The 288,358-nt window shown below is 37.6% G+C and overlaps 1 protein-coding gene across 5 annotated transcripts; it reads right to left on the reverse strand.

Annotated features, from left to right (window-relative positions):
• Positions 1 to 11,305: 11,305 nt before the first annotated feature.
• Positions 11,306 to 228,800, reverse strand: CAMK4 (calcium/calmodulin dependent protein kinase IV). Of its 5 annotated transcripts, none has more exons than XM_039222978.1 (11): positions 228,531 to 228,800; positions 123,598 to 123,676; positions 92,514 to 92,576; positions 90,314 to 90,396; positions 75,483 to 75,555; positions 40,294 to 40,384; positions 38,166 to 38,240; positions 22,920 to 22,995; positions 18,437 to 18,563; positions 13,639 to 13,791; positions 11,306 to 12,053 (listed from the first exon to the last, which is right to left on the reverse strand). In XM_039222978.1, exons 1-11 carry the CDS (start codon positions 228,689 to 228,691, stop codon positions 11,613 to 11,615), a joined length of 1,422 nt encoding a protein of 473 aa, XP_039078909.1. In that variant the 5' UTR covers positions 228,692 to 228,800; the 3' UTR covers positions 11,306 to 11,612. The 5 variants fall into 5 exon arrangements, with proteins under 5 accessions (XP_039078909.1, XP_039078912.1, XP_039078911.1 ...); XM_039222981.1 differs by lacking the exon at positions 228,531 to 228,800 and adding an exon at positions 166,110 to 166,155; XM_039222980.1 differs by lacking the exon at positions 228,531 to 228,800 and adding an exon at positions 154,204 to 154,273.
• Positions 228,801 to 288,358: the final 59,558 nt, after the last annotated feature.

Here is a 288,358-nt window from a genome sequence, read left to right on the forward strand (position 1 = left end):
CCTCCATGCCCATCATCCCCCTTCCCTTTTCCCCCCACCCCCATCATCCCTCAAGCATTCAGAATGTTCTCAGCATTCAAGAGTCTGTCATGGTTTGCCTCCCTCCCTCTCCCCCACTATTTTTCCCCTTCTCCTCCCCCATGGTCCTGTTAAGTTCCTCCTAATCCACCTATACGTGCAAACATATGGTATCTGTCCTTCTCTGCCTGACTTATTTTGCTCAGCATAACACCCTCAAGGTCCATCCACGTTGTGACACATGGCCAGATTTCATCTTTCTCATTGCCATGTTGTATTCCACTGTATAGATAAACCACTTCTTGATCCATTTGTCAGTTGATGGACACTTAGGCTCTTTCCATATTTTGGCTATTGTTGAGAGTGCTGCTGTGAACATTGGGGTCCATGTGCCCCTATGCATCAGCACTCCTGTATCCTTTGGGTAAATTCCTAGCAGTGCTATTGCTGGAACAATCAGCTTCTTAAGAGTGAAAGTGCAGTGTTTGCCTCTCATTCTCAGGCCCTGGAGGTTTGAAAGCATCATCATGAAGTGAACACTGAATATCACTTGGCCCAGCAACTCCACATTAGGATTATTTCCTTAGGATAGATTTCCCCAAACACAGAAAAGACTTTAAGTTGTATTACTGAGAAAGGAAAGAACTGAGATTGGATTGTTATGCAGCTCTCATAAATGTTTGTGAAGACTATGTAGACATGGTTGTGCTATAGTGATAGGCTGGTACAAAAAAGTTACAATATGATTACAAGTCCGTAAGAAAAAAGTAAAGAGTAAAAACAATGGTGTCTGTCTTTGAAATGTGTTAATATGGGAGTTTTCTACTTTTCTGTATTTTCAAATTTTTATAATGAAAAATCAGTTTTTCTATGAAGTACTGCATTTAACTCGATCCGGTGAATTCCCAGTGGCAAGAGCACTAAGCTAGGAGATGCGCAACCCAAATCTGTGCTCTTCCTCGCCGCTAACTTGACCTCAGATAAGTCATTACCTCCCTCGGTGTCACTTCTCTTTAATAAAATGAGCTTGTGGGGTTTAATGATTAGTAAGGTTCCCTTTTAATTTTAATAGCTTTGTGACTTTCATAACATCACTGTATAGTGTTTTAAAATGCTATGAATTGCACAGTGTAATTCTACTGTGCGAGAGGGAAAACGGGTCAACTCCCTATGTCAGATGTGAGGAAAATGTCCATTGTGTCACTCTTGAATTGTAACATTTCAAACCACAGAATGCAAACTTTTGGTGGGCTCTTAGATGATTTATTATCATACTGTACATGCAGATCGCTTTACAGATTTCGCAGCAGTAAGGTATGTGCTCCTTTTCACATGCTCTGACACATCCGGGTGAACTAACACAAAGTAACAGTGGCCCTCACTGAGGTCAGTTTCAACAGTCTACCAACATCCATTTTGCCCAATGTCATATATTCTTCTTTTATGTTCCTAGGAAACACCAAAAACCGAACATGTTTAGTCATTTAATCAGGTTATCCAACCTAAGTCCAAGAAGCAGCAGCTATCTGTGGCTGTCGTGTTGTCTGCCCCAGGTTTGAGGCAGCTGAGAGAGCCAAGGACTCTGTGTCCCATCTGTGGGAAGCAGGGACTCTGGTCAAGTCACTGCCACTGAACAATAGGGTAGCTCAATCAAAAGCAAACGGGCATGATCTGGATGAATTCTCTACAAACATTTTCTGTATTTACATTATGGCCTAAGTCGGCTTACATGTTTACCTAAAAAATATTGTAATATATCTCTGTATGAAGGAGTCAATAGCACCATTTTGACAGATTTAGAAATGAAATGTTCACAGCTCCTTTTTCAGTACTTTTCAATCAGACATTGGGAAGATAGCCTGTGATACTGGCTGTGTAAACTGAAATATTCATACTTTTTCTTTGTCCCCCAGATCCTACATGCACTTGTTTTTGGCTAATGGCTGGCAATCTACTGGAGATGTCGTTTTCCTGTATGTAATGGTATTCCATTAACCTACTCTTCCATGCTGCTCTGAGCTTATATCCCTTTAGTCCAGCAAATGTACAACAATCCAGGAATACAAATTTTTCCTCTAGGTCAAACTGAAAAAGACATAACAGCTCACGTCACAAGCCTGAAAAACCCTGGTAGGAAGTATTCCTTTCTCAATGCCTGCTAACTTGTGTTTTCTGTGTACTCACAGTTATCTGTCTTTGCATCTTTTCCATCACTCAGGTGACAGTTGACCATTGTCCCTTCTTTGTCCCATCCTTTGTCATTCCATTTGCCCTGAGGAGTAATGCAGCCATTCACTAATCACAGACATTAACTGAGACAGCAAAGTGGGCAAGACTACTAACAGTGTATATACTGTAATCTAACTCTAGCTGGTAAATATTTAAAAATGTTTTTGAAGATGGATGTAAAATGCTGCTTGCAGTGAGTGATATAAAAAGGGATTCACAGAAGGGTGCGTAAAGAGGCTAAAGGGAGGGAGAGGCCTTGACAAGACCGGCCTGCAGTTTGGGGAAAGCAGTTCTGAAAATTTAACATTTTGTTGTCTGGGACTTCGCTTTTTCATACAAGTTATCTCGAAGTCTAAACTTTAAGGTGTGATTCTATCCCTGTGGGGATCAGCCTTTCGGGTCGGATCATTTAAAGGTGAAGATAAGGATGGCAGAAGGAACCTTGACGTGGGCCTCTCTCCACTGGCAAAACTCTGGCAAGTAGTTAGGCAATTTGATAGTCATGGAGTTATTCCGATATTGGAGTTTTGCAAAGGTTAGTCAGAAATCACTATCATTGTCTATTCTGCTTTGTCAGTGGAGACTTAACCAGTGCAGTTTTTGCTTTTAGTGACAGAGGCTTTGTTTCAGCTAGTGGCTTGAAAAAACGTCTTCGATGTATTGGGTGACTTTTTTATTCTAATTAGGGATACACCAAATTAGCCAGTCTTCATGTAGGAGATCACAGAGGGCTAGATCCTCAGAGGAAATGCTGCACACTTAATCTACCCAGAATAAGAAAGGAGTGAGAAGGTCCAATTAAACTTTGCACAAGACCCAAGGCTCTTCTGCAGACTTAGTGACACTTCCCTGCAGAGTTTGGACTTTCACACCTGTACTGCCCCTTCACCACTTTTCCTGGTAATTTTCCACTCTGTAGATTTCTCAGCCAGACCTGGCCCCTTCCTCCTTCCTCCCTGCAAAGATTCTCCCCACCCTTCAAATCCAGCCTATGTTCCCCTGCTTTCCTTGATCATCATTCCAGATGGGAGTTTTCCTTTTCCATCCCTCGAGGACTTAATCCCTTGCTTAGATTTGGCACAGCCTGTGTACACACGTTTTTTCTCTCCAACTAAAAAGTTCACTCTTAGAGGATATAGCACTCGGTTTAACTCCTCTCTGACTCCTTTACTGTACATAACTGTTTCTCATGAAAGTTTACTGAGAAAATGGGTGCCTGAGATGGACTACTAAGAAGCTTCAAAAGTGGCAAATCATTTCCTTAAAGTGTGCTTCTGATATAGGCCTAATATCCCCTAAACCAGTACTACTGTCTAATTTATGGTTCTGAGGGGAAAATTAGCTATTGACGTTGGTCTAATTGATTTCTAAGGGAAGTGGGTGACCCAATTATTGAGAGAAATGTAGAAATGTGAATTTAAGTCTATTAACAACTGCCTTCAAGCTCTGACCAATCAATAAAAATGGGCAGGTGGGAGCGTGAAATCCTAATCTTTTTATCTCTTACCTCTCCTGTTCCAGTAGAGTCTCTGTCTTGCACATAAGCCATGAGGAAGTGGCAGGCAACTCATCTTTTTTTCCTGAGTCCTATAGTGTATCCCAGCAGTACATATTATTAATTACTGTAACACTTTAAAGAAAACAGTATCTTATTTAGTTAGAATCATGATATAATTTTAGATAGTCCTAATAATAGGCTGATAATAGGTCGTCTACCTAATATTTCATTTGTAACCTTTGGCTATGGATGTTCAAAGTCAACAAAGGTCAAGCGTACCTACATTTCTCAATATCTGGGTTACCTGCTTCCCTTAAGGCAGATATTGTGAAATGAATCATTTCTCTGTGACAGAAATAGACTAAGAGAAGGGCTCTTCTTGGATTTCTAAATATGTAAGAAAAGTAAAAGCAAGCATTTATTCAAGATCTTATCTTTTCAAAGAAATGAAATATCTCTCAGAATATCCTCAGAAAAACATGGGGATTGGTAAGTAGTTTCCTTACATAAAAGAAATGGTGGTTTGCCTGCCAGTGAGTCATTGATAAGCAAGTCATTGTCATAGAAAGCCACCTAATAAAGCATATTATTTCCTAAAATTGGTTGAATGAAAATCCAGTTGTTATAAATTACTTAAGAATATTCTGAAAGATTCAAAGCCAAAAGGCTCTCTTACTTCTTAGTTTACTAAAGTAACAGCTGAAGATTGACTTAAATGTGAGCAAATATCAGTGTAAGATGTCATTTACATGATTTTAAATATAAGGATCAAATTTCTTAAACATGCTCAAAATGCTAGAAATCTTTTTTAATTCCTCTCTGAACCAAGTCAATTCATATTCTAAATTTCTATTTTCAGGAATGATGCCATTTGGAATTTTTAGTTCTGTAAGGATACTTCAGTGTTAAGTTGTACATACAGCACAATTATTGTTGTGAGACCATCTGCAACAGAAACAAAGCCCTCCTAGCTTCCTCTGGAAATTAGAACCTGAAGTAGAGGAAATTATGGGAGTCTCTATTCTTAGATGTCAGCAAGAAAGCATGGGATGCCATGACAGACCAGGGTCATTAGGTTTTTTTTTTTCTGTAGAGAGCCAGACAGACATGTTAGGCTTTGCTGGGCTATCCAGTTCTGTCTCTGTTGAAACTTCTCAACAGAGAAGTAGCATGAAATCAACCAGACAATATATAAATAAATGAGCATGGTCATGTTCCAATAAAAACTTTATTTATAAAAACAGGCTTCTGGTGGATTTGGTCTGTGAACCATAGTTTGCCTGATTCCTGAAAATTATTCTTTGGAGATTTAAATTAATTTCCTCAGGTGATTACGTGGAAATTGCTTTTTAAAAAATGCACATATAAGTTTTATATGTATATCATAAAGACCATAGATAAAAGAATGATTGATATTCAAATAAGAAAGTATAAACATTAGCTTCTAACTCATTTACTACTAATAATACCTTTTGCCCGATACACTTAGTTCATTGGGCGTAAAGAATTAAACTTTTTAAAACCCCTGTCTGCTGTTCCCACTCAGTGAACTCACAAGAAATTTTAAAATTTCAAGGGAAACACAGCAACATCTATCAGATTTGGAATGCAATACTACTATTGTTATTTGGATCTAAGTACTTAATAAATGGACATGTTATATAATTCTTTTGGCTTTGGGAGGACCATGAAAATAATACTGAGACAAAGGGTGTACAAATAGAAATACCTTGGGAACTTGTAACATAAGAACCTGAACAATAGAAATGTAAACAAAATAATAACTCATGAATATCCTATTTGTACTCTACGCTAATGTAAGTCGCTGCATGATAGACGAAAAAATAGGTCAGGTTAACAGGGAGGAGTTATAAGATAACAGTTTTCAATTTATAGTCATACTTGTATCTTTTACAACCCAGATGAACTACTATACATGTATCAAGGAAAGGACAAAGAAAGGACCTAGTACATTTTTTACCCACAACTGATTATCAGAGTGAGAACACTTAGGGAAAACAATAGCTTTCAAAAATTCTAATGTGAAGCCTATTGTATTTGAATACCCCAAAATAGTATTTTAAATGGAAAATAGTAATATTTTAACTGACTGAAGATTAAATATGTCATTTTTACCAATGAGTCACAACAAAAATTACACAGATATAAATATCCCATATCTATGGGTTTCCCAGGTCAATCTTCAAAATGTGCTGAACACAACTATTAATAACAAGCATGATTTTGTAGTCTTATCATTGCTGCTTAGAGTTTCAAACGAAACTGTGGACCACCAAGGGCCCCACATTTCTCCAGTCTGGGATACTCCTTTAGGCTTTTAGAGGATCTCACAAGCCTAGAGGGCAGCCTGATAGCCAGAAGGATGGAGCAAAACATTGATTTGGGACAAGTGGTAGCACACCAAGACACAGGGAAGAGTAACTGACTGGTGGTATCCAATTTTTTCATACTGAATAATAGCAACATACCAATATTCAAATAGCATCACTTTCAGTCAGAGCATGGGAAGAGATTTCCTTCCATTTGGCTCATTCGAGCTCAACCAGGTCAGATGCCTAGTGTCTTCTGAGCAATGTCTGATTCCTGTGAAGGAGTCAGATGGTCCACACTCATTCAAGGCTTCCATCTTGCCCTATGTGGACCTCTGGGCCAGGTGACTGGGAAAAGGCTGAATCTTGAAGGAAGTTAAAATCATGCAATCAAATCCTCTAGAGTATATCACAAGCATTTATGAAAGTTGGAATTTTCAACAAGCCAACATAAATTAGTCGTTTGTTATTGCTCTCCAAGGCAAGTATATGAATGGTTGGGCTTTGTGAGCTGAGATATTATCTGGTCTTAGGTGATATCTGAAAGGAGTAATAATGACAAAAACTGGTCCTTAGTCGATGAGCATGTAGAAAGAGGAAATGCTGAACTTGGTAACCATGGTGGGTGGCTGATCTCTCCAGTGGTCTTTTTTCCCCTTATTTGTTAAGGAGCCAGAAACTCACCCTGAGTTGTGCCAGGGGAAGAAAAGGACTTTGAAAAAAATGTATAGAAAATTCTTGGGTACATTTCTATTTATCATGTAGTTATGAATATTGTAATATCAAGATTGCATGCACATAAATGTGTTTAGAAATCACAACGACACACATAAGAGTCTAGCCATTAAGCAGTATTTAAGTAGTAAATGCTCAAATGTTAGCAACGACCCTAATCGGGAACATATCTGTGATGAACGCTAAGGAAACTGGAATATGACCTAAGAGACAGTGATTGTAAGGATATTACAAATCCTATGATATAGGTAAATGTCTGGAAACCTTTGCACCATCTAAAGCAGACCTACATAACCTGTCTATACGCTGCAATGACAATAAATTACATAATGGCATTGTAGTTATGTAATTGACTCTGCTCAGTATACTTATTTCAATTTTACATGGAGTCAGCCTTCATCCAGAAAAACTGAGTGCTGATTCACTTTGTTGACTTTTCTTTTTTATCTTTCTTTCTTCTTCTTTTTTATTTTTGCATTTGCTTTGCAAGAACAATCCTAAAACAGAATAAATGGTTTACTAATTTTACTTTTTGCCTTTTCTGGCATTTACTTCTTTTTTTCCAATTTGAAATGGAACCAGATGCTTCTGTGTAATAAAAACGGAATTATGAAACAAAATGGCTCTCTTTAAATCTTCGGTCTGTAGACAACCCACCAACAGTTACCTTGCATGTAAAACTAGAAATAGGGGTTGCTAGATATTCTAAATTACAAAATATGTTTAAAATACTATGTAATTGAGGTCAGAGTAATAGGCAAACTATTCCTTTCTTTTAGAAGTTTGCCACTAAACATGGCTATAGAACCTTGAGGCTTATTCTAAAACAGCAGTATATAAGACAATTCTAAGTCTTTGAATTCACATATAATGGCAGTGTTAACTGAACCATTCTAAGGAAATCTAAAAAGTGCCAGCCAATGGTCTTTCTCATTTGGGGGGTTACTGGGATGATATCTGCACCCTCATCATACAATTTTCATCATGCAAATTTAGTATGTTTCAGGAGGCTTGTAGAACGAAATATTGCCTGAAACAAAATGATGCCCACCTCACTCCAGCCTTACAAAATCCCGTGTGTAGTGCCTCGTGAGTGCAGACACACGGTTTCATACACAAGAATGCCGTTGAAGCTATGGCAGTACTCAGGAGACTCGAACCCTTAGTCAAGATTCCAGGGCCCAAAGAGGGATTAGAGGGACTGTGGCAAACAGACAATTCTGCAATGCCCATGAAGGTATTGTTCTCTAAAAGTTGTGTTGGGAAACATTCCTTTGAAGCACATGATTAAGCAGATGTGGCCAATAGAGTTTTTACTTATTTCGGTCTATGACATTTCTGAAACATTTTGTTTTTGGCCTCCTACCAACTCATGAGTGTGGAAAACTGAGGCAGCTCAAATCTAAGCATAGAAATTCATGTGTCATATTCGCTTTAGAAGTGCTCTGGAACGGTTTTGTTTCAAAACATTAGAATCAGTCACATGTGGCTATTGAGCACTTGATGTCCTAAAGGTGTAACATATGCTCCTGATTTTGAAAACTTAGTATAAAAATAAAAAATTCAAAATATCTCAATAATTTTTCATATTGATTATATATTGGAATAATAGCACTTGTTCTAGGTGATAACTTCTAGAACCATATTATTCTAACTTCTACCTTATTTATGAGACAAATGAGCTCTTACAGCTTGAAAAAACCAGTGGGATTCTGACTAGACGTTTTAGACTTTTTAAATGTGAGAAATAATTCAAGACTGTCCTTCATGGTAAAATAGTCTGGTTTATACTATGTATATGAACTTATTTGAAAAACAAAAATCAATAATGTAATAACTGTCAGTTCTAAAATACAAAACATAATTTATTCTGTGCTGAAATAACCTTTGCTTTGTGACTATATTGTCTTAATTAAAGGTAACATTATGAAATAGTTTGTCAAATTAAGGCTCTCTCTATAATAGTCTACCATTATTTAGCTAAGTAATCTTTGTGGGTTTTTTAAACGTTTATTTTTGAGAGAGAGGCAGCAAGCAAGGGATGGGCAGAGAGAGGAGACACAGAATCTGAAACAGGTGCCAAGCTCTGAACTGTCAGCAGAGTCCAGTGCGGGATTTGAACTCATGAACATGAGATCATCACCTGAGCTGAAGTCAGACACTTTATGGACTAAGCCACCAAGGCGTCCCTAGATAAGTAATCTTTGAGATAGGTAACAGATCTCTTTAAATAAGCAAGATAAATGCTGTTCTTTCAGAAAGATTAACCTAATTATCCTAACTTAGGTTGTATTTTTGTGAAATCTTAGATTGAATAATTTGGCTGAAATGACCAATTTTTGTGAAAGTCTGGCTCGTTTTTGTATTGAAATGACAGTCACTATTTTGTAATTATCAGGACTTCACCTCTTACAATGAAAATTAAAAGCTCCCATTAGTCTTTAGAAAGTGCAATTTACAGGTTAAACAAAAAAGAGGACATCACCCTTAGGTGCTCAAGTACTCACTGAGGAAAAGGCATGTGTTCTCATTTAAAGGGGTAAATTCTTAAACACACATTGGCCTTTGGCACTGGCTACTGCTGGAGCTCCTGCTACATAGGCCACAGGCAGCGCAGTCAGCCTGAGTGATGCATGAGAGAACGACCGGCCTCCATCGGAACACTGGGGGGGTTGGGGGAGGTGAGGTGGGGGTGGGGTGGTGGGTGGGGCCCGGATCTTCCAAAAATGCCACTGTCCAATAAGATCCATTTCCCTCTCTTTCCTTTTCCAGTATATGGGACACCTACCCTATTTGCCTGTTATGTCTCATTAGGAAAAGAACACCAGGCAATTGATCTTCTTAAATGGAAATGTTAATGCTTAGTGAAGAAGGCATTCTTAAAGATGAAAAAGAGTGAGCCCTTTATAATTACTAACCTGGAAATTCTAAGAGAATATATAGGAAAGGAAAGAAATGGGAGAAAATAAGTACTCTCTACTAGCTAATAAAAATAAAACAAAAAGTAATCTTCTGAGCTCAGATGATGTGCTCTTTGAGTGCTTTTTCCTTTGTCCATGTTGGTGACCTGTCAGGCCCCTAAACCATGGATGATGAGAAGTCCTGCATTTTCTTCTTCTCATGAGAAGAGCAGTAAAGGAAGATTTGCTCTTGGAAAGCAGAATGTCTACCAGGATCCAAGAGCCCCCGGGAATCAGAAATTTCATTTCATTTTCCAATTTGACAGTTTTGAGAAAGAGCCAAAAGAATTTAAGATCTTTTTTTGATGGAGATGTTTATGTGACAGTCATTTCTACTGTCCATCATTTTGGTCTCTGAAAATAATCCCTTCTTAAAACTGAGGAAACCTAAAATGTGATGCATAATTTGATAAAAATGTTCACTTCATCTCAAACTAGAAAGAAATATGAAGTACTTGGAATTTAAGTGTGATTTCTATAAGGGGAAAAGTGTTCATATGAAAAATCAAAGCAACTTACTTTGAAAAAAATCATAGTGAAGTATTAGGTCTAATGTTACAGCTTCTCCTGAGTCTGATTTGCAACTAGGGCCTTTTCTTTCTTTCTTTCCTTTTTTAAGGTAAATAAAACATTGCACTGTCCTAAATTTCTTGGCATGGAAACTAAAAAACTACATTGTAAAATGTGGGCACTTCTATTCCAAGTATCGGAAAAAGACATACCAGATTTTCCAAAATATCTTTAGTTCATAAGCAATATATCTAGATAATCCTCAACTGAAGGGAAAAAGGACTTTCATAAACAAAAGTTTCCTTATTCTAGTAAAGTGAAGGATCTTATAATGGAATATTATTCTCACTCTATCCAGACATTTTGGCACCAGCCTAGGGGGTAGATTTTTCTAAATATTTGAAACTTGGTAAATACAGAGTTTATTCATAAAAATGTCACTGTCTTTAAAGTTGTACAAACTCATGAATAAATCCAATTTTATCTGGAAATGACAGAGGTCAACCTTTGTTAGTTTAAGTCCAAGTCTTAGCAACTTTTCTTTCCTCAATTTCTTTAGCCTACCTTAAGTGTTGTCCATGAGAAAGAAATTTTATTAGCATGAGAAGGAAGGAATATATCCCTCAGCAGGAGTTTGTAAAATACTTTCTCCAGAACTGTAAAATGGCAGGATTTTGTGATAGAACATTTTTGGTTATTAGTAATATAGTGTGTATAAATGAGGACAAAATAAGAAAGCATTCGCTACCCAAGCTTTAAGGGCATTTTGTTTCGTGGCCCTTAGGTATGCTTCAATTTCTTATCATTGTAAGTGGGATTTTTTTGTATGTACCATAAAACTATAGCCTACAACCATCCCCTTGTAAACAGTTTGAACACACTGAAAAGTATAATGTTGTGAATGCCATGGGAACATCTTATAGCACTACCTATTATTACTTGAACAACAGGCCAAAGGAATTACTGCCTTGTGAAGAAATCCAAAGGATGTATGACGGTTAGGTTTTCAAAGCAAAAACAAACAATGTATTACTTCAAATGTGTGCTACTGGTCCCTGAAAATGTGTGTTTTTAAATGTTGTGTTGTTTACTCGCAATTTCAAATTTAAGTCATCGGCATTAGGTATCCATTACATACCACAGAAGACACTATTTTTTTTCATAAAGCAGTCACATGCATGAAGTTAGGATTACCAACTGATATATATGTATTTTTTTGCACCTCAAAAAACAGAATCACTATAATGCAGATCATGCTTCCACACCTTCCTTGCTGAAGGACAAAACGTACAAAGTGCCTGAATTTGGCCTCCAGATTGGAAAGAAGCCGAATCAGTACTCTGGCAGGATTGCATCTTTCTGCTGGGCTCCAAATACCACAGCTGGGTTTTCCTGCCCTTGTTTGGGGGCTGCTGCTTCTTCCACCATCTTCAGCCTCTCCTCTGCGAGGCCCTCCTCTATTTCCAGGTCAGCCGCCTTTGTCCCATCTTCTAGTGCCTTGGGCTCTGCGTTGGTGGCCTTGGCAGCATTTAAATCAGCATCTTTAATTTCTTTCATGGCCTGTACCTTCATCAGCTCGGCCTCTGACCCCTCAACGGCCACTTGTGCCCCATCTCCTTGAACTTCCTCTCCTTCCGAAACAGATTTAACACCTTCACTGCCATCCTGAATCGATGACGGTGACTGGCCGGCCTTCTGGCTCTCCTGGATGCTGCCGTGGCTGCTGCTGGCACTTCCCAGCCGGGAAGAGGCCACCACGGCCTTCACTGCTGCCTGATTGGAAACAAAGAAGTGTCAGGTGTTACCTGCACTTAAAATCTGGAATCAGAGCTCGATCTCAGCTTTGCATTTAGGGAGTCTTTCATATGTTTTGTATGTTCCAAACATATTATTCCAAGATGGTTCAATGAAAACTTGTTTGGAGGATAAACAGCAAATGTCTTTAATCTCAAGCTAGTGTATTTAATCATCTGGACCAATGAAAGCTTGAGTAAATGTGTTTGCCCATGGATTACATGTTTTCAAATATTTTGGACTTTGTTTCCTGAAGTATTTGTTTCATGCAATGCTAGTATTATGTGACAAAAGGATTCCATTTTATTTGAGAAGTCCTGGGTTCAGTCAAAGTTATTTAATCCATAGTATTTAAAATCAATTTGACCACAGAGCCTCTAAGATTTATTTAGTCTTTATCAGCCTGTAAGTGATGGCTGAATAGAACATTATTTTTGAACTTCAGCTGTTCTCTGAAATGCTCTGGATATGTAGGTGGTCCTAAACACCATGTAACAGAAAAGCATCTAGTATATCTTTAGGTGTATTCTATAAAAAGATATTTTTTGGGTAGTTTTCTGTATCACATGATTTACAGCTGATGCTTAAACAACATGGATTTGAATTGCAAGGATCCACTTATACACAGATTTTTTTCAATAGATACACTGAAAAGTTTTTTGGAGATTTGAACAATTTGAAAAAACTTGCAGATGAAGTAGGTAGACATACGCAAAACATTAAGAAAAAGTTAGGTATTATTGTAAGAATATGGCACATAAAACACAGAACATAAGAAATATGTGTTAAATGACTGTTGTTTGTAAGACTACCAGTCAACAGTAGGCTATTAGTGATGAAGTTTTGGGGAGCAAAAGTTATAGGTAGATCAACTGTGTTGAGGGGCTGGTGCCCCTAACCCTAGGATTGTTCAAAGGTTAACTGTATTTTAATTTTTACCAAGTATGGTAATTTATCCACATTACATTATAGTTTTTAAAAGTTTCCCAATTTTCACATATTCAGAAAGAAAGCTTTCTGAATAAGTACCAGTTTCCTAAGCAATAATGTTCAAGTAGTTCAGTTGTAATTAAATGAGAAGCAGTGATAATGTATTTGGTGAGTAAATCTCAACATATAACACTTTTCCCTTTATTAATAATAAATTCTTAAAATTTTTTTAATGTTTGTTTATTTTTGAGAGAGAGAGATAGAGCACAAGTGGGGAGGGGTAGGCAAAGAGGGAGACACAGAATCCGAAGCAGGCTCCAGGCTCTGAGCTGTCAGCAATGACCCCGATGTGGGGCTTGAACTCATGGACCGCAAGATCATGACCTGTCAAAGCTGGACACCTAACCTATTGAGCCACCCAGGCACACCAATAATGAATTCTTAAGAGAGAATAACATGAGTGTCTGTGGCTTTATACCAGTATTGCTGGGACTTCAAAGCAGGATTTTCCCTGGTACTGTATGAGATGAATAATATTATTAGATGAAGAATAGTAGAATTCAATAGTAGAATTCAAGCTAAGAGAGAGATCCTTTTATTTTTTTTAAACAGAACACAACAAAACAAATCTTACCTTAAGCTTGCGCCGGGCATTGAATTCTTGGAGCTTCTTTTGAGCAGTATCCATGTGTACAAAATTAGCTGCTTTACCTGTGACCCATGGGTGCTGGAGAGCTTGGAAAGTAGTCAGTCGTTTCTTAGGATCCAAAACAATTAATTTTCTAACCTGAAATGATAAAGAACCAGAAATTTCTTAGGAAGATTTTTTATGGTGACTCACACTTGCCCCTCAGCTTGTGAACTTCTGGGTTCTTTTCTATTTTATTAGCAATACCAGAAATATACATTTAGAAAAAGTTTTTAAGCCTTCAGTAGTCACTGTAAGGATAGCTTCAGGTAGCAGTGGCTCAGTGGGGTCTGAGAAGACAGTGGTGTGTACCACCTGAGAGCCCAAGCTTGCAGACGACTTTCCAAGGGAGGTTAAAGAAATAGGTCCTTCTCTTGCCTGTGGACTAGAAGCTGTCTGAAGGAGAACCAGCATCTGAATAATTCTAGGCTGCACTTCATGCCACTTATTTTTTTTTAATGTTTTATTTATTTCTGAGAGACAGAGAGAGAGACCGCGTGAACAGGGGAGGGTCAGAAAGAGAGGGAGACACAGAATCTGAAACAGGCTCCAGGCTCTGAGCTAGCTGTCAGCACAGAGCCCGATGTGGGGCTCAAACCCATGAACCGTGAGATCATGACCTGACCCAAAGTCAGACACTTAACCGACTGAGCCACCCAGGTGTCCCAATGCCACTTAGAATTCAGAACTTGATGCATCTCAATGGAGGTGGTATCATCGTGCATCCATCATGCTTTCTGTGGGGATTAAATGACATCAGAGGGATAGTACCATAGTCCTTACGCTTATCCCATGACCCTATGATATAGTTCACTCTCTCTTATACCTTCAGGGTTTTGAAGGAATAAGCCACGGGCTGGAGTAAAAGCCTATTCAAAGTAAAGGTATCAGTGGCTTCGGGGCATGATTTGTTTAAAGGACTGGAGTCAACCCATGGCAGACCATTCTGGAGGTTGACCCCTGAAGGTGAGCAGATAATAAACTGCCAGGGAGATCAACAACCAAAATAATTTCTGGCCCTGGGCCCAGAAGGATGACTTGGAATGAGGAAGAGACTATTTGGAGTTAGGAGGCATGTTCAAGCCCAGTTACATCTCTTACCTACTTTTGTGAGCCTAGTAAGAAACCCACTTACTAAGTCCCTATGGACATTCTCCTAGGCCCTTTTCTTATATGATCTCATTTCTACCTTAATGCTTTTGTAAATACATTCTTATGTGTGTATAAAAATGTTTCAAAACTCGTGTAATTCTTTCAATGACCTTATCAACTTGGAACTATTAACTCCACTTCATAAATGAGGGAGGGGAGGGAGCTCAGAAAGTTGTAGTGCCTTATCTAAGGTCAGACAACTTCTAATTGGTGGAGGCTGTGTGCAAACTCAGGTCTGTCTCACCTCGGAGCTTATCTTGTGGCCACTACACCACAGCACCTCCACGGCAATCCGTCAACCCCTCTAACCTTCAGTCTGCTCATGTGGTAGAGGAGGGGCTTTGGGGGTCATAGACCTAAGGCCTTTCTAACTCTGATAAGGTAAGAAACTCTGAACACAGGCTAGCACAATCAGGCAGCAAGTCAAATGAAGAACACATATCTGGTTCTCCTTTTACTCCTTTTCTGTAAAAGTTAAAAACAAACGTGTGTTTGGGGTAAGAGACAAAATCTGTAGAGGGCAGAGATGTGAGGTTGTTTGGGCTAAAAACCTGAGAGGAGGTGGTGGGAGGTACAGGTGGTTAAGGAAAAGGAATGTGCAGCAGGAGGTAAAAATCTGATTGCAGTCACAGCTATCACCTAAGGGATATGTGTCCTAATAATTTTATGTAAATGGCACCTAGTCCTTAGCAACAATTCACAATGACATTATTTCCCTCCCATTTTTAATGGTCCTTTTCCTCTTCCTCATCATTACCGTCTTCATCCTCATGAAAATACAAAGAACTTACTGAAAGTTGGTATGTTCCCCCAAATTCCACAAGTCAGCATTAATCTTTACATCTGAAGATACCGATGCACTGAATTGTTAAATTTGTTTAAGGTCGGAGAGACCCAGTGACCTTGCCAAGATTCAAATCCAAAGCCTTGCCTTGATCCTACAACTCCCCTTACAACCTGACTCTACCACATGCTGGCACTTTTCCCCAGCTGATAAGTACACAGCTGTGGCTCTCGAGGATTCTTTTACTTCTGATGTTTCATAATGTATTAGTTCAAAGGTAAGACTTAGCTGAATGGGGGTGCCTGGGTGGCTCAGTTGGTTAAGCATCCAACTCTTGATGTTGGCTCAGGTCATGACCTCATGATCCAGGAGTCTGAGCCCTGCATTAGGCTCTGCACTGAAGCCTGCTTGGGATTCTCTCTCTCTGTCTCTCCCACACCCGTGCTTGTATGCTCTCTTTCTCTCAAAATAAATAAATTAAGGAAAATTTAGCTGAGGGGCACCTGGGTGGCTCAGTTGGTTGAGCATCCAGCTCTAAGTTTTGGCTCAGATTCATGATCTTGCAGTTTCATGGGTTCAAGCCCCACATCTGGCTCTGTGCCCACAGTGCAGAGCCTGCTTGGGATTCTCTGTCCTCCTTCCCCACTCATGCTGTCTCTTTCTCAAAATAAATAAACTTAAAAAAAAATTTAGCCGAATGAAGGTATATCACAGCTAACCCTCTTATCCACTTAATTTTTATTAGGAAAAGAAATGGAAAGATGGCTAAGTGAAGGAACTGTTACGGAGTTAGTTGATGGTAGTCAGTTAACATGCATTATATCCTCAAGTCTCAAAACAATCTAGAGAAAGGTACTGGTATCAGCCCAGAAAAGAAAACTAAAGCAGAGAGATTAGATAACAAGCCCAAGGTCACACTTCTAGGTTGTAAGAAAGCGGGCATTTTCAAGAGGGCACTTTAGGTGTGTCAGACTTGAAAAAATCTATGCTCTACTTCCTGATCCATTGTTTCATTCAGTACCATTTACTGAGTCTGTAGATATGCCCACTGTGGTACTAAGTGGTACTAAGATCTGGGCACACACACCTCAACCTCTTCCATGACTTGCAGTCCAGTTAAGGAAGACCATTCCACAAGTAAATACAGGTAACAACCGTCACTGACAAAGAGTGAGTTGGGCCAAAGGAACAACTGCAGCAGAAGGAACAAAGCAGATGTGGGAAGGAGGGACTGCTGAATAGGGGGCAAAGCTACCCCGAGGGTGTCAAATGGCCAACTGTGGCTTGACAAGAAGAGTTACCCATGCGAGAGGTGTGTGTGTGCATAGCATGTGCATGTGTATGTGCATGTGCGTATATGAGAGAGAGACAGTGTGGAGGAAGAGGGTGGAAGATAGGAGGAAGATAGGAGGAAGCAGAGGAAAGAGTAATGGCCCCATGCTGAGCTACCCTGACGAGGGAGCTGTTAGTCCGGTGCCCTGGTGTGAAGATAGACCAGAGGGCAGTGCTGTGAAATGGGTGGCACGGGCAGGGTGACAGGCTCCTGACCAGGCGGTGATGTGCAGATCTCATTACAGATTTTGGATTTTCTCCTAAGAGCTTCAAAGCAGAAGAGTGACAGGAGGTGATTTATTTACTAGGCCCTTCCTTAGAATCCTGCATGGCAAGCCCACCTGAAAAGGGTGTGGAGGAGGTGGGAAGGCCACAGGGGAGGTTGTGCTGGTGGGTCACGGGAGAGGACAGGCCCGGCAGGGGCAGTGGTGGTGGAGTAGGGAGAAGCAGATGGATTCAAGAGGTGTTTAAGAGTGCAGCGCCTGACGTGAGCCAGGATTTGGGATGATGCCTCCATACGTCGCACACATACTGCTTCTCTGCCTGGCTGTACTGGAAAGTCATGGTCTACAGGGGGTTTGTTCCATGAAAGAACATGGGTGCGAAGAAGAAAATGTTTGGAGGGAAAAGAGCATTGGCCAAAAACCTGGATGATTCATTCTGCTGGGGAGCTGTGTGACCTTGGACAGTCCTTTCACCTCTCTGGGCTTTAGCACCTTCATCTTTAAAATGAGGGAAACAAGAGATGCCTCCTAAGATCCCTTGGAGAGCTAGCCTTCCATGATTTAAAAGTCAGCTTTTAGTTATTTTTGTGTGGTTTTTCTCTAGCTGATTGGTGATTAATGTTTTCATCTCAGGCTAGTATCCCTTTCATTTTAGAACAGGTGGGCCATAACCTCCGATGATATGCGCTTTCTTTATACAAACAAACTTTAGTATTAGCTTAAGTGAGATCCCAAGTAAAACAAACAAAAAAACAAACAAAACGAACTTTTAGTAGTGTGTAACTGTGTTTGTGATGCCAGTGATACATGATGGGACTTGTGTTACTACTGGGATATTTAATAAGTTTGAACCTTTCAAGATGCAATGCTTTATTTGAAATATAATCAAATCTATGTAATCTAGGCAAGCCAGGTTAAAATGGAATTATTCTGTGTAAATTATATTTGAATTCACCCACCACAGCTGGCTTCATAAGCAAAGTTCTACACTGACTAGATGGTAAAAACCCACTAATTAATACTGTAGTGACTTTTAGTGTGTGATAATTCAGCTAGTGATGAGTCAGGCATATCTGTTTTTCATTATCTACAAGGAAAATGCATTCATGTGCATTTTATATGTTTTATAAAAAATAGAACTATAAAGAAATAAGACATTAAGGGGGGGGCAAATTAAAAAAATAACACTGTCCATTAACTAATTAAAAATGAATATGAAGATTGTTCTTCATTTTGTTTTGATCATACTTACCAAGTCCTTGGCATTTAGAGATACTTCATCCCACCAGGGGGAGATAAAGTAGTATTCACAATTCAGAATTCTCCTGAACATGAACTGATCACCTCTTTCATCATAGAATGGTTCAAATCCACAAAGTCTAAAGGACAAAAGATAGGGAGTAAAATGTCATTAAAAGCCTAAATACATTTCATCAAAATTTTGTGGAAATTCAGGACTGTTCTTTTCACAGCTTCCTGTTATGAACACCAGTCTACTGAGCACGAGTGTAGAACTGCCTTGTTATAATTCACTTCTGCTGTGTAAATACACAATCATGTTCTCTGGAAGTAAAAATAGGTACAAAACCAATTCAGAATTTCTACAAAGTTTATAATAACATTAATAAGTCTGACACAAAACAATAATAATCGCTAACAGTATTACAAGCACATCATAATAATGATTTTCTGAGAATTTCTTTTCAGCAGGAATTGAGAAGACAGATTGATTAGAGTTCCAATTTATTACAAAGTAGAAAAATTAGGATTTCGAGAATAAACAGATTAAGAGGTAGACAGAAAAGATTTTTCAGTCATTTTTACTCAGTCCTATTCGCTGAATTCTGCGATAGAAATTAGTAAAGTATTAGATTTCCATCCCACCCCAGTTTGGATGTCAGGGTGAACAAAGACAGGAGCTAAGACTGTTGTCAGGAACTGACCCTTAGAAACGTGACAGAGTGAACACACGGAGCCAACACAGATGAATGGGCTGGCGTTCCCTCAGCCCTGTGTGTGACCCTCACTTCTGTACATCTTAAGGACCTACATTCACCTTCATATTCCACGAGGGGGTCAGCATACAGATGAATGGGAAAAGTGGAGGAAAAGAAAAGAAAATCATCTCTGGCATCCTACAGAGAGAGAGGAAAAGTGAGTTGCTGACCTGGGACCACCAAAAACCTCCACTGTTTACAGGCGGGTACGGGTTCTGAAATCACTAGGGATTAAGAGGAAACTACAAAAACAAGTCCCTACCACGACATGAGTTGCACTGGACAAAAAATGGGGGGAAAAGAATAAACACGTTAAAAAACATTTTCCTAAATTCTTCCTTCAAGTTGGTCAGGGGACTGCAGAGCATGAAATCTTTGAGTGCTTTCTAATGCAGTGGGTTTCTAGGGAAAAGCATTTTGTCACGTCTTTTGCTCAGACTGTTCTGTTGGGAATCTTTGTCTCTTTTAAATATTCTGGAGCCAGCCAGGACAAGAAAGGCTTGGCAGTGCTGAGGCTTGGACCAGCGCGTCCTCCTCTCCCACCGCAGCCAGCCATCTGCGCCGAGAGTCCCGCTCCCGCAAAAGGAGAACGGGAGCCCACGTCCACACCTTGACAAGGGGGCAGCTCAGCCTTGCTGGGCCCTCAGGTGCCAGCCACAACACTAGAAAAATATAGTCTACTGTTGGTTAGTCATGGAGAAATTAGCCAATGTTCCCAGCTTAGTTTAGGAAGCTCTTCAGTTTCCCCTTCTGGAAATCTAGAACGAAGACTGACAGTTCAGAAGGTACAGTACTCAAATGCCTTTCTTACTTCTCAAACATGTCTGTAAATCTATGCACTGGTGACAGAAGTAAAAAGTTTATGTCATGTCAGCCTGAAATACCAAAAATGGAAGAACTGTGACACAGAGCAATATACACACACACATGCACCCGCACAGTGCAAAAAGCCTTCAGAAATGGAAATATTTGAAAATCCTGACAATGTAAGTTGTGGAGGACATTAGGGTTAGACACGCCAGACATGTGAATGTCTGATATAGGGGAGCTCCAGGCTGCTGGTCTGAACTGTAGTGTGGACAGCTGCAGGACACAGTTCAAATCTCTGACCTTAACAGATTCTGACCTGAGCATTGTAGTTCTGCTTTTATCCAAAGGCACAAAGGGTTTAAGTGTAAAAGGTACAGTGACCAGAATTTCTGTGAGAAACAACAAAATGGCCTTCATTTCCAGTCTACTGTCATCCTTAGAAAATGGCAAGGTCACAGCACAAAATAGCTCAGCAGAACTTTTAATTATAGTAAAGGAGGTACCCAGGTCCAACAGCATGGTCTTGGAGAACCTGTTGCAGTGAACATCGCCTGGTGGGAAGGTCACAGGGAAGGCTGTGGCAGTGGTCATGGGTATTACCGTGTACTTAGAACCAACATCTACTAATGAATGACCTTTAGTGAATCAGGGGAAAGGACTTTGACTGACTCTTATTTTCAGGGCTATGATGTTTCTCCAACAATCACATCTTTCATTCTTCATTTTCCCTGCTAGGTGACTATGTTGTGGGGTTTTACTCATTCTATATTTCAGGTTCTCAGGGTGAATGTGATGTAGTTTCCTACCTCTGTCTCTCTGAGTTCCTGTACAACCTTAATGCTTACACTGTTCCCCACACTCCAATCACATTTCAACATGAAATTGCAGTTGGGTGGGTACACGGATATTTTAGGGGGAAATCTGATTCATTATTTGTATAGTTCAGTTTTTTATTTAACATCACTAAGAGTGATATGTCACCTACCTAATTCAGGAGCCAACATTCTCTCCTGAGCATAAAAGTGACCTCAAATGTAAGCTGAAGGAATTCCATGATGTGGACTCAGAAATTCATTTTAGTGAATTAAGCACTTAGTATGAGCAAACAAACTACCTGTTTTGCATTTCCATAAGAAAAAGTGTTTCTCTACCTCTCCAAATGCTTTTCAAGCCTTTACTGTATTCTAGATACACAAAGAACTCAACACTGAAACTATCTTTTGACATTACATAGTAGCAGGCAGCTATTTAAATGGGTTGCTTATTAAACTGTCTTGGCTACTGACCATTGAATATACCCAGGTGAACTTAGAGTTTACTAATTTGTTTGGGGGTATCCTAGGTACCCTCTTCCTAGTCCTTATTACCCAGATACTACACTTTCTAAGATCACTATTAAATTAAAAACAAACAACCCAACACCTCTTTCTGCTATGGACTAAATTGTGTCTCCTTAAAAGTCATATGTTGAAGTCCTAAGTCCCCAGTGCGATGGTATTTGGAGATGAGGCCTTTGGGAGGTAATTAGGATTTGATGTGGTCGTGAGGGTGGGCTAACTGCGTGATGTGATTTGTGTCTGTAGAAGAAGAGACACCAAAGAGCTTATATTCTTTCTCTGCCATGTAAGGAAAAAGTTAGAGGATAGGTGTCTGCAAGTCAGGAAGAGAGCTCTCACCAGGACTGGACCTCCCAGCACCCTGATCTCAGACTTCCAGCCTCTGAAACTGTGAGAAATAAAATTCTGTTGTTTAAGCCACCCAGTCTGCAGTATTTTGTCATGGCAGCCTGAGATGATTAATATCCTTTCTTCCATATCTTCCAAAATCTTTATAGATTTGGAGGTTATAGGTCCTAACAAGTAACTGTGCAGTGTCCTCTAATGGCAACCAAATCTGCTTGTTTCAAGTTAAACTCTGGAACTCATTGATATCTTTCTTCTGCAGCCTCTCTTCAGAAGTCTTCCCAGATACTCTTCTGTTCTTCTTGCTTACCTCCCTCAAATTCCTTTGCAGTTCCATCATCTCTCTGGCAAATTTCCTGAAACTCCTTGTTTATTCGTAGACAGGAGCTCAGGAATGGAATCGGGGATACCAGAGAGAAAGAGATTAGCCCAAGTTTTTGCTACCAGAGAAAAGGTTTCCCTGAGTTTAGGGTATTAAACTCAAGGTCCTTGAGGACCTAACAGAGATAGAAAACAAAACTGATAGCCAAACTGCATTAAAGACATTGCTGACAAGAAATGTACCAGTCTGGAATTGTTTAAGAGATTAAAAACCACTTGTTTTTTAAAAAGGACTAATACTGTATTTTGACGAGATGCAGATAAGTAAAATAACAGCATGTTTTTAATAGATGGACTTGAGTTTCACATTCATTCCTATCATCAAATAATGAACTGTTCTCCAAATGTGCTATACAAAGCACTGCAAAATGAGACAGAGGAAAGTCCTGGACAGTGGGGTGCCTGGTGGCTCAGTCTGTTAAGCATCTGATTCTTGATTTCTGTTCACAGTTCATGAGATCAAGCCCAGTGTTAGGCTCTGCACTGATAGTGTGGAGCCTGCTTGGGATTTTCCCTCTCTCCCTCTCTCTCTGCCCCTCCCCTGCTCATGCTTTCTCTCTCTCTCTCTCTCTCTCTCTCTCTCTCTCGATCTGTGTCTCTGTCTGTCTGTCTCTCAAAATAAATAAATAAACCTTACCAGAAAAAGAGAGAGAGAAGTCCTGGACAGAAGTGCTGGTTCTAAGAAAATTATAGAATAAAAAGTAATGCTTATTTTCTGAAAATTCTACCACTGGCTACATTTAGTATGTCGTCGAAAATTACAAAAGTAAAAAAGTAATCTTGCATTTTATAAGGACTATAAGTACCTAGAAAATATTACAGCAAAGACAAATACTATGCATAGAGATTGCTTTTCTTCACTTACAAGATGTAGGTGATTATTCCGACAGACCACATGTCCACCTCAGGTCCATAGGCACAGCCTCTAAGGATTTCAGGTGCTGCGGAAAGAATGAATATTGTGTTAAATTGGAGTTTACATTTAACATTTACATCTCAATAACAAGCAACAGGTAAGAAATTAACAGAAGGTTCAGAACAGTTTTGTAACCACTTTTGTCTCCTCAAAGAGTGAGACTACAAATTCTCACATCTATTTTAATGGGAGAAATTAAAGTCTTTCTCTGTTTGGGGGTGCATAAAAATAAAGGTATTAACTTTAATATTCTACATCGGAACATCATTCAAATCAGACAGAACTGCGTCTCTGCTATAAAAAGATCCCTTAATTCAGAGGGAGCTTTGTACGCAGAAAAGAAATACAAGTTTGGCACAGTAAGGGGAAAAATGCACAGTTATGCTACCTTGAGATCTAGATGTGCTTGGAGCATGGGGCATCCATGCACACCTGTATTTGACGGTGTGGAGGGCAAGGACCAGAGGGGACAGTGGGAAGGACTGGGAAGTCTCTATGTTAGAAGGTTGGAATGGGTGTTAGAATGGGGCCCTGGCACATGTCCTAGTACTGAGAACTACACGTATGTCCACAGAGAGCAGCTGTCCCCAGTCAGTTTGGGATTATAAACTGAGAAAGAGATCTCTGTGCACAATGAGCCTGCTCCTATTAGCCCTGCCCAACATGGTGAAAATGGAAGGTCTTCTCAGCCATTAAATGGCCCTGTAGTATAGAATGATGGGATCTTTTCTGTTTTTATTATCTTGGAGCTCTGAAAATGGAGAGTTAACTGGGTCCAAATGTTTGCACCAAGAATTGGAGGTGTTATTTGTTTGCCTAATAAAGGAAGAAAAGGAGAAGCGGGAGTTTTACAATCAATGCAGAAATAAGGCTCAGACCTATGGCCCCAGAATGGCCTTTTCCTATTTTGAACAAGAGTGCTGTAGATGTCAGTGGGGTCTCCGAGGGAGGAGCTGATCCAATGCTGAGGGCTCCTTGAGGGAGGCTTTGGGGATGGGGGCACCACACTCCTCCTTCCAGCAGGGGGCAGGAGACCAAGGGAGCTGGATACCCTGTCTGAGGGCTGAAAATGCCATATTCAGAGTAGGTCATCAAAGTGAGCCCTGGAAGGCCGCTATCCTCCCGGAACTCTGGATTTGACTTAGAGGAAGGAACACAGTGGATTTTCCACTGATGGCTTCCCATACTATCCTCCCTCTCCCATCCTTCTGCAATCAGGATATTCTCCTCTTTGCACAAACTGTGTTACATAAACTACAAGGGATGAAGAGCCCATTCGGTGAAACGAGAGTGTGCAATGTAACACTCCAAGGAGCATTTCAGCAAGATGTACCCTTTAAGGAATGGTATCCGGGGCCAAGAAGTTTTTCTCATCTTTAGGCATATTATTCCTAGAAAATTTTCCTCTTAGAATTTAATTAACATAATTTTAAAAAATGCACACTCATTGCCAATATCATTCACTCCTTCAGGTAAGCTTTCGTTTTCCAGGGCAATCTGTACCCCACATATGGTTCATTTGCGCCTCAACACCGAGCTACCACTTGCAAATGCTTTGCTCATCAGAATTCAGAGGAAACTCTGGTTAGGCTGCCTCTTCCAAGAGAGGCACTGTGCTGTCTGTGTCACTGGGAGGTGTTCTGGTCAGAGAGTTGAATGCATGCAAATTTAGTACGATTAGCCCTTCCCCACTCAGGTCTTCGCATCAGTGAAGTGCTATCAAGTCGCATACTGACATTTAAACACACAGAAATCTGTTGGGGAGAGCCTTTTACATTTTCTGGGACTTGTTTTTACCTCTAAACCCAAGTAAATTGGATTAGCTAATTTCCAAGTACTCTGAGTTTGAAACCGCTAGCCACCGTGATATTAGTAGAGGGGTCGTTCCCGCCAGTTTAAGCAAGAAGAGAGGACATTCCTGAATCCCCATTCCTCCCACTGGATCGTCTACTGTGTAGGCTGCCCTGCGCACACCTACCCTATTGGGTCCAGAGCTATCAAGCCTCCCTTCTGTGCTGTCCAGAGGTGAGCACGCTGTCTCAGAGGTCAGCTGCTTTTTCTGGCCATTCTTTTTTTTTTTTTTTTTTTTAACAAATAGTTTATTGTCAAATTATTTTCCACATAACACTCAGTGCTCATCCCCAAAGTGCCCTCCTCCATGCCCATCCCCCCTCCCCCCTACATCCATCAGTCCTCAGTTTTTGTCAGCATTCAAGAGTCTCTCATGGTTTGCCTCTCTCCTTTTCCCCCACCATTTCCGCCCTTCTTCTCCCCCTTGTTCCTCCGTCAAGTTCCTCCTAAGCCTCCTATATGTGCAAACATATGGTATCTGTCCTTCTCTGCCTGACTTATTTCGCTCAGCATAACACCCTCAAGGTCCATCCATGTTGCTACACATGGCCAGATTTCATTCTTTCTCATTGCCATGTAGGATTCCATGGTATAGATAAACCACATCTTCTTGATCCATTCATCTGTTGATGGACACTTTGGCTCTTTCCATGTTTTAGCTATTGTGGAGAGTGCTGCTATGAACATTAGGGTCCATGTGCTCCTATGCCTCAGCATTTCTGTATCCCTTGGGTAAATTCCTAGCAGTGCTATTGCTGGGTCCTAGGGGAGTTCTATTGTTAGTTTCCTGAGGAACCTCCACACTGTTTTCCAGAGGGGCTGTACCAGTTTACATTCCCACCAACAGTGTAGGAGGGTGCCCGTTTCTCCACATCCTCGCCAGCATCTAGAGTTCTCTGATTTGCTCATTTTAGCCACTCTGACTGGCGTGAGGTGGTATCTCAGTGTGGTTTTGATTTGTATTTCCCTGATGAGGAGGGATGCTGAGCATCGTTTCATGTGTCTGTTGGCCATCTGGATGTCCTCTTTGGAGAAGTGTCTGTTCATGTCTTCTGTCTGGCCATTCTTTATAGCTCCCAGATAAGGGCCCAAATGAAGTGAATACCATGGAACAAAAGTCTTTCTAAATCCACTTTGTAGGGCATCTGGGTTTCCTACCTGACATGGTAATATCTGACCTTCCTTCACAGCACGGGGTGCAACTTAGTTCCTGGTGAGGTGGTAGCCTGCAATGTGGGTGAAACCCTGGTGTGAAAAGCTCAACTTTCCACGGAGAGGTTAACTGAGACAAAGGAATATAGAATGTTTTTGCCCTCCATAATAAATTTCTCTTAAAAAAGAATTTATAATAGTTACTAATCATAATACAACATTTAGGTGAAACAAACCCTAAGCACCTAGATCTTATTCACAGAAACCTTTAAATATTTTCAGTTGGTAATTACCATGACCTTGACTTCAGGACCAGCAGAACATACTAATGTAATTTGTCTGAGCCCTTTCCAGAATACATTTCAGGCTCCAGCATACCAACACTACAGATCTCCTAGGTATCAAATGTCCTTGTGGCTTCTACAGATTTGTGATTTTATTAAGGTGGGAAATACTTGACAACTTCCAACGTGGTTCAGAAAGAGACATCAGCTAGTCCACCTTTTAATGTTATAAGCAGTTCCAGGTGTCCTTCATATCATTGCCCAAACAAACAAACAAATAAATAAAAAAAAAATAGAGTAAAGGAGAAAATCATTTCAAGGTGTGATCCAGTTTTTAAAAATGTATAGAAAATAATTTAGAATCATCTTTTCTAAAAAAGGCAATAATCCTTTATTGATTTCTCTGGATGTCTTCTAAGTGGATCCAAGTTTTGTGCCACTTCGTAAACTTACCTTATCGTTTATGTTATTTCTCATTAACACTAAATGCTACAGAGCTCATACTCCAATCTCCAACACAGAATAATTTTGGTAAATAGTCTTAGAATTGCCAAGATACCAGACCTCACTTTTTAAAAAGTAATTTTAACTAAATATGAAAATTATATTAAAAATTCAAACTTTAAATATGATACTTATTTACCAACATACCACTTAAACCTCAGAGTGCTGATTTTTTTTAGCAATTTATTTTTATTTTTTAAAATGTTTTTATTTATTATTTCTGAGAGAGAGAGACAGCGTGAACAGGAGAGGGTCAGAGAGAGAGGGAGATACAGAATCTGAAACAGGCTCCAGGCTCTGAGCTGGCTGTCAGCACAGAGCCCAACGCAGGGCTTGAACCCATGAACTGTGAGATCGTGATCGGAGCTGAAGTCGGACGCTTAACCAACTGAGCCACCCAAGCACCCCAGAGCGCTGATTTTTTTAAGATCATGGTACTGTTAAAACACCTAGAGACCAAGGGTCCGTCTACAGAGTGGGATGAATTTCATTTTATTAAATAAACTCACTGTTACCCATTCTCGAAATGGTCCCACGTAAAAAGTATGAGGTATGCCCTAGGACACTCTGACCACTGAGGCTAAGTTTCCCCTCTTTTCCTAAAGCCCTAGGAGAAAAGTAGACAGATGATTTTGGTCATTGATTGTAACTTCATTTTGCCAATTCCCTCCTACCTATTGAGTTAAAACCACACATTGGCATTCATTATCAGAAGACTTTTTTTCAAACTACTGTTAGCTCTTCTGAGAAAGATAAACCCCAGGGAGAATAAGATGAGTGAAATCCACAGGTTCACTCATTCACTCACTAAACAAATCATAAACTACTTATTAAGTACATGCTGTATAATGGCCACTGCATTAGGTGGTGTTGGGGGAGTAATGAGAAGTTCAAGAGATCACGTCTCTGCCACCATGGAGCTTACAGTTTGGTGGGGGAGGGGGGGTAGACATTGATCAAGAAAGCCACATGAAGAAACACAAAGTGGCAACTGTAAGTGCTTGGACGGCAGATGTCCCTAATAGAGGACTGACCTGTTCAGAAAGATCAGAGAAGGTGAGTAGAGAAAGCAAAATTTAAAGTGAGATGTGAAAGACTGGAGAAGTTAACCAGGCAAAGGGAGAGAGGGCGGTAGTTGAGGAAAGTGAGTGAAGCGAGCTGGGCAGAGTAAGCACACATGCAGAGACTGTGGGAAGGGTGCCCAAGGAGCCAAGGCAAGCCAGTGTGACTGGAGCACAGCCCAGGCACAGTGAGGTCCTGTGAGGCAGAGGCCACTGCAGATTCCAGTAGGTGAGGGCTTTTGTTTGTTCTTAAATTCTCTCCTATGCTTTTGTTTTAGTGATTCAAAACATATAGGGAAAAAAAAATCCATTTTCATCTTAAAGCGTGAATTGGACTTTGCAGAATTCGCCCCCTCCTACAGCTGAGGGAGAGCCACTGTGGAGCTTTTCACTGTACAGTCTTGTCTTGAATTTGGTTTTCTTAAGAGCACAAGTCTTCGGCATCTAGAAGGCTCTCTACACTTTGCCTCTGAGGAGTGAGCATTGTGGAAGGAGGAGAAAGAGGGGTTTATCTGCCAGAAGGAGAAGAGCAGTGTTTGGAAATTCTCTCCCTTCGTTGCTCTTAATGTGGCGAGGAACCCAGAGGAGAATGCACTCTGGGCAGCTTGGGCAGACCCTGCTCTATACCTTCCTCAGCACCTGTACCACGTGTGGTCCTTTGTCAGGGTGTCACAGATATTTGGCGAGAACGGGGCACAACATTTTAAGCCTTGTCAAGTGCGATTTTTGCTTTGACAACAGAGAAGACAGGCCACGTCCTGGCGCTGTTTGCTTAGTGTTGTAACAAAGGGGTGAATCAGACGGGGATACAGTTGAGATGTTTCCAGAAGGAGTTGCCTCTGGCTAGGAGCAGCCTTATCAGTTTACTACAGTGAATCTCAGAATACTACCGACTCCATACTACCATGCTATGGTGTGAGAGGTGGAGAACGTCTGAGGAGGCATGGGGGGAGGGGGGACTCCATCACTTTGGGTGTCTATGGCTTGTAGTACAGAGCAAGAAAGAAATTTGAAGGATGTTTTAAAACTCAAGTGGTATACTTTATGTCCTAACTCATCTTTTCCATTTTCCTGGGCTCCTGATCTTTTACACTACAAACATCAGTCAATCCATCTTTCACTTAGTATTTTTTCATTAAAGTTGTTTAAAAAAGTCTTCCTTGACACACAAACTGCATGATATTTTGTATAAATCTTATAAATGGGTGAAGAAAGATAGCCTGTTCATTTTCCCCATCTTACTTTCTATTTTTTAAATAATACCCTGAAGAGAAAATAAAATATTTGAGAACACCTAAGTACTTTCAGAAGAGGAAAAAAATAAACACAACCTGTTTTTATTACCCTGGGAAAGTTTCATGTCTATGAAATTCACTTTTCTGTGATCCCACAGAGCCTTCCCATCTTAGAGCAATCACTATTTGTTCTGAATCTTAATCAGATTGAGTTTCCTCCTCGCTACAAAGTTGTGATGGATGCAGCCCAGGAATGGCAAGGAGGTATTAATTCTTGAAAAGCTGCTTTACAGGCAGGTGGAGTATCAATAAATACACTCAACTCATCCTAATATTAACATCATGTAAGAATCTCTTTTGGATATGTAGATACAGACATAAAGTGATGGACATGAACTTCCAATTCTGTTAAGTATGGCAAATACCATGTTTTTCTCTAAAGGAGCTATGAACCTTACTGATAATTATCACTAATAATTCTCTTGAAATATTTTCATTTTATGCCTATCCTTTCTGTGACAACATTCTAAAATGGAACACTTTGTGGGTGTTCAGGGCCCAAAGAATACATTTTAAGCAAGTCTCCTACCCACTTGCCATCAGTCACCCTTCCTGTGACCGCTTCTCCCCTGCATTCCGCCTTCATAGGGGTAATAATAGAGCTGAGTCCTCAGCACTGTGAATTCTCTGGCACAGCTGGTTCTGTTCCTTAGGTAGTTGCTCACAGTTATAAAGAGGGAAGGACAGAGAATGATTTATGGTATGGGGACCCAGAAGTTAAGGATGACCAGCATATTAAAAGGCTGTTTCTCGGGCACCCTCTTATACTGTTGGTGGGAATGTAAACTGGTGCAGCGCCTCTGGAAAACAGTGTGGAGGTTCCTCAGGAAACTAACAATAGAACTCCCCTAGGACCCAGCAATAGCACTGCTAGGAATTTACCCAAGGGATACAGAAGTGCTGAGGCATAGGAGCACATGTACCCCAATGTTCATAGCAGCACTCTCCACAATAGCTAAAACATGGAAAGAGCCAAAGTGTCCATCAACAGACGAATGGATCAAGAAGATGTGGTTTATCTATACCATGGAATCCTACATGGCAATGAGAAAGAATGAAATCTGGCCATGTGTAGCAACATGGATGGACCTTGAGGGTGTTATGCTGAGCGAAATAAGTCAGGCAGAGAAGGACAAATAACATATGTTTGCAAGTATAGGAGGATTAGGAGTAACTTAACGGAGGACTGTGGGGGAGAAGATGGGGGGAAATAGGGAGAGAGAGAGAGAGAGAGAGAGGCAAACCATGAGAGACTCTTGAATGCTGAGAACAAACTGAGGACTGATGGGTGTTGGGGGAGGGGGGTGATGGGCATGGAGGAGGGTACTTGTGGGGGTGAGCACTGGGTGTTATATGGAAACTAACTTGACAATAAACTATTTGTAAAAAAGTAAAAATAAAGGCTGTTTCTAAGCCAAAGAGAACATGAAAAGTAGGAGGAAGATGTTGGTGACAATCTCTTTAGACCCAATTTTATAAGCCGTCTCTGGCCAGAATATGTTTGGCTAATTTGGATTAAACTAAGTGCCTGCCATAATTCTCAACATAGTTTACACATATAAAATATACAGACAGATCATGAGGTAATATTGTCATATATACCATGTATTCCTCCTCTCTCCTTGTTCCCCTGAATCCTGAGTTATGGGTCAGTAGTCAGCCTCTGGGACCATTTCCCAAGCTATGGAGGCAGCCCCTCCCACTGCTGATAGCTTTAGATGCTAGAACACTGTTTTGCATATCGTGCCCCATATCTGTGCCTTAGAGCATCCATTCATAATTCTTAATTATGTGACATTTCCTCCACTGTATGAAGTTCTATGAATAATAAAAGTAGTTCCTTCTCTCTGACCTCTAATGATGATGTTGCCCCAGGATCAGTCTGAGTTGTTTTTAATTCTGCCTTGGTGATGCTGGAGAGTCTCATAACTTTCCACAGCATCTATATGCTGACAGGGCCCACATTTATATCATCCATCTGACATGACCCTGCTCCTGAACTTCAAACATATATACCCTTCTGCTCATGTGTTATCTCTACCTGGATATCTTTTTTTTAAATAGTTTATTGTCAAGTTGGTTTCCATATAACACCCAGTGCTCATCCCCACAAGTGCCCTCCTCCATGCCCATCACCCCCATTCCCCTCCCCCCACTCCATCTGCCCTAAGTTTGTTCTTGGCATTCAAGAGTCTCTCATGGTTTGCTTCCCTTCCTCTCCCCCACTATTTTCCCCTTCTTCTCCCCCATGATCCTCTGTTAAGTTACTCCTAATCTACCTATACATGGAAACATATGGTATCTGTCTTTCTCTGCCTGACTTATTTCGCTCAGCATAACACCCTCAAGGCCCATCCATGTTGCTACACATGGCCAGATTTCATTCTTTCTCATTGCCATGTAGTATTCCGTGGTATAGATAAACCACATCTTCTTGATCCATTCGTCCATTGATGGACACTTTGGCTCTTTCCATGTTTTAGCTCTTGTTGAGAGAGCTGCTATGAACATTGGGCTACATGTGCCCCTATGCATCAGCACTCCTGTATCCCTTGGGTAAATCCCTAGCAGTGCTATTGCTGGGTCCTAGGGGAGTTCTATTGTTAATTTTGTGAGGAATCTCCACACTGTTTTCCAGAGGCGCTGCACCAGTTTACATTCCCACCAACAGTGTAGGAGGGTGCCTGTTTCTCCACATCCTCGCCAGCATCTAGAGTTCTCTGATTTGCTCATTTTAGCCACTCTGACCAGCATGAGGTGGTATCTCAGTGTGGTTTTGATTTGTATTTCCTTGATGAGGAGGGATGCTGAGCATCGTTTCATGTGTCTGTTGGCCATCTGGATGTCCTCTTTGGAGAAGCGTCTGTTCTCCAAACAGAAGTGTCTGTGATGTGTCTGTGCCCATTTCTTCACTGGATTGTTTATTTTTTGGGTGTGGAGTTTGGTGAGTTCCTTATAGATTTTGGATACTAGCCCTTTATCTGATACGTCAGTTGCAACTATCTTTTCCCATTCCGTCAGTTGTCTACTAGTTTTATGAATTGTTTCCTATGCCATGCAGAAGCTTTTAATCTTGATGAGGTCCCAATAGTTCATTTTTGCTCTTGATTCCCTTGCCTTTGGGGATTGTCAAGTAAGAAATTGCTGCGGTGGAGGTCAAGGAGGCTGTTTCTGGCCTTTTCCTCTAGGGTTTTGATGGTTTCCTGTCTCACATTCAGGTCCTTTATCCATTTTGAGTTTATTTTTGTGTATTCCACCTGGATATCTAACAGGCATCTCAAAATCAACAGCTCCAACCCCACTGCTCCTGAAGTCTTCCCTATCTCAGTAAATGTGAACTCTATCCTTCTAGCTGGAGCTCGCTGATCCCCTCTCCTACCTATTATTTCTCCCCTTGTCACTGCACTCCCCCAAGTGTGTCCCTCCTCAACCCACAGGTACCCAGCTGTGTTCCTGACTCAAAGTTGGTGTACTCTGTCCCCCTACCTGGAATGTTCTTTCCATAGAATCTGCATGGCTTGTTCTCTCCTTACCATTTCCAAATCTTTGCTCTTCTGCTCCCTCGCCAGTGAAGCCTTCCCTGGTCAGCTTGTTTGTTGCAGCCCAGGCTCCCAACACTTTGTATCCTCTTTCCCAGCTCTATAGAAATGATTGCCTTTCTACATATTGACACATTCTGTTTATTATTTGTCTTCTTCCACAAAAAAGTTCCAGCCTTTAAAGAAGAGACTTTGTTTGTTTGTTATATCCCTAACACCTAGAATAGTGCCTGGTGCATAGTAGGAGCTCAATCACTATTTATTAAATGAAAAAAGAACTGAATAGCTACACAACTGAAGTTCCACAGAATATACTTTGTTTAGGTCAGTACCAGATCAATACAAATAGCACAAGAGGCCCATTTTTCTCTAGATTTAAAACTTCCAAGACAGCCTGCATTCCACCAGCAGAGTCCCTGTTCTCTGCAAGATCAAGAACAAGATGAGCTATGGCCTTTCTTCACCTCTCCTGTATATGTCCCCAGCCCCACTTTTTCCTTTTTCTGGCATTTGCTCATTTGGATCAAGTATTGCAAGCATGCCTGGGACAGTCATTCTGTGGCTGAGAACACAGACTGACTCAGGGAGAAAGAAGGGCCATGGTCGGCAGGAGGAGATGGACCCGGGCACCCATTACTCACCTGCTGAGCATTCTCCACTTGCTTCTTCTCACATTCCCTGCTCTTTCTCATCATCCACTAACCCCACAGGAACCCCGTGTACACACACCAGCCCATCAAGCATGTTATAGGCCATGCAACTGACATTTTACTATGTACTCTTCTGTTTATTCTTAAGTTCACTGTAGAAAGAAAGTCATCATAGTGGGTATTTAATTAATTCTCAGGTGAGATTGTCCCTTTGCCAGTTAGATTACCAATGTAATTTGACACTCTTATTATTTTACCTTAGCTATTTAGTCTGCTAGAAATGGACAAAATACATCTTTTATGAAGCCATTCTGAAAGCTTGTATTTTATTTTATTTTTATTCTTATTTTTTAAAATATTTTTTTATTTATTTCTAGGAGAGAGAGAGACAGCGTGAGCAGGGGAGGGTCAGAGAGAGAGGGAGATACAGACTCTGAAATAGGCTCCAGGCTCTGTGGCAGTCAGCACAGAGCCCGACGCGGGGCTCGAACCCACGAACCGCGAGATCATGACCTAAGCGAAAGTCGGACGCTTAACCGACTAAGCCACCCAGCCGCCCCTGAAAGCTTATATTTTAGATGATTAGATTTACTTTTTCATTTAAATTTTCCTATATTGGTCATTTTAGTGTATGTTCATGTAGACAGAAATCTCTTCTGTCCAACTCTAGGCTATCGAGAAATTATCTTTAATTTTGGTAGAGTGAAAATAGTAAGTCATTTCCTTAAAACATAACAATGCAAAAACAACACAGGATTATCACTCCAATGGAACTCTGGCAAATGCCAACAGAAAATAAATTCTGAACAGCTTCTAGACCCTGCAAATTGAATTTGGATAGACGGCTAGAAATATGAACTATAAATATACTTAGTTTAATTAGCTAAGCTTATGAATAAATTAGAAATTAGTATTATACAGAAATACTCTCTTACCTAACCCTTTCCCATACTGTTTTCTTTTCTACTGTAACAGCTTGTACTCCTTTTTTGTGATTGGCATTGATAGGTTGAACACCCACAGACTTCAAGCTTTAAATAGTTAAACCAGTCAAGATATTTGGTAGTAATATTGCATACATTGTGGCCCATTTATTGGGAGCCATGACCTAATGGATTTCTTTTTTTCTGAGACCTATTTCTTTTCACAGCAATAAGACATGGAGAATCTCTTCATGGCTATTTCAGAACACTAGTCATTGATTTCATTTATCTGAATCACAGACTTTAATTTTCTGGCCTGGAGTTTATTTTCCACTGGGCACATTTCCCAGGAAATAATGAGTATTTGCTTAAACATACAGCATCTGTGATTTTTCTTTTGCAATTCACTTATAGGAGAACCCTGTGTTATTAATAGCCTGGGGCAAAGGTTCTATGAATGAGACTGAATGAATGGCTTTTCACTTTCATATTTCCTGACAAACGACAGATGGTGTAATATAAATACCCACTCCCTCAAAAGATGTAACTGAAAACGCCTTCCATTAAAGGTAGACACTAGACCCAGTGCTAATGAGGAAACTGACCTGGGATGTAGTCACCCTTTCAACGAGCAAGGAAACAAGCTCACACCTCTCCTCTCTGTCAATTGAAGGGGCCTCAGATGCCTTTTCAAGTTAAATGTAAAGTCTGTGTGTAAAGTCATGCTTTCTACAGGATGATGGTGATTCCCACCAGTCTCATTTCCAACTCATTCTCTAACTGGGCAGTTTCATCCCCACCTAAGTATTCTCAGAAGGGACGTGCCAAACCGACGATGGTGCTTACATGTGGTGCAGGGAGAAAGGCTAGAACTGAGTGAACCTCAAAAGTGCTTCAGCCTTGCCTCTAAACAGTCTAATTGTTTCACTATTATATATTATTATTATTCATTATTATATTAACTAAAAAAAAAACAAAAAACAAAAAACCTTTAAACTCTGCATGTTTCCTGTGCTCCAGCCCATCCACTTCCTGAGCCCTGGTGTGACTGTGATTTAGGTTTTTCTCTAACTCAGTGTTTTCTGTGTTACTATTGACAGGTGTATCCTTAAAATCCTGCCCCTAACCTCTACTCCCACTTTGATTAAAATTTAGTGTATTTCTATGGGTCCAGAGTATGTATGAATAAATACATGTTTGTTTATATATGACCTTGATCTTGTAATTAATTGTTCCCTCCCCTCTGAATCCTTAAGCCTTTAGTCCAGATAAAACTAGAACGTATCGGGGCACCTGGGTGGCTCGGTCGGTTAAGCGTCCAACTTCAGTTCAGGTCATGATCTCACCGTTCATGGGTTCAAGCCCCGTGTCGGGCTCTGTGCTGACAGCTCAGAGCCTGGAGCCTGCTTCATATTCTGTGTCTCCCTCTCTCTCTGACCCTCCCCTTCTCACGCTGCCTCTCTCTCTCAAAAATAAGTAAATTAAAAAAAAAACAAAAAACTAGAACTTATCAAAACTGATTTATTGTGTATGGGTATTTTTTTCTTTAATAGCCCAAGTAATCCTTAAAAGACAAGACCATATGTTGTTCACTCTTGTAATCTCAGAGCCTCTTAGACATTCAATGTTCATTTTATCAATGAATGAATCATTCACTCATAGAATGGCTATTCTGTAATGCCACAGGAAAGAGCTGCTCTTATCACTATTATCAATGCCATTAAAAGGATGCTGTTATCTCTTAGTCACAGTAGGGACCCTGAGAGATGGCTATTGAAAGCTCTTCCTGATCTCCCCATTTCAGGGCTGCTAATACTCAGAGAAATGCTCCAGCCTACCAACCTGCTCGGAGTACTCAGTGTTTGTATTAGATAATAATTACTAAATTGCCCATCAACTTTCTTCTTTGGGAAATCCTTACTTTGTTTTATCATTTGTTTGTTAATTCTCTTTCAATGCTTCTATTTATTGGTCAGCCCTTAGTGCTCACAAGAGGGCAACCCCATTTGGCACATGGTACAAAATTCGGGGTTCTTTTTTTTTTCCCTTCATGGCCTTGGAGATCAGGAGGCATAAAAGAAATACAGGAGGATGACAAGGACACATGAATTAGAGAAAGGGGAAATATCTATGGCACCATTAGAAGGAAAGAGCCACGGACAGGTTGTCAGCTAACAGTTCTAAGGAAAATAAAGCAAGAGGATGTCTATAGGGAATATGGTATAGTTTAATAGTGTTTTGTTTTGTTTTTTCCCCTCAGTAATGGGAATCTTACTGAAGTCTGTGGTAGAGATAGTGAGCAGTCGAATGAAATACTTATTATGCTTAGTAACAGAACTCTGAATTCATTTGGGGCAGCAATATGTCCAGCCAAAATACAATCTGGTAGTATGGAGGCTGTAACCGAGTACTGGCCAATAAGATAGAAGTGGAAGTGATGTGGAACTTTAGCAAGTCTGTTTAACAGTGAAAAGGTACACCCTTCTTTTTTCCCTCTTCATGTCAGAGAATGCAGATGTAATCACTGATTTCAATCAGCCATTTTGGACTATGAGGAAGCATGCTGAGATCAACAGAGCCACACCTAGAGAACCCACCAGGATTGCCTTTCACTAGACTTTTAACATGAGAGAAATTAACTTCTATCTTTCATAAGCCACAGTTACTTGGGAGTGTTCTGAATTTACTCCTAATTGGTAAACTACTCTTGTCAAGGAGTTTAAGATCCAGAACAAGAATATTTGGCACAATGTAAAGGTTTAATAGAAAGGTATACTTAATTCTGTGTTATGAACAATTGAGCTACAAGGAAATAATATTTTAGATTCAGTAAAGAAATTAGGTAAACACAAAATAATAAAATGTTTATGTGAATATGGAAACATGGAGAAAGATGAGGAAGAATGCATAAGGTTATTAATACTGATTATACATACTTGCATTTTTACTTTTTGCAATGACTGAGTAATACTTCCAAGGTTTAAAAAACTGAAAACAAAAAAAAACCATTTTAAGCTGTAAATAATGACTGACAAATATTTCTATGAAGGAAAATTATATTGATTTATCTATATTGGATTATTTGAAGAGGGAATTGTATAAATCTGTTTTTAGGCCCTTGGATACCTGTATTCTTATCTGTGACCCACTAACAACTAGATGTGGAATCTTGGGGAAGTCATACTCTAGAACTCAAAATGAGAAAGTTAGTAAATGAACTTTAAAGCTTCTTCTAGCACTAAAACTCTGAATTTAATCATATATTTGTTTCAATGGATATCTAACTGTACCTACTATAGTCTGATTTGCATGAATTCAAAAGTTGTTAAAATAATAGTTATGTGGTTCTTAAGAGTGAGGAGTGTCACACAGTCCATCTCTAGAGGCTGGGGGGCTCCAGTGGGGCAACCCCACCTGAAGCCCTTACCTTGGTAAGGCTAGGCGAGTGCCATCAATGAGGACAAAGGACTACCCCATTCTCACTGTTGTCCTGTATGCACTCTGAATTAATGACGCACTCTCTCCTCACACACCTTCCCAAGTAAAAGCAAACAAGGAAAGTGACAGGATGGCTCTATTTCCAACCGCAAACAAGGTTGTCTCCCTGCCCTCTTTCTTAGTGATTGTTCTTCTGCTTCAAAGTGGGTTCAAGAGTAGCTACTGCCCAGGAGACAGGTGCAGAGCACCCCGTCCTTTTCCCTGGCACTCCCTCTTTCCCTGCTCTTCTAAGAAGGATGCTCTAAAACTGATATCATTGAACCCCTCATGTAGAAAAAAAGGTGGTCTAAATATCATTTATACATGCCTTCCTCATGGAGACTCTCATCACACTGTAAGCATTTTAAACAGAGATATTAGGAGTTAAAAAATCAGATCATGAAGTAAAAACAGATTTCATATAACAAGAAAAGTAAATATCAGTATTAAAGAGCATACCGCAGTACCCTGGGGTTCCACACACAGTCTTCATGAGCACTTGATGTTCCACAATTTTGGAGAGTCCAAAATCAGCTAACAACACAAGAGAAACATTTAATGAAAGAAGTCTTTTCTCAGCCTTTATAAGATGACAGAATACTTCTGTTACTTAATTGTTTTTGTATTTGATGATGGATAGATATGTAGTAGGGGACCAGTCACATGGGAGAGGGAACTAAAAAAATAAAATAAAAAAAAATAATGATAATAATAATTCAAGTCTTTCTTTAAAGTGGAGAAAAGTATGACTCCCAAACACATTTTATAGTTTTCTCTAAAATCCCTAGTATTTAGCAAATAAGCTCTTTTTTCTTGAAGTAATAGTTGTAATAGATATATTTGTCTAATATTAATTCTGAGATTTCTGAAACAGTAACTCTAAAGTACAATATAGTGATACAGAATTAGTAATCTCTTGGAAAAAATCAAAATAAAAAATTAGGTTTTCATGAATGTCAAAGAAGTTAACAGAAATATCAAAACATTTATTCTGCTTCAAAATAATGTCATTCCTTAGTGTATTTGATGGATAAGGATTTACTCTCAGTGAGAAATATAACCCTTATTATTATTATTATTATATTCCTCAGAATATTACATAGATAAAACACTACCAAAGTTGCTACCATTATGGTCTATTTGCTGGGCTCATCTCTCTCACTCAGGAAACATCAGGAAACCGTTCAAGGCCATTCTTCAAGAGAGGCAGGTGCAGAATTGATGCCATTTTAGACTTCAAAGATAAACCCACATTTCCACAGAGGTGCTGATCCTTATCAGGGAAAGCAGCAGGAAGTTCTTCAGAAAGAAAGCCTCTCCTGTCTAAATTAGTATCTATCCATCCATTTAAAGAAATTTAAGGATAAAATCTTTGAAAGTGATGTCAAAGGAAATGGAAGTCTCCCTGCTGTTCACTGCCTTTCAGGAGTGATTATAAGAACAAGCCAGCAGCCTGGCAGGACTTTGGTATTTTTTCTTTGGGTTCTTGCATTCATAAAGCACATTATGTTGTCTGAGCTCTTCCATGATATGTATAACTTAATTTTCAAAGATGTTAACACTTTTAATGCAGTGTACTGATCAGATTAACATTACACAGGCCAGCACCAAAAGAGCAATGTCCTTCACAGGATTTAAGGCAGATCTATTAAGGAGAATTCATGTAAGATAAATTTTATTATTATTATTTGCAAATGAACATTTGCTTTGGAAAGTAGCATTTAATATATATATACTTTTCTAAAATGCTGATTTAAGGAACTCTTTTGAGCAGATCGGAATTTCACAAAGTTCATCTTTGTAGTTCTTCAAAATGCTTATTGGGAGAAAAAACAAGGTTTCCAAGTCAAATAAGGTTTGGGAAAAGTCTCACAGTACACTAATTTAGATGTCAGTTTACACATTAGCATTTTTAAAGTTCTGGGAAGTCCTGCGCAAATAAAAAGTCGTGTTTAAGTTGGCGTTTCCTACCTTACTTAACCAACCTTAGCACTTCCACAAACCACTCCCACCTCCCTCAGAGGGAATTACAGTAGTTAACCCCTGTTCACTCAGCTCAGGAACCAGCGTTCTGTGGAGTGTACTTGGAGAAATACAGATCTCAGTTTCTCTCTGTTCACGTAAACAAGGGACTCAGATCCTAAATTCATGGATACGTACTAAGCATTTTGTGTCAAAGTTCTTGAATATCTAAAATTGAGCTCCAACTGACTTGTGGAATAAATAAATAAATAAATAAATAAATAAAATAAAAAGTAACAAAAAAGAAGTGTTATGTTATCTGAGATTTTCTTCTATATAAGCTTATCTACAAAATATACTGTCACCTCCTGCAGCCCCTGCTGTTTCTAAGAGTCGTGTTTCCTTTGTGTCCAGCATGGAGCACCAACTTCTAGGCACAGATTCCAGATTAACAGTTCAGGAAAGAACGCAGACTTCCAAATAATGCATTACTCCTTTACAGACACCAGATATTCAAGGAAATTACATGGAGGTAAAACTGGATGGAGCAATATTTAAAAATTCCATGGAATATATTTCTTCCACTCTGGGAAAGGAGTCATGATAAATTAGGAAATGTCCTCACCGATTTTGAGTGGTGCATCTGGGGCTGGCGTTGCATAGAGAAGATTCTCTGGTTTGAGATCACGATGGACAATCCCATTTTCATGTAGGTACTAAAGAGGGAAAATAATGAAGTAACATTACAGTAATTGTACTTAATGGTTCCAACATTTATGTTTAATCTTTTCAGAATTAGAATGAACTTTACTAAGTCATGTGATTCGACAATACACACATATGATGATTTTAAAAATAAATACCATAAAGGAAAACGAGTTTATACTATACATAATTCAAGAACAGTTCACAGTTACCTAAATGTGAAATGCATTTTAAAGTGTATAAAACCAATTGCTGGAAATAAAATATTTACTCATCAGAGAATATTAGCTGTAGTTCTCTTTATGCATATTACCATATCAGCTCAAATCTGCTAATTATTATTATAATAAAATCAAGATTCTGTGTATTGAAATTTGCTTTATTATCTGAAAAGCATAATTGTATGTGTCATCTCAGAAGCTCACAACCACAGCAAAGACTTACTAATAATTGTTTGAACAGACATTTAGATGTGAGTAATTATTATAGAGGACTATCCTTAATATGATAAATATTGCTTAAAGATGATGAATGCTCTCCTAGGCTCTTCTGAGGATTAGTAAATCCAGCTATCAATACAGAGTGGTATATTGCAGATGATCTTAAAGATCGCCTCTAGCAACTCCACTCATTTTATTATATTTTAAATAATTTCATAAATTACATGTAACACACTCCTGCTGTGAGTATGGAGCTCTTACCTGATCCTGCTTCCTCAAGTCTCAGATCCCTCTTCAAAAGTAATCACTCATCAGTTTGAAATGGTTTGAACTTTCTTCTGTGAATTCACAAACATGACTATATGTATGCAAGGAAATATCCCTGATCTTTCCGTTTTCTTATAGAAATATAATAAATACTAATTTTTATACTGCTTTTTCCACACAAAATGTCTTTGAAACTTTTCTACAAATCACTACAGCTTATTCTCTATACCACTTGCTTGTCTCCATTTTGTTGGAAGCATAATAATTTATTTTTCTAGTCCCTTTTTGATGGAAATTCAAGTTTTTAAAAATTACAAATAAGGCAGTAATAAACCTTCTGGCACTTGGATATTTGGCTAGCTTTGTTGGTGTTTCTCTAGGACAGATACCTGGAAGCAGGTATGGTGGGGTCAAAAAGTAGATTTTAAATGTTAATATATACTGCAAAATAATTTTCCTAAAAGACGCTACTCACATAAACAGTGTAAGTATTTATGTTTTCCTGACATCTTCAGCAAATCTGTATTTTTAACTTTTGCTGGGCTTTAGTGTAAATATTATATCTTAGGTGTGGTTTAATTTGTCTTTCTGTGTTTACTGGTATATAGTACGTGCTTATTGGTTTTCCTCTTCTATGAATTACCTGTTTATATCCTTTGCCCACTTTTCTGTCGGGTTGAGAGAAAAAGTTGCCAGCGTACTTCAGGATTTCTCCTTTCCTATCTCCTATGGGAAGGGAAGGAGCCTTCTCTCTTTGCAACCCAAGTAACAGAAGGTAGATAGCTTCAAGGTCATAATTTGTGGTGCTTGACATGTGTCAGTGATTTGGGGAAACAGGAACTCATATCCAGCTCACTCATGAAAAACAGAGACGGCTGGAACAGGTGAGTGAGGAGAGAGGGCCTCAATGAGATTCAGCTGCTCTCAAAGAATAGCTAAACACAGGTGTGCTTTTCTCATGACGGTTCAGTGTGGACTGTGCAGAAGGGAACCAGACAGGAGTCTCCCTGAAGAATGTTTCCTGCCGGGGTGATGCCATCTCATTTCAGCATCACAGTAAGCAGAACATGAGGAAGGTGACAGCAGGCAGTTGAGGAACTGCTGACTCCTCAGACCACCTGAGGTGAGAGAACTGCCCTGCAATGGGTCTCTGTAGAGCCATCAATGGCATCCCTTAGGGAAAGAGCCTGCCACACCCAGAGATCACAGATGCCAGATCATAACTGTAGCAGTCTGGTGAGACCTTTCTTCACCATCCATCTCCTCTCCCTCTCCTGTCACTCTCACAACAACTCTAGAAGGAGCACAATCAGTTGGTGGGTAAAAAGCAGGAGGAAGAGAAGAAGAAACTAACAAATATTCCTATCCCCTATATTTAGAAATTATAGATCTCTCAGGTCCATGTTGGGGGAGGAAGACATTTAAAAGTTGGATGAGTCTAAAATTTTGGTCTTTTCCTTATCCAAGACGACTGGAAAAGTTATGGGAATAGCTTGAAATTTTATTCATGAAGGAGAGGAACGGGTTCACAGAGTCGATCTGCCAGGACAATGGTGAGATAAAATAAAGCTGCTTCTGCTCATGTCTCACCAGGCTGAGCTCACTCCTTACAGTAGATAATGATCATGTATAGATAATAATACCATATGTGTGCTATGCACATCCTATATTCCAAGCACTATTGCAAACACCTTGTACCTGCAAATCCTATAATGCCTGTTCTGCAAATGAGAAAACTGAGGCACAGAGAGGCCAAGTGATGTGCTCAATGTCACAACGTGTGGAGTTGGGGTTCAGATGTAGGTGTCCATAAGTAGAGGCCATAGCCTTGCCTGTTATGTGACTCCCAAGTAGATGCTGGACCATGTGGCGTGGGGATGAGAGGAAACTCACAAGGATGGAGAGGAGGGGAGAATGATGGAAGGAGCAGGAAGGTAATGGGCAGGGGAGGAGAAATGATAAGGCCGAGGGCCATGTTCAGCCTTCAGTGACACCCAGGGAAAACCCACCAGATCCTTGAGAAGGAATATGCTTGTTATATAAGCTCAGTTTGAAGGCTTTCAATACAGTTGCTTTGGAAGATACCTAAGAATTGCAGTTTGGAATCAAAAGAAAATATTGATCTCCCCCGAGTCTAACCCAATTTAGAAGTTCCACTGCTTTGGGAAGAAACTGACATTGAAGATAGCAAAACAAAAACAAAAATAAATGAGATAAATTTACAAGTATTGATTTAGCAGAGTACTAATTATATAAAGACTCTCACCAACTATTATTCTGGCTTTCTAGAACAGAAATGGTAGTTTTGTGTTCTAAGTCCAAATTAAAACAAAACAAAACAAAATGACACAGTTTGGCACTTCATAAAGGAGAGCTAGACCAGATAACAGAAAAAAAAATTTAGAGAAAATAATACATTTGGGAGCTATGCACCAACAGAAGAACAAATTTAAAAACAAAATAAAGCAATGAAATACTGAAAGTCATGATCCTGGCTTTTAAAAATATAGGCAGGGATTACTTACTATAAATTACTTGGAGCAGAAAGATATTAAAAGTCGAGATACAATCATGTACACATGTGGTAGGAGGCATTTAAATGCATTTGACTAACAAAAATGGCAGGAATCATTGTTTTATTTTAGCTGAGATCCACTGATTGCCTTTAACCAATAGTTAATATTTTTACCTTTTATATTATCTCTAGTTAGGAAGCGAAGCAAAAAGCAAAGGGTGGAGCATGATCTTTTGCCTTCCCCGCAAAAGATACAATTGTTAGAAGCAGCAAACTTATTAGAGCACCAGTTCGTAAGCCTTTTGGTCTCAGGACTCCTTTAGAGTAAAAAGGATTACTGAGAACCTCAAAGAGCTTTTGCTTATGTGAGTTATATCTAACATTAGCTATTATGTTAGTAGTTAAAACTGAGAAATTAATTGGTAATTAAAAAATTACCAATTTATTTTTAAAAAACAATAAATTAATGACACATTAACATAAACATTTTCTAATAGAAATAACTATTATCTAAAAAAATAGTGAGCGCTGTGCTATTGTCTTAAAGTTTTACAGATTTCTTTAATTTCTAGTTTAATAGAAGACGGTTAGATTCTCTTATCCGCTTCTGCACTGTCTATTGTAAAATCATACATCATGCAGACTCTGGAAAATTCCACTCTACTTTCATAAGTGAAGAGAAATGTCTTCATATTATGACAACATACTTTTGACCTCACAAATGCTCTGAAAGGAGACGCAGGGACTATAGAGGACTCTTCACACAATACTTAGAAAATTTCTGTCTTAGAGCATCTGAGGACATAAAAAGAGCAGTTTAAGGGCTGAATAATAGGCATGCTGCCCTTTATTTTTAAACTGGGTTTTAAATGAGATATACACTTCTAATATCACCAAGTGCTAATCTTACCTTGCCACATCAAGATAAGTAGAGAAGTGAAAAGGAAATTAAGGGGAAAAATGCCCCTTAAAATTGTGTACTCATAGGAAATTATGCAAAGACATTTTATGATATCATATTAATGATACAGAATGGATTAAGAAATATCTAATTATGGAGAAAGAGACTTTATTAAGATACTGTTGATCTTAGCTACTGATCATTTAAATCATGCGGATTCAATATAAACAGACAAAAGGATTACAGAAATTGAGAAACTTGAGATAACTGGATATTCCAGAATAAGTGTTGAAAGTGATCATAATTAAAGTAAATCAAACACAAGCAAGGAAACTTTGAAAACTAAACACCACTTTGGAAGAAGACCTCTAAAACCTAACAATTTAATGGACCGGAAATAATAAATCTGACAACAACTGTAGCATTTAACTACTGACTCTTGACTAATTGTAACCCTTAATAAATTGGAGCAGATAACTAGGTATCTATGAATTTACTTAAAACTTTGGGGGAATAAAAAAGAAGAAGGAAAAGGAAGAGGCAGAGAAGCACAATTTACAGGCTCAATTTTTTTAAAAACGATATTATCATTTTAGAAAAAAGCATAAAATAACAAATATTTTGTCTGCAGAGTAATCAAGATAAGCAATAGGTAGGTTTTTAAGGATTATGTAATAATGCATTTAATTCACCGGTGCCAAGTGCATACCTTTGCCAAGTTCTCTTTCATTATTATACCCTCGGTTTCGAGGGAGGATTGATAAAAGAAATAAGCATAATAAGGTTTTTGTGGCATTGTTTTTGAAATAATTACTGAAGAACAACACCATGAGAGGCACTCTGGGGCCATATACCCCAAGCATGCCATTTAGTTTCTGTGTGGCCTGAACCAGTCTGTCTACCCTCAACCTCCTGGTTTCCCTCTCTGTAGCACCCACTTTGAAGGTTGCACTGAGAATCAGAGGTGAGGCATGGAGGCGCTGAGGAGAGCAGATATTCTGCTCTATAAATGGTAGCTGTTAGGACCCTACCACTGTTGTTCCATGTCTCCTGTACAATAAATTACATTCAAAATCCTTTGAGATTTGGAAAACCTGCTCTTTCCTGAAGTATCAAAGAACACTTTGATGGGAAAATGTTTGCTTTTTATTTCATCACATTCTCCTCTTCTGTTTTGGTGGCCCAACACTCACTGTACAAGAGGTTTCAATGACAATAACTAGCCTGTATTGGAATATTTACTTCTCCCTCTCTCTGCTTTTTGAAAATTTCCTTTTCCACTTTAATAGCTTTATTTTGTATGCCTTTTCCACTTAATTTGCCACAGCTCCTCTTCCCAAGAAGATGCAATGATAAGTTACAGAGTAATAGAATGTATTCTATATTAGTCTTCTTCACCTTTCAAATAGGTCTAAGGGAAATACAGACTGAAATTACTGTATCTGTTTTCATAGCTTCTAAGAACATTTGGAAGTTAGAAAAGGAACAAGGTATACAGCAATTAGGATTTAAGCATTCTTACTATATCTGTTCTCCAATGTAAGACAAAGAGTTAGGATGATAAACAGTATTTGTCACTGATAAAGAGGTGCATTTCACAGCCTGTTGTTTCCCTAATGTTCCATTCTCCTTCTGGAGGCTCTTCTTCAGGAGCTGTCCCTGGGTGCCCCTGGGCCGCTCAGGATCCTCCTCCACACGACCCCTCCCTACTCAGAGGCATTGCCCTGACACTCCTGCCTTTTCTCCCGCTTCTCTTGCTATTCTCTCTTTTTTTGCTTTCATCGAACACATACGTCTAGACTGGGTAGTGTCACCATCAAAAGGAAACAGGAAAAAGAAAACAACCATCAGCCGCCTGGTCTCTCAAATACACACATTCCCCTCCTACTCTAGCTGCACTCAGCTATACCCTACTCTCATCAGACTTCACTCCCCATTTCCATTTTCTTCCCTCTCAATTTCCTTCAACACACTATTGTTTTATTTCTGACCTCATCAAACCCAACACGGACTCTTTATGTGACCTGTTTGGCCTCTGAGCACACGGACTTGTCTCATTTGGACTATCATCCCCTGGGGCTCTTGACACACCCACAGCTGGTGCTCCTCACCTCTGCGCCCCCCTCAGTCTCCTCCCCAGGCCCTTTGTCTTGGACTTGCTCAGCACCCTTCTGCTTCTCCTTGGTCTCCAGAGTTAAGCTCATCTAAAGACACAAATAAAGGTACCAATTATCCAACGTGTCCCAAATCTCTATTGCCTTCCCATACTTCTCTGTGGCTCTGATTCCAGAGAACTTTCTACTTTCCATTCCATTTGAATGTCTCACACATGTTTCTAGTTCAACATGCCCAAAACAACTTTCGTATTTACCCTCAATTTACTCCTCCTGTACCCGTATTTCCAAACCAAGCAAATGACAGCATCCTTTTGACCAAGCCAGAAACCTGGGTTTATGCAACGTCTCCATCTCCTTTACCAACACGTCCAGTCCATGACCCATAACCCTAAGTACCTCTCCCTCCTTCGTGCCTCACATATTGTCCTCTTCTTCCCACTTATCTGCTCTTGCCTTCAGCCAGGCCACAAACATGGCTTCCCTCTTAATTACCCTGGTGACTGGCTTAATCACCAGCTTCCCAACTTCCAGGGTTGTTCCTACGCAGCCCATGCTCCATACTGCCATGACAATCATTTTTAAAAAGCGCAAATTCAGTCACATTATGCCCCTGCTTAAAACCTTCAGCATCTTCTATCACTTTGGTCATGCAGGGTAGCAACAATGTTGCATTTGATTTTTCATCTCTGGAGCAGGGGCCACAGAGATGAAACTCTCCAGGGGTCAGGAAGACACCTTAAAAGAATGAAGGAAGTTGACAAAGTGTAAAATAAAAGGAAGGCACTGGGAAGTCCTAGGGACTACCTCTGTCCTTGGAGAGCATGACTCCTTACAAGGTGAAGGCAACTCAGATTCAGCTAACTGTTGTCAGGCAGGAATGCAGGCCCCATGTTGCTACTTCTTCTGATTTTTAAAAAAATGTTTTATTATTTATTTTTGAGAGAGAGAGAGAGAGAGTGCAAGCAGGGAGGGGCAGACAGAGAGGGAGACACAGAATCCGAAGCAGGCTCCAGGCTCTGAGCTGTCAACACAGAGCCTGATTCAGGGCTCAAACTCAGGTACTATGAGATCATGACCTGGCCAAAGTTGGACGCTCAACCAAGTGAGCCACCCAGGTATCCCTAGCTCTTCTGATTTTTAAAGGAAAGATAGGAATTCAGATTTTCTTAGGTAAAATATTACAAATTTTAAATGTTAATACTGAAGTTGAAAAATTTAAAAGCCTGTGCAGGGTATAAACAAAACACCCTGCAGTCTGTGATTCCTGCTTTGGAATTTAAAACAGGCCTTGGCACTCAGTAGCTGCTCAATAAACATTTAGGAAGTATAAGTATATGAATAAATAAATGATTTTTGTTTTTGATTCTGCTTCTTAAATTAGATCTCTACTACTGTGTCTGTAGCCTTCTCTTTTGCTATAAACTCTCCCTGAGCTTGTCTGTCTATTCCTTTCCCTCTAGCTACTTTTTATAGCCTCCTCAGAAGTACACATGTGTGTAAAACAGTTGTGGGGTAGGGTTATAATTAATTTTGGGTTTTTTTCTTTTTTTTAAGTTTTTAAAAAAAAAGTTTTTAATGTTTATTTATTTTTGAGAGAGAGACAAAGTACAAGCAGGGGAGAAGCAGAGAGAGGGAGGGAGGGAGGGGGAGAGAGAGAGAGAGAGAGAAAGAGAGAGAGACATGGAATCCAAAGCAGGCTCTCCAGGCTCTGAGTGCAGAATCTGACGCAGGGCTGAATCTCACGAACTATGAGATCATGACCTGAGCTGAAGTTGTATGCTCACATGACTGAGCCACCCAGGTGCCCTTTTTAAGTTTTTTTGTTTGTGTGTTTTTTTAAGCTTATTTATTTTGAGAGAGAAAGAGAGCACAAGCAGGGAGGGAAAGAAAGCACGCACGTGCACGAGAGAGAGAGATAGAGAGACAGAGACAGAGACAAAGACAGAGAGACAGAGAGAGAATCCCAAGCAGGCTTCTCACTGTCAGTGTGCAGCATGGTGTGGGGCTTAAACTCACCAACCATGAGATTATGACCTCAGCTGAAATCAAGAGTCAGATGCTTAACCAACTGAGCCACCCAAGTGTCTCCATTTTGGTTTTTTCTTATATGAAATTTAACTATAAACATTATATATTACTTGAGTAATGAATTTTTAAAAACATACATTTAAAATAAGTAGCAGACATTTCATGCTGGCGTATCGTGAATGCCATGCATCTACTACGAATGATGTGCTCTGAATATGAATATGTACACTGAGATGGTAACTATGTCTGGTCTCATATGAACTGAACACATGATGTGATGCCATTACTATTGCTAGCAATTTAAGATAGCAAAGACTATTCCATGACAGTATCCTAAAAAGATGTTCTAGTTCAAACTGTTGTTTTCTTAGGCTCCAGGCCCATCTATCCACTTGCCCAGGTCTCATTTCAAGCTGGCTGTTTCACAGATACCTTAAGTTCAACATGTCCAAAACTGAACTCCTGACCGTCTTCCAGCCCCATTCTTTCTGTTCTTCCCACCTCAAAATGTGGTGTCTCAGTCAACTCAAGCGTTCAAGTCAGAAACTGTTTCTCTTTTCTCCTCCAGTGCCTCCATCAAATTCACAGCAGAGTGCTGTGAATTCTAATTCTAAAACGTCTCCAGAATCACTTTGCCTCTCTCCATGGCACTGCCATGGTCTTGGCTAGGCCAGCACAGTAGTCCCTTAACCCTCTTTGATTTCCAACAGGCCCTACCTTCAATCTATTCTCCACACGGCAACAAAGGTAATCAGACTATTTCTTCTCCTTGGGAAGCTCTTCATTGGTTTCCCATGGCTGTATCCTAGTTTTCAAGGCCTTGGTCACTTGGCTCCACCCTTTCCCTCCAGCCTCATATCCTGCTACTTAACCCTTTCTTGCTCTGTTCTTCCCATATCGACTTTCTTTCAATTTCTCCCAAGCCCCATTTCCTCCCCATCCCAATCTCAGCACCCTTTTCTGGCTGCCCCCTCTTTCTGGAATGCTTTTTTACACTTTTCTACCTGTCCAGCTTACTGCATCCTCAGGCCTCAACTATAATGTCAGTTCTTCAGAGAATGTCAATTCCTCAGGGAGGCTGTATCTGTCTTTCCGAACTAACATACGTGCCCACACTTATATGCCTTCATGGATGCCTCCTACTTTTCTTTACAACATGACTGCTTCTTTGCAAGCTTTATGATTAGGATGTCTCCCTCACCAGACTGAAAACTCATGAAGACAAGGAAATTTTGATCTGGTTCCTCAGATATCTAGTTTCTTGCACAGTGTAGGCAATAAGTATGTTCTCAAGAAATATTTCTGAATGCATTCAATTTTCCTATAGACATGTTATGTTGTTCTACTTTTGAGTCATTAACTTATAGATACTCAAAGAAAGGTTGTATTCTGCAAAGGATACTCATTTGCCATTACTAATCTTTGATAGAATTTAAAATTTTGTGCTTACATTTGGCATCACCTTTGATACATTTAACTGAAATAAGGCATATGAGATTTACAGCATCACTCTGAGAAAAGCCAAAACCCAATAAGAACATTCTAATTGTAAGATTAGGCAAAAGGGTTTCATCCTCATACTGACATCTTGAATACTTATATAGTTTTTGTTCTAAAGTAGCGTTGATAGTTATGGCTGAATTAATTTCTTCACATCCTTTGATCTGAATATCCAACACAACATATGCCTCCTCAGGGGAGCTTGGGCAAAGACAGTTGAAAATTCATCTGTTAATTTTCTCTTCAGTTTCCTTCATGTCTGAAACATTCATAAATTGGACTTGCCAGTGCGAGGAAACAGAAGTGAGTAGTGATTTGGGCAGCTGGAATGACATGTTAATGAACAGTGGGCAAGCCAAAGTTGTCTGTTTATAAATAAAGGTGTCCTGCTGGGCCTCGCAGTGGTGCCCTTGAAGAGCACTGAGCCTGTGCTGTCCCTGCAGTAAGTGTCCCCTGGGAGCATCTCTGCTTTAGATTTGGGGTGTGGCTTAGAAGTGTCTGGATAAAGTAAAGATGGGAATTCTGGAGTACCAATGTCATGGGGAAAAGGGGCAGGATGCTGACCGAGAGGATACTTAGGAATGCCACTGGGTAGGGAAACCTGAAGAGTCAGGTTAGAGCACTTGGTAGGCAAAGAGGTCATGAAAAGCCATCATACTCCAGTTCTTGTTTCTGATTTTGGTATGAGTCTCCTGGTGCGCAAAGTCAGAGTGAGGGAACAAGGATACTTTCAACAGGCTGGAAGTTCATTTTCCTGTCTATTTATATATGTGCATGTTATATAAGTCTACTAAGTACACATTTATAAGAATGGTCTAGATAGTACTGGTGGCATGTATAATTTTATCTAGACTATTTTCCTTAGATTCAATTCAAAATCTAAAATGAAACACTTATCATTACTTTCAAGAACAATTACTAAGTGAATGATTGTCATTTTAAATTATGTATTTGCAAAAAATTAATGGAAAAAGTGATGTGTCCCGATTTAAACAGATAAGTCTCATGCTAAGAGAATACAGAAAAGAAATCTGAAACAAGGTACATGTAATCAACGAATAAATCAATAAATAAAAGTTTTTTGTATATAAGACTGGAGCAAGTGTGTGCTGTGGGACAACTTTCCAAGGGGCTATTGAGAATGCTGAGAGAGGGTAAATGTGATAATTTCATCCTCTTACTTCCAATGCATATAGCCAGATTTCAGGAGAGATGAGATATAAGGAATGGCGGCCATGGAAAGGATTGGCCAATTAAATGGAGGCCGTATTCAGGAGAGAGTACACAACTTGGGGAAAAGTCCAAAAGTCATCTGGAGTTACAGAGAAAGAGGCAGCAAACACATTTCTGTGACGAGAGAGAAGAGGTCAGGTTGGGGCACAAAAGAAACACGGGAGATCCTGAACCTGCATGCTCTGGTCCAGCAGAGACAATAGAATCTACAGAGAAGCTTGAATGAGCAGGACTGAGGATAAAGGCAGAAAGCACTCTATGCTCAGGTAAAGCATTGAAATTCCTCACAAGGAATAGGAAGTTGGAAATATTATGTAATAGATGACTGTAATTCAGATTACTGTACACGCTCTACATACTAATAAGTCAAGAGTGGATATTTGGGTGTATATTAGAGGAAGAAAGTTTTTGGATGCTAGTAAAATGTATATCAAATATCACAGAGTGAAAATCTATGCATTTTTCTTGGAAAATATTTATATCCACAGATGTATACATGGCTGCTAAATCACATATGCATTAAAGTAGAATGTGGAATTAAAAAAAGAGAAAAGAACCTCCAACATATCTTACCATTTGGTCTTTCAAAAAGTGCAATCACCAAAAGCCCAAATTCTCTTTTAAACAGAAAAAGACAATACTGCTGCTCTGAATTCAGGGGGTGTCTAGACATGTAATTAAACTCTCTCTATGGTCCTAACAAAAACTGTGTCATTGTGTAATGAAAGCTACTGCATAGTAATTTAGTTTAATTACAGCTATGCTGTATTCAATGGGCTCTGTGTGGCTAATTGATAATGTCTCAGGAGTTGGTAGGAGGAAGTTTGAATCTCTATAAAAATCTAACAGGACAAAGAAGAAGTAGTCATTAAAAAAAGAAAACGGTATTCTGATCACAGCTCTCCTTTGGAAAGAAAAATTAAAACTGCATGAATTCGCTCTTCTCCACTCCTCAGAAAATTCAGAATCAATACATATAAATTTAAGTAAGAACTTCAGAGTGAATACTCTACCTTTGTGTTATATCTGCTCTGGAGACCTGCCACTACCATTGTCTTTACACTTGACCTCTAACCTCTGACGCTTTCAGAATTGTCAACAGAATATATGGGAAAAGCAGTAGGTGACTATTATCTCCTATGACTGGATCAACAGGCATGATTAGGACTGGCCACCTGTGAGATCCATGGTAAGCTTGATCTGTAGAGCATCCCAGGGCTGGAGGAATCCACCTTCAGCAAAGCAGCCAAGTGCTGGTGCCTCTTAGGCATTCTCATTTATTTTAGTCATCTTTTTAAAAATTTTTTAAATGTTTATTTTTGAGATGGGGGAGAGAGAGAAAGAGAGAGAGAATGAGAGAGAGAGAGAGAAAGAGAGAGAAGGGCAGAGAGAAAGGAAGACACAGAATCTGAAGCAGGCTCCAGGTTCTGAGCTGTCAGCACAGAGCCTGATGTGCGACTTGAACTCACAAGCTGTGAGATCATGACCTGAGCCGAAGTTGGATGTTTAACTGACTGAGCCACCCAGATGCCCCAATTTCAGTCATCTTTGATTCCTCCTTTTCTCTTACTGGCTTTGGCCAGTCATAATTCCACCTCCAAAATACATCCCACATCTACTCTTCATTTACCCTGTCACCACTGAGTATGCAATCCTTCATATTCTCTACTGGCAACATGAACATCTGTCTCTCCTAACCACCCCACCCACATCCCTACATGCAGATCATCCTTCTGAAACATACTGAAGTCATGTCAATCCTCTAGTTTAAAAACAAAAATAATCCACCCTTAAGGGCTCCAAATTGACTATAAATTAAAGTCTAATATTTTTAGTATAAAAAAGGCCCTTCAAAATTTGCCCCCAGTTTCTCACCATGCATTATCCTGGGACATTCTTACCATGCACTGACTACACACACAGCCTTACTTACTATTCCTAAATCATGCCATACATATTCTCACTTGGTTGCTAGATAATAATAAGCTTTCATGTGCCAAACTGTATTTTCTAAAGATTCTTGCAACAATATTACACAACCAAATACTCTTCCAGAATCTTGCCTCCCATCTAGAGGTGGAGTCTAATTCTCCTTGAATCTGGTCTGTGACTTGCTGGGAACCAACAGAATGCAGTGCAAGTGAAGGTGTGTATCTTCTGGGGTTAGATCATAAAAGCCAATGCAGTTTCTATGTTGTGCGCTAAATACTCATTTTTAAATCCCTAAGCTGCCACATAAAAAGTCTTATGATCCTATGGCTGCGATGCTTTAAGAATATTGGGCAATACAACAAAAAACCATAAAATACCTCAGAATAAACCTAACCAAGGATACAAGAGATCTGTATGATGAAAACTATAGAAAACTTATGAAGGAAATTGAAGAAGACACAAAGAAATGGAAAAACATTCCATGCTCGTGGATAGGAAGAATAAATATAGTTAAGATGTCATTACTACCTAAAGCACTCTACACATTCAATGCAATTCCAATCAAAATTGCACCAGCATACTTCTCAAAACTAGAACAAACTATCCAAAAATTTGTATGGAACCACAAAAGACCCCGAATAGCCAAAGTAATACTGAAAAATAAAACCAAAACGGGAGGTATCACCATCCCAGACTTCAGCCTCTACTACAAAGCTGTCATCCTCAAGACAGTATGGTATTGGCACAAAAACAGACACATAGACCAATGGAACAGAATTGAGAACTCAGAAGTGGACCCAAAAGTATACAGCCAACTGATCTTTGACAAAGCAGGAAAGAATATCCAATGGAAAAAAGACAGCCTTTTTAACAGATGGTGTTGGGAGAACTGGACAGCAACATGCAGAAGAATGAAACTAGATCATTTTCTCACACCATGCACAAAAATCAACTCAAAATGGATAAAGGACCTGAACGTGAGACAGGAAACTATCAACACCCTAGAGGAGAAAGCAGGAAACAACCTCCTTGACCTCCACCGCAGCAACTTCTTACTTGACACATCCCCAAAAGCAAGGGAATCAAGAGCAAAAATAAACTGTTGGGACCTCATCAAGATTAAAAGCTTCTGCACAGCCAAGGAAACAACCCAGAAAATTAATAGGCAACCAACGGAATGGGAAAAGATAGTTGCAAATGACATATCAGATAAAGGGTTAATATCCAGAATCTATAAGGAACTCACCAAACTACACGCCCGAAAAACAAACAACCCAGTGAAGAAATGGGCAGAAGACATGAACAGACACTTCTCCAAAGAGGACATCCAGATGGCCAACAGACACATGAAACGATGCTCAGCATCCCTCCTCATCAGGGAAATACAAATCAAAACCACACTGAGATACCACCTCACGCCAGTCAGAGTGGCTAAAATGAGCAAATCAGAGAACTCTAGATGCTGGCGAGGATGTGGAGAAACGGGCACCCTCCTACACTGTTGGTGGGAATGTAAACTGGTACAGCCCCTCTGGAAAACAGTGTGGAGGTTCCTCAGGAAACTAACAATAGAACTCCCTTATGACCCAGCAATAGCACTGCTAGGAATTTACCCAAGGGATACAGAAATGCTGAGGCATAGGAGCACATGTACCCCAATGTTCATAGCAGCACTCTCCACAATAGCTAAAACATGGAAAGAGCCTAAGTGTCCATCAACAGATGAATGGATCAAGAAGATGTGGTTTATCTATACCATGGAATACTACATGGCAATGAGAAACAATGAAATCTGGCCATGTGTAGCAACATGGATGGACCTTGAGGGTGTTATGCTGAGCGAAATAAGTCAGGCAGAGAAGGACAAATATCATATGTTTGCACGTATAGGAGGATTAGGAGGAACTTGACGGAGGAACAAGGGGGAGAAGAAGGGCGGAAATGGTGGGGGAAAGGGAGAGAGGCAAACCATGAGAGACTCTTGAATGCTGACAAAAACTGAGGACTGATGGATGTGGGGGAGAGGAGGGATGGGCATGGAGGACGGCACTTGTGGGGATGAGCACTGAGTATTATGTGGAAACTAATGTGACAATAAACTATTTGTAAAAAAAAAAAAAAAAAAAAGAATATTGGGCAATACAGAGAAGCCATGTATAGTTTTTCCAGTTGACAGTCCCTGCTGAGGTCCTGTGTGGCAGACATTTCAACTGCCATACATGTGAGTGAAGACACCTCTAAAAGATTCCTGATTCCAGACATCAAGTCACTAAATCTTTGAATCTCCCAATCCAAACTCCAGACATTATGGAGCAGAAATAACCATCATTCCCACCATGTCCTGTCTAAAGTCTTGATGCAGAGAATATGTGAGCACAATAAAGTGGTTGTTTTAAGCTGGAATGTTTGGGGATAATTTGTTAAAATGGCAATAGTACCTGGAACACTATTTCATAACCCAGATTATACACTGTTTCTGCTGTGTAATTTTCTCCCAAGCAAAGCAAATATCAGTTTCTCTGCCTCTCCCAGTAGCATTTTTCTTCATATCCCTGTAATACTCTGATTTAATAGTCTGATATAACTGTATACTTGTCTATCAAAGTAATAGATAAATTCTTTGAGAGCAGGGGTTATTTTATTCACCTTTGTACCCATACTCTAGGCAAAAGGTCTGGTATGTTTTTGATAAATGTCTGTGAAAAAATGAATGAAGGAAAGAGTGAATGAATGAATGATCAGAATTATGGACTGAATGAGGCTCTATGACAGGAATCAACAAACAGACACAAAATCCCAGGGAACAGGTAGAACTCATTCTAAGGTTTACCACATGCTGGCACTTATTTTTGTTAAGTAAATGAAATTGTGGAACTACCAGGCTGTGATAGGAAATCACTCCTAATCCTCCTGGATTAGAATGTCCTATGTCCATCCCAATTCATAACCTTGTATGGCTCTGTGTTCAAGAAACTTGGTGAACTCAACTTATCCTGCTCTTTGTTTAAGACAATATTAATAGCTGCCCTTGGACAGCAATCTCGAACATGAATAAAGCATAGACTGGTCAGCTCTGTTTTATAGTGCATAACCACATCTGCTCTGGTATTGTAGGTATGCTAGTGATGAAGTCTATTAGGTTGTGTAGGTCTAATGAAGGCCTTATTTTGCCTTCCCTTTTGAAAGTTATTTTCACCAAGTTTAAAATATCAGGCTGCTTTTTTTGGTAATACTTTGATGTCTCTTTTTTGCATTCTTTCTCTTTTTTAAAGTTTATTTTGAAAGAGAGATAGAGAGAGAGTGAGCACATGTGTGCATGCCCGTAAGTGAGGGAGGGGGCAGAGAAAGAGGGAGAGAAAGAATCCCAACCAGGCTCTGTGCTGTCAGCAAGGAGCCTGATGTGGGGTTTGACCCTACAAACTGTGAGATCATGACCTGAGACGAGCAAAACTGGTTAAGTGGACACCTAACCGACTGAGTCAGCCAGGTGCCACTTAGTTGCAGTATTTCTGATGAAAATTTAATGTCACTCTTGTCTTTGTTCTTCTGATACAAGGTGTCTCTTCTCTGGATGCTTTTTATGGTATTTTATTTTAGTTTTAACAATACTGAATATGCTGTGCCTTAGTATCACATTCCTCATGTTCCTTGCGCTTGAGATTTGTTACAATTCTTGGATGTGTGGCTTTATAAGTTTCATTAAATTTGGAGTAGTTTGCATATTATTTCTTCAAATATTCAATCCCCCATCATTCTTCAATGATTCCAGTTATGTGTATATATATACACATATATATATACACACACACACACACATATATATATATATTTAAACATATATTTGCAGTTGTTCCAAAGCTTACTGATGTCATTTTTTCTTTGTGTTACACCGTGAATAGTTTTTAATGTTGTCTTCAAATTCACTTTTATTTCTGAAATGTCTAATCTGCTGTCCATTTCATCCAGTATACTTTTTGTCACAGTTTTCATCTCCAGATGTTTTTTTTTAACATATATTTTACATCCTCAAGTCTTTCCTCTACCTTCTTGAATACATGGAACATAGCTAAAGCAATCCTTTCAATGTCTTTATATACTATTTATTTCACTTGTATCATTTCTAAGGATATATCTATTGATTCATTTTTTCCACCTGCTTTCATCCAGTCTCACTATGGATGTGTTTTCTGCATGCATTTCTCATAATTTTGACTGGGCAATTGACATTATGATTCTATCATGTTGGGTGTTGGACAAATACAGGTGTGTTTGTGATCTTTTTTAGTTCTGTTCTGGATGTGGTTAAGTTACACTACTTGTAAACAGTTTGATCCTTTTTTAAAAAAATTTTTAATTTTTTTTTTTTTTCTGAGAGAGAGAGAAAAAGAGAGAGACAGCATGAACAGAGAGGGTCAGACAAAGAGGGGGACACAGAATCTGAAGCAGGCTCCAGGGTCTGAGCTAGCTGTCAGCACAGAGCCCAATGCGGGGCTCAAACCCACGAACTGTGAGATCGTGACCTGAGCCGAAGTTGGACGCTTAACCGACTGAGCCCCCCAGGTGCCCCAGTTTGATCCTTTTGAGGCTTGCTTTTAAACTTTGTTAGATTTGTCAACTCTGTCTGTTGGAAACATAGACTCTTCCCAACCCTATGTGAGGTGCAAGCATTGTTCCCTCTACTCTGTAGTTCTTTCCCTGGGCTCTTCACATGCATTTGCTGATCAGTACTCAGCAGAGGACCCTGCTGGGAGTGGTATCTGCAGCTTTCCAGAGATTTCCTTCAGAGCAGATTTCTCCTCTAGGGCACTGTGCTCTGCGAACTCTGGTCTCCTGGACCTCTCAGGCTCTATTCTGTCTCCTCAGCCCAGAGAGATTTCAGGGTGGGGCTCTTGGTTTCTCCCTCCCTATATGGCAGCCTGAAAACTCTCTTCAGGCAATATGGGACTTATACTACTTGTGCCCCCTTTTTCACGGATCACTGTCCTGGGCTGCCAGATATCCAATGTCTGAAAACCATGTTGCATAGCTTTTGGTTTTTGTTTCAGAAAGAGTGTAAATTAGTCCCTTTTATTCCATCTTGGCCAGAAGTAGACAATACCAACATTACTCCAGAAATTTTAAATGTTTTCTAATAATATTCTACCTGATATCTAAAACTGGAATTATTCTCAGTATTTGAGACCATTTTAAACCTATTACTGCTACTCATAACTGCCACCAGTTAAGGCAGTTAAAGCCGTTAAGGAAAGAAAGAATGACAAAGGCAAGACACTCTGCACTTAGTTTAATGTTGATCTAAATTTCTACAGTACTCATTTATAAGTTTCTGAGGTTTCCTATAGTAATGAAAAAATAATTTCAGCTTGCTCCTTGGTTAGAAAGAATTTCTTCCCATTTTGTGAGCTCGTAAGTATGCTTGAGAAAAGTGCCAGATGTGAAGTGCAGCCAAAGTTGTAGAGATACAAAAGATAAATATCATATTATGTTTAATAGAGGCAATAGTGCTTTAGCTTGGAGTTAAACCTCTCAAAAATTCTCAAGTCTATAAAATAGTTGAATCAATGTTTTATCTTTAAAGGCCATATTTCCTTCCAAGGAACGATGATGTGCTTATTTATTATATACTATTTATGCAATGTGTACATAATTTATGATTTATAAATCTTTTAAGATTTATTGATAAAGAATGGTCATTTACCAAAATAGGAAAAAAGACTAAATACATGAAAGGTATAATTATTATATATCATTAAAGCAACCTGCTTAAAGAGTTGACATGAGGAATTATATGAAAGGTTACCAATTTTCAAGTACTAATATCAACAGTCCAATTAGGGGGCACCTGGGTGGCTCAGTCAGTTAAGTGTCTGACCGGCTCAGATCATGATCTCACAGTTCCTGGGTTCAAGCCCTGTGTCAGGCTCTGTGCTGACAGCTAGCTCAGAGCCTGGAGTCTGCTTCAGATTCTGTGTCTCCCTCTCTCTCTGACCCTCCCCTGCTCACATGCTCTTTCTCAAAAATAAATAAAAAACATTAAAAAAATAAAAAAACAGTCCAATTAGTAATTAAAATATTTCAATGATACTTCAGAAATTATAAAGTAAATCAACTTTGCCTGTATATGGTGATTGTTCAGAGATTCTCTATGCTTTATGCCAATTATAAAATCTCTTGATCTTTATAAAATGATCAAATGATCTCTTGTGTTGTGTGGTTTTTCATTTAAAGAAAAGAAAATACAATTTTATCAAAACTCTGAGGGTTTCAATATGTTGAAGTTACCTTTAAGCCTTAAGTGGCTCAACTCATATATACTTTAAAAAAATCTAGTGCCTTTATTAGAATATTAAGTCTTATTAAGCAAGGTTTAGGATTATAATAAATTTAGTTAAGTAAGTGTTTTACAGGCAAATTCTTTTAAAGACCTCTCTGAAGGATTACTCTAAGAATCCTAGAGCCAGTCCAGACTTTAAGAGATTATTTAGGAATCTCAAACTCAAATATTTCTAAAAGAGAAGTGAATAACACAAGAGTCAAGTGGTCAGAACTCCCATTTAAACTTAAAATATTTTTATTTAACAACTTTTCTATAGCACTTCCTATGTGACAGGCACTGTTCCAAGTAACTTACCACATATACCAATCCTATTATAGCTTAGGTGTATCATATTAATCCTATATATAATATTTTTATGTATAATTCCATTATCTTCATTTTACATATGAAGAACAGCCAAGTTAAATAATGTGCTGAAGTTCATACAATTAGTAACAGTTCTGGAATTTGAATTCAAATAGTCTGGCCTGGGGTCTGTGCTCTTACTCACTAGGCTGGGGAGCAGTGGATTATGGTAAATGGAGACAGTATATCTTACCCCCAAAGCTTTTCATGATATTTGAAAGCATTGGAGCTGCTATTTAAGCATCAGCCTAGTCATCAGTAGGCTCTGGAGCTATGTATGCCAGTTAAGACCAGCCTGAATAATCAGCCCATGAGTACTGCACTACATGTGTGCCCCCTCACCCCCCCCAAAACTGGCATTAAAGGGCAACTACTTGTAAAGAAATATAATAATTAAATGGAAGTTGAATGTGGCTACAAAGAACTGAAGTAGTTATCTACCCAGTTTCTTACTATTGACTCACACTGAATATGTTTCACTTTTGATGTTACCGTCATTCTGGATATTGATTAAGTAATAGAGCTGCCTGCACCTGGAAGAGTTACATCTGTGGAGCTATTCTTATTCCCACCTACACTTGTCCTAAAAAGAATGGAATATGCATTTGCACATATTCTTAATTTATTTGAAACAGATTTAATTTTTTAATTATAGCATGTAAAGTGATTCTCGTTATGTCAAACAAGTAGCTTTCAAGAACTGAATCCAAGAGGAAAAAAGCAGAAGCAAACATAAAGAGGTACACCTGCTGCAAAGCACCTGTGTCTTTTTAAAAAAAATTTGAGTTTTTTTCTACTATGTGATCTTTAAAATGGATGTACTGTGCTTGCCTCATTCACTGCTAGCCCGTCTCTTGCCATGCTTAGGTCTCTGTCTGCTCATTTGTGTCTCTAGCTTTGGGTCTAATGTAATTTGTAGCATGGTAAGGTAGAGGAAGGCAGACAGCAGAGGATCTAAGAGTATAAACTCTGAAGTCATCTTTGATTTTGTGTTCTAGTCCTGATTCTGCCATGAGCCAGCTATATGACCTTGGAAAAGTCACCTAATCTTTCTGAGTTTCAGTTTCTTTATCTGTGAAATTAATATAATTAGCCATATAGATATGAAGATTAAGTAAACTGATGTACATAAAGCTTTTAGCTAAAGCTTGGTCTATAGTAAGTACTTTCTTTTTAATGCTTATTGATTTTTGACAGAGGGGAGGGGCAGAGAGAAAGGGAGACACAGAATCCAAAGCAGGCTCCAGGCTCTGATCTGTCAGCACAGAGCCGGATGTGGGGCTTGAACTCACAGACTGTGAGATCATGACCTGAGCCGAAGCTGGACGCTAAAGCTTGGTTCACAGTAAGTACTTAATACCATATGGTAGTGATGGCTAGTGTTACTACTATTGGGGTAGTCACATGTGTTCCAATTACATATTCCTCTCAAGATTCTTCTTTCAGCTTTCTATCAAAATATAGCATAATTATTTAGCCTCTTTACCAAATGGTCTACTATATGCATAAACAGACGGTACAAACATTATGAATCAGTGTGTAATAAAGCTTTTTCTCAATGATAGTCAACTTAAAACAAGGTGGCATTTCTGGAATTCTGCAGGATCCAGAGCCATTAAACTCTGAGTGTGGCTAAGTCTCTGTAGCAGTAACTTCACAGGCAAAAGTCGGAAGATAATTTAAAAATTAGATACTGTGGTTTTGGATGAGTTCCAACATTCAAAGGATATTTCAAAGGATAAATCATACAGATAGTCAGAACTTATGACACCTTCAATATATTATTCATAAAAAATACAAGTGCTTCAGGGTTAAAGTGTGAGGAGTAGAAGCCAAGACTAGAATGCAAAGTGTACGTGTGAGAAATTATGCTTTTCAACATGGATTTTTCCCTGTATCTATCAGCCTGTCAAGTTCTATGAAATTAGATATCTGTTCCAAAGCACAGGGAAATATGCCATGTATATTTTTTCAGATTTTAAAATACGTAATATTCCATGAAAAATACTCTCCTGCAAAATTGGATTAGCATTATCATTTTTTAAAAAATAGTGTGATTTTTGAAATTAATATGACTTAACAGTTTATTGAATTATTAAATGTATTTGAAGTCCCACTGTCTTTTAGAAATCATGGCTAGTTCTAAAATATTCCCAGCACTCAAAATGTTGGGATCCTAAACAAGTTTTTGTAAACAATTGGATTCCAGTCAGTGAATATGTATTGTGCTTGTTATGTGCTATGAGTACACTGGGGTATAAGGGGTTGTGTGTGTGCTTGTAAGGAAAGGAGAAGGCAGAGGAAAAGGATGACAGATACAGATGAATAAATCATTATTCCTAGCATAGAGATAATCTGCCTCTTTCAGGAGACAGGCTTATGCACAACAAAGCAGGATACAGGGTAGATACTGCTATATACCACTGGTAGAAAATGCACGGAGTGCAGGCAAGAAAGCAGATTTGCTGAAATTCTGAGCCTCTATCTCTCAGGAAAAGAAAAATAAAAACAAATACATGTATTTATCTTCAGAATTTCTTGTAGGTGAATGAAGGAGAAGGAAGATCCTTAGATTAGGGTTCAGAAGTTCCATAAGAAATGGGCCAGGGAGTTACAGAAACCAAAATAGCTCAAATGTTCCATCTGCTTTGACTTAAAGAGATAAGTACAGGAAATCATCAAAAGCCCACAAGATTGCTTAAATTAGACTTTTTGTACACATTGAAACTTAAAAGACCCAGAATCCCAAAGGCCAATAAAGAAGACTTGTACAGATGCTGGGCAATGTGGTCGGTCAAGCCTAGACTAGACTGGGAGTTTTAACAACCTTGGTTCCACTGTTTGTACAACTGTACAAAAGCCAATTTCTCTGAGCTGTGGTTGGTGCGCAATTGTAAGATGGGGGAAATGCTAGTGCTGCTTTCCTCACAGGAAAAGGGCTGTGGAAACTGACACACAACTGCTCAAGTTATTGACCTTCAAGGATAAAGAAAGGATTCTTAGACCTCTAGGCAGAAGAAAGCAGATCATCTCTAAGAAAGGAAATATCAAAGTGGTGTCAGAGTTTTGCAAGGCAGCTTTCAGTGCAAGGAGACCACAGAAGAATGCATACAGATTGGTGAGGTAAGAGCCAAGTGTTCTGCAAATATGTCCTCTAAGTATAAAGTAGACATAAAAGTCGTGAAAGAACTCAGGGGATATAGTGCTGCTACATCCTTCTGAAAACAGAAAAAAAACAAACAAAAAGATCCAGAGAAAGACAAAAAAATCTCAACTACTTGAATGAATAAATTCAGCCACGTAAAAAAGTAAAGACAAAAAAATGTGAAAAAGGGCTAGTGATGAACATCAAGACCATTTAAATGTTGAACCGAAACAAACAAGTAAGATATATAAATATAAATGATACAACCCTTACCAATGTAAAACAGAAATATGACAAGAGAATTTGAAGGTGGGAGTCAATAAAAGGAAATGTATGTATGTTAATTTCCTTATTTCTTCTCAGTGGAAAGATGATATATACTGCTTAAGTTTAATGAAACATAAAATAGAAGTTGAAAGATGTTGTTCAAAGTTACAAAAGGAATCACCAGAAGAACTGAAAATATAAATGCACACATAAGCTCACTAAACTCACAAGATACGGGAGCAGCCCAAGTGTCCATCCATAGGTGGATGGATAAGGAAGACGTAATATATATATGAAATATTATTCATCTATGAAAAAGACTGAGATCTTGCCATATGTGACAACACGGATGGACCTAGAGAGTATTATACTAAGTGAAATAAGTCCAGACAGAAAAAGACAAGGACCATATGATTTCACTTATATGCAGAATCTAAAAAATGAAACAAACAGAAACAGAATCATAAATACAGAAAGTAAACTGGTGGCTGTGAGAGGAGAGGGGGGTTGAAGGGGCGAAGGGGATTAATAGGTTCAAATCTCCAGTTATAAAATACATAAGTCATGGGGATGAAAGTAGAGCAGAGAAAATATAGTCAATAATATTGCAATAATTGAATGGTGACAGATGGTAACTATATTTATCATACTGAGCATAGCAAGCTGTATAGAATTGTCTAATCAAACAAACTATTGGTTACCAATGGGGAGGTCAATTGGGAGGATGAATAAAATAGATGATAGGGTTTAAGGTGTGTAATTGTGATGAATACTGGATGTTGTATGGACATGTTGAACTACTATATTGTACACCTGAAACTAACATTACACTGTCCGTTAACTAATTTAAATTAAAATGTAAAAAAAACAGTTCAAATCAGTATAAAATATGAAAATACACAAGATAGCATAAGCAAAGCAAACCTAGGAAAAAAATATTTACTTTTTTCATATGCAATATGATATAGATTACATATAAAGATATGTACGATAAAGATTAAAATTTGAATATATAAAGAGCTCATACACACCAAGAAAAGAAAAAAACATAAAAATCACTGCAAAGAAAGCAAGGAATAGGAAAAGGTAAGGAATATGAGGATGCACTCAGAGGATTGAAAATGTCCTGTAAACCCAAGAAATATTCATGAGATTTTAGTATTATAATTAGAAAAAGTAAATCAAAACAATGAATTATTTTTACCACATATATTGCTCCCCCCCCCCCACCCCAAAAGACTGACATTATCCGAGATTGGTTAGATGCATATGTCGGTAAAGAGGCAGACTCATACTACTGGCAGGATTGTAGACTGCTCAAGCCTTGCAATTTAGCAGCAACCATAAAATGTATAAAATTAATTTTTTAATGTTTATTTATTTTTGAGAGAGGGTGAGAGAGAGGCAGAGCTCAAGTGGTGGTGGGGTCAGATAGAGAGGGAGACATAATCTGAAGCAGGCTCCAGGCTCTGAGCTGTCAGCAGAGAGCCCAACGTGGGGCTCAAACTCACAACTGTGAGATCATGACCTGAGCTGAAGTCAGACGCTCAACCAACCAAGCCACCCAGTAGTCCCAAATTAATATATTTTTTGTCTCATAGAAGCCACTTCTTAGAATGTATCATAAAGAAATATTTTTACTTGTGTGTAAATATGACTCTAAGCATATTTATGACAATACTATTTGCAATTTTTAAATTGGAAAAATGTTAAGTAACTATATAGAACCTGGATAAATATATTATAGAACCCATAGTATGAAATAAATTACCTTGTAGCAATGAAAAGAGTGAAAAAGATCCATATGCATTAAATGTGGTAGACAAAATTATGGCCCCTAAGAAGATCCCATGCTCTAATCCCCCAGGACTATGAACATGCTATGTAACATGGCAAAAGGAACTTGGCAGATGTAGTTAGGGTTACTAATCACTTTGGCCTTAAAATATAGAGATTATTATCCAGATGGGCCTCGTGTAACTTCATGAGCCTTTAAAAAGCAGAAGAGGAAAACAGAAGAGTAAGTCAAAGACATTCAAAGTGCAAGAAGAATGTGATCACCACTGCAGGCTTGAAGATGGAAAAGGTCTACCGTCATGGCAACCACAAGGAATTCTGCCAACAAACCGAATGAGCCTGGAAGCATATTCTTCTGCAGAACCTCCAGAAGGAAATGCAGCTAGGCTGACACCTTGATTTTGGAATGGAGAGAATCTGGTCACGTCATGCCCAACTTCTGTCCTACCAGGACTATGAGGTAATACATGGGTGCTGTGTTAGGCTTGAGTTTGTTATAATTTGTTATGCAGTGATACCAAACTAATACATAAATAGTAAGATTTCTAAGACATATTAGTAAGGAAAGCAAAATTAAAGAGAGCAACATGAAGAAAGAAATGTATGAGAGTATATTGTATATGTATATTTTGATGTGCCAAGATGCCACATAGTCTCAGCCACAGCCATCATTCCTTCTTTTTGATCACTGATCTGTGTTTGAGCTTGTTTTCTAAGATACAGCAAATAGTTTTGAAAACCTTTGAAAATACTTGTGGTTAAGGCTTTGAAGTAGCAGAATTGACTTCCTAACATAAAAAACTAGAGAAAACAATAGGAGAAAATAAAAGGAAGAGCATGAGAACACAGAATAAGTGCTACACATTAGAAAACAAACAAACCAAAACACTTGTCAGTGAATGAGTCTCTGAAAGGCTTGAAAACCAATGACATTCAAATTTATCCTTGTGTCTGGGTCAGCCTTCAGGCTCCTAATTTACTTGCCTACAGAAACCATGTTTGGAGTTGATTAGATTAAATGCATTATGTTAAAAACCTCATGTGTCATACACTGATTATTAAGAGTAGGTTGGTTTGGGTGTAACAGGCAGAATGCTAAGAATATAGGGGCTAAGTCCACTCTATGGACTCTGAAGTCCATAGAAGACTTAGCCCCTATATTAAGTGCCCTCTCCTGTGAGTGTGGGTAGAATCTATGAATATGATGAGGTAGCGTTTCCATGATTATATTAAATGACAAAAGGGAGATTATTCAGGTAGGCCTAATCAAATCTCATGCGCCCTTGAAAAGTAGAGAATTTTCTCTGGCTGGGAGCAGAAAAGAAAATCAAGGAGTTGAAGCTCTCTAGTTGGCTTTGAAGATGGAGGGAGGTATGTGCCAAGAAATGCAGGCAGCCTTTGAGAGCTCCTGGCTGATAAGCAGTAAGGAAACAGGGATGTCAGTCATACAACCATATGAGAGTGAACCTGAATTGAACAAGGAAGCAGATTCTTCCTAGAGCCTACAGATAAGAGCCCAGCTGACCAACACTTTGGTTTCCACTGTGTGGGGCTCTAAGCAGAGAACCCAGTAGAGGCCACTGGACTTCAGACCTACAGACCTATGAGATCATGAGTTGTTTTAAGCTGTTAAATTTGTGGCAATTAGTCAGGAATAGAAAAGTAACATACTGAGTATTCTGCATCTAGCAAGTGATGAACTAAAGAACATAAACTCCTGGCACATACATACCATCTGTCTCTTCATGACTCCACAGTGGTAGGGACTAAGTATATGCTCAATAAATATTTGTAGTTTGTTTAGATGGTGAGTGAATGTATCAGTGAATTAATGAATGAATAATGAAAAATAATTGGTCAGTCAAATCATCCAACAAATATTTACAGAATACCCAATATGTATCAGGAGACATTCTAGACATTGGACATAGTACACCAAGGTCCAAACTCTCAGGGAACTTATATTGTAGTTTCAAACAAGAATTCAAAGTTCCAGGGATAAGAATTTCTCATATTGGAGGAACAGAAGGTTACTGAAGTGCCATGAATGAAGGCATATGGAGAGAGGGTCATAAGGTCCATAAGGAGCTTTCCGGGCAGGACTATGAGAATCACACATAGAAGGGTGAGTGATGGGGAGACAGTGGAGGGTTACGTGGGGAAATGCTACGATACGATGTATGTTTTTCTCTTTTTTAAAAATTTGTTTTGAGAAAGAGTGAACACATGCAGGGGTGGAGCACACACACACACACACACACACACACACACACAGGGGGGGGGGGGGGAAGGGGCAAGAGAGAATCCCAAGCAGCTCTCAGCACAGAGACTGACGGGAGGCTCTATGAATTGTGAGATCATGACCTGAGCCAAAATCAAGAGTTGGACACTTAACAGACTGAGCCACCCTGGTGCCCCTGCTTTTCTCTTCTAAATCATGAAGGGTCCCAAAGATTCAAATAGTCTTTTAAGTAACACAAAGTAAATGTGAGGAAAACTGATGGCTACAGAGATGACAACGCAATAATCTTCCACATGTAGGTCAAATTTAGAGCTGATATTCCTGTTATACTTTCAATTCAGCATAAACTGCGCCATAAAGAAAACAAAGGACAGTTAAATGTGACCCACCCTTGTCTGCATCCCAAGTTATGTGTGTAAACTATTCATTTTCCTGGTGGAGACTGTCAGTATAATTATGCAACATATATATATACACACATATATTTATGTATATATATATGTAGATCTTTTATTTTAAAAATTTTTAAATGTTTATTTTTGAGAGAGAGAGACAGAGCATGAGCAGGGGAGGGGCAGAGAGAGAGAGAGAGAGAGACAGAATCTGAAGTAGGTTCCAAGCTCCACACTGTCAGCACAGAGCCCTACCAGGGGTTGAACTCACGAGCTATGTAGATCATGTCCTGAGTCCAAGTCAAAGCTCAACTGATTGAATCATCCCGACACCCCTATATATTTTTTTAAAAGACTTGGATGCCCAGTTAATAAAATCTGATTTTTGACTATTTTTAAGCATGTAATACATAGGTAACTAGTTTTTTATTTAATCCACCAACTGCTTATAACATAGTAGGCAGAGCCCCGACATTCCAAGAAAATTTTACAGATTGAAAATATACAGGGAAGTATTTCCTTGGGAAAAAAAGTAGCAAATCAGGCCCCTAAACTTTAAGCAAAATAATCTGGAGAAACTCCAAAGTTTGGAAATCATGGAAGATTAATATTAAGTATACAGCATGTAAAATATAGAAAAACTATCCCATCATGAGCTAAAAATAAAGAGGACATAGCACAGAGGGGCCTTAAATTACATTTACAAAAGGTAGAATGATAAAGTAGGATATTGGAATGAGGAAAGTATTCTTGTCCTAGTTCAAAAAAACATTTTGAAACCCCTAATGGTACTGAAAATTTTCTTTAAAGCAAGCAAAAAAGTTAACAAGAATTGTTAGGGTGTCTAGCACTGCCTACATTGCAAATGTTGTTTACATTTCTTTGAATCTTTGGATGGTGATGATTCTCTGGAATTTATAAGATAAAGAGAGGTGAGAAGAAAGGAAGAAGGGAGAGAGGTTGAAAGAGAGAGAGAACAAACAGGTTAGGAAGAAGGTTCCACTTTGATGCACCGGAAATTGTGTGAAACTGTTTTTCTTTTCTGTAGTCACAATATTTGGGTCTCTAACTGGCCTTCAGTGTATTGAAGCTAGTACTGTGGATGAATGTCTGTGTCAACAAGAATTCAAATGTTGAAGCCCTAGTCCTTAGTGTGATAGTATTTGGAGGTGAAGCCTTTGGAGATAATTAGATCTCAGGTCTTGAGGGTGGAGTCCCATGATGGGATTAGTGCCTGTACAAGAAAATGAAGAGACCAGAGCTCACTCTCTGACATGTGAAGATATGGAAAGAAGGTAGCAGTCTGTAAATCAGGAACAGAGCCTTCACCAAAAATCTGACCAGGCTGGCATCTGGTCTGGAGCTCTCAGCCTCCAGAACCGTGAGAAATAAGCGTTCATTGTTTAAGCCAGTCTATGGTATTCTGTGATAGCAGCCAGAATAGGTTAAGACAGCTAGCGATGCTAAACACTTATCAACAATTGTCTTGCCAGAATGAAACTAGTGTTCCCATTGTTCCCATTGAGAAATTCTACATCTCTGTCAAAGTGAGTAAACTGGGACTTTTGTGAGCATTCCTTATTCAGAAGTTAAACCCTTGAGACAAGATAGAAGACAGTGATTAAAATATGAAAACCAAGTTAACCTTCTGTTTCCATGACTGGTACAATGCATATAGGCTGTGAACTAGGCCTATGCCTATATGTTAATTTGACATCTTCATTGAATCACATATCATTTATTAGGCAGGTAAAAATATTCTGTAAAACATTTGCAGAATTTGTTCCTGAATTGTTTAATCATAAGAAAATAAAAATTCCATGCTCAAAGAATGAAATTAACAGAATATTATAACATTGCCTGAATGCTCTCCTTGTAGAAATAAAAAATATTCTATCTGACTATTTGAGAGAATTGTTCATGTTTTTACTACTTCTGATTTGGCCATTCCCAAAATAAAAAATTCATTTTTAGGGGTCAAAGACATTTTAAGTTGTAGATTCACATATAACACAAAATAGGACTTCATTCTCTCAAGACAGGGAATTCTTTAGCCTTTGGGCAGAGAACTATTACCAGAGAGCAAAAAAAATAAATAAATGTCATGGTCCATCCCTATCTTCCAATAAACAAACAATGGAAGAACAACATAGAAATAGTTAAGTAGAATCTAACCTTAGTCACTTTACCATCCTTGGAACGAAGCACACTTACAAAGAAAAGATCACTGTTCACCTTCAAACCACAATACTTTGATATTTCCCACACAGTCATTCTTTCTTAAAAGGGGATCACTGTCAAAGGAACCTTTCCAGCTGAGAGTCCTTCCCGTGTAGCTCATAGGTAGAGGCTGTCACACATAAATTATATCCATGTAAAGAAAAGACTGTCCCTCCTAGAGACCCCATTGTGGGTGGTAGAATTCTTTGCTCAGCTTTCTCTGAATTTTAGCTTTTCAGAGCATTCAGTATCAGAGGAACAGAATACACATATGTGCACTATAGTGACACAGGAATGGAAAATAGGCCAAATTACCAATTAGAGTAAGGTTGTTTAAAATAAAAAAGGTACTGGCATAATATGGTAATATCCTTCTTCTCATGGTCTATACACACCTGCTTGGAATAAGCATTTCTAAACATAAGTAAAACTTGTTACCTTACTTAAAACTGTATTCCCTTATAGCTTGAATTCCCATCTTTCTCCCGGTCTCTTTATTCACATTAATCTTCGTAGGTCATCTATAGAGACAGACACAATCCATGCCTTTGCTGAACTTATAAGGATACTGTATTTCTCTACTGTTACATTGTTTCCTTTTTGGGTTTTTTTTTTTTTTGGATACCAGAATCATTAACTAGACAATATTTCTCACCCTTACTTGAGACTATCCAGTTCTCCTGATCCAAAGTTAATGAATTTGTGAATCTCATGCCCTAATCAACAGAAACCTGCCAGAATAACTATGAATGAATATGTGAAGACTATAATCTGAGGTCATCAAATAAGAAATAGACCACATCTACTCAGTCACATGTCCATGACACTTCAACGGGGTTTTGCAATAGTGAAGACACTCAGCTCAATTCTGAGAAGAACAAGAACTCAGATGCTATTTTTTAAAAATCTTCTTTGCCTTGTTAATCCTTCCAGACAGGGATGTGTGCACAATCGACCCCTAAAAATCTGTTCTTTTTTAGGGGAGGTTACAGCTTTTAAAAAATTTTACCACAAGAAGGCTGTACTATTTCATCTTTTTCATGTCCACTTCCAGTTTTACTTCAATGTTCAGATACCATATTGGTTTCCATAACTTTAAAAGATTAGATGTTTTTGTTTGCAACTCTTTACCCCCATTATCACAATATTCAAAATAATTCTAACTCAAAATCTATGTGCTAGGGCAGCTGACATGTTTAAGTTCCTCAACTATTTCCTTCTATTTTGTTAAATTCAATATACACTCTATATGTACAAGTTTCTTCAGGTTCTCAAGTCATGGCTTTGAAATTAAGACATACCTAAGAGAACTGTGGCTAGAGAAAGATGGAAAGTGGCATCAGGAGTGGGGCAAAAGGAGACAGTGATTTTTTTGGAAACAGAAATAGAGGAGGATATCAGGGGGAACAAGAAAAGGACCGGAGATGGTGGCAATAGTAAGAGATGTCAGAGGTGTTGGACTATTCCCTGGTTATCTTTATAAGTAAATGGGAAAGGAGGGCTCTAAGCCTTGGCATTGTCCTTTATGATATATGAGGACATGATGACCCTTCCAAAATGTCCCAAATGACCTAGACCATCTAATTTGGGACTACCTGGAATTCATTTCAGGAAGACAGAATATTCAAGAAGGTTTAATGATCTTCCCTCAAAGACTAACTGGATGAATTCAAACTCAAAGAGGGAAACATCTTTCAAATTCACTTTAAAAGCTTTCAAAAATTCTATTTAAAGCTAAAAAGCAGAAGGAGCAAGATTACAGTCGGGCAAATACTGTGAAATATTTGGGGCAAGAATTGGGATGAAGTGGTGAGGAAGGGAAGAATTGCAAGATTTGTTACCTAAGGGGTATAATTACCCACACAACATATTTCCCAAGAACTTTTCAATCTTTAAGCTTTCTGCTTCTGTGCTTTCAAAAGCCAGCCTAGATATAGTCTTCTAAGTGTGTGATCCAGAGGAAATGTGAGATGTATCACTGATTACTTTGAGTTCCCAACTGTCCTATTTTTATAGCTATCTATAGCTATGTAGTTGACAATAAACTATTTCATAAATGTCAGCCACTTCCCGCAAGTTTTAAATTGCTTGCTTATTCTACTTGTGGAAACATTTAGGTAAATGACTTTGATTTCTTTTCTCTAAGTTAATCTTTACCTGTAGCAATGAGAAAATTTGATTTTTATAAAACTACTTTCAAAGAGTGACTTGAGTGTGGCAATCTACTTTTTTTTGCTCTTATTTGTTTATTATTATTTTTTATTATGTATGTTTTTATTTAAACTCCAGTTAGTTAACACACAGTGTAATATAGTTTCAGGTGTACAATATATTGGTTCAATACTTTCCATACATCATCTGGGGCTCACCACCATAAGCACACTCCTTAACCCCCATCACCTATTTAACCCATCTCCCCACAACCTCCCCCTCTGGTATCATCAGTTTGTTCTCCACAGTTAAGAGAGTCTATTTCTTGGTTTGCCTCCCTCTCTCTCTCTCTCTCTCTCTTTTTCCCCCTTGCTCAGTAACCTACTTCTCAAACTAGAGCTTTCTGAGTAGGTAGAAAAACAAGTTTTTTGTTTGTTTGTTTTAAATTGACAATTAGTAGTAGACTAATCAATCCATCTTGCAAGATCCTGAATAGAATTGAAGTCTAGTCCCTCTTTTCTATGTGAGGTACCCCTACCTCGGGCATCCCACTCTGTTGGGGGCCCTTTTATTCCTTAAATGGTGTTACTCCAATAGGTGGAAAAAGTCTGATGCTGAAAGCATTCATTTCTCATTTGCTGACTACGGACCAAGTTCTTTCAGTCAGCTACTTGAGTATCACTAAATTGAAGCATGCTCACTGTGATAAACCAAAAGAATCAAGAGCTGACCTAAATGGATAGAGGCAGCCAAAAAGAACATATTGAAGAAGGTGCATTTTGAATGATGGGAAAGAATTAAATGGTAATAAGGGAGCAGAAAAGAATTTCATTAATGGAAGCAAGGTATAAAGAAAGCTTTGTTTCATATGAAAGGAGTAGGAAAATGATAGTAAGCATGCTTCACTAAATGTTATCAGCATCTAGAAAAACAAAACACAGAATACAGACTATTTCTATTTTGATACATTTTCAGTTATTTAATTGGTAAATATTTATTGAGCATTGACTATTGTCAGTTGTTTTTGATTTTAGTACTTAGCTGGGGGAGTAGGGATGTATGTATAGATTTTCAACATCTAATACATCTTTACATGAATATACTAAGTTTGAAAATGTTTACCCTTTTCTCTCTCTTTTGAACATTGCTATCAGCTTATTGAGCCTTTTCCATTACTTTGTTAGATTAAATATTATGCCTATTTCACATGAGGAAACTGAGGCTCAGAAGTGTTTGGTGATTGGGCCCAAGCTCACATATCTAGAAACTGAACCATGCTGTTTGTCTCCCTAGGTACTCTTCACTGCTATACCAGCTGCCTGCCTGATTTAGGTAAAGTGACAGTGGGCCACTGCCACCACCTTTCCTTAACTAGATAATCTACTGTATGTAGTAATGAGAAATGAAGTTTTTAAATGGGTATTTAAGAAAGCCATAAGGACACCTGTGTGGCTCAGTCAGCTGAGTGTCCAACTTGGCTCAGGTCATGATTTTGTGGTTCATGAGTTCAAATACCATGTCAGGCACAGCTCAGAGCCTGGAGTCTGCTTCGGATTCTGTGTTTTTCTCTCTCTGCCCCTCCCCTGCTCTCTCTCTCAAAAATAAATAAAAATTTAAAAAGTAATTAAATTTAAAAAAAATTTTTAAGAATGAGGATGAAAAGAACTGCCATTATTGAACTCAGAAGTTACAAGATGAAGAAGTCCCTGTTTTCACAGGGACTGAAAAAGAATTCTAGACATATATTTAATGACAGGAACTGGAAGCAACTAGAAGTGTTTTTTGTTTTGTTTTGCTTAATAAAGCACACCAGGGGCATCATGGCATGGTGGGGAGCAGGATTAGGTTCCTGGGCAGTAGAAGGAAGACCCCACTGAAGTTGTGAAGGTGGCTGTGAGGAGAGAAGGTAATGGAAAAGTTAAAAATCATTCCCAAGATGGCAAGCTTAAGAAACCAGGGATGGTAACTATACTGCATGTGATGAAAAATCTGGAATGGAGGGGTTATTTTGGGTATGGTAAGAGGGTGAATTTGAAATTAAATATTAATGTAATCAGGAGCTGCACTGTGTATTTAGAGTAAAATTCCAGGACACCCTCTCCACCTTCAAACTTTTTATACCCTACCATAGCAAAAAGGCCAAAATACTTTTACAGGAAGGAATAATTTGCAAAGACTGGGCTATAAATCCAACTGAACTTGGTGTTGATAGCCCAATCATGGATTTTGTCAGACCACAGATCTGCTATCTCTAGCAGTCCTGTGGAGATTGTGAAGACTGTCTTTTCCTTTTCATCAATGATAGACAAGCTAGTTAGATGTCAGAGTCCTTCCTTCTTTTCCTCCTTCTTCTCTCCCTCCTTGGCTCCCTTCCCACTTTCCCTCCTTTCTGTTTTGGTTTGGGGTAAAATTCATAGGACATATGCTCTTGTCACAGTGGCTGATTTCTCAAGATACTGAATGATGATTTTAGTTAGATAACTGACTCCATACAATAGAATATATCTTAATTCTGGGTATATTTTATAGATTTGTCTCTTTAACCCTGATAAATATCTCCCCTTGGGCCTCATCCTGTTTGTTCAGAGAATAATTTGTTCTGACATTATATTTAATAAATGAATAATCACCAAGGTGTTCCAGCATATATCAGACACCATTAAATACATAGGAAAGTTTTCACCAGTGGAGTCTATTTTATCTAGTCAAATTTTTTCTTATTAATTCAATCCAAACAAGCTTCTCAAAATTAAATATTTCTGTAAATGTGTGTGTATGTTTCTATCATTAACTTTCAAAATTTTATTCTAGTTAAAAACATTAACTTATTTTTTCCTTTAAAAAATAAAACTGTCAGTACTGTTTACTTTAATTCACTTATTTCTTGTCTTGAAAGAAAATCAATAATCTCTATGGTCCAAGATCTATATTTGTCACATTCAACCTTCCTCTACTTCCCTGCCAAATAACAAAAACAATAAAGAAACAAACTCAAGAAACGGAAAGAAATTGAAGAACTACAGGCACCAGCAGGGAAGTCTGACTGGATCTGATAACAATAGAAATTATTTTAACAAAGTTATCGTATTATAGGCATACTGCATCTTTCAGAGAGTAATCAATAGAAAATATACATTTACTCAACATATATTCTACAAACTATTTCATACTACTTTGTTGTTAATGGTAAAGCTGGTCACAGACATACACTTGTTAACTGATGATTCTGTAAAAAGAAAAGTTTCCAAAAGTTACACTACTGCTGTCACTTCCTACTTACAGCAACAGCCTCCAGGATTTGTTTAACAGCATCTGCAGCATCTCGTTCACTATAATATCCTTTTTCCACAATCCTAAAAAAAAGCAAACAAACCATGAAATGCTCCTCAGACACAAGCATTCAGTGGAGTGGATGTGAAAACAAGTTAATTAAGTTGATGTTAAGGAAGATACATTTAAACAATTGCAAGAGGCCAGCATAACACCAGGGGGAATATTTCCATCAGCTGATACTCTAGAAATTTTGGGTTTATTCAAGAAAATGAAAAACATTTATCTTGCCTTAGGCTTGAACTGTCCATCCTATCTGAAGACAAAAAAAAAAAATTATTTTTAAACTTTGTATTGAGAATCCTGTGAAACATATACCAAGTAGGCGACATACCATGAACTATCCTGTGTAATTGCTACACGGCTTCAATAATTATTAATTCATGACCAGTGTTGTTTTATCTATCCATTTATTTTCCATTACCTTTTTTTATTTTGAAGCAAGTATCAGACGTCCATAATTTCATTCATAAATAAGTATTTTTCTCTAAAAATAAAGGATCTTTTAAAACTCATAACTACAGTGCCATTAGCATACCTATAAATTACAGTTCCTTAATATTTTCCAAATGGCAGCGTTTCAAATTTCCAGTTCTCTTGGACATGTTAAAAATTGTTTGTTTGAATCAGTATCCAAATAAGGTCCACACAGTTTGACTGGTACTTATGCCTCTTATTCTCTTTTTTACATGTCCCTCCTCATTCCTCACTCCTTCTCTCTCCCCTCTCTCTCTGTCTGGCCTTCTATTCCAAATACATGATTTGCTCTTTTTGCCTGGATGTGGACAAGGAATCTTTCTTTTCCTTCTTTCCATTTTTTTTAAGGAATCTTCTTTTAACTTAAGTCTTTTTCATTTTACTTTCAGGAATGTTTTCCTGAATTAGATTGATTTGTACTTGTTTTCTTCCATTGCTTTCATTGCTTTGGTTGTCTTCTTTGGGGTGTGCAATTATACACATTATGAGTTTTTTTTTAACTTTTTATTTATATTTGCTTTCTCTCCCATGTTCTTAATTTTAGTATTAAGTAATATTAATTTTACTATTCTACAGATTATGGTATACTTTAATCTGTTTTGTGGGCATATCCTCCTGACATGCTAATTTTCTGTGCTCTTATAATCATTCTGTATTACAATTAATGGAGACACCTGTCTGTTGCTGCTGACTTTTAAGCAAAGATGGTTTACTTAACCTTTTTTACAGAACGATGGGTCAGGATATCTTATAGTTTCATGGCTCTTGACTTTCTAATTATTTTCATGAAGCATTCAAAATTATGTCCTCATACTGTCTGAGATCTCTTCTCCTCTATCTGGAACTTTATCTCTACTCATCTTCTCTGGGTATCAGAGTCTCTTCCGAGCAGTTTCTCCTAATTTACCCAAGGGGCTTCAGAAGTAGTTTCAGGATTCATGGAACCTTGACTGCCTTAAGTCAAGTCCTTCAGACCTTATTGTGGGTGCAGCCCTTGTGCTTCTCAGAAATTTGAATGGCAGAAAGCCCTCACAATTTCAGCTGTTCTTGTATTGGCCCATTCTGCTTCTCAGTGATTTGGAGGCTTTGGAGATTGGAGTGGTCTATTCTTAGGTTTATCAATGTCCCCTTGCTTCCTCTAACATAGAGGCTAATGCCATGTGGCTCTTGCAATGGCCATTAGTTTGTCCTCATTCACTTGTTTCAAGATTTCAAGGGAAACCTTGTCACCTGGTTTTGTTATAGATATTGTCTGTGACTTTTAGATTTTTCTGTCCTAGTTTCTCTATTCTTAAAGGGATATTTCAGAAGACTGGACAACTACACTCTTTCTATTTCTATTTTCTCAAAATTTCAAGAGAAAACACATTTTTGATAGTGCTAAAGATTACCAACTTGCATAAGATGTTTTCCACCAACAAAAAGTCTGTGGTAAAGATATGCCTGAAAAAGTCAATTCAAAACATACAAGAGACAAAATTTCAACAATGTTTATAATTTTGCATTGAAAACTTTTAGGCTATTAATATCTTATATAGCACAGTTATTTTTTGGAAAGTATCTTCCTTCCTTCCTTTTATTTTTTTTTAAGGTTGTGGCAAGAGGTTGTTAAGTTCTCAAAGCCGGTATTAAAAGTTGGATTTAAAAATCTATAAAAAAAAAAAAAAAAAAAAAAGCCACCTGGGTGGCTCAGTCAGTTAAGCGGCTGACTTTGGCTCAGGTCATGATCTCACAGTTCGTAGGTTCGAGCCCCACATTGGGCTCTGTGCTGACAGCTCGGAGCCTGGAGCCTGCTTCAGATTCTATGTCTCTCTCTCTCTCTCTCTCTCTCTCTCTCTCTGCACCTCCCTGGCTCACACTCTGTCTCTCTTTCTTTCAAAAATAAATAAACATTAAAAAATTTTTGGGAAAAATAAAATAAAAACCTATAAAATGTTTCCAAAATAGGGGATGGATGATGAGAAAAAGCAGAAACAAAACCAGATATCAAGTAAAAAATGCATAAGAACATACCTCAGTGACCATAATTATCAAGAATCAGAAAAATTATATGGATGCAAAAATTTCAATTATTTTCTTGATTCAACACTGGCAGTAGACACAAATGCATTATCTTTTTAAAGGAGGAAAGATGGAATATCCTTCTTCACCTTTTTATTTATCAGACACCTGTTATGTGTCAAGGTCAAATAAAATGTCAAAGTAGATTACAATATTAAGGGAATCATTATTAATTGGTTCTTGAAAATCAATTTTCATACAATATTTCCTTTTAAGATCACACATTCTTCCAATTCATGATTAAGTTACATAGTCTACTTCCTAGAAATACTTGAGAACTTAATTGAAGTAATTATTTGCACTATACTTTCTGAATATTTTAAAATTAAGTGTGAGAGAAGAGGAAAAGAAGGACTAGCCTGTCAGAGTAAGTTGAGAATGTTGGCTACCTCTGCATTTTGCTCTAAATGTGGATTTTGTGGTACATCCATCAACCAACTCAAATGTAACAAGTGTCTCCTCTGTGTGTGACACCTGCACTCTAGCAGCTTGGCTTTCCTCAGTCCTCTTAAAGGAGGGGATTTGTTACAAAGACAGTGGAAAGGAATGGCCAATAGCTGACTTTCTTTCTGCCTTCCATTCTTCTCAGAAGAGGATAAACTCAGTTACTTTCTGGGCTGCAAAAAACAGCATGGATTTTCCCCATAGCCAGTCACCAAGGCTTTGTGCCAACTGCTCTCTGGCACTGCTCTAGGGGTGCTACTCATTGCTTAGTCCATGTAAGCAGTACTCTGCCAAGTTGCACAAACCTGTGCAGCCTCTCTGATGAGAAATCCTCCTTGTCTGATAAATACATAAGTTCTTATGACTATATCCCCACCTCTTAGAAAGGGAGTGTTTCACTCGCTAGAAATTTCTCCCTATATTTTGATTTACTATGATGCCCCAGCTTTGGCCTACATATGATGTTTATGAATTTTTACTTGGGTATCATTTAGAGTTAACTGCCTGTGCTCAGAATGTGACCATGTGTGTGCATGTCTAGGGACTGGCTGGATAAAGGAGTGAATTTTCTTGGGACCTGTTTTCAGGTGGGATAGAGGGAAGAATAATAGGTGTAAGAATAGTTAATGGAAATCTCCCAAATTTTCCACAACATATGTTAAATTAGTAAAGCATTTCATCTAGTTAATGGAAACAGTGAATTCTAACATATATGTTCATTCTTTCATTTATTCAAGAAATATTATGGAATGACTGTTATGTGCTGGGCATCCAGTAGTGAACCAGACATGGCCTCTGCACTTATGGGGTTACTCTTGGTATATGCGGACAGACAATCAATACAGTGTGCTAAATACTGTGGCAGAGGTATTAGAGAATGACCTGAGGGCTCACAGAGAGGGCCACTGATACATTCTGGAGGCCATGCACGGTGGGAAGAGGATTCTAGACATAGCTATATCTCTAGACTGCAAGGGTGTATAAAAGTTTTCTAGTTGCAGAAAGGGTAGGAGCTGAGAGTGGAATAGGTATGGAGGAGGAACAGGGACTAAAGAGGAAAAAGACTGCTTTTAAAAAAAAATTTTTTTTGAGAGAGACAGGGAGCATATATATGTTGGGGAAAAAGGCAGGGTGGGGTGAAAGAAAGAGAGAGACCATCTTAAGCAGCCTGCACACTCAGCATGGAGCTCAACACGAGGATTGATCCCACAAACCTAGGATCATGGTCTGGGTGGGAATCAAGAGTCAGACGTTCAACTGACTGAGTCACCCAGGCACCCAGGAAGGAGACTGTTCTAAGAAAAAAGACCAAAACTACAGTGAGAATTAGAGAGTGTAGATGGCATAATGATAGTCAATCAACATTTCTAACTGTCTAACATGAGTCAGGTATTTGCTGAAGTTATAAAATTTGGGTCCTGCCCCACAGGAAACCAGAGTACAGAAATTATTAGCAAAAGCATCGCCACAGATGTAAAAACATGTTATACTAAGGTTTGTACAGCCAAAGGATTTATAAATTCTGTTGTCAGAAATTTCTCTAGAGTAAGCATGTGGGATAGGAACACAGAATGCAGGCATTTTCCCCACCCCATCCCCTTGACCTCTATTCTCCATTGCTTCACCGCGTCTCTTCCAGGCTCCTTCTGTTAAAAGGCATTTTGTTCCCAGTGGATTTGTTTCCAGAGCTAGGTTTCTGGAACTCAGACATTCATCTTTAAGTTATTTTATAAGTTGAGCTTCCACCCAGGCCATTCATGGCTGACTAGAAAGATCAACAGCAGTGAACTACTCAAGTTGCAAATGCAGGTTTTTAACTTAACAGCTAAGATTGGAAGTGAAGACATTAGTGACCAAGCAAAGGAAAATAAGTCTTACAATCTTTTTCTCTCCATTTAGGCGTGACTATAGTAGATATGTTTGGCCAATGCCTTCTGCAGATTATCATGGGAAAATTCTTAGCCTTCTCACTAGATTGTTGCTTTGATCACCCAGAGAACCTAGCTCCCAGCCTTGCTCATACTGGGCAGTCACAGATATTTGTGGAATCAATACTAACTGCCAAGGGAATGAGTGCCAGAGAAATTTCAGACTGTGGTTATCTGAACAACTGCTTTGCCTGTGGTCCTTATCACGGGGAACAAAGCACTGGACTAGAAACTGGTGCTCATCAGAAGTATGCCGGCTATGGATCCAGAGGGAGAGCAGCCATTGAGACATTTCCCAAAGCGAAATGCAACAGGTATAAAGGTTCTTGTTGGCCTTAGGAATACATTCCAAGTTAGTTCCTAGATATTATTGTAATAACATGAATCTTTTCTGAAACTTATTTTGAATAAAATAAAAATGATTCAAATCAGCAAAATACAGCATTTGTTTCATGAGGCAATACATACCAATTTCGACATAAAATTTAGCTAGAATCTCAAAAAAAACCCCCAAGTTGCCAAGTACATCCAGTCAATAGTTTATAGCTTTATACAAAATATACTAGTGCCTTCAATTTTTAGAAGCAATGAAATATTCAATCATTGTAGGGGTTTTAGAGCTGTAAAAAATAGGATAATTTTGTTTTTTATATTTAAATATACTTATTGCTATATTACTCCTTGGATTTAGCAAACTAATTTCCTTTTCATGCTCTGTAAAATAATAAGAAGGCAGTTAAGATGTTATCAGCATCTTAAGATTGTTTGCAAAGGCCCAGGGCCATATAGTTTGTCGCCATTAAGCACAATTTCCTATTGTTCCATTGTGAACTGGGCTAGAAGACTCAGGGCTAAAAACAAAGACTCAGGATTTCGATCACAATGGGACCCAAAAAGCTACCGTGAGATCTCACTGCCCATGGGTCCCTCAGTCACTACCAGGGCTAACAGGCCTAGCAGACATCTGCAGATCTCGGAAGGAAGTGTAATAGGGATGTGTCTCTGTAGGCTCTCAGGCTGTGATTCTCTGACCTCATCAGGCTTCTTAGTCCTAGACCGTGCTTTATACTGCCACCATTTGCTGTGTTGGTGTGCATGCTCCTCTTCCCCACAGTTGGGACTGCTTTCCTTCTCATTATTTTAAAACAGCAGGATGAAAAAGCACAGGCAATGCCTATTTCTTTCCATGAATCTGCTTTAAAATATGACTTTTGTGCATCTGTTGCTGTCACCTTAATTGCTGCAAATTGAATTGAGCACATCTCCCGGCTGGCAGTTAGCACAGGCAATGCAGTTGAAGAGCTCTAATCTGATCATATCCTGAGGCCCTCAGACCTCCTGGCCTGCAGATTAGGAGCCCTACTGCTTTCCTCAACAATGACAGCTTTTTCTCAAATGGAGGTGCTATTAGATGACTATAGGTTTTCGTGAGAAAGATACTGGTCTGATGACAATGTGAACTGAAGGATCAAATGATACAGGGTAAAAGCCCCAGACAGAAGTTTCAGGAACCAAATATTACGAGCTGCCATTACGCTGTTACATATATTAAAGTGAATTCTGCTGTACCCCGTGTAAATCTAACACTCCTTTATAAGCTTCATTCACTGCCTTTTCTCATTTCATTGATAGCAACTTAGTCAATATTGATGCATTTTTCTAAGAACTCTCCTGAAGAGTGTTAAATACATATACTTAAAAAATAGTTTCAAAGATAACTAGTGGCAACTGTTGAACTTCAGAGCTAGGAAGAGAGTGAGGGAGTTGTGGATCAACACGGGTGCCGGGCACTGGTCAGGGAGAGCATGGTGCAGGAGGAAGGGGAGGTCAAATCAAACTGTAGACCTGGGTTTGGGCCCAAGGGAGCCCCCTTTCAGTTCCCTTGTATTGTAAGTGAAAAGCTTGACCCAAAGATGGAATATAAATTATCCAAGACCATAGTATTTGTTCAAGTCATTCATTTGACAAATACTGAGCAACTGCTTACTTTCTGTCTAGAACAACTTCTAAAACAGTCTAAAGTAGTCATTTCTAATCCTGCCAAACATACTCTGCTTTTGGATATCCCTTTACCCTTCCCTCTACCCTTTCCCTGCTAATTTCTGATTTCTCACTTAAAATTCAGCTCAAAGATTCTATTCCTCCCTGAAGTCATTTCTGCCTTAGAAGACCCCCTTATTTTGTGCCCAATATGCTGTGTTTATGTTCCAATTATAACATGTAATAGAGCCAAATCTGTGGCCAACCTCTAGCAAATACAAAGTATCTTACGAGATGTCTTTTGTGTGCTGAGTCTTATTTTTATTTCCTATTTAGTCCCTTGTCCTATTTTATTTTATTTTTTATCTTGTGATATTGTGGTTGTCTCCATAAGCCTTAACACATTTTTAGGAGATGATGGCAGTTTTGAAAAATAATATTAGGGTCCGTATCACATGTTTAATTTCCCAATTCTGGACTAGGAGCTCCCTGAGGGTAAGGCACTGTGCTCTGGTTAATGTGGTGGCGAGAAGCAAATTAAGGTGGGGGTTGAAGCCAGAACATAGGGTGAGGCCAGACTGAGTTGTTTTATCTGTCGTGTTTAAAAGAACTGACTTTTAGGAAGTACCCTTTGGGGCCGACCTGATCATATCAGTGCTTTAAACATGGATGGATGGAAGACAGTGAAATTTATGGATTGGGGAAGAGAATGTAAAGGCTCAAAAGGGCACAAGAAGTGGGAAAAGGGAGAGAGAATGTATCTGAAAGCTGCTCAGAGAAAAAGTTATGGGAAGGGGGCTGGGCAGAGTGAGAGGACGAGGGAGAAATTAATGCTGACTAGCTTAGATGTTAAGTTAGCTCAGAGAGGTGGGAGGGGGAAGCAAGATTGAGAGTAGAAGGAAGAAGTTCACTTGGGGACACACTGATCTGGAGGTGCCTATAGGATGTGCAGGTGAAAATGTCTAGCAGATTGTTGAAAATATGGTTTTCATCTCTGCTGAGACAGCAGTCAGCAGTGTGGCTGAAACCACAGGAGACTGTCCAATTTATCTACGGAGAATGTAGGCAAGAACTTTAGGAAAGGCGGACATTGAAGGGATGGAAAGAGGAAGAGGAACTCAGGAAAGAGATCAAGAAGGAGAAAACTGAAAAGGTAGAATAAATTCCAAGGAAAAAAAGAGATGCTGTCAAAACCTACATGAAAGATACGGAGAGGTTTAGCCAACAGTGTAAAATACCACAGACCACCTCTCCAAAAACACACAGCCTCCGTGTTCCTCAAAAATCCTTATTCTTAGCCTGGTCCGTTCTCACATTCCCACTCACAAACTTCACTTCCCTCAAGTGCCTTAGTCCACTGTCTCCCAGCCATTGTTAGGAGATAAATTTCTCTTCTACAATACTGTTAAAATAGAGCCTATCAAGTCTGAACTACTTAAACTCCCCTCCCCTCGCCCAACACATTTCTATTCCCAGCCCTAGGCAACCACAGCTTTGCTTTCTGTCTCTACTGATGTGGCCCTTCTGGAAATTCCATATAAATGGAGACACAGAATATGCAGCTCTTCTTGTTTGTTTGTTTTACTTAGCATAATGTTTTTGAGGCTCATTTATGTTGTAGCATGTAGTGAAGGAACATTCTTTTTCATTGGTGAACTGTGTCGGGAATTTTGTTTGTTCACTTGCCGGTTTATGTACACTTAAGTTATTTTCTCTCCTGTAACACAGCACACTACATGTGCAGGCATCCAACCAAGTCTACTGTGCTGCCCCCATGGAATTTGCAGGGTGAAGGGAAATGACAAAAACTTGCTGATGCCCATGATGCTTGTGCTATGAGTAGTAAAGGTTTTCGTCTCTGACCCAGGAGTCCATATCTTTTTCCAACACCCATGAAAAGTGTTATCAGGCTTATTTACTAGTTTGTAAGTAGAGCAGAATTATATCCCAGGCCCAAGAGTAAGTCCTCTAACTTTGTTCTTCTTTTGCAACACTGTTGTGACTACTCTAGGTTCTTTGAGTCTTCTGCCTCTTGACTCTTTCTGCTTCAGAAGAAACTTTTTCTACCTTAAGCAAATCCTTGTACTGCCTCCAGGTATTATTCCCTGTCTTTCCTGGGATGTTGTTCCAAATATAAGTTCCTCTCACATAGATTTTTACTACCCCTCCAGCCCATGGGTTCCTTCCTATCAGCAAATTAATGTGTTCCCAGGGTGCCAGCTTAAAATAATAAATAAACCTCCATTTATCCTGTGTCTCCTACTACTACTTCACCTTTATCTTTCCCTTTACAGCCCAGCTGCTAGAAAGACCATAAATCTAGTCCAAAGTATATGTTTTCTTCACATATAGCTAAATAAAACTGTATACAGAGATGATGAATTTAAAATATCCATGGTTGGGGGCACCTGGGTGGCTCAGTTGGTTATTAAGTGTCCGGTTTTGGCTCAGGTCATGATCTCGTGGTTTGCAAGTTTGACCCCCACATAAGGCTCTGTGTTGACAGTTAGCTCAGAGCCTAGAGCCTGCTTCAGATTCTGTGTCTTCCTCTCTCTTTGCCCTTCTCCTGCTCACACTCTGTCTCTCTCTTTCTTTCTCTCAAAAATAAAACTAAAACACTAAAAATTTTGTAATTAAAAAATAAATTTTTTTAAACATCCATGGTTGAAACACAATTAAAAACATATTAATATTTAAGTTAAGCCAACACTCAAGTAAGACAAAACATTACATTACTATTTTGAAGTTGTATTTTTAAGTATTAAGAGTGTTTGCCTTTACTTACCTAGTAGCAGCATGACATGATAGGATAATCATATGCTTTGGAATCTGACATACTTGATTCCAACCTCATTGAATTATTATTGTAGACCCAGTATAAACTGACTGACCTAAAAGTAGTTAATAGACCTCTCTAATCCTCAGTTATCTGGTCAATCAAATGTATACATCAAGGCCTATCTTTATGAGGATTAAATGAGATCAGGCTTAGTAAAATGCCCAGCCACTGTCAGGACACCCACAGGCACTCAAAAATGACCCTCATTATAGAAACTAATTATCCTTTCCAGACAGATTTTATAGATTTTTCCACTTCAAACAATTATAGCAATGACCAATTTTTGATACAACAGTCTTTATAAATTCAGACATAATCTGAGTTTGGTTAACCACAATATCAACCATGGCACAACTCTATGGAGCCTGGGCAAGGAAAACCCTAAATTCTATTTCTAGAATTTTTTCTAATGACTGTGTCCTTAAAAATTCCATTTTTGCCAACAGTAAGAGCCCTGAAATATTCAAGTGGAGATGATTGTTAGGGCTGATATACTAGGACTCTGTCAGGCGATTAACAGGCTCAATGCATAGCCCCCAAACAACAACTATTTCTCTTGCTTATTGACCACTTATAGTTTTTAAAAAGAATATTTTCAGTTTGGAGAACTGAAAATCAAGTTTGCAGTCAAACAGACACGAGTTTCAAGCCTGGCATTATAACTTAATTTCTTCAGTTTATTCTCTTGAAAAAATTAGAATAATACCTCAAAACACTTGAAGAATGATTGAGTAGGTTAAATACATATATAGCTTTGCATAAGACCAACCAATACATCATGGATTCTCCATAAATAAAGTAAACATGTGTTTACTCTCTTGGAAATGATACGAAAGGGACTAACTGGATTTAATAAGAAAGAGAGAGGGGTCATATGAGAAGATAGAGCTGGACCAGAACATAATCTGAATGTCTAATTTGGGGAAATCATTTACCTTTACTCATCCTCAGTTGACACATCTGTAAAGTGGGACAATGCTTCTTCATCCTCCTTACCCCAAAGGGTTGATATAAAAGAGGAGAATACATGAATGTCTGGAAAGGACTTTCAAAACCAAATATATTGATTTTTTGTTCTCAGCAACAGTGGGGAAGATAAGCCTCCAGGCAAGTACAATGAAAAGAAGCTAAATAATTTTTTTTTAATATATTTGAAGACATCAGAGAGTTACCAAGGGAAGTGAAGGATTTAGGAGCCAAAATCCAGGAGAGAAGAAAAACTCAGCAAAGCAAACCTAACATCTGATGCCTCAGCTTTCCCTTTAAAGGCATTTACTGCTTCAACATCAGTAGCTAACAGGCTGAGAAAATGAACAAAGCTTCTGGCCATATCACAAGATGGAAAGAACAGAAGTTGGCATTTAGGGTCTGTCAAGAAAGGGGGCCTGGAAGAACTCCTGGCTTAAAATGGAACCCTTAAAGATCAAAACCCTTTGAGTAAAAGTTGATAAGAACTAGATCTGCCTTCAGGAAGCCCCACTTTGAATTAAACCAATGCCTGATTGGATTAAAGTGATCTGCTCCTTACCTTAACTGCCTGCAAAAGAAAATCTGGTTTTTTGGAAGGTTACAACATTTAAAGCCTCATATTCCAAACATTTGGCATTTGAGCAAGCATAATCAGGCAAGCAAAAACCCAAGGAGAAAACAGAAAAACCAAGACAATTTCAAAATCTATAACAGGGGCGCCTGGGTGGCTCAGTCGGTTAAGCGTCCGACTTCGGCTCAGGTCATGATCTCACGGTTCATGGGTTCAAGCCCCGTGTGGGGCTCTGTGCTGACAGCTAGCTCAGAGCCTGGAGCCTGTTTCAGATTCTGTGTCTCCCTCTCTCTCTGACCCTCCCCCCACCCTCCGCTCACGCTGTCTCTCTCTCTCTCTCTCAGAAATAAATAAAAAACATTAAAAAAATTTTAAATAAAAAAATAAAAATCTATAACATATTCTGATACTGGAATGAGACAAAAATCAGGAAAAAAAATACCTCTTCAAAAATGTAATTAGAAGACTGTAAACATAGTGCTAACTTGGCTGCTTTAAAATACAATCATTTTCTGGAAAAAAAATTGGTAATTTACTCTTAAAGCAAATAATCTCACACTATGTCCATTTCAAATAATGCAATGAATTTCTAAGACTATGATAAGATTAAGAAAGATGAAACAGAAAACCTCTGGAGCTTTCTTTTTCCCATGATGTCATCATTTTGTAAAGGGCTTTTGGGGGGGATTTTCTTAGACACACAAAAAAAATCACTGACTTTATTCAAAAAAATTTAATCAATTGTCCTGTGCACTTTACTATTTATATTCTACATGCAACAGCAGATTCCACTTGGGTTTTTACTATGTTTAGTTTTTTAAAAGCACCACAGAAAAATGTTTTGCTAATAAAATACAAACATTTTGGCTATAATGGGCTAACACAATCATCTCTTCATCAATTGCCCCATTAGTTAATTCATTAGAAACTATTAATGTCATCGTTAGACCAGGAATGGATTTTGATCATCACAATTAAATGAATTTGGTTGTGACCTAAGTACAGGAAAAAGAGACCATATTATGATTTTTAATGCTCAAGGAAGCAAGCAATACATGGATAATAATGCAGGATGTATTTTCAATTTGATACAATTTTAAAGATTGTAGAATTAAGTAAGCTAATGGAGAAACCAAGTTCATCACAGATATGGCAACAGATAGGTAGACAACAACATTCAGGGGGGAAGAATTCTGGAATCTAAGACTGATAAAGAGTGTTTAAGTGATTGAGTGCTTTATTGGCTGTCTGCCATTCTTTAGATGTCTTCTGTTAAATATCAATATTTCATCCATTTACCTCTATAAATGAAACTTCTCAACAGTATTCAGTTTTTCATTTTTATCTAGAGCTGAATTAACTCCATCCCATCAAATCAACTAGACTACAAGATGAGAGAACAGAATCTTTTCATGAAAGGTTGGAGAAGGACAGAAAGACTTGATTCCAAAATAATTCGAACAAACAGAGGTAAATAGGTAAGTAGTAAGTGCTATTGGTAGATTAGGGCTTTAGTGTGACATTCCTGTCCTGCAGTTATTTACAATTAAAGAACATGGCATTTCTCTCTGATAGACTATAATTAGCAGATAATGTGTTAGTTCTCCTTAGAGAGACCTTCTGGCTCCAAAGGCAGCAGGATTGAACTATAAATTGACTCTATTAATGTGCCTAAAGAAGAAGTATGTCCATGAAAGAGTTAATTATAGAGGTGTTGAAAAAGAAGCCATTTCTGGCAAATTCTGGTAACATTGAAGTTAATTAGTCTAGAAGAGTCTTCACTAAACACAAGGGAACATGATGGTCTTTATTCTTATAGTGGATCAGAGTGTCTCAGTTTCCTTAGCAACACATAATCACTTCAAATTTGTTCTGAGTTTCAGAGAGGTTAAGCAAATCACTCTTAGTTAGCTATTTGTCCTTTAAGTCAGGATCTAGACATGAATCCAAATGACTATCAGCCAACTGCCACAAGAAGTTTATGTCTTTAGGCTACTGACTTTGGATACAGTTAAAATGTTGCAATATTTAAAAATGTTTATTTACTTTTGAGAGAGAGAGAGAGCACGTGTCAGGGAGGGGCAAAGAGAAGGGGACAGAGGATTCGAAGCAGGCTGTGTGCTGACAGCAGAGAGCCCTGACGTAGGGGCTCTAATTCACGAATCATGACATCATGACCTGAGCCGAAGTTGGATGCTCAACTGACTGATCCACCCAAGTGCCCCAGAATGTTATAATTTTTAAAGTCTGATAAATCACATAACTTGTTATAAGAAAATTTCAATGTATATATAAACAAAATTATATACCTATTAAAGATACACAGGTAGCTCCAATCAAACTGGACCATTTTACTCCTTCCTATCTGAAGACCCAAATCTGCACTGGGTAACATTAAAAACAGACAGAACCTTTGAAAGCCAAATGAATATCTTTGGAAGCTTCAAGAAGGCATCAAATTAAACTGGGTAGAGTCTGGGTGGGGAGAATGGGACAGAGTGCTCCTCTCCTGACACCTTCTAACCCTATCCCTCTCAGATCTCTTTCTCCTCAGAGTTCATTCATTATAGCGGTTGCTCATTCACTCAGCAAACACTGAGGATTTACTGTGTTCCAGACACAGTAGTTCCCTTAATCTTTCTCCTGTCTTCTCGTTGCAGCCCACGTCTCTCTTAAAGCATTCTTAACCAACAGAAACTTGGTATCAATACCCAGCTTCTAACTCTTCCTCATATAGAACTACTTAATCACTTGGTCTTCCCATTCTATTCTTTTTTGGTTACCTGGAAGAGCACAACATAGGGCTCCTAAGAGCCCATCTAGGCAAAGAGGAATTCTCCTGGAAAAATTGGGAAGGTGGGAAAGCTATGGAAACTTAAAAGTTATGCCTCTTGCACATATTGTTTCCCTAATTATGCTCCACCAGATTTTCAGGCACACTCCCTGGCATCCTCAAACCTCTGCCTCAAGTGATGAACAGATGACCAGACAACTAAAATTGGCTATAACTGAACATAACAACAGGTTTACTCTGCATCTGGGAACTCTATGCAGTCTAATAGAGGAAGTAGGCTTAAAATTAATCATTTGAAGTATATTGATTTTTATGAGCTTTTTGGGTCATAAGAGAGAATACTATTACATGTTTAACTTTCTATAGTTTTCATCAAATATTTTTTCATGAAATATTCTCATAAATGTTACTATTTAGTTTAAATTTAGTATGACTTTAGAAATTCTGTTTTTATTGGGAAAGTAAATGTTTACAAGAGTAAATGGATATTAAGTGTTTCATTTTTCACTTACTAAGCATCCCAAATTTTCACCTACCTACATCATATTAAATAATACTCTCCTTCAATTCTGTGCTCCTCTGAAGATATATTCTCATAGATTTTATCAAGTGGTATGATGTTTCATTATGAAAATTATCAGCAAAAATTTCCCTTTGATACTTTTTTGGTGCCTACAAGCAAAACGTTTCTGGAGTTAGATTTCTAGGACCATCTTACCTGTCAAACAGCTCTCCTCCTGTGACAAGTTCCAGGACCAGACTGATTTCTGTAGGGGTTTCAAATATCTCTTTAAGTTTTATCTGGAGAAAGATATTAAAAATAGATCAGAAATTCCTTATCTTCATCCTTCTAGGAAAGAGCTAACATTGTGACTAAAACAATACTCTCTATAATAGCAATATATTGGATCATTACCAATAAAGGTTCTGCATTCTGGTAACAGGCAGCCATCTGTCACTCTCTGGTTGTTTTTATCAGTTACTACTTACCAGTTTCTTTAAAAGTCCTTTTTTCTTTTTGACAATTCAAATACCTGCCTTAAAACCCTCCCGAAATTTTGCCAAAACATCAACATTTCTGAACTGGTCCAGAATTTAAAAATGAAAGCAAACAAACAAAGCTTCTTGAACCATTTGAAAGCATCATGGTCGCTAAAGACACAAATGCCTCTTTCTCCTGGAAAGGAACTTGGAATTAGGGGTCTGAGGCAGAACAGGACCAGGTTAAAGTCTGTCCCTATGGAAAGGTACCTCTCAACACTTAAAATGTTGCTGGTGGATGTAGGGATCCTCAGAAAAGTAGTGGTGGTAGTGATTTGACTGACAATAACAAGACTTTCATCACACTCAGATAACTCACCCAATTTTGGATATTTTCCTCTATATATCAGAGAATCTAGTGAGCAGGACTGATCTACATTTGAGGAAAATTCTACATTGACTTGTTGAAAGAAAAAGACAGATAATGTAAAAGTGGTGATTGTATGTGGCAAATTTTGTTAACTGCTTACCCAAAGCCCTTCTCCCTACTTTATTGCAGATTTTGTGTAGAGAAGCAAGGTGCCTAGCCTCAAATTATGGATCATGATTGATCTAAGCCACTTATAATTCTTCCCCAATTTTCCAGTTTCCATGAGAGAAGAGGGATAATCTTGTGGCCAGCTTTGGCCAATAAAATCTGAAGAGAATTCTGCTGCAGCTGGAAATTTTGGAAAAGCCTGTACTCTTCTCATCATACTCTGCTGGTAAAGCCTTTCCAATTCTTTCTTTCTTCTTTTTATTTTCTTTTTAGAGACTATTTATTTTGAGAGAGAGAAATAGAGAGAGCAGGGGAGAGGCAGAGAGAGACCCAAGCAGACTCCATGCTGTCAGTGCAGAGACCTACACAGGGCTCTATCTCATGAACTGTGAGATCATGACCTGAGCTAAAATCAAGAGTCGGATGCTTAACCAACTGAGCCACCCAGGCACGCCTCCATTTCTTTCTGTCTTGAGTATAGGCCTGTAGACCCGTAAAAACTGGAGCAGCTATTTAGGATGACGAAGGAACAGTGTGAGAGTAGAAGATGTGTGTGTCCTGAATACCATCACTGAGGAGCTGAACCAATGCTAGCAACTGTTTGCCTTCTGATTATAACATAAGAAAATACTTGTTTAGACTACCATATTCAAGTCTTCTGTTATTTATAGCTGACTGCATTGCTAACCCATATATTAAATTTTAAGTACTTTGCTTTGAGCCTAACTAAGCATTGCAGGTCATCCTCCTGGACACCATAACTTTTTCAAGAAATGAGTATAATATTTTTTCTTTAAGCAGTTGGCTCAGTTCAAGTTATGGCCTAGAAAATGATTTTGTTCTTTTCACTTCGTTGGCTCAAAAAAGCTTTCTGCCAGACCTTTCCCTTAGTGCCTTTGGATATAGCCTAGAGCAGAGCTTCTGAGGACATTTTATTTTCCCCATTCAAGTACATCATTTATTTGAATCTTCACATTGTTTCTGAAGTAGATCCGCTCTCAAAGGAGACTGAAATGACTTTGGAAAGCAATGCATTTTCTTCACAGGCTTTTTCAGCAATGGCATATTAATAAGACAGGCACACAAAAGGAAAAAGCCAATGTTTTTTAGAGTGAAACAAAACTCTTCAATTTTTACTTATCCTTTAATGCATGAAAACAAAGATGGCATATATTGCTGATCTGTCCATTTTGAGACTCTTTCGAGGGGTATTATTTTTAAGATTTATTCAGCTGCTGAATTAAAACATGTGATCAGATGAGGACAAGGGCTAGGCCACGGTGGCTGCCTACTGGTGGTGTAACAATTCCCTCTCATTAATAGCATGGACAGCAAAGAAGAAAAACCCTATTCTATAACTTTTAAGATTTTTTGAAACAGAAGATTAAAAACCACTTACAATGTTTGGATGTGAGAGGCGAAGAAGAACTCCTATCTCAGTTCTTACGATTTTTTTGTCCACCTAGAAGGCAAAATGAAAGAGAGAAACTGAAAGAAACTCCCACCTTAGAAATGTCTTAACTGTGGCAGAGAATCAGAAACAGCAAAAACCACCTGGGTGAATCAGGAAATGGCAGACGCTCATTCCTGGGCTTGTTTGTGTCTCTTTCCTTCCTCCCACCTCCACCTTTTTTTTTTTTTTCAGTTGTATGTCTTTCTTCTCTGCTTCAGACACAAAGTAGAACTAGTTACAAATGTGAATCACAACTTATCAGACCTCTTGCATGGCCCTATTTAAAGCATCAGTACTCTCACCACTAAGGCACAAGTTCATCTCAACCTATGTCTCCTCTTCCTCTTCTTTTATTTTATGAACCCTTGTCCCAACCCCACTGGAGTGGTCAATTACTTCATCTGCCTTTCACACACAGGTGGGCATATAACCCAGCCAAACCAATCAAAGTACTCTTCCCTGGCCACCACAATTGGGTCACAAATACCCATCAGACCCAAGTCATCCCAGTCAGGGTCCTCCCCAGAGTTTTTGCTCAAATAATCAAGAAAGAGGTATTCTCTTTTTCTGTGAAATTGTGAGAGCCAAAGAGAATAGTCTGCAACTACCAGGGACCATTTTTGATACTCTATTTGTATGAAATGAAAGATCTTTAAAAAAGAAAGGCATTTCTAGAACAGGCAGATGACATGACAGATCTCTTCCAAAGAGTTCTTGCCACATGCTCTATTTTAGTTTCTGCAGATGGCTTATGAAGAAAATTTGGATAGATATTATTTTTATTATTATTATTTATTATTTTTTTTCCAGCTCTGAGGTATAGTTGATATCCAAAAAAAACCCCAAAAAAAAACCCCCTCAAAAACCACATATAATTAATGTATACAATTTGGTGAGTTTGTACATATCTCTATACTTTTACTATCATCACTGCAAGGTAAAGAACATAACCTCTAAAAGTTTCCTGTGTCCTTTTGTGGTGTGTGTGTGTGTGTGTGTGTGTGTGCGCGCGCACGTGCGCGTGTGTGCACGCTTGTGGTAAGAACACTTAATATGAGATCTACCCTCTTAACAAATATTTAAATGCACAAGACCTTATTGTTAACTGTAGGCATTATGTTGTGCAACAGATCTCTTGAACGTATGTACTCATCGTGGATAACTACAGTTTTGTACTCATTGAACAACTCCCCATCTCCACCCCTCCACTGGTAACAATTCCATTATCTACTTCTATGAGTTGGCCTATTTTAGATGCCTCATATAAGAGGCAGGCAGTGGATATGGATTATTTTTATCATAATCTTCTCTTCAGGTTAAAACGGGTTTCCTCACTATTACAAAATAAATATAATTTTCATTATTGCATAATGCTTTAAAAAGTTTTAAGAACTTGAGTGTTTCTTATTTAAGACTGTTAGTGTTCAAGATTAATGTAACACTGTGTGTCAACTGTACTTCAATAATAAAATTTTTTTTAAAAAGAGTAAAAAATGACTGATGGTATTCAATTTATTCTTCTCACTACACATTTAGAGTTTATGTAACATAAAGTTTCCTTGTTTTCACAGATTTCTAATCAATATAAAGTAAGTCAGTGGGATCCTTTAATTTTTTTCAAATGATATATTTATATTGAATATATGCTTTCTAATAAAATATGTATTTTCAGCAAATTTATTTTTTACCATGTTATGTCCAATATGTTACATATTGGGATGATTTTTAAATTTTTTTAATTATGTTTTAAGACTTTGACAATTAATTCACCTGAACCTTAGAAATGCTCAGAACACACCAGATTGTTTGGGCTGGCAATCTTCTGATATAGTTATTTGTTTTGAATTCAGAATTAATTTCTCTTTAAAAATAATTTTAAATGATAATTATTTTTCCAGTGTACTCCAGATGGGTGGTTCTCAAAGGTGATGAGAGGACCCTTCAGGGTCCTTGAGATTGTTTTAGGGCGTATGTGAAACTCTCCCTTTTCCAGTTGCATATCTGAGTAAGGCTAGATTTTTATCTATACTTGAAACAAAACCACAAATTGAATGCAGAAGCAAATGAGAATCAGTCTTCTAATAAGCAAGATAGTAAAGAGATTTTCAAAATAATGCTACTCTTCTTGTAAGTATTTTTTTTAATTTTGGAAAATACAGTTATTTTCATAAAAATACTATTTATGATAAAATGTAATAGGTTTATTATTGTTATGTTTTTAATTAATACTTTAAAAATTCTGTTCTAATCTCTAATATAGTAAATATCTACAGCTATTTGGAATCTCAATAATTTGAAGAGTACAAAGGGTTCTTAATGCCCAAAAGCTTGAGAACTACTATTCCAGAAAATTTAACATCATACATTTGAAAATAGAAAGTTGACAGAAAACAATAAAAATTTAGTAATAATTTAAATGAAAGAAAAATGTGAACACAGTCTTTCTCTTCCCTTGAATGCTGGAGCCTAGATCAGATGAGGTGCAGGTCATGACTTTAGTGGACACTGAGAAGGGAGCAGCAGATAAGAATCATAGAAAAGGGAACTTAGAGAAAAGTGGAGCATTGAAAACCAATCCAGAGAGTAAACTGAGTGGCAAAACCTTGACTACAAGTCAAAGTGATGCCAACCAAAGAAAGCAATAGGAGGTAGAGCTGACAGGTAGAAGGTGACTAAAGAGAAATGGACAGATAAATGACTGAGAAGACAGAACAAGACAAGACTGAGGTTAGAAAGTCTTTCCCAGAAAGATCTGCTGACGGTCATTTGCTATCTTTTTGAAATGAAGTCTCAGAGTTCAGTACTGCTTTGGAGAGTGGTTTCTGCACAGGTGTCACATCTTGAAGATCACACAGGTGTGCATCTTGACTGCCATTATCTCTCACATCTTTCCAATATCTCTCTTGCTCCAGAAGTCAATATTTCCTTCCTGCTTCTGACATCCCCCTCCAAACTCCTGGAAAGATCAGGAGGGGGACTGAGCCCTGGCCCTGCCACTCTGAATGAGTGATGTTTTTCTAGAAAATAATGGTCAAGCACACCATAAACGTCAATGGGTAGCTATCTGAACAATCATTACTGCAACCTGAAATTAGCTTCCAAGTGTTATTATAATTAGCATCTTCAGAAGCATCAACAGATGGCTTTAACAAAGCAACATTACAGTATTGAATCCCACAAAGTTACCTTCAGTAATTACAAAATACCTTGAAGAAAGATAGTTTTTTGTCACTAACAATTCACAATTATAAAATATATAATGTATATTACTAAAATTCTAAGTTAGGAGATGCATTTTAGCCCAGGTTCCTCAGCAAACAAATATGAGGCAAGGATCAACACACTGGTGTTTTATTTGGAAGGTGCAGTTAGAGTGGGAGAAAATGGAAGTATGGCAAGGTAAGAGGGACACAGTGCAGTCAGTCAGCACACTGACTACTGTGTCACAATGAGCTATAAAGAAATAGCAGGTCATATGGGCTGTTGCAGCCAACTGGCACACAGGAGCTTTACCTAACCATCATGACTTGAAGAAGTTCATAAAAGAAGGGAGCCCAGGCAACTTCCCAGGAATCTCCTTATCCTGTTTCCCACTGGTGAAATCTCACCCTATGATGTTAACTTTTCCATACTTTTAGGTTGCATATCCAGTCTTCTTGGCAGTTGTGATGCTATACTCCTCCTCCTGAGGTGTCATGTCTCATTCAAATCCAGAAGTGGCTGGAAGGGCCAGAAGTTTCAGGTGTGTGTATGGCTGGCCTAACTGAATGAAGTGGCTAGTGAGCAACCCAGTTGTCTCTGGCCTGGAAGACTGGTAGACAGAAGGAATCTGAATAAGCCCATAGGAATTCCTCCAGTCACAATGCATTCTTGAGTTTTTATCTGTCACAAGGTAAACCAGATTGACAACATGAGATTATAGTCCTGCCTCTCTAATGTACTAAATTTTACTGTTAATCATTAAGAGCTCTGTCTTCCACTTACATTGTTTCATTGTTCTAGTTGCCAATTTGAATGGCTTGGGCACATGGGGTTTTTCTTAAAACCTATTTTAGCTCCTCTATTTAAATTGCCCTAACTATTAAAAAAAAATATTTCCTTTTATCCTCATAAAGTCACCTTTGAAACATCCAATTTTAATGGCTTTTAAAATACTTTCAATATAAAACATATTTTTTAAGATTAGCCATAAGAAAAATATTAATAAAACAATTTAATGAAAGTGGTTATACAGATGCGTACAGTTTTAAAACTTCATGGAACTCAAGATGCCTTAATATTGAAAGAAATCCCAATTTTGCTCTCTTCTCTGGGGGAGAAAAAGAAATGACGAAACGTATAATTCTAGAGTAATATCAAAGAAAAGGGTCCTACTGTCAGATTAGAGTTGATTAAACATAGACCCTTCATTGTCATATATAGCAAATACACTCCTGTGCTAGGGCTGAGAAAGTTGTGGAAAAGAAGGGAGAAAGAATTGAAAAATAAGTGAAGAAATAATGAGGGCTTAGAGAAAGAAAAGGAAACCAGTTTCTGCACTGTAGCAATGATGGATGGAGACAAGTTGGTAAAGGAATTGGGAAGGAGAGGATTTCTAACACCAGATCTATGGTGTCCTTGACCTGCTTGGCCATCTCAGATTTGGCCTAGATCTAGGCTCTGGAATTTTAAATACTCTTGGTGAGCTGAGATGGCCTCTATAAGTAGAGACCATTGCTCTACTTCTGGGACTCAGTCAAGTTCAGCGCATTTCCACATCAAATGTTCAGCCTCATCTCATGTTCTTTGCAGGGATTGAGACCCTAATTTTGTTTGTCTCTCTATTCTTTCTTTGGCTTTTTGGGCTCATTTGTGGTTTGCGCAGTGACCAAAGAAGAGGATGTGAAGTACAGAACTGTGCTCTTCAAATACTTTGTGGAAAAAGGCAAAATACAAATTATTAGTGGATAAATAAGCAGCCAAGTGTCTTTACATTTTCACAGCAATTCTCTTCTACATAGCTTCTGCTTAATTTAGCATCCTGTTTTCTGACATATCAACAAGTACATGTCAGCACTAACATGCTTGATGAAAAGACTTGACAGCTGGCACTTTGTTAAATTCAAGAATGACAGTTTTAGCCTACAAGGATTTAAATGCTAAGAATTGCTGTTTGAACATGCAAAAATCAAATGTGCGACACAGATAAAAATACTGAGGCTGGTATCTCCAACAACTATGGAATTTTAACCAAATCTGGTTATTCTCTCTATAATTTTGGCCTAATAGAAACCTGTACATATCATGATACATTATTTTTTTCATAGTCTTCTCAAGTGGTGTCTTGTTTTTGTCCCAATAGGAAATATATCACAGGCCTGGAAGGGTAGGTGTCCTTCTTGTTCTTCATTGCTATGTCTAAACCATTTCTCCTCCCTTGTCCCCCTAAAACCTCAACAGTTTTAAAATGTTTGCCATCAGCCAACACAACCTGCAACCTCTTTTTGTTTAGTCATCTTCCTATCTCTTTGTTATTCATCCTATACTGAAGATTTTAGTAGGTTTCAACAACTTTGTCAACCACTGATCCTGTCAACACTCTTAACAACTTCAAATTTCATGTGAATGATCCCATCAACATCCTTGCCTCTAGTTTCTTTGCTATTTCCTTAAATTCCAAAAATCTCTTCCTCTACTTCCACTTAGTAACCCATTCCCATGGTCATATTCCAGGCTTAATCATTACTATCAATTGTATCCCTTCAAAAATATGGATCTCAAATAGCTTACTCTCTGCTTTCTACCTCCTATCTTTTAGTTCTTACTTAAGATTCCATGGTCCATTAGGATAAGCACGGATGTGCGTATTCCCTCAACTCCTTTGTTCTTATCTTCCTCTATTGGGATTTGCCAAGTAAAACCCTTAAATTGGTCAAACTTTACTCTTCTTTCACTCCATGTCTGTGAGTGAACTGAAGGGTCCGGAATAAAATGTACAACCATCCTAACTGCTCCCATTTTTAATTTATGACCCCAAGTCTCAAGCGACCCTCAGCTCCTCATTCCACAACAGAATACTTTACACTTTGTCTCCTCTAATATCCAATACACTCTCCCTTCACTCTCCTCTCACGGCCTTGCTTCTAATCCACTAAGAAGGTATAAACAGTACAAAGAGAACACAATCTTCTCATCATCTAATTTATCAATCTATATACATCTGTATCCAATTAACTTCATCCATTAATTTCACACATACATATTTTTAATGTTTGTTTATTTTTGTGAGAGAGAGACAGAGTAAAAGTGGGGAAGGGCAGAGAGAGAGGGAGATACAGAATCTGAAGCAGGGAGTGAGCTGTCAGCACAGAGCCCAACATGGGGCTCAAACCCATGAACTGTGAGATCAGGATCTGAGACTAAGTTAGATGCTTAATTTACTGAGCCACCTAAGGTGCCCCTATTCCATAAATATTTTTGAGCACCCACTACATGCAGATGCTATTCTGGGCATGAGGATACAGCAGTGAAGAAAACAGATAAACTTCCTAGGAATTTTATGTCCTAAGAAGCTTATGTTCTACTGGAGACTAAATAAATAAATAAATGAACAAACAAACAAATAAATGGTCCAGAGTTGATAAATACTAAGGAAGAAAAAAAAAAGGCAAAGGACATAGGGTGGTGAAGGGTGCTGTTTGAGATGAACAGTCTGAAAAGGTCTCTCTGATAAAGTGACATGGGACATAACCACTTGTATTTGAGGGCGGAGTGTTCCACACAAAGAAACAGCCAAACACTAAGGCCCTCAGCTAAGAGTAACAACAAGGAGGCCAGTTTAGCCAAAGCAAAACGAGAGAGGAGGAAAGGAGCAGATGATGATGGAGGTTCCTCATGACCAGGAGCCACATAAATAGAGAGAGGCATGTTGACAAAGGTAAGAACTTTATATTTTAGTACAAGAGAGGTCAGACACAATTGGAAGGTTTTGAGAAAGGAAGGACATGATCTTAGTTAATATTCTAAAGGATATTCTGAATCTTGTAGGAACGTGAATGATGCAAAGAGTAAAAGAGGGAGACTCAATACCAAGTTAGGGCAGTTGTTTTAATGAGAGATTATGGAGATTTGGGCCCAGGTGGTAGTGATGATAGAAGTATGAAGCAGATGGATATTTTTAAGGAAGAGAAAAAAGTATCTACAGATGAACTAGCTATGAAATGTAAGAGAACAAAAAGCGTAAAAGTTTACCACAAGTTTTTCAGCTTGAGAAATGGGAAGCATAAAATTGCTATTACCTGGAGGGGGGCAGAGGGGCTAAGACTAGAGGAGCAGGTTCAGAAAGATGCTAATAACATTTTGGCCCTATCCCTTATACTGAGCCCACCTAAGAGCTGTCCCCTTTTATTCTGGCTCACTAATCATCTAATTGATCTCTGAAGAAGCCAAGATCATTTCCACTTCTAGGCCTTTCCACTTTGTCAGTACAAAGATAGTTTTCTGTCTCCTCCCAGATCTTTCAGTATGAGTTTGGACCCAGTGGAGAGAAGAATGGGAGGGGAATCTATGCTGTGGAGGTGACGGTTCAGAGATGGAGGCAATGACAAGCATTGGACATGATGGGGTGGAACAGGAAGGACACTAATTATAGAGGAAACAGTATTCTAGTTTACATTTAACACTGACTAGCATAAAACCAACCTTGTTCTGATCATTATGGGAAGACAAACTCTAATAAAGTATGTCAATCAAATCAGCTTGGTTTCGAAAACTGTGAAACTCACTTTTTGATAGTTCTGTTAAGAGTCACCTCCTACTCCTTCCAGATTCTTAAGTCACTGAGATGGCAAAATGGAGAAAAGTAGTGCTTTCCAGTGGAGGAGGAGCCCAAGGATGGGAAGAGAGTTTAGGCAAGTCAAGAATGGCTCTGTAAAGCTCAAACCTGAAAGAAAGACACTTGTATTTTAGAACCTGAAATTTCTGTAGTCAGGTAGATTCAGATCAGGGCAGCTCCTTCAAGCAAGGTACCTCTGTTCCCTCCCTCCTGCATTCTAAAAGCTAAGTCTTTCTGCTCACAGAAATCCTTTCACAAGAAACAGCCTTTTATTTTACAGTGAATGAAACAGGCTTAAAATATTCCTGGGAGAGATGACAAGCTGAACAAAGTTTATACAAAAGATTTGGCTCATTCTAGACTCTCACTAGAAACAGATTTGGCTTAACAGAGAGAGAAAAGAGCGGAGAGAACACGGTATATAAAGTGGAAAGGACTTTATATCTTTCACCAGGCTCTTTCCTCATTCTTTCATCTCTGTATTTCTCCCTGAGATTAAGAATATATGAAGGTAACCCTGATTTAATACAATACCTCTTATCCTTAAAAAGACCTCACCCCTCAGTTCCTTACCGGTCTTCCTGGTGTCAATGCATTTCTCTGCTCCCCTCCACAGAAAAACTCTCCAAAGTTGTCTCTGCTTTCTTTCTCCACTTCTTCCACCTACCCCCTGTATTTGACAGTGAAACCCAGTCTGACTTCATTCCAAGAACTCTTCCAAATTGCTCTTATAGAAAAAATCAGTGGCCTTCTTGGAGGAGAACTTGGAGCCAAACTACTCATCTTATCCTGTCCGCAGCACTTGATATATTTGATCACTCCATTCCTCAAATAAAATGTATTATTCCATGTCACCATTCTGCTCTGACTTTTCTTCTACTTTAAAGGCTGAACAAGCATCGAAATACTTCCTAACTAATCTCTCTGTTTGGATTCTTACTCTTTACAATTATTTCCTCTGCAGGCAAGCCAGAGTAATGTCTTTAAAATGTAAATCAGATCATGTCACTCTCCAAATTAAATGGTTTTGTTCACATGCGTTATGCTTAGAATAAATGCAAACTCTTTACCATGGACCATAAAACTCTGGACGACTCAGCCTCACCATTTTGATCTGATGTCATTTTTCGCTCTACACAGCCCATTCATCTACTTCATCCAAAGACTTTGCACTTGTTACTTCCCCTTCCACTAGACCTTCTGAGTCAGTAACTGAGGCCTTCCCTGGCCTCTCCATCAAAAGTGACATCACATACATACATACACCATGAATCATATCACTCTAATCTCTTTATAACATTTACAAACATCTATGTTATCATTTAATAACTAATTCATTATTTTATTATTTCACCAGAACACAAGCTCTGTGACAGCAAGGATTTTATTTATTTTTTACACATTCACATCTCCAGCATTATTTACCAATGCCTGATATACAATAATTTGTTGAATGAATGAATGAATGAATGAATGATGAAGCTGGTGTTTGAATACAAAAGATTGGTAGCTCAAAGGAAAGATTCCTGGTTTGACAGCTTTGGTTAGTTGAGATTAGAACTGGTTAGTCTGTTCTCCTGCCATTCGAATTTATATAACATTTTTTGTCATGTTATTGAAACCAATGGAGTGGAGAACAACTATCTTACTGGCAGAGAGAAGGACCCATATCTAAGGCCTGCATGGATAGTAGCTTGTGGTTTCCAAACTGTGAGCCACAAAGGATTACTATTATATTACAGCACACCTTGCCTTTTTTGTGTGATCAGTGCTTTGAATCAAACACAACCTGAAAAAAGATTACAAGAAGATGAAGTGATAAAAATAAGGAAATGCTAACAGTGAAAGCTGGAGATCTTTGGTAAGCAGAAGATGACAGGGATGTATCTGTGAATTCTTAGTTTTGTCTCTGTGCCTGCCACGGGAGAGTTCAAGAGGAAAGCTTTGCTAGGTCCCTATCCTCCCATATTCCCAAATGAGGGCGCGTCAACACCAGCACAGTCAGATCCCTGCAAAAAAGAAGTTGTTATCCTGTGATAAGAAAGGAATTCAATGGCAACCTGCCAAATTTTATTTTCAGGAACATGTTGCCAGGGCTGGAAGAAAATAAAGAGATAGTAGAAAATTTTAGGTAAGTATCACAGCCATATTTAAAAAATACATATTTATTTTTGAGAGAGAGAGTGAGAGAGAGAGTGCAAGTGAGCACAAGGGAGAGGCGGAGAGAGAGAGAATCCCAAACAGGTCCTGCATTGCCAGTGCAGAGACCAACATACTTGAAATCACTCAGTGATTGAAATCACTAAAGCTGTAATCATGACCTGAGCCAAAATCACGGCTTGAAATCACTAACGGTGAAATCATGATCTGAGCTAAGTCAAGAGGCAGAGGCTTAACCGACTGAGCCACCCAGGCACTTCTCATACCCATGTTTTGTTTTGTTTTTTTAATGTGAAAAAGAAAACATAAGGGTGAGGAACATATGCACCGTTGTAACACAACTATCATTAGTATTCTTGGTTCACTTTCTTTCAACTTTTTAAGCTCTGAATATTTCTTTACATTCTTCAAATCTGGAGATAGAGTTTTGTTTCTTAAAATTTTTATGAAAAATATCATAAAATGTTACGGCCACCTGGCATTCACAAGCAGAATGTAAAACAGTTTTCTAATGGCCCCGTGTCATCAATGGCTATATTTATGATTAGATACTTATGATTTCTTAAAATTTGCTACTCATATAAATCCTTCTGTAATGAACATCCATAGTTGTACTTTACTTCAAAATGTAACTTGAATTCTGGTTCTGCCATTTAGAGTCCTTGATAAAATAATTTATCATTTCTTCATAGATAACATGGAGATAATAATTGCTATGCCACAGTATCACTGTTGTAAGGAGTAAATAAAAATATATTTGAAATCTCCCAGCTCATGGTAGATGTTCAGTATGTTTATTGAAATGATCTTATAAAAGTAAATATCTCCTAGTCTTCTATTTTCATTTTTCTATATTTTTCCATAAATATTACTGCAACTGAAACAAACTAAATTTAGAAATGTTGGGATTTATGAAAGTGCCATCCTAGAAAGGAAATAATGTCTAATAAACTTGAAATATGGTATTGTTCCTCTTTTTCTTCTAAAAGTGAAAGATAATTTCATCAAAATCCTAAACTCTATCCAATATAATCTTCTTATTTGAGTGTAATCAAGGAGGGGAACTGGTATCTGTTTGCATTTACATTTAAATGCCTTCCTTAGCTGTTTTTGAAGATTGGGATAAGAGCTATACTTCTTTGGTTAAGCTCCACGGAGGTTTTAATACCAATTTCTTATGCTTATTAATCATTATTGACCACCAAGGTCACACGTGAGTTACTCCAGACCTGGATAACAGCAATGCCCTACAGATATCAAAGTTCCTATAGAAATTAACAAACTGCATCATTCCCTTTTAGTGCTGAGATAGGGAAAGTGAAGGAATGCATAAAAACCTGCTTTTTGCTCTTTTTCCTGTGTGTATTTTTGCTAGGACCTGCACCTCTACTTTGCAAATGCTTCAATACAAGTGGTGTATGTCCTCTGTGTAAGGAGCAAGGAGTTAATGATTTCACTAGAATAGAGAACACCTACAGAAGGCCCAGGTGGGAATGACCAGATGCAGCTATCAAATGTATATTCCAGACCACAAGCACTGGACATCTCGAGGCCCCATCCCCCTGGATCCAAGGAATAACACCTGGGCCCTCCTCTTTGTGGTGGTTCCTGGATTCCTGAGAGTAGACAGGTATGCCAGATCACGATCCTCAATAAAAAAAAATCCCCAGACCCAAAACAAAGATGAGACTCCTTTTTTCCCTTTCTGAGTCTTCCAGACACTAAACCTGCACTTTCCCTATACCCTCAATAAACTCTGCTTTCACCTCTTGCTGGCTCACATTTGATTTCTATCCTGCGCACAGCAAGGGATCCTCTTGGCTGGTCCTGGAGACCTCTCTGGGTCTTCAGCCCCAGCCTACCAGCATTAGTGACTTTAAATGATTTTTATGTGGTCAAGGCAGTACTTTTCAAAATACTTTTAAAAGTACCAAAAAGAGATGGAAACACAAAATTTAATTTTGATTTTATATTTCTTTCAGTTGGACAGTAGTGATTCAGGTACACAATTCCCAAACCATGTGAAGTGAAAGGCAGAATACTGTATACTCTAGAGGCCCTGAGATATCCATTTAATCCTAAAACAAAGTTATCATCTGCTGGCTATAAAACTAATTAGATATTCAAGAAGCTTATGACTTTGTAATCTCTCAAATAATGAAAACAAAAAGTACTCTTATAAACATTAGTATTTTAAATCTCATCAAATGGGGTTGAATTCCTTATGAGGGTATGCTTTGAATAGGGGAATACCTGGACATTATTAGAAGGTTTAGCTCATTAACTGTTCTTTCTAAGATAATTAAAGCTTTCAAACATGCTAGTTAATAATGTTCCAGGATGGAAGCATAAAGAGAGGAGGCCAGATGGTGGAGAAGTAGGGAGCTCCGTGTATTTCACTCGCCCTCATCTCTCAAACGGAGAAGGCCTGAAGCCATAGGAACCCTTATAGAATCCAGGAGTTTGGGAGGAAAAGGAGACAGAGCTTGTTGAGAAAACAATCTTATAGCATGAGTGTGAACTGGGGAAGATAAAAACGGGCTGGGACTGGAGACACAGAGGGAGGGGAGGGAGCCCCTTTGCTGGGATCCAAGGTGAGTTGAAGGGAAAAGAAAGAGCGGTTGAAACTGCTCAAGGAACTGTCCCTGTCCCTGGAGAAGAGAAAAATCTTGGCTTGGGACACAGAGGGATTCGGTTTCCAGCTGTGCAGCTAACCTTGAGCAGGATGCACTGGTACCAGGAGACGCTGGGAGAAACTGCTCCTCTGCTCCCCAGCTTGACCTGGAAGGGAAGCAGCTCACTTGAAGCTGCTCTGCCACTCTTCTGACTCAGCTCCATTCCCAGTGGGGAGGTGGCCTGCTTGGAACTGCTCGGAGGGACTTGGCCTTTGGGTTTATATTTTGGGAGGTATCAAAGGGGCATGCGGATTAAGATCTGGAAAGGAGGCGTGGCTTGGGACATAAAGCACAGCCCACCTTGGCTACTCCCGCGGCACAGGGAGATCAGACCCAAAAGAGTGAGTTGGAACGCTTGGTTCAAGAGGGGACTGGGGTGCCGCCATTTTTCTCCCCACAACCACCAAGGCGGGACCCCAGAGAGCAGCAGTCAGGTGGCAGTGGAGGCTAAGACCTGCCTACACCAAACCACACCCATCACTGCTAGAGACCTGCTTTTTTTTTTTTTTTTTTTAACCAGAGCCGGGGGCAAGACCAACATGGATGCACTACTGTGATTAATTCTAGATCAATTCTTTCTATTCAGATACATTTTCCCTTGTCTCATTCATATCCCTCCTCTCTGTTGGACTGGGCACTTTGGTCATTGGTTTACTTAAACAGTTACATTTAATCCATTCTCTAGATGTATATTCTACACCTCCACTGCTACCTTTCTATCTCTCTCTCTGGAGTAATCAGACTATATAGTTTCTCTGAATAACATTATCTTCGTTTCTTTCTCCTTGCCTCTTACCAGATTCTCCTCCTTCTCTCTCTGAATTAAGCCTCTTAGTCTCTCTGCCTGCCAGTTTCACTTCCTCCCCGCCCTGTCATTTCTCTTTTGGTATATGCTCTTCCATCAGTACTGCATACACCTGGCTCTTTATTTGTAGCTGGGAATTCTGGTTTTATGCTTTTAGACAGTCCTTTGTCTTTTGGGTTTTTTCTTCTTTTTTCCCCCTTTTTTTTCTTTTCTTTTTCCCTTTTGGTTTGCATGTTTGTTGGATTTATCTGCGTGTTTGTGTGCCTTCGTTCCCTGTGTATTTGTTTGTCTGTTTCCTTTTCCAGGGCTCCCTCAAGATACAAGCAAAAGTACACATGGTGGAGAGTCCCCAAAACCACTACGAGTAGGAAAATAAACTAACCAAAGTCTCAACAAGACAGACCAAGAGACACCATTCAAAGAACACTTCCTGACTGGATAGGCCTTGGACAGTCAAAGAGCCTTCACAGGTGAAGAGTGCATAAGCTTTTAAAACTAACAAGAGACAGAAAGCTAGCCAAAATGACGAAACAGAAGAACTCTTCACTAAAGAAATTCCAGGAAGAAATGACAGCTAAAGAACTTCTCAAAACAGATATAAGCAACATAACTGAGTAAGAATTTAGAACAACAGTCATAAAATTAATCACTGGGCTTGAAAAAGGCATGGCAGACATCAGAGAAACTACTGCTACAAAGACTATGGAGCTTAAAAATAGTTGTGATGAATTTAAAAATGCTATAAATGAGATGCATAATAAAATGCAGGCGTCCAATGCACGGACTGAAGAGGGAGAGAGGGAAATAAGTGAATTAGAAGACACAATTATAGAAAAAGAGGAAGCCAAGAAAAAGAGAGATAAACTGATCCAGGAACATGAAAGGAGAGTTCGAGAGCTGAGTGATACAATCAAAAGGAACAATATCTGTATCATAGGAATTCCAGAAGAAGTAGAAAGAGGGAAAGGCGCTGAAGGAGTCCTTGAACAAATAGCTGAGAAGTTCCCCAATCTGGGGAAGGAAACAGACATTGAAATCCAAGACACAGAGAACACCCCTCAGATGTAACTTGAATCGATTGTCTGCACGACATATCATAGTCAAACTGGCAATATATAAGGACAAAGAGAGAATTATGAAAGCAGCTAAGGAAAAAAGGGCCCTAACATACAAAGGGAAACCTATCAGAGTGGTGACAGACCTGTCTACTGAAACTTGGCAGGCCAGAAAGGAATGGCAGGAAATCTTCAATGTGATGAACAGAAAAATATGCAGCCAAGAATCTTCTATCCAGAAAGCCTGTCATTCAGAATAGAAGGAGAGATAAAAGTCTTCCCAAATAAACAAAAATTGAAAGAATTTGTCACCACTAAACCAGCACTACAAGAAATCCTGAGGGGGACTCCATGAGGGAAATGTTGCAAGGAACACAAGGTACCTGAGACACCCCCACAAGCATGAATCCTACAAAGAAAAATTGACTCTAAACCCATATTTTTAAATAATAACACTGAATGTAAATGGACTAAATGCTCCAATCAAAAGACACACGGTAGCAGAATGGATAAAAAAACAAAATCCATCTATTTTCTGTCTACAAGAAACTCATTTTAGACCTGAGAATACCTCTAGATTGAAAGTAAGAAGATGGAGAAATATATATCATGCTACTGGAAGTCAAAAGAAAGCTGGAGTAGCTATATTTATATCGGACAAACTGGACTTTAAAGTAAAGGCAGTAACAAGGGATGAAGAAGGGCATTATAAAATAATTACAGGGTCTATCCATCAGGAAGAGCTAACAATTATAAACATCTACACACCGAATATGGAAGCACCCAAATACATAAAACAATTAGCCACAAACAGAAACAATCTTATGGATAAGAATGTGCTAACAGCAGGGGACTTTAATACTCCGCTTACAGCAATGGATAGATTGACTAGACAGAGAATCACTAAAGAAATAATGGACTTGAAGGATACACTGAACCAGATGGATTTGACAGATATTATTTAGAACTCTGCATCCTGAGGCCATGGAATTCACTTTCTTCTCAAGTGTGCATGGCACATTCTCCAAGATAGATCACATACTGGGACATAAAGCAGCCCTCAATAAATATAAAAGAATTGATATCATACCATACACACTTTCAGATCACAATGCTATGAAACTTGAAATCGATCACAGGAAGAAGTCTGGAAAACCTCCAAAACCATTTAGGAGGTTAAAGAACACCCTACTAAAGAACGAATGCACAATCAGGCAATTAGAGAAGAAATTTAAAAATATATGGAAACAAATGAAAATGAAAATATAGCAATCCAAACTCTATTGGATGCAGCAAAGGCAGTTGTAAGAGGAAAGTACACTGCACTCCAGGCCTATTTCAAGAAACTACAAAAAGTGCAAGTACTAAATCTAACAGTGCACCTAAAGGAACTAGAAGGAGAGCAACAAGAGCATCCCAAACCAGTAGGTGAAGAGAAATATTAAAAATATTAAAAATAAACAATATAGATTCCAAAAAAAACCAGTAGAACAGATCCATGAAACTAAGAGTTGGTTTTTTGAAAAAATAAACAAAATTGACAAGCCTCTAGCCAGGCTTCAGCACCCAAATAGACAAAATCATGAATGAAAGTGGACTTATTACAACCAACCCCTCAGAAATACAAGCAATTATCAGGGAATACTATGAAAAATTATATGGCAACATTGGACAACTTAGAAGAAATGGATAAATTCCTAAACACACACTCACTACCAAAATTCACACAGGAAGAGATAGAAAATCTGAAAAGACTCATAGCTAGTGAAGAAATTGAATCAGTTATCAAAAATCTCTCAACAAATAAGAGCCCTGGGCCAGATGGCTTCCCTGGGGAATTCTACCAGACATTTAAATCAGAGTTAATACCCATTCTTCTCAAGCTATTCCAAAAAATAAATCGAAGGGAAACTTCCAGATTCATTCTAAGAAGCCAGCATCACTTTGATTCCCAAGCCAGACAGATACCCAGCAAAAAAAGAGAACGACAGGCCAATATGCTTGATGAATACAGATGCAAAAAACCTCAACAAGATACTTGCAAATTGAATTCAACAGCATATAAAAAGAATTATCCACCACGATCAAGTGGGATTCATTATTGGGTTACAGGGCTGGTCCAATATTCGAAAATCAATGTGATACATCACAGTAACAAAAGAAAGATAAAAACCATATGATCCTGTCAATAGATGCAGAAAAACATTTGACAAAATACAGCATCCCTTCTTAATAAAGACCCTCGAGAAAGTCAGGATAGAAGGAACTTACTTAAACATCATAAAAGCCATCTATGAGAAGCCCTCAGCTAATATCATCCTCCATGGGGAAAAACTGAGAGATTTCTCCCTGAGATCAGGGAGATCTCACAACAGGAATGTCCACTCTCACCACTGTTGTTTAACATAGTGCTGGAAGTCCTAGCATCAGCCATCAGACAACAAAAGGAAATCAAAGGTATCAGAATTGGCAGAGAAGAAGTCAAACTTCCACTCTTCGCAAACAACCTGATACTCTACATAGAAAACCCTACAAACTCCTCCAGAAGCCGACTAGAACTGATCCATGAATTCAGCAAAGTTGCAGGGTACAAAATCAATGTACAGAAATCAGTTGCATTTTTATACACCAATAATGAAGCAACAGAAAGAGAAATCAAGAAACTGATCCCATTCACAATTGCACAAAAAAAACATAAAAGAACTAGGAATAAACCTAACCAAAGATATAAGAGATCTGTATGATGAAAACTACACAAAACTTAGGAAGGAAACTGAAGAAGACACAAAGAAAAGGAAAAACATTCCATGCTCATGGATCAGAAGAATAAATATTGTTAAAATGTCATTACTACCCAAAGCAATCTACATATTCAACGCAATCCCAATCAAAATTGCACCAGCATTCTTCTCAAAACTAGAACAAACTATCCTAAAATTTGTATGGAACCACAAAAGACCCCGAATAGCCAACATAATATTGAAGAAGAAACCCAAAACAGGAGTCATCACAATTCAAGACTTCAGCCTCTACTACAAAGCTGACATCATCAAGACAGTATGGTACTGGCACAAAAACAGACACATACATAGACCAATGGAGCAGAATAGAGAACTCAGAATTGGACCCACAAATGTATGGCCAACTAATCTTTGACAAAGCAGGAAAGAGTATCCAACGGAAAAAAGACAGCCTCTTTAAATAAAGATGGTGCTGGGAGAACTGGACAGCAACATGCAGAAGAATGAAACTAGATCATTTTCTCACACCATACACAGAAATAAACTCAAAATGGATAAAGGACCTGAATGTGAGACTGGAAACCATCAAAACCCTAGAGGAAGGTTTTTTGGAAAGCAGGAAACAATGTCCTTGACCTCAACCGCAGCAATTTATTACTTGACACATCCCCAAAGGCAAGGGAATCAGGAGCAAAAATGAACTATTGGGACCTTATCAAGATAAAAAGCTCTGCAAGGCAAGGGAAACAATAATCAAAACTAATAAGCAACCGACAGAATGGAAAAAGAGAGTTGCAAATGATATATCAGATAAAGGGCTGGTATCCAAAATCTATAAGGAACTCACCAAACTCCACACCCGAAAAACAAACAATCCAGAGAAGAAATGGGCAGAAGACATGAACAGACACTTCTCCAAAGAGGACATCCAGATGGCCAACAGACACATGAAACGATGCTCAGCATCCCTCATCATCGGGGAAATGCAAATAACTACACTGAGATACCACCTCACGCCAGTCAGAGTGGCTAAAATGAACAAATCAGGAGACTACAGATGCTGGCGTTTGAATTGCCTGCTTTATAACACTTGTTCATGATGCTTTAATTTTCTTTACACCATCCTTTGCCTTAGAAATCAACAATTATTTTACTATTGACTGTGGGCCATCAAGAAAGTGGGCCCTTATAAAGGAGTGCTGATGCATAGGGGCATATGTACCCCAATTTCACAGCAGCACTCTCAACAACAGCCAAAACATGGAAAGAGCTTAAGTGTCCATCAATGGAGAAATGGATCAAGAAGATGTGGTTTATCTATATGATGGAACACTACATGACAATGAGAAAGAATGAAATCTGGTCATGTGTAGCAACCTGGATGGAACTTGAGGGTGTTATGCTGAGCAAAACAAGTCAGGCAGAGAAGGACGGCTACCATATGTTTGCACGTAGAGGAGGATTAGGAGGAACTTGACGGAGGACCATGGGGGAGAAGAAGGGGAAAAACAGTGGGGGAGAGGGAGAGAGGCAAACCATGATAGACTCTTGAATACTGAGAACAAATTGAGGGCTGATAGGGGTAGGGGAGAGGGGAAGGGGGGTGATGGGCACGGAGGAGGGCACTTGTGGGGATGAGCACTGGGTGTTATATGGAAACCAACTTGACAATAAACTATTTGTAAAAACAAAAAAAAAATTTAAGTTTATTTATTTCAAGAGACACAAAGACAGTGCAAGTGGGGGAGGGGCAGAGAGAGAAGGAGACAGAATTCCAAGTATGCTCTGCACTGTCAGTGTGGAGGGGGCTGAGGTGGGGCTTGAACCAAGGAAACCATGAGATCATGACCTGACAGGAAACCAAGAATCGGATGCTTAACTGACTGAGCCACTGGAACACCCCAGAGGGAGTAGAAATCTTAATGATTTAAGGTTTGAAAAACATTCCATTGTTGATGTTGCTCCAGGGCAGTATTGTTCCTCTGGATTTGTCTCCCTTGCAGAGGAGACATCTTAACAGGAGTTAACCCCAAAGCTTCACTTTCCCAAAGAGATCAAATGCTTCCAGAAATCAGAAGCTAAAGTGTATCAGCTCAGTTCTTCTCAACATCTTTTTTTTAGAGTGATGTGCACATCTTCCATGTACTCCCATTAGCTTGTCCTTAAGTCTTTTCTAGGTCAAGTGGCTCAGGGTTTAAAGGTCCCATGCATGAGTAATTGGGTAGACATGCACAACATTCCATGATAATGTCCTAGCACTGCTCCCTCTCTGATACCTTCTGGGACTGTCAGCTTCAGAGAAGGCAGTGGAAAGGGGCCCATGATCCATGCACTGGGCTGGTATCTGATTTTGTGCTGCCTGGCGTGTCTGCTCCTATCTCTGAATGTTTGACCATTATTCGACTCTATGATGTATCCCAGCTGTCTACAGCCACAGATGCCCTCACCTAGTCAGGTGTTCAGTGCAGTCAGCAGGTGATGAATGCTGTGGTGCATGGGTACTTCACCCTTGCTGTAGAGACTACGCTCCCATGGGGTACTTAAGCAAGCATGGAAAGAATAGGACAGGGGAGAAAGAGCTCTGAGACAGATAAACTTACACTAAATATTTACCCTAAAGAAACTTCTAAACGAAAAGAGACTCTTAAGTGAGAAAAAATAAGATATATTGGACTGGAAATTTTAAGTACCTTTACCCCAGGTATCCAGGGGCACCAGTCTCAGGAAGAATTTTAATTGTCATAGAAAATAGAGGGTACTTCAATTTTTTTTCGCAGATATAAATGTAGTAGGTAAATTCTGACATTCTTCCACATTTCCCTTTATAAAAATGTCACAATTTAAAGGATGAGGATGGTAATCTTGGATCTGCTCTATCCGTGAAAAAAAGCATTCACAGTTTATAGAAGTTTATTATGTATGCCCCACAGGGTTGTATGTATGCAACACAGGGTTGATCACAACACCCAGATGTGTCCTGATGTTATTATGTGTTGATCACAACACCCAAATGTGTCCTGATGTTATTATGGAAAAATAGTTCTATACTATTCTTATCCTTAAATCTCAGGAAAAAAAATCCTCCCAGTGACAGCTTGGTATGTTGTGGCTGGGGCGAGGCAAGGCACTGTAGATATAACAAACTATTTGATACCTTTTTCAGATTTCTGGGGTAGAGTTAAATATGAATTTATCTTTGCAGCAGAGAAGAAACTGGAGTTCCCTACACACAGCCACACCCCAGGTCACTGTATCCCATCTACCATTAAGACAAAGAGCAAAGAGATTCACACCAAGCAAAGTATGCAGTTTGCATACTACACACTCTATTCCCCATTGATTCTTCTTTCATTTGTTACTGGATATTGTGTGCTGAGACTCATCAAACTAAGCTTTTAACAGCATTTGGAAAATAAATATATTGTTTGTGTTCTCTGTACAGAGAGAGTATTATTTACCTTTGTTTCACAATATGACTTAGAAATGCACTCAGTTTCTCATGGAGTGCTTGGGTGGCTCAGTCGGTTAAGCGTCTGACTTTGGCTCAGGTCATGATCTCGAGGTTTGTGGGTTCAAGCCCTGAATCTGGCTCTGTGCTGACAGCTCAGAACCTAGAGCCTTCTTCATATTCTGTGTCTCCCTCTCTCTGCCCCTCCCCTGCTCGTGTTCTGTCACTCAACAATAAATGTTAAAAAAAAAAAAAGAAGAAGAAGAAAAAAAGAAATGCACTCAGTTTCTCTGTGTCTGTGTCAGGAAAAGCTTTTTCATCCTTTATCAGCTTAGTAATATCTAGTTTCAGTCTCAGATCTGGACCATGATCATTCCTACCTTTTTTGTCTTTTTTCTATCAAGACCTAGCTGGTATAAATAGAAAGGACTCAGATTTGGGACTCAAAAGCCCTGGGTTCAAATTCTATATGCTATTGTATACTTTGGACATATCTCTTTTCTAAAACTCCCAAAAGATACTCCCATGGGGTGCTTTGTGGTAACAAGTGAAAGGGCCACATATATTTAATAGTTAAATGTTCTTATTGGCATTGTGCTCCTTTAATGTTAAAACTGCTGAAGTGACATATGCTGATTTAAGAATGCTTACTTTAAAAAAGTAGTTGAAAGCTAATTCAATACTGAAAATTATTTGAATCCCTCTAATATCCTTTGTGCAAAGTCATTTATTTCCTCTTTTTTAACAGATTAATGGTTTTGGAGTCTATGACTTGATTTTTTTTTTTTTTTTTTTTTTTTTTTTTTTTTTTATTTGATTTTTTTTTTTTTTTTTTTTTTTGCCGTCTTTCTCCCCTCTCTTCTATTGTCTAGTTGGCTTTGACCATCAGTCAACGTGCTACCATAAATATATGTTGGGAGCCATTCTGAGCCCACTAGTCGAGAAAGCTCCTTGTGAGGTTAAGGCAAGTTTGCAAGGCTCTTGCCGTCAGATGATCACCGATATCCAACCCCACTCAATTATTTTTGCTTGACCAAGACCTCCAAGTACCTTGTTGATTGTTATTGGAAGTGACTTGCTCCCTTATTCTGGCCCTGGTATGATGACAGCACCTGGTGAAGGAACTTATTGTGGGAACTACTTATTTTATGATTATGGGAACAGACAGCATGTCTCTAGCAGGTCCTGTTTTCCTTGATACTTCCCTTGAGTTATGAACAGGCTAATGACCCTTACTCATAAAAGACTGACCTTTATGTGTACAATTCTGTTTCTACCATTGTGTTAGTCTAAGAGGGTCATACAGCTCAACATGTAAATCAACTAACCAAAAGTGTTTCTCATGCCCTAGCTATTCAAGAAATCAGAGACAAAAAACTAGACACAAAGGTAAATGCACTTGAAGAGGCTATTCTGTGTATTGGAAATGAGCTAAACTCTTTAAAGGTACAGTTGGCTCTCCAGTGCCATACGGAATATAACTGGACAATTAAGTCTTGCCCAGAGACAAAGAGCCTAACTTAAAAAGAAGGAACAGATAAGGGTAGAGCATAAGTTACTATATATACCTTTGCTAACTGGTGATGTATAGCAGTCCCTTCCCGAAGGCCTACATTCTACAAACACCTTCCCTTCTTACTGGTAGCTGTGATGAGGATGGATAAGAGTATCTACAACTTAACCTATGACTTAATCTTAGCATTATCGAAATGTGTATGTTATCCTGTTTTTCACTAAGAACACCCTGTTATTTTCTTACTCAGCCTCACTATAATTGGGATAGTTCTGCAAGAATACTTCTGTAAAACCTGTTTCTATACATTTTCCAAAACACCTTATCACAGAGAACTATCCCTTGTAAAATGCCATGTTAACGTTTGACGTATAAATAAAGGCACGAAAACTGACAGGGAAGAGATGCCTGCCTGGTGATCAGAAAGATTCTTGTGGCTCTCTCACTCTCTCTTGCCGACACCGTCCATTCTTTAGGGACCCCTGGACTAGTGGGAGCGGGCCTCCAGCAAATATAAAAATCAAAATTTATTGAAATGGTTTTCCCTGTTAACATTAATATTATAGCTTCTCCCCTTCTCTGCAAGTTACAAATCCCAAGTTTGTTCTGAGGCTGGTAGACTGTCTTCCAGCCGGCTCTCTGAGCTCTCAGGTTGTGGCCCATTGGGCACTAGTCCCTGCTCTGATCTTCAGATCTTGGCTTCTGTCAACTTCCCTGCTCCCAGCACTTCTCCTTTGGTTACATGGCCTTTCCCATTCAGCTCTCTGAGAAGTTTTTAGTCTCTTTCTTCTACCATGGAATGGCAACATAAGCTCTTCCTGTAAGATTTCCTCTGTTGTGGCTAGCTACACATCTCTTTTTCCTGCTTCATAGAGTCCACGTAAAGGAAGAAGATCACTTCAGATCCAGCCGCCCACTACCTACAAAAGTACTAGAGGCTTAAATGTGATAGCCTGAGTGAATGGCGTCATGAAAAAATGTGTTTTCTTTCAGGCAACAGCATGCGGGGACACGCCTATATTCTCAGTCTCTCTTTCTCTCTCATCTCCCACCACACTTTGCAGCTCCTTGTCTGAATTATGGTGTTTACTTTTCAAAAGGCAACAAAATACCCTGGTGAGAGATCAATATAATGAGAGAATGGATAAGAAGCTGAATTGTGACAGATTCCCACAGCGTTTCTATCAAAAAAGAAAACAAATCACACTACAACAACTAATTCTCTCCAAGAATGTTCAGATTTCCAAGTGGATCTCTAAATGGGAAAGCATACAAATCAGGCCAAGATTTTAACATTCTGCCCCACTACCTCTTTTCTCTTGTAGACATATACCTGCCACAAACTGAATAGAAATATCCCTGTTCCTATTCCAGGAAACCTGGCTTAATAGTTCCTATGAAAATCAATAGGTTTCAACTGACAGAATGCTTGAAGAAGTTTCACTTCACTTGACACAGGTTGTTATCTGCAAGCTACTTTCCTTAATGTGTTTGGAGACCTCAATTGGGCCCAAAAAGTCTATTTGAGCTGGTGATTTATTATCTTCCTCTCCATCACTGACCAAAGGTGACTGTGACTTCACTTTTAGAGGATATTCATGAGTGGTTAAAACTGGCTATGGCAGCATTTAAGAGATGCCTATCTTTTACTCAGATCGACTCAAACATCTCTCTTGTGTATATCATAGCACATGGAAAATGAATGGCCCATGGTCAGTTTTCTGCATTCCCAAAGGCTAGGTTGAAAGAGACAAAAGCAGGTAATCTTCAGTTTATCAAGTGATATAAATGGTATTAACTCTATTTTAGAATGGAGGAACACAGAAATCTCCTGCAATGAAGATGTCCTGAAGTGTCACTTACCAAAATAATGGAAGGAGGCCTGTGTGTATTCTACAGTTTAATATAGAGTAACCTTTCAAATTCTCCTGCAACATCTTATTTATACACTCCAATGGTTAACTCATAAGAATATAAGGAAAAATGAATAGACATTAAAAACTAACTCACAGAATGATTAGCAAATCAGTGTGTGGTTCTTCAACTAAATGAGAAGAGGGTAACAAGCCTCTTTCATCTTTTTACACTCATGGAAATTTTGTAAAAGATAAAGGCATTCTATAGTAAAATTATTCAAGAAAAACCTTTATAGAAATTTATAGATAACTTTACATTATCATAACTAAAATATGACAAAACTCAGACCTGTAATAGCTTCTTCATTATAGATCTAGCCACACTGCTCCAGTGGTAAGAGCCAGGATACAGCCATAACGTTGAAAGCATTCTAAATCTGGCAATTGTGAGCATCCAAGATGTGTCTAAGTAGGAGGTCTTAGTGTCATGTTAAATTTGATTGATGATGGTAGTAACATATATACCCCCTTTTAGCAGAAATTTTAAAAGCACTCCAAAAACAATATAATTAATCTTATTGATACAGAATTGCACAGTGTGTCTGGTACTGCTTACTGCTCATTACATTAAATGAAAGTAATGAGAACACTAGAATTGCATAGAATGAACTGGTAGTATCATAATACAAAATATCTGTGTGGACTCATTATAATTAATAATAAGACTAATGTTCCCATTTTTTACAAGCTTCCTGGGTGTTGAGAAATATTTTACACAAACTCTCATTTTAATCTTCACTAGAACACCATGAGCTAGATGTTCTTAAAGCCATTTTACAGATGAAGAAATGGAGATTGAGAGATTTATATCATTTGTTGTAAAGCCACATAAGCAGTAAGTGGCAGAAGGGATCTTGAACTCCATTTGTCTGGCTCCAGAGCCCATAATCACAATCCACAGCTGCAGAGCCATTCGTAAGGAAAATCAGAATACTTATGCATTCTGAACTGACATGCTGAGATTGGCTCTCAAACTCATAAATTCTGAATTTATAGGATGATATTAATTCTTAGACTCAGTACTGGGTATTTCAAGAAAGGGCATGGATTTTAACAGTAAGCTGAATGCAATCTCTTCTAAGAGCTCAGCCACACAGCTAGAAATATCACCTGAATCTAGAATTCAAATATTTGTCTCTAAAATTCCAGGGACACTATAAATGATTGGGGAGCATAATTTTCTTAAATCTCAATCAGCTCTTGTTGACTATAAGCCATACTGATAGGGCTGAAGTGTCATTATTTAGATATACCCTGAGGCGTGTACTCCTAAGGAAGAAAGGTAAAGCATGTGACTCCCTCCTGAAATAGTAACTATGTTATCACTATGCCATTCTTCAAAAGTTGTGATTCCATTTAACTCAGCAAAATTCAGTCCAAACTGAAGGTTCCATCTGCTTAATCTGTTCAAATTTTAACACTTTCTTGAATCTATTTTTCTCATTTTATGCAGTTTTAAGTTCAGCATATTCAAAAGTCATATCAGTAAAAAGGTTCTATCTTGTAAATCACTGGTTGTCCTAATAGCTGTATCTGTCAGAATCCTTTAATACCCCAAAGTTGTTCATCTGAGGAAGCAGCTTAGAAAATCTTTCTTCTCTACTTCAATTTCTTCTAAATATCTCCAAAAATGAAGATGATGAAGGGCTCATCCATGAAGGAAGAAAAACAGACTTGTTTCCTTCACCCTCGTGTTTTACAAATTTCACAGTAAAAGTTCCACTGATATCTGTTAAGTAAATTAGTTCTTATATGCAAGGTGATAAAGTACTTATGGGCATTAAATTATGACACTGATTGTGAACCTGTAACTGTTTCAAAATAAAACATTTACAAAACAGTCCACCTTTTTCTCAAGAGGAAAGTATGGATGCCACTCATAGAGATTTGATGACAACTTCAGTACAAGGACTACTAATGCTAAGTGAAAAACAATTTAACAAATATATGACCACAAAAGACTTTTGATTCATTTCTCTCCCTTCTTTCCTCTTACCGTCCTGAAAGCTTTCTCCTTATTAATCACAGGATGAGATGAATGGATATTGTTTCTGGAAATGTCCAGGTTTTTCAGTAGAGTATAAAGTTGATTCAACTATAATATTCTATTTTCTGGCACTTCAATACATCTAAAATAGAGAGAGTCACTGATGTTCATTACAACATTTAGAAACTGCAGGATTTAAAAATGCTTTTTGAATGGGCAGAAGAAATGCTAAGGTATGAAAAATAGGATCTCAATGTTGAAGTATGTTTTAACCCAAATTTTTGGTTATGGCAATTTTCGTATACACTAAAATGTTGAAATACCAGCATGGATGCTAGTATACTCTCCTAAATTCAATAATTGTTGATTTTTCCATATTTTCTTTCTCTCCCATATGTACACACACATACTCACACATACTCTTTTGTTGTTTAACTATGTGAAAGTAAGTTGCAGACATTGCCTTGGTTGATAGGTTTTTTTTAAAAAATTTTTAATGTTTTTATTTATTTTAGAGAGAGACAAAGACAGAGACAGAGCACAACTGGGGCAGAGGAAGAGAGAGAGGGAGACACAGAATCCGAAGCAGGCTCCAGGCCCTGAGGTGTCAAGGCCCACAGAGCCTGATGTGGGTCTGAACTCACAAGCCACTAGATCATGACCTGAGCTGAAGTCAGACGCTCAACTGACTGAGCCACCCAGGTGTTTTAGTGCATTATGCTCACACGGTCATGTTAATGTTTGCAGGGTCATAAATCATGTGCGATATTTTATTTTTATATTGTTTGTTGAGGGGAATATGGTTAGTGCTGTGGCGTAGGTGAGTCCCACTTTAATTATTATCACACGATGGGGCAACCAAACAGAACGACTTAATGCAGGACTATACTTTCTATTTTATGTATTTTATGTATTTTAATGTATATTACTTCTATGAAATGTAGTTATCTATATAAAAAGTGCATGGTATTATATCCATATATAAAATATATGGTGATTAAAAATATTTTTATTATAATTATATGTTAATTTCCCATAAGGATATTTTATTTGTTAAAATACCCAATGGCCTAAACACGACAATTCACTTTAGGTTTATTATCAGTATTAAGTCTGTCCTATACCTGACCACCAAAGAGATTGGATTTCTCCAGAAGGGCTGGTGTTTTAGTCTGTCTTCCTATGGGTAAATTAGAGTTATTGTCTATCACCCAGACATGTAAGTGCCTAATGGATTCTCAGCAATGAACTGGGAGTAAGTCTCTTATTGTCAATGTAAAATAAATCCTCCCCCAGATATTAAGCTATGAGAAAGGTACATAATATTGCCACAAAATAAAATCTGGGTAAACTGTCTTGAAAAAGTATTTAAACAGATCCTAGGAAAGAGGATAACCATCATCAAATAATTAACTGTAAAAAAAATGGGAAATCGTTTTTGGATTTAAAAATGTTCCTATGTGAATTTAGTCACCTATAACCTGGATGAGTTTTCTTAGGTTTAGTAACTTTCTAGAATGTGATATAAGTTTCACTCATCTTCAGATAAAATATTGAACGGTATATTTTAAAATTCACCTTAGAAGTATTCTCTTACAGATCATATAATGGGCAGAATTGTGCCTCCCCCAAAAAAGACATGTTGAAGTCCTAACCACCAGCACTTCTGAACATGACCTGATTTGGAAAGTGGGATGTTGTAGATATAAGTAGTAAATGGGATGAGGTCATAGTGAAGCAGGGCTAGCTTCTAATCCAGTAGGGATGGTGTCTTTGTAAGAGGAAAATTTGAACAAAGACAAAGGGAAGATGAGATGGAGACACATAGGGGGAAGATGGCCATGTACCAACGGAGGCAGAGATCAGAGTGACACATCGCAAGTCAGGTTTCTGTCACCAGAAGCAAGGAGAGAGGCATGGAACAAATTCTCCCTCGGTGCCCTCAGGAAGAGTCAACCCTGCCAAAACCTTGACTTCAGACTTCTGGCCTCAGAACTGTGAGGGAATAAATTTCCATTATTTTCAGCCTCCTAGTTTGTGGTGATTTATTATACCAGATCCAGGAAATTCTTACATATAGCTGATAACAGATGATGGATAAGTAGACACGAAGACAGTCTTTCAGACCTTTTAAGTTTAGGTCCAGTCATAAAATGAGGACCTGCCAAACTTATAAGTGAAGTGGTAGAGTGGTCCCAAAGTTATTAGTTGAACCATATAAAATTACCATTAAATTTTATTTTAATTTTATAGGGGGTAGGGGCAAAGGGTGGGAAGAAAGGGAGAGAGAGAGAGAGAGAGAGAGAGAGAGAGAATCTTAAACAGAAACCACACTCAGCATTGAACCTGACAAGGGGCTCAATCCTACAATCCTGGGATCATGACCTAAGCCAAAATCAACAATCGGATGCTCAACCAACTGAGCCCCCCAGGTGCCTTAAAATTACCATTTTTGTAGGTAAATAAAAAAATGATTTAATAGAGGCAGTTTCATGTGGCTCAATCTAATAAACAGATTACATACATAATTCAAGTTTTCTAAAGCTCCCTTTTCTTTTCCTTTAATGTTTACTATTTTTGAAAGAGACAGTGTACATGAGTGGTGAAAGGGCAGAGAGAGAGGGAGACACAGAATCTAAAGCAGGCTCCAGGCTCTGACCTGTCAGCACAGAGCCCAATGTGGGGCTAGAATTCACAAACCACGAAATCATGACCAGAGCCAAAGTCAGGTGCTTAGCTGACTGAGCCACTCAGGTCTCCCTAAAGCCCCCTTTTCCCTAAAAGATCTTTAACTGAATTCACTAGGAAAATTCTTTATTTTCCCTGCATTGCTTTTCTTTTCTAAATAGATTCTTAGGCTTCATTAATTTATTTTATTTAGATAAGGAAGTTGTATCTTCATGACCTATACGAAATTAAACACTGGAGGCAATTGCTTTTTGAGGTTTTGCCTGCTATTTGTCTCGTTTACACATCTCTGTGCATGGTTTATTCCAGGAGACAATGCTGGAGATTCCATCCAATTCACGTTCAATACTTGGGATTCCCCAGGGGATTTTCTCTCGTTCCATTTGGCACAGCAGTAACTGTGTCTGACAACATCTGCCTTCTAGCATCGCTCTGCAGCTCCATCTGACACTTGGTTCTCGTCCACATTTCTTCCTGCCTGTCTTCTGAGGAAGATGTTTCCACAACAGAGGTGGAGAAGAGAAGACAGCGAGGGCAAACCAGAGCTTTAGTTTCCCAGTGAATGAGTCACAAACTCACCAAATGTCTTTGCCTGTCTCTTGTTCCAATTCATTCAAAGATTTTTTGACATAAACCAGTATTTTCTAAACCAGCCCTTTGTCCTTTGGAATTCTGAGCACTCACACATCATTTTTGAGTGTTTCTTTTCCTAGACATTCAAACACCTAGTCCTTTTCAGAGTTTTGTCAACTATGAAAAAATAACTGCTTACAAATTTTACTGACAATTTTTTTAATCAACAGGATAGGATACAACCAAGTCCAAAAACATTTCTTGTGTGACTACCGCTAAAGCATGTCAATTTATTTTCATAGAAAGTAGATATTTAAAAGGAAGTTCATTTCATAAAATTTTAACAATCCTAATTCAAATAAATTTTATGACTATAAGGAATTGACTTAAGAGAAAATTCCAAAACTTAACAATCAAAAGATTCCTTTACATTCTGGAATAACTTAAATCATTGCCTACAGCAAATAGGAAATCCAGACTATAGGGTGTATAATAGTAATTGCCATTTAGATTATTAAATTATTCTTCAATGAGACTCTCTGTTATTTTGCTGTGACTATAGGTTCTAACAGATTGTTTCAAAATGTCATTCTACTTCAACTCAATTGAAAAAATCCCATGCCATTATTCACTTCTTCACTATATAAGATTCTAAAATTTCCTGTGCCAGACAATATACATAAACAGCTGGTGATATTAAGCTGCCTTCAGAAAAAAAAATCCCTTGGCCTAAAAGAGGAATTACTTGACTACAAAAATTTATGATATTTCTCTCCTCAGCATACTTTACAGCTGGGTTTTCAGAAGTATATATATTTCACGTATGTGTTCACATAGAATTTGAGAAAAGAAGAATGTGTTATAAAAGAGTATGTTGTGTTTTTGTGGTTCTGTGAGGGGAAATTCCTTAGGGACAGAGAGTGCCATTAGGGCATTATAGTGACAAATACTCTCTAGGGTGCAGAGACTACCATGAGTTAGTGTTAGATGCTGCCATCTTCATCATGAACTCTTACCTGCTGCATTTCATTCTCACTAGAGATGAATCTAAGTACTTTTGCCCCCTTAGCTCACCTACAAGTATATGGCAAAAAGAAGCAATATGAAAACACAATCCTTCCTTCTTGTTCAAATAGAAACTTCTTAAACGAGCAGGCTCAGTCCCCAAAACAATAGCATAAGTCTGGTTGCAACTCATCAAAACAAACCCAACATCTGAAAATCAACTTAGAAGCTGACGACTCCTTTCATAAATACATCTATTTGTGTTTCACTTAGGTATTTTTAAACAGCAAGCTTTTCATGATTGGAGATTATATATATACATATATGAATATGTATATATATACACACACACATATAATATAGACACAATAAAAATATGGTATACAAAGCAACTTCTACCTCCCAGCTGTAAATCCTTTTTATTACCACACCTCCCCACAAGCACATCCAATCTGAGATCCAGGTGCTTTCAAAGAGGCACACAGTTTCCAGTGGAAAACAACAGATTTGTCTGCACTCTCATAATCAAGATTCAAATGAGTTAGCTGCACACAGCAATTCTCTGGCCTCTTTGTCCTGTAAATCAGGGTTCCTGAGTTCTCCTGGTCACAGATCCCTTAGAGATGCTGTTATATAATGAAATAAACTTACTGTTTTCTTTAACACTTTGAGAGCATAAGGCTTCTGGGTCCCCTTCTGTTTGCATCTGTACACAATGGATGTAGCACCCCTTGAGGGGGAAAAAGACAAAAAGAAAATGTTATGCTCTGGACATGAAATCAAGGGGAAAGCTTGAAAATAATTATTTCTTGCAATTACCCTCATAACTGACAAGTGTTTTTTATAAGTTATTCTATAGGACCAGCCAAACTGTTGAGAGTATTTTTTTTTTCTCACAACTATAGTTTGCTCAGAAAAATTCTAGGTTTTCTAGTCTGTTCTTTTCCTCTTGGCCCATCCTTATACAAATAACATGCCCAGGGCTGCTCCATTCAGTAGGCTCTGAAATACCTGAGCCTAGGCATACTGAATGCTTTTGCTATCTGAACATACAGCTTTTGTTAGGGTAGAAAAACCTGAACACTGAATCAATACTACCTGAACGTAGCTTTTAGAGAACAGCCATCAAATTCATTCAAAGTCCCTGAACTTTCCTAGACATATGTGTCTGAAGTAAAATTAGCCATTAGGCACCAGGGAAAGGGTTCAGCTTCAGTACCGGGCTATGAGGGTCAGGACGGTGTGCACTACTTGGCAAGGGAACAGAGGATCCTGTGAATTTCCAACAATTCATTTACTGCCCTGGCATTCTCCCAGAGCCAACATTAGCCTCACAGAGATTCTGGTTCTTTCATCTTGGTGAACACCACTATCACTTATTTATATATGCCCTAACAAAAATAATTATGTGAGATATTCAGGAGCAAATAGTATAGATATTGGCCAAAGACATGTAGAGAAAAAGAAGATCTCTCTATAAAAAACTCAAGAAGTACAGAATGTGTTTTTATCTATATAGGGGAATGGCAAGAAAGGACTCAATAACTATCTTCATACATGAAAGACACATATAAACTAAAAAGAGAATATTAAAAAGCAGACAGTGTGATCCTCATGTTCCCTCTCCACACATGAGAGGAAGACAATGAAATAGAGACAAAAGAAGCTCATAGATCAAGCAGGCTGAAGTTACAACCTCAGAAAGAGAACTTCTGATAAATTTTAAAATAAGGTCAGTTGAAGTAAATGTCACGCTTTGAAAATTAGGTTAAAACGGGGCGCCTGGGTGGCTTAGTCGGTTAAGCGTCTGACTTTCGCTTAGGTCATGATCTCATGGTTCATGGGTTCGAGCCCCGCGTCAGGCTCTGTGCTGACTGCCAGCTCAGGGCCTGGAGCCTGTTTCAGAGTCTGTGTCTCCCTCTCTCTCTGACCCTCCCCTGCTCATGCTGTCTCTCTCTCTCGCCTAGAAATAAATAAAACTTTGGAAAAAAAAAAAGAAAGAAAGACAATTAGGTTAAAGGGACCTCTTATGACATAGTTAATCCTATGGTTCTGAAATTCTGAGTAAGCACAAAGTATAAAAATCAAACATGTTCCTAACTGCCCATTCACAATCCATTTTTAAGAGAGTCAGGAAAAGTCAGGAACTGGTGGTATATGTGCTAATAGAGAAGAAAAATTTCAACACAATTTTTAAAACTTTGGTAAGACATAACATATACACAAAGAAATAAAGGGTTTTAGAAACAGAATAAGTAGAAGTAAATATAAAATTCAACTTTATTTTTAATTGCCTAAAAGATAACTATCAGGGGCACCTGGGTGGCTTAGTCGGTTAAGCGTCCGACTTTCACTTAGGTCATGATCTCACAGTTCGTGGGTTCGAGCCCTGCGTCGGGCTCTGTGCTGACTGTCAGCTCAGAGCCTAGAGCCTATTTCAGAGTCTGTGTCTCCCTCTTCTCTGACCCTCCCCTGCTCACGCTGTCTCTCTCTCTCTCCTAGAAATAAATAAAAATATTTAAAAAATAAAAATAAAAAAATAAAAGATAACTATCTAAAGCAAAACTATTGACAGTGAGTTGTGTTTATAGCATACGAAAAGTAAAATGCGATGACAATAGCACACGGAACAGGGGAATAAATTAGGACAATACTGTTGAGTCTTATACTACATTTTAAGTATTATGAAACTATTTAAAGGTAGACTCTAATTAATTAAAAATGTATATTGTATAACCAAGGATAATGAATAAAATAATTTTAAAAATCAGTAAAGAAAAAAGAATCAATAATGAAGCTAAAATGGAATCGTCAAAAATGAAATGTGAGAGAGGAAGAAACAAAATAAAAGATTAAAAAATAAAGCAGCTAAAAATATGGTGGATTTTAACCTAATCATATTAGTGATTGAAATAAATATAAACTTTATAAACACATTAATTAAAATCAAAGATCATCAGAGTGGATTGAAAAACCAACATCAAACTATATGCTGTGTACAACAAACTCATTTAACTATAAAGGCATATATATGTTAAAAATAAAATTATAGAAGAGATACTCTGCAAACACTCATCAAAAGAAAGCGGAGATAGCTATACCAATATCATGTCAGCCAGACTTCAGAAGAGTAGGTATGAAGATAGACATAAGTTAATTATGAAGGGGTCAATTTCCCAGCATGACATAATAAACATAAATGTGTACTGTATGCACCTAACAACAGCACTTCAAAGTACATGTGACAAAAACTGATGGAACTGAAAGGAGAAAGAGACAAATCCACAAATACAATTGGAGACTTCAACACAGCATCCAAGCAATTGATATAAAAGGTAGACAAATTAACACTAAGGATAGAAGACATGAACATTATTTTTAAATTATTATTATTAAAATGTTTATTTTGAAAGAAAGACAGAGAGAGAGAGAGAGAGAGAGAGTGTGTGTGTGTGTGTGTGTGTGTGTGTGTGTGCCGGGGAGGAACAGAGAGAGAGGGAGACAAGAGAATCCCAAGCAGGCTCCATGCTTCAGGGTGAGATCTCATGAATCAGTGAGATCATGACCTGAGCCAAAATCAAGAGTCAGACATTTAACCAACTAAGCCACCCAGGAGCCCCAAGGCATGAAAATTATTAACTAACCTAAACTGTCATTAAGAGAAAACTATACAAAAACAGCAGAATACACATTTTCTTCAAAGTTAGAAGAAGATTCACATACTTGATTTCCAGACTTAGTATAAAGCTACAGTAATCAAGAGAGCAGTGTTGGAGAAAGAATAAACATGGAAAAGAATGGAATGAAAAAAAGAATCCAGAAACAGTTATAAACTGTTTAGGGCCTGTTGGTTTCTAACAAAGGTAAGAAGGCAATTCAGTGGAGAAAGGGCATTCTTTCCGACATAAATTGTGCTGGAACAGCTAGATACTCAAAAGCATCAAATAAGCAGAACAAAAATAAAAACCTTTATCCAAACTCACACTCTACCAAAAAATTTCTCAAAACGGAGCACAGATATAAATATAAAACTTAGAATTCTAAAACTTGGCAAAAAAAAAAAATAAACATGGAAGAAAATTTTGTGACCTTCAGTTAGGCAATGATTTCTTACATACAAAACCAAAGCACAATAATAAAAGAATAAATACACAAATAAATAAACTGAACTTAATTTAAATTAAAAATGTCTGCTCTTTGAAAGCTAGGGGCAGGAAGAAAATTTTTACAAATCACTGTATCGGATAAAGGACTTGTACTTAGAATTACAAAGAAACTCAAAGACCACCAATAAAAAATAATGGATTTTAAAAATTAACCAAAGATTTTAACATTTACTTCACTTCACCAAAGAAAATGTATCGGTGGCAAACAGCACGGAGAAAGATGCTCAACATCATTAGTCATTACAGAAATGAAAATTAAAAACACCATGAGATACAACTATATACCTAACGGAAAGAAAAGAGAGAGTGTGGGTAGCATGGGCTGGCAAAAATGCAGAGCAACTAACACCTATACGCTACTGGAGGGAATGCAAAATGGTACCGCCACTTTGGAAAACAGGTTGGCAGCTTCTTATAAAATTAAGAATACCGTACAATCCATCCATCTCACTCTTAGGTGTTTGCCCAAGTTAGATGAAAGCTATGTTCACTCACAAACTTGAAAACAAATCTTTCTGGCGGCTTATTAATAACCACCAAACACTGTCAACAACTCCAATATCCTGCAACTGAGAAATGGATTAACAATCTGTGACACATCCATATAGGGGAATACTATCCAGAAATAAAAAGGAACAAACTAGTGTGCACCCAGCAACTTGGTTGACTCTCTAATATTCTAAGTGAAAGAAGCCAGGTTTAAAAGACTATATACTGTGTTACTCCATTTATATAATATTCTTGCAAAGACAGAAAATAGATTAGCTCTCAGTGAGGGAGGGACTGACTACATATGAGTATGGGAGAATTTTTTAGCATGATGAAACTTGGACATCTTGCTTGTGGTGGTGGTTAGACTATATACATTTGTGAAAATGCAGGTAGAGATGTACAATAAAATAGGTGAAACTTACTATATGTAATTATACCTTGATAAAAATACAGTGAAAAATCTTCCCAAGAAAACCATATTGTTTAAAGGTAAGATTTTTAAAAAAATTACCAAAATGTAGCCCATAACATTTAATTTAGTCTATGTTTATTTAATGGTAACTGATGAAAAATTTTTTAAAAAAGGAAAGAAAATAAATTCAAGGGAAAGTGATTTGCAAACACTGAAGAAAATGGAATATTTTAAATCCATTTTTATGCCATTTGAAAAATTAATATACTCTAAAATTCATGTAAAAGATATACATTAAATATAACCCATTCCTTAATTTCCTTATCACATTAAATTAACCTGTCAATAATTTCAGTCTATAAATCACTGTCTTAGCAAAAGTCTTCCAAAAATTTTTAACAAAATACATTCTTCACTGATCAACCTCAGGACACAAATATGCTAGAAATAACCTAAAAATTTTTTAATTTTAATTTTTTACTATTTTGTATATGAGGAATCCACTAAGAGACTCCATTTGGCTAGGTAATGGACATATAATAGTGTGTAAATTTAAGGTATACAATGTAATAATTAGATATATGTACATAATGTAAAATAATTACTACAATAAGATTAGTTAACATATCTATTACTTCACATAGTTGTAATTTTAGGAATGACTTTTTTTAGAGGATGGAATGATTAAGTAAAAAGAACAGAACAGGTGAAATAAATTTATAGGAAAATAACATTTAAGTAATTTCTCTAAAGTATAACCTATTTTCTTTGCTAAAATTAAACGATTAGCTTAAAATGTGTTCATATAATTCTAGAAAGAAATCATGTTTCAGTAAGTTTTAGAGAATTAGGATGAAAATGCATAATGTTACAATGATTTGGAATCACAGGCATTCTCCCAGTAAGGAAGGCTATAAATCAGTGATTGGCTTTCTAGGGGAGAACTTGGTGGGCCATTTGTGATTTTGAGGTTGAAGCTTGTCTTCAACAGAGACTTGGCTTCCCTTGCCATCAAACTGACAACTTGCTCTTTGGAAATGCAAGAGAACTTCAGATACAGAATCTTAAAACAGAGAAGTCTAGAGGGGCTGTTGACGCTGTTGCATGGCTCCAGAAGGGTCTCCGTTAATAGCATGCTTCATAGCCGTGTAAAATGATCTTTGTCAAGTGTCTTAAGCCTCATAAGCTAGGAGTTTGTTTTGTTTTTTTTTTAATGTTATGGGTCTTGAAATGGAACCAAAGAATCTTCTCTTTTTCTAATGTTGACTGTTTTTCTAATAGTTATGTCAAAATCTTAATCATTTTTAAACATTTCAATGCATTGATTTCTTGTTCCATTTGTTTTTGCATTTGATTTAAAATTTTTTTTAATTTTCAATATGTGTATGTGCATGCAGGAAAGATCCTCCTAATGCTCATTAGGGAAAGGCTGAGGAACAAGGCTGTGATTTATAAGAATTGTCAATCATACATTGAAAATATGTGCACCTCTATATGTCATTGTATTTCTTCTACATGATTGACTTGCTATTATTTAACAAGCGTGTTCTTTTCATTGATTTTTTTTTAGATTAGATGAGTTGTGAAAGAATACTGGTTATAACCTCAAAATGGATTCTTCTTGGGGGTGAAAGTAGAGTCATATTCAGGAACAGGAGCCTGAAAGAGTCAAAGTCCCTAAATGTTTAATGTCAGCACACATCCTGCCCCATTCCAGTGACAGGTTTTCATTGTTTCTTTCTGCGTCCCTGAAGAACCCCTCAATGTTCTTCAATACTTAAATGTTTCAAGATGTTCTCAGTCACCAAAGACAAAAATAAAATGTGAACCTTAAATCAACAAAGAACAGGAGGAAAAAATTGCTGAAATGATTTAATTACTGATTTGGCATTTTCAAGCTACAACTTGAAGAATGGCTAACCTTTAGAATTAGTAAGTTGTTATTAGATCTGGAGGTTTTCCAAGTCAGTTAAATTTTACAGTCCTGAAGTAACTCTCAAAAATATCATGTCAAGGAATGACAGTAAACCCCAGATTTTAAAGAAGTGCTTGAGGCACAACATTTTAATAAGGTTGGGTTCAGAATTTCAGAGTCTATCCACAACTACACTCTCCCTTTTCTTGCTAAATTCTGCAGGGGGCAAGGGCAAGCACTCCACTTCAGTTATTAGGGCCATGACCCATATTCCTACTTGGGGCCTTATCTGGACTCTCATAATTGTCTCCTTGACAGAGTCTCATTTGTTGTTTCAACCCCATTTTAGCTTGCTCTATACTCAGTCTTTTATGTCTAATTCCTGGCCTATACCACCTTCTTCAGGATCTACACTGGTAAGTGCTTAACTCTTCACTTCTGATCACCAACTCAAAGCATGAACTGTTATATTCTGTACTTGGTGAGCATACAGTTACTCACACCCCTGCTTGCCTAGTTAACAATTTCTTTCATTTGCTGCCTGACAGCACCTAGTATGACTTTGTTCCTAGTTCTGGATCTCCACAAGGACTGGCTTAAATAAGATGCCTTTAGTTACAACAATTTAACAAAACCCCTGCCATAAGATAAAGTAAGAGGTTGAACTTTGGAATCCAAGTGTCTAATTTTAACTACAATAAGACAGATGAGATCAGACGCATTCAGGGTGGTATGGCCATAGACTTAACTACAAAAAAATAAACAAAAAACAGCTTCAAATTACCAGGTTGCCTAAGTATTTGTTCTCAATCAGAAAGTAATGTGACCAAAAAAAAAAAAAGAAAGAAAGAAAGAAAGAAAAGAAAAAAGAAAAAAAAGGCAATGTGACAATAAATACTGTGGATATAAAAGGTCTTGATACTCTTATCAGTCCTTCCCTTTGTTTGCTTTAAAATATTTACTACCTCGGGGTGCCTGGGTGGCTCAGTCAGTTGAGCATTTGACTTCAGCTCAGATCATGATCTCACTCACAGGGTCAAGCCTTGCATCTGTCTCTGAGGCTGTTTCCGACTCTGTGTCTCCCTCTCTTTCTGCCCCTCCACTGCTCACGCTCTGTCTCTGTCTCTGTCTCTCTCTCTCAAATAAACGTTAAAAAAAAATATTTACTGCCTCACATGTTAGCCATTTGAATCAATTAACCAAATGCCTTATGAAGACTTTGATTATTTTTCTTTTCTGCTTGAATGAATGTGTGTGCATACATGTAGCACACATGAAACTGAATTTCCAATCAACTGTTTAATGCCACCATACATTCTGAGGACAGCTACGGCTCTTCTTTTTTTTACCTCTCCTCCATTCCCAGACCCATTCCCTTCTATTCCATATCATCTACTACAATATGTCTACTATACTTATATATCCATTTAATCTAACTTTCACACTTTCACTTAATCTTAATAATTTCAATATGCAAGATATACTATTGTTTTTGTATACTATTTGCCATGATTTATTTTTTCCAGCTTTATTGAGATATAATTGACATATAACGTTGAGTAAGTTTAAGGTGTATCAGATGTTGATTTGATACACTTACATATTGTGAAACAATGACCACAGTAGGGTTAGCTCAAAACCTCCATCACCTCACATAATTACCATTTCTTTTCTGTGGTGAGAATATTTAAGATTTACTCTCTTAGCAACTTTCAAGTATATAATGTTGTAAATATAATCACTGAGCTGTATGTTAGATACCCAGAAGTTACTCCTCTTATAAGTGGAAGGTTGTAACCTCTGACCATTTCCCCAGCTTCTGGCAATTACCATTCTACTCTGTTTCTTTGAGTTCAGCTTTTTTAGTTTCCACATAGAAGTGATATATACAGTATATATATCTTTCTCTGTCTGACTTATTTCACTTAGCATAATGCCCTCAAGGTCCATCTTGAGGCAGGATGGCAGGATGCCCTTCTCTCTCATGGCCACATACATACATATATACATGCATACATACATAAACATCTTTATCCATTCAACTGTTGATGAACATTTAAGTTGCTTCCATATCTTGTTGACTATGAACAATGCTACAATGAATATGGGAGTGCAGATTTCGCTTCAAGATCCTGATTTTGTTTTCTTTGTATATATACCCAGAGGTGGGATTGGTGGACCACGTGGGAATGCTATTTTTAATTTTTCAAGGAACCTCATACTGTTTACTGTAATGGCTGCATCAATTTACATTACCACCAACAGTGTATAAGGGTTCCTTCCTTTTTCTCCACATCCTCACCAACACTTGTCTCTTGTCTTCTTGATGATAGCAATTCTGACAGGTATGAGGTGATATCACGTCATGGTTTTGATTCGCATCTCCCTGATGATTAGTGATGTTGAGCATCTTTTCATGTACCTGTTAACCATTTGGATGTCTTCTTGGGAAAAGTGTCTATTCGGTTCCTCTGTTCATTCTTAAATTGGATTCTTTGGTTTTTGCCTTTTAATTCGTGTAGTTAGTTCATTTACAATAAATATTATTACTGATATGGTTGGTTTAAGTCATCCATATTGCTATTTGTTTCATTTGCTCTTTGTCATTTTTTTCTATACTTTCTTCCTCTTTTGAATTTAGTAGTACACTTTTTCTATTTTATACTTCACTTGGCCTTTAAGGTATACCTTATTGTTTTATTTTTTCTTAATGGTTGCTCTCAGTATTACAGTATATATTATTATAGTCTGCTTAATACTATAAAATATAAAAACCTCCACACAGTAATTCCATTTACACTTCCCTTCCTGCCCTATCCTTTGGGCTACTGTTATCATATATTTTACTTCTACAATGATTTTACTTTTCTTCAAATAATTAGATGTTTTAAAAGATATTAAAGAAGAATGAAAAAGAATATTTTCATTGCCTATCATCTATATTCTTCTATTTCTAATGGTCTTCATTTCTTCCTATAAATCATAATTTCCATCTTGTATTATTTTCCTTCAGTCCAAAGAAATTTATTTAGCATTAATTGTGGTTCATGTGCACTGATAATAGATTTGTTCAGTGTTCATTTATTTTAAAATGTCTTTATTTTACTGTCATTTTTGAGAGATGTGTTTTTACCAGATGTCAAATTCTGGGCTGACAGGTTCTGTGTGTGTGTGTGTGTGTGTGTGTGTGTGTGTGTGTATGTGTGTGTGTAGGAATCTAAAAGTATTCTACTGTCTTCGGACTTTCATTTTTTTCTGATGATACTAGCCATAATTCATATCACTGTTCCCTGCATATATCATGTCATCTTTGGTTGCTTTGAAGATTTTATCTTTACCTTTGGTTTCTGGCTTTTGACTATATGCCTAGGTTTGTTTTTCTTTTCATTTATTATGCTTGCTGCTCAATAAGCATCTTGAATCTGCAATGCTCGTTAACAAATCTGGAAAATGCTCACCTATTGTTCCTCTAAACTTTTTTTTCTGCCCAATTGTTTCTCTCCTCTCCTTCTGGGACATATATTACATGTAGAGTAGCGTTCCTGATAGTTTCCCACAGATTACAGAGGCTCTGCTCCTTTTTACCAGTTGTTTTTCTATTCAAATTGGATCACATCTATTGATTTGTCCTCAACTTCATGGACTCCTTCTTCTGTGGCCTCTAATCCACTCTTAAGCCTATGAATTTTTAATGTGATACAATGTACTTTTCAATTCTAAAATGTCCATTAGGGTATTTTTTATAGTGTCCATTTCTGTGCTGAGATGCCCCATATGTTTACTCATTCTGTACCTGTTTTATTTCATGTTCCTGAATGTTTGCACCACAGCTGTTTTCTACTCCTCATCTGCTTAGTCCAACATCTGGGTCATCTCCAAAGTCTGTGTTATTGACTGCTTATTCCCACCTTGAGTGCAGATCCACATTCCTACTTTCTTAGATGTCTAGGTATCATTTTTATTGTTCGATAGACATTTTTAAATGATCCACACTAGGAAGTCTGGATTATATTATCTTCTTTTTAAAAAGAGTTGCCTCGGGGCGCCTGGGTGGCTCAGTCGGTTGAGTGTCCAACTTCAGCTCTGGTCATGATCTCATGGTCTGTGGGTTCGAGCCTCATGTTGGACTCTGGCCTGACAACTCGGAGCCTGGAGCTGCTTTGGATTCTGTTGTCTCCCTCTCTCTCTGCATCTCCCTTGCTCACACTCTGCCTTACTCTCTTTCTCTCTCTCAAAAATAAAACATTAAAAAAATAAAATAAAAATAAATAAATAAATAAATAAATAAATAAAAAGAGTTGCCTTTTACAGTAGATGGCAGTGGAATTGTAGACAAATCTTTTTGATCCTGTCTAGCTTGGTTTTATTTGTTGTTAGGGCAAATCTATTTGTTTTTTGTTCTTGGTCCAATGTCATGGTCCTTGCTCTAGGATGTGGTCTATATTTCCAAGGTGTCACCTTGTCGAGATTTGAACCAAATATCTGAGGTTCTCAGTAAAGTCTGTCACCTTGGCTTGGCCAGAGATCCAATCTCTTGTAACAGTATATGCCTATCTTTTCTCTGATACTCTGTTGTTCCTACTTGGTCTCATAAAATTTCACTAAGCAGTGTCCCCAGTGAGAGAACCATGGTGAGTGTGGTACTCATCTTGTGTTTCCCTTCTCTCCAGAACCAAAGTCCTGTGCTGCCCATTGTTTAGTGTCTAAAAACAATGATCCCATGCTTTATGTCCAGGTAATTTACAGAAGTATAAGTGAAGTACCTGTTACTTCATCATTTCCAGAGCAGAACTTCTCCCTTACAGGTTTCATTTTTAGCAATTTATGAAGTCTGAATCAGACATTGTTGCAAAAAAGAAAAACAATGTATTATTTCGCATTTATTAATAGTGCATTACAAATGCTGACAAAGCTTGTGATCGAAGGAGATTAGTGAATGATAAATCCATCAGGGCAGAACTCAGAAATTCCCTTTGGCATTCCAGGCCGCTTTTAAACATCAATAGCTTCTGTTATTGTTTCTGAAGAAGAAAGGAATTTTGAGGCAGGAGATATAATTTTATTATGTCAAAACATTGTGGCCAAGATTTTTTCCTGGTGAAAAGATGATCAAACAGACATATCTTAGAACAAAATAACAAACTCATTTTAGATCGCAGACCTTGAGACTGCTTCTAAAGGATTCATGGGACTGGGAGCTGTACCAGATGGTCGCTACAGACAAGGAAGAGATTTCATCTCTCCCAGCTGTGACTTAGTCTTGTCACAAGCATTTGGCAACATCTAGCATTTAAATATTATGAGATTGTTAAGTATTAGATATCCGTACAATCACTCCTTCAATAAGAAGCTTAGCAGGGGCAAGGCTGGTAGCTTATTTTACACACAGATGTTTGGCCTGCACAAGGTTTTTTTAAATGTTGAACATCTTGCCAACATATAAATATTGAGGGATTTCATCCAAAAAATTCAGATTTCCAGCTTCTCTTGAATCTGGCAACATTAATTTTCAGTTTGTGTCCAGCAGTGGTTGATATGACCGGAGTAGCAAATAATTTTTAGAGAGGGCCTATAGTCCCCTTAATAGCTTTATGCATTGACACCGCTGCCCATATCCTGTGGCATACATATTTGCCTCCCCTGATTTAATGAACATTCAGGAAATAGGAATAACTGGTAACCAAAGCAGATACAAAGGCTCCATTCCAGAGATGTAGGTGGGATTAACACTTCCTAGAATATATTCCACTTCTCTGCTTCAAAATTCAGTTTAACGGTCAAAAGTCCGTGATAATTATTCTATTTCACTGTGTCAAAGACACCATTGATTTTAAGAGGCATCATTATACCTTGATCACTGAAAGAAAGAAAGAAAGAAAGAAAGAAAGAAAGAAAGAAAGAAAGAAAAAAGAAAAGAAAAGAAAAGAAAAGAAAAGAAAAGAAAAGAAAAGAAAAAAGAAAAAAAAATGCTATTTAACTATGACAGCCTGTGGACTAAAGAATGCATCTTGATGACAGAGGTGGGAAACTGTGCATTTTAATATCAATTAAAAATGGTGATATCATATATGAACAGTACACATATGAATAGAATGCTTTCTAGTTGACAAATAAATTTCAATCTCTTCATAATTTCCATCCCCACTGCCACTGTGTCTTAAGTGGGCTCTAGGCCTCTAGGCTCACTTCCTTTCAGTTCTCCTCCATCTCACTAGCACGATCACCTTTCTAGAATAGAAACCTGACCAGGTCTGTCCTCAGTGCTCACTACCCCCAGGACAGTGAGAAGGACCCAGTTTTCTTGCATGTCATGTGAGATTGTTTGGTGCCCTTCTCTTTTCTGGACTCCTCTCCTCTTGCCCTCTCTTGTGTATCCAACAATACCAAATTCATGGAGTCTCTGAGCCTGCTGCCCTTTTTGTTTGAATCACCTCCTACAATTTTCTGGCTAACCAGATTTTAGTCATTCTTTAATTCTGCACAATCACCACCTCTTATGGGATACCTTTCAGAGCACACATACTACATCTTTTCTTTCCATTCTGGAATGCTCTGGAATGCTTTTCATTCCATTCCCAAAGCTAGCTTGGTCCACTTCTGTACCTAATTTTTGCCTTGTGGTTTATTTGTATGCCTGCCTGTCTAGACCATAGCTTGGAAATGGCCATCCCATGAGCGAGTTCCCCCTTCACAGACACACTTTGCCTACAAAATGTTTAGGTAATTTTTGTAATTAGATGTCCACATTAAAAATATGGGTATTTCACATTTTAAGAAATGTGGGAAACAAGGGACTAGCATTCCTGGATAACCACAGCCAGCTGGAGCTGGCAGCGGTTGCCCCATTATTAGACATGCTTTCTACAGTGTGTCAGGAAGCCCATCAGTCCCCCTGCTTTATAGTGCTTTTACTCACTTACAATCCAGGCCTGGCCTTGCAGCTTTGGGCATAAACTGTGTGCTCCCTGAATTAAGGGAGTATTTTATTGATCTGTGTCCTCACCATAAAGCCTGGCATATACAGTTAGAGTTCAAGAACTATTTCAGGTATTGAATTGAATAATCTGTTATGATAATCACAACACTCTACTAAAGAGACAAGGTAGGTAATATGATTCACAACAGTTGATAAAGAAACTAGTTTTGGAAGTCAATATGTTACTTCAAAAGACATAATTCATAAGAAGTAAAACTGAGATTTCATCTTGAGGATGAAGGCCTGTTACCAGCCGTACGGTACCTCTCACATAGTAGACCCAAGATACTGGTTTGGCGAATTTAAAGGAATTGAATGAATAACCCTATTATTTGTTATTTCTATCATAATGATGCCTTAAATCCCACAGAAAAGGAGGGAAGGGAAGAAGAAAAAAAAAGGAGGAAGTAAAGAAGGAAGGATATTGATATAAAAGAAAAATAAAAATCCAGTCAGTCCACTTATACATACTGTTTCCTATCTTTATCTGTATAATCTTTTTCATAATAAAACAGATACATTCATACTGTTTCTAATCTGTTTAGAATTTAAAAGTGTTACTTTCACTATTGTTCTGTTTATTCTTTCAGATATTTGTATTTGTTTCCACCATGTCACAGCCACCTCTGTCTTTGTTAATGGTATCATTTTTTCATTAGTGACATTTCATGACAATTTAAGAGTCAATCTTCTGGGGCGCCTGGATGGCTTAGTCGGTTAGGCGTCCGACTTTCGCTTAGGTCATGATCTCGCAGTTCGTGGGTTCGAGCCCCGCGTCAGGCTCTGTGCTGACTGCCAGCTCAGAGACTGGAGCCTGCTTCAGATTCTGTGTCTCTCTCTCTCTCTGACCCTCCCCTGCTCGCCTCTCTCTCTCTCTCTCTCCTAGAAATAAATAAAACATTAAAAAAAAATTTAAGAGTCAATCTTCTAATCAGAAAGGACATTGCCCTTCTGGACAATGTTGTCTGAGTTGAATTGACTCTGAAGAATAGCAAAGCTTGGTATTTATACAGTTTGTTGGGGGGTTCCTCCCCTCAAAAAACAATGTCTTCTTCCCTCTTCCACTTAGGTAATAAAATTCATATGGGGAAAAAGTAACTATTATTCATAGTTATGTAAAGGCAATCAACTCTAAAAGAGTCTTATGATCTATAAACAGCACTCATTGAATCTCACTTATCCCAGAAAACAGGAACCATATTTGGGGTTTTACTATCTGACAACTTATAGACCTGTCATAGGAATAGGGCAAAGCCAGGTGGGTCACAGAAACTGTGAATTCAGCTAGCCATATAGTTTGCCAACTTTAAATCCAAATATGGAAAGTTGGTCACCTTTTTTTCCCATCTATCATTTAGTAAGCCATTTCAGGTCAAATAAATAACATACTTCCTCTTAATGCATTTACTAAATTAAGTAATATGCTCACATAAACCAACCATTACTATTTATAATTATCTTCCTGTCATAAATGAAAAATTAGGGTTTGAAGGGATTCAGTCACTTGTGTAAACTAAATCAAGTGCTTCAATTCTCTCTGCCCTTCTTTCTTAGCAACCTACTTTCATAGACTCTACTAAAAGATATCCTTTCAACACATTTTATGCTTTTTTATATATTACTTTACTGGTTTTAAGATTCTAGATTCTGGATTTGGAAAGAAAATGTAATTTTGCATTCAGACAATACAAGGCACCTTGTTTAAATATTAAGAATGTCAAAGCAGCAATAGCAAAGCACTGAACCAAGTGTATAGGTTCCTGAGTGCAGGAACCCATGTGACAGCATGGCTCACATGCCCATGAAGCTGGCTCTGACCAGAGGCAGATCGCCTGGTCTCTCTGACTCCTCAGATTTGCTCATCTACAAAAATGACCTAATCACACCTGCTTTATCCCTCCCATGGTCACTGTAAGGATCACAGTGTAAGTCCAAATGCTTCGTAGACTCCAAAACACTTTAAAATATGTTTTACAAAGTTGTTGATTTATGCACATGATTCATTCTCATTTATTTAACAAATACTATGAAACACTTCTTACACACCCAAGCTTGAAACAAATGAGTACTGTTTATTCTCCTATGAAAACCCAAATTCTTTCTTAAAACAAGCTTTACCATGATTTTATACCAACTGCATACTTTGGGAAGTTGGCAGTAACATACTCCCTGAAACAAAAGTCTACTAAATAGATCTGCCTAAGCACAAATGGATGCCTGAAAAGTAACCTGAATGTATCAAATTACTGTGTAGTGTAACTCTGAAATTTTACATTCATTTTCTGGCACATCCAGTCTCTGTATCAGCCTGACCCCAGTTTTATAAACATCTCTAGTTTCTGGGTAGGAATCCTCCTAGCATGTTAACTTATCAATTGCATTAACAGGCTCTATTATTCCTTCTCGCTGATATCACAATTTGCAAACAGGGAAGGCTGAAGTTTCCTCAATTTTGAGTTCTTATGTCTTTTTGGCAGAATTTCCTTGGTGTTTGTTGTTGTTGTTACTGTTGTCATTGTTGTTTTGGTGTCTGTAAATTTCCTGCATTTTGCTTTTGGGGCAAAAGCAAAAGAGACAAACTTAAACAAGCTAGAAATTTCAAAATGAATTCCTAAAATGTTCTTGATCCTCTAAACACAAACCATATCAGGATCCAATTACAAAACGACTCAATATGTAGTGCCGAAGTAAATATCTTCACTTTTTGTTCTGGTCTTTGGTCTCACTCAGCCTTCCAGGGAACATTTAAATAGCTATGAAATAGATCAGAACGTTGCTACTCCTATTCCTGAAAATGTCATGTTAATTAAATATAGATTCCTTGTTCCCGGTGATTTATCAATGCCCATAAAGCATTGAGACACTATAGGCTCTGGACCCCTTTTTCTTTTAATAATATAACCATAATGTAACCTAAGAAAACTATTTCTTTTAATACAAGCAATTTATACAAAAAATAGAGTTCTCTGGGTAGACATGACACTATCTAGGACTGTAGAAGAATCTTCTCTGTGCATCTTCATGCTTTTACCTCATTATCCATTTAAAGCTAAGCGTGCATAAAGCTGGAGGAAGATCAATCACTCAACTTCTATCAGATACTCAGAGTTAAAAGAAAAAGCCACCTTGGTGTTCTAATCTTCAAAGAAAATGTGAAGGAAAAGGAGGTTACAACTGAGAGTCTGTTTCCAAATGTCAAAACCTCCTGGGCAAATGTTGGTGGGGTGGGACTAAACCGTTGCAAACACTTAAGTGGGACAGTGGCGATCACAAAGTACCCTGAAATGAAATGGCAAAGGCTGGCCACAGAAAAGCAACTGAGCAGATGCCTTATCTTCCACAGGGGACTGGTAACATCTCCTGCCCTGTTCCTGTGGAGTGGGGATGGCCAGAGGCGGGGTGGGGGGAGAAGGGGGGGGGAGGAGAGTAGGGATTAGGAATTAGAGTATCAGTCCACATGCCAGGACACTGATGTGATTAGAAATGATTGGAAATCCCTTGGGAAAAAGTCAATTTCCTCTTTATTATCAGTAATGTTTGCTTAGGGTCATGAAATAATTTGAGTTGGCCTAAAACACAATTTTTAATGGCTAAAATGTAGTGGTCTATTCTGCTTCCTGTATTAATTAGAAATGGCATCTAATTATTGCCTAATGAGCCAAACAAAATGATAAGCTCCTTTGTGCCCTCTTTAACTTTAATCCTAGGCTGCTGGGCTGAAAGCCATAAAGCATGTGTAACTTACACAGACAAAAAGGATTTAGGCTACAGCATTGAAGCCCCCTTGTAACCATTCAGCTTGCAATCAAAACTACCTACTAGATGAAGCTGCCACTGGCTGAAGGCTGGGAAAAACAGGATGGGCTTTTGCAACAAAACATGGTCTACCATTTGTCTGAAAATTAACAAATAGAAATCATTTTTTCTAAGACTAACATTTATTTAGCTTCTATGCACCTTGGGGGAAAAGGATTAGAGAGTTTAAGATTTAGGAGAAAAGAGAGAAGAATGAAGTAATAATGAATTTCTTCATATGTAAAAAATGGAGATCATAATCAACAACAACGAGAGTTGTCATAGGGATTAAATTAAATATTTTATGTGAAAGACCCTAGCACAGCGTCAGCTAAATGGATTTCTTTGCATATCTGGTTTCAGAATCTCAACCGGAGACTACCTGAGTCAGAGAGACCTGGCTTCATTAATAAACTGTTGTCCCTGTTCTGTTCACCACCTATGATGTTAATATTTCAAATTAATCTGAACAAATCAATAGGTATTAAATTGCACAAGGAAAATAGTACATAAAATTAAGATAACTCACTCTCTCCTTAATCAACTGAAAAGCTAATGCTAGCAAAATTTCTAATTATCTGGGCAAACAGTGACTTTTCCCTTTGACTACTAATTTTGAGGATGAAATAAAAACTTTGTATTAACAGTTTTCTTCTTAAAGAACTCTGGCCAAAAGGACACCCAAATGTATATTCATTTCAAACTAGGTATGGAAGGATGTCCCAGTTGATGGGGCAATAAACAAGGTAACAAAACGTTTATCAGGAAACAAAGTGTCTGGAACAGAAACAGCCTTAGGGAGCCATATATGTTATCTATTTGTCCTATCATTCCACTACTGCACTCTCTCATCTTTGATAAAATACTTTTTTATATCAAATCTGTCTATTTTGGAAACGACATTTCATCACCTAGATTGATATTATCACCTCATCAAAATGTCAAGATTGAGAAAGCTCTCTCAAGTTGTTTCTAGTTGCTGCTGGTTCATCTCAAACACAAATTCTCCCGTACTGGTAAATGTCAACTTTCCTCATTTGTATATTGTTCAATATGAAGATGGAAATAGTGATTTCAACATACTGATATTAACAAGACACTTATTTGATGATCTTAATGGTTTTCAATCATATTCAGGAACAGAAATAAAACACAAGATTGTATCAGAGTATATCACTATATTGATAAGAACTAATTAATTCATTTATTACCTTTTTTAAAATTTATCAGCTTTTTAAAGTTTTCAAAAAATGAAAGTATTCTGAAAAGATGATGGAACATGTTTGTTCCTTTTCTGAATTAAAGGCACTATTAAATTTATTGGCCAATTATAAAGTAATCTTTGGAATGTAAAATGGATATTATGTGGCACATGAGCCATACTTCATATTCACCAAAAGAATATAGAGCAATTTACAATTCTTGTAATTATAGTCTTGTAAGTACACTAAAGAAGAGCAATACTTTATATTCAGTAACAGGCTTCACTGGTATAAAACTGGGTTATGATACACTATTTACTAATAAATGAATTTGCAGGTTCATGACATGAAGAAAGTGTTAGGACTGTATTAAAATGACTTTCTGTTATATGGATTTTGATGTGCTATTGGTCATATCTGGATTTGAACAAAGATGGCAAAGGAGAGTCTTCATGAGTGGTTTCAAGAACATCAAAAGATATTAATTCTTCCTCAGAACTACAGTCTGAAACCAGTGAAATCTTACATTTAAAAGATATGACCCTACTTTACATTTTAAATTGATGCATTGCCCAAAACAACAAAAACTGTTTGTTTAGTATTGGATTTTTTTTTGCACGAATTTCTATTATATTCTTGAGGAGTGGCTTCTAAAGGGAAAAATTATCCTCATGGGGAAAAAAGATATACACTTAAGAATTCTATATTCACAACAAGGAAGATTCTGCTCCTATCATTTTATATGCCCATCCAATTACTGCAAGAAATTACTTTTAAAAAAAAAGAATCAATTCATATAATTTCACACATCATTTCAAAGAGCATACATTAAAGTTAGGTACCATTTCATTGTCCTCCTCTCTGACTTCACTATAGTAAAGTATCCAAGTAGTCATGTCTGTAAACTGGGTATTTTGTAGAAATCCTTCAGAAGAAATTCACTTAAAGAAGACATTTCGTATAGTTCAAATGGAAAAGTACAAATGGCCAACATGTTTTGAGCCCTACACTGCAGGCTCTGTATTAGCCACTGTGCATACACCATTTCATAGCAATAACCTATTTGAGGAGATGAGACAATGGAGGTTCAGAGAAGTCAAGTGATATGACCAAGGTCACAAAGCTAACATGTGGTGGGGAGGAATAATTTGAAGACTTGTATCATTGATATGTTTAAGAAAAGTCATGTGGTTACTAATAGTTCTTAAATACAATGGCAGAATAGTTGATAACAAAGACTTTCTAACAGACCTTTCAGTAGAAGGAGAAAACATTCCAAGTTATTTCTGTTAATGAAGACATCTGTTCATTTGCTTACTTATTCAAAAAATGCTTCTTGAGTCTCTAATCAGGTATGTTCCTAGAAAACTAAGTGATATAGGGAAGAAGCTAAGATAAAGGGCAGTGGTAACTTAAAGAAAAGTGATGAATTATGGAAAGCTTCAGAGAGCAAGTATCATTTGACTACCTTCAAGGACAGGAAGAATATACCAGAAAGAGAAGAGGGCAGACGCTACTCTGGGAAATGGAAGAGAGCAGTAGCTCAGAAGCTGGGATTCAAGACTCACACACAAAGCAAGACCTTTTAGGCTGGCTTTTCCACTGGGTGGATGAGGGAGTGGTCTAATGTGAAATAAGATAAGGCCAGAGTGTGAACAGTTAAGCACCAAGTTTGGGAATCTTTTATTAATCTTTCAGGCAGAGGGGAGTTATTGAGGTTTCTGAACATGGGAGTAATAAGATCAGTGCTATAAGAGGATAAGGGATGATGGATATATTGGTGGGAGAGGGATCCAAATCCAGGAGACTACTGGAGAGGGCATCATAGAAGCAGAAGCCTGAAGGAGACAAGAGGAGATGGTGGTAGTACGAAAGAGAGAAGGGGAAGTTGTAAGAGAGATTTCAAAAGTCATCTCTAGAAATGATTAGAGATGGGAGGAGACAAAGACAGCTGGATAGAGAAGTCAGTGGGGATTAGATGTGAGCCTGAGCTATTGGAAGAATGGCAAACAAAGGAGAAAAAATAAGGAGACAAGGTTTAAATCATATTCTGATATACAAAGTTTAAAACTAAAAATTCCAGTCAAGATGTTCAGAGTGGAGGGGCACCTGGGTGGCTTAGTCGGTTAAGCGTCAAACTTTCACTTAGGTCATGATCTCACAGTTCGTGGATTCGAGCCCCGCGTCAGGCTTTGTGCTGACTGCCAGCCCAGAGCCTGGAGGCTGTTTCAGAGTCTGTGACTCCCTCTCTCTCTGACCCTCCCCTGCTCACGTTGTCTCTCTCTCTCTCTCCTAGAAATAAATAAAACATTAAAAAAAAATGTTCAGAGTGGAAAAATCTGCACATAATGTGGCTGGAGGAATGGCTGATGCCGCATAACAGGATATGTATAAAGAAAGAAGAGCTTTTTTTTTTTAAATATTTTTATTTATTTCTAGGAGAGAGAGAGAGAGAGAGCGTGAGCAGGGGAGGGTCAGAGAGAGAGGGAGTCACAGACTGAAACAGGCTCCAGGCTCTGAGCTGGCAGTCAGCACAGAGCCCGACGTGGGGCTCGAACCCACAAACCGGGAGATCATGACCTAAGCAAAAGTCGGACGCTTAACCGACTAAGCCACCAAGGCGCCCCAAGAAAGAAGAGCTTTAATGAATATCTTCCAAACAAGACACAGTGATCAAGGGAAGAAAGAAGACTTTCTCAAAGAAGCAACGTTAAAGTTGTATAACTTGACCTTTATTAAAATTATCTATGCTAAGTAGCTATAAAGTTAAGTCAATGCCCTCAACTGGGAGTGATTTTGCCCCCTCCCCGCCCCCCGACCAAGTGACATTTACAAATCTCTGCAAACATTGTTGTCAACATAATCTAGTGAAGTGGTGTTTGCTACTGGTAATAGAGGACAGGGATATTGCTAAAAACCCTCCAATACACAGAATGACACTCACCTCCACCCTTGACAACAAAGAATTACTGACTCAACATGTTAATAATGCTAGGCTTGAGAAATCCTAGCTTCAGATGAGATTTACCCAATACAGAATTGTAACTTGTTTAGGCAGACAGGATACTCAGAAAGAAGGGACATCTATCTGGTGTAATTAAAGTTCTCAAATCCTTCATACTTAGTCTAAGTTAAAGTTAAGTTTTAAATCTGCAAAAAAGTTAGTTTTAATTCTATTTACCTAATTATGGGGGGAAAAAAAAGTCCCATTACAGACTGTAGTCTCCAAAATATATATCATAGTCAATGTTTCAAAGATTACCCCATTGAAGGTACCAGTTAAGAGTTGTAGAGGCCCACCACCAACAAAATCACATGAACCAACGGGTTACTGGCCCTCAATTCATGCTACAGTATGTTTTAAACTCAGAGATATCTCTGAGAATTTACTGAGCTGATCTAGAAGATTTATAAGGAATAGCCTGAAGAATTCTATTTATTCTTTAGTTGAAGTAACAGCCATTTGGGCCTGAAATTTCTGGCCATCACTAGAAATGACAGAATATCTCATAAGGAGAAGTCAAGGAAACCTATGGATATTCTGACTGAGCTTGATGGAATCATTATAATATTATGAACATACCCAGGTCTCTCAAAACACAATAATAACTAACACTTATTAAGCAGTTACTCTAGATCAGGCACTGTACTATGCTCTTTACATGCATCATCTCATCTAATTCTCAGGGCAACCTTATTTATTTTATTTTAATTAATATATTTTTATTTTGGGGGATGAGAGTGCGCGTGCACAAGTGGGGAAGCGGCAGAGGGAGAGAGAGGATCTTTTTTTTTTCTTGAGAGTGACGGAAACAGTGCAAGTTGAGCAGGGGCAGAGAGGGAGGGAGAGAGAGAATCCTAAGCAGGCTCTGTTCTGGCAGTGCAGAGCCTTATATGGGGCTCAAACCCATAAAACCGTGAGATCATGACCTGATCCAAAACCAAGAGTCAGATGCTCAATCGTCTGAGCCACCCAGGTGTCCCTCAGGACAACCTTATGAGCTAGCTATTTTATGCCCATTGTACAGATGAAAAGATTGAAAGATTGAAGCCCAGAGAGGTTACCTACTTGTTCAAGGCCATAAAATCAGTAAGAGGTAAGGCTAGAACTTGAACCTAGTTGTCTCTAGTGGTAGAGCCATTGCCTGTAACCACCACAATCTGCCTTATTTGGCAATCCTTCAAAGCCGCATCTTCCAGGAGTCTATGAGGAGTCCTCCACTTTGGTCTTAAGGTCCTGGCACCCAGCTGAATGAGAGCATTTGTGCCATGATGCAGGGTGCATTACCTTCAAGTAAAATGGAAGCATTTCCTGGAATGAACAAGTTCTCTGTAACCAAACTCATAATTAAAAAAACAAGGAATTTGCTTTGCTTTAAAGAGAAAAGGACTAACAGTTTTAGGGCAGAAATCCATGTCATATTTTTAGTTCTTTGACTTTCCAAAAAAAAAAAAAAAAAAAGGTGTAACTTTTAGTCTGGCTTTCTACATATACCAAGAGAACTGGCTTTGACAAAATGCCAGAGAAACAATAAACAAAAACAAGACTGCAACAACACAACACAACTCACTGCTACTGAAGACTGAGAAGTCTGACAAATCTTCTGCATTGATTCACTACTGGAATAAGACCAAAGTTGACAGCAAACACAGCTGGTTTTTTTATAATATTTACAATTATAGGGCTTTCAAAAACTTCCCAAGAAAAGCGGGGAATCCTTCAACTTTCTTTTGAATGGCAGCTCAGCCATATGAACAGAGGGTATGATACTAGCTGTGCAAAGCCTGGATGTTCCCAGACATGTTCCGTGGAGGCCACAAACTGTCCAGAACAAACTAGCCTCTGATCCATTATGTAGTCTTTCTACCCTCTCCTGCACTATTTTTCCTTCCCGAGAGAGAGTAGTTTAACCTATCATCTGTTTAGAGATTTGCCACACAATGCTCAATTCTTCTTCAAACAGAACTCACAGAGGTACAAGGCAAGCTGTATGGTATGCTAATACCAGCAGTCTCTCTCAGCAAGTCTTCTCCAAAGCCAGCAACGATGCAGGTGGTGGCTGCCACATGGCAGCAGGCAGCCCCCTCCACAAGCCAATTTTAGAAAATCTGAGGAAGAGGAACTAGAATATTTTTTTTTCTTTTTTGTCTTGGACCTAATTACAACCTTATGCCACGTCTCCTCACCACAGCAGAGCGGGTAAGGGAAGGTGTGGAGGGGAAGAGCTGATGATTCTCACATTCAGCCAGGCAATGCTTTCAGTAGAGAGAGATTGATGACTGTCAGATTCTTTGATAACATTCTCTCTGCACATAAACCTCATGATTTATGTTCAACTGTATTTTAGTATCACCCTTAGAATAGGTATGTGTGAGATCTATCAAGCTCACCGCTGCTGTTGGAGGAACACAGCTACGGGGGCTCATCATCACCCACAGACCAGAACACTAGACAAAGGTTCCCAAATGAATACAAATAATTGTTTTATGTCTGAGAAAAGGGAGTATGTTTACAATGACTTAATACAGCTCGATTACTATTAAAAAAAAAGACCATTACACTTTTTGTAGTTCATTAAATCCTTCTTTAAGTGATCGTGTCAGAACATATTCTTAATTTAAAACCTATATTGTGTTCAGTAGGACAGAGATTACTGAAACATAAAAAGTAATAGTAGCTATCATTATTGAGAAGTTCCTATGTACCAAATGCCAGGCTTGACATCCAATAAGCCACCTTTCATACTGCTGTCAAAGTAACTTGGAGCCTCAAAGCTAATTTTGTCACATTCCTTTTAAACCTTTCAATAACCCCCTACTACCAATGGATAAAATCCAAATTCCTGAGCATGATATATAAGGCTATCTATCATTTGGCTCCTGCCTATCTCTTGCTATTACTGCCTATAACAACTTTGAGCCTTACTGAATGTCTGGCAACAACCCAGCATCCCATTCCCTACATAGCACAATATCATTTAGGTATATCAAACACATATTTATCCATAAAACACTTAATTTGATAATGATACATTAATTTCCAAAGGCATCAACCAAACACATTAGAATAGATGCTTACTGGGGGTGGAGGCAGAGAGGTAGGATGTCTGGTGGAGGGAGAATAAAGCACTAAAACCAGAGAAACCTTGCATAGTCTGCAATACAGGACACCATGACTGTGGTTAACTCAAACCTGCACCAAAAACGATGAAGCTGAATTTGCTTGATTAGGCTAAGTAACATGTAACAACCAGGGAAGGATACTCAAGACAGTGTCAATAAACACTCCTCAGGTTGTAAAGACTGAACCCTGTCCTGTACTCCTATTTTAATATAAGAAACTATTTATTTCCAAGTACTTGCTAGAGTGCCCATTTATTTTTCTGCAAGTCAAAGCACCAGCCCATTAAACAGCCTTTAATCAACCTCTGCCCTCATTTCCAAATGGCACTGAGGCCACTGCTGGTCCCGGAGATGGGATAAATCCCAAAGTCTTGAGTCCTATAACTAGCTCATGTTTATTTCAAGCTCACTTTTTAAAAATGAGAAAAATGAAATGGAATAGACATTTTAAAGAGATGATGATAGTGACTGAGAGGCACTTAATACAGAGAGAAGCAAGTTGGAGTAGACAAAACAGCCTATACCTACAGCCAGGAGCACCAAGGCCACAGCTCTCCCAGGGGAAGAACTATCACAATTAAGCAGGTAGTAAACAGCTCAGAACCAGAGTCAAGACAGGAAGAGCCAGATGTCAAAGCTCATGCCTTGATCTGACTTTAACTTAAGGAGCTTCAGCTTCAATGAGTTTTTGTGTGGATGATTAATTGCAGCAAAAAAAGGGCATACATTCCCTCCAAGAATAACCAGAGGCCCCAGAGAGGGAGTGGATATTGGCTCCAGACCCTGAAGGGTTCCACACAAATGCAGGCCTTTGATCATGTTGCCCTTTCTGCTTTTTTACCCAGGAGAACTGATATGGCCATTCAGGCGGCAATTGATTTAGTGTGGATGCTAACTAACAACAGAATATTTTTAAGATGGAAAGCCCTGGAATTATTAACCTATGTGCTCTCACAATGCCCTGAACCAACAGCTGTCATCCTTGTGACACCGCACCACTCTTCTATGTGTGCTTCTTTGTCTGAATCCACAAGATTCAAAGATCCTCAAGTTCAGGGATCAAGTCTTATTCATGTCTCCAGCACAGATCATGGTCCCTGGCACCCTGTAAGAACTTAGTACATGTTTGTCATATAAAGAAATAAATCATTTGATGAAGTTAAACAAATACTACCACAACACAGATAAACCCCATGTGGCAAATAGACGGTTAACTACGTCTCAATTATTGTATTTTTCACCTACAATTAAACAAATATTACTTTCAAATTATGGATATTTAATTTCCCTTCTCCTTTCAAATAACTAACTGGGTTTCATTTCAAGATTAAAGTAGGCATTTTTAATGAGTTCAATATCTATGGCTAAAGCCCAGATAATTAGTTATTTCTCATTGTATAAGTGATTCCAGGAATATTCTACATAATTGACTTTTACTAAAACCTGAGTCAACCAAACTGAATGTCTCTAAATCACATCATGTTTTCCTGCTGCACTAAAATTCAATTCCAAAGATGTTCTGCTGTTACTGTGGATTGATCTTTGAAGAGAATGCCTCTGAAATTAAGTTGCAAACTGTGTGACCTACAGATAAATATCCATAAAGTAATAAGTACAGTAAAATAAATGATTATTTTAGAAGAAGCTTTGATTATTTAATAAAACAAAATATTCTTCTGTGGCCATTATTATCACCACCTATAATTCTATATATTTGGATTTTTAAGCCCTGGATTTTTAATTAAGGGACACCTATATTTTATTAGTAAATGACAAAGAGAGGCCTAGAAATGTAAAATTCTTTAAGATTTCCTTGCCATATAAAGTCAATGGTAGTTTGAAGGTTTAAGATAACAAGTCTTTACAGTTTAAGAATATTTAGTCTTTACTAAGTATCCTCACCTAAATCAAATGCCAATTGAATAATTATATCAAAGGCTCTTCAGAATAAATGATCCTTAACTGTACAGAGCCTTCTCTCTTTCTCATATGAAAACCAACTAAATTTAATATTTTTGCAAACTGCAGAAAGAAAAACCAGTGAGTATGCAAAAACAAAAACAAAAACAAAAACAAACCCAACAGCAACAACAAAAAACCACCACCTACAATGGCTTGCACCTTCAGTCCAGTTCTAGAAATGAACCTAAATCTGTAAATGGAACCCAATTTATGTAAAAGTAAGTTTTTCAGTCTAGTTAAAATAGGGTCCTCAAATACAGTGGAAATAAGGCATAAGGAAGCTGGGCACAATGGAACCAAATGTTTCTGAATTGGGAGAATCCAATTTATTTGCATACTGTATGCTTTCCAGACCCAGGTACCCCTATGAAAGCTACATTTATCAAGAAAATTCATGTTCCTACCTAGGTCCCTTCCCACACCCCCTTCAAAGGAAAATAATGACTTTTCCTCAGGGACATTCTGATTCCAGGCATAGTGAAATGCAGTCAGGGCTCATGGTGCTTTTGGCCACTCCAGTACATTTCACCAACACCCAAATGGGAGCAGATGAGCACTCATCACCAGAATCACTCTTGGTTAATTCTTATCATTTGAAATTACTTAAATGTGTACATTTATATTAATTGTGACTGTTTAGTCTGTAAATCATTTTATAGAATGAGAGGAGTTACTCTCAAAAAAGTTTTTTGTTGCCTTTCCCCAGTAAATAATCTTTTGCATCACTGCTAGATCTTGCCTGAGATATGTGAAAGTAAATCACAGCTGTAGTCAAGATGACCTACTGGGTGAAAAAGGCAAGCCATACATCTAGCAAATGGCATCAGAAGACCTCTGGGTAAAACAAACAAACAAACAAACAAATAAATAAAATTTTAAAAAATTGGCCATTAATCCTTTTCCATTGTGTGGATTTTGATTATGGTCAGTTCAAACTGCAAATCAGCAAACTAAAATTTTCCCAATGGTAAATAAAATTTCTCATCTAAAATCATGGTCACTGAATTTATGAACAAAAGGACAGAGGTGTTTTTAATGCAATTTGACTCTCAGCTTTTTTTCTCTCTTTTTTTACAATTTAACTGGTAATACTGATGCACATGCATTCAGCTAAATTTAATTTATAAATGCAGTTCGAATTTTTGCCAAGAACATTCTTAGGACATGTTAAAAAGTGATGTTAAAATAACCTCCTGTACTTTTGATTCCAACATTTACAATCCCATATTTTTCATAACATCTCTCTCAAGCTAATTTAAAATGGGTTACAAAAATTTAAATAGGTCAGCTCCTTAAAGCAATGTTGGAAGTTTGGCAGTTTCTGTAAAACACTCAAAGAAAAAAAAAAGCTTCATTTATTCAATGAAGAATGTCAGTTGTATTATTTTCCTCAGCAGTTTATCTATGGCATCTTCCACTATAGTATCAATGGCCAAGAAGCAGACATTGGATTATATATTTTAACAAAGTAGGGGAAAATAAGGCATTTATTTAACATTATTTTTCTTTGAAAAAAAAGCTTGAACAAAAAGATTCACTGCAAAGATTATCTATGCTTTTTGTGACTTTATTTTTACTAAAATTGTATCTATCACTAGGAGCTTTCTTCAAAATGACAATTCTATAATTTCAATATAATTTAAACAGACAGAGGAAGAGGCAAGTCACATTCCCAGACAAGGCAGATTTTTCAGATTACCAAGAAGGAAAAATGTAAGCACCTTAACCTGCAAAAATAGTCCAAATGTGTTCTTTTGCTCTTTCGTATTTTTTCCTTTTACTAAAGGTACTTACTCCATCTTGTTTCACAAATCTTAAGAACAAAGCAGTCTCATGATTCAGACATTAGCATACAATTGGGCTCTCATTTCTACGATTTCAGCTTACTTCATTGCCTCATGCTTTGTCTCATTTTTTAAGCTCTTTTCTCATTTTCTTTAGCCTCTGGGGTGAAATAATGGAGAAAATGATAAGGAAAGCAGAAAGTGCAAAGAGAAGTAGCTTGGGCGAGAGCCCAGCTCTAGCTGCCTCCCTGGACGGAGCAGGGGGCTGCCTGCAGGTTTGTTCAGTGGTCTACCCCATGAGAAGTTCAGCGCAGATACAATTTCAAAATATTGTGATAAAATTTGACAACCAAAAAGAAAAACCTGTACTATATCAAATATGGGATATATGATTAGGAGGTATAAAAGGCTTTCTAAAAATGTAAATGGGAAGTAATAATCAGATGTCATTTGTTTCCAGACTCCTGTTTTACGGCCACTGGAACAGCACTCACTGCCCAACAGAAGCAAAATGCTAGTTAGCAAATGCTCGCTACATATGTATTTTAAAATTCCTAGTAGCCACATTTTAAAAAGTAAAAATCAGGTGAAGTTAATAATAATAATACACGTAATGTAATCAATATATCTAAAACATATCCAAAATATGTCTTATATAAATTGACTATATCCAAACTATTGTCATTTTCAATATGTAACCAATATAAAATGATAGAGATGGTTTACATTTTTGTCCTTGTGGTAGGTCTTTAAAATCTGGTATGTATTTTATACTTAAGAGCACATCTCATGTCGGACCAGCCACACTTCTACTGTTCAGTAGCCACATGTGGAGTGTCTGCTACTGTATGGGACACCAAAGGCCTAGGACATTAGAGGGAACTCAGACTCTACTACTGTCACTAAATACTTGGGCCTTACAACTAATTCCTTTGATTTTGTTTTTAGGGACTAATAAAATTAGGCACTGCCAATATGCCTGAAGACTGTTCATTACTTAGTTCATGTCTTTACTTATGCTGCTGCTGCCTAGAACACCTCTCATCTCCTCTCACCTTTTCAAGCTATACTCACCCCAAAGTTACTCCTCCATGTCCCACCCCTTCCTCATCGCCTCCCACAAACACTCCAGTCCCAGTCTTTCTCCCCAGGCATTTGCTTCCCCTCTGCCCTCCCAGTCCCTGGTACAAAACTGTTAGGGCCTAACACAGTTGCTGGCCTTCATCATGTACTCAGTGACTGCACATTAAATAAATGAAAAAGTCATTTGTACAGTTTATCTTAGCATTTGATTCTGGAGTACCTATACTGTAAAGATAAATGGGCATTTCCCATTTCTAAATTAAATGTTATTTCTTATGAAGCAAAGCCTATACTTAAGTTTCTTATAATTACTGAAATCTCTCCTCTTCCAAGAAATGCATAAGACATCTAGTCTTAGAGAAGAAGAGTAACTGCTGAGAGCAGAAGAGCCCTATTCAAAGTCCTCAAGCTGGCAATGTATTTCCCCAAATGTCTTCTCAGTGTACTTTTTGTCTAGTCAGGCCTCATCCGTTTTCTCCTCCTCATGGTACATCACTTTTCTTCGATGTGCTCTCATCTTACTCCTTGAAACTGCTACTCAAGCCTGGAGTTTTCTTTCCCCTATCTGAAAATACTGTCTGTCACAGAAAAACAGTAGTCACTTGAAATGAATGAAGTTTGCTTACTGGGCCAGCATTTATTTTTTAAATGTTTATTTATTTTTGAGATACAGAGACAGAGCATGAGTGGGGGAGAGGCAGAAAGAGAGGGAGACACAGAATTCAAGCTGTCAGGCTCTAAGCTGTCAGCACAGAACTCCACGTCGGGCTCAAACTCATGAACCATGAGATCATAACCTGGGCCGAAGTCCAATGCTTACTGGACTGAGCCACCCAGATGCCCCTGAATGGGCCAGCATTTAGAAAGCTGCTGCCGATTTTGGTGACAATGGTTTTCTTGAAGTGGTACAGGTAGGAAAAAAAAAAAAGGTTGCAGAGGAATGAGGACAAAATGGAGGTGAAAGACTAGAGACCAAGTGCCAACTATGGTATTTTAGGAAGTGAGTTGCTAAGGTCCCTTCAGCCAACATTCTTCACAACCCTTCACAACCTTCAGCCACATCCTTCACAACCCATCCTGAAGCACAGGAGGATGGCATAGTATAAAGGGGAATCTGGCACAGTCTTGTCTCCACATCGCTCTGGGCTGCACTCTGCTATCCATTCCTCGCTTTGATTTTACTTGGCTCCAGACCTTTCTATCTGCCCATTCTGGGCTTCATCCTCTGATTTTATCTTTGCCTTACCTTTTAGATCTCTCTCTTGGCAGCATTTTCTCAGCTACAGTCTTGGCTTGATATTACCAATAATTTACACCTTTTAAATCAACTTGCACTAAGTCAGGTACCTCAGGTGAACTCTGCTTCCATCCAGCAAGGCCTTAGGAGCCCTTTCTGAGCCCCACCCCACTCTGCTTCCACAAGCAATGACCCATCTGCATAACTGGGACCTGTGAACATAATGAGACAGATAGAAGAAGAGAGGCAAAGTGATTCTCTCACTGGATACAGTATGATTGTAGCTGACTTCTCCAGCTCTTCTTAGAACTCTGCAAAAGAGACCATTCAAAGTAATCTAGATTACTTTGTATTGTGCATTAATTATATTTCATTGAAAAGTGTACTGGCCTTATTGCAAATTATAATATAATTATAAATGGCTAATAAGAATTTAAAAAATAAAAGCCTATTGAAATATATTCCATTTCCCTATTGTAAAAAGTCCTAGTATAGAGAGGCTTAGGATGCTATTAAGTGGCCTTCCTACTTCTCAGTGTAGAGAAGCTTAAAATAAAATTAGTATTACCACCTTAGGTGGTTTAGAGAGCACTGTGCTTCATCAATTTAGAGGCACTACCAATTGTAAGACACACTATGAAGAAAAAAAAAAAGCTGCCAATTATAACTTTAAGATGCCCTTTATTATAAAATATAGATGTCATAGATGTCAAAATACGTAAAGCCTGTGTGTCTAATTATTGATGAAATACAGTATTTCTTAATGGAGCTAACAGAAGTAGAGATGAGAGGCACAAAACTCAATCAGCAGTGTATGCACGTCAATGGGGACGACTGCTCTACCAAGAGGAAACAGCATCTGTGGAATGATGTCTGGCAACTACAATATTCAGACATTTTATTGATGCAAGAAAAATGGAAAAATGAGACCTACTTCTTAGATCTATTTATCAGAACTACCAGGGCCAAGACCTGGGTGAAGAAAGTGAGCATTCACTTTGGGTGCAAAACTGACAGTGACAACAAAGCCAGTCATATAGATTAATAATATTTTCATACAATACTTAAAGTCAATGCAAAAAAAAAATCCATGCTGAACAAAATATTAGAATTTTTAATAAAAGTAGAATCACTATAGCTAAAGTTTCCTTTTGCCTCAGGCTCCAATATGGCTCGCAGGGCACTGAGAACCACTCATGTATCAACTGGATATAAATTAAAATCTATTTCAAATGAATGTGATAGAGTACACTGAACTATTTTTCCACGTTTTAGCTTGACTTTGGAATACTGCATTGCACCCGGAGATATTTTAGAAATGACGAATGTATTACTAAGTTGCCTACATAATCAAGAACTGAAAATTAGTTGAATGGTGTCCATAAAGGTGTTAAATGCTTTTAGAAAAAGAAGAGAATGTTTTATTGTTTTCATTTTGATTCTAAAGGTCTTCTTAAATTTATTTATTTATTTTTATTTTAGAGAGAAAGCGAGCCAATACGTATGAGCTGGGGAGAGGGGCAGGGGGAGAAAGAGAGAATCTTGAACAGGCTCCACAGTGAGCACAGGGCCTGATGTCGGGCTTAATCCCACAACCCTGGAATCATGACCTGAGCTAAAATCAAGAGTCAGATGCTCAACCAACTGAGCCACCCAGATGCCCCTTAAATTTAATTTTTAAGTACTGTTAGAAATAACTCATTTTTACAGTGAGATTCTGGCTGAGCAAAATTTCAAGAAATAGAAATCTTCGTGTATCATAAAAGTATCTGGATCTTTTGTACCCTAAAGAAGCTTAAGAGCAAGCTGGAAACTCCACCAGAAAAAGCAACTAAATGCAGGCTTTTGGCCATCCTAAATAATTATGAGAAGGGCTCATTAGGATTTTCCTTTGTAGAACCCCAAAGGTTCTAATCAATACCAATTTCACTGAGTGTAACCATTTTCTCGATTTAGGCCATATCTGTGTCTAAAATGTATTGATTCAGAGGTGAGCAACTGATAATCTACTCAGCATTACGCACAGAACCAGAATTGCTCGTACTGAATCAGTAGCCCTGCAAGCACTGGGCCCATCAGCCAACAGAATTTCCCAAGGGTCTGCACCAGTACCACAACAAAGCCTGAAGGTTTTGTTCTGGTGTTGTTTAATCTACTACTCACTCATTTCTTGATATCTTTTCACCGCAGCCCAACTTCTCTCAAGCCATAGGTTATTCATCTATCTATCTAATTTATATCTATCTAAATTTATCTAATTTATATAGCTGTCTTATTTATATGCATATTTGACAAATTTTTGGTAGAAGATACTTATTTGATAAAATGGTCACAGAATGCAAATGCAAACTTAAATAGATGAAAAAAAAACCTGACAGTAGAGATTAGAGTTCATTATGTGTCCCTTTTTAAATTATTTGCTGAACCATGAATTCTTGTTTAGGATTTCTAATACATGAAGACCATCCATGGAAACTTTCCTGACTATTTTCCTGAGGGATGGAATGGAAGGGTGGTTTTAACAGAACTGTCTTCACTAGACTTAACCATTCCATTCCATTTCCTGAAGGGAAGCTTAATTTCTTGTAAAGGAAGCTTATGTTGAGCTGCCAGATGCTTCATTCTCAAACACAGCCAATGAACACATATTGATATTTGCCAAACCCGCAGTGGAGGTGGGACACTGAAAGGGTGCCAAAGAAGCTGCTAATTTTCTAGAGGGAGGCATGTGTGCTGTGACTTGTTTTTGTTTTTAGCAGGTTAATGATTAATATAAGAAATTTATATGAGTTTTATCTTTTCAAATAAAAACAGCTTTCAGGCCATACCATCATCTGTTATTATTATATCATTAATTAGTGAAATCATTAAAAGTAAATGAGTCAGACTAAAAAAGACAAACAGTACATGGTATCACTTATGTATAGAATCATTAATTTTTTTAATGTTATTCAATTTTGAGAGACAGAGAGAGACAGAGTACGAGCAGGGAGGGGGAGAGAGGGAGACACATAATCAGAAGTAGGCTCCAGGCTCTGAGATGTCAGCACAGAGCCTGAAGCAGGATTCTAACCCATGAACTGTGAGATCATGACCTGGGAAGAAGTCAATGCTTAACTGACTGATCCACTCAGGTGCCCCTATATGTAGAATTTTTAAATTAAAAAGACACTTATAAAAAGTCAGACTCATACAAACAGAGAGTAGAAAAGTGGCTGCCAGGGGCTGAGAAGGGGGTAGAATAAGGAAAGGTTGGTAGAAGGGTCCAAACTTTCAGCTGTAAGATGAATAATGTTGAGGAGCTAATGCATAACATGGTGACTACAGTTGATAGCACTGTATTGTATAACTGAAATCTGCCAAGAGAGTAGAACTTAAATGTTCTCACTAAAAAAGAAAAGAAGGTAAATATATAAGGTGATGAACATGTTTATCAATCAGATGGGGGAAATTTTTTCACAATATATACAATACAAAAATACAGTAGACAATTCCTATGGGACGGAAGTCCACTATGGTCAACTACACAGTAAATGATGACTGATAACAAAATTAGAATTCACAGATAACCAAAAGCTCTTAAGTTTAGTTGTATGCTTCAGTCTTATTTTTTAAAACCATATGACCAAAACCAGAAAACAACCTGTCAGTTCGAGTTGTCCTTGCTAACAACCAGACAATGGCTGGGAGAGGAAAAAGAAGCCCAGCATCTGAATATTTTTGAATACTGTAGATTTCTCCCAGAAAAATAATCTCCAAGACAGACTTTGGAATTAAAGAGCAAATACAGACAGTTGTTTTTTCCTCTGTGTTCCATAATTCCATGACAGTGTTAGTAAGTACTTCTTTAAAATGCATTTGCTTTATCAGCATTTACTGATAAGACCTGGGATGATCTCATTTTAAACACCGCCATTAATTACGGTTTCACCAGAGATTGAAGTTAAAATTTTAAGTGATTGTTTTAGGTCTAGGGTTCCTGAACTTAAACCAAAAGTCCATATGCTTCACTTTCAGCTTTAGAGTAAAAGTATACCGACAGTTTCAGATTGGAACGTGAGCATGGTGGTGCATTTAAATGAGAAATCTGTTGAATATGGAGGGGCCTGGAAAATAGTTAGACTTTTAAAGACGTTTATTGTTGGCCTCCCTACTGGAACTGTCTCCCTTTCACACAGTTCCACTCACCTGCAGATATTCTGTCTTCCTTTTCTATTTTAAAGCCATAAAGGGAAGATATAGAAGAAAAGCCAATTTGAGAGAATTATGAAGAGTTAAATTTAAAAGTGAGAATAACTGCAAATGAGCCCTACTAAACCACAGCAGCTGGCAATATGTTTTTAATTTGAAATTTAAATCTGTGCAGATTTTCAATGTCACAAATTTCTAACGTGAAATTTGCCTCTTAATGTTTTATTTGAAGAATTATTTCCCTGTATAGATATCAGAGCTGTATTATAATCAGCTTTTTATCACTTTGTATTCAAAGTGAAAAATATAACAGTTTCATGCACTGAACATAGCTTTACAGCATCTGTAGCAATTTCATAATTAGTTACAATTATAGCTTGACTTTTTAAAATTTGCTCATGAAAAATGCAACCTGCTTTGAAAAAAAAAAAAAGGAGGAAAAACCTCTAGTTTGGGGACAGGAAACTCAAGCACCAAGTGACTCTGCCACGGGACATATTCAACTTCACACAGATGCATATTCCTCAGCTCGCTGAATTCTCTCCAAAACACTACAAGTTAACAAATTTGCAAAAAAAAAAAAAAAAAATACAGAACAATATGCATCACTTTTTGTGTTTCTGTAGCTTAGTGCTAGTATTCATGAGATAGCACTATCTTGATTTTGAACCTGAATGATGGATATCTCAATCATTACTATGAAAACTGTAGTGTGAAAATGAAAGAGGGAGAATATTTCTCGCATCCTGAACCCTTGAAGCTGTTCCTTGAATTTAATATCTCACATTAATGTTAAGTAAAAAAGAAATACCAAAAAAAAAGCCTACATTCTAAGGCAGCTATTTAAAATCATTCATGTATACATAAAATAACTAGAAGGTATTGTGCAAAACTAAATGTGATGGAATTAGGATTTTTCCCCCAAATTTAGTGATTATAAATTACATCTTTAACATCATGAGATTTGTAGTTTTAAAAGCCCATAGGTCACCTATGTAGTTCTTATCTTTCCTACTAGAGTGTAAAGGGCTACCATCTCTATCTCACTCATGGCATCAAAACAACTATGAGTGCCCTCTATCTATTTGTTTTAATACATGAATGAATGTATAAATATAATCAATGAACAAACTTCCTGTCATTTTCAAGAAAGTAAATCATTAAAGGAAAAACAGTAACAGGACATTTAATCTTTCATAAGCATATTATTTAAGTTAAAAAGTCTAAAAACTGAAATAAATATTTTCCCAGGGAAACCCACTCAACACAAACCTAAGGCATTTTGTTGGTCATCAAGGACTGGCATCTTGGTCCTCTGAGTAGCCCAGAATCCAGAACAGTGTGTGGCACATGTCACTTCGCCATACAGGTTTATAGCAAAAAGGACTAAATGTGATAGCAATGGTGTCTCTTTGACAGTCTTTCAAAGAGAAATCAGTGGCTCTATTCTTCTGAATATCAGTTGTATTGATTTAACAAAAATCAAGCCCTTGCTCTGTCAGCTCTTCTAAATCTAAAATTATTTCAAATATAGGAAGCTTGTAGGTCATTAATGGTCAAATTTAAAGATAGGTCTGTTGCTGCATTTAGGCATTAAATTCCACAAAAATCAATTATAAGGGATACTTCAAATGTATTTTAATGATTCAAATTCATGATTATCAAAAGGCTAAAGAAGGACACAGAATTTTCATATTATACTGTTAAGGAGAGAAAAAATACACACTTTTCTGAATTTATCATCGTAATTGTACCATTAAAATGATGACAGCACTTGCCCCACATCTTCATTTATACATACCATATACACATATCTTATGCAGCAGCACTTTATTTCTTTAATATTCTGTGACTAATATTGTACAGTACAAAAACACAAGTTTTAAAGGAATTTAGATAAATATGAAAAGGGTATGTATAGAAGGTTAGTATAAGTCAACCAGTTTCAGCACACTAACCTCTGGGGGTGACATGATGGAGGTAATTATGAGGAGTTACTGTCCCTGGTGCTATTGTTAAGACCAACTGCTTGCACCCACCCAACATAACCTAGGTTATGTATTTATGGTTAGATGGAAATAAAATTCACCGCAAATGTGCATGTTTCTTTATTCTCACATCAACCACAGATTTTAGTGCAGGATGTTAGAAATATAAATATATATCCACCGTGGTTTTTGTTATTTTCTTCAGCACCTGCAAGTTATTATAACACATGTTTTGTGTAATGTTTAAATAGGATTGCTTATAAAATAGCATGTTCAAAAAAATACTCCAATCTCAAACAACTGAAAAGTATCACTTCAAAGGCAGGTAAGGAAAACACAGAAAAACAGCAAAAGATCTATTTTAGGTTCAGGTTTAAAAATACAGATTGATTAAAATCTTAATAGAGACTTCAGATACTGCAAGGCAACAGGGAGATGGGAAGACATTTGACTGAGTAGAAGTTTCCACCTAGCTTTGGCTAACTTTAGAGAAAAGTGATACAGTGTGTATACAGGTAACAAGAAAGAAATTGTGATTTTACATGGAAAAAATCAACAGCTATTTCTTAGCCTTTTTACCATGATTTCATTTAAAACATATTTTTCTGCTGTATTTTTTTCTGATAGCAAATGTAGCATGACTCCTACTGAATTTTCAAAGGACACATAAAAACATAAAGAAGAAAATAATCTTATCAGTGAAGATAATCACTTATTTTCAAACTGTCGTTACTTCTTGACCACGTAATGAACATAGTTCCTATATTCAATCATCAAATCCAATTCATATTTATATTAGATAATTTAAAGATAAGCAACTCTTTAAAAGTTCTGAGCTTATTTCACTTATAATCTTCAGTCCTATGTATGTACAAATCACAGGAACATGGGTTTTAAGATGTTTTTTCTTAGAATTCTGTCCTTAGAATAAGCAGCCACGTGGTATTTTCTTAATTTAAATGACATTTGGACTATAAGTCCAAGTTTCATGATAGAACACAAATCTGCATATGTGGTTCCTGAAGTTTTAGATATTCTTTTATATAGATCTCTGACAGAAATGTAATTTTAGACTCTAATGATCACCATTCCTGCACAGCATGTCTCCCACCTCATATCATGGAGTTTTTCTGCTGATAACTACCACTGAACTCCACCTGGCACCACACATGTGCAACTCACAGTGTGGACAAGTCAATACTCCCTAATGTCTGTCTGTGACCAGTTCAAGAACCAATGCACAAATTCTTCCCCTTTGCTCTGCGCCCATCCTTGCCTATGATGGATTGCCTGAGAAGGAATCTCAAGATACACTCTCATGGAATTGAGCAATCAGTTACATTTAGTACATGCCAGCACAATAACACATTGGCTGTCCTTCATTTTCTAGTTCATTTCTCTTGTCCCTCATTCCTATTGCCTAGAATTTAATTCCCTAATTAAGTGATAGCTCATAAGAATTTTGCCTCAGGTTCTGATTTCTGGCTACAGACCATTTTATGGCAAGACGGTGCAAAAATGTTTTCATGATCAAAGAAACCACTAGTCTTCTAAGATTAGAAGCAAGTGGCCTAAGGTACAGCAAAGATAATACAATAAGTGATATTGTAATATTGTAACAATATTGTATGGTGACAGATGGTATCTACACTTGTGGTGAGCATGGCATAACATACAGAGATGTTGAATCACTATGCTGTACACCTGAAACTAATGTAACATTGCATGTCAACTATATTCAAAAAATTTATTAAAAGAAATAGGTGGCATAACAGCATAATGAAATGGCCAGTTATAGGATCAACTTAGGTGTCAGCTCAGGGAAAATTCTGTGGGGTCTGAGGAGGGGGTAGTCTATTCTCCAAAACAAGGTTTATGTATTGAACCAATGGTGCATACATGATACAGTACATGTCTGGAATTCACAGGTCTGAGAATCTAGGGATAAAGGTAGGATTGGCCCTTTTCACCAGCACTCCCAGTTGTCAACTTGTGGAATTTGTACTTCCTGTCCCCAAAACCTTAGACTATGCCAGTGTAGGTTAATGAGTTCCCAAGGAGATGATACTGCTTCCACTGGAAGATGTAGTAATGTTTCTATAAAACTTTAGACCCCTCATGCTTGAGGCTCAACAGGGAAATAGATGAATAAATAAATGGATAACCAAACCTAATCATCAAAAGGAACTAGAGTTGGGGCCCATGGGTAGCTTAGTTAGTTAAGTGTCCAACTTCTGATTTTGGCTCAGCTCATAATTTCAGGATTCATGAGACAAAGCCCCTGATCGTGTGGAGCCTGCTTGGGATTCTCTCTCTCCCTCTCTGCCCCTCCCCTGCTCACTCTCTCTCTCAAAATAAATAATTAAAACATTTTTAAAAAAGAGGAACTAGGGGCGCCGGGGTGGCTCAGTCGGTTGAGCATCCAACTTCGGCTCAGGTCATGATCTCACGGTTCGTGGGTTCGAACCCCACATCGGGCTCTGTGCTGACGGCTCGCTCAGAGCCTGGAGCCTGCTTTGGATTCTGTGTCTCCCTCTTTTTCTGACCCTCCCCTGCTCACGCTATCAGAAATAAATAAAACATTAAAAAATTTTTTAAAGAGAAACTAGAGTTTCTGCTACCCAATGGGGATGAGGAAGAATATAAATGTGGGATGATTCACTGACATCTCATAGTGCCTCTGTGATCATGGTCAATGACCAAATGTAGCAGCTATAGGCTAACAAAAACAAGGCATCTAAAGGTTCTCTACCAGGACAAATATCATATGTTTGCATGTATAGAAGGATTAGGAGGAACTTAACTGAGGAACAAGGGGGAGAAGAAGGGGGGAAATGGTGGGGGAAAGGGAGAGAAGCAAACCATGAGAGACTCTTGAATGCAGACAAAAACTGAGGACTGATGGATGTGGGGGAGAGGGGGGATGGGCATGGAGGAGGGCACTTGTGGGGATGAGCACTGGGTGTTATGTGGAAACTAATTTGACAATAAACTATTTGTAAAAAACTAAAAAATAAAAAAAATAAAAATAAATAAAATAAAGGTTCTCTACCTTTATCTAAAGGCATCTAAAGATGCCTCTCTAAAGATAGAGAACTACCCAACAAGCATGCAACCAAGATTGGATGCATTGTTATCCAAGAGTAAGAAAAAATCTAGAACGGATGGTGAGGAAATTTACAGTGAATACCAACTACAGCTTTGGGATCTTCCACCATAATGGAGAAAGACCATTACTTGTCTCATTAAGCCTCTTGCCTTAAGTCTTTTAGAAGATATGACAGGTTACCACCTAAAAGGGGCTACTGTGACTGATTAGGAGAAACGGGGAGGACATCTTATATTCATAAAAAATAAAGACCCCAGCAATAGCACTGCTAGGCATTTACCCAAGGGATACAGGAGTGTTGATACATAGGGGTACATGTGCCCCAATGTTCAGAGCAGCACTTTCAACAATAGCTAAATCATGGAAAGAGCCTAAACGTCCATCAACTGACATATGAATCAAGAAGATGTGGTTTATCGATACAATGGAATACTACATGGCAATGAGAAAGAATGAAATCTGGCCATTTGTAGCAATGTGGATGGAACTTGAGGATGTTATACTGAGTGAAATAAGTCAGGCAGAGAAAGACAGATACCATATGTTTTCACTTATAAGTGGATCAGGAGAAATTTAACAGGAGAAGGGGAAAAAATAGTTGGGGAGAGGGAGGGAGGCAAATCATGAGAGACTCTTGAATGCTGAGAATTAACTGAAGGCTGATGGGGGTGAGGGAGAGGGGAAGGCGGGTGATGGGCATGAAGGAGGGCACTTGTTGGGATGAGCACTGGGTGTTATATGGAAATCAACTTGACAATAAACTATGAATGAAAAAACAGAAAATTATGCACATTCATGAACTGCTACCCTAATCAAATATAAAACATTTCTATTATATCAAATTGTCTCCCCCTACCACTACCCAGTCAGCTCTCACCCCTATATGCAACTGCTTTTTCCATTTCCATAAAGATAGTCTTTTCCTTTTCTTGAGACTCATGCAAATGGAATCTTAGAATATTTACCTAATGAGATTCGCTTTTTTTGCTTACCATATTATTTTTGAATGTTAAAGATGCTGTCTTTACGAGTTACTCATTGTTTTTGTGTTGCTGTATAGAAATTCATTGAATGAATATACTTCATTTGTAAAAGTTATTCTATTGTTAATGAACTACTGGTTAATTCAAGGTTTGAATATTATGAGTAAAAATCCTATGTATATTCTTACAAAAAAAAAAAAAAGAAGCTCCTGAGTGCTGGAAGTTTTCCATTTTTCTATATCTGTGGTGTGTTTTTTTACAAAAAGAAGATTAAAATGCAATTCTTAATTTACTTTTTATATGTGATAGCCACTTTTTGAACAATAAATAATCTTAGACTCAGTAAATGCTACAGATATCTGAAAGACAGGCTATTATATAAGCATCTAATTCTTCCATCACTTTTTAAAGTGTTAAAATACAAAATAGAATGTGAATATATTTTGACATTCTGTCTAAACAATATGATTGTCAGAGTAAATATTACAGGTTTGAAATATAACTTTTCTTTATATATAATAATTCTTCCCATCACCATTGACAGTATTAAAATTCAAAACAGAATACATGAAATCTGAATTAGTCAAGATTTCATATCAACTATATGTATGAAAGTCACATCCTGTGTTTAAGTATTAACCAAAGCTTTTTGTTGATGTCTTCTAATACTATATTCACTCAATTCCACACCAACTTTCTCTGGGATTTTGTTCCCAACCTGTCTCACCTGGCTTGATTCATCCCTCCTACCTCACTTTAGCATGACCTGTCTAAATAATATTCAGGTTTCTTACCAGTGACCTGTTTACACTAGTAAGAAACTAGTGAGAGAGGGAAAGTGCAATGGTCTTCTGTGTGCAGGGACCTCTAGGAGTCTGACATAAAGCAAATTTTGAAAGTCAAAGAAGGTTCAGTGAGGCCATTCTTACCAAAAGATACTAAAATCCCTACCAATTACCAATATTTTAGCCAATACTTTGAAGAGGTCATGGAATTGGATTACCTGAGAAGTCTCAGAAACACACTTTAAGGCTAAGTGCTTTTACTGAGGAAAAAGAGAGAGAGAGAGAGAGAGAGAGAGAGAATGATAAGCATCAGGAAGGGATGAACACGTCCCAAAACATTGGAAACTTCAACTTCAAAGAGGCCGATTAAGGAATCAAAAAGGGAATTTCAGTAGCACTTCTCTGGTTTTCTTTTCTAATGTGCATCAATTTGCAAGCACCTAATAGGAATTGATTAAATTTTAGTGTTCTCTATTTGAATAACTATCGTAAATACCACTAAACAGTAATAGCAAAAAGTTGTCTTCATAAAATGAAGTTTTAGATCACTGTTAGGTACATAGCAAATAGCATGCAGTCTGGGTCCCAAGGAACAAGGTTGGAGTCCTGGCTTTGGAACTTCATAAACATATGATTTGGGGCAAACTTCTGAGTATCATTTATAATGGGGGCCACAAAATGTTGTTGAATGGAATAGTGTATGTAAATCTGATATGTCACATATAAAAGCACACGATATCAATTTTCACAATTATTATGCTAATTTAATTTTATATTTAGTATTCCTATAATACAGACACATCATATGACTACTATTTGTCAACTATATTTTATCAAGTAAAAGCTCTGTATTTGGTATTTGAGCTGCTACACAACACAACTATGTGATACTAAACCCAGGTTTTACCCTCTCTGAGCTCCATTTTTTCATCATTATATAGAGAAAATGCTAAGAATTACCTCAAAAGAGCTGATATGGTGATTAAATGAGATGACACATGCTGGTATGTACAGAACCTAGAACTCTCTGACTCTTAGATGTCATAATCATTATTGGAATATGGATATTATTGCATTTTGCATACCTCTATTTTTCCATACAGGAGTGTGTCCCCAGCTTGATATCATATCCTTAAGTATTTTGGTCACATATCAACCCAGGCTGTGACAGATTCTGGCTGATGTTTCATTTATCCCAAGCTAGGTAGATGGCAGCCTCATAGCAATGCTGCTAACAGTCAGTCTGAGAGTGATGAAGCATCTTCCTCAACAGACTATGAAACTCTTATCATGGGTTTGCTTTATCAGAAAAATGTACGACCACATGTAAATTCCTGTGGCAATTCCCCGAAGACTGCCCTGCCGTCACAGGGCACCTACACAACGACAGAGCAGAGATCTATCTGCTGATGAAAAATACTAATTTTGTCATTTGACCATAATAGCCTTGACAGGGAACATAAATAACCCATCATTAAGGGGACTACTATAAAAAATAGATAAATGTGTCGCTTTATTCTAAGAATGCAGCAGAATTAGAACTGCATTTGTGAGAAAAAAACAGAAAAGATATGAGGAATTATGTACATGAAAAAGCAAGAATTTTGAATGCACTAAGAAATTGCATCCACTGAGCCATGCTTGCAGCACAGTATGTGACATCAGTATGCACAGGAACCTCAATTTTGGCAGCATTTTTAAGTGTGTTTATAGAAGATTTTTTTTTAAAGCTAATGGGCATTACCTTGCCAATGGCACACGACACATTATGTTATTGAACAATTAAGTTAGCAAGTAAGTTAGTAAATGAACCATCTGATAGTCATGAAAATGACTTTGGCAACCTGTGAATTGTGTAAGCACATCAGAGACTAAGAAAAGTACAAATTTAATAGTCATTAAAATGCAAATAGAGATACATGGGTATCTCAAGAATGTGTGCGTATGTATTTCATTTCCCAAATTGTCTATAAGATGTGCATTAGTATATTTCTTCTGCATGTTCTTCATAGTACAGTATTTTTTTCCTTTTGATGTGTACCATGATCATTTTAAGACAATTTTCATTTGTTTCAGTTCCTTGGATTAGGGTTTTATTTTTATGCTCCAGCCAAAAGAACAGTATGTGATATAGCTCTTATTTTAGTGACAGACATTCCATATGTATCATGCATGAAATGTTAACAAATTACAAATCATCCAAGCTTGTAACATATGACAGATATAGAATATACTGACATAGAGTTAGGCAATTTTCTGAGAATGTGAGTTTGTAGTAATTTTGCGGGGAAATCTCTTTTTCATGGCTTAAAAAAAAGTAGAGAAATCAGAATCAAGAGAAAAATATAAATTAGGGGGGCAACAGAAATCTGATTACACTATTGTTTATTTCCCATCCAGATCACTAGTATGTTTAACTTCCAAATTAGCAAAAATTACATCAGAAGAAGAATTATTGTCCTCGGTGTCTCTCCCTGCCTTGGGATCCTTTAAACCTAAACAGTTCTCTTCCCACAGCACTTCAGTGAAGAAGCCCATGCAGGCCAAAACCAACCATTCTCATGGAATGGGGATGGGAGGTGGGCATTAGGAGCTATTTGAGGCCAGGCTTCTGCCCAGATCTAGCTTCTGTCCCCCTGGTACAGAACCTGCATATGTAGACCCTCCAGGTTGGGTGAGCCAAAATCTGAAGTAACAAGTGAGATGCAGGAAGATTCCAAGCAACGGCTATGTTGGGGAGACTAGATGACTTTTCAGTTTCTCATTAGTTCATCTTCGTATTTCTCATACTACCCAATACAGTGTCCTGTAACACCAGTAAAGGTCTTTGGAATTAATATATTAATGTTTATTTGACTAATCCACAATTACAGTATATATAATTTTAAAAATACATCAAAGGGGCCCTGGAGTGGCTTAGTCATTTAAGCATCCAACTTTGGCTCAGGTCATGACTTTATAATTCATGGGTTTGAGCCCCGCATCGGGCTCTGCACGGACAGCTCAGAGCCTGGAGCCTGCTTTGGATTCTGTGTCTCCCCTCTCGCTCTGCCCCTCCCCTGCTTGTGCTGTCTCTTTTTCTCAAAAATGAACAAATGTTTAAAAATGTTTTTTTTAATCTTTTTAAAAATAAATAAATAAAATAAAAATATGTCAAAGCCAAATATGAAACGTTTCTTGCCTACAGTCATGTAATGTAAATGCTGAAAATCATCTGGCTTACAAAGTTGTAAGTGAGATATAAAGTGCATCATTTAAATAACTGATTGTGATAATAATCGGTTTAAAGAGGGTAGACTACAATTTCACGTAATTGTTACCTTGTTATTAGTTTAATTAATTACATACTAAAGCTTAACTGTATGTGAAATATCATACTTATTTTATGAAAGCATCACAAATTACATCTTAAACATCATGATGCAAATCACAAAAATAAAAATACTTTCCAAGTAAAACAGAATGGAAAAAAAAAAGGATACAACCTTAATGCTCAGGAGTATAGGAACAGATTATTCAAGTAGGTTATATCATTTTAAGTGGAATACTATATAAAAAATAAAATAAATGGAATACTATGTAGTAGTTTAAGAGATGAGCTACTGCATTTCACCAATTCCAAGCTGTAATAGTTTTTACAGTTTACTATATGAAATGGGGTTGCTTCTTAAATTTCTGTTCTTTAGGCAGTAGGCATGCTTTGGTTGCTATTGAGTAAGCATGCAAAAAACTGACTGTTATCCCTGATGGCACACCTGGACAACTACAAGACTGTAATACTGAACTAAACAAACCACTTAAGAATTGCCTGAATATGGAGTATGAATCTTAATTGTTACCTTCTGGACAGATCAAGAAAGTGCCAACACCAAAACTGACACAATGGGTATCAGTAACTTGGAAAAAAAAATATTGGAGATAATAATAGAGCATTCTTTAAAGAAATACTCTTTCAGCAATACTTTGAATAGCACAGAGGATAATACTGTTTAGAAAAACATAAGCATCAGTAACTGAGTCAAACAGTGATTCAAGAATTTAACTCTGAATGTGAAGAGGTGTTAGGAATATCTTGTTAATTTTCCTTGTATTTTCCTTTCTATATCACAGAGTAATAAGTGATAAAAATCTACATCTACTAACTCTGAAAAAGCTCTTTCAGTAATAAGATCAATTTAACTGGCAATATTTTTTTTTCTGTCTTAGTGATACAAAAATATTGATGAGTCAAACACAGTAGATCCATATGCAAATATAAGGACAGATCTCAAAAGCATATTGTTGAAGGAAAAAGTATGTTGCAGAAATATATAATACAGTATGATCCTACTCATATAAAAAGAACTCACATAAAATTGTAACCTATATTTCTGCAGCTACATATACACATGCAGGTCAAAATATAAAAAGTGCACTGAAAGGAAACACACAAAACTAATTATAGAAATTAATTCAGTCCATGTGGAGGTAAGAAAATCAGAATTAGAGGTCATAGAAAAATGTGATTTAACCTAATCACTCATAAAGTTCTACTTCTGAATTGGAAAATACACTCTTACATTACTGATATTTTTTTCAAGTACTATATATCTAGAAAAACTGGCCAAAAGCAAACATATATATAAATGTTATATATTAACGAATATATTACACAATACATTAATAATGTTAATGCACTACAATATATATAAATATTAACCAGTAGTTGATTACCAGTGGTTAATGGGAATATCAGTCTTCTTTATTTTCAAGTTGGAACTTTATCAATTTTCACATTAGTTCTCATGTTTTCAAAAGTAAAATAACATTAGGGAGTTAATCACACACTCACATTTTTAAATGTCAGATAAAATAATCAAGCAGGAACTTGATTATGCATCTTTCTATCAGAGCCATCTAATAGTATGAGCCAAACAGTCCTGTATTTTTTTTGTCCTTGGACTCTCTCTCTCATGCAATGAAGAAAAATGTAATAAATCTGGACTTCATTGACCTAATTCCCGGAAATTTTCTTGTCAATTTTAGATGGCAGCTCTTTGGGAGAAACAACCATTCTTTCATCTTCTACTTTTGATTTATGTAAGTTGTAAACATGACTTTAAACCCTATAAACTTGACTTCTCAGACAAAGTGTTTTATCCTTATCACTCTTGGTAATTTTCTCATGTTCCAAAATGGTCTCTCTGAGTTATTTAATGAAGAAGCTTAACCTCTTTTTCCTTAAATGTTATTCTCCTCTTCCTTACAGAGAAAGATAAATAAGATAAAGATGTGTGCTTTACAATTCAGCAAGGAAACAGGGCTTATGAAAGACTTACCACAGATCTGGGGATTGGATGCAGCAGGAAATAGCAATATTTTGCTATGTGTACTGTATCAGCTAGGTTTGGGATGCAGGAAAGAAAAATTATTCCAGCTCTTTTAAACTAAAAAGCCAATACAGCAAAGTAGAAGTCTGCAAAGTCACTGGCAGGACTGGACTGGGAGGCTTTAGGCTAGGTCACCAGTAGGGAATCTCAGAAAAGAGCACAGAACTGTCCCCCATGCCACCATTGGGAATTTTTGGAATCCTAGACCTGTGGATCTGGAAGCCATTGATGCCTCTGCCTTAATTGTCTTTTCCCATCAACCAAACTAGCATCTTGGCCATAGAATGCAGTTTTAGACACACGAAGAAAACATCTCTACAACTTAAGTTGCCAACATCAACAACACAGCAGAAACACTGCCTCCACTTTACTTTCTTCCTCCAGATCTGATTTGAGTGTATATAAATGGCAGGGATAAATCACATTCAGAAACTTAGTAAAGTCTAAAGAAGATTCCAAAAACTCTCCAGTCCTGCTAACTATTGGTATCATAGCAATAATACAACCAACACTGATATTCAATTAATATCCTGAAGAAGTATATCCAAGCACTCTGAATTTTGTTCTGTTTTAATTAAAATTCTCAGAAGTCTACAGTGAGGTAATGCTTCCTCTCTAGCTTGCTTCCTTTCTGGTTTTGGCCTCTGCCAATTTGCATGTAGAGCTCACTGTGTCACAGTTACCATCTGTTTAAATAACCCACATCTCAGGGATTTACATGGCTGCACATGTCTCGGCAAACCTCTCAGTTTGGAGATGTAGGTCAGTCAGCCTAGATTTTTAACAGAACAGTTGGCTTTCCTATACAAATAACCGTATCTAGAATTTTAGAGTGTTCATTTCCTTTGTCAAGTTATTGATCATCTGCATATATTTTAATTATAATAAGGCAGCATGAAGAAGGGAAAGATGCATAGGCATTAAAGACAAGATCTTTGGTAGATGTCTTAAAACCTGGTTAATGAGTAGATTATGTAAGTGGCAGACTTATTTTGGGTCTCAAAAAACAGGAAAAAAATTTGAACTACTGAATTTTTTTTTCTACCCTTTAAGGTACAATAATGCTTGTCCAGTGACTTCAGAATGCTCTCCATATCAAGCCTGTAATTTCCTGGAGCTGATTCTTAAAATTAAGAGGTTATCACTATTACCTGATAATCTATCAGAAGAATCACTTAAAAGCTTGCTGTGTTTCAAAATGGGCCTCCTTACTGTGATATCTGGGGAATGTTCTCATTCCATTAGTAAACCACAATCAAATAAATGAAAACACACATTCTGAGAGAGTTCTTGTGCTCTTTATGAAAATTGCCTTCTCACGTTTTTGTTTACAAACTGCATATATAAAACTGACAGCTCTTTCGTTACTGACTGACCTCAGTAATACTTGTTCTGTAAAACTCCTGTATGACCACCTCCAGTTCAGTCACCAATTACATTTAGTCAGGAGTGGCTCTATCATTCATTAAACATAGCCATTCCCAATTATAATAAACAATTCAAATAGTGGGGTGCCTGGGTGGCTCAGTCATTTAAGCATCCAACTCTTGATTTTGGCTCAGGTCATGATCTCATGGTTTGTGGGATCTAGCCCCACATCGGTGTCTGCGTCGACAGCACAGAGTGTTTGGGATTCTCTCTCTCCCCCACTCATACACACACACTTTCTCTCTCTCAAAATAAAAAAAATAAACATACAACAAAGAAAGCTCTTCAGGAGCTCTTAAAGATAAGCAATTGATTAGCAATGGGAATGGGGATTTGATTAATCAACTGTGCTTTGACACAAAGGAGAAGAGTTGTTATTCTATAACTATTAACTATTTCTATTATACAAAAGGAAAAATTATTTTCAGAGAAAATTTTACTTCCTCCCTCTGGCTCATCTGTACGTGGTCTGTGCATCCTTCAGTATGTAACATCTGGCTTAATCACAAATGGATTTGATGGCTCAGGGCGGGATCTGATTGGCAGATACAGCTACAGCTAAGATCTGCAGAAGAGGTCCCAGTGTTGCTATGGTGACAGAGCTCTTGTTTCCAAGTGGCCCAGTCAGGGTGTGTCATATTGAACCACAGTTACTGGGGGAGGAACCCAGGACCCTCTGAAGCCTAGCTTGGCCTCCCTTGTCCTTCCCAGTAGTATCCATTATTCCACCCTGATTTCTCAAGTCACTACATATAACCAACTCAAGCCTATGACTAAATTTGTTTCAGACAAAGACAATTTAGAGTGCAAACTGGACTAATTTCGGATAAATGACATGAGTTATCTCTGAGTAAGTGTTGCTAAACTCCAAGGGGTGCCATTCATACTAAGGCTTGCTCCAGGGAGCACCATTCACTACCATATTCTATGCGGGTTGTCCCCTGAGGCTAAACTGAGGTATTGTATTGCCGATGACTTAATGTCTTAAGATATTTACAATTCTTTCTAGAATCTCTAAGGTCACTTCTTTCCTTGAAAGGAGATCTGAGATATCTACATAAATATATACAGATATTTTCTATATAAGTGAAAGTATCTTTTCAGTTTCCATAATCACTTTGAAACCACCCCCTTTTTAATCCCTTTCATTTCTTTGAAAAGTAAAGAATAGAAAGAATAGGTTTTCTTTTTGTAGGATGCGGAGACCCAGTATAAGATAACTGGTAAGCCTTAATAAACACTCAATAAATATTTGTATACTTAGCTTTCTTAACTATTCATTTAATAAGCCTAAAAGGATCTCTACTTATGATACTATATACATATATTGTATACGTACTTGAATGCATAAAAGCACATTACTTTTAAACTTTTTATTAAGATACAGGTTTTAGTAATTGTGAGTGGCCTTTCCCAAATTATTCTGAACTATTTAAGCTTCACTGTAAAAAGAAATAATAAACCCAGTTCTCCAAATTTCATACTGAAAGTCATTATTGCATAAATCTGCAAAATGCAATGATTACATGGGTATGAGTCAATATCCTTTTCCTAAAGGCAGGCACGCCTGAGTCCCCCGGCGTTGGCAAGTGCCTCCAAAGCTCCAGAGCATCATCTTTCTTGAACGCTATGTAAGAACTGTAATTATTCATAAAGGAGAGATGCAAAAGCAAAACTGTCATCATGGACACGATCATTTCAGTTGGGAGAAATAAAGCATACACAGGCACGACCTAAAAACATTATTACAGCTACTGAAACATACAGTAACAGAATAAGCTTATTCTTTCAATTCTAAGATTGCAGAGTTTCAGTACATATTAACTTTTCCTCTTTCTTCTAGTTATACTGCATCCTGAAATTATTAAGTAATTATTACCTATAAAAATTGAACATTACCCCTGGCGGCACTGACTTTTAAATTTGTCTACTAGTTTCACAGTTTTTTTTTTACATATATACAAACTTATCCTTATGACACACTTAAAATTCTCACCACTAAGCATCAATAAACGTTCTAACATTACAAAATGTATGAAATGGTACATGCACTATAGAAGCTAGAACTGAGAGACACAAAACGTTGTATGACATAAATTCAGAGAAGAAAAATGTCAGTGACTTTCATAATCAGCATTTAAAAATTTATTATTTGTTTTTAAGATCTAAAAACTATCTTGATTTCAAGTTAATGTTGACTGTTCACTATTTTAGGGCTACTGAAATTGATTTCTTACCAAAACTGAAGTCACTGTAAATCTTATTATAGGGAAACTTTGAGAGGGAGGTAAAAAGGGGAAATAAAAACAAATGGCTTCGAGTCTGTTGAAATTGCAACAAGCAACTGGCTGAATGAAACATTACTTTTAATCCCAGAAAATCAGTTGCACGGAGTCTTTGTGATGTATTATGCTCCTAATGGTTTATGACATAGCACACCCACATGTCATTGTTTAATTCAATAGATATTTTTCAGTCAGTTGCAGCAAGAGCAAACCAAAGACTTTTTCTAGCTTCTATGAGAATTCTGTTTAAGTGGTTGAAAGCCTGTGCCCTCCAAAGACACGGCCCACATCCCTAAGATTCAAATACGTCATTACTCATGGAGCTTCACGTGTTGTAGGTGCAAATCTAGTTTCTCAGAGTTAATCATCCATGTGTTAAAATCTTAATGAAAATTAAATAGATAAAAGATAACTTTCCTATAGTATATTTTGGGCTAAGTGAACATATCTCTCGGGAAATTGCAATTCAATCAAGTGGAGATTTTTCATTTAAAACTATTAATTTCAATCTAGCAAAGTGTTGTCTATGGCAAAAGAACAGAAATGCACATGCTTAATTTTAAGATCACACTGCTTATAGCATTTGAAGGTTAAAAGAGACCAAACTCTTGTGATTGTGAAGAACCACAAGTAAATGAGAACAGAAAAATTGCCAAAAATCATATATTTTTTAGAAATGAGTAAAAGATTTTTCAGCCTTAACATCTCTATGTTTACCTATATTTATGATAGAGAAGTTATTAGTATGACCCAATTCATTAAGGAAGGGCAGGATCAAGATGGCAGAATAAGGACTCATTGAAGCTTCCCATCCCACTCTTAACCCATACAAAATGGCATAAATATATTTGAAAAGTGAAACATTCACAAGGCTAGTGGGAAAAAAGACATGACCTAAGTGAACAGAAATAATTAAGAGAATTCAGGGGCGCCTGGGTGGCTTAGTCGGTTAAGCGTCCGACTTTCGCTTAGGTCATGATCTCGCGGTTCGTGGGTTCGAGCCCTGCGTCGGGCTCTGTGCTGACTGCCAGCTCAGAGCCTGGAGCCTGTTTCAGTCTGTGACTCCCTCTGTCTCTGACCCTCCCCTGCTCACGCTCTCTCTCTCTCTCTCTCCTAGAAATAAATAAAAATTTAAAAAAAAAAAAAAGAAATAATTAAGAGAATTCAGACTTTCAGCGGAAAAAAAAAAGGATGGAGGACAGCTGTAAGAGAATTAAAACTGGGGATAAGGAGCAGGAGGTGGTTACACTGTCCATTAGGAGAGAAGTGGTGGCCCAGGACACTAAGGGTGGCTGGCTACATCAACAATCCTGTGCTTGCCCACAGCCAAATATGCCTACCCTGAACCCCCAAGCCTCACTTGTGCCCAGAAGAAGTAACCAGAGGTGCCTGACTCCAGGGTGATTTGAATAGGCATGGGCAGGCAAAGTACTCAGAGCTCCCTCCCCAGCCCAGAAATGGGGACACCTCATTGCCAAGCATCTCCTGCCACTTTCTAACAATTGCTGGTGGGGAAGCACAAAATGCTGTGAACAGGTACACCACTCACAAAGGTGAAAACAGAATATAAAATTAATGTATGAAAGAGAGGCCCAAATAAACATAGACGAAGTATGTAACCAAGTACATAGAAAATACAGCAAAAGAAAGTAACGTATTTAATGGAACACACCACCTACCATGTGATTTAGAAGTATACCACACACACACACAGAAAATGAACATGAGATCTCAGAAATGAAAAAATAAAAGATTTACTTAAAATTAGAAACTGAATAGGATAGGTAACAAAAGATATGCAAGTGAAGATCAGTTCCAAGAAAAATAAGTGTGTATATCTGTGAAATACTTGTAAAAGAATGTCTTAGTAGCCTTTTTATTATAGTCCATGTGGCCACTAACAAGAGTATGGATAAACAAATTACAGTATGTTCATGCAGTGGCATACTTCTCAGAAAGCAAAAAGCAAAAAAAAAAAAAAAAAAAAGCAAAAAGCTATTGAGACAGATACCATCATGAAAAAATAATCTCACAGACACAATGAGTAAAAGAAACCAAACACAAAAAAGTATATGCCATACAGTTTCGTTTTCATAAAATTAAAAAATGGTGATAGAGCTATCAAAATAATGGCTGTCTTTTGTGGAGAATAAGGATTGCCTGGAAAAAGGCTCAAGAGGACTTTTTGGAATTATGGAACTGTATCTTTTTTATTTTTTTAAAATGGTTTATTGTCAAGTTGGTTTCCAGATAACACCCAGTGCTCATCCCCACAGGTGCCCTCCTCCATGCCCACAACCCCCTTCCCCTTCCCCAAACCCCAATCATCCCTCAGAAGAAGGGGAAAAATAGTTGGGGAGAGGGAGGGAGGCAAACCATGAGAGACTCTTGAATGCCTAGAACAAAAAGACCCAATTTTTTAAATAGGCAAAAGAGACTTGAACAAACATTTCACAAAAAAAAGATATATGAATGGCCAGTGAGCACATTAAAAAAAAAAAAGCATTAGTCAACAGTTAAATGCAAATTAAAGTCACAATGAGATGCTACATGCCCACGAAAAAAGCTAAAATTAAAAACATTGGCAGCACCATATGTCAATGAGAATGTAGAGCAAGTGGAGCCCCCACATGTTGTTAGTTGATGTGTAAAATAGCATGAGCCCTTTGGAAAAAGCCAGTTTTCTAACATAGGTAAACATGCACCTGACCCAGCAACTGTACTCATCACTCATTATGAACTGTATCTTCATCAATGTTAAGCCCTGGAATCTGTGCATCTTTAAGTATATGAATTACACCTCAATAAAAAAGAGAGGGAAGACGTGAGCTGGAAAACTGGCCAAGAAAAGTATACCAAAATATATCAAAACAAGGAAAAGAAAATGAAGGCTTGAAAGAAAAATACAGAAGCCTTGAGAAGAGATATAAATCCTTAAGCATTTATGCAGTAGTCCCAGAAACAGAGAACAGATCAAGAGACTGGAGGAAATGCTCCCATAATTTATAATACTTCTCAAACCTAAATAAAGACATTAGCCCTCACAATCAAAGGGAGGAGAGAGATCAGAGGTGGAAAAGCAGACACAGATCACAGTCAGTCTGGGAACACCAAGAATTAAGAAAAAATGTACTAGGCTTCTAGTACAAACACTTGAAGAAACCAAAATTAAATATTAGGTTTAAACAGAATTTTCAATAATATTTTATACAAGAGGACAATGGAACTATATATTTAAAGTTATAAGTTGTACTACTTTGTAAACCTAAAATTCTATACTCCTAAGCTGTAATTCAGACATGAGTGAAAATAAAGACCTTTTCAGGTATGTGAAACACCAAGTTTATCATTCTCAGACACTAACTGAAAGAATTACTACAGGAGCTACTAAAGTACAATAAAAAATAAGTATAAGTGGAAATTAAACACAGAAATAGCAGTGAGTCAGGAAAACAGTAAAATGTATGGATAAGTACAAATAAGTATTAATTGTAAAATTTTAAACATGCAGTAAATCCCAGAAGCTATCAATATGGGAAGTGTCAAAGAAAGGAAGGAAGAAGGAAAGTAAAGTGCTCTCAGATCCTGGTCTTGCTCTGGAAAAGATACAGCTACTAACTCTCATTGAAAGTGAAGTTTAAATGGTTGTTAAAAATGAAGGTGTTCCTCTAGAAGGATGGAAAACAGGAATATAATTTTCAATCACTACCAGCTCAAGTTTGGCCAGCACCCATGTTTTGCCTGGCCAATTCAGTATTTAAAAAAAAAAAAATCAAACTAGTGGCCTGCACTTAAACACAGGACTATTTACTTAAAATCCAGATGGTCTGGCAAGTCTGTTTATTAAAAGGGTGTGAGAAAAAATAAGGAATAAAAGAGGGAACTTTAAAATAGTTATGAGATTTATTAAAAAATGAAAAAAGAACACTTATGAGGAGCTTTATATAATAACTTTGAAAACCTAGGCAAATAATCTCTTTAGGAAAATATATTAACAAAATTGGCCAAAAAAATCAGAAACACTAAAAGGTTCAAAAACGGTAAAAGAGATGGAAAATGTCTATCCCCTCCAAAGTTGGCTGTTAAAAAGAAGTTTAAGAAGTTAATTTCTACATCCCTTCAAGAAGGAGATAATACCCAGATTATAGCAACTGTTCCATAACATGGAAAAGTGAAAAAGGTATGGTAATAATTTCATAATGGTGACATAAACTCCTAAACCCAAGTCAGACAGGTCAATATAAAAACAAAAAGTCAATCTTACTTAGAAACACACAGTAAAAATTCTAAATAAAAATAGACACAAATCGATCCATCATGACTAAGTAGGTCATTTATTCCAGGAATGCAATGGTTTCAACACTAAAAAATATATCAATGCAATTCACTATAATAATGGACAAAACGAGGGAAAAAAGCCTACAGGAGGACCTCAAGCAATAAAATCCAACTCTCCATCCAATTAAAACAAAAACAAAATTTATAGTAAACTAAAGATACATAGGAAACTAAGAAACATTCTTGACTCAGTATGAAGCTACAAGAAAACAAGAGCAATTGTGGTATTTACTGGTGAAAACTAAAGCCAAGAATAACAGAAAAATACCCTTATTTCTTCTATCAGTCAATAATGTGCTAGACTTTTTCATCAAATTGGCTTATACATCAAGAAAAAAGTAAAAGAATGATACATTTTAAAGGAAGTAAATGAATTTCAAGGCAGAAACTGATAGCTGCCTACTCAATCATACCTTCTCTTTCACCTTTTGTTTAAAAATTACAGTTTTGCCCAACAGATGGAAAGACACTAAAAAATTCTCTCATACATAATGTTGGCAAGGATCTGAGGAAAGAGATACTCCCATAATGGAGAGTATAAACTGGTGTAACCTTTCTGGACAGCTGTTTTTTTCTTGTCTTAAAATTAAGTGTACATAGGGGCGCCTGGGGTGGCTCAGTTGGTTAAGTGTCTGACTTCGGCTCAGGTCATGATCTCACAGTTCATGGGTTCGAGCCCCGTGTTAGATTCTGTGCTCACAGCTAACTCAGAGCCTGGAGCCTGTTTCGGATTCTGTGCGTCCCTCTCTCTCTGACCCTCGCCTGCTCACGCTCTCTCAGAAATAAATAAAACATTAAAAAATGTTTAAAAAATTAAGTGTGCATATACTTTGACCCACAGATTTTTCTTATGAGAATCCACCCTGGACATATTCTTGCATACAGGCATAAAGACATATAAAAGAAAACTCACTGTGATGTTGCTTCTCATAGTGTATGACACTTGGAAACAACCTAAACTGTTCCATTAGAACAGTTAAATAAACTAAATAAATTTCCATGCTAGTCACTCATCCATTTACAAATATTTTTTGAACACCAAATAATGTGCAAGCCACTGTTCTAGGTCCTGGGGATATATCAGCGAACAAACCCCAAAAGTAAATTCTACCTGTTAGTGGAGGAACATAGACAATAAAGACATAAATCTAGCACATGTCAGATAGTGGTGTTACAAAGAAAAATGAAGCAGGTAAGAGAAGACAAAGTGATAGAGCTAAAGAGACAGAAATAGGGATGAGAGAGACAGAGGGGGAGACATGGAGAGAAAGAGGGTGGAATAGAGAGGGTGGAAGGGAGGGAGAGGGAGAGAGAGAGAGATAGACTCTGAAAGGGAGGATGTAGGAGATAGAGAGGAACAGCCATGGAATTTCTGATGAGGACATATTTGGAAACTTGAAAAAAGGGAATAAGCCAAGAAAATATCTAGGAGTGGAGGCTTTCAGTCAGGAGACATAGGTGAGACTGTGTTCAGTGCATTCTAGAAATATTAAGACACAGCCAGAGCGGCTGGAAAGAAGTGAGCAAGGAGGACAGTGAAATGAGGCAGCCATACTCCATATATTATATCTGGTAAGGATTCTGATTTTATTCTAAACTGGTAAGATACCATGCAGCTATTACAATGAATGATGTAAGAGTATATGGCCTGGTACAGAGAGTCTGTATGATACACAGAATGACAAAAGGGTTGCAGAAAAATACATGCCTGTAACACTTGCATATTAAAAACACATACAGATTTCCATGATGATGATGAGTGATGCTGAACATCTTCTCATGCGTCTGTTGGTCATCTGTAAGTCTTCTTTGGAAAAATGTCTATTTGGGTCCTCTGCCCATTTTTTAATTGGGTTATTTGGTGTTTGTACTGAGTTTATGAGTTCTTTACATATTTTGGATATTAACCCCTTATTGAATATATCACTTGCAAATATCTTTTCCCATTCAATAATGGTTCCTTTTCATTTTGTTGATAGTTTCCTTTGAATCAAAACCACAATGAGTATCACCTCATACCAGTAAGAATGGCTAGTATCAAAAAGACAAGAAACAAGTATTGGAAAGGATGTGGAGAAAAGGGAACCCTTGTGCACTGATGGTGGAAATGTAAACTGATATATTTACGGAAATGGAAAACAGTATGGAAGTTACTCAATTAAAAACAGAAATACCACGGGGTGCCTGGGTGGCTTAGTCGGTTAAGCGTCCAACTTTCACTTAGATCATGATCTTCGTGAGTTCGAGCCCCGCGTCGGGCTCTGTGCTGATTGCCAGCTCAGAGCCTGGAGCCTATTTCAGAGTCTGTATCTCCCTCTCTCTCTGACCCTCCCCTGCTCACGCTGTCTCTCTTTCTCTCCTAGAAAGAAATAAAACATTTAAAAAAAAAAAAACAGAAATACCACTCAATCCAGTAATTCCACTGCTGGATATTTCCCCAAAGAAAACAAAAACTAATTCGACACTTTTATGTTTATTGCAGCATTGTTTACAAGAGCTAAGATATGGAAGCAACCTAAGTGTCCATCAACAAATGAATGAATAAAGAATATGTGGTCTGCCTCACGGTGGTCAGAGTGGCTAAAATGAACAAATCAGGAGATTCTAGATGCTGGTGAGGATGTGGAGAAACAGCCACCCTCCTGCACTGTTGGTGGGAATGTAAACTAGCGCAGCCCCTCTGGAAAACAGTGTGGAGGTTCCTCAAAAAATTAACACTAGAACTCCCCTATGACCCCAGCAGTAGTACTGCTAGGCATTTACCCAAGGGATACAGGAGTGCTGATGCATAGGGGCACATGTAGCCCAATGTTCATAGCAGCACTCTCAACAATAGCCAAAACATGGAAAGAGCCTAAGGGTCCATCAACGGACAAATGGATCAAGAAGATGTGGTTCATCTGTAAAATGGAATACTACATGGCAATGAGAAAGAATGAAATCTGGCCATTGTAGCAACATGGATGGACCTTGAGGGTGTTATGCTGAACGAAATAAGTCAGGCAGAGAAGAACAGATACCATATGTTCGCACGTATAGGTGGATTAGGAGGAACTTAATGGAGGACCATGGGGGAGAAAAAGGGGAAAAATAGTTGGGGAGAAGGAGGAAGGCAAACCATGAGACACTCTTGAATGCTGAGTACAAACTGAGGGCTGATAAGGGTGGGGGAGAGGGGGGTGATGGGCATGGGGAAGGCACTTATGGGATGAGCACTGGGTGTTATATGGAAACCAACTTGACAATAAACTATTTATGGAAAAAAATGTTGAATACAATTAAAAGAAATAGGTGGTCTATATGTGTGTGTGTAGGTATATATATATGAAATGAAATTTTGCCATTTGCGACAACATGGATGGACCTAGAGGATATTATGCTAAGTGAAGTAAGTCAGACAGAGAAAAACAAATACTATATGATTTCACTGATATGTAGAATCTAAAAAGCAAAATAAATAGACAAACACATTCATAAATACAAAGAACAAACTGGGGTGCTTGGGTGGCTCAGTTGGTTGAGCATTTAACTCTTGGTTTCAGCTCAGGCCATATCTCATGGTGTGAGAGCCCATGGGGCTCTGCGTTGACAGCACAGAGCCTGCTTGGGATTCTCTCTCACTCTCTCTCTCTGCCTCTGCCCTGCTCGCACTCTTGCACACTCTCTCTCTCTCAAAATAAATAAATAAACTTAAAAAATACAAAAAACAAACTGATAGTTGCCAGCGGGGAGACAGGTGGGGGGTGGGCAAAATAGGTAAAAGGGATCAAGAGGTACATACTTCCAGTTATGAAATAAATAAGTCACAAGGATGCAAAGTACAGCATAGGGAATACAGTCAACAATACTATAATAACTTTGTATAGTGACAGTGGGCAATTATACTTGTTGCAGTGAGCGCTGTGTGATGTACAGGATTGTCAAATGACTATTGTACTAACTGAAACTAATATAACTTGTATGCTAACCTTACTTTAATTTAAAAACAATAACAAAAATAAAAATACAGATACAGAAAACCAAATTAAATGTACATATATATGCACACATATTAAAAAAAAAAAAAAAAGGTAGAAAGATACATTCCAAAGAAGCAAAACTAATTTCTCTGGGAAGGGTTCTGGAATAGGAAAAGTACCAGAAGGAATTTTGGTAAATCTATCTATATACTTTTTAATTTCTTCATGATGAGAATGAAGATATGTGCTATTTATTAGACTAAAAATTAATCTAACTACAGAAAAATAATCTTTAACCATCCAACACATCTTTGCATCCCTAACAAATAAGGTGAACTCTATGAAATTTTCTATTTCTATATAAATGGTATAGGAATATGACAATTACTCAAAAGACTGCCTTTTTCTGGACAACTCTATTTTTGCATATATGTGTTGTGTGTGTGTGTGTGTGTGTGTGTGTTTACATAAATGTATGTATTTATTTACGTTACACACATATAATGAGAATCTTGGGAATGTATACATATATATATATTTTTTTTTTTAATGAAAAACTTAAATGACTACTAGTGCAGAGAAACAGTTGTAAAATTTATTTACACAGTAATATGTCCAACATGACAAAAGCTTCTAGGGTTATAGAAGGGTGAGTCATAGTGAGGCAGCCCTTCCTAAGGACTCTTGACTCAGGGAAGCACAGAAATAGGCATGGTACTTGTGTGCCATCCAGTATCGATGGATACTGATGGTTAAGTGAAAACGGTGGTCCTCTAAATCATACCTGAGTGAATCAGTGAGAAAGGTGATGTACACAGTCTAACGATTGGGTGTGGATGGCCCTAGCAAATTAATTCTCTTATTATCAAGTGTTTCATAAACACTGTAGATAGATACAAGGATTATACAGAGAAATTACTTAAAACCTTTTTAAAACCACAGCTTGTTTAAAAATTTTCTCTGAACTCTGAAGAAATCCTTATGACCCCCACCCCTTTGTAACAAAGCTACCTTTCCGATTAGAGAGATTTGTTTTCATTCCTTCAAACTGGCACTCAGACACTGTGCAACTTTGTTGAAATACTTGAACACATTTTATTTACAACATTTCCAAATAATTAATTATCTTAATTGCAAAAAGTCAAACATGTAACATCACCTAATTTCTAATTTGCAACCCTTGGCATAGTACATGACACGAATATATTAGATCAAGTGTAAGTTTTATATGAATTTATGTAAGCTGTCATTCCTCAAGAAGATTTGCAGTCCCAAAACATATTTTTCAAATCTAGGTTCAAATCCAGGTTCCTTCCCCTTAACATAGTTGTATGTCCTTGGAAAATTTATTTAACCTCTTAGCACTTCAGTTTTTTCACCTACAAACTGGGGACAAAAAATCTACCTTTTGGGTTATTACTGTGGGTATCACATTCTGTTTGTGGGAATCACAATATGTTAAGTGATTAGTTAATATTTATGAAAATGCTTAAAACCATTAGAGGTATGTATATGTTGTTCCCCTTCTCTACAAAATAACATAAATGGAAGATGGAGAAGAAGAAAAGCATGTATATGTTGTTCCTCTTCTCTACATAATAACATAAATGGGAGATGGAGAAGAAGAAAAGCACACACACACACACACACACACCCTTAAGGCTGTCTATGGGCTAGTCGTTACGATTGGGAACAGGATCCTAGGGCAGAAAAGACACATCCCATGCCCTCTAAGGGTTTATGGGTAGAGTGATCCTCATAGAAGACTTCCTAGGATATCTAAAAGGATGATTAAAGAATGGAGAGAGAGAGAGAGATGACATTTCATTAAATGAGCAGTAAGGAAACTCCAGTAACATGTGGATATTAGTGTCCACTTGGTTCTGTATCTTTGCTGAAATCTCAAAAACAGTACTTAGATGAACTTTTATGGCATACTCAGCGGACCAGTGTCCCTACAGGAAAACTTAGGAACTGCACAAGAAAAGGGAGAATGGTGATTAAGAAAGGAAAAAACGCAACAAGAACAAAGTATAAGCCCAAGCAAAATCTAAGATGTGATCTTAGCAAAAATTAGGATGATTCTGGTTTTTTCTGTGAATTTATTTGCATGGTAACAAGCTTTTTGTGTTCATATTTATTAGGCTTTGAGCAAGAAACAGTGCCATTAAAATATTACAATAATTTCACTAGCTGCTGACACATATCCCACCTCCTGCTTGCTGTGATCTCACATCCATCTAACTTGTGGCTCCTTGTTCCCTTCTCCTTCCACTAGCCAGTCCAATCATACCTCTTTGGACTACTGAAACCATGGGTAAAAAAACGCAAACCATGCTGCAAGTGTAGGTGACTAGTCCATTCTGCTTCAACAATTACACAGGGACTAAAATGCCATGGGGGGCACCATGTGCCAGCCCCTCACCAAATGGTTCATCCTCACTGTGCCTTTGAATCCTCACATACAGTAGGTATTACTGTGATCTTTATCTTAATGGTGAAGAGATCGAAACACAGAGATTTATTAATATGCTCAGGGTCCTACAGTTTGAAATGATGTCTATATCCTATCTAAATTTCAGGAATTTAAGCATTACCCTGTATGCATTCCACAGACTTTTATTCATTCAGCAGACATTAGGCAATTCTCATATGGTAGGTACTGTGCTTTGCACTCAGAAATCCAGGCTATACTGTGGAGAATGGACTACATTGATCCGAAGTGAGATTTGGTCAGGCAGGTGAAATGAGGATTGATGGGGAACTGAGGATATTTTCAAGACAGTATCAAAGGTGGGGTTCATGGAATTTAAGAGGAATGAGAAGGGAAGGGGTGGGGAAGCCAATAGGCAAGAAGGGAATACAGGAGCCATAGGCTGAAGAAGAAAGAGTACTTTAACAGTGGTCATGTGAGAAAGCTAAAAGAAAGGGTTGTGTTCCAAGACTGGTCTGTAAGTATTAATAGTTTTGGGTGTGGAGCCATTGTGTAATTTGGTAAAAGTCACAAAGGACAGAAAGAGTTGAGGAATCCAGAGGCCAGGTGATGGCAGCCACTAGAGGGAGAAAGCAAATTAATCTAAGTGCGAGTTGTACAGTTTATGACAGGGAATGACAGTGATCTAAGAAATGGACAGGAGAGAAGAGGTAGTGGATGGGACAGAAACAGCTTTAAATTAGAAGAAGCTTTATACAACCTTTTACACCAGAACCTAAATTTAATATTTTTTTATTATTGTAATACAGCTACCATTTAAAAAAAAATATTGCCATGTGTTTTCACTCTCTTCCCAGCAGATTATGTTTTCCAGCAGATATTCTGACATTGTAACATCAAGGAAGGGGACAGGGAAACTCTACCCTGGGATGGAGAAAAGATATGGCACAGGAAGTGGCTGTAAGATTAGAAGAGGGAATGAATGAAAGGCTGTCAGATCTGGGCTGTGGATTGTGGGAGAAGAAGATACAGGCAAGGGTGAAAGGTCAGATGCACAGGTCTTTAACTTTCCCATGCTGCGGAGGGGCAGGGCATTATGCAAACATTCAGGTAGGTACTGGGAGCTCTAACACACTGGGAAGTCTGGTTAGTGGCACACTTTTGTGAGTGTTGTCTGAAGAAGTTCTTCACATGCTCATGCCAACAGTGTACAACATACAGCAAAACACAAATGGAAGAAAGTGGCTCAGTGGGTGAGTGGAGTAGAGCCTCAAACCACCCATGTTCTCTGGTAGGGTATACAGGGAATCCAGAATTTTCCATGTGCCCCAGGAAGAAGCTGAGGAGGTGGAAACAGGGCTAGAACTGTGACAAAATAAGTACAGTGTGTAGGGACTTGGTGAGCAAAGGCAAATAGCTGGGATCAGGGGTATCTGCTGTAAGTCCTTTCATGGTACCCACAATATAATTCTTGGCCAGACAGATTTCAGCAGCCACCAATGTCAAAAGCAAACCAAACCAGCCACTGTCCAGCAAGGACCTAGGTAGGTCCAGAGGATGGGGATTGATTATGTGATCCCCATTTGTCCTGCTAGGAGATCATGTAAGCCCTATCATCCATACAGTCAGACGTCACTTTAGAAAGGAAATCTGGCAGAAGAAATACAAAAGACTGAAACTGAATATTCACTTGATAAAGACTGAGCTATCCAAAATAAGTTACTTATATCAGAAGATAATGTGATACAATAAATTGTCAAGTTTACGGTTTGCCTTCTCATTCTCCCTGTTCAAACCTTTCACAAACCCACTATTCAATGCAAATCAGCTCACATGCCAGACATGAAATACCTCCATTTTCTTGGCCAGTATGCATTCAGTGTGCAAATGGACAGTTTCAATGCACACAAACAACAAAAAGTATTTCTTCCAAGTTACCATTATTGGCAAGTATTAAGATACTTTTAAACTAAATTCCCCAAAACTTAATTTCATTTTATGCCTTTTAGTCATAAACCACTGCAACATCAAATAAATCTTCCCTGCTTTTAGACTTCTTATTTGCTACTTTTCATTATTTGTAGGTTACATCCTTTCATAAACTGATGTAATCCAACTTCTATGTATTTAGCTCCTACAACCTTTTCTATTAATTGAATCTCCACATTCCCTTAATTCTATTTTTTTCCTGCTCCTCATTTCTTTATTTTTAATACCTTTTAGGTTTAGATGTAGCTAAAAAGGAAAGGAATGCCCAGTTAGTGGTATCTCATTAAATAAAAGCAGAGGCTATCCCTTACATCCCACATATCACACATCAGCCTTCTCAGCTATTAAATCATATCATAAATGTATGTAATATGATTTCCACTATCAAATTTCTTTCCTTCCTCTTTAATGCTTTCAGAGTTATATTTGAGTTTGGCTGCCCCAAACCCAACCGCACAAAAGCTCAAAAGACCTTACTTTTTTCCCCATTAATTTCCTGCAAATGTAAAGATTTCTTTGTACAAAGTAACAGTACACGCAATAAAACCAAGTGGGGCCTATATGGGAAATCTCTATACCTTACTCTCAATCTTGCTTAGAACCTAAAGCTGCTCATAAAAAAAATTAAATCTTAAAAAGGAAACTGAGTAGGAATCATTCATGGCTTGTAAACTCTGGGGATGCTGCCAGAGCGAAAACTCCAGCTTCTCATTCCCACTGAAATAGGTTTCAGCTTCACTTTTCCTCCAAAAGGAAGAACACTTACATGTTATTCCAAAATGAATCCATGAAACCCCCTTTTCTATCCTAGATCTATCACAAACTCCTCCATCCTTGTTTGAACAATGATTAAGATCCTCTCAAAATGGCTTTCAAAGGATTAGCCATTAAAATATATTTTAGCAGGAAATGGAAAATCAGTACTGTATTCATTGGAAGTAAACATATAAAAGGAGAATCACTCATCCCCAATGGATCAAATCTTTTCACAAGTCTGGAAGTTCCCTTTACTGGAAGTGGAATAAAAATAAAGAGCAATAGTGGGCTCACGGTATGAATTCACTGAGCCTAATTATACCAATCTGCCTGTTGAGTGTAGAATCCCCAAAAGACTTCTCGTGGAAACCACTGACAATTTCAACTAAAAAGAAGGGAAAACCGAGGAAAAAATCATTCCTACTAGTCTTCTACATTTACAAATAAATAATACAGGGGTCTGTAACTTTCTAGATGGATTGGAATATACATGCATACTCCTTAGCATTCTCACTAACATTTCCTAAATCAAAAGCAGTATATATATCAAACTGATGGTGACAATGTTAGAATTGTTATTCTGAGGCTGCTGTGTTTGTAATGTGAGGTATTCTAATTCTAACATTCCCTGTGACCTGCAGAACCAAGATCATCAATATGGAAGAAAGGAAATACAGACGTAAAATACAAGAGATGAAATATAACCACATAGTTCTGAGCCCAAATTATGGTCCTGAAACACCATTTCCCAATAAAAGAAACCAGAACTTCCTGGAGAAATGGCTGACCTCAGGTCTAGGGCAGGAAAGATATACGGAGACACTAGAATATCTTTACAAACTACACAGCAAGGAAGCATTCAGAGACTAGTAGGATCATGTCAAAAGGATTTGGGAGCTAACTTTAAGGGGATCTTACTGGCGAAAAATGTGGGAATGAAGGTAATGGCTGGGAGAGGGTGCAGAATTAGAAGGGAAGAGGACCTAGGCTTTGGAAAATGTTTTAATGGCCAAGTGGAGAATATTCCAGTAGACAAGAAAGAGACTAAGAGGCAAGGAATAAAGAAAACAGAGGATGTTATATCATGGAAATCAATGGAAAACAATGTTTCAAGGACAAAGTCGTCATTGACATCAAATATTTTAAGAATTCAAATAAAGTGAGGATTGAAATACAACCAATGGATTTAGCACTTTGGCACCCTTGCAACTATGGCATATGGCAAAATCAAAAGATATGAATGAGGTATATAAACAAAATATCATAAGGCTAGACATGATTTGTATGGTAAGATATCTCTGAAACAAGTATGATTCGATCTGGTGTGTGAATTGGGTGGGCGGGTTAGGTAGGAGTGAAATATTTACAAAGAAAATAAGGCCAATCATGCTAATCTATTAAGAAAGTCTAATAAATAGCATGGCAGTAATTCATAAGAGTAAAGACCACTGGTAGCCAAAATCAAATATGGATGTTTCAAATATGCCAAAAATATGAAATATTTTGAGGATTTATAGAGATTTTAAGCATGCTTTTAAATACTCAAGAATTGTAAAATAGACTGAAAAATGTATTCCTAAAAAATATAACCACAGGAAGAGACAGTTTAAAAAAAAAAAGAATAAAAAGCCTGGGTTTGAAGAATGGGATAACTTCAATTCAGGATAAAGGTAGTAAGGAAAAAGTTCCTTGTGGGCACATGACTGTGTTCCTCTGTGTGTGTGTGTATGTGTGTGTGTGCGTGTGTGTGTGTGTACATGTGTGTGTAATACATTTCTTTAGGAAAACTACTATCTTACTTTTCAAACTCTTAGTCTGTCATCTCTGGATTGTCATATCACAGAAAATTGCTAACTGCTCGTCTCTTTGCCTCCAGTTTGTTTACACTTCAATCCATCTGCCAAAAGATGTCTAATTTACTCTTGCTAATAAACATGCTGCACTACTGTCCATCTTGCTAACACACCTCTGATGGCTCCAACCAACTACTAAAGACATTTCAAGGGAAGTAGAACATAAAGTACACTTAGGGAACCAAAAGTATCTAACCATAAATCTTATCAATTTCATCTTGTTTTTCCAAACAAGTTAAATTTTTATCCTGAAATATGGTTTGGTAACCAGATACCAGCCAGCCAGTAAGCTACATGAGGTATGGAACCATGCAATATGCATTTATGATTTCAAATGTTATACTGGACCTCACAGATAGTAGGACACTAGAATGTGATATTTATTAGTAAGTTAATTAATTCACTCAAGTATTTATTGAGCATATCAATGTTTTGGGGTGGTTTTGGTGCTTGTACTATAGCAGTATAGGTGACAGGGAAGATCGTTACTCTCATGGGAGTTGACAGTCTCATAGCAGTAGACAAGCAAAACAAAAAAACAAACAAGGAAATTTCAGGTAATTTAACTATTAAAATGAAATTCAAACAAGATGAAGGTGATAAACAGATAGTGAATAGGGAGAAAGGGACTGACATAGATTGAGTGGTCAGGGAATCTTCACTGATAAAGGGATATTTGTGCTGAGAGATGAATAGTAAGACAGCCTGCTACACAACAATCTGGTGGCAAAGCTGTCCCGAGAGAGAGAACAGTAAGGGCAAAGACCCCATGGCAGAAATAAGCTTGGCAGTTTCATGGAACAGAAAGCATGGTGTGCGGAGAGGAACATGAACCAGAAGGAAAGTGATAAGACGTTACGTGGATGAGGTAGCCAGAGTCTAGAATGTATTGGGTTTAGAGGGCCACAGAAGTCTGGAATTTATTCTGAGTACATGGAAAAACAACAGGAGAGTTTTGCAGGTACTAAGCAGAACAATTTGGTCTGGTTTACATTTTTGAAAGCTTACTTTGTATAAAACATAGATTGTAAAGAGGCAATAAAAATTGGAATATCACAAGGATATTACTGTAGTAGTCCACCTGAGATATGGGAAGCTGGGTTGGATTAGGGTAGAGACAAAAAACGGAGAGGGCAATAGTGATGGTGTTTGAACAAGTAGCCTAGTGTGGGAGCAGTACAGCAAGAAAGAAATGAAGTTGTAGGCAAAGTTGGCAATGGAAACAAAAATAAAAGTGGAAAACAATTAATGGTATTTTCTAAAGAGCCCAAGTTATTAATTGTCCCTGACAGCCTTTACTGACCACTCATTCTTTTCCCTGACCCAACTCCTATCTTTCCTTTATTGTCCCCACTTCATGCCATTTTGTCTAAAAGGTCAGATCACAGTGATAATTATAAGATATCTAATATAATAAAAAATCACTGCCTTGGGACCACTGTTTGTATTTATGAAACCTATGCTACATAACAGGCATGGGAAAAGAAGTCAAATACTTATATTATGAAATAAGCAAGTGAAAAAAGAAAAACACCTGATATAGTCAAGATCCACCCTTGAAAGTATATGCTTTAAATATGGTGACATTGAAAAGTAAAATAATAATAATAATAGTAAAGATGTGGTACTGACCTATAATCTCTTCTTGTTGTCTCACTCACTACTTCACTGCTTCCCTTTCTCTTTAACTTCTCTGCATTCTAGCTTAGTATGACTTACTTATATTAGAAACAGCCCAGCTAGGGTGCTAAATTATTATTTTCTGCATTGCAGAAAGACTTACCCTAATGGGAACTTCTACAGTAAAGAGAAAGCAATAATATAAATCAATCAAACCATAATCATTTGCCTGTGTGATAAATGCATTTGCCTTTAACAAATAGGGAGTTAGAAGGAAGAAAACAGTGATAATTACAAAGCATTCCTTTTGAAGTGCTTTTTCATTCCTCCTCAAAAGGACATGACCCAAGAGGGAAATTATTCACAATGGTAGCACATTATTAGAATAAAGTGTATGTAAATTTCATTACTAATGGTTCCTGCCCCACTACATGACCCATTTCGCTATTATTGATGGAATAGGAAAAGTCACATGAAAGAAAGTTAAATTATTTACCTTTCAGTTTATGCTTACCCATCTGACCAAGATGAACTTAAAATTGTTTAACTAAACTTTAGGAAGGTTTCTTCCTGACTACAGACCCCTGACCTCCCTTTCCTTGGAGTATTTACTTAGAAAGCTTGCAGTTAATAATTTTTTCTTTGCCCCTTTGGGACAGAAATCTGCTGCAACACAGGAACATCTTTCTCCAGGATATGAGAGCTATCTCTATGAAATATAATCATCAAGAAAGATACCATCCCTCTCCCCCCGTCTCTGTGGAAAGGTAGAAAGCCTTCATAAGCATCAATTAGAAATATAGATGACCTAATCACAGTATCAACATCTCCACTAATCCCTTCTAGCACTTTTCCGCTAGCTCACCCCTGCACTGAAAAGCTCTCATGTCTTTTATTTCAGGAGAGTTGAATTCAAGCTCTCTCCTATTACAATAGTGTTTGTCACCTAATGCAATTGTCTTGAATAAAATCTTCCTTGCCTATTTAACTTATTTGGTACAATTTTTCTTTCACACATCAAGGTTGCAGAAAGGAGGCCTAAATGGGGTCTCCACGGCTCACGAAGGTATGTTGGTGGAGTAAGGGGGTCCAGGAATTCATAGAAGGTGCTAATAAATGGACGTAAAGATGAGTCTGCAGCTGTAAGACACCTAAACTGTTAAACTCTCAGAGACAAAGGCCTATCTTTTTTTTTTTTTTAATTTTTAAGTGTTTTTATTTATTTATGAGAGAGAGAGAGAGACAGCGTGACCAGGGGAGGGTCAGAGAGAGAGAGGGAGACACAGAATCTGAAACAGGCTCCAGGCTCTGAGCTGGCTGTCAGCAAAGAGCCCGACACGGGGCTCGAACCCACAAACGGTGAGATCGTGACCTGAGCCAAAGTCGGACGCTTCACCGACTGAGCCACTCAGGTACCCCGACAAAGGCCTATCTTTAATGCCTCACGCTATATGCCTTGAAAAAAGGAAGAGATCTATTATACAAGTTTTGTTCTGAACAATGGGTAAGCATGTAGAGGGAAGAAATACCTTCAAGAAGAGCAGAGTGCCAGTCACTCAGAGTAAAACATATTCCAGTTCCAAGGAACTTAAACTGGTTCATTAGAGGAGAAAAGAGGATCTGTAAGAAAAAGCAAGGCATGGGAGAGGGCCTTACTATTAAAGGAAGAAGAGACAAATTCTGCTTGTGATCAATGCATAAACTGGGAGAGAACATAACACAAGTGGAAGTGGTGGGCATTCCTTTTTGCATGGTCAATGTGGGTATCAAACACAAAGAGTGACTCATTCCCAATGTTGGAAGCACGAAAAAGACCTCACTTACTCTGGTGACATGAGGCATAATTTTTCAGAAGCAGAAGATGAAACCCAAGGATGATGAAATAAGAAAAATGAAGACAATCAGTCTTGTGACTGTTTGTGACAAATGGTTGCAGGTTTTGGAAGAACCAGGGAAAACTTCGCATGTATGACAAACAATCTATGCCACAGAGAATTAACAGAAGTTTACCAGACGGACAAGGTCAGAGAAAGGGTAGTCTAGGAAAAGTGACAATAAATTTTAGGATGGAGATGTCAATAATTGAATGTTGGAATGGCAGCCAATTTATGTATCCAGAAATGTAGGCAGGGATCTGATAGTGAAATATCTTAAGAACCATGACTGAGATAATCAGATGTGAATTAGAAAGATAATTCTGCTATACAACAATAACTAAGCAACTGAAAAAGAAGTCAGGGGATTAATCCCATTCACAATTGCACCAAAAACAATCAGATATCTAGGAATAAACCTAACTAAAGACGTAAAAGACCTGTATTCTTAAAGAAAATGAAGAAGACACAAAGAAATGGAAATGCTTTCTATGTTCATGGACTGGAAGAACAAACATTGCTAAAGTGTCTATGCTACCTACAACAATCTATACATTTAATGCAATCCCTATCAAAATACCAGAGTTTTTCACAGAGCTAGAAGAACAATCCTAAAATTTGTATGAAATGACAGAAGACCCCCAAAAGGCCAAAGCAATCTTGAAAAAGAAAAAACTGAAGGCATCATGATTCCTGATTTCAAGGTATATTACAAAGTTATGGTCATCAAGACAGTATGATACGGGCACAAAAATAGACACTAGGATCAATGAAACAGGACAGAGAACCCAGAAATGGACCCACAACTATATGGTCAACTAATCTTCAACAAAGAAGATTCAACTTGGGAGACTCAGTCTCCCAAGATTCAATTTCCCTGCTTCAACAAAGCAGAAAAGAATATCCAATGAAAAAAACGTTTCTTCAACAAAAGGTGTTGGGAAAACTGCACAACAACATGCAGAAGAATGAAACAATCACTTTTCTTATATTATACACAACAATAAATTCAAAATGGATGAAAGACCTAAATGTGAGACAGGAAACTATCAAAATTCTAGAGGCAGCAACCTCTTTGACTTCAGCCAGAGCAACTTTTTACTAGACACATCACCAAAGGCAAGGAAAACAAAAGCAAACATGAACTACTAGGACTTCATCAAGATAAAAACTTCTGCACAGTAAAAGAAACAAGAAAACTAAAAGGTAGCCTACAGAATGAGAGAAGATACTTGCAGACAGCATATCTAATAAAGGGTTAGTATCCAAAATACGTAAAGAAATGGGCAGAAGACATGAATAGACACTTTTCCAAAGAAGACATCCAGATGGCTAACAGACACATGAAAAGATGCTCAATGTCACTCATCATCAGGGAAATGTAAATCAAAACCACAATGAGATACCACCTCACACCTGTCAGAATGGTTAAAATTAACAACACAAGAAACTACAGGTGTTGGTGAGGATGCAGAGAAAGGGTAGCCCTCTTGCACTGTTGGTGGGAATGCAAACTGGCGCAGCCAGTCTGGAAAACAGTATGGAGGTTCCTGAAAAAAACTAAAAATAGAACTACCCTATGATACAGCAATTGCACCATTAGGCATTTACCTAAAGGATACAAAAATACAGACTCAAAGGGGTACATGCATCCTGATGTTTAGAGCAGTATTATCAATAATAGGCAGACTATGGGGAGAGCCCAAATATTCACCGACTGATGAATGGATAAAGAAGATGTGGTGTGTGTGTGTGTATATATATATATACATACATACATATATATACACATATATATACATATATACAATGGAATATACAATGGAATATACAATGGAATATTTCTCAGCCATCAAAAATAATGAAATCTTGCCATTTGCAATGACATGGATGAGGCTAGAATGTATTACGGTAAGTGAAATAAGTCAAGGCAAATACCCTATGATTTCACTCATATATGGAATTTAAGACTAAAACAGATAAAAATATGGGAAGGGGGAAAAAGAGGAGAGAGGGAAACAAACCACAAGAGATTCTTAATGATAGAGAACAAACTGAGGGTTGATGGACGGAGGTGAGAGGGAGATGGGCTAGGAGGGTGATGTGTATTAAGGAGAGCACTTGTGATAAGCGCTGGGTGCTGTATGTAAGTGATGAATCACTGAATTCTATTCCTGAAACCAATATTGCACTGCATATTAACCAAAACTTAAATTAAAACAAAAAGATAACTGTGACTGTATAACGAGGGTGGGTGTTAAGAGGAAGAAATCAGGATACATGTTAGGGTACTGGTGAAATAATCCAGTAAGAAATGCTGAGGGCCTAAAACAATAGTGGCAGTAGGGATGCAGAGAAGTTTCTGGATTTGAGCAAACTTCAAGGTTGTGAAATGAAGGAATGAACTGGGAAATAAGGAGTAAGCAGAACTTATGAAGAGACTGAAAACTTGGTGGGATAAAAGCAGGGAGAGATGCAGGGATTTATTAAGTACGATAAAATAACTCAGATTGGAAAATCAGGCCAAAAGTTCAGAAAAGAGGGTCCACAGATACATATCTGAGATAAGAATACTGAATTATAACTAAAAGTGTTGGTGCTTACAAGATCACCAAGCAAGGGCTGTAGAGGAAGATAAGGGGGCTGAGGATGGAGCCCTGGGGGAAGCCCACACTTTGGGAGTAAACTAAGAAAGAGAAGCCAGTAAAAAAGACGAGAAGGGCTGGTAAGGTATGAAGGAGATTTTGCCAGAGGACATGGTATAAGTTGAACCAAAGGAAATTGTTTCCAAAAGTTTCATATGATTAAAGCTATCAAATGCTAGAAAGAAGTCAAGTAATATAAGGATTAAAAAATAATTGTTGAATGTGGTTAATACATGAAAAATCTCAATGCTTGAGCAGATGAGACCTGGTGGGACTGAATCAAGACTGACCTCAACAGAGAAGAGAATGAAAGACCAAAATGAGGAGAAATAAATGGACTGACTTCCCCCTCAAGAATGTTAGCCAGAAAATAAAAAAGAGACACATTTATTTTGTCTATTGAAAATCCTCCCAGCTATTATTTATGATATTAAAAGAATTTATAGACAGTGTGCAAGTGTATATAATCGATATGTTCTTGCAAAATGGCTTATAAATTGAGATATTTTCCACCCAATTCATCTAAAGGTTTCAAAAATACTTTATGTCATTTTTGACTGATCTTCACTTGGCATTGCCTCCTAACAACAGTTTTATATCTTTCTACTCCCAGAGTCTTTCAGGTTGTTAGTGATCTATACAAATCTACTTTCACACCCTGAAAGAGTTCACTCTTTAATGAAAGTCACAGGAAATCCTTTATTAATGTGAAGTCCTTTTGAAATATTTTTAATTAGTTTTGTAGAGCAGAAACTTTGTAAATCACATTGTCTTGATGCAAACCAGAACAATTAGATCACACATAGGGCTATGGTATTTAAAAAATGTTACACTATCTTCTAATCACTTGGAGCAATACATGTGGGTCACTGTTACAACATGGCGAAGAAAATTCAAGGCACTGTACCTTTACCAACATTCCATCAACATATCCCTGTCATTTCCAAAGGATAGTTGGAAACTTGACTGTATACTCTTCAATATTATTCCCATAGATACCATGAGTTCTATAAGAATATCCTTTAGGGTACTTGGGTTAAAATCCTTTTTTATCTAAACTTCAAATTACACTCAGAGAATCCATTAATTTTGTATCACTGCTGCATCTTTCCTCTGAATTGTACTTTTTTAAAAGAATAATTCAATTCCCATTCATTTAAAGACTACTGAAGGTGTTGGTAACTAACAATTAAATTTTACAGCAAATGAGTTAACAATTGAACTGTATGGCAAACACTAAGATATGGCAGTGAGAGATACAGAGATTAATATAAAATGTATTACCCTCTGAGATGTATATACTCTCATATCTAAAGGAAGGTGATGAAGACACGCTCTTTTTTGTTTCTAGGAGTTCTTATTCTATGACTGCATCTTCTTTTTTCTTTTTTACTTCAAGGGGAAGGGAAGAGATGAAGTGGAGAAGGTACAACAGCATATTCCTGAAATGACATGCCACTTGATAAATCAAGAAAAGCACTAAGAAGAAGAAGAAGGAGGAGGAGGAGGAGGAGGAGGAGGAGAAAGCACTAAACTATAAATCCTCTCTCTTCCCTAGATTTGGGGCTGACAGGTTTACATAAATTTCAGACCATACATTGAGGTTTACTTCTTTATGGGTTTTTCCTAGGTTCCCCTTGCCATAACTTGAATTTGAACAAGCTTATTTTTCTTAGCCAGCTTAAAGACCCGGATATGGATTTCTTGACTTTTTAAAAAAAACATTAAATAACTTCTACCACATCAGCAAAATTTCACGACAGAAAGGCTAGTACTGCTACATTATTCTGACATTTATGTGTGAACATTATGTCAAGCCTATTCCAGCTCTAAGAGTCAATTACCACATTTATTAGCAACATCAGGAAGAGGTTTGTTTTCCTTACAGCACCTTATAACTACTGTCGCATTTGAAAAAAAAAATTGTAATTATATGTTCCTAAGAAATTGCAAAAATATCTTAGATTGTCCCCAGTGGTTTGATTTCACCCAGTTCCCCCCAATGGTAACATTTTACATAATTATAGTACAGTATCAAAATCAGGAAGGTGACATTAGTGCAGTGTGTATGTGTGTGTGTGGTTCTATGCCTTTTTATCACATGTGCTTATTCACCTAACTACCATAATCAAGATACAAACTATTCCATCACCACAAAGATCTCACTTATGGTCCCCTTTTTGGTCATACCTAACCCCACTCCCTCCCATCACCTCCATCCCAAATCCATGGCAAAAAAACTAATCTGTTCTCCACTTCTGTAATTTTGCCAAGACTGTTATGTAAATGGAATCAAACATATATAACATTTTGTGACTGGCTTTTTGATTTAACATATGGCCCCTAAGGTCCATCCAAGTAGTTTCATGTATCAATAGTTTGTTATTTTTGTTGCTGAGTAGTGGCCATTGTAAAGATGCAAGAATGGCTCATTTGTATAAGACATGCCATTAGATTTTGTGATCAATTAGTCAATATCAAAATATAGACAGCTGTATGCACAGTTTGAGTGTTTGCATGTGTTCAAAAGATGAGGAAAACTGACCCTGAGGAAATGTTTTTAGTCTTTATACTATTAGCCTTAAAATCATTTATTTCCTGCAATATTGATGATTCTAACCTATTATCTACAATCCAAAAATACACTGGGGGAGCTTGGTATTTTCAGCAGTGTGAAACAGTACTGTGGTAACTAGAAAATGAGCATTTAATTAGAAAACCACCATAAACTCCAAATCATAAGACAATGACACAATGAATCTACACTGCAAAGCTTCTGGGACAACAAAATAATAATAATAATAATGGAGACTTTACAAAAACAGTTTGAGGCTTTGGGGATACAAACACAGAATTCAGTTCCTGTTTCCATTCTCAAGTCAGGCTGAACTAAGGTTTCTGCAGAAATTGTGACTCTAAGAGTCCACAATAAAGATCTTTGGTAACTTTAGATAATGGCTTTTTAAAGGCACCAACACATTTATTCAAACTCTGACCAAGCTGAAGTTGTCAGAAAAGATAAACAGTAAACCTTACCAAGAAATACACAGAAAATTAGAAAATCAGAAAATCAGCCTACTCCACACAAAAATAAACTTGCTGGGCATGAATCCAAGAAAATCCACTCAGATATAATAAAGACTGCTGCAAACATTTTCTGTTTTTAAGGAGAAATATAATCCCTCAGTACTTGGAAAGAAGTTTTCCATTCATAGCTCACCAAAGTGAGCTGATCCAATGGGGATGATGATGGCATGGGATCGGGCAGACCAAAATGCTTTGTTTTCATTTTGTTTTGTTTTGTTTGAGAGAGAGAGCCCATGTTCCTGCAAATGCTTACAAGCAGGGGAGGGAAAAAAGGAGCAAGGGAGGGAGGGAGACAGAGAGAGAGGGAGAGAGAGAGAGAGAGAGAATCCATGTTCATCATGGAGCCCCATATGGGGCTCGATCTCACAACACTGAGATCATAAGATGACCCAAAATCAAGAGTTATATGCTTAACCAACTGAACCACCCAGGTGCCCCAGACCAAAGTTATCTATAAGACACAGGAACCAGGTCTCCATGGCCATCAATAGCTGTACAGATAATATTCAACTATATTAGGCTTTCAATAAAGCCTATCAGAAATGTACTTCATTCATACCAAGGGATTCCAATAATTAGCCCCAGTTTAAAAGACATATAAAACCACTCTATTTATTTTTTTAAGTTCTGAGTAAATATTGGGCAAAGTTCTGCCTTAGGAACATTGAGATTTTGCTGGATAGTTTTGCAGTTACTGTGCTCACTTCAATGTTATTTATTGCTAAGAGATGTTTCATGTTTCCCTCCAGCACCTGGTGTGGGCCCCATCAAGGTCGACACAACTAATTGCACAAGGTATGAAAACAGCACCCAAGAACCAAATAACTTCCAGAAAAAAACCCAGGGAATGGAGAGCAGTTCCCTCATTATCCACCGATGTACACTAGTTTCATTTTTTATCACTATCACCCAAAGAAATGGAGGTGCCAACACTGATGCCAAAGGATTCACAGAGCCAATCAATCCCTTTCCTTCTAGATGCTGGCAATTTTAGGTGAGTCTATATACTTAAGAGTAGCTAAGATAAGCACATCTATTTAGGTGAATGGATTTCTGTGAATCCTGAGAGATACTGACCTCCTGGTTCTTCAGTTACCTTAACATGTTAATTTCTTCATATCTTGAATGAACATCATTTCTGCCACACTTTAAAATTTGTATTTTGATATCAGTGTCAGTTCATGTCATCACAGAGTGGGAAGGAGTTAAAGGAGTTTAACAGGTATGTTAACAGGTCAGTGTTTTATCAAGGGTGTCAATCCTACTCACAATCTAGGAAAAGATTCTGAGCAGAGACCCAGGATCATCTCACAACTGACAATGGAGTAACTGCATTGCAGCAATCGTGGCCAGTCTCCTGGTGGATCTGCCCACAATGACCTTCCTTTGGGCCTCACATGCCCCCTCCCCTTACCCCATTTCCTGTCACCTTCCTTCTGTGTATCAGACTCATGGAATGCATGAATGTGAAGCAACAACACAGCTAATTATATTACAGGAGGCAGAACTAAGGCCCTTGCCCTCAACTTCCAAAACAGACTTTGACTACATTTGAGAACAAAATTTGAGTTGCTGTAATCTCCACAGGCAGCAGTAATCTAGAGGAAGATCATTTGCTCTGGCCTTCTGTTTTTCGTAAGTGAGATTCAATCTTCAGATTTTATCCATTGATAGTTTTACCAGACTTCTATATCTGAGTACCATAAGACTTCTCAAATGTTTTCTAGGTGAAAAGAAAACATTTACATATAACATAACAAGCAATTTAGGATTTAAATAACTGAAATTTCTTTGGGGATGATTTAAATAATGAATTGACCTATCATTATGTAGCTAAATGGAGCTGATAATGACAAAAGACTTGTCTGAGATGAAGAAATACCAGTGTGCATATATGAATATCAAAAGAGAAAATTAAAATGGAAATTTCTGGCAAACTCATTTTTGAAAAATGAAAAAATTACATGTATAAAATCCATTCAATAGTCTTAGAGTAGCTAAATCTTTGTAATCTTCCAGAAAAAACAGAATAAATGAAATCAAGATCATAGAATTGAGTTAAGCATTTTAGCAAATGTGCCATGTTCATTCTGTTCTTTTTTCTTTTTTGTATTGTGTTTCACTTTTGTCAACACTGAAACTGTTGGCTATTTTGATATGGCATCGTGGTCCCCTTTCCTGCCTCTTTTTAATGAAAAGCACATAAGAGACTACACACAGTTTTGGAGTTCACCAGGTGACAGGACTAAAGACCAAATGGTGGCCATCTGTTGTGGCAGAACAGCCCGACCCTGTCCAGAATTGGAATCCTCTCTCCTCCCAGGCTCCAGGGGCAAGAGGGGTAGCCAGCACCTGCTGTTGGTTTGAGAAGGCTGCTCAGAAGAAGAGGATCAGCACATGGCTCTGAGGCTTCTCCCTAGGCAGCTGCCAGAACCCAAAGCTGTTTTTGGAGAAAGATGAAAGGCAGGAGTACTAGGGCAGGAGAGGCACATTGGATCATCATCTATGCAGAAGATGATATCCACCTGCACATCAGAGGCGAAAGCATCAACTAATGTGAATGCGTGTATGCACGCGTCTGGTTACTTAATCAGCAGAGGCCAAATGACCTAAAAGAGTAAGTTTCTGTGGACAAGAATTCGGCTTGATGAAAATAAGAAAGCTAATACGAACACAAATGCAATTTATAGCCTGAGCCTGTATCTTTATGTATTGTCCATGCAGAGCTGTCCCCAATACAAACAGCAGCACTTGCTATTACTAAGTAATTGTCAGACTGGTGAAAATTTGTAGACTACTAGAATAATTTTTGTAGTTCATACAATGCTACATAATAGCTATCATTAATATTAGGGACACATTTCTTATCCAGTCCTAATTTTGAAAAACAGTAGGATTAGAGATTTTTTTTAATTAAAAAAATTTTGGGGGCGCCTGGGTGGCTTAGTCGGTTGGGCATCCGACTTTCGCTTAGGTCATGATCTCTCAGTTCGTGGGTTCGAGCCCCGCGTCGGGCTCTGTGCTGACTGCCAGCACAGAGTCTGTGTCTCCCTCTCTCTCTGACCCTCCCCTGCTCACGCTGTCTCTCTCTCTCTCCTAGAAATAAATTTAAAAAAATATTTAAAAAAAATTTTTTTATAGTTTATTTATTTTTGAGACAGAGAGACACAGAGCACAAGTGGGGGAGAGGCAGGGACAGAGAGGGAGACACAGAATCTGAAACAGGCTCCAGGCTCTGAACTGTCAGCACAGAGCCTGACACTCGAACCCATGAACCGTGAGATCATGACCAGAGCCGAAGTCCAACGCTTAACCAACTGAGCCACCCAGGCACCCCAGGATCACAGATTTTAAACACATCTTTATAAAACATGCAGTGAGTAACAAAAAAATGTAGTCAAAGTTTTTCCAACAACTTCTTTTTGTTAACATTACATTATAATTAACTTACTACTGCAATATTATTATCACTGTATTAGTTATTAGCATACTGTTAAAAATGCCATTATAGATTTTTTTAAACAGGTGTAAATCAATTTTAATAGCATACATAGGGAATCTACACAGACATGGAAATTCTAAAGACAGTGAGGCAACATGATACCTGAGCTAAGAAGAAGGGTAAGGGGTCTGAGGATACAAAGGGAATAAAAACGATTAGCAGGAAGGTGAAAGGAGATGTTTGGAAAACAAAGGTTGCTCTATGATGCAGTTAAGTTCCTTAGGTAAAGAGGTTAATAGCTCTCTTACTGGCACAAGCAAGGAGTTGAGGGGGAAGTAAAAGAGCTTTTTCTGAATCTGCTGGGTTTGGATTGCTTTTAGCCCAAAATAATGTTTATGCCCAAGTAAATACTATGTGGGGGTCCTTAGTGGATTCTATAAGTAAGGCTCATCAGATTTTGTTCTACTAACTCCACTAGTAACCACTCGTTCTCAAAAAGTGTTTCTCAATTTAAAGGTGGTTCAATGGAGAGACCAGGGAACATATATAAGAAAACGCTGGTCTTGAGTATATCATGAGGACCTAAATAAGGAAGCAGTCTTATTTGTGTTCTTCCACACTTCTCCATATTAAACAAAAACATGTAAGAAGGCACTCAATCTTTCATGGTTTACAATATTCCACACTATTTACAGCATGAGTCCTATATCTCCATGTACAGATTATACTTCAGCAGCCAACAATCAGAGTCCCCACATAAATCAACTGAAGAAGCCAAGACAAATGACTTTGACAAGGTTTAAATACATCTCCAAATAAATACATTCTTGGAAAGTATATGAGTACAGACATGGGGAGTACTTCCCAGAGTTGTCGTGAACATGATGGTGTCTTGGCATCTTATAATAATGACTATGCCTTGGCATCCCATAACTCTGCCCTAGCCCAGATGCCTTCTGTCATGCTAGCACAACTCAAGAAGAAATAACAAGCATAAAGAAAAAGAAAATGTACACAGATGCATGAGTTTGGACTCTGCCCTGTCCTGTTCCATCAAATCTGAGTTCATTAGTTGCAAGGAGGCATGAACACTGAAGAGCTAAGAAAGACACAAGTCAGTGAACCCCAAACCCCACAGCACAAAATCAAACACTTACACCACCCAAAATGAACTGGAAAAGTACAAACTTCCTCAATGTACGTCTATACCAGGCAGTGAATACATATCGAAATATCCCTTCCATCACAGCTATATATCATATTCTTACTTATTTACATTTGACATTTAGGAGCATCAAAGGGAAGGAAAGACTAGGCAGAAAGGAGAAAAACAGAAAGCAAAAGAAGAAAATTAAAGAAAAACAGACACCAGAAAAATCACCGAAAAAAGTAAAAGCCCTCTCAAACTGAATCCTCTTAGCTGTGTTTGCTTGTTTTTTGTTTGTTTTAAAAAGAAGCTAAATGAGAAGACTGTAAATAACCCAGCCCTGCCTTCTTTCTGGCCTTGTAATGTAGTGGGCATGGCAAACATAGTGAACATGTCTTTTTAGGTATTTTCCTTCTGCTATGGTCTTGGAGGTTTTTTTTTTTTTTTTAAATGTTTTTATTTATTTCTAGGAGAGAGAGAGAGACAGCATGAGCAGGGGAGGGTCAGAGAGAGAGGGAGTCACAGACTGAAACAGGCTCCAGGCTCCGAGCTGGCAGTCAGCACAGAACCCGACACGGGGCCCGAACCCACGAACCGCGAGATCATGACCTAAGCGAAAGACGGACGCTTAACCGACTAAGCCACCCAGGCGCCCCTGGTCTTGGAGGTTTCTATATGACTACCAGTCTCCTTGTTTACTTCCAAGATCAACTCTGACACCATGTAGACATGACCTATCCTAGACTAAATAACCCTGGAGAAGATTTTAAGAAAGATAGCTGTTCCTTCCCTGGAATGACATAGGTTGGTCAGTGCAGAATAACTGGATATCATGCTGTTGGTCAAAGGCCTTTGTGCAAAGCACAACAAATGGTTGAAGAATGAACATAATCAGATTATTCACAACACAAGAGTCTTTCCACCAGTAACAAAACAGTCACCTGATGAAATGCAGCTAACAGGACTGGAAAATATAAAATGCAACTACCTCCATTATATTTCTTACAGATACAGAAATGCCCTTCACTCTTGAAACTGAAGTTTTATCTAAGTACTGCAAGCAACATTAAAGAATGTCCAAGAAGTTACTTACAAAGCCAAGACAGTTGTTGGGCTGACAAAAGTCGTACTTCACTGAGGGGCTAAGTGCTAATAAAGAATATGAAAAATCTGAGAAAACTCAAGGATACGGCTCAGAATTGAGTACTGCCTGGCACAGGAATTGCAGGTCAGAGTGGAAGATAAAGTGGGAGTCAAGCCATAGGATAATGGGGATGGAGAATGGAAAACTAAAAGGGAGAAGAAAAGAGAGAGATGGTAAAGTGGGATCCAGGTAAGAAGAGAGGGGTGAAGAATGAAGTAGATATGAGGAAAGCAAATGAACACTGAAGGGATGGAGATACTCTATGAAGGAGAAGCAGTGTACCAGGATATGGAGGTGAAACTTCAGTATGTGGGCATTCTTCCAGAAATACAAAGCAAGCCCGTAATGAGCCCATAGGCAATGATAATAGTAACAAAATATAATCTGTTATCAGCTAACCTTAAAGTCACCACTTTGGGTCCTCTGATACTATTTGGAATACATTATCAAAAACAAACCTGATTTTTTTAAGTCTGTGGAGAAAATCTTCCTTTTTTAAAGAAGTGCATTGTGCCTGCAATCAGGTAGGACCAGGCAAGACTGTCTCCCCTGGCTCTTTGCAAATCCCTGGATGGTGTAGTCTCACCACTCCCTCTGAAATGTGAAAGCACTCTGAATCACCTCTGTCAAGTCCTGAATATCAAATTTATGTGCATGGCCAATTTGCTCATAATTTCATATCTTAGATATTCTTCTGGGACCTAGTTAATCTGACATGGGGTTTACCTGAGAAGAGGCAATATTATAGTTTTAAGAGTATAAGCTTTGGAATCAGACAGATAAGCAGACAGTCCTGGGCCATGGACACTTACTGCCTGTGAGACATAAACTGTTCTGGCTCTCCCCAGGCCTTTGCTTCCTCAGGTTAACAGTACTGATCTAGCAGATTATTGTGAGGGTTGAGGACAGTAAGAATAATGTGCCCAGCTCATAGTACATACCTGTTAAAGATCAGCTGCCACTACTGCGTGTGATTTGGTATACTCAATGAAAGAACAGGGGCGTCTAGGTGGCTCAGTCGGTTAAGCGTCTGACTTTGGCTCAGGTCATGATCTCACGGTTTGGGGGTTTGAGGCCCGCATCGGGCTCTGTGCTGACAGCTAGCTCAGAGCCTGGAACCTGCTTCAGATTCTGTGTCTCCCTCTCTCGCTGACCCTCCCCTGCTCATGCTGTCTCTCTTTCTCTCTCTCTCAGAAATAAATAAAACATTAAAAAAAAGGAACATATAAAATATGTTTTTATATTAAAAGTATATGAAAAAAAGCAATCATCAATATACTCCTAAGTTTATAAAACATTAACCTTAAAGCCTGAAAATAAAATGACTGTTTGGGGAGATAAATAATTAGGTGAAAACAGTGACACACACATATATAAATACAAAAAGAACTTGGCATAATGTGAATAGTGATCATTCCTGGATAATGGAATTAAAAGTAATTTTTATTGTCTGCCTTTTGTTTATCTGTCATTTCCAAAACTTCTATACTCAAAATGAATTTATTATTTTATAGTTATTCAGATATTTAATGTGTTTAAATATTTTATAGTAAATATAGATTTGTTTATACATTGTATCATATATAAAATATAATAATATTTAGATTATTAATTTTGTAATCTGGGAAAAAAGTTTTTAAGACTAGCTCTTTTCAGTTTTCAAGCTATTGAAATAGTGCAGATAATTTTGGGGTTGTCTCTGTCCTTGGGAGGAAGAAATCTTCTAAGCTTTATAAGGTTGGCTCTATCCCAATTTCATGGCCAAGAACAGCTTTAAAGCCTCTTTTCCTTTTGTCTAGCAAGGAAAAGAAACTAATATGCCCACTTTTTTGAGGCTGCACACACAAACTGGCTAATAAGTAATCCTGTTGAAGTCAATCAAAACTGGGTATTTTAAAACAATAATCTCTTTAGATATGACCAGATCCTTTCTAATCATATCAGAATTCAAATTTTTACTTGTTTACCAAACTATTTTTACTTATTCATAACACCCATGCAAACAGGTTAGGGTGACCCCTATCTATATAGGAAGCAGCTCTGAGGACCTGGAAGGGAGCCAAGATACAGCCATGGACATGCAGGAGACCATCACTTCTGTCTTTCATGCTCCACTTCCCTCCAGGCAAATGGATCTATCCACAATGTGTTATGATTACTGGTCTTTGGCCAGGACTTTAAGTCACATCTAGACTCTAGACCACAGGACACTATGAAAGGTTATAGGCTGAAAGCAAATCTCAGCTCTGTTTGATCTCATATCTCAAGAAGAAGGGATTTAAGCAGAATTAAGAGGAAATATTTTTCTCTTCTAAGAGTCAGGCTTGACATAAACCAAGCACTATTGAGAATAAAGCAATGTAATGCGTACTGTGAATAAGCAGTAAAACAAAACAAAAGCAGAGTTGCTTTCAGACCATAACCTGTTCTGTTCTTTTTCTTGTTTTCTATGGACTTAAATAATCTCTTAAGTGGAACAAAGTTATAGCCTGTCACATTAAAAAGTAAAGTGGTAAGATGAGGCTCATGCCCATGACACAGAATCTGCTCAATCTTACTGGCTGGTTCTATGCAATAAGAAAATTCTCCAAAGGGCAGCAAACATTTTAAAGCTATTACAATTTAATATCTGCCAAGGGAAAGTGATGGCTCTGAGCAAATTTAAAGATCATTAACCCAAGAATTAACAAGCATTCATTTATCTAAGAATATTTCTCAGTCAATGTTATTGAATTTCCACTTTGTGAAGACACAAAATGTGATGCCAAAAAGGGCTTATAATTTAACAGAGGAAGAGGAACATGCACTAATACATCTAAGAGTACAAACAACAGAAATATACAAATAAAACTGCCCATAATTACAGTAAAGTTCTTCTTCCTAGTTGTAGTTTAATCCAGTATTTTCCAAAATATATTCTGTGAAATGCCAGTCTAGTGAGAGATATTATTTAAGGAAACATAAAATGTCCTTGATCAAGTAAGTTTGAGAAATAGTTAAAAACCCCAATGTACTAAAGCACATTCATGAATGAAAAGTCCTAGAACAATGTCTAATGTGACATTTAACCACAAGAGAATTCTTTGGTCTTACAATTATTAACATCTATGATCATTAGTTTTAGGTCAACTTGGTTAGGCTATTATTCAGCTAAACACTAGTCTTGATGTTGCCGTTGAAGGCATTTTGTAGATATCATTAACATCTATAATTTGTTGTTTTTTTTTTTTTATTTATTTCTAGGAGAGAGAGAGAGAGACAGCATGAGCAGGGGAGGGTCAGAGAGAGAGGGAGTCACAGACTGAAACAGGCTCCAGGCTCCGAGCTGGCAGTCAGCACAGAGCCCGATGCGGGGCTTGAACCCATGAACCGTGAGATCATGACCTAAGCAAAAGTCGGACGCTTAACCAACTAAGCCACCCAGGAGCCCCTGACATCTATAATTTGTTGACATTAAGTATAGAAGATTATTCTCAGTGGTATGGGTAGGCTTCATTCAATCAGTTGAAAGGCCTTATTAACAAAACTGAATAAGAAATTCCACCTCAAAACTATAGCATCAGCTCATGTCCAAGAGTTTCCAGTTGGCCTGCCTGCCTATGTTAGGAATTTCGGGCTTGGTAGCCTCCACATAACCGATGCCTTCAAATAAATAAATTCAATAAATAAATAAACAAGTAAATAAAATTTAATATGAATAATGTTCAAATAAAGTAAAATAAGTAATTGTACATGCATGTATGTGTGTGATTCTGTTTTAATTGTGGTTTCTGTTTCTCCGGTAGACCTCTGACTGGTAAAAAACATTCTGAGAAATGATGTTTCATATAACTTTCTTCAGGGAACACAATAAATCCCCATCTTCTACAACAGTAAAATCCTATCTCCACAGCAGAACTGTGGAGCTTTGGGGCAGCACCCACAGGAGCTGTATGTCAGAACTCCACTTAATTTAAGGGATGTAATAAATATTGTTATTTATGCTCAGCATATTTCCTACTACCACCCACACCCACACACAAGTTGGAATTGCTAAAGTCTTTAAAATTAGACCCTGAGTGTCATAAACCACATACCGTAATCTCTTTCCCTTTGTCTCTGGGACTTGTTCAGGTATGGTGGTAACAACAGGCTTACGTCAGTTAGTACAAAGCATCCCCCTGGCCAAACTGATTATGGTTCTGCTCATTTAAGGACAGAAGGAAGTGAAGAGCCTCCTGGACTGGATGATGATGATTGGTTGTCAACAGTAGGACTCCAACTGCTGCATTTTGCTACCATGAGTGAAGCTAGCATGGGGAGAAAGGCAATACATGTAGGAAGGAGGGCAAAACTGAAAGAAATGTAGAGAAATAAATCTGGGCCCAAGCCAAATCACATGTAAAAGCTGAATAATCTTTGTTCTTTAGCTACTTGAGCCAAAAAATCCATTATTGAAGACAATCTGAGCTGGGTTTCTTTTGGCACTTCAATATGTATTTGTTCAATTATATGTGCATATACCAGCATCCTAAGTAGTAAAAGGAAACATAGATGAAGAAATACTAGGAATATAAAAACACAGAAAACTCTATGTGTGGATATAGATGGACTGGGAAGGACAGCAAAAGAGGGGAAAAAAGTGCTAATGATTAGGTCAAGACAAGCCTCATGCTATCCAACTGTTCTTAGCATATGTAAGAATGTGTGTGTGTGGATGAACCTTGAACAGTGGGGCTCCTTAAACATCTTAGAAAATTTGATGAAAGCTATGGTAAGTTCCCTCAGAAAAATGCTTATACACATAAAATTTAGCTTGCAATTTCAGGAGTTTCATGTAGTCCTAAAACATAGGCAGAGAGGTCTATGCATTGAAGTTACATGGTGGCAGGAAAAACTATCAGCAGTGATGGCTCTTTATAAACTGAGATAGAAGAAAAAAATAAAAATGTGGTTTGGCTGAACACAGGTTATACAAATTACAGTTATTTGTGAGAACCATTTTCTCCTGGGATTGATAACTTTACATAATCACGATTATGATATCCACAGCCAATAGAGGTTTTGTGGTAAGTGTTATTTACATGAGTAAACTTTGTCTATGAATGCTCAGCATTTCAAGACACAGAAAACACGGTTATCTTATGGCTTTAGAAAGGGCAAGGGAAAAGCTGTTATCAACACATTCACAGGCAGTTAAGAGTTTTAAAAAGTGAGATCAGTATATCAGTTTAGGAGGTGGAAGTCAAATAGAACTCAACATTCACTTTTAGTGAACGTTAAGAACTAGACCAGAGTATTTGAGAAAAACAAGAAAACAGCAGTGCTGACTAAAGTCAGAGAAGGTAGACTAAGAGAGGAAGCAAAGATCCAGCACTGACTGCTATGAGAGTATGCAGCCTTTCAGCATGGGCTTAGATAGAGGCATGTGAACAAAAGATATAAGACACTGACACAATTTTCCCTGTTATTGATAACGAAAACTGTCATTTCTATCAACAATGAATAAAAACACTTTTTTCTTATCCACTAAAACCTAAAAGTTAGGTTTAAGACCTAACTTGCCAGCTTACCACTGTAGTCAGCAAAATTATTGGGGTAAAAAAGAAAAGAATATTTATTTAATGTAAATCAGGGGCTATCAGCATTAATTAAAGTTAAAAATCAACATCCAATATATTTCTTTTATAAATCCATCTGAATCATCAGTGTCCATAAGAAAACGGGCTTGGTCTCATGACATGTGGAGCCACCATAAAGACACCTCCATGTACTTTTCCACTTCTTAAGTACTGCTAAATATTGGGGTATTATATTAATCAATCCACCTGCTCAAACATTCCAATTCCCTGGAGTCAGGAAGAACAAATAAAGGTGATTTATTTTATATTTTTTCTTATTTTTAATTAAAGTATAATCAGCATATAATATCCTATTCATATCAGGGGTACATCATAGTGAGCTGATATTTTTATACATTACAAAATGATCCTCACTATATACTCAAGTTATCAAGTTATACCATATCACTGACTATATTCCCTATAATGTACATTATATGTCCAAGTCTTACTTATTTTATAACTGAAATTTGTACCTCTTAATCCCCTTCACTTATTTTGCACATACCCCATCCCACCCTCTAACAACTGTCAGTTTATTTTCTGTATTTATGAGTCTATCTGTTTTGTTTCTTTTGTGTTTTAGAGTCTAGATGTGAGAGAAATCATGTACTATTTTTATTTTTCTGCCTGACTTATTTCATTTGGCATAATACCCTCTAGGTCCACCCACGTTGATGTGAATGACAAGATTTTGTTCTTTTTATGGCTAATATTCCACTTTGTATATATACCACTCTTCTTTATCCATTTATCTACTGATGGACACTTAGACTGCTTACATATGTTGGCCATTATAAATAATGCTGCAATGAACATAGGTGTGCATACATCTCTTCAAGCTGGTGTTTATTTCATGTTATATTTTAATGTAGATAGCCTTTTAAAGTGGGAGGGGCAGGGCATTTTGACTGATTTCATCAATTAGCTGTATAAGAATGAGAATCCTAGTCCCCAAAATTACAAACAGGAATAGAATGCACTCTGGCATGCATGCTAGTATCTTAAATGTGACTTCAACACATTTAGGGACAGAAGTTTTTTTGTGTGTTTTTTTTTTAATATTTTTTTAATTTATTTCTAGGAGAGAAAGAGAGAGTGAGCAGGGGAGGGTCAGAGAGAGAGCGAGACACAGACTGAAACAGGCTCCAGGCTCTGAGCTGGCAGTCATCACAGAGCCTGACGCGGGGCTCGAACCCACGAACCGCGAGATCATGACCTAAGCGAAAGTCGGACGCTTAACTGACTAAGCCACCGACTAAGCGCTTAACCGACTAAGCGCCCCAAGGGACAGAAGTTTTTTTACAAGGTGAACAAACACTGTCCAAAATGTGAAAGAAATCAAGTGTAGAATATTATCCAGTGTTTATTTGGTTTTGTTCCATTTTAATTTTTAAGACTGTATCCTCTGCAAAAAAAAAAAGTGCAAACACTTAAGATAAGAAGTAGTGCAAATTTAAAAGTCACAACCTGTAACAGCTTCTTGGCGATAAGAAATTTTGTATTCTGAAGTAACTAAGGAAGTTTATGGAGGAAAAGCCAGGACTGGTTTAGGCCCAGGTTTCTGCAAATGGCACTTGTGAGGAAAGGAAGTGTGTGCCAGGGTCAGAGTGCAGAGACCAAGGTTCTGGTCCCATTTCTACTACTAACTAGCTTTGGAGTGCTGACTAAGACATGTGCCCTCTCTGTGCTTCAATTTCTTCATCTGTCAAAGAAATACTGGACTGGTTGATTTCTAAGGTGCTATCCATTCTATGTTCCTGCAAACCTAAATCAAAATCTTGAGAATGATCTAGATGTACACACATTGTAGCCATGTAGATGCAGGCACAGGAAACAATCACAACATCTGCAGTGTTTTCACAACTTCAGGCTTGACATATCACCACCATTTTTGAATGAGAGAATCCTTATCTATGTACCTTTCCTTATCTCTCCTGTCCTCATCAACGATATGCTTCATTGTCTAAGCACAAAGTTCCAGGGAGAGCTTCTTCTACCAGATTCAAAGTACATTCCCAACTGTCTAGTACAACTGTCTAGTACATTCCTAACCGCATAATCTATAGTGGCAGTACATTTTTACAGAATTTTAGAAAATGACTTGAGATGTTCCATTACTTTATATACATACAAGAACTTATTAATGATAAAATAATAGTTTACGATCTTTCATACAGAAGAGCTGTAAATAATGTATGTAGATACTATTCTCTCCAGGAAGTGGAGCTTAATCACCCTCCTTCCCAAGAGTGGATTAGACTTAGTGACCTAGTTCCAAAGACTAGATAGAGAAGAGAAAGGGATAAACAGTAACCGTAGAGTGGAGAAACCTGGCAAATATCATGGGGACCAAGTAATGAAGGTTACTATCACCACTGATATCATGTGGTATCCATGTACTGTGATACGATGTGACAAGAAAAGTACTTCACCTCTATGATATTCTTTCCAAAAACTCATAATCCCAGTTAATCATTGGGAAAAACAATAGGCAAATCGAGACCGAGGGGTACTCTACAGGATACTTGCCAGCACTCCCCAAGACTGCCATGGTCATAAAAAACAAGGAAAGACTGAGAAGCTGTCACATATCAGAGAAGGCAGGGAAAACATGACAACTAAATCCAATGTGATTGCCTGGATTAGCTCCTGGAAGACAATAGAAAAGCTGGGGAAAATAAAGTCTGGAGTTAATAGTAAAAAAAAAAAAAAGGTATTACTATTCAAATTAAAAAATATTGCACTATGTGGACAGAATTTTGTGTTTAATACAGCCAAGTAATTTATCTCTTGTTAATCTTTGCAATAATCATGTGAGAAAGGCACCAGTATTTTCATTCTACGGATGAGGAAGGCAAACTCATTACAATTTAAAACATTCATTAACAATGGACAGCTAATAGGTACGAGACAATAGAAGCTATTAAAGAAACGTATGATGAAATCAGAAGACAATCTTTATTTTACCATTTAGGTACCAAGTTAGAGAAATAAATATTTAGGTATGACTATAGTGACATCATTTAAATACAAGAAGTCTCTTCAATGTGATAAGTTTTTCTTGATTAGTGTACACAGATTACAGACTGTTTAAAATACTCCTTACTATATACAGTTTTTAATACCATTAACTGATTTCCAGGACTCTATTCTTTATTTCTGAATCATAGTTAAGTTGCAGTAATTCTGGGTCTGGTTATTCAACTTTCCAGTAAAGCATGCATTGTTCTGAATAAAAAAATTAATGAATTCATGACAAAGTGTTGAAATTTAGTGCAAATAAGATTACAAAGCTACAAAATGATTAATATTCTCTAATTTTAACATCCTTCTTATAAGCAAAGCACTGTAAAAACTGTAAAAATTGCACAGAAAGACCCACCTACAGTAACTATTTTAAACTAACCCAATTGTTCTTTTGTTTGCAGATATTAAAAAAAGACAAACACCTAAGGTTATACCAAACATTCTTTTTAGTGTGTGAAGTACAAAGAACAGTAGTCAAATATTTACAAATACTACGACCTCTTTTCTTGGATCGCCTCATGTGAAGCCATGTAGTAAATATCCATTGTTTCAGTGTTGTGTTTTAACTCTTCATTAACCTAAGAAACATGAACCTTATTCTGAGAATTTATAATTTCCAATATGAAACCATCACCAACTATCAGAGCAGGCAACCTAGTGCTAAGGAAACACTGAAGAGGTTAATAAATTCAATCAGACCAAGCGAAATGTTGGTAAACTGGCCCTCAACAACTCATAAGCATCACAGATTTCTCAAGGAAATTGTTTTTAGAAAAAGCAAGTGAAAATGTGGTCATAAACCCAGAAGAAGGCTGGGTACTCAGACCTGAGACAGGTGCCCAAGTGACTGTGTGAGTTGTGCCAGAAAGGAGATCCGAGTCCTGATGGAAACATATGATACTCAAGATGGGCCAAGTTTTATTTTTTAATAGCTGAGCTTCCAGCTGGCAACAAAACAATCCTATGCCAGCTGCTGAGGAAATAATGTGCTGGGAGCTGGCAGGCACTGGCCGTTGGAAAGCCAACAGGTATGGATGCACAATGGATACCAAGGTGCTAGTGCCTAGAAGGCAGAGGAAAGGGAGAAAGAGTGTGACCATAGAAATGCCCCAGCCTAGGGTCCAGCAAAGCACAATGTGCTAGGGAGCCCATATATACACTTATATATGTAAATAATAAGAGCAACTCAGAGTCCGCTCCATCCCTCCTAGATAAACCAAATGCAGGAGCTATAGTCCCTATGAAGTGAGTCTTTTGACTACTTCCCCCAACATCTGGCAGAAGAACAATGGTGGGCATCTGGGAAAGGAAAAGCACATCACTTTCCTCAAACTCTGCTTGCCACATTAGTGTAGATTAACTCAGGTTAGTTTTTGAGACATAGCAAGCCAACTCTGAGATTATGACCAAAGCCAGACAGATATCAAAGTGGGGGAAAAGGGCATAAGGGTGTCTTAGCTTCAGCTGCCAGAACAAACCTCAGAGACTCGGTGTTATAAACAATAGAAATTTATTTTCTCACAGTTCTGGAGTCTAGAAGTTTAAGATCAGGGGCCCCAGCATGACTGGGTTCTGGTGAGAACTCTTCCTGGATTTCAGACATCTTCCTTCTTGCTGATTCCTCACATGGCAGAGAGACAGAGAGTATGCCCTCTGGTAGCTCCTCTTAAAGGGGTACGGATCCCATCATGAGGGCTCCACCCTCATAATCTCATCTAACCTTAATTATCTCCAAATATCATCACATTGAGAGTTAGGGCCTGAACCTAAGAATTTTGGCAGGGATACAAATATTCAATCCATAACAAGGGTAGATATAAGAAAAATGAGAGGTACCTGGGAGCATGGAGAAATCAGGCAGGGACAGGGACGTGCTCATAGGTTAGAGGTGTAAATGGATCTACAAGAAGTAGACCAGGGTGAAGGGTAGCCTGCCCTCTGCCCTCTAACTCTGTCTCTGTCCTTTTTCCACCTACAGGTTTTCTTTCACCACACTTCCTGGCCACTGCCGTCAAAATAGAGATGGAGGGGTGCTTGGGTGGCTCAGCTGGTTAAGTGTCCAACTCTTGGCTTCTGCTTAGGTCATGGTCTCAAGCTTCATGGGACCGGGCCCCACATAGGGCTCTGTGCTGACAGCATGGAGCCTGCTTGGAATTCTCTCTCTCTCTCAAAATAAATAAATAAAATTAAAAAAAAATAGAGATGGAGGCATATAAATTTTCCAAAATAATTATTTCAACAGTACATACAAATTATGAATGTAAAGGTAATGACCCTAATTGGAAGTTATGTTGAGAAATTATTTATATTTCTTATTAAAGCAATAAGTATCCCAATAGACGATTTTAAAATAACAATCCCAAATAAAAACACACACAGGGAAGAACATTTACATTATTATCTCCTTCATAATCCCCTCCTTAGCTCTTCCTTTTCCTCCTGGCTTAGGCAGGGCCCATGTTATAAGACTATGTTACAGAACATTGCTAATAGATTACACAGCCACAAACAAGTCATAAATCAAGCTTTCTAAAAAAGAATGATTATACGGAAACCAACTTGACAATAAACTATTTAAGGGAAAAAAAAAAAAAGGAATGATTCCTTTCAAAAACAAAACCAGAGGAGTGGGGAAAGCTAGGAAATATCCCTTCCTGCTAAACCTTGTCCTATATATCACAAATGTCAGCATCTGTATGGTCTGCTAATGGAGGTAAAAATGAGCAAACATAACAGTAAGCACATGTTTCTAACAAGAGGTGAGGCGTTTTTAAAGCACAGAAACGAACAGAAATTATTTAAGGCTATTCTGACACATTTACAAAGACTTTGGAGCTCAGAGTACTACTCTACTCCCAAACCTTCTCTCTCTCCTGAACACATAGTAAAGATCTAAAGTAATCATCCAGGGAATTCAACTGGAAGAAAACACAGATGCACAGATGCCTGTAGCTGTAAGGGATCTTAGAGGTAAATGACCTAATCACAGAAGGTTACACTATTCCACCAGTCCTTGGGTTCAAAAGGACTTTCCATTGCAGAAGCCCCAGTGGTGTAACGGACTCACCCAGCAAGTATTTACTGAGTGCTTACTATGTACCAGAGACTGCACTAAGTGCTGGGGACACAGCAGTGAGCAAGGGGGCAAAGGTCCAGCCCACAACAGTTTACACTCTAAGAGAGGGACACAGGTATTGAATAATTTCATAGTGTACTGGTTGAGCAGAGTGTTAGAAAGGAAAAACATCCTGAAGAGAAACTTAAGACCTGCTTGTTTTTCTGCTGCTATTCACCTAACTCCTGCAATATTTGTGCATTCACTCACTATTCCTCAAACATTTATGAAACACTCATGGGGGGCAAGTAGTAAGCCAATAAAGAATTGACTTAGTAGTGGAGATAAAATATGAATAAGATACAGAGTTCCTCTCTCCAAGGAACAGAGGCTCTGATGGTGAAGACCACAAAGCATTTACCTATCAGGCAGTAAACATATAAAATGATAGGAGTGCAGGAGCCCCTGGGTGGCTCAGTCGGTTAAGCATCCAACTCTTGGTTTCAGCTCAGGTCATGATCTCACGGTTCATGAGTTTGAGCCCCACATCAGATTCTGTGCTGACAGTTCAAGCCTGCTTGGGATCGTCTCTCTCTCTCTCTCTGCCCCTTCCCTGCTTGCTCTCTGTCTGTCTCTCTCAAAATAAATAAATAAACTTAAAAAAATTTTTTTAATGATATGAGAACAGGGAGGTAGGAGAAACCTGCTTCCTGGGGGTAGGATGACTGTCCTGCAGGGATCAGAAGGACATTTCAAGACATTTAAGAAAAGAGAGTCTTGGGGCGCCTGGGTGGCTTAGTCGGTTAAGCGTCTGACTTTCGCTTAGGTCATGATCTCGCGGTTCGTGGGTTCGAGCCCCACGTCGGGCTCTGTGCTGACTGCCAGCTCGGAGCCTGGAGCCTGTTACAGTCTGTGACTCCCTCTCTCTCTGACCCTCCCCTGCTCACGCTGTCTCTCTCTCTCTCTCCTAGAAATAAATAAAACATTAAAAAAAATTTTTTTTAAAAAGAAAAGAAAAGAGAGTTTCATGCATAACACCACAGAGATATGAAGATCCATGTCGGGTCCTGAGGCCAAGACAGGCATAGTAGAAAGAAAACAAGCACCAAGTCTGACAAATTTGACTGCCTGCATTTGACTCCCCTCCCTAGCTGGATGAGCTTGGACAAGCTGCTTGAACATTCTGAGACTGGGGTTCCTTATCTGAAAAAATGGTGCTGGTATGCTCATCGTGTATTACTGCAATAATTAGCAATATACCTAAGACCGTAAACCACAAACACCAAACACTCTGTGCTGGTAATTAGGAAGGGAAGTGGTGTGGAATGAGACTGGCAGGCAAGTTGGGGTCAGATGGCTAAAAACTAGACTAAGGTTTTTATCCTCACAGATGCCTAATTTGGAATCATTATCCCCTACTCTCAACTTGTGTCCTGTCTGGGGAATGCTATTAAGTGTATGTGCCAGCTTCAGAGCAGTATTTTTACATATGTGATCTTATTTCACTATCAGAGCAACCTTGGGGAGGATATACCACCATGACCTTCATTTTACACATAAGGCTAAGTGAAGTTCAGTGTTATGAACTTTAGGCTAAGTGTTATGCCTAAAGGGACGCAGCCATCAAGTAGCAATTTGCTCCTGCCTATTTTCCTGCCCACATCCTGCACCATCTAGTTCATATCTTGTCTTAGTGGCTGCCTTACCCAGCAGTCCTCCTTCACCTCACTGACTCAACTGTTCAGAACGGCCTGCTTGCTCCCCAGCCTCGAAGCCATCCTAAGTAGCTGCCTTGCCCACCTCTCCCCTTGGGCAATGGTTTCCCAGAGGATCACTCACTCCCTTCCACAGCCAAGGGGCCTGCTCAAACCCGCACTGGTGCTCTGCTGCCCCCTCCTGGCCTGGGCCGGAACCTCAATGGCTCCCCCAGGGTCTTCTGCACAATCCTGACATTCCATTTCCTGAGTATCTCAAGATGTGAAAGAACCATACTGGTTTGCTGTAGATTATCCTGATACTTTCCTCAGCTCTCTGTTTAACCAATGTGCCATACATACATATCAAAATCTCTGTTTATTATGGTTTTCGTTTGCTTCTAGCTACAGGTTACAGTCAGGAGAGCTTCTCAAGCATTTACCTCATTGAATATTATTAGCTTATATGTTCACATTGAGGGGAAAATGAAAGGAAGGACTGAGAGTCCCACAGGAGACACTAAAATGTTTCCACTCACACAGAAATCTTCAGAGGCCTACTATGATTGAACTCTTTAGGCCAGTCTGACTTATTGAATTACATATTTTGAATTTGGTCACACTTAACAATACAGTCCTATTTTCTCAGTGGTTATCCTAACAGAGAATTTTGGGGAAAAATATGTAAGATTCACTTTAATGAATAGATAATATATTTACATCTTGTCAAAGATTAAACTTGGACTGACTAGTTGTCATATCTAAAGAACAACTTTGTACATCTGCTGGAGCCTCAAATGGAAGGTTGTCACTTACTAAGTTAAAATAGTCACTACCTATTCAAGACAGCTCAGTGAGGCACACCAAGATAAACACGTGCAATGAAAGCAAAAATGCAAGCAGAGGTCTCTTTCAAGCAATCCATAAGGACTTGAAGTAGGGAGAAATCGTTCAAACACGTCACTCCAGATAGCAATAAATGTGTGATCACAATTACAGGTTTGCAATCCCCTTCCCACTCTTCTTTGTTCTAGTTTGTAATACCAGGTAAGTTCTGTCTATAATCATATCATAAGTCAAAGAAAGTGGACTTTTAGCAAAGAATGTTACTACAAACTAGTAGAGAGAACAGTTAAAAGCATATTCATGTCCATTACCTTTCTAGAAGACCATTTCAATCAGATGGTTGTTCAAGTCTAGCCTTTTTTATCTTTTAAGAAATAGTCTGTATTTTTTCATCTGGTAAATTTTTCAACCATATGATCCTGAAGCATGACTTAAGAAGTAATTAAGTGATGACATTACATTTGTTAACAGGGTTAAGCTCAATATCCGGGCCCTAATGACCACAACTCTTCAAGCACTGCCCACCAAACACTGTAGGCAAATGCACTCAGCTGCCTAAACAGCAGTTGTAAAATATATCATGAAGGAAGTTAGATGAATTAAAACTGAAGTTCTTGCAAATAATATGAATTTGGGGCTCAAAGTAAAGAAAAGCAAAATTCATTCAACCCTCTGCTTGATGGGCTAGCTGTATTCTTTTTCTCGTTTTCTCTTTTCTGCTATATGGCTTCTTTGGTTACAAATGCAGTAAATTCTTATCAAAACCTCTTATCAGATAGTCTTAAAATGCATAACAAGTGCCTATATGTACCCACTTCCTCTTTCTGCACAAAGACACACCTTGCCATACGTTTTCTTTTTGGTTTGCTTTTTTCGTATATATATCTGCTTTAAAATTATGTTCATAAAGTAAAATGTTATTTAAATATAAGTAAAGAAACTGATTTAGTACCCACTTACAACTACCATTCTTTGATCCAATAATCATCCAACAAGATGTTTGTAAGAATATGCTCCCAAATTATGCATATTTATGTACTTACAGATAATATACATGTGCTACTGAGCCTGTCTGTGAAGTGCTTTTTAAAACATCCAAAAGCAAAAATTAAAAGCAAAATTTAGAAACAGATTCTAATACTTTCTTCTAGCACACTCTCTATGTGGACATCCCACTTCAGTCAAAATATAAGTGACTGCTTTTGTTAAGCTCATAAGTCTTTTCAAAATAAAAAAGAACAACTCTATTTTCTCAAAAGATTGTTTATTTAAACAGAGTCGCAATTTAAAGAACATTAATTAGTCTATCTGATATTTATGCATGGCACATAGAAGAATTATTCAATATGCAGATAAAATATTAATCAACAGAGAAATTTATTAATTAAACTTTACTAGTTAGAGGCAAATCTTTTGTCAACAGTTCATTTAGCATATTAGTTTTTAAAGTTTCTTTTTTATTTATTTTGAGAGAGAGAGAGAAAGCATGAGAAGGGCAGAGAGAAAGAAGGGAGAGAGAGAATCTCAAGCAGGCTTTGTTCTTCAGCGCAGAGCCCAACACAGAGCTTGATCCCATGATCCAATCCATAAGATCATGAACTGAGCCAAAATCAAGCATTGCCGCTTAACTGACTGAGCCACCCAGGTGCCTCAGCATATTATTTTGTAACTCATTGTCACTTCAAATACAATATAAGAATGATCAACTTAAAACCCATTTCATAATGAAATACAAATTAAATTATCCTCCAAGAAATAATCTCTGGATATGAACACTGATTTTCAAAAGCATAAATGATGAATGGAGCTGGCCAACTTGCCACATGGGTACAAACTGTTAACTGTTGCAGTTTCAACAGATGAAGAAAAAGGAGGAGTCTGTACTTAAAACTTATGCCCACTTGAAAAACTAAGATCGGGTGGACATTTTCAAAGTGAAAGGGAGATTCAAGGCAGTTTCTCGAATAAATGAAGTCTTGATATCATTTTAATCTGAAATTTTCTTGTAACTGAGTATAAGTAGGATTCTAACTTGACTGTTCTAGGTCAGAATTCAGCAAATCACAGGCCAAGAGCTTAATACGGCAGTCACTAGTTTCTGTACAGTCTGCAATGTAAAAATCGTTTTTACATGGTTTAATGGATTTTAGAAATCAGAAAAAGAATAACATTTTGTGATACGAAAATTATGTGAAATTCAAATTTTGTGGTCATAAATAGAGTTTCATTGGAACATCACCATGTACATTTGTTTCTGTGTGGTCTATGGCTGTTTTTACTCGGCCATCACAGAGTTGAATTGCCACAGAGACCATATGGCCCACCAAGCCTAAAATATTATCTGTCCTTTATGGACTCTTTATTAGGTCTAGATAACTGATCTCAGTTACTTGGATCCTACACTTTTCCTTTCTTATCTCATCACAGGTTGTGGGAGGTATCTTTCTCCCTTCCTTCCCTCCTTCCTTCCTTCCTTTCTCTCCACACCTCCTTCCCTCCTACCATGTGTTAATGGCAAGTTCTAGTCCCACAACAAAACCCAAGATACAGCTACTTCTACAACCACCTTTTGCTCTCATAATGGTTACTTTCTCTTCATCTACAATTTTGGTTTTCACCTGATAAAGACACATTTTTTTTTTTACAGGATCTCTTTGGCCTGACATCAACTTACCTCCCCAACCTTATCTGTCATGAAAATGGTCATGTTTTATAAAGTTTGCAAAATAAAATGTATACCCTATATTTTTCTTCCAGTTTTTGCCTTTCCTTAGAATGTACTTTGTACCTGGTATGCCTTTCACCAAAGCTCTGTCTGTTAAAATCCTGCTGAATTTCAAGGTTCACCCCTTCCCGTGAAGACACCTCAACCTTCCCAGTTGTAATTATCACTCCATCTTTAGTCTGTGGAGATTGTCCAATCTCTATCTCATATTAGTTATACTTATTTATCTCAGATTAAATTTATTGTTGTAAACTACACATCTGGAAGCTAATATATAGTGTTCTAGTCATCATATACTAGTCCCCATGCCCCACCACACACACTAACAACGTACATTGGTTAGTTCATAGTTATGCAAAAGGTCAGATCTGTAATAGAAGACTTTAGGTGGCACAAAGGCATCAAATTAAAAAGGGAAGAATGAAAGAATTAGAATCTCATTCTCTTTTCACTATTTTTCTATTTTTCTGATTGCATCACAAAGAAATCCTCAATTTGTGCTACTATGGTTTTACCACTGCTAATCTTTGATAATCTCCCTTTTTAACAGAGAGAGCAATCCCAAGGCTTGGAGCCTTTCACAAAAAAGAAAAAAAAAAAACTAAAAAACATTTGTAGGCCCAGTTTAATAAAATTGCTTTGTTTTTACTGCAATTTATTTTTATAATTTGCTTCTATTAATGACATGAATACAAATTAATGAAATTTAATTTCAATTTAATGAAATTGATTAATTACTCTTTAATTACTCATTAATTACTCTTAATAGGTAAATTTAGGTCAACAAAAATGAGGTAATTTAAACATAAAATATTAAGCAAATTACATCACACTTCATATGCACATATGACAAAAATCTTAATGGCATTACAGAGAAATAGGAGAAACATTTGGTTGTAGCAAATACTCAATAGAGTCAAATTATTTCAATCCATCAACACCTTCTTGTTAACCTTCTACATAACTAAAAGAAAATCATGTAGAAGACTAGCTTCAAGCTTCTAAAACAGTGGTTAACAGAAAGGGGGAAGAAGTAACGTGACAATACCTAGAGATATTTTTACTTGTCATGTCTTGGGATTTAGGAGGGAGGGTTGCATTTGTCATCTAGTAGGTAGGCACTAGAGATACTACTAAACATCCTACAGTGCAAGGAGAGCCCCTACAGAAAGAATGATCTGGCCCCAACAATGGTGCCAAGGTCAAGAAACCTTGCTCTAAGAGAAAAGAGAAAGCTCTACACTTATTATCCTTTGCCCATTGTTACAAATCACCCTCTGTCCAGCACTGCTCTTTACCTTATATGCTCTTTGCCACTGATAAGATTACTGGGGAAAATCTCCCACCCAAACCTTTCACTATTTTATATCATCCATACACTCACTGTCCCCAGTTAGCACTTAGAATTTAAAGATGGGCCTTAGAGAGTTCCTATCCTTTATGTGCTAACAGTATGCTCTCAATATTTAGATATAACTTCCTAATTAAGCCACAGGAGTTATGAGATTTTCAGATGATCATTATCAAAGAGGAAAAAAAAAGACCACATTAATTTGAGTAAAACCTTGATTCTAGCTTGCTATTGATTTCATGATTTCATGTAAAGTTACTCTTTAGCCTGACTTACATGGTTCATGGACTCAAATATATTTTGCAGAATAAACCTGACCTTGAAATTAAAAACTTCAAATTTTTATTGGATATTTCACTATGTTAGCTTTCCCAAAAGGGAGTCTGAGGAGAACTACTTTTTTTTAAAGAGAACTACTTTTTAAGCTAGACCAAAAAAAAAAAAAAAGAAAACCCCAAAAAACATTAACATAAAAAAATAACAACTAGTAGTTGAAATAACTATCACTGGGCACTTTATTCTCAAATGTATTACTGCAAACACCTAATATAGACATTTATTCTGAGGGTAAAGTATTTACAAGAAAGTTCTTTGAAGCTATTTTGTGGTTAGTGTTTTGTTTCTCTTTCTGTCTCTCTTTTTTTTTCTCAAGTAAAGTTCCCTAGAACAGTTTAGCAGTAAATAGCACCTGTGTCTCTCTTTTTTTTTTTTTCTCTCAAATTAGGAGTTATTTTTACCCTTATAACAGTATTTAAACATGGAAAAATAATGTATTCTTAAAGTAGTGACCTTATCATAGTCATCACTTAATTCTGAGGCTTTTTACAATGAGTATATTTCCAAATTTAGCACTTACTATGTATTATTAACCTTAGTGGCTGGAATAGCTTGGAGGCATTTCATGCCTTTATGTTCAAGTTGATTTAACTCCTAATTCTGAGATGCCTGTGGTAAAATGATAGTGAAGGTGAAACTGAATCCCTTTCATTTCAGGGCCACAAAGCTCTCTGCCAACAGAAAAGCAGCATTATTTTCAACACCTACAAGCTACAGAGGTGACAGTTATCAGGACTCCCACTGTGAAAAAAGAAAACCAGCACACAGTGAGATTATGGTTGCACAAATTTTAGGGAGAAGATAAACAAGCCACCAGATTTCCCTTCCCCTGGGGTCATGCCCCCTGTGCCTGGCCTATTTCATTACCATTCACTCACTCTCTTCAAAATCATTTGCTGAGCACCTACTGAGTAATGAGCACAGTGCTGGGCGCTTAGCACATGAAAGTGAGGCAGCCAAATCCACAGACTGCCTTCTGGGAGCTTATAGTCATCATTCAAGCATATACAGCCCAGCTTTCTACTCTCCCACTTGCAATTCCACCTCTCACCATGCTCCTGAGTCAACTGACTAAGAAAAGAATTGGAAGCACAGAGAACAAAAGAGGGACCGAACAGTTATATTTTTAATTTATATTTTTAATTTCTAGTCAGATCCCAAAAAGAGCTTAAGATATTAAGCACAGTGTGGGTGGCAGGAGATTGTTAACCAGCAATATATTCTGGATCAGCTGTGGGGTCCTAAAAGACACTGGGGGAAAAGCAAGGATATGAAAAGTACTGGCTAAAAACAGTTCAGGAAGGGGTTCAAACAAAGAGGGAAGGGGAAAGACAGGATCTGGTTCCTCACCAGCCGGGAGCACTGGTTAGAACCCTTTTGTTAGAAAATGCACACTTTCTGTGTTTCCTTACAGGAAGTATCTGCTGACCATTACCTAGAGCCAGAGTTAAGTGTTACCAAGTGGAATACACAAGTGTTCAGGCCTCTGAATTCCCCCCCATGCAGTGAAGGTCTTCTTGGCCTAGCCTCCTGCCCCACCCCCAACTCCACAGCTATTTCATAGTATAGTGCACCCAGCATATCTTGGGGAGACTAATTAGAGTTTTTTCAAAATATTTGGAAGAGAAAACCCAATGAGGACTTGGAGACAAAGACAGAACTTTTCTCTATAGAGATATGCAAATGGTGACCACACAGTGTTATTAGTTGGTCTGCAGGGCATTTTTAAAAAGAGGTCTGCCTCATGTTTTAATCTGGCATATACAGATTTACGGCCTCAAACACCATTTTCACACTGAGTTACAATCCATTAGTGAGATGTGAAATCACATGGATTCAGCCAATATTTTTTAATGAAATAGAATAAAATCAAACAGCACAGAATAGGAAATATTAGACTCCATTGTTGGTAATAGGAATACACATTGTTTTATGAAACTTGTTTCCATTCTATACACACATACTTTCTATTCTACACATAACCAATATCTCACTATCTAAATACATCTGTTTCGTTCCTAAGCAATAATTCATATAGCAAAGGATCCCATATAACTTTGCTTTAACTCGGTTGCGATATAAATGTACTCTCTTAAATTGAACAGCAGGTTTGGGGGGGAGGGGTTGAAATTCACTACCTTAAAGAAACTATAGCTAAATACAATGGAATTTAAAGAAAAAATTATTCCATAATAATTTAACACACTCTTCTTCTTTTGTACTAATTATCTTTCATTTGGTTCCCTGAACTTTTGTGTGTGGGAATACATCTAGTTTTGCTACAAACATTCTTTCAGTCTCCTATTACAGAGAGAAACACAAGGTGGGAAATAACTGAAAACAGGATGTGGGTATGGATGCACAAGGCCAAATCCCTACCATAGGGCAGCCCAGGCCAAATCCTGTCCCTCCAATGTGCCAAACCACTGGACAGAATCTGGACCAGAGGCAGGCTCTTTCCTCCTATAGAAAAGCTTTTAAAATGCCAATTTCTCATATCACTGGGCAAAGGACCAACTGCTCTCTAGGACAGGGAGCCCTAAAAAGGATAACGGCCAATTTATATTTATACGCAGAACTGAATTTGTTGAGGCATCATGATTTTTGTAAACTTTTTAACAAACTCTATAAGCAAAGCAGTATTTTCAAATGTGATTTTAGAAAAATTAAATTAGTTTGCCTGATACTCTTAAATAATCCTCCTTACCCCTACCCCTCATCCTTATCCATATATATCTGTATATATTAGAGAGAGAATAAAATAATAAAATAAAATAAAATAATAAAAAGAGCTATCGCATGGCCTTGGGCTACCTGTGAAACAATGCTGCCAGCACTATCCAGGGGCTTCAACTGGCTCTCATTGAGCTCCCTAAAATTTCCAAATATATCCTCAGGGTGTGTTTCCCTAATAGCCACATGTCCAATCCTAATTCAGGACTCACCAGCTTACAACAGATAATTGTAACAGAAGAACGACTATTCACAAATGAACTTAATCTAGTGAGTACTGTCTACACCCTGGAACTAACCACAATACAACCTCACAACACCAAGGTCATTGTTCCCCTAGCATCTTAGTGACAACTATGTTACTAATGAATTAAATGTTTTGGCCTTAGAGTCACCAACAACAGTCAGATTCGGCCCAAGACTGGGTGTTTAGAGAGTAAAGGTTTGAAACCAACTGACTGAGTCTCAACTTTATCATGAGTAGAGGAAGGAAGAGGACTTTTGTCAGTCAATACCTACAATTATAATACTGTTGCATTCTTTAGCTATATAAATTCTTAGTAATTATATCTGTAACATTAGTTGCTTTATGGTTTAGCTTTATATTGTTGAAAAAATAACTTTGATCATGAAGTGACATTTCTCAAAGTCTCAGCCAAATGTAATAAGCATACACCTCACCCATAGTGCCAGCTACAGAGAATTTACCCAATACACATGACTACTGAAAAGCACCAAAAGAAAGAAGTTTTAGTTCTCTCAAAATATTTTAATTCTGTGATTTTCAAGGTAATCAAACAACTGCATAGCAGAGTAAGAATCTTAGCAATATATAATTGACTTATATTTGTCTTCCAAATTGTACTGCAAATATAACACGAAACTTTTTTTTTTTTTTAATAAACTTCAAGTTCCTTAGGTTTTCCCTATGAAGTCTACCATCACATAGATAGGTACACTTGGCAGTTTATTTCTGTTTTCTAATCACTTTTCCATTCCTCAAATTAGGAAATTTCTTGAATTTCCTAACGACAAAGCTTATTCATAAAAACAGCATGTGCTAATGATAAGTCCGAGTCAATTAGAGGCTGCTGGAGTAAATTTACTCAGAAAGCAGTTAGATTTGGTGGTGGGACAGTCCCTTTAGCACCAGTAGGCACTTCCTCTACTAGGTGGCAGTTTCTAAACACCAAGTAAACAATTGTAAGTAAATTATCTCTTAAATCAGAAATTTACGCTGCTCCACTGCAGCTCACCACACAATTATAGTAAGATTCAAAACTGAAAGGAGACACTTCACTTCCAACCTACTAATAAATACACACAACAGCACATCTTCAGATGAACAACAGAAATTTTGATCAAATCAGGGCATTTATGCGTATACTATTCAATACGCAAGTATATTGGGACATTTTTAAACAATGACAATTAAATTTTCATTCTGAAGTTTTGCTTTCTTACACACCTTCTGTATTCCATGAGCCATTAATAGTAGGGTCATTTTGGGGGCGGAATAGGTAACCCTTACACCTTCTCACCAACATCCATAATCCTGCACTGTGGTCTCCAATGGCATTTTAAAAAAATAGGCTCTTAGCTAAACTCTTTCCAACAAAAGGAGAATGGAAAATGAAATTGCAGAGAAGTATGAAATACAGAAGCTTCAACTTGTCAACACTTGAAATTACATTTTCAGATTCCCTATCACAAAAGGCCTGGATCTAAAATGAGTGTTGAAGAGAATTCTCCTTACCTCTGGATAACAGACAGGCAAGAAGGAAAAAGGAAGAAGGTAAGGAAAAAAACAATTTCCAATGGATAAAAACATGAGAACATATGGCATCATCACATTGGCAAAACCACTCTCTACCTGTTTGGATCTTCAGAGAAGGGACGGGGGACATTTCTGCAACCCCAGAGAGATGGCTTTCTGCACACATAATTTAAATAAAACACTCCAGCACGAAAGAAGAGCAGCAGAACTCTTCTAATTACCACCGCCTGGACCTTATGTGTTGCTTTTTCTTTAAAGCCACACTAGTTCATTATTCTGCCTTCAACTCTCTGAAATGATTCATTCCCCCTTCACTCCTGAGCAGACTCTGCAGGGAAGCTAGTATTTAAGTTTAATTTCTAGTGCCACTTGCTTTGGAGAGTTGGATGAGAGCAAGGAGGAAGAATCTAATTTAATAATTCTGTCATGGTTTGGAGGAGCACCCTCCACCCCTACCCCAAAAAATAACCAGACAAGCAAGACCCTCTGGCAAGCTATAATCGTGAGCGAAGACACCAATCGGGAAAGCAGGGCCCACGTGTGGTGGGTGCTGTCACCCAAGGGAAGTGGCAGCCGGCGAGGAGGAGGCAGAGAGGGCGGGAGAGAGTCAGGCTGCTGCTTGCAGCTGCACCGGCCTGGGCGCTCCGAGAGAGACCACGGCTCCAACTTGGAGGTGCTTAGCTCCCTCCTAGACACTAGGCGGGGAGAAATCAAAGGGCAGGGAGGCTGGATCCCGCGTCTTCGGGAGCTGTTCCTTGGAAAAAAAAAGCGAGAGCCCCGGAGCGCGCCGCGGGCTACCCCAGAAGCCCGAGCTCGCGCGCAGGACGCGGGGCTCCACCACGTCCGGGGCGCCCCCAGCCTTACCGTCCCAGCTCCGACTCCACCTCGAAGAAATCGCTCAAAGCATCCCTGTTGGAACCTTCGATCCAATAATCCGGGATGAGGCTCCCGGCTCCCGGGGCCACACTGGCGGTGACCGAAGAGCAGGACGAGGCGGAGCACGAGGGCACCGTGACTTTGAGCATCTTCGCGGCGGGACTCCGGAAGCCGCCACCGCTGTCGCCGCCGCTGCCGGAGCGAGAAGCCCCGCCGCCCGCCGCCGCCTGCAAACGCAGGAGCAAGAGGTGGCGTCCTTCACACACACGCACACACCCACCGCCGCCGCCGGCGCCACCCCCGCGCCCCGGGCCGCGCGCAGGCTGCGGCTCTCCTCCAGCGAGCTCGGGAGGGAGGGAGGGAGGCAGAGCGGGTGGGTGGAGAAGGGGGTGAGGAGCTGCGAGAGGGTGTGGAGGGAGAACCCGGCCGCGGCCAGCCGGAGAGGAGAGGCGGAGGCACTGCAAAGGAGAAAGATTCCCTCCCCCTTCGCTTCCTCCCTCCCCACGTCCTCTCCTCCCTCCGCCGAGCTTTTCCAGCCCCCTCCCTTTTTTTTCCTTTCTCCCTCCCAGGCTGTGGCTGCGGCGGTGCGGGCTAGGGCGGCTCCGGATGCAGGAGCTTGGAGAAAGCACGAGGACCAGAGCATCATCCCACGCGCCCTCCCGCGGGAGCCGGGAGCCTGGAAGGGACCGCGCGCAGTGGGACGCTCGCTCCAGGAGTGACTCTCTGGGAGCACAGGGGTCGGGACCACCTAGCAGAAGGGTGAGAGAGCGACCTGATTGTTGTTCGCGCCACTCATCCCTCCCTGAGCGCGTCCAGGTGGCGAGTCCCACCCACCTACCACCAGCTAACCAGCCATCCCCTGTGCGTCCCTCTGTCAACGCTTATATTGGCGGCTGGGGAGGGTGCCCTGTGGTCGCCGATCTCCCAAGGCTCCTGTGCCCAGCCCCAGTGTAAGCTGGAGGATAAGGTCGCACCTGAGTCCACACTGACCTGACTCACCTTTGAGTGTAGTCTTCAGTTGGAAGAGATGCTACGGTGCTGCCGCCGGCACTGCCTCCTTTAGCGCTGCTGGAGCTCCTGAAAGGGCAGGTGTTTGCCTTGTCTAGTTCACTCCCAACCCTGAAGGCTAGAACAGAAATGACCCAGAGAATTACAGGTCTGGAAGGGCGCTGTGCAAGCCTTAAGGCAGGACCTGTTCCCATTCATGATGGAGAAGATTGCTACATTTAAACCACTTTCCTCTTCCCAAGAGATGTGCCCCATCACAGGCATTCCACTGGCTAGTCTTCCAAATACTGGTTAAATGTATATCATTTATATTTCTACCCTTGAACTTTTTTTTTCTGGGCTTCAGCAAAGATAAACAACAATCAGTCATATTCCATAATAAATCTTTATATGTAAAAATAGTACCTCACACCTATTTCTGTCTAAATAACTCTGAGGCCCTTTCTTTAACCTTCCTTCACAGGTGTTACTTTCAGTATTATTACTATTTTTTTACTTTCCTCCAACATGCACTAAACTCTTCTCATGTGTTCCCATTCCTGATACCATCGTAACAGCAGCACAATATTCTCTAATTTATTTATTTATTTCTGGCTCTTAAGAGGTTTCATGCTAAATTGGTAAACTACAAAAAAAATTAACCAAATAGTGATAAGAATATGATCCTTAGTTGATAAGAATTGAAAAAATAAATATAAAAACTATTCCTTACAGGCAATTTTATGAAGATGAGCATATGCTCAATTTACAAAGAGCCTAAAAAACAGCAAGTATTTGTACATTCCTACAAATTCAGTGTGATTTTCAGACTGAAAATGCTCACATGATGTTACTTTTCAGAGAATGAATTCAGTAATCTTCATGTTATAAAATCAAGTCCATACATACAAATTTTAGTTCTCATGAAGTAAGTGTCCCTTGGCTTACACTGTCTGGCGGAGGAATAGAATGAAGTAGTTGCTAGGCCATTTTTATTCACACTTCTCTGAGGCTAGTTCTGAAGTGGCAGGACTACATGTACATACTTGTCTGTTGACAGCAATTCTTTTTACAACATAAGTCCAAAGCAAGCATATTACATTGAAAGAGATGATAAGTCTTTTTAATCTTGCTATTTTGGGGAACAATAGCTAGAGAAACATCATTTCATGGCACAAAGGAGACTGTAGAATTGATATTTACATTCAATGCTGGTTTAGCCATTTGATAGTTATGCTTTTCAAAACTGATTTTGTAAAAGTGCTATCAACTGATGTTTCAAAAGAGGGTATCTAGTTTAATGAATCAGTTTATGTTTATTTAAAAACAGAAAATGAAAATAAATATTATTTTAAAACATATGGAAAAGGATTGAATCCATATGATTTATCTTCACTCCTTACAAAATATCTAAGATGACCAGAAAAAAAACAAAGGCATATGTCCATAAGAATAAAGGGAGAAATAATATCAACTAAGTCTCTGAATCTAAGAACAGATGGACTAATAATAACTGACTTAGAAGAATAGATATACTCAAAATCCAGATTTGTAATGGGAGAAGTCAATAGAAAAGAAATATAATTCTTACCACAGAATTCTAGAAATGCTTAGGAACTGAGTACCAGATCTTTCTAAAGTTAGGGCAGAGAATAACACATTAGTTGAACACTTTTATACGTTCTTAGGCCCCCATATTTCTTCTACTCTTCACTGCCAAAAAAAAAAAAAACCACACAGTTTCTTTTCCAACCCCTTGGAAAAGAGAGGAGATTTAATCTTTGGAAATGTTGAAAAACAATGAAATGTGTCTTACATCACAAGGTACAGCTCAGACCATATTGAAAACAGAGGGATTCATGAAACTACATAATAAAATGTGAGACTTCCAGGTCCATCAGACTCCCACAATGCTGACAAATAGGCATCGGTCTATCAGATCCCCAGCCACACAGGAAATTAAAGGACTCCTCGTTGAGAAGAGTAAACAATCCAAGGAGAGAGGGATGTTTGGATACTGACAATTAGGATACTCCCCCACAACAAAACATCCTGATTTTTCTCAACACCTTACAGTGAAGCTTTTCATTCAACAGGCTTAAAGACCCAAAGCTTCCAATTACCCATTTTTTTGTCTCACTCATATACATGGCTAAAGTTCCATTCTGGTATGGCAGAGGATCTGGTATGACTAACCTTCTATATATAACAATTATAATCTCTGGATTAAATATAAAAAAGTTATTTAAATGTGCAAAAGACCTACCAAAATCAGAAAAATGAAAATAATGTAACCCTCAAAAGAAAGGAAATTTTCTAAATGAGGTGCACATTTATTTAGCTTTTCCATGAGGACTCTACAGGCGACACAATCTCAGTAGCTTGATGTGTCAGAAAACAGAATTCAGGGCTGGCAGAGAGGCTAGAAATTAAGGAAGAAATTCCAGAAAGAAGGGAGTACACTGAAGGAATCCAAAAATCTACATACATACTGTGCTCAAATACTAAACTAATCTCTGAACTACGCATATGTGTGGGAAATTCCAAGGAACTTAGCAGAAAACACAAAGCAATAGCTGGAAAGTTGAAAGCTGAGAAAAAATTTTAGCTGTTCCTCACCATAGGAGAGACATGGTTTGGAGTATGAGTTTGACCAAGTTTAACTGTGTGTTACAAGAAAGAAAGAAAAAAGCTGTTTAGGAAAAAGATAACAGAACCCAGAATCTCTGCAAGGAATCACTGACCATCCAGTATACAATTAAAACAAAGATACTCGATATGCAAAGTGGTAGAAAAATTTGGACCACAGTCAAAAGAAAAATGAATCAATAGAAACTAACACCAAGATGATTAATGGACTGATATTCATAGTCAAAGAATTTAAAACAGCTATTATAAATACGTTCAACAATTTTTTAAAAAGATATTCACAAGTGTACAGTTGGGTAATACTACCAGAGAATGGAAACTCTTCAAAAGAAAAAATTGGAAATTGAAAAACTGAATGGACAAACTATCTGAAATTTGCAAAAAAAAAAAAAAATTGCTCAAAACTCTTCAAAACTTACAGAAGAGTTCAGATTGGAAAGAAAAGAATGGGTGAGCTTGAAGACAGAATATGGTATCTAACTTCCAAGACAGTCCCCACTAATCATCTCCTGATAATCATGCTTTTCTGAGTTCACCTACCACGATGAATTAGGGTTGACCTTTGTGACAAATAGAACATGGTAGAAGTGAAGGTGTGTGACTTCCACAGTCATAAGAGCATTTCAGATTCTGCCTTGATCTCCTAGAATGCTCATTCTGAGGGAAGCCAACATCCATGGCATGAGGATTCTCAAAAGCTGCATGGAAATGGTGATGTGGAGAGGAACCAACTTATCAACCATGTGAGTCAGCCATCATGGAAGTAAATTCCTCAGCCCTGAACAAACCTTCAAATGACTACAAACTCAGCCAACATCTGACTAAAATCTCCTAATAAACCTGAGCTAAATCACAAAAACATTCAGAATTTCAAATAACTCAGAATTTTGAATTAATATAAACTGTGGGAGATATTGTCGTTTTAAGTCAATAAATTTTGGAGTGATTTGTTTTTCAACAATAACAAAACAATAAAAGCAAAGCTATAGAAATCAACTAATGTAGAGAACAGTAACAACAAAGAAAGAAAACAAAAAATTTTTTTAAAAGGGTAGGGGGGCAAGTCTCAGTGAATTATAGGTCAATATCAAGACACCTTACATAACCCTGGAGTCTCAAGAGATAAAGAGAAAGGACTGGGGCAGAAAATTTATTTGAAAAATGGCTGAAGTTCCCCAAATTTAGGTTAACATCAGCTTATAGATTCAAGAATTTCAGAAACCTAAACAAAATAAGTAGAAATAAAACCACACCTAGGCCCATCTAAGTCAAATGTCTACAAACAATAGATAAAAAAATGATTTTGAAAGCAACCTCTGCTGGGGCTGTGGGTTGGGGGAAGAAAGAGAGAGAAGGATAAAAGTTTATTATAGATAATAGGGAAATAATAATACAAATGCCAGATGACTCCCCATCAAAAATAATGTAGGCCAAAAACAATAGAATATCTCTAAAGTTATTTAACTTTGAAGATATTTAACTATTAAAGAAAAAAAAACTTGTAATCCGAAATTCCATACTAAAGGAATATTTTTAGGCTGAAGGAAAACAAAGAAGATGAAAACTGAGATATACAGAAAGGAATGAAGATAGCAGAAATATGTGTAAATAGAAGAAGCTCTAGTTCCTATTCTTCCTTTTATTTAAAAGACAACTAAAGGTTTAAAGCAAAAATTATAATATTGAATTTTGTGGGTTATAAAATATGTAGTAGTAAGGGATGCCTGGGTGGTTCTGTCAGTTAAGCGTCCAACTCTTGGTTTTGGCTCAGATCATGATCTTATGGTTTATGACTTCAAGCCACACATCAGGCTCGGCACTCACATTACATGCTTGGGATTCTCTCTCTCCCTCTCCTTCTGCCCATCCCCTGCTCATTCTCTCAAAAGAAATAAATACTTAAAAAATGTTTTAATAAAACAAAATATGTATTAGTAAAATATGATAAAAATACTACGTGTATAAATCCTTCTATATAATATTGAGAAAATGACTAATTTAAGTGATAGAATTATAGATCAATGGTTCTCAGAGGCCAAGATATGGTAGAGAATTGGCTGAAAATGGGTTTGAGGGGATTTGAGAGTGACAGAAAATTTTTTTTTTAATTTTTTTTTAATGTTTTATTTATTTCTAGGAGAGAGAGAGAGACAGCGTGAGCAGGGGAGGGTCAGAGAGAGAGGGAGTCACAGACTGAAACAGGCTCCAGGCTCTGAGCTAGCAGTCAGCACAGAGCCCGACGCGGGGCTTGAACCCACGAACGCCGAGATCATGACCCAAGCGAAAGTCGGACGCTTAACCGACTAAGCCACCCAGGCGCCCCGACAGAAATTTTTATATCACGATTTTGATGTGATTATATGATTTTATGCATTTGCCAAAATCTTTTAATTATACTTTAAAAATTGATGAATTCTTTTAAAAGTTTATTTTGAGAGAGAGAGCATACATGCATGTATGCTTGTGCATAGTTTTGCAAGGAGGGGAAGAGAGAGTCCCAAGCAGACTCTGTGCTGTCAGGACAGAGGGGCTCATTCTCAGGATCATGACTTGAGCTGAAATCAAGTGTCTGATGCTTAACCAAAAGAAATCACCCAAGCTCTCCCAAACTGATGAATTTTATTGTATACAAACTGTATGTAATAAAGCCAATTACAATTGTATATAGTCAATTCTTTAACTTAGGCAAAAATCAAAAGTCCATAAATATTTAAAAGGAAAAAGTTAAACTGTTGCCATTTATAAATGACTTGATTTTTTACACAGAAAATCTTAGGATTTCACTTAGAGTACTAAAATTATTTTTTTTTAATGTTTTTATTTATTTCTAGGAGAGAGAGAGAGAGAGAGCATGAGCAGGGGAGGGTCAGAGAGAGAGGGCGTCACAGACTGAAACAGGCTCCAGGCTCTGAGCTGGCAGTCAGCACAGAGCCCGACACGGGGCTCAAACCCACGAACCGCGAGATCATGACCAAAGAGAAAGTCGGACACTTAACCGACTAAGCCACCCAGGCGCCCCTAGAGTACTAAAATTATTAAGTGAATTTGGAAAGGTCACAGGGTACAAAGTCAAAATAAAACAATCAATTGTCTTTAAATACTAGTAAGAAACATTAGGAAATGGAAAATGGAATAAAAATTAAATTAAATTAAAAAGCATAAAATACATAATCTTCTACAGTATAAACTACCAAATACTTCCATGAGAAATTAAATAAAATCCAAATAAGTGGAAAGATATACTATGTTCATTAACTGAAAGATTCAATATTGTTAACATGTCAATTATCCTCTAATTGATATGTAAGCTAATTCTACTAGTCTTAGTTTATAGAAATTGAAAAGTCTATTCTCAAATGTGTGAAAAAATAGGGGCCCCTGGTGGCTCAGTTGGTTAAGCATCAGACTTTGGCTCAGGGTCATGATCTCACGGTTTGTAGGTTTGAGCCCTGCATCGGATTTTGTGCTGACAGATCAAAGCCTGGAGCCTGCTTCGGATTCTGTCTTTGTCTCTCTCTGCCCCTCCTCCACTTGTACACTGTCTCTCTCTCTCTCTCAAATACAAACATTAAAAGTTTTTTAAATAAAATGTATAAAGAAATACCAAACACCTGGTATACAAAAACAATTCCGAAAAGAACAAAGTCGGAGGTCTCACTCTTTTGATTTCAAAACCTATAATAAAGCTACAATGAAATCTTACAGAAATGAAAACAGTACTGTATTGGTGTAAGGACAAAAAGAATAGTTCAATGGAACCAAAAAGAGAGTTCAGTATGTACATGTGGTCAATTAATTTTGGTAAAAATATCAAAGCAATTTAATGCACAAAGGAAAGTCTTTTCTGTAAATGCTACTAGAACAACTGGATAAATGGGAAAAACAAACCTCAATCTTTTCCTTGTACTACAAACAAAAAAATTAATTTAAGATGGACAAAGGGCACTTGAGCGGCTTAGTTCATTAAGTGTCTGACTTCAGCTCAGGTCATGATCAAATTGTTCATGAGTTTGACCCCAGTATCAGGCTCTGTGCTGACTACAGGAGCCTGGAGACTGCTTCAGATTCTGTGTCTGTCCTTCCCCTACTCACGTTCTCTCTCTCTCTCTCTCTTTCTCAAAAATACATAAACACTAAGAAAAAAATATTTAAGATGGGTAAGCCTATGCATATAAGCAAAAAGTATAGTAGCACCTGTAAAATAAAATACTGAAGAATACCTTTAGGAATTTATAATAGATTGGGGCGCCTGGGTGGCTTAGTCGGTTAAGCGTCCGACTTTCGCTTGGGTCATGATCTCACGATTCGTGGGTTCAAGCCCCGCGTCGGGCTCTGTGCTGACTGCCAGCTCAGAGCCTGGAGCCTGTTTCAGTCTGTGACTCCCTCTGTCTCTGACCCTCCCCTGCTCACGCTGTCTCTCTCTCTGTCTCCTAGAAATAAATAAAAAAAAAAGTTAAAAAAAATAAAAAAAATAAAAAAAAGGAATTTATAATAGATAAAAAATATCTAGACAGGACACTGTGAACTCTAAACATAAAAGAAAAAAGAAAAAAATTAAAAATTAGAATTTATTAAATTTTAAAAGTTATGCACATGAAGAGAAAAAATTAAGAAAATACACAAGCCACAAATTGTGAGTAAACATTCTCAATACAAATATCTGAAAAAGACTATGTATCTGGAATATGCAAAGAATTCTGGGAAATCAATATAAAGTCTAAATAAAAACAGTTAAAAGATTTCTGGTGTCTGCCTAGGATGCAGAAAGCTGCAAGGAACACTTCTCCGATCCTTATAATACAACAAACAGCCAAAATGCAAGGTCAAGATTTTCTTGGACCCCTCAGAGAACTGAGATCACAGGACAACCAAGTAGTCTAAAATCTTAGGAGAGACAGGTGTTGACAGGAAAGATGGCAGTTGCTTACCTATGGCAAACACAGCCACGTAACAGTAAAAATTCTTTATGAAAGTTAGCAAATTGGGGGATGCTGAATGTGGGCTTACAAGAAAATGTGAAAGCCCAGGGAGTGGACATATATAGGAGGAGCTCACTACTTGTTGCAGGCTTTCCTCCACAGACTCTACTGGGCACACCAAAAAACAGGTGAGAGGTCCTGAAAAAGCATGCCTCGTGGTGCAGACTTAAATGCAGAAAACACCAGCTACTGTGAAGGGGTAAACACCAGCCTTCTCCCTTACCTCCCCTATGGAAAAAAAAAAAAAAAGCATCATTCTGCAGGAGTAGGGAGGCAACAAACTCTGTCACCTTTATACATTGGCACAAACCCACAATGAAGAGAACTAAAAAAAAAAAAAAAATCCCTCTTCCCTGAGGAGAGAGGCAGAAATATGTCCTAAACACAGAACTACAAATGGTGAAAAGGCTAGAGCTCTAAGGTCACATCTGTAAGACCCAAGGGCACAGGCCCTACCTAAAACTAAAGCTGAATCAGAACAACAGAGAATGTCCCCTCTGCTCCCCACCACTAAGTTAACAGGCATCAAGTAACAAGTAACAGTGGTATACTGCAAGAGCACAAGCATAGACCTTCTATGTGGCATAGTGCAATTGGAAGACCTAAAGCTAAGGGTGGGGCGGACAGAGAGAAAACTGCTGAGGAAAACCAGCCCCCACCCTAAACAAAAGATATTGGTAGAGAAATATAAAACATGTTGTGCAATGAGCATAAGCAGAGCATGAACTACAAATCCAACCAAAATCTTCACTAGATTATCAAATTCCCACACTAAATACATAGCAGAAGTGAAGGCATACCATTTTATAGACATAAAATCTATTTACCTCTGTTTCCAATGTCCAAAACAACATGCATGACTTTCAACACAAAATTGTGGGGCAAACATCAAGAAATTAACATACTGTTAAGAAATAAAACTATAAACTGGGGGCGCCTGGGTGGCTCAGTTGGTTAAGCATCCAACTTCACCTCAGGTCATAATCTCACAGTTCATTGAGTTCAAGCCCTGCATTGGGTTCTGTGCTGACAGCTCAGAGCCTGTAGCCTGCTTTGGATTCTGTCTCCCTCTCTCTCTGACACTCCCTGACTTGTGCTCTGTGTCTTTATCTTTCAAAAATAAATAAACATTTAAAAATTTTTTAAAAACTACAACGGAACGAGACTCAGATATTATAGGCATGTTAGAGCTGTCTAACAAAGGCATAAAAATAACTGTGATTATCATGTTAAAAATTTTAATGGAAAAGGTGAAAACTTAGGAAATCAGTAGGAAATTTCAGTGAAGAGATGGGATCTCAGAGAAAAAAATGAGATGGAATTTCAAGAAACAAGATCCCCCACAATAATATAGATGAAGAATATCTTCAACACCCAAATCAGTACATATATCAATGAAAGAACCAGTAAATTTATAGATAGGTCAATAGAATTTACCCAAATTGAAACAGAGAACATAGCCAAGGCCTAAGGGATAATTTTATACAGTCAAACATATGACAAATAGAATGCCAGAGGAGAAGAAAGAAAGGGAATGGGGGAGGGGAATTATGAAGCAGTAATAGCTATGAATTTTCCAAATTAGTAACATACATCAAATTATAGATCCATGAAACTTAGGGAAGAGTAACTATATTTATCAAATATTATATACATATATATTTGTATTGCATGTGTATATACATACTAACATACCACTAACACATATTATATTTAATGCACTGAAAACAAAAGACAAAGAAAATGTGGAGGTAGTCAGGAAAAAGATACATTGCATACAGAGAAAAGAATAAGAATTACAGTAAACTTCTTGTCACTATGCAGTGACATCTTTGTTCCTGTTATTTCTATGATAGCATGTTTTCTAAACAGTTTTATTGTAGTACAATGACATTAAGTAAATAGTAAATATTTGAAATGTACCATTTTATAAGCATTCACATATGTATATACCTGCCAAATCATCACCACAATCAAAACAGTGAACATATCCATCTCTTCCAATCCTTGGGCTCCTTTGTAATCTCTCCTTTCTGTCTCCCCTCACTATCCCCCATCCCATGCAACGACAGATCTGCTTTTTGGCACTATAAAGAAGTTAACCTTTTCTAGGATCTTATATAAATGGGATTACTGTATTCATTGTACTTTTATCGAGCTTAATTTTTTTAAGATTTTTTTTTAGTGTTTATTTCTGAGAGAGAGAGAGAGAGAGAGAGAAAGAGAGACATTGCACAAGCACGGGAGGGGTAGAGAGAGAGGGAGATACAGAATCTGAAGGAGGCTCCAGGTTCTGAGCTGTCAGCACAGAGCCCAATGCGGGGCTTGAACTAACAAACTGCAAGATCATGACCTGAGCTAAAGTCAGGTGCTCAACCAACTGAGCCACCCAGGCACCCCTATTCAGCTTAATTTTTAAAGAAACTAATGTAAAGATGTGTTTTTAAAAATTATATAGTGTCACAAGATCGTTCTATTTTTAATTTTTTGAGGAACCTCCATACTGTTTTCCAGAGTGACCAAATTTGCATTCCCACCAACAGTGCAAAAGGGTCACTGTACTCTACTCCTGAAGTCAAGATAGGGTTTACTATCAGCAATGTTAACTAACTTGAATTTAAATAGAAGTAAATACATAAGTAAAAATAAAAGTCAAGAAAAAAAATAAAATATAACTATTTCAGGGGGAAAATTATGTAATGTCACAAAGCTTAGTACTCTGCCTTATTTATTTCTGTTTTCAATTTCCACTTCTCAGAAGATAGCCTGAGTCCTGAGTCTAAATTTCCCATTTACCCAAGGAACCACAGAGCTCTTTCCTTTAACTAGACAATCTGGTTTCTCTTGCCTTCTTCATCTTTCCTAACATTTTCTGGCTTTGAAATGCAATGATTTTAGCATTTGTATCAAGAAATAAGAAACAACAAAAAAGAAATTACATGCAAAAATGAAAAATAAACTAAAAAGATAGGAAAAGAAATTAATAAAACAAAAGAAATATATCATAGAGCTACTCAGAAAAGTAAAATTTAGTTCTTTAAAAGGACCAATGAAACTGATTAACTTCTAGACAGATGATCAATGGAAAGAGAAGAGACACAAGTCACCAATATCAAGGTGAAAGCTGAGGAAATTAACACAAATGTGATGAATATTTTAAAAGTCATAAGAGGATATAAAAATCCAGCTGGCTCTATATTTATTAAATAAACTGAATCTCTATTGAAAATGCACACACACACACACACACACACACACACACACACACACACTCTAGACCCAAATGGGTTCACTGGTAAATTCTTCATTTTGAGAAAAAAAGAACATCAATCTTCTATCAACTATTCCAGAAAACAGAAAGAAATAACAATTCTTAACTTGCCTTCTGAAGCCAGGATCAGTTGGTTTATAACAAAGACAGTACAAGGGAAAAAAAATTTCAGGCCAATATCATAGCAGACTAAACTCTTAAAATTAAGCAATACAATATCATAAATTATTCTATATCATGATCAAGTTTGGTTCTTTCTAAGAATTCAAGGGTAGTTTAATATTATGAAATCAACCATATACTTCACCCGCAATAGCTGAGGAAGAAAAATCATATGGCCATTTTAATAGATGCATTAAAAAATGATAAAAATCAAGTCCATTAATTATATAAACTAAAAAGACACTTAACAAACTAGGGATTCTTACTAGAATCTGTAGCAAAAATCATACTTAAAGATGAAATGCTGAAAACTTTGCCTCTGAGATCAGAAATGACAAAAACATGCTCTCTACTACCACCTCTACTTTTACTCAGTATTGTACAGTAGGTTTAAACAAATGCAATGAGATTTTAAAAAAAGAAAACTAGGGGTACCTGGGTGGTTTGGTCGGTTAAGCATTCGACTCTTGGTTTTGACTCAGGTCATGATCTCAAGTTTCGTGAGATTGAGCTCCACATCAGTGCGGAGCCCACTTAGGATTCTCTCTCTCCCTATCTCTCTGTCACTCCCCCACTAGCTCTCTCTGTCTCTCTCTCAAAAATAAATAAATAAACTTAAAATATGAAAAAGAACAGGTACTGAAAAGAAAGGACAGATCTGTCATTATAGGTGATAGGATTGCTTATGTTGAAAATCCAAAAGAATCTATAAATTATCCAAATTAATGAGTTTATAGTTACTAACTACAAAGTCATCCAAAATACAACATAAAATTATATTTCTATATATTAGTAACAACTAGAAAAGAAAAATTTAAGCTTTACTAGTCAGCAATAAAAAATAATAACCTATTAATACATACAGAAACATGAGTGAGTTTCAAAAACATTAAGCTGAATGAAAGAAGTCGGACCCCAAAGAGTATGTATTGTATTATTCCATTTATTTGAAATTCTAGAAGAAAAAGTGAAGGCAAAATGACCCACATGGAGATATATCTTGGTGCCATGAACACTGAAATGTCTGAGAACAACCAAGTTACCTACAAAGAAACAAAAGTAAGAATTTCATCACACTTTTCATTAGTAACAGTGGATCCTTGAAGACAATGAAGTAATCACTTCAAAGTTCAAGGAAAAAATTGATTTTCAATCTATATGCTATGCCCAAGCTAACTAGCATTTCAAACACAACAAAATAACAGACATTTCCAAATATTCAGGGACTCAGAAGATTTATCACCCACTCATCCTCTCAAAAATAATCACTATAGGGGAGGAGTTAAGATGGCGAAGAAGCAGGGCTTTCCTTGTCCATCAAACACAGCTGTATTGAGGTCAGATCATTTGGACACCCAGGAAATCAATCTGGGAGTGGCAGAAAGATCTCCACAGTTGGAGGGAAGAGGTGTGGGAGGTGTGAGATGCATGGAAGTGAATTGGGAGAGAAAAATGGCAGTGACACAGTGGGAAGGGAACCCATTTTGTGGAGGGGAAAGAGAAAGAGAGAGGGGCTGAGAAAGTTGTCATTGAGATCACACAGGAGGAAAAACCTCTCTGGACCATGGACTGGGGAGTGAGAAGTACTTTTTTCTTGCAAATGGATAAAAAAAACTTCTGCACAGCAAAGGAAACATTCTACAAAACAAAAAGCAACCAGAGGAATGGGAGAAGATATTTGCAAATGATATACTGGATAAAGGTTAGAATCCAAAATCTATAAAGACCTTATCAAACTCAACACTCAAAAAACAATCCAGTGATGAAATGGGCAGAAGACATGAATAGACACTTTTCTACAGAAGACATCCAGATGGCCAACAGCTACATAAAAAGATGCTCAACATCACTCATCATCAGAGGAATACAAATCAAAACCATGATGAGATACCACCTCACACCTGTCAGAATGGCTAAAATTAAAAACTCATGCAAAAATAGATGTTGGTGAGGATTCAGAGAAGAGAAAAACTTTTGCACTGCTGGTGGGAAAGCAAACTGGTGCAGCCACTCTGGATAATAGTACAGAACTACCCTACAACCCAGCAATTGCAGTAGTAGGCATTCATCCAAAGGATACAAAAATGCTGATTCACAGGGGCACCCCAGTGTTTATAGCCACACTATCAACAACAGCCAAACTATGGAGACAGTCCAACTGTCTCCGTCAACTGTCCGTCAACTGATGAATGGATAAAGATGTGGTATACATATATATATGTATGGAGTATTACTCAGTGATTCAAAAGAATGAAACCTTGCCACTTGCAATAATGTGAATAGAACTACAATGTATTTATGCTAAGAGAAAATAAATGAAAGACAAATATATGATTACACTCATATGTGGAATAGAACAGATGAACATGGGGGAAGAGAAGTGAAAATAAGATAATAACAGAGAGGGAGGTAAACCATAAGAGACTCTTAAAACCATAAGAGAACAAACTGAGGGTTGCTAGAGGGGAAGTGGGGGGGGATGAGCTAAATGGGTGATAGGCATTAAGGAGGGCACTTGTTGGGATGACCACTGGGTATTATAAGCAACTGATGAATCACTGGGTTCTACTCCTAAAACGAATACTACACTGTATGTTAACTAACTTGAGTTCAAATAAATATATTAAAAAAAAATAATCACTACAGGATGAACTGCAATAAAACATTTTATATGTGCAAGAGTGACACAGGATATAAGGAAGAATGCTAAATAAGCAAAAAACATAAGTTTTAAAAGTTACTAGTGCAAATAAAATAATGTGAATTTATATAATACATCAGAAGTATGATTGGCAGCAGAAGAGAGAGGTTAAGAGCAGAAAACATAAAAATAGACTATAAATCCTATGCCTTCCAAGCAAAGAAGAGATATTCTGATTAAATATGGACACTGATAGAAAGTTATAAGGTTAATGCACATTCAAATATGTAAAGATAAGGGAAGTGATGGGCATGGAGGAGGACACTTGTTGGGATGAGCACTGGGTGTTATATTGAAACCAACTTGACAATGAACTATAAAAGAAAAAAATTAAAAAATTAAAAAAAAATATGTAAAAATAAAAATGAGAAGAATAAAAAGTGGTTATAATTTTCAAACAACTAAGTCAGGGGAAGAAAACAAAAGTTTGATAGACAAAAGGCAGAGGGGTGAAAATAAGCAAAACAGCATTATAAAATATTTAAATTGGCAGTATAGTCGTGCACTGTCACGGATGCCACTCTCAAAGCTGGCTCCCTCCCTGGTAGCGGCTTGCATCCAATTCCTCATCCCATAGGTTTTATCTCAATTTACGGTACCTCTAAAGGTCCTATCTTCAGAGCTCCCTGCAGGATTGGCTGAAACCTCTGGGACAAATACTTCGCAGCTCAACTTCTCCTTTTGCTCAGTCCTTACCTTATGCTCTTACAGGCATTGTTTCTGATTGCTGTCCAATACACTCTGTGCGTGCTTATCTCTGTCTTCTCTATCTCAATAAGTATTTCCAAAGGGACCTGACTTCAGGCAGTTGGTGCTAAGTGGTCCAAGAAAGCAGACTTTAAGAATGAAATTTTTGTAGTCAAGTCACTCACTAGCTGGTTAACAATGAAGATCCCACTAGTAGCGAAAGGAGTATGGTATCTCCTGACATACTGTGGCAACATTTCTGATTACATATTGTTGCATAACAAATAATTCCGATGCTTAGAGGCTTAAAATAACCATTTCATTATTTCTCATGATTCTGTGGGCTCAGTTGGGCAGTTCTCCAGCTTCCTTGAGGTTAGCTTGGGTTGCAGTCATCAAGGAGCTTAATTGAGCTCATTCACATGGTTGGAAGCTGATGCTGGCTTCAACTGTGAGATCACCTGGGACTGGTGATCAGCATGCCTACAAGCTGGCTTTTCACAGCATGGCAGCTGGGTTTCAAGAGGGAACATCCCAAAAGCAAGTGTTCCAAAAAAGAGGATGTGGAAACTGCTAGGGCAAGTAAAGCCTAGGCCAAAGGCATCATTCATTTCATATTCTATTGATCAAAGCAATCACAAGCATAATCCAGATTCAAGGGGAGAGGAAATAGGATGTGTGACATACACATGGAGGATGCGGTGACACTGGGGTCATCTTAGGAGACTAGCTACTGCACAGTAAACCGTTAAAATTTCACTGGTGGTGAACTGGGATGGGATCATAGCAGAAGGAAAAGCACTGATGTGTGCAACATCTCAAATCTTCGACAGGTTTGAGAAAAGTCAAAGTTATGAGGACAACGGAATCAGATGGAATTTGTTGAGTACAACCAGGCAATGAAGAAAGAAAATAAAAGCCCACTAATGATTAATCATCAATTTAAGGCAAAGTGGGGAAGACAGTGGGTCTCCTTGGCAGCTTTTGAAGAGAATCTCTCCTGCTGCAACATGACAACAGAAAGAGTTGTGAATCAGGTACAGGACTTAGTTGCAAAGATAGTTGGTTGCAGACAAAGCTAAATTCTCAATCCTAGAAAGTCTGTTCTACAGAGCAGGTTGGGCCCTTTATCATCATGATCAGGACTCTGAGTGTTACTATGGAACCATCTTGGTTTGATATACTGGAGAAACTTGAAACCTCAGGTGTCCCTGGACCATCTGGGCCTGCAGAAGTGGTCCACCTCTCCCTAAAAAGGCTGTCACATCTCCCTTGCTTAGAGATGATCCAGAGGCCTTGGAAGAAAATAAGCATCCCACTCACCATCCTCTCACCAATCACCCTGGTCTTCAGACCAATAAGTAGGATCAAGTCATAACATACTAGGAATGTGGGGGGGCTGCTATTCCAGGAAAGAGACAATGGTCTGAAGAAGCTGTAGGACATAGCTAACATGGAGTGACATGTGTTTGGATCCTGATGTTTCTGAATCAAGGGAGTCAGAACATAAAGCTGAATTAGGAAGAATTTATGGGCACAGGATCCTGATGTTTCTGAATCAAGGGAGTCAGAACATGAAACTGCATTAGGAAGAATTTATGGGCACAGGAACTACTCCCTTTAATACTGGGTGTAAGCTCCCAGGTAGAAATCTGTGTGTTGAGCCACAAATAAAATTCTCATTATTCAAAAAGACAAATCACACAGGATAAGTTTTCTTTCCAAACTGCAGTAAAATTAGAAACTAACAACAAAAAAGAGCAAAAGGGTCATGCACTTGTAAATTTTTAAATGCCATTCAGATGAAAATAAAATTGGAATTACAATTATAATTTATATCATCCATAATGAATAAAATGAAAGCACTAATTATAATAATCTGTGTAATGTGGTCAAAGGTTGGTACTTAAAATATTCATAATTTTAAATGCACATATTAGTAAACAAAGATTGAAAATAAATGAGTTCAGATTATGTAACTAGTATGCTGAACTAGCCGAAATTGATAGGATGCAAACATAATACAAAGTTATTTATTTTAAATTATCCTCTTCAATCCGTTCTACAGTCTTATTCTTCCCCTGTCATTGGGTAAAATATTGAGAAAACGTCATAGCTTTCCTGGTTACTCTTAAACAGAAAAAACAATTCTCCAGTCACTTGTAATAATTACAGTTTTATTTAAAGAATTAAACTGCCCCAAATAGCTAAAGTAATATTAAAAAAGAAAACCAAAATGGGAGACATCACCATCCCAGACTTTAGCCTCTACTACAAAGCTGTAATCATCAAGACAGTACAGTATTGGCACAAAAACAGACACATAGACCAATGGAACAGAATAGAGAACTCAGAACTGGACCTACAAATGTATGGCCAAGTAATCTTTGACAAAGCAGGAAAGAGTATCCAACAGAAAAAAGCCTCTTTAACAAATGGTGCTGGGAGAACTGAACAACAACATGCAGAAGACTGGAACTAGATCATTTTCTCATACCATACACCAAAATAAACTCAAAATGGATAAAGGACCTGAATGTGAGACAGGAAAACATCAAAACCCTAGAAGAGAAAGCAGGAAACAACCTCCTTGACCTCAACCACAGCAATTTCTTACTTGACATATCCCCAAAGGCAAGGGAATCAAGAGCAAAAATGAACTACTGGGATCTCATCAAGATAAAAAGCTTCTGCACAGCAAAGGAAACAAGCAATAAAACTAATAGGCAACTGACAGAATGGGAAAAGATAGGTGCAAATGACATGCCAGATAAAGGGCTAGTATCCAAAATCTAGAAGGAACTCATCAAACCCCACACCAGAAAAACAAATAATCCAGTGAAGAAATGGACAGAAGACATGAACAGACACTTCTCCAAAGAAGACATCCAAATAGCCAACAGACACATGAAACGATGCTCAGTGTCCCTCCTCATCAGGGAAATACAAATCAAAACCACACTGAGATACCACCTCATGCTGGTCAGAGTGGCTAAAATGAGCAAATCAGAGGACTCTAGATGCTGGCAAGGATGTGGAGAAATGGGCACCCTCCTACACTGTTGGTGGGAATGTAAGCTGGTGCAGCCTCTCTGGAAAACAGTATGGAGGTTCCTCAAAAAATTAACACTAGAACTCCCCTATGGCACAGCAATAGCACTGCTAGGAATTTACCCAAAGGATACAGAAGTGCTGATGCATAGGGGCACATGTACCCCAATGTTCATAGCAGCACTCTCAACAATAGTAAAAACATGGAAAGAACCTAAGTGTCCATCAACTGATGAATGGATCAAGCAGATGTGGTATATTTATACAATGGAATACTACATGGCAATGAGAAAGAATGAAATCTGGCCATTGTAGCAACATGGATGGAATGAGAGGGTGTTATGCTGAGCGAAATAAGTTAGGCAGAGAAGGACAGATACCGTATGTTTGGACATATAGGTGGATTAGGAGGAAGCTAATGGAGGACCATGCAGGAGAAGAAGGGGAAAATAGTTGGGGAGAAGGAGGGAGGCAAACCATGAGAGATTCTTGATGCTGAGAACAAACCGAGGGCTGATGGGGGTGGGGGAGAGGGAAGGGGGGTGATGGGCATGGGGGAGGGCATTTGTTGGGATGAGCACTGGGTGTTATATGTAAACCAACTTGACAATAAACTATTTAAAAAATGAAAAAACAAAACAAAAAGAACATTGTAAATATGTTTACAATTTTATACTGTATTTATTTTAAAAATTCCATGTATAACTGTACCCAGCACTGTTCAAGCCAGTATTGTTCAAGGGTCAAAAGGACTTATGACAAAATGATTTCTAAGCAGATGATAAAGTCAAAGGTAAAGAAAAAAAAGAATTAAACTGTCCATTTTAGTGAAATAGTCTACATTGGGATTTTATTTAATGGTTCACTTCTCTCTTCCCCAGCTCAAGTTCATCTCAGGCTATGATTCAGCAGGAGAGGGTAGGGTATTTGTGGGAACTTCTGCCCTTGCTTTGTCAGCTCCTCCTTGCTCAAACTCACACCTTTAGCTGTGATATTAGGACCCTCCAGGATTGGAGCTGGGCAGAGTCAGAGATGGATAAGGGGGTAATGGAAAATAAAAGTCTGATTTGATGGGGAGGGGTGTTGTGACGTGGTGAGCATGCTCTCTGGGCTTGGTGAATTTTCACTGCTGACTTCATAGGGTATTTTTGTGGGTTTTATAGAGATGTCTTCACTAGGAACATTCAATTGTAGCTCCACTGATATAGGCAGAGCTCTGTTTCTGGCCTGGGCACTTAAGATTTTGCCCTCAGATTCAGTATCTTAGGTTATCTCCAGCTTCTTTTTGGTCACATCTGGTTTAGGAAAGCATGTATTTCTCTTTATCCATCAGTGGAAGCAGGGACCTCTCTTTGCTCTTCCCCAGGAAGACTGCTCTAGCTCTAGCCACATACTTTCTGCTTTTTGTTTTCTGTAAGTGCAGGCAAACACCAGGGGGAAAGAGGGAAGGCAGGGATATAAAATTCTGCAAGAGGATCTCTTCAAGGCACTTTTACTTTTCCAGAGGTCATGGATAACATTGCTCCCTGGGATAACCCAGGGATTACCCATTTATCCTACACACTAAATGTGAAGGGAGGTATAGTTGGAAAATGTCACCAAGTGACAACACTTCCTCACAGTACTTTCTTTTCCTTGCCTCTCCAACCTCAACCTTTTTATCCTCTCAAGTTGAATTTAGGGCCACAGGTCACAAAACTGTTTGTCAGCTAATTCTTTTGTCAGCTGTACACAGAAAAACTATTCCTTCATTTAGAAATACAGGGCTATTTGTCCCCTACTATTCTGCTTCTGGCCTTTGGGTTTCAGATAAAACTGATACAAGTATCTGATTTACTCATCCTGTCACACATAAGACATAAGAAACCAAGAAAGACTGACAAAAGAGACCAAAAAGGGGTGTGTGGGTGGCTCAGTCGGTTAAGCGGCCGATTTCGGCTCGGGTTATAACCTCACCATTCCTGAGTTCAAGCCCCGCATCAGGCTCAGTGCTGAAAGCTCAGAGCCTGGAGCCTGTTTGAGGTCCTGCGTCTTCCTCCCGCTCTCTGCCCCTCCCCCATTCACACTCTGTCTCTCACTCTCAAAAATAATAAACAAAAAAAAATTTTTCCTTGGCTGTGCAGAAGCTTTTAATCTTGATGAGGTCACAATAGCTAAAACATGGAAAGAGCCTAAGTGTCCATCAACAGATGAATGGATCAAGAAGATGTGGTTTATCTATACAACGGAATACTACATGGCAATGAGAAACAATGAAATCTGGCCATGTGTAGCAACATGGATGGACCTTGAGGGTGTTATGCTGAGCGAAATAAGTCAGGCAGAGAAGGACAAATATCATATGTTTGCACGTATAGGAGGATTAGGAGGAACTTGACGGAGGAACAAGGGGGAGAAGAAGGGGGGAAATGGTGGGGGAAAGGGAGAGAGACAAACCATGAGAGACTCTTGAATGCTGACAAAAACTGAGGACTGATGGATGTGGGGGGGAGGAGGGATGGGCACGGAGGAAGGCACTTGTGGGGATGAGCACTGAGTGTTATCTGGAAATTAATTTGACCATAAACTATTTGTAAAAAAAAAAAATTTTTTTTAATAAAATAGACCAAAAAAGTTAAAGAATTAATAAATATAAAAGCAGAAATTGACTAAATAAAATGAAAACATTAAGCATAATGAGTTAAATCAAGTTTGTTCTTGGGAAATCCCATTAAATTGAACATCTGGCAATAACATTGAAAAGAAAATTAGAAAAGACATTTTAAGTGGGACAGGAACATAAAATTACATTAAACGGTATGAATTATAAGAAAATATTATGGCTCACCTTACGCCATAAATTTAGAAAACTAGGTGAAGTATATCACTTCATAGAAAAGTATATATTATTGGGGCGCCTGGGTGGCTTAGTCGGTTGGGCGTCCGACTTTCGCTTAGGTCATGATCTCGCGGTTTGTGGGTTCAAGCCCTGCGTCGGGCTCTGTGCTGACTGCCAGCTCAGAGCCTGGAGCCTGTTTCAGAGTCTGTGACTCCCTCTCTCTCTGACCCTCCCCTGCTCACGCTGTCTCTCTCTCTCTCTCTCCTAGAAATAAATAAAAACATTTTAAAAAAAAGTATATATTATTATAATTAGCTCAAACATAAAAATAGGAATAGAAGTATTAGTAGTGAAGAAATGAAGAAGGCAATTAAAACTATTTTTAAAAAGACTTTAGGCCCAAATAATTTAATAGAAGGACTCTTCTATTTTCTAATAGAAGGACTTCAAATATTTTCTACAATATAAGTAAACTGTTCTACTCTGTTCTGTTCCAGAGAAGAAAAAAATATGAAAACATTGGTAAATTGTTCTCTGAGAACAGCAAAACTCTACCATCAACAAAGGACAAATGTATACAAAAAAGAGAAATGTAATCCAACCCTTTCTCATGAGAATGAAAATTAAAGAATATATCACAATCAAGTAGAAGTTATCTCTCTTTGATATTCACAAAAACCAAAGGAAAGTTGGTTCCCTTGGTTATAGATATATGTGTGTATGTGTGTATATATATATGATAAAGAGGCAGAAATTTCAGTAAGAGATTCAGAAAATAGAATATTACCACTTATTCTATAACCAATACCACATTACACAAAATGTAGGTATCATCAAACTTGTTTCAGTCTTTGCCTAGGAGATTCTGGGTGGTTTTCTTTGTTTTGTTTTGTTTTTCATGTGCCTGAACTAATACTGACCCCTTTCTTCCAAACTTTATGTGAGGAAGACAGATCTCTGTCTAACCTCGCAGTGCAGCTAATGACTGGTAGTAAACCTAGCCAGTTATTACTCCATTACCTTATTCACACTGGTTAAATGATCTCTCCCCTCTGTTCTTTGGTAGAAATGAGAGAGGAAAAATCTTGAAGTGTACGTTTATAAAGAAAATTCTAACAAGGGTTTCTCAGAACACCTGGTTAAATATTACCCAAAAAAATGTATTATTACATTTATTAGCAGACTAAAGAAAAAATCAATTGATTATATTCAATGTTCTTTGATGATTTAAAAAATCAGCAAGTAGAAACTAAAAGGAAATATCCTTAATAAAGGATGTTTATATGAAACATTAGAGTTCATGACAAAATTGAGAAGCATTCTAACTCAAGACACAAGAAAAGGACAGCTCTTACAGCAATGCAGAGTGTAATGAAGTTACAGAAGAAAGAAGTGACCACCAATGGGAGAAACAGAGATATAACTAGCACATTTCCCATAAGTAAAATCCAGTGAAAAATATATCTCATTAAAAAATATTAAATACCTGGAAAATAAAATCCAAAAGACTGTATCAGTATCAATCTATTTATCTATCTAATTTCTTTCATATGAAAAAGATCCCCCAGCAGAGAAAAAAAATCTAAAAGACTATCAATGAGCAGGACTTCTAAATAGATATGAATACATGGGATTAGGCTTATTCTAACTAAAACTGGAGAGTTTGGGAATAGGGAAAAAAAACTGAATAGGGTACATAAGCAGATTCACATATATGTAAGACTTTAATTTATGATTAGGTTGGCCTTTTAATCAGCAGGAAAAGATTATTTACTAATTTGGAGAAAAGTGGCCATGATATGAAAAAAGTAAAGCAAGATACTATTTATTCCTCAGATTATTTACTAAAACAAATTCCAGATGGTTTAAAGTCCTAAACATTAAGCAAAAATATATATGTGTTGAAGGAAAATATGGAATATTTAGAGCACTGGGGTAGCAATGCTCCTCTCAAATATACCCCCAGACCCAGAAACCATCAAGTATACATGACAGATTTCTCCCCAGAAAATCTTTAAAACTTCTGTACAATTGGGAAGAAAACATTTAGAAAGATAAAATATATGTGGTAGAAATAAATTACTGTAACACATTTAGCAGACAAGGTATTAATAACCAGAATGTATAAAGAATGTTATAAATAATTTAGTAAAAGACAAACAACACTAAAATGAGTACAGGATGCCAGATGGCAATTCTCAAAAAGAGAAACAAAATGGCCAGTAAACATAAAGGATAGTCAGTCTCACTGGCAATCGTGTGTGTGTATGTGCATGTGTGTGTGTGTGTGTGTGTGTGTGTGTGCGGTTTTTCACTTATCAGATGGCACAAACTGTTAAATGTGGGAAAGATATAGGGAAATGGACATATAACATGCAGCAGACTTTTTAAAGTCTTTTGGGAAGGCAATTAGGAAATATATACTTTAACTCTTAAACCCCTTTAGGCTAGCAATTCTACTTCTAGAAATAAATTTTCAAAGCATACTTTTCAAGTGCTCATTGATAGATTCAAGGCTATCTCTAAGTTTATTGTCTGTATTAGTGTAAAACTAGAAACACTGTAACGCCTGTCAATAGGAAAGATATAAGTGGAATACAGTAGGTGGCACATAAAAAGAATGATTTATACACACACATATATATATATGTAACATACATGTATATATATATATATATGTATAAGCTCAAATAGTAGGATATGATTCCCTTGTGTTAAAAATTAAAAAGCAAATTCATGAATACACATAAATGCATGGGCAAGGACAGAAGGATGCCTGTATCAGACTCTTGAGTGGTATCAACTGGGAAAGCAAACTAGGAGAAGCATACTAGAGGGGTTATTTCAGGGTTTTCTCTTAATACTTCTGAATTTAAAAAATCTTCTACCATGAAAATATATTCATGCATTGGTGGGATAATTAAAAAGACAAAACAATTAGAGCAGTGAAGTAGCAGATGATTTTCCTTGTTGGTCCCTGGCCACATCTGTTTATAACGAACAAGCTGACCCCTGTTTAGTCACTCCATTCATTTTGGCCATTTATTAGTTATGCTTTGAGACAGGGGCAAATTTCTAATGGATGCAGAGGAAAAGCAGCAGCATATTTCTCAAAGCAAATTAATTACCACAACAATAATCTCAAAAGCCTTCACTTTAGATATACATTAACCTACCTTCCACACATCCCCCACTGGAATTAAGAATTTTCCTTCCTGAAACTTCTAGTTGCTAAGCAACATCTCCTTCTTCTTTGTGGGGCTGTGTTGGCATGTTAACTTTTCATCAGCTTGATCTTTTTCTTCTTTTCCTCCTAATCATCACACATATACACAAACACACATACAAACAATCACACACACAGAATTTTCTAGGGCTCTTCTATGGTCACAGTGTTTCTTCATTCACCTGTTCCATAAGAAATTGAGGCCTTAACTTTTTTATTGTTGAAAACTCATAACCAAAAGAATAAGGATTCCTCTTCCCTTTTCTAAAAGGATAGCCATCTCAGAGACAGCTTCCAAAAATTAAGAAAAGGATTGGCTTGGGAATTAGAGTTTGGGGATGGAGTTCTAAGTCTAACCTACTACTTTATGGGGATGGCTTTCTGATGGTTAAGGCCTCTTGTAATGTGATTTAGTAAATATTTATTGAGCTGCTACTACTATATCTCCTATAATGTTAGGGATGTTGAGAATGCAAACAGTCACCACCCTCCAGCAGGTTACATTGAGAGGATGGTGCAATACTGATGACTCCAGCCTATTCAAACTGTTCCAGCTTCCAACAGTAGCTCCCTGTAAGCTAAATGACAGTTCTCAGGGAAGAGGGTTTATAAAAGGGTATGTGAAAGCCTTATTACCTACTTGAGTTCCAAAGGAGTCATGGGGTACAGGATGTTTCCCTACTTTGGCCAACAGAGCATGAATACTAGCAGTGGAAAAGCCTCATGCAAGGATCTGAGCCCTGGAATTCCTGGTGATAGTCTGGCCTCTGAGGGGCATTGATTCCTCTGAAGGAGCTACTAATCTCCTTGGTCCTGGAACAGCCATGAGGGATACACATGTGAGGAATGCTCATGTGGGCAGAATAGCATATTCCCTTGCTAGTGACAAAGAGTTCCTGGATTTAAGTTCTGGTCCCACTGTTTCCTAGTTGTGAAAGCTTGGGCAAGTTTCTTGACTCCTCTTTCATAAAATGGAGATAACAGTGCAAAGATCAAAGAGTTTTTATAATAGGAATATTTAATTTCATAGATTTCTTAGAATAGGACCCAAAGCATAACACAGTCAAGAGAATGTGGACTTCCATCTTTTCAGCCTGACACTAATTACGTAGCTGAGAGTGGAAAGGAAAGACGTTCTGTTAGGAACAAGCCATGCTTGTCTATCATCAACTCACATGGCCCTACAATTTCGCTGGTGATGCTAATGTCTCTAGTACCTAATGAAGTCAACCTGAATCCTGAAGGTAATAAAAACCAGTTCCCAAAGGGGGCATCACCAGATGAGGAAAAGCAAGCAGAGCTTGTGGCTCCCAGCTAAAAGTAGTTCTTAGGGATGGACAGGCTATACATTTGATATCATCAATAACAAAATAAGAAGAGCACTTAAGGACATTTAGTCACAGAATTCAAACATACTTTCTGGAAATGGAAAAGTTTTTAATTTTTAAAAAATGCAACACATTAGATGAAATAAAAATAGAATGAGCAGTGCTGAGAATTGAATTATTGTCACAAAACATCAAAGTATAGAAATGTTTCAAAATGGAGCAAAAATTAATAAATATATAAATCTTGAAGAAAGATCAAAGTGATTTGAGGACACCTGAGAGTCCAAATGAGCGAGGAGTTCTTCTCCAGGAGAGAAAGAAACAAGCAAGGGAAAAGAGGCAATAATTAGATACTAGGGGAAAATTCCTTGGCTTCAAGAAAGATTTTCATTCTGCAGGTTAAAAGTGCTCACTGAATTTGAACAGAAATGACTTATAAAACGTAACATCTATATATATTATATTGAAATGCTTAAATAGTGCTTATATCAATAAAAAGCAGAAGAAAACATAAGCTTCTAGACAAAAAGTACTAGCTACAAAGGAAAAAAGAACAGACCGCCATCAGATTTCTTGCCTATGATTCTGGAAAAGTAGACGGCATTTAAATAACACTGACAGGTAGTGAGAGGAAATCACAGACTAATAAGCAAGGACTTACAGAAGGTTTCACAAACATCTCTTCTGAAAAGAATACTCAGAACAGAAATCTTAACATAAGCAAAGGGGAAGAAGAAAGAAAATGGTGATGAGAAATGAACTTCGCAATGGGAAGTGGCCTGAAATCATGAAGAGCTTTGAAATAAAATGATACTCTCTGAAAAGATTTAAAATAATTGTTGAGGGGCGCCTGGGTGGCTTAGTCGGTTAAGCGTCCGACTTTCGCTTAGGTCATGATCTCGTGGTTCGTGGGTTCGAGCCCCGCGTCGGGCTCTGTGCTGACTGCCAGCTCAGAGCCTGGAGCCTGTTTCAGTCTGTGTCTCCCGCTCTCTCTGACCCTCCCCTGCTCACGCTGTCTCTCTCTCTCTCTCTCTCTCCTAGAAATAAAAAAAAAAAATTGTTGAGAGTTAAAACAAAAATAATTTCACCAAAACTTTTTATGTAGAGAATGAGAAGGGGAGAGAAGTATAAGAATTCTTTCTATAAGTTTATTCATTTATTTTGAGAGAGAGAAAGAGAGGAGGGGGAAAAGGAGGAGAGGCAGAGGGAGAGAGAGAATCACAAGAAGTCTCCGCATTATCAGTGCAAGGCCTTACATGGGGCTCCATCTCATGACAGTGAGATCATGACCCGAACCAAAATCAAGAGTCAGACACTTAACTGACTAAACAACCCAGGCACCCTGAGAAGTACAAGAACTCTAATCAAGTTTGGGGAAAGTTGAGAATCAGAGCATTCATCTAATCCATCTCATGTGAGGGGAGCTGCTGGGAATTAGATGTCTTTGGTCACTGGGACTGTCCCCATTTGGACTGCCTTCAGCTACTCAAAATAAGCAGTCTGATCGAACAGGGGCCTGTGTTTCTTAGATAAGAGAAGGTGGGTACAGGCAGTGTGGCACAGCTCCACATTGCCAAAAAGGGCCTAACGCCTGCACTCCCACTCAGTCCCCCTCCTGTGCCTTTTGTCATCATGATCACAAGACAGTTGCTTCCTGGGCATGATATCTGCATTTTACGTAGGAAGAAGAGAAAGGGAAAAGATAAAAAATACATGCCAACTGAGTATACATATTATCACTCTCCCTAAAGCTCCATCCAATAAATTTCTGCTTGTATATCATTAGCTAGAGAGAGGTCCCTGGCCACTCTTTGTCAAAAAAAAACCATGGGAAATCAAGTTTGCCACAACCCTTTCCCCCAACAAAATATGCATTCTGATTAGTACAGAAAAAGAGAAGATTATCAGGTAGGTAACTAGTAATGTCCATAATAGAAACAGTCACTATTTTGCTATTATTATCGCAATTGCAAATCTGTGTTTAAAATTGGAAGGTAGCCCCTGGTGCGAGTGAAACATACAGTTGAATTTTCAACTAAATAAGAGGAAAAAGAGAGTAAAGCGTAGTTTGATGCCTTCAAGAGAAACAAAGGAAAGTAAAGAAGGAAATAATAAAATTAAATAGTAAACATTAATATAGCAGGAAGTATGTAAGTTATTTCAAATACAAAAGGGACAAATTACTCCAACTATGTTTGTAAAACAAAACCCCAACCTAGAGGGCTTACTATATACTAAGTAAATATTCAGACAGAGAACGATACCATGTGATCTTACTTACTTATATGTGAAATCAAAAACAACAACAACCCCTCCTGCCCCCCAAAACCAAATTCATAAATACAAAGAAAAGATTGGTGGTTGCCAGAGGCAGAGGTGGGAGCAGGCAAAAACGTTGAAGGTGATCAAAAGGTACAAATTTCCTGAGGATGTAGGGTACAACAGAGTGACTATAGTAAATCATACTATAACTATATCATATATTTGAAAGTTGCAAGGGAGTAGATTTTAAAAGTTATCACCACAAGAAAAAAAGGATATATATGTAGTGCTCATTCAAAGTGACCATAAGCAATGCAGGAATTAGGGGTATTGAAAATTCACATATAACTTTAGACTCCCCAAAAGTTTAACCACTAATAGCCTACTGCTGACTATAAGCCTTAATAATAACATAGTTGATTAACATACTTTGTATGTTACATGTCCTATACACTGTATTCTTACAATAAAATAAGTTAGAGGGAAAAAAATGTTATTAAGAAAATCACAAGGAAGATAAAATACAGTACTGTGTAAAAAGTCTGCGTATAAGTGAACCTGTGCAGTTCAAACCTGCATTGTTTAAAGGCCAACTGTATATACAAATACTGACTCATTATATTGTACACCTGAACCTAATATGTTATATGTTTGTTCTATCTCAAAAATGAAACCAAACAAAAAACAAAACCCAAGTATATGCTATTTGTAAGAAATATACCTAAACCAATAAATTTGAAAATGATAGTAAAAAAAATTGAGAAATAATTACTAGGCATATGGAAATACAAAGAGTGAAATATATACAAGGTAAATTTTAAAATACAATCACTACTCAGCCAAGATGATGTAATAGCTATGTACTTGTATGCATCAAACAACACAGTAACTAGAAACACATACTGATAACTTATAACTATAAAACTGAAAAAAAATTATAGAGGGAAATTTTACTATATCACTTTAAGAATTAGGCCAGTTTAGGGGCGCCTGGGTGGCTCAGTCGGTTAGGTTAAGTGGTTAAGCGTCTGACTTCAGCTCAGGTCATGATCTCACAGTTCTTGGGTCTGAGCCCTGCTTCGGGCTCTGTGCTGACAGGCAGCTCAGAGCCTGGAGCCTGTTTCGGATTCTGTATCTCCTTCTCCCTCTGACCCTCCCCTGCTCATGCTGTCTCTTTCCCTCTCTCAGAAATAAATAAAACATGAAAAACAATTGTTTAAAAGAATTAGGCCAATCTAATACAAAAGAAACTGATTTTCTAGTACTTACTGGGAATACTGGAATGGAACAGGCAAGCAGACAGGTAATTATGACACAGGGAAATAATTGCTAAGATAGAAACGAATACAGGGCATCCCTAACCCAGGTCCTTTTCTAGTCGATGCTACATACTCAAAGTAGATTAAATAAGGAGGGTTTCTGCCTTCTAGGAGTTCATGACTAGGCCATGTAGTTCCATTCTGAGATATACGTTGAGGTCATCTCTTACTGTTTCTAAAGGTTTTCTTGGTTTAAAAGTAAAGATTAACAGTACATCATCAAAATAGCCTGTAATAAACACCTATGACTTTACAAAATTGAAGATTTTTTCAAAAAAAGAAAAGGTAATTTCTTTTTTAGGTCACTGATAACTTCATTAAATATTTTTTTTCCTTTATTTTTAAAGTTTATTTTTGAGAGAGCACACACAAGCTCATTTACACAAGTTGGGGAAGGGCAGACAGAAAGGGAAAGAGAGAATCTCAAGAGAGAGCTAGGGGCTCAATTCCAGGAACTGTGAGATCATGACCTAAGCCCAAGTCAGGAGTTGGACGCTTAACTGACTAAGCCACCCAGGCACCCCTCTTTTTTTTCTTCATTAAATATTTATATGTTTTTTTTAATATTTATTTATTTATTTTGAGAGAGAGCAAGAGCAGAAGAGGAGCAGAGAGAGAGGGAGACAGAATCCCAAGCAACCTATGCACTGGTAGTGGAAAGCAAGAATTGGACACTTAACCGAATGAGCCACCCAGGCACAGCTTTCATTAAATATTTTTAACTAAGGAAATGTCTGGGCAAAAATTCTCACCTAATTAGTCATTTTTCTCATTTATATATGAGTATAAGAACAGGTGTTCACAGGTCCTTTAAAACAATCATAGCTCCAGGATGAGAGTGTGGACAAATTACATTTACTGATGTAATGATCTGCTTGACTAATAGAGGTTCTGAGAGACTCCCAAGGTTGTGACTTCATCACTTAGGTCATTCACTGCTCTTTTATCCTCTCAATAAAGTTAACAATTTCAAATGCTCCTTTCCTCCTCCAAATTTAACCACTTGAAATTTTTTACTGACCTTATATATTTACTGTTACAGTTCTGAAATGATTCAAATATGTAATAGTTACTGGAGCATATTGAGATCTTGATTTTTTTTAATTTTTATTTATTTCTAGGAGAGAGAGAGAGACAGCGTGAGCAGGGGAGGGGCAGAGAGAGCGGGAGACACAGACTCCAAATTAGGCTCCAGGCTCTGAGCTGGCAGTCAGCACAGAGCCCGACGCAGGGCTCGATCCCACGAACCGCGAGATCATGACCTAAGCGAAAGTCAGACACTTAACCGACTAAGCCACCCAGGCACCCCGAGACCTTGAATTTTTATAGAAAACAGACCCATGGATTACATAATCCAGTTTTTTTTCCCAACAGTTCCCTGGTAATATGCCAATATAGAAAGATGCTTATGAAATATATGCACACAATTACTTACAAAGCCTATGAATGCTGCAATTAGATACAAACTTTAAAAAATATGATGTGTTGTGTTACATGACGCTGTAATTTCACCTCTGAATTTCACTTTTTGCATTTATTTCTCCTGACTGCCTTACTTCCAGCAGTTCAATGAACGCTGAATATTAAAAATCAGTTGACCATCTTTTAAATCATTGCTGAAAGTTTTCATTCTTTGAGTCTGACCCTGGCAAGCTGATAATTAACATCTACAATAGTGATTTTCAGTGAAGGTTACACCACATCCTAAGGAGAATTCTGCGGATCTATGCGGCCATTTCGGGTCACTACAGTAACCAGGGACTACTACCTGCATCTAGTGGATAGGATAAGAGTTGTCAGGGCTCCAGAAAGTAGTGGTCACTCACAGCCAAGAGCTGCCTTGCTTTAGCACAACTTTCCAATACCTCACCAGATGTTTAGGCAACTGAAAGACCAATTTGTAATTAGTTGAGCTTAAAATATTTGACATATAAACACATTTAAAATCTTTAAAAGAAAGTTACGAAGATTTTCTTATAGTTTTAATATTTTTCAAGAATGCAACTGGAATGTTGATCATCAGTTCAGGAAATCATTTTAGGGAAAGCAATGCTGTCTGTGGTTTTGAGTTGACAATACATCACCACTGTCCTGTATTTTTATTCTTAGTTCACATGCAAACATGTAATAACAGATATCCAGACTCAACAGACTTAGAGCAGAGTATTTTTAAATAAACAAAGACATATGACAAGTAGGAATCTTGCTGAATTTGTCAATAAAAGGGTTTTTAATTTTTCATATTAATACATCCTGTATAAATTTTAATTGTAGCGCAGGATAAATCTAGGTTATGAACTGTGAGATCATGACCTGAGCCAAAACCAAGAGCTGGACGCTTAACCGACTGAGCCACCTAGTGCTCTTAGATCAACTTCTCTTAGGTGCAAATTTATTCATTATGATAACACATTAATGTATGTATTCTTCATTATGTTTTCTGTTATAGTCATATTCAATATTTTCATCTTGAAATATACATTGTCTTATGAACTATTTTCCACTTTTAATAGAGTTGAGGTATCATATTGATTTTTCAAAAGCATATAGTTCTAGGTTTTATTATGTCTAATGTAATTAAAGAACAGTGAATGAGGCACCTGATTCTATAAAATTGAGAGCCATAAATCTATGTGTTTTCCTAAAGATTTTATGGATATGGGTACTGGTGTGATTGTGATTGTGGTTATGGTTGTGGTTAACAGCCATGGTAATGGTTATGATTACCTTAGGGTTATATACCAAAGTTAAACCATACTAGCTAGGTACCAATCTATAATCTATTTGCAAATTTACTTTTCATTTCACTTTCTCTATCCTCTTTAACTCCCTGCCAACATGTTTTTTCCCTGACCCCTTCTAAAAGTCTTGTACTTCCCAATCTCATCCCCTGCCTTTACTCAAGTGCTATTTACCCTCCCTGGAATGCACTTCTCCCAGAGTCAGTTTTCCAGGATTTAGCCAAACACCGCACTAACAGAAAGCCTTTGCTCACCACATACTGGTAGTAATTTTCTTTAGACTCTGAGTTTCCATAGTAACTATTTTTTATGTTTATTTATTTATTTTGAGAGAGAGAGACAGAGCACATACATGAGCAGGGGAGGGGCAGAGAGGAGAGACAGAGAATCCCATGCAGGCTCTGCACTGTCACCGCAGAGCCTGGTGAAGGGCTTGAACTTGAACCATGAGATCATTACCTGAGCCAAAATCAAGGGTCAGACACTTAATCATCTGAGCCACTCAGGCACCCCTCCACAGCACTATTTATTTTATTTTTTAAATAGTTTATTATCAAGTTGGTTTCCATATAACACCCAGTGCTCATCCCAACAAGTGCCCTCCTCCATGACCATCACCCCCCCCTTTACCTCCCCCCCACCCCCATCAGCCTTCAGTTTGTTCTCAGCATCAAGAGTCTCTCATGGTTTGCCTCCCTCCCTCTCCCCCACTATTTTTCCCCTTCTCTTCCCCATGGTCCTCCGTTAAGTTCCTCCTAATCCTTCTACACGTGCAAACATATGGTATCTGTCCTTCTCTGCCTGACTTATTTCGCTCAGCATAACACCCTCAAGGTCCATCCAAGTTGCTACACATGGCCAGATTTCATTGTTTCTCATTGCCATGTAGTATTCCATTGTATAGATAAACCACATCTTCTTGATCCATGTGTTAGTTGATGGACACTTAGGGTCTTTCCATGTTTTGGCTATTTTATTTATTTTTAAAATGTTTTTAATTTTTTTTTTTTTTTTGAGAGAGAGGGACAGAGACAGAGCACAAGCAGGGGAGGTAGCAAGAGAGATGAAGACACAGAATCTAAGCAGGCTCCAGGTTCTGAGCAAGCAGTCAACACAGAGCCCAATATGGGCTTGAACTCACAAACTGTGAGATCATGACCTGAACTCAAGTCGGACCCTCAAATGACTGAGTCACCCAGGTGCTCCACAGCACTTTTTTAAAGCAAATATATTCCTCTTTATCAATCTTCCTGCTTCATATTATGGCTATTTATATATGTGATCTAATTTGTTTTAGGAGCTCATAAGCACTTTGAGGGCAAGATGTTTGCTTTAATTTATCATCCCTCCACTACGTGCTTTGATTATATAATAATCTATAATCCACCAGAAATCTAAATTCCTGAGACTTGTGGACATTAAAGAGATGTTATTTTCAATATTACACTTAAGTACCTAATCTTAAATTGGGCTTAAACTTGGCATATATTGTATATGTATACAATATAAAATCTCCAATGCAAAAAGATTTAAATGAAATTGAGAGGGGAAAATATCAGTGTTTCATGTACAAATATTTAGGTCTTCTGATGACATTTCTATTGAAACTTAACTATGGTTCAAATATTTGAAGGATGATTCCAATAACAAAAAAGGGATTGGTCCTATTAATATCACTGTGGAAAGATCACATGGTTAATAGAATGGATACTTCACAAAGGAAGATGTTATTTGGATTAGTGGGTAGGTGGAAACATCTAGTCTGTTCTTTCTTTAGCAGAATGCTGTAACAAATTGTACTTGAATGCAGAGACATCTATTTGAACAAATTCTCTTCACAAAATGCCAATGATTTTGTGTACTCCTAATTTGTCTTTGTCTTGAACTTCTGAGCCTCATAAAATAAAAATGACTTATTAGAAAAAAATGACTTATTAGGAGAAAAAGCAATTAAAATCAGACCCTTAGGTTATATCTCACAAGTTTATAGCGGACCAGCCTAGAAAGAGTATAAGAGAGGCATGGTGAATGAGGGCTCTCCAGGGACAGCCGCTACAATGACAACTTGGGGCCTTGCAAAAACCCACTGTAGTAACAGACACAGATTCTGTAAGGTAAGGCATAATCAGTACTAATAATCAAGAGGCTTTTTTCCAAAACTTTTCATGGAAAACATGTTAAAAAATGTAGTAATTTTATACTTTAACTTTTTATTATGCACATATTATTTAACATATAAGTTTCTCTCCTAATCCCCCCAAATGAAGATTATAATTCAATTTATTTTTCTATTTTGGATATTTTGCTGCCATCTATATTAATAAACTCATAAAATTTATACACCTTTTACTCACCTTATTCAATTTTTTAATTTACTTACCTTTGGAAACAGAAACCACACAATTTTTTTTTCTTTTTTTTTTACGTTTTTTATTTCTTTCTGAGAGAGAGAGCGAGAGATATAGCATGAACAGGGGGAGGGTCAGAAAAAGAGGAAGACACAGAATCTGAAACAGGCTCCAGGCTCTGAGCTAGCTGTCAGCACAGAGCCCGACGTGGGGCTTGAGCCCACAAACTATGAGATCATGACCTGAGCCAAAGTTGGACGCTTAACCAACTGAGCCACCCAGGTGCCCCACCACACAATTATTTTAACAGAGTAAATTTATTTATTTATTTAAAAAAAATTTAATGTTTATTTCTATTTGAGAGAGAGAGACAAACAGAGTGCAAACTGGAAAGGGGCAGAGAGAGAGGAGGACATATAATCTTAAGCAGGCTTCAGGTTCTGAGCTGTCAACCCAGAACCTGATGTGGGGATTGAACGCACAGACCATGAGATCATGACCAGACCCGAAGTCGGATACTCAACCAACTGAGCTACCCAGGCAGCCCTAACAGTAAATTTAATTTAAGGAATTGGTTAAAGAGTTATTGGATGACTGTAGTGCCTGGGTGGCTCAGATGGTTAAGTATCTGACTTCAGCTCAGGTCAGGGTCTCCTAGCTTGTGAATTTGTGCCCTGCGTTGGACTTTCTACTGTCAGCAGGAAGCACCCTTGGGATCCTCTGTCCCCCTCTCATGCATGCTCTCTCCCAAAACTAAATAAACATTAAAAAAAGTTATTGGATGACTGAAAGGTAAAAGGAACCACTGAAGTAGCAAATAAAGGAATTACAGAAAGCAAAACTTACCTTTACAGCTGGAGGAACAAAGAGGAAGAAGGAGGTTATTACAACTGGCCAGCTGATGCTCGTATCTCTGGAGCTTAGGAGACAGACCTGTGTGACTGGGACTCAGAAGTCTAAGGAAGGGACACTAAGGAGGCGGCTGCAAGCTGGTACTGATATCTCTGAGGGCACAAATAAGGCAGGTTCTGGGAGAAAAGAGAAATAATCTGGCACCGCCAAGGTGAAAAACTATTGCTGCCGTGACACTGATGTGAGCAGGAAGGAAAACTGAAAGGAGCAAGTTCATTTTCCTGTTTCTAGTTTTGCCTTCTGCCTCCTGTGCCCTCATTTGGCAAGAAGTCACAGATGGCAAAGAAGAAATGCTGTTTACAAAGTTGTATCCCCAGGATCACAGAGAAGAGTAGAGTAGGTTTGGGGTTAAAAGATAAAAGCTAATTAATAAACAGAAAGTATCAGTAATTATACTTTTACATGTTAATGGACGTGCACATTTAAAAATTTTAAACACTTAATGCTTTAATTCTTTTTAATTTTTTTTTATTTAATTCTGAGAGAGAGACAGCATGAGCAGGGGAGGGTCAGAGAGAGAGAGAGAGGGAGACACAGAATCTGAAACAGGCTCCAGGCTCTGAGCTGTCAGCACAGAGCCCGATGCAGGGCTGGAACCCACGAACCGTGAGATCATAACCTGAGTCTAAGTCGGACGGTTAACTGATAGTTCTTCATTATTATTATTTTATACCACATGCAACCCCCAAAGGGATTAGAATTCAATTAAACTTTTCCCATTAGTATCAAAATAATAAATTTATAAAATGTGATGCTTTTTCTTTGCCTTGTAGCAAGGAATAAATTACTTAGGTCATAATTTTATTCAAGTTGCCAATGAACTATTAGCAAACTATTTCATACTTTTGATTTATGACACTGTTAGTATGCCCTGATTAAATTACAGCCTTATAACCAATTTCTACATGTCAACTAATCTCCAACTTTTTCTTCATATATCAGCACTAGTTATACAAGAATATTATAAAAATTGCAATATGAAATAACATAATTTGGGGCCAATTAGGAAATGGCCTTTATAAATAGAAATTTATGTGTTTTATTTCCAACTTTGGCTCTAAAATTCACTTTTTTCTGTCAAGTTTTATACTTTAGAATAAATAATAATAACAGAAATTATGAAATACCTACTTTGTGCCAGATGGTGTCATGCTCAATATATAGATAATACCCAATCCAAATGTTTGAGGGGGATAATATATTATCAGTTTATAATTAAAGGAATTAAGAATCTAAAAGCATAATTTCACTAAGATCACATGGTTAATTTATGGTTAACAATAATAATCATTGTTATAATGCCATAGCATCAATTGCATTTTAATTGATATTAGCTACCTATACAGCTTACTGGGATGAGTCAAACTTGATTTCTTTCTCTAGAACGCAATAATGCTTCTCCTGAGTAATATGATCACCATCCTCAAAATTCTCTCTCCCCTCATAACTATTCCTTTATTTGTGATTTGTGATGTATACTACTGGGAAAGTATAAGTTATAAGGAATATAGCCTTATCCATAATGTTAACAATAGAGTCCCAGAGTTAGAACAGACCTTAATAATCAACACTCAATCTAGTGAAAGAAATCTCTTCTCATAATATACTAAACTATATTAAGTACTTGTTCTTCTTAGGCATGATGCTATGTAATTTACAGGTACTATCTCATTTAATCTTCATCACAAAAGAACTAATAAGTCAATATAGGAAGACTGCTTGATACAAGATTAATGTACAAAATTTAATTATATTTCTACAGATAATCAACAACAAAAAAATAGAGAATAAAATAGGATCAGTTACAATATTATCAAAACTCACCAAATACCTGTGCTAGGAATAGATTTAGCATATAGTAGGTGAGATTTCTATACTGAAAATTAAAAAAGAAATTAAAGAATGAAGGTGGAGAAATTACAAAGAAAGATCAAAGTGTATTAAAAGGTATATTAATTAAAACAATGTGGTATCCACACAAAGAGAAGAAAATTGACCAGTGGAATATAATACAGAGTAGGGGGAAAAAAAATATACTTAATTTCTGGCAAAAATGACATTGTGTCTTTTCAATATACAGTAGTCAATTGTGTATTCATATAAAATAGATATATCTTGACTCTACCTCACACCATACATAAGAATCAACTTTAGGTGAATTTTACATTTGAAAGTAAAAGCCAGGAGTGCCTGGGTAGTTCAGTCAGTTAAGCATCTGAGTCTTGGTTTCTGCTCAGGTCATGAGATGGTGCCCCATACTGGGTTCTGTGTTGACAGTGTAGAGCCTGCTTGGGATCCTCTCTCTCTTCACCTTGCTCTGCCCCTTCCCTACCCATGCTCACTCTCTCTCTTAAAACAAATACACTTATTTTAAAAAGCTTTTTAAAGTAAAATGTGACAAAACAAAGCTTTAAGAGAAAAACAGAGGGAATATCTTTAAGGCTGGCAATTAAGGAAATATTTCTTAAAGTGGGACAAAAAGCCGAAAAATGGATATTTTGAACTATATATATTAAAACATGACATCCTGATGACTTCTGTGCATAAATATACTTTAAAAGATTTTTTTTAAATAAAAGCAAGCCATAGAGTGGAAAAGCACATATATAAAACAACTCATATCAGGAATATAAACAACTCCTATTTTATAAGAAAAATATAGTCAACCAAATAGAATTATGGACAAAAGACAGATATCTCCCAAAAGACAGTATTCAAATGAGCAATAAACATATTAAAATGGACTCAACTTCCTTAATAATCAGGAAAATGCAAACTGAAATTTAAACTACAATGCAACACCACTACACACCTATCAGACTGAAACAAAGAGACAGGATGGCAAACATCAGGGGAATATGGGAAATCAGATTAAAGCATTGCTGGTGGGAGTGAAAAATGGCACAACTATGCTATGAACCATGTAGCAATATCTCTTAAAGCTGAACATATGCATATTCTACATGACCCACAATATCACTCTTAGATTAATACAATGCCCACATAGCTTCACCAAAGATATACTTAAACAGTTAAATAAATAGTGTCGTATTTTCATAAACCTGAATCATATATGCAGTGAGAATAAATTATTCACAATCACATACAACAGTATAAAGAAATCTCACAAACATAATGTTGAAAAGTAAAGTCAGACACAAAAATATACATACTACATGATTCTACTTAAAGTACAAAAGGTGCAGTAAAGTATCTATGCAGTTAGAAATGAAACAAATGATTTTCCTTGTGGAAACTGTAACTGGTAAATTCCATAAAGGGGAGTTTTGGGGGTGGGGGCTGGTAAACTTCTATTCTTTGAACTAAATACCATTACACAGGTGTGTAAAATCTATGAAAATTCAGTGATCTGTACATTTATGGTGTTTTCACATTTTTATTGTATGTTTACTATAATTAAATTTTAAAAATATACATACCCTTAGACCTAACAACCCCTTTAATTCCATAAAAATAAAACAATTAGTTGGTAGGTGTTATGTACAAAATGTTTATTTTAATATCATGACTCGCTTTAAGAACAGTAGAAGCAACTTAAACTTCAGTTAGTAGCTGAATGGTTAAATGTGTTGTCCTTCCCCCCACAAATTATATGGCAATTAAAAAGAACAGAATTGGATTTCTACCAGCTGATTAAGAGAAATCTGCAATGTGTATTAATGAGGAAATCCATGCAAAATATATAAATTATGATTTCATATTTATAAAATGAACCACATGTGTTTGTGTGCATGCATATGTTTTGATTATCAGCATGTTGATAACACTGGTTATTGGGGTGGGTGGGTACCATAGAAGAGAAAAATGAAGAAAAAAAGCTTCTCACACACACATTCATAAGACTATATTTTGAAAAACAGGCTCAGTATTAGAAAAGAAAAAAGTCGGGGCTCCTGGGTGGCTTAGTCGGTTAAGCGTCCGACTTTCGCTTAGGTCATGATCTCGCAGTTCGTGGGTTCGAGCCCCGCGTCGGGCTCTGTGCTGACTGCCAGCTCAGAGCCTGGAGCCTATTTCAGAGTCTTTATTTCCCTCTCTCTCTGACCCTGCCCTGCTCACGCTGTCTCTCTCTCTCTCTCTCCTAGAAATAAATAAAAATATTAAAAAAAAAAGAAAAGAAAAGAAAAGAAAAAAGTCATACATGCTAAGTCCTCATGTGCCCAGGAGTAAAAAGATAAATCAAAGATTTGTTTTTTAAATGTTAATGGGCTTCTCTCAGGGTGTGGCATTTCAGGTAAATTTTAAAATTTTATTTCTCATACATACATGCATTGTTTGAATTTTTTACAATGTGTATTTGTTAATTATATGACCAAATCTATAATAAAGGTTTTTTTCATTATAAACATAAATCAATGATAGGTAAAGAAACTGATACTTATGAGAAATTTTAAATGAACACTGATTAAAAGGCTACTGACTATTCTGAGAAGATATTTAAAAACAAGGTATTACTAAAATACAGGAGCACGTTAACATGGAATGATTAGACTTAACATGTTAAGTTTTGTATTGAGTGGATGGAATTGTTGATTAACTTTGACCCTTATTCATTTTTATTTATTTTATTTTACTTTTTAATTTTTAAGTGTTTATTTATTTTTGAGAGACAGAGAGACAGAACACACGCTGGGGAGGGGCAGAGAGAGAGGGAGACACAGAAACCAAAGCAGGCTCCAGGCTCTGAGCTATCAGCACAGAGCCCGATTTGGGGCTGGAACTCACAAGCTGTGATATCATGATCTGAGCTGAAGTCGGATGCTTCACCAACTGGGCAGCCCAGGTGCCCCTAACTTTGAGCTTTTAAAATCAGATTTGTATTACAAATGTATGGGTAAATATTAAAAGAATAAAGATAGAAAACAGAACTTTCAAATCTGTAGAGGAGGGAAAAGCAGAATAATAAAAATTCAATTATTCCAATACAAGGCAATAAAGAAAAAAAGGAAAGGAAAAGCACGGTAAATATGAAACATAAGCTAAAATGTTGGAAATAAATCTGAATTTCCAATAGAAGAGCATGAATCAGCCTTTTCTCCTTTACTAGAAAGAATTACGTAATATTTGGCATTTGCCATTCAAAATAGGCTATCACATGAGAAAAATTATCTTGCAAGGGAGACTACTGCCTTAAGCAAGGACCTTCCTACTTCCTTTACCTCCTTCTTGAGCATCATCACTGTGGAAAGAGAAGACTGGAAAAGAAATGTGAAGAAATCCCATGCCTTCAAGCTTCTGGAGGAGAGAAAGAAAAGATAAAAGGAGAAAAGAGTGACATTATCAGGTGTCTGCTCTATCTAGTATTGGCCCAGGGAAGAGGAAGTGTTGGCACAGTAAGGGCAGAGGAAGGCTCTTGCCTAAACCTACTTGGCAGCTTTCTGGTTTCAGTAGGAGGTGTCAATCTTAGCACTCAGGATAAAGGCAGGAGTAGCTTTAGGCTAAATAAACCACATTTTCTCTGCAAGACAAGTTAGAGTGTAAGATGAATTTCACAGTCCTATTTTATGATTCATCAAGTAAAAGCTTAAAGTCAGATTTAAAGTAAGTATTTTCAAGTATATATGTTTTATATCTTTAAAATACAGCTTACAGCCTTGAACAGTGTTCCTGATATTCCTTTACCTTTTACATCTGAATTCCTTTACTTCTACAGAAATAAAAAATTAGGTAACTTATTAAAGATCTGCCCCCTGGTTTTTAAAATATTTTAAAATTTGCTTTGAAGAAAAAGCAAGAAAATGCTTTACAAAGGACTGAGACAGTAATCTAAGTCCTAGCTTGCACTCTTCTACAAAACTCTGCTTCTGATGATAGTGTGAAGGTTAATGCAGTGAAATTAATTCCTAGAAGGCGTATTAAAGAGAATGCTGTCAAACATTTTAATTTTGACCCTTAATTTTAGCATTTTTTATATAAAGAGAAACACTTTAAATTATTCTTTCTCTTTGTTAAATAAGAGAATAAATTACCATATTTAGGTCTAATGACTTAATAATTAAATATCATTCATTTTCATTGTTACCTACTATTAGTTACCATTGTGAAGGCTAATTCTTACTATAACTAAAATATTATAGTAAATGTATTCCATTTTATAGTAAAATAAGATAGTTATTTCTATCTCTACAACTAGGAAGCCATTCTGTTCTGGTTTCATAATGTGTTTTTTTAAACATCTCTCCCATAAAGCAAACTTTACAAAGTTTTTTTTATATATTATTATATTTATTCAGGATAAACTGTCATTTCATGAAAATGTAAGGAAAATAAAGTTACCTGTAATGCAACCATCTAAATAAAATCATGGTTAGCAACCTGTTTAGCAGCCTTTCATATATTCTTACATGTATACATAAAATTTTGTAATGAAAGTAAAATTATCTTACACATTTGAAAGCTCATTTTTCTAACCTCGTATCTTTTTAATATCTTATCAATCAATAAATATACATTTTAAATGTCTTACACTTTTCTCTAGGATAAATTGTTCACACTGAGATTGGTCAGCCAATGTGTTATTTTGCCATATTTGATTTTCATACCTTTGGTATGGTTTTACTCATTCATATAGATTTCTGATATATTTGATTCATATAAATTATGAGAATAGGTGGTGGTGACTCAGCTATTATCATTCTAAATATACCGAAAGGTGCAGAAACCTACATTTTAGGGTCGTTTTTGTTAGTGCTAATTTGCATTTTATTTTTATTAAAACTAGGGTTGAGCATCATCTTGTATGTTTAGAGGCTATATAAACTTCCTAATTTGCCTGAATTTCCTAATTACCTTCACATCCTTGGCCCATTTACAATGGATTGTTGGCCATTTTTCCTTTTTTAATAAAAATTATATATATGTAAGGTGTACAACATGATGAATTGATATAAACATGCATAGTGAAGTGATTAGTACAGTCAACTTATTATAGTCACCTATTTTTTGTTATGAGAGCATCTGAAACCTACTCTCTGATCAAATTTCCAAGATTCAATACAGTATCATTTACTATAGTCACCATACTGTACATTAGATCGCTAGATTTATTCATCCTACATAACTGCAACTTTGTATCCTTTGATCCACACCTCCCCCCATCTTCCCCACTCTGATAACTACCCTTCTGCCCTCTACTTCTATATATTCGAATTTTTAAGATTCCACCCAAAGTGAGATCATGCAGGTTTTTCTTTTTGTGTCTAGGGCACATTCTTTTTTTCCCCCCATAGTTGTAAGATTTACGTTTATTTTATTTTTTAAGTTTTTATTTAAATTCCAGTTAGTTAACATACAGTGTAATATTAGTTTCAAGTGTAGAATTCAGTGATTCATCACTACAAGCACCTTCCTTAATCCATCTCCCCTCCAGTAATTCTCAGTTAGTTTTCTATAGTTAGGAGTCTGTTACCCAGTATGCCGCTCTTTTTCTTTTCTCATATGCTCATCTATTTTGTTTCTTAAATTCCACATATGAATGAAATTGTATGGTATTTGTCTTTCTCTGACTTATTTCACTTAGTATCATACTCTCTAGCTCCATCCATGTTGTTGCAAATGGCAAGATTTCTTTTTTTTTTTTTATGCCTCAGCAATATTACATTGTGTCTATATACCACATCTTTATCCATTTATGAGTCGGTGGACATCTGGGTTCTTTCCATAATTTGGCTATTGTTGATAATGCTGCTATAAACATTGGGGTACAGGTTTCCCTTTGAATTAATGTTTTTGTATTCTTTGGGTAAATACCCAGTAGTACAACTGCTGAATCATAGGGTAGTTCTATTTTTAACTTTTTGAGGAATCTTCATACTGTTTTTCACAGTGGCTGCACTAGTTTGCATTCCCACTAACAGTGTAAGAGGATTCCTCTTCCCCATCCTCACTAACACCTGTTGTATCCTATGTTGATCATTTTAGCCATTCTGACTAGGGTGAAGTGGTATGTCATTGTAGTTTTGATTTGTATTTCCCTGATGATGAGTGATGCTGAATATATTTTCATGTCTGTTAGCCACATTTGAATGTCTTCTTTGGAAAAATATTTATTCATGTCTTCTACTAATTTTTAATTGGATTATTCATTTTTGGGATGTTCAAGTTTTATAAGTTATTTATATATTTTTTTGGATACTAACTCTTTATCTGCTATGCCATTAGCAAATATATTCTCCCATTCCATAGGTTGCCTTTTAGTTTTGTTGATGGATGTTTCTTTTACCGTGCCAAAGATTTTTATCTTGATGAAGTCCCAATATATTATTTTTACTTTTGTTTCCCTTGCCTCAAAAGATATATCTAGTAAGAAATTGCTATGGCCAAGGTCAAAGAAGTTACTGCCTGCGTTCTCCTTTAGGGATTTTGATGGTTTCCTGTCTTACACTTAGGTTTATCATCCATTTTGAATTTATTTTTGTGTATGGTGTAAGAAAGTGGTCCAGGTTCATTCTTTTACACATTGCTATCCAGTTTTCCCAACACCATCTGATGAAGAGATTTGTCTTTTTTCCATTGGATATTCTTTCCTGTTTTGTTGAAGATGAGTTGACCATATAGTCGTGGGTTCATTTCTGGATTTTCTATTCTGTTCCACGTGTCAAAGTGTCTGTTTTTATGCCAGTACCATACCGTCTTGATCACTACAACTTTGTGATATAGCTTGAACTCTGGGATTGTGATGCCTCCAGCTTTGCTTTTCTTTTTCAAGGCTGCTTTGCATATTCAAGGTCTTTTGTGGTTCCACACAAATTATAGGACTGTTTGTTCATTCTAGGTCTGTGAAAAATGCTGGTGATACTTTGATGGGGATTGCTTTGAGTAGTACAGATATTTTAACAATATTTGCTCTTCCAATCCATGAGCATGGAATGTCTTTCCATTTCTTTGTGTCATCTTCAGTTATTTTATCAGTGTTTTATAGTTTTCTGAATACAGACCTTTTACCTCTTTGGTTAGGTTTATTCCTAGGAATTTTATGGGTTTTGGTGCAATTACAAATGGGATCCATTCCTTGATTTCTTTCTGCTGCTTCATTGTTGGTGTATAGAAATGTAACAGATTTCTTTACATTGATTTTATATCCTGTGACCTTACTGAATCCATGTATCAGTTCTAGTCTTTTTTGGTGGAGCCTTGTGGGTTTTCTATATAGAGTATCAACTCATCCACAAATAGTGAGAGTTTGACTTCTTCCTTGATGATTTGGATGCCATTTATTTCTTTTTGTTGTCTGATTGCTGAGGCTAGGATTTCCAGTACTATGTTAAATAACAGTGGGAGAGTGGACATCCCTGTCTTGTTCCTGACCATCTAGGGACAATTCTTATACATAAATTTTAAATGTATTCATTACTCAACACGTTTATTTTTTGTCTACCAGTAATTAACTGGGCAAATTCTAATAATTCTACAGATATAAAACTCAATCCTGGGAATTTTTAAATTACTTTTACTTTAAAAAGTTATATTGTAGCTGACTGCCATTGCCCAACCAATACTCATTTCCTCTTTCTTAACTGAAATAATCCTATCTTTGTTCAAAGTACCAATATGCCAGTGAAAAGCACTCAGTCTCTCAGCCTCTCTTGCAGATGGGATAAGTGCTACCTCTTCTTGTCATTCAGTTATAAAAACAGAAGTCCTCTTGTCTTGACATTTAAGCAACAGAGCCAGAACATTCCCATTCCCCAAATGAACTAATTTCTTGACTTAAAACGGAAATCAGCCATGTTTTATGCTCATCTGGTTATCACTTCACCTTGTGATAGGAAATGGTCAACTAACCCATACTGAAACCCTGTAATATCACAAGCAGACTTGTCTACCAGACTATACAGGTAACCTAAAAGTATAAATACGTCCTAACTACAGTACAACAAAGAAGTCTGTGATGAGAAGAAGTAAACATGCACAGCCTAAGGCATTAGTGTTTAATTTTAAAAGAGCTATTTTCAGGCCAAAGAAATCAAGTTTATGGGCTTTATTTATTTATAGCCAATAAATAACAGTTATTGGCTAATTAATTTCCTCTGTGCTAAGCATTGTGCAAGATGCTACGGATTATATTGGACAGCTTAAGTCATGGTCACTGCTCTCAAAAAGATTATCATTTACTCTGGGTGGTAAGATGAATAGGCATGAATTATGGTCAGCAATATAAAACAGTATATAATTATCTATTAAGGTGTTCAGTATTGACCATAAATATTGTTGGGGTTTCGAAATATGGAGAAGAAAGGCTAAGAGGATGGGGAATGTTTATGGGATAGTCCTTCATCTAGAGTATGAAGAACAGGTAGAATTTGGATAGACAAGGAGCAATGTAAAAAGTATTGGGAACTTAGAAATGGAACCCAGAATAAAGACACTTAAGGTGGGAATGAGCCTAACATGTTTGTATGGAACTGCAGAGATTAACCTAGGGAGAAAAATAAGCAAATATGGAGAAATGGTAGAATTAAGTCTGGATAGGTAGGGTGGGATCAGATTCCACAGGATGTTAGAAAATAGGCAGTTAAGATTTTACACAGCATGAAGATCATAAAAGTTCTGAAAACAAAAGGACATTGAGGGTAAAAAGTATGACACAAAAGGAAGAAGTTTAATGAGAAAAGGAGATCAAGAAGTTTAAGAAAAAACAATGCAGGGATGCCTGGCTGACTCAGTCGGTTAAGAGACAGACTTTCAGCTCAGCTCATAATCTCACGGTTCATGGGTTCAAGCCTGATGTCGGGCTCTGTGCTGACAGCTTAAAGCCTTGAATCTGCTTCAGATTCTGTGTCTCCCTCTCTCTCTACCCCTTCCCAACTCGCACTCTGTCTCTCACACACAAATAAACATTAAAAAGATAAAACAAAAACAAAAACAAAAAAAAACAATGCTGGGGCACCTGGGTGGCTCAGTCGGTTGGGCATCTGACTTCGGCTCAGGTCATGATCTCATGGTTCGTGGGTTTGAGCCCTGTGTCAGGCTCTGTGCTGATAGCCAGCTCAGAGCCTGGAGCCTGTTTCCAATTCTGTGTCTCCTTCTCTCTCTGACCCTCCCCTGCTCGTGCTGTCTCTCTCTCTCTCTCAAAAATAAATAAAACATTAAAAATAAATTTAAAAATAAATAAATAAATAAATAAATAAAACAATGCATACTTTCTTCAGATAACTATGCCATTCATTTATTCATTCATTCATTTACTGATTTATCATACAATAATTCATTGATTAGCACCTATTAAGTCCCAGGGACCAAACTAGATCCTTGACTTATAATCTCAAAAATGAAACAAAACCAAATTAAACCATGCACTTAGGTCACACAGACTGTAGTGAGAGAACCTCCAAATATATGTCTTCTTTTTGAGTAGGTACTCTTAAAAGAACCTAAAATCGTGCAGTGAGAATAGCCACTGAGAGAACATTCAATATAGTTCTGGAAGTGCTAGCTGATGCAACTAGATACCAGAAAGGCAAGATATAAGCAATGGAAAGGAGAAGGCAATGATATTATTTGTAGATTATAATGTTTATTTCTAGAAACTGAAATAAGAGAATCTAATATTCTGGGTGGTTACAAAACTAATACTGAAAACCACCAGCTTTTCCATATATAAGAAATAGCTTGTTATAAAATATAATGAATGGAAAAAAACTCAGTTAAAATTAAGAAATAAATTTAAAACTGCATAAAATCTATAGGAAGAAAACTATAAGGCCTACTGAAAAATATAAGAGAAATTTTAATGGACAGAAAGACATACCCGTTCTTGGTTAAGAAGACTAAAAATTATAGAAGTGTTTTCTTTAAATTAGCTTGTAAATTTAACATGTTCATGACAGTGCCTGGAATCCAGTAAGAACTATGAAAGTGCCAGATAGATAGATTAAATAAAAATGGAATTTTTTTATGGTGGGGTTAGGGGGAGACAAGGCTCTTAGTTTACATGAAAAAACAAGCCAAGAAAATTCTGAAAAATAAGCTGTAATTAATTAAAAGCTTGATCCTAGCATAGATTGAGTAAATCAAATAAAGAATCCAGAAATACACCCAATTGTCTATGAGAATTTAGTATATGTCAAATGTGGCATTTCAAATCAGTGAGGAAATATGGATTACTTAAAAGTTAAGAGTATCACACAAGAATGGCCAACAGAAATGAATTAGGTTGACTCTACCACATCTGTGCTCTCCAACCATGCCTCTTTTGGACATTAAAGGTCAACTGATATGAGAGAGAGAGGGAGTGAGAGAGAGAGAGAGAAGAAAGAAATGAAGAAGTAGGTTGTTGCAAGCTGACCTAAGTAATTGTGGTATGTGCAATTAAGTTTCACTATATAAAAGTAGCCGTGGACAAACTCTGAGATGGATGTAGTTAGATATTCCTTTAGTCAGAATGAAAGTAAGCTTCCAAACACACACACACACACACACGCACATGCACACGCACACACCACGTGTTAAATAAATGTCCAAGATGCTTTAACTACATCCCTACGTAAAAGATTCACATGAGCCAGACCTGAGCATTTCTGAGAAGGGATAATCAGCATCACACAACCAACGTTTTTTTTTAATGTTTATTTATTTTTGAGAGATAGAGATAGACTGTGTGCTCAGAGAGAGACACAGAATCCAAAACGGGCTCCAAGCTCTGAGCTAGCTGTCAGCACAGAGCCCAACACAGGGCTTGAACTCATGAACTGTGAGATCATGACCTGAGCAGAAGTCAGACGCTTCACTGACTGAGCCACCCAGGTGCCCCTCCCCCAACTAAACTTTTAAACTAATGGCAGGATTCAGAACTACTTAGAGATTCAAAACTCAAGCTCTATCCCGAAGGGTGCAGAGTGGAACTTAAATGGGTTCTTAAGCCTCGTTTATGCATGGTTTGAGTGTCTTTTCTAAAATCCTTTGACTTGTCCATATATCTGAAATACCTTTAATTTCACCAGTGATATCCCATTTCTAATTTCATCAAATTAGTAAACAGGTAACAATTTTCAACACAAAAACTTTTTTTAAAAAAAGAAAAAATTTCTGACATTCAATATGCTAATTCGAAAAGTAAGGCTTGATGGGGCCAGTTATAACAGAAGAGTTGTGGTCGTCTCTCAGTAAGGGCTTTCTGATAAAATGCTAGTTGACTTGCATTACAGTTCAACATAAGTAAAACAAATAATACAATAAAATGCTAAAGCATTTTCAAAGTAATTTACAGATATTGAGATGGCCCGGTTCATGTCACTCTAACACCAAAATACATTCCAGGGAGAGCATTCTTGTGTAAACTAAGGCAGATGAGGGTACTAAAAGAAAAGATGACAAACATTTTTAATTCTGTCTTTCAGCAAACAAAAACCAGAAGCAATGAAAATAAGATACATTTTGACCCCTGAAAAATAAAAGATTTCACATAAACAAGTTCAAATGATGAATTAAAATTAGGTAAAAGTTTCTGCAACACAAAAGATGACAATAACTAATGCGATTAATATAATAAACTTGTATAAATCAACCATCCAAAAGAAAAATAAGCAAAGATTATGAAAAGTCAAATCATAGAAAAAAAAACTTAAACATATGAAAAGATGCTGCATCTTATTTATAATAAAAAATTAGAAAATAAAACTACATGAGATTTCAATTTTCAATTGGGTCAGAAAATATTTTAAGATTTGGTAACACATGAGGTGGGGGGGGGGAACCAGAGTATCCATAGACTGTCAGTGGGACCATAAACTGGCAAATTGGATTATCTATCAAAATAAAGTATATATACTTTATGGTCCAGCCAGTACACATTTGGAATAAATTGGCATTTATTCTACAGATATACACTATGTGTCTACAAAGAATTATGTACCAGAATATATACCACATTGTTTTTAGTAACATAAAAGTGAAAAACACCTAAACTTTCATCAAGAGGGAATATGTTAGCTGCTGCTACAGTCATATAATGGTGGTTGCAGCTTTTAAACACCGTGGATACTCCTAAAAAGTAGGCTCTCCGATGTACATTAGTAAGTGAAAAATAAGGATCAAAAAAAGTATCTATGATATTCACACATTTGAGAAAAATTAAAAATGTAGTATGTGCACATATACACTGGTAAAACATAGAACATATCTGGAATGATTCACAAATGGGCTGTGCTGCAGTGGTTGCCTATGAGAAGAGAAACAAGAGGCTCGTGATGGGCACAGACTTACTTCTCCTAGTGCACTTTTGTATTTCTTTTTTTTTTTTATTTTTTACTATATATTATCTATTACCCCTTCAAAGGAGTAAGGGAGGGGAAAAACACGAAGGAAGAAAAGGACAGAGGGATGGAAGAAATGTTGATTTTTGAGTTTTATCAGGCGTCAACATTAAGATCTTTTAATTTTCCTGACAGCTGAAATATTTACTCTTCTAGCATCACTCACAGCATCATTTTTGGATTGAGTAGTAAGATGAAAATATAGTCAGCTCTTTTACCCTTAAAGCCAAATGGGACTCTCTCCTGTGAGTCAATAAACGTAAACACATATGTACATAAGAATGCTCCATTTATGATTAATTTGGTTCTCTTCTTTCCTGTGATGGAGACCAATGCACAGTCCATTGCTATGAATGGACATAGGACTTCCATATAGAAAGTGCACCACTTAAATGATTTTGAGGAAAAGAAAAGCTAATCATTTCATAAACATTTTTTTTCTGAGTAGAAAGTAGTTCCTGGAATGGAGAATTCACCTTATTTATTTATTTATTTATTTTCCTGGAAAAACAGGCACTGTGTATGCTAGTAATTTATTGTAGATTGCCATATATAATCATGAAATGAGATTTATTTTCCTTGACATAAAATGACAGCAATTTGCTCTGTTGCCATGTTCTGGTTTTTTTCTGGATATGATTTAATCTTATTTCAAATCTAAGCAAGTTGCTTATATTGAGAGTAAGTGGATTAAAATAGATAATGAGAACTGAATAGAAAAACTTGCACCTCCTGTTGGACCCAAACTATTCTATTAGAGCACAGCACAGTATATGATGGAAAATTCTCTATGAATACAGCCTTTAAAGAGTTCCTTCTCTCAGTGTGTATTTTGCTATGTACAAATTAATTAAAACAGTAATTGGAGTGTCTGGGTGGTTCAATAAGTTGAGCATCTGACTCTTGATTTCGGCTCACGTCATGGTCTCCTGGTTGTGGGACTGAGCCCTGTGAGCTGGGTGTGGAGCCTGCTTCAGATTCTCTCTCTTCCTCTCTCTCTCTGCCCTCCCTCTACTTGCACTCTCTGTCTCTCTCTCTGTTTCTCAAAAAATATAAAGTAAAATAAAATAACAATTGGGGCCTCTGGGTGGCTCAGTCGGTAGAGATTCAGACTTTGGCTCAGATCACAATCTCACAGTTCATGGGTTCAAGCCTCATGTAGGACTCGGTACTGACAGCTCAGAGCTTGAAGCCTGCTTCAGATTCTGTGTCTCCCTCACTCTCTACCCCTCCCCTGCTCACACTGTCTCTCTCTCACTCTCTCTCTCAAAAATAAACATTAAATAAATAAATAAAATAAAATAGTAATCTAGTAAGAAACTATGACAGCTTACCATGGGCAAGAGCTCTCACTAAACAAAATGAGTAGGTTATAGGTATTCTCCCAGAGAATATCCAAATTAGTCAAACATAGATGAATAAAATAACACTTACAATGCCATGGGAAGGTTACTAGTTGAAGAAGATATCTGAATATATGCATTTATCTTCACTCCTAATTACAATCTCACTGAAACAACAGTGAAGGATAAAATAAAATTTAATTTAAAAATTTAAAGGTATAAACCCATATGGGAGGATAGAACAGAAGAAGAAATTATGGCAATGAAATTAATAAAGACAAAACCCAGATGGATGAGTACTGAAATTTTGCAGACCCAAAATACCATAAAACCTAAGATTTCTCCAAAGGTCCCATGTTGTTCAACACTGTGAGAATCCCTTGTTCAATCTGTCAGGACTACAATGTTGAAAAGCCAATAAGGCACAGGCAACTCAAATTCCCCATTAGACAGAATTCTTTTGACATTTAGCTTAATTTTTTTTCAAATTCCATTAAAATACTTCAATGATTATATATATCTTCTGGGGATGGATAGGCACATATTTATGTGTAAAGAGTAATATAATAATTGGCAGCAAGAGATATTTACATGACTTATTCCAAGTTTATAACACCTTTGCCTATTAACAGAATCAAGACATACACTTTATAAACTGTATTTCAAATGAATCTTGCAAAATCTTAAAGATTAAATAATACCTCATCTGCCCATGGCACTCAGAACTAATTGGGGCAAATAAAAGGTCAAAACGCAATTGGGAAAATAAAATCACCAAGGTTTGTGTGGAAACCAGACATACTCACGGCTCATATGAGTATGAAACTGTCTCCCTCATAAAATGTTCATGAATAGGCCTTCTGGTTATATAAAATTATAGGCCTGAATTAGCACAGGACATGAATAGGTAGATAGAAAATGAAACAGGGAGTCCCTACATTCCAAATTTGGCTCCTCCTTGCCCATATTCTGAGTTGTAAATAAATAACCACAAACCTGGCTTAAGCAAGCTGCAATCAATCAATCAATACAGCCCTGGCTTCTAGCCCACTGTGAAAGCCAGCTAATCCCTACCTTTCATGTTTCCCTAGATTCTGTAAGCCTAGTTTTTTTTTTTTTTTATGTTATTGTTACTGTTTGTCTGCTGTTCTTATTGTTTTTCAAAAGACTGTGGCCTAAGAACATTTTTCTATCTTCCTTAACAAGTATTACATTTAACTTATTTTCAGCCATGTTTGTGGTGATCTCTTCCTTCCTACTTTCCACTTTCTACTCTTAAAAGAATAGAACAGAAAGTCTGGAAATAGCACTAAATTGGCACTTAGAATTAATATGTCTTAAAAGTGGATATCAAAAAGCCAAAAAAGTTGGACTTTTTAATACACACTGCTTGAAGAACTGGGAGCCATAGAGAAAAGAATAAAATTATATCCCTACCTCCAACTAAACACCTGAGTAAATTCCAAATAATTCAAATATACAAATGTAAAACATAAAAATAAAAGTATATGGAAGAATTCCTTTATAACCCTGGATTTGGAAAGACCTTTCTATGACTCAACAAGCCATAAAGAACAACTAAATTAAAATAAACAATTACTAACTGGCAAATATATACCACAGATTACACCCCACACAAATGACACAGTGGAAATAAATATCTGAAACTCATATCCCAAGAGCCAATCTCTCTGACTATAGATATTTCTTAAATATAAATAAGAAAAAAGTAAACAAATTTGTAGAAGATAGGTAAAAAGCAAAAACATTTCAAAGAAAAATAAATATAAATTATTATACATATCAAAATTGTTTAACCTGACTCATAAATGGAGAAATGTAAATTGAATCCACACTAAAATATAATTTCTCATTTAATATATTGTCAATTATCCAAATTTGTCAACACATTCTGGTAGCAAAGCTATGGGCAAAGCCACTCTACTGCTTAGGAGTAAGAACCTGTACAGTCCATCTTGAAAGAAATCTGATAATATTTGTTAAAATTATAAATGCATCTACCCTTTGACTTAAGTTACATTTCAAAGAATTAATCCTGCAACTAAATATATACCAAATAAAGTATCTATAAAATTTTCCATTTTAATACTATCATAATAACAAATTATTGGAAGTAACCCAAGTACCCTTCAGAAGGGGACTGTTTAAAGAAACTAGGATACATTCATAGAAAGAAATAGTATTCAATACTATATCAATGCTCAGGTGAAAAGAGCTCAAGGCTCTATTATTAAGTTTAAAAAAAGCAAAATCTGGGGGGTCGGGGGGACTGGGTGGCTCAGTCGGGTTAAGCATCTAACTCTTGATTTGGCTCGGGTCAGATCTCACAGTTCATGATTTGAGCCCTGTGTCAGGTTCCTCACTAACAGTGTAGAGCCTGGTTGGGATTCTCACCTTTTCTCTGCCCTACCCCCACTTGCATGCCTATGCTCAATCGCTCTCTCTCTCTCTCTCTCTCTTTCAAAATAAATAAACTTAAAAAAAAGCAAAATTCATAGCACTCTGCATTTATGCTAACATTTGTATTCAAAAGCATGAAATACACATACTTAAGACTTCTTTTTTAAGGAAAGAGTGAATGTGGGAGTGGTGGAGATGGGCAGAGAAAGAGAGAGAGAGAGGAAATCTTAAGCAGGTTCCATGACCAGCACAGAGCCCAACGTGGGGCTCAATCCCATGATCTTGATATCATGACCTGAGCTGAAATCAAGAGTTGGACACTCAACCAACTGAGCCATCCAGGAGCCTCCAAAATACATATATTTATATTTGTTTGTGCTTGCATTAAAAAAAAACCAAAACACTGGAAAGATTGCACAAGAAACTAGTAACATAGAGGAGAGAGGGAAGTGTGAAAGTGAATGGGGGCTGGGAGGGGAGCAATCATCTTCAGGGTAATACTTTTTTGTATTGTTTTGGGTTTTGAGCCATATGAATATTCAAAAATTATTCAATGTTTTAAAAATACAGAAAACTATGCATTTGTACCTAGAGCTATTATTATACCTTTTATTACTAGTGATCCACAGCATAATAAAAATATAACAATATATTCTCTGAGCTGTCAAAAAATATTCAAAATGCTTACATTGCCAACCCTGCATCTAACAACATACATCTCAGAACATGGATGGAGAATTCCCTATGATACAAGAGCCTCCTACCTGAGAAAATACTTAGAAAAGTTGGAAGTTCTTGATGTATAAACCCCACATGACTGACATTTCTTTCAGCCTTCTCACATCAGTAACACAAAGTGGAGGTATCTGTCTTCTTTTAGCAACTAACATACTTGGATTACTGCTGTGTGTCAGTAATGGCACTGTGTTCCCTGAACAAGCACTTATAGCTATATCTTGGTCTATGCTGAAATTATGGCATTTATAGATTCTAATCACACTTTGATTCTGGGAAAACTTGCAATTTTAGAAAAGAAAATATGATACTCTCATAGGCACTTAATTTTACTTGCAGAACCCTTGCTTACTCGTGCATGCCATGAAGCTGGTTGGGCTTATGCTAGCTAAGTCATCTTGCCCAATCTAAGTGTCATCTTAGTGCCAAATGAAAAGTCTGCCATATTTGCAAATGAAGCACATTAAAATTGGGGGTGCAATGATGCCTTCATATGGGTTTGAGAGCTCTTTGAGACAGATAAATTATCTTAACCTTTTAGAACATGACTGTTTTCTCAAATTGGCTCACAGCTCAGATGGTGGCCATTAGAAATAGGTTCCTAAAAAATTGCATGGGAATTTCCAGGAAGGGTTTTTCATTCTCAGTGGCAAAGATTGCTATGCCTATATACCTGAAAAATCAGAATTTACCAGTCTTGTATCAAACTACATACAAAAGGGAATAAAATATTGCCAAATTATACCAGTGGGCAAGCAGGGACCTATTTACATGGACTGACAGCCTTTCAAGGAATTCAGGAATAAAAATTATGTATTTTACTGATTTGGGGCATAGTAATTTATTCATTTAGAATAAAAATACATATAAATGTTTCATAACTTGTAACCTTAAGGAAGTTTACCAAAGCCCTTTCACCTTAATTATAAGCAAACAGCGCATACTTTGTATGGCATTTAGGAAGAGTCTAAGAAATGAAATCTGAAGAGTAAGAAGTAAGGAGTCTCATGCTAGACACCATTTCCAGTGTACCATTCAGAGAAGGGGACTTCAAAAAGACCTCAGAAGTTTGGTTGAGTTGACAACATGGGGTTGGAAATTCAAAGACTAAGGTAGCCAGAATTTGTGTGTCGCAGGCAGGTAGGTGGGGCAGCTAGTAGGGGGAGGTGGAGAACAGAGAGAGATGAGTTTCACAGAGACCTCTAAGATCTACAGAAGGGTTCACATGAGTGTGGCTGACTAGTGTTCTAGGCACAGATGTGAGCAAACTACCCACGTCTAGGGAAAGAAGCATTGGTATACAGTATGCAAAACAATTTCCATAGCTAAACAAGGACTGCAATTAATGCTTATTCTCACCATCCAGAATGGAAAAACTTCCTATTACATGGGTCTTTGGGTGGAGTCATCAGAAATGTATTGCTTTAATAGTGAGGCTAAATTAGTCCTAGACTAATCCAGCTCTGAGCAGAGTTTAACAAAGCTCTAAGTGAACCTTGAAAGAAGCCAACTGTGTAATTTAATTTCAAGTAATTTAACTGTGTCCAGAACAAACTTCAAAAATATACAAAGAAAAATTTTTTGAAAAGCCATCAACCAACAAGGTAAAGTTGAAAATGTCTAGCATCTAATCTAAAATTGTCAGGCATGAAAGAGGGAGGAAAATATGTCCCATAACAAAAAATAAGCTTTATTAATAAAACAGGCACAGAAGTGTTAAAGATAATAAAATTAAGACAAAAGTACATTAAAACAGCATATATATATATATATATGTTGTGTACATATATAAATATAGGGATTATATATAATATACATAACACATGAATGTACAACATATAAAGAGAATATATGTATGTTTATAAACATATATTTATATATTTAAAAAATATAAGAAAACATGAACATGATGTTTAAGAAATGGAAGATATACAGGGAAATGCAAATCAAAACTATAATGATAATGAGATATCCCTTCATACCTGTTAGAATGGCTTAAATTAAAAACACAAGAAATAATAGGTGTTGGTGAGGATGTGGATAAAAAGGAGCCATCATATTGGTTGGAATGTAAACTGGTGAGGCCAATGTGGAAAACAGTACGGAAGTTCCTTCAAAAGTTAAAAATAAAACTACCCTATGATCTAGCAATATCACTACTGGGTATTTACCCAAAGAACACAAAAATACTAATAAAGGGATACATCCACCCATATGTTCATAGCAGCATTATTTATAATAGCCAAATTATGGAAGCAGCTCAAATGTCCACTAATTGATGAATAGATAAAGAAGATGTGGTATATATACAATGGAATATTATTCAGCCATAAAAAGAATGAAATCTTGCCATTTACAACGACATGGATGGAGCTAGAGAGTATAATGCTAAGCAAAGTAAGTCAAAGAAAGACAAACACCATATAATTTCACTCACATGTGGGATTTAAGAAAAAGAACAAATGAGGGGCGCCTGGGTGGCTTAGTCGGTTAAGCGTCCGACTTTCGCTTAGGTCACGATCTCGCGGTTCGTGGGTTTGAGCCCCGCGTTGGGCTTTGTGCTGATTGCCAGCTCAGAGCCTGGAGCCTGTTTCAGTCCGTGACTCCCTCTCTCTCTGACTCTCCCCTGCTCACGCTGTCTCTCTCTCTCTCTCTCCTAGAAATAAGTAAGAATATTTAAAAAAAAAGAAAAGAAAAGAAAAGAAAAAGAACAAATGAGCAAAGGAAAAAGAGAGAGAGAGAGGAACCGAGAAACAAATTCTTAATTATAAAGAACTGATGGTTACCAGAGGGGAGGTGGGTGGGGGTACGGGTTAAATAGGTGATGGGGTTTAAGGAGTGTACTTGTCACGATGAGCACTGTATGGAAGTGTTGAATCACTATATTGTACACTTGAAACAATATTATACTGTATGTTAGCTAACTAGAATTAAAAATAAAAACTTAAGGGGTGCCTGGGTGGCTCAGTCAGTTAAGCGTCCGACTTCGGCTCAGGTCATGATCTCATGGTTCGAGCCCTGCGTCGGGCTCTGTGCTGACTGCCAGCTCAGAGCCTGGAGCCTGTTTCAGTCTGTGACTCCCTCTCTCTCTGACCCTCCCCTGCTCACGCTGTTTCTCTCTCTCTCTCTCAGAAATAAAAACATTGAAAAAATGTTTTTAAAATAAAAAAATAAAAAATAAAAACAAAATAAAAAGAGATCATGAAAAGAAGAAAAAGAACTAAAATGGGAGGTGGTACGTGCAACCAGTAAATAATTTTCACAAACAGATGTTAAAAGATGGCCAAAAAAACATAAATAGGCATTTCATGGAAGGTGAAATATGGATGTTCAATGAAGATTTTAAAAGATGCTCAATGTCATCAGTAATAAATTAAATGCAAATTAAACTCACAATGAAACCATTTTCATATGTCACAGTTGGGCAAACATTTAAGAATGACAATGAAAAGGTTGGTAGAGATGAGTACTAACAGGACCTATCACACCTGTTAATAGGAACATCAACTGTTTCTCATTACATTGCACATCTGGACAAGAATACTCTCTTTTTCATTAACTCTTATCCAAGGCATAGTACAGTTACACATGAACGATTTCCATAATAGCAAAGAGCTGGAAACATTCCAATATTCATGAAAATGACTGGATAAATTTGGTTTTATTTGTTTGTTTGTTTACTTTTTGAGGGAGAGAAAGCATGCAAGCACGGGAGGGGCAGAGAGAGAGCATGGGATAGAGGATCTGAAGCAGTCTGTGCAAGGAGTGCAGAGAGTCGATGCAGGGCTAGAACTCATTAACCATGAGACCATGACCCAAGCCAAAGTCAGATACATAACCAAGTGAGTCACTCAGGTGCCTCTAAATTTGGTTATATTTAAATTATGAATTATGGGGTGCCTGGGTTGCTCAGTAGGTTAAACGTCCGACTTCAGTTCAGCTCATGATCTCACAGTTTGTGGGTTCTAGCCGTGCGTCGGGTTCTGTGCTGAGGGCTAGCTCAGAGCCTGAAGCCTGTTTCAGATTCTGTATCTCCCTTTCTTTCTGACCATCCCCTGCTCACTCTGTTTCTTCCTCTCTCTCAGAAATAAATAAAACATTAAAAAATTTAATTATGAATTAGTAAATAGTAAAAATAAATCAACTGCATACATCAACATGGATGTATCTTTGAAACCAACAACTAACACAAAATAAAAATTACATCACAAAAGGACAACTATGTAATTCTACTTATGTAAAGGCCAAATAAGGAAAAGCTAACGTATCATTTAGGAACACACATGCATGTGAAAATCTCTAATGAAAGCACGGGAACATCATAGGTTGAAATACAGAGAGGTATTACAATGTTCTATTTCTGAAGCTGGGGGGTGAGGTTATGGGTATTTGTTTCGCTATCATTCTTTAAACTATCCATTTATAAAACCTATGTGTCTTTCTTTCTGCAATATATTTATCAATAAATGTGGTGTCATAAAAAAAAAAAGAAGGAAACGGAAGGTATAAAAAAAGTTCCCAACCAAAGTATCAGAAGTGAATAACAAAATACCTGAAAGGAGAATTCCAATGGATAGGGTTAACAGCAGACTAGACACTGAAGAATTAAAGAAAAGTTAAAATGCAGCAATTTATGAAGAGACCATAATATCCTAAATGTGTATCACCTAATAACAGAGATTCTAAACACAAGAAGCAAAAACTGAACCTAAAAGGGAAATTGGCAAACTCACAACAGTTAGAAATTTTAATGCCCTCCTCCCAATAATTTATAGGACAAGAAGAAAGCATCAATAATAATATAGTATATTGGAAAAACATTATCAACCAACATGAAACAACAAAGGAGACAGCTAAATGAAACAACACCATAATATATCAAAATGTAATAAAAATGTTTTGAGACTTTCAAAGTCTCACATGTATATCTCCATACTGACCCTTTCTTAGGAAGCTAAAAAAAAAAAGAGAGAGATTCCATTAAAAGACAACAAACTAAGAAAGCAGAAAACATGGCATACATAAAATAGAGAATCCAATACAATGAGAGGCAAAGGGAATCTACAGAATGACAGGGAACCTAGAATGACAGTTGAACTACAAGCTTAGAGAGAAATCACTTCAAATTTTGACAGGAGAAAAGTCAGCTCCAAGAAAGGGGGAAAAAAACAGATGAAATTCATAGAAATATCTAGTAAGTTTGAAGTACTGACAGAAATTTTTAAATGTGCAGATGATTTAGTGACAGCTACATAGAAAACTAAGGAAACTAGAAATTTAAAAAAAAGACCTTTCCTCTCTTCTCCAAGGGATACAAAAATTTTATATTGCTCAGCTGTGTTATATCTCCATCAGAAGGAATGTTAAAGATCTCTGTGTATGTGGATGTGTGTGTGTTTATTTGGTGGGCTGTGAAGAGAGTGGGAAGAAAGCACTAAAGTCTTATTTTCCACAGAAAGAAGACTAAGACATTAAGAAATGACAGTATATGCAGTAGAAGCTCATCATTTGGGGATATGGAGTTAGAACTAAGTGAGCACAGGGACACCTGGGTGGCTTACTTGGTTAATCGTCCAACTCTTGGTTTTGGCTCAGGCCATGATCTC

Source organism: Hyaena hyaena, unplaced genomic scaffold (assembly GCF_003009895.1).
Source record: "Hyaena hyaena isolate Hyena2069 unplaced genomic scaffold, ASM300989v1 scaffold_1232, whole genome shotgun sequence".
Classification (NCBI taxonomy): Eukaryota; Metazoa; Chordata; class Mammalia; order Carnivora; family Hyaenidae; genus Hyaena; species Hyaena hyaena.

Bases quoted from the DNA above. Each gene is read 5' to 3' on its own strand.
- CAMK4 (XM_039222978.1), bottom strand. From the start codon at position 228,691: ATGCTCAAAGTCACGGTGCCCTCGTGCTCCGCCTCGTCCTGCTCTTCG. The intron at 75,556-90,313 runs GTAAGATGGTCC...GCTTTTTTTTAG, and splicing joins GGAGGAGAGCTGTTTGACAG to GATTGTGGAAAAAGGATATT. The intron at 18,564-22,919 runs GTAAGTGAAGAA...TTTGTCCTTTAG, and splicing joins GGAATAATCACCTACATCTT to ACTTTGTGGATTTGAACCAT.